Source organism: Melanerpes formicivorus, unplaced genomic scaffold, assembly GCF_026170545.1.
Source record: "Melanerpes formicivorus ecotype bairdi unplaced genomic scaffold, bMelFor1.0.p_v2 SCAF_25, whole genome shotgun sequence".
Lineage (NCBI taxonomy): Eukaryota > Metazoa > Chordata > Aves > Piciformes > Picidae > Melanerpes > Melanerpes formicivorus.
Genome location: NW_027142377.1, coordinates 6,566,021 through 6,809,813, shown reverse-complemented (window position 1 = coordinate 6,809,813; position 243,793 = coordinate 6,566,021). Strand labels below are relative to the sequence as shown.

The 243,793-nt window shown below is 41.0% G+C and overlaps 5 protein-coding genes across 12 annotated transcripts; 1 reads left to right on the top strand and 4 right to left on the bottom strand.

Moving 5' to 3' along the window:
* Nucleotides 1–9,772: 9,772 nt before the first annotated feature.
* On the bottom strand, nt 9,773–14,962 carry MKKS (MKKS centrosomal shuttling protein). Its single transcript, XM_068153166.1, has 4 exons — nt 13,954–14,962; nt 13,370–13,545; nt 12,569–12,679; nt 9,773–11,801 (listed from the first exon to the last, which is right to left on the bottom strand). Exons 1-4 carry the CDS (start codon nt 14,954–14,956, stop codon nt 11,361–11,363), a joined length of 1,731 nt encoding a protein of 576 aa, XP_068009267.1. The 5' UTR covers nt 14,957–14,962; the 3' UTR covers nt 9,773–11,360.
* A 216-nt stretch (nt 14,963–15,178) lies between these two features.
* LOC137448554 (uncharacterized) lies at nt 15,179–15,343 on the bottom strand. The gene has a single exon (XM_068153177.1). The coding sequence runs from the start codon at nt 15,341–15,343 to the stop codon at nt 15,179–15,181; it is 165 nt and encodes a 54-aa protein (XP_068009278.1).
* On the bottom strand, nt 15,282–18,436 carry LOC137448553 (uncharacterized). Of its 2 annotated transcripts, none has more exons than XM_068153175.1 (3): nt 18,349–18,436; nt 17,312–17,545; nt 15,282–15,371 (listed from the first exon to the last, which is right to left on the bottom strand). In XM_068153175.1, exon 2 carries the CDS (start codon nt 17,526–17,528, stop codon nt 17,337–17,339), a length of 192 nt encoding a protein of 63 aa, XP_068009276.1. In that variant the 5' UTR covers nt 17,529–17,545; nt 18,349–18,436; the 3' UTR covers nt 15,282–15,371; nt 17,312–17,336. The 2 variants fall into 2 exon arrangements, with proteins under 2 accessions (XP_068009276.1, XP_068009277.1); XM_068153176.1 differs by having other exon boundaries at nt 17,312–17,541.
* A 106-nt stretch (nt 18,437–18,542) lies between these two features.
* Nucleotides 18,543–101,624, top strand: SLX4IP (SLX4 interacting protein). 7 transcript variants are annotated; one of them, XM_068153170.1, is made up of 10 exons: nt 18,543–18,736; nt 19,951–20,054; nt 22,853–22,901; nt 55,969–56,058; nt 59,420–59,543; nt 75,811–75,888; nt 78,701–78,789; nt 94,267–94,424; nt 95,790–96,627; nt 97,029–101,624. In XM_068153170.1, the coding sequence occupies exons 3-9, from the start codon at nt 22,875–22,877 to the stop codon at nt 96,604–96,606; spliced, it is 1,383 nt and encodes a 460-aa protein (XP_068009271.1). In that variant the 5' UTR covers nt 18,543–18,736; nt 19,951–20,054; nt 22,853–22,874; the 3' UTR covers nt 96,607–96,627; nt 97,029–101,624. The 7 variants fall into 7 exon arrangements, with proteins under 7 accessions (XP_068009271.1, XP_068009270.1, XP_068009268.1 ...); XM_068153169.1 differs by adding an exon at nt 21,150–21,181 and having other exon boundaries at nt 18,544–18,736; nt 95,790–101,622; XM_068153167.1 differs by having other exon boundaries at nt 18,544–18,736; nt 95,790–97,664.
* A 2,221-nt stretch (nt 101,625–103,845) lies between these two features.
* On the bottom strand, nt 103,846–141,366 carry JAG1 (jagged canonical Notch ligand 1). Its single transcript, XM_068153165.1, has 26 exons — nt 140,521–141,366; nt 139,285–139,590; nt 128,200–128,251; nt 122,478–122,732; nt 121,440–121,500; nt 117,453–117,583; nt 117,032–117,151; nt 116,460–116,573; nt 115,811–115,924; nt 114,878–114,991; nt 114,430–114,476; nt 113,722–113,895; nt 113,081–113,231; nt 112,391–112,555; nt 111,749–111,862; nt 110,837–110,950; nt 110,613–110,726; nt 110,372–110,488; nt 109,850–109,877; nt 109,660–109,745; nt 108,745–108,858; nt 108,416–108,525; nt 108,097–108,333; nt 107,650–107,781; nt 107,036–107,186; nt 103,846–106,363 (listed from the first exon to the last, which is right to left on the bottom strand). Exons 1-26 carry the CDS (start codon nt 140,593–140,595, stop codon nt 105,906–105,908), a joined length of 3,654 nt encoding a protein of 1,217 aa, XP_068009266.1. The 5' UTR covers nt 140,596–141,366; the 3' UTR covers nt 103,846–105,905.
* Nucleotides 141,367–243,793: the final 102,427 nt, after the last annotated feature.

The following is a 243,793-nucleotide window of genomic DNA, read 5'->3' as shown; positions in this document are numbered from 1 at the left end:
GCACAAACCACATCCCTTGGTTTTTTGCTGCTGGAGATGACTCCTGCCAATCTCATGGAAATGAAAGTATTTCCCCACATGCTTTACCACCACCAAACTAAAGACAGACCAATAGGTGCACCTAGCAAATATATTAGAAAAGAAAATAATTGTATCAGAACAGTTTCAGGCTTGTACAAGGAAAGTGAGTTAAAAATTTTGTCTTAAAAATAGAAATCATGGGACAGAATCATGGTCAGATTGGGGGGGGGGGAGAGTTGTATGTTTGGTGGAAGTTGCTTTATATATTGCATTTAAAGAAGAAAAGTTGAATCCATTAGATAGTAATTTTAATATAAAACTCACTGTACAGACTGAAATAGTGCCTTGCACCCAAACCCAATACATTAGTTTGACCACATGAAAAAAACCCAAAGCATTCATACTCTACTCAGTCACTATGGAAAGAGCTATTTCTGTTCATCTTGGACACACTGGTAGAAAACTCAAACCAAACCAGATCGCTAGACTTTCTGCTTTCAAAACCACAAAAGAATAATGGTTTTGTAGACAGATCTCAGGAGAACAGTAGAATCTGGATATTGTTTTCACCCACTGAAAAGGAAAATCAAAACAAAACAAAACAAAAAAAGGCTAGACTTTTCATCAAATGCTTTTCAGCCATCAGGACTTGTTTGATACTAGGTTTGCTGGAACATATGGCAGAACAGTACCTCCTAAACAGTGGCATTTATTAAAATAGTGGCTATAAATATGGATCCAAATAAACACTTTCAATGTGAAAAACCCTTCTAGCTTCACTCCTTTGTTGAGCCAGGCTAGCTCTTCCTTAGAGCACAGTATACCACTCAGCTAGCTAATGGCTCAGTGCAAATCATTGCAGAGCACATTACTGTGACTTTACACTTTCCCCTATTGCTACCTGCTCTAGCTCCCTTTGCCAAGAACATAGATGTGTCCAGTTGCAAGGGAAATGTAAAAATGTGCATCTGCAACTCAACTTCATCACTATTCCAAATTTTACAAGCATTTTGTGCAAATTAAACCAGGTGCCTGCCTTACCACAGCAGCCTGACTACAGTCCCATGACAGTATTGTAGCAAGCCAGAGTAGTTGATGACTTTGTCTTATCATAGCAACCAAATTTGTTTATTTTGCTAAAATAAGATTGGGTTTGGAAGGATTGGACACCTGCCACTTTCTCTGTCCCTCACTTAGTACCCATCTGCAGCTGATAAAAGTGTTAAAGCATACAAATAGCAGAAGGAAGAAAAGCTGCAAAAGCAGAGCAACAGATCCTTGCTTTGCATAGTTATTCCAGACAAAAATTCAGCAAAAGGCACAGATTTCCTCTTTTATGGTTTCCCTAGCCTAGCAATTTCAAAATAATAATAATAAAAAAACAACCAAAACCCAAACAACAACAAAAAACACCCCAACCCCACCAAAAAGAAAAAAAAATCAACCACCCAGCACATTCTAGAAGAATGGAGCTTCTCATCCTTGATATCAAGGGCATCTCAACCTCTAATGCTATGTGAACTTCAGTATTAACTTCACAGACAGGTGTAGGACAACTGTGATATGGAGATGTAAAATCCCAAATGCCCAGATCACATGAACACTTCAATTCACAAAGACATGGATATAAAGAAGAAAATCCCAGGCCCTCTTTAGACAAGACATGAGTTTAGGACTCATGAGACAAAAGATCAAATACCACCTCATTTCACCAAATGTGTGACCTACAGCATCTTAAATGAGTCCACATCTCCCTGCATTTGCCCTGTTGTAAGGATTACCTAACAAAGTAAGCCTGATTCTGCCCTTTATTTTCCATTGAGACAGTTCCAACTGAATTTTTTTGTTTGCTTTTTAAAAGTAAAACCAGCAAATATACATAGATTATCTATTTTTTTTTTTCCTCTCAGAACACTCAACCTGGCAGTTAGGACACTACCATAGGCTGGAATGCTGCCACAGCAGAAGGATTTTAACTGAATTCTCAAGTGAATGCCCTGATCAGTAGAATAGCAACTGTACTCAAGTGGGGATCTCCTAACATTACCCTTGTTTAAAAAAAAAAGCAGATAGGGCTTATTTTACTGTATTTATTATCACAACAGGAAACAAGTCCACAGTGAAGTCCCCAGTGTGTGTTCAAAGATCTGTTCAATCCACTTTGTTGTCTCATACTACTAACACTTGCATTCTGAATAATCAAGGCTGCTGCTGCTGCAAAGGACAGTGCTCCATCATGAGTGGTTTGTCCAGCCTACACTGTGCATTGCAATTGTGGTTTTTATTCTGATTTGCACCCTTGTAACAACTTAGTTTACTCTGAGCAACACAACCATTTAGGCATTAGGAACCAAATAAATCTGTTTGGATTTTAAGCTCATACCTCCTCCTCCCCCCAGGGGATAAAAGTGAGTTCTATGACCTCATGAGTCTTATGACCAAAGCAGAGCCTTGAAAAACTCTCACTAAAGCATGACCAGGGGGCTTAGAAACAGTACAAACACTTTTGTATCTCACCCTGACATTTCAGTCATTTCACCATGGCTTTTAAGTACTGGCGTTACTCAGGACTAGCTTAAGCAAGGCTGAGACCAAGACATACACCTTTGGGGAGCTGAAATTTCAATTGAACTTGGTTGCTTTGACCCCTTGCTTTCTTTTGAGCCAGATTTTAAACTAATTGCTCGTTATGTGGACATACCTAAAGAAACAAAAACTGAGGCATAACTGAGAAATAGTCCTAACAGTGCCTGTTAAAACTGACAATCCAGATGTGGCCTGACCCAGAAGTCCTTAAATTGCCTATCACCAGAAACTAAAAGAGCAGTCCAGGAGAGTTCTTTCTGTTCTTCCCTCAGCACTTTAAGGCCACTGTAGGAAATAAAGATAACTGTATCTTGTCTGAGAGTGTGTGTACTTTGCCTCATCATCAGTCATATCCTTTGAGGTCAGGGACCATCTTTTTGTTCTATACTTTCTTTTGTGCCTCCTGTACTCAAACAGTATAAAGGAACAGACCAAATTCTCAACTTGGTGGTAGGGGAATGACATTTACACACTTCTAGGAAAAAGAGGAGACATCTGGCACAAATTCAGAATATTTCTCTTTTTAAGAAAGGGGGGAGGGGGAGGGAACAGAAATTCAGATTTTGTTTTTCTTACAAGTCATTGTAATCCATCCATTTTAAAAAGGGAAAGAAAAAGCTTAACACATCAGACAATCCATGTAATAATAAACACTCTTTTAACAGGCTAGAATTTCATTAACTCCAGCTATTGCAATCTAAGCTGAATGTCCTATGACAACATCCTCCTTGCACCTTGTTTAAAGCCAAAACAAACCAGTAAGTGTTGTGTAAAACCTGAGAACACAACAGTTCATGCACCTACCATCTGTCAGAAGCTGCTGCTCTCTTTGGAAGAGTCACTTTTCACACGGTCTCCAGGTTCTCCATCAGACCTATGACAGTCTTCAAATCCATCTCATGAAGAACCTTCTGTTGAGATAATTTCTTTCAATGCAATCTACTATAAACCTGTCCTGGAGGAGTCTGCCAGGATGAGGCAGAGGCACAGAGTCTCCACTTCTGGCTGTGTCCTTAGGAGGGACTTGCCCACCACAAAGACAAACATCACATTCAGCAGGACATGTTTTTTTTTATAAACCTAGCAGTTATGACCAGACTGTGAACACTGAAATGAACTGCTCAGTTTGCTGTAGTTTGCTTAAAATGTTAACTTCATGCTGAACTTAAGAACCATAATGTATCCTTAACACAATTGCTTAGAACAGTTCAGCCATGTAACTGTATATTTTTGTCAGTTATTTAATAAGCCCACAGTCTTAAATCTAAGCCATGCATGAGAGAAAGGCATTCATTGCCCACATCTCTTCATGAACTGGATCCACTCCATGTCAACACACAGAGACCCAAATGAAGGCAGTTCACAAAGAATGTTTTTCTAGTACATTACACAGCAATGCATAGCTACTCTCAGAAATTCTGTAGTGCCTTGTACCTATTCCTTAACATACACTATATTAAACATCAGCAATAATGTCACACAAGAGTTATTCTTGTACAGGAGCAAATTCTTCTCTGGCCCACACAGAGACTGGAGTGACACCTGCTGCTGCGCATGCAGTTTCAGGAAGAATGTTTTTCATTTAGAAGCCATTGTGAATAGACAGATGCAATGGACCTTCTGAACACCTAAACCCAACACACATACACTCACTCTCCTCAGAATACTATTCTGTTTTGTTATAAAGAAGTCCTTGAAAAGACTTTGCATACATAATGATATCAAGTGCATACACCTTCTCCTATTTGACCCAACGATATTTTAGTACTCAAAAGAAGATGTTGCACAGCAATTTTCATTATTAAGAACCTCAACACATTTCTCTGCAGCTTTCCCTTGAGGATGAATATTTTACTTGCAAAGGCCTGTACCAAACCAATAAAATATTATATTTTTTTTTTAAAGACTAGATTAATCAACATAGGGATCAATTGCTCCACTTTCTTAGCATTTTGTACTCAGTTCTTCTAATTACCAACATGTATAAACCAGGTAAGAAACAGCAGAGATATCGTCTTCTCTCTTAGCTACTGCCTGATTGATTAACACAGAGCACCTTTCGATTAGAAATGTTCCCAGCTGAGCAACACTAACACATTTGAGTGGCCAGACCAAACACCTCAGTATCTGTGTGTAAAATTGAAAAGGCATAATTTATGGACAAATTAAAGTTTAGGAACAAAACCATCATGACAGGACAGCTCAAGACCAGTGAAGGTATCTGGGCCAAACACAAAGCATGGAAATTGACGCAATGTTGATCAGAGAACTGCATACACTTCTGCAACACAGGGAGAGGTGGTTTCAGGAGACGTTTTCTAGGATCACAAGTTTAAATACCTCAAAAAGAATTTGGGTACAAATACTATTAATAAACAAATCTAATTTTCTTTTTCTCACCTCAGTTGGCTAACCCCAACAAAGCAGAAAGTCAGAAGGGCAAGGTTAAGGCATGTCAAACCAAGTGCAGGATGTGTGCTGCCTTTGATAGTCACAGGAAAAAAAAACAATTGCTTGCTTGATTGAAAATGAAAAATGGAAAGTGAAAAAAAAAGAAGAAAAAAAGAGAGGGAATAAAAAGGCTGGCATAGGCAGACAGCCACACCACACACTCCCCAACTTAGTAGGCACCACGCTGGTGTAAAGTAAATGTAGAAAAACTCACTTTTCAGTCAGCTGAGGGACTGCACCACTCAGGCAAGGACAGAAGGGCTGTGAGTCGATTCTCTCTCTGTATCATACGTGTGGCTGTGTCCTTAGATCATGTTTAAGGAAGCTTTTATAGGTGCTATTAGGTGGTCTTCCCCATCTGGACTCCTGCCAGGGTGTCCCACACAGCATGGCTCTTAGGCCATCGTCCTTCGCAAAGCTGCAGAGAAGCCGTCTCAGCCTTCCCAGAAAGTGTTCATTTCAGGAGGTTCCTCAGTCCTTAGGCACACCCTCAATCCCTCATTTCTCCACAAACACATCTCAGTGACCTGCCTCTTAGAGGAGCATGCCACCCCATCCCACCTGCCCTAGGTAACAGCCCTCAGCAACACCTAGAAAAAGGCGGGTGTTCCTTTTCCCTTACCTGTTTGTTGAGGCCGGCCATTTTGCTTGGTGGTTCTCCAGGAGCCCTTGTCCCTCCTCATTTTCCATCCCACAAGGAAAATCTTTTTCCCAGCACCTCTTCCAGGGTCAGGCACTACGAACACCTTTAGTAATCTTCCTTGACTCTTTTACCCCCTCCAAGTGACTTAAATATCTTTATATTCTTCAACATTGTTCTGCGTCCTCCAGCGACAATTCTGAGAGGCCTCCCAAAATGGCGCCCCGTGAGGTATAGACGAGGCGCCAGCAGGGGGCGCCGCAGCGGCTGTGGGGAGAGGCAGGTTCCAGCGGGGCACGGCCCAGCCTCTCCACCATGTTGCAGCACCTCTGCAAAAACACTGCAAAGTGCCACCCAGCACTCAGGAGTAAAGGGGGAAAAGGGAAAAAAACAGTGGAATGAAGTTTGTCTTGGTGCAGCAGAGAGTGAGAGCTAATGGGTAGGAAGCCAGCCATGGACAACCCACAGAGATTCACCTGCAAAAGTGCACCCATAATCCAATCAAAAGTACCAGAAACCCCAAGATAAACCATGACAGAACTTAGGGTCTGCTGGCATCTGCAAAAGGTGCAATAGCTCTATTTCTGCCTCTCACAGTCACAAAGTCTTTCAAGAACTGGAACTACCACAGTTCCTGCAATTCCCTGATAATCACTCAGCAGAAGATCCTGCATAGCCTCACACACAACTGATGACTCTGAGCAATCACCACAGACTAGGAAACTAATTTTTTTCCCCCAGACTCCCACTTTTTTGACAGCATACTCACCACGTATAGCAAATACCTGTAGAGTGCACTGTTTTGTGCACTCTGCACTGGGTTAGGAACTGGCTGGAGGGCTGAGCCCAGAGAGTGGTGGTGAATGGTGCCGCATCCAGCTGGCAGCCAGGCACCAGTGGTGTGCCCCAGGGATCGGTGCTGGGCCCTGTGCTCTTTAACATCTTTATTGATGATCTGGATGAGGGCATTGAGTCCATCATCAGTAAATTTGCTGACGACACCAAGCTGGGGGCAGGTATTGATCTGTTAGAGGGTAGGAGAGCTCTGCAGAGGGACCTTGACAGGCTGGACAGATGGGCAGAGTCCAAGGGCATGAGATTTAACACATCTACGTGCCGGGTTCTACACATTGGCCACAACAACCCCATGCAGTGCTACAGGCTGGGGTCAGACTGGCTGGAGAGCGGCCAGGCAGAAAGGGACCTGGGGGTACTGGTTGGCAGCCAGCTGAACAAGAGACAGCAGTGTGCCCAGGAAGCCAAGAAGGCCAATGGCATCCTGGCCTATATCAGGAATAGTGTGGCCAGCAGAAGCAGGGAAGTCATTCTGCCCCTGTACTCAGCACTGGTTAGACCACACCTTGAGTCCTGTGTCCAGTTCTGGGCCCCTCAGTCTGGGAAAGATGTTGAGTTGCTGGAAGATGTCCAGAGAATAGCAACAAAGCTGGTGAAGGGTTTGGAGCACAAGTCCTATGAGAAGAGGCTGAGGGAGCTGGGGTTGCTTAGCTTTTATTGGTGTCTGGACTAATGACATGGGGGGCTGTATCTAGATATGCTGTGACTGTATTCCTGCTTCCAGTACAAAGAATAAATCTGTATGTACTTTTGAGCTTATAATGTGACTAATTTACCAAGTGCAATGTAGACAGAAAGTAAAGGCATAAACCAGTGTTACTGGCCAAAAAGTTATTTCATAGTAGTGTGCAACTTATCTTTGCTTACAAGCAGGTGAACATAAATTGTATTTACATTGCTGGATAAAAGCTACTGGAAGTCTCAAAGGAAACATTTTAATGTGGCTAGTAATCAACTTCTCAAAAAGCCTGTCTGCAGAGGTTATGAGCATGCTGGAAGAAGTCTCTATACAATAAAACCAGATTGTTTCTGCATCTTCAGAACAGTAATAAATGCAAATCTAGTTAAAGTTCTTCCTATGACAGCAGCTGACTCATGGATATTGACTTTTCTAAGACTGAAAAGTGGAATACTTGCATGACTCAGTTCACCTGGCACTGATGAAAATGTGACAAATAGTACATTTTGCCACTGAGCACAACAAAATATGGGCACAAACAAAATTCACAAGTTCAGGTTTTGGGTAAGGTGACTTGCTCTGTATGTGCTCTCTTGGCATTCCAGGCTTGCAAGGTTTGACAACAGTAAATATCCTCTTCCCTTACTGGGGCAGATTGAACACAGTAACAGCTGATTAACCTAAAAATTCTCAAGCACATCTTAAAAAAAACCCAAAACCAACCAAACAAAAAACCCCAATCAATTTTACACTACCAATGAAATAAGGTTACATTTCTCAAACTCATATCTGTTTCTATCCTGTCTTCACATTTGGTCTGAAACACATGCAGAGCAAAGATTCTGAAGACATGCATGAACACAGTAAGGATTGCTGAAGTGTCTGACAATGCTCATTTTTAAGTTCAACCATTCCTGCACAGGGATTTGCAGTCACTTTTCCAGGTGTGTGTACTGAATATGCAAAGCACTAAATTAAGTTATTGTTAGCAACAGAAATATAAGGTTGCTGAAATGTCAGAGAAAAAGTATCTAAGTTCAACATAGAGGGAGTCACCATCTCTGGAGGCATTCAAGAGGGGATTTGATGTGGCACTTGGTGCCATGGTTTAGTCATGAGGTCTGTGGTTACAGGTTGGACTTGATGATCTTTGAGGTCTCTTCCAACCCTGGTGATTCTGTAATAGGTGTTAGCTAGCAAACTAGTTTGAGTCTTACATAAATCCCATTTTATAGGCAGGAAAGCAGAGACTTTGGATGTGGCTCAATCTGCACATGCACAAATGAGTAGCAGAATCAGTGAAAAGCAAGTAGTCTGCATTCTTTGCCAATGCCAAAATAGTAATATTTAATATTATGTTGACTTGAAACAGGAGACAATAATGGAAATAGTAAAGATCCCTAAATTAATTGGCACTTTCAGGTCTTCTTCACTTTGGGGATTTAAATACCAAATAGTAACAGAAATACTGAACTGAGGAGTAACTATATTAAACTAGCATCTTGCTTAAATATGCTGACCTGAGTGATTAAAATATCAGCACTTCTTTTTGTTCGTGCTAGGCCTGGAGCACTAATACAGCTGAGAAGGCTGAGATGAATGTTCTTACTCTTGTGCACTACCAGCAGAACTATTACAATTTAAATGAATAGCCTCTAAGCAATCTGTGGAAGCCAACAGACATAACTGGGGTCATGATCAGAAAATACTAGTCTCTTAACAACACTTGTGTAGTTCTAATTTGGAGACTTGATGGGGTGCTTGGTGCCATGGTTTAGCTGTTTAGGTGGGTTGGATTAGTCAATGGGTTGGACGTGATGATCTTGAAGGTCTCTTCCAACCTGGTCTGGTCTGGTCTGGTCTGGTCTGGTCTGGTCTGGTCTGGTCTATTCTATTCTATTCTATTCTATTCTATTCTATTCTATTCTATTCTATTCTATTCTATTCTAATTTTTCTCCTGCTGAATAAACTTTAAATTCCAGGAGGTGCAGGAGTAAAATCAGTGTCTTCTCAGAGGCTTTGCAGTTCAGGATTTATCATTTTGTCAGTTTCAGAACATAGAAGAAAGTCCATAATTTTTAGACTTAAAAATAACTTCCATGTTTCTTGATAAAAAATTATGTTGCTCTTGGATTGAGAGTCAAACTTCTACCTACTTGCATTTTAAACTGTATCCCCAGTTGTATTCCTCCTATGTTACACATTTGAGGTAGAGTAGCACTAACCACTACAGGTTCAGGAAGAGCCTATATGAACTGCCCATAGGCAGCAGTGCCAGCTGCTTATTTATATACTCTCCAGTCATATTGGGAGACAAAAATTCATTGCTATTAGAACTATCTATACATGAAACAATCTTTGGTTCAAGTACAAACACCTATTCACCAATTTTATTCTTTTTCCCCACAATTTTCTAATATGCAGTTCTTAGACCTGTGAGGGAGAGGGAGAAAGAACGCAATCAGAGCTAACAACAGTTTTACAGGAGCAGTGAACTGACTTTCAGATACCAATACAAATACAAAAGAAGACTAGCAACTTCTATTTAAATATTGTTTTAATTTTCACTTCACAGCTGTAGTCACTAAACATTTTTGCACTGCATAACAAGCTGCTATTATAGGAAGCAAAATACTCAAACTCAACACTGAATTAGAGACTCATGATTAGATGAAGTCTTACCAAGATCCTTCTGTGCCTTAAGATATACATTGTCATTTGGCTTCATTATTGCTGATGTTTTCATATGGTTCATTGTATATGAGGGGATCACAATATGAAAGCAGTCTTTTTAGTAGCCAACTTCGAACAGTCTTCCACAAATTCCCAAATGATGTTGTCTTACAGCAGTGAAGCAATCATTTGGGGTCATAAAAAAAGATAAAGAACTTCAAATAACTTCATTTTTCCCAGTGAGAAAATGATTCTTAAAATGAAAATGACTTTGTACAAAAGGGCTAAAAAGATCTGGTTTTAATTACATATTTCAAAACTGAGTTACACAAAACAATTTTACTGCTTATACTCAGTAAGTATATTAAAAACTTAAGAGACCAGGAAACAAATAAGCAGACTAGTCTATAACTAACTCTGATGTTTTCTTGTCATGAGCAATTTGTTCCTTGTGACTGAAAACAGAGGGGGAAAAAGGGCAAAGAAAGTAAGTTTAAGCAAGGAACTGTAACACCCTTTTTGATCTTGCATGCAAGCTGAGAATTGGAAAATGTTTCAATTATTTAGTCTACAACCCTATTTAAAGATCAAAACAAGCCTGAGCAGCTTAAAGCCTTACTTCATTAAAAGAAAAGAAGCTATGCACAGTTCCAAGAGTCAATTCAATGGTAAGTGGGACATATGTCCTTCCAGCTTTCCTTAAATGGTAGAAACATCATTGTTTAGAAACTGTCCCGTATTGCACAGAAGACAATCAAGGTCCACTTTACAAAGTTTTTGTTCCCCCAACAGAGTCTTGCATTTCTTTTCAATTCTTCTACTATCTACCAGCTTCTTAGGATCTTCAGATTGAGTTTTAATAACTTGCTAAATAAACTAAGGGTATGAATTAAAATCTTCCAAGCATTTACAAACAGGTAACAAAATCTGAGAGTTAGAGGCTCAAGATATTTGCTAAGAAAAGTCTTCTTTTTTATCTACAAAATTAACAATACCAGTGATCAAGTTCTGCTGCAAAACAAAGTTCTGTTTGAATGTGTAAAGTTTGTAATAAGACAACATAAATTCTAATCCATAACGTATGTTCTCAGTGAGTGAGTCAATTGTACCCGTTCCTTTGAACATGCCACAGAGCCAGCAAACATCCAAAACTTTCCTTAATGCAGAGGGGGTGTCAAAGTGTCAATCACTATTCTGAATACATTAATTTGGATGCTTGTAAGTCATATGTTACTTAGATTCATTGTAGTTTTGGCTAGTTATTTAACAATTCCTAATACAACATTAAACATCTGAAAATGCTTTAGGACACAGCAGATTTACAAGCAGAAGGCCGACTTTGCTTTAAAATTCCTACCTTGTGTCCACATTCTAACCATTTAAGGTAGCTTAACAATTAATTGTGCTTTCAATTAATTATCTTGCTGAGCAACACAATTCATGTAAGATCAGAGCTAATTTTGGTCTTCAATGATGTAGGAGAGATCCAAAATCAAATTGGCTGTCTCTACAGCTACTTGCAGGCCACTACACTTTGCAGAAAAACAGTCCAAAGTCAGAAAGTCAGCAACTTTTTCGAAGGGCTCTTTAGGACAATCCTGTATAACAGGAGAGCCAAACTGGCCTTGCAAAAGCCTCCATTTGAGATTTTCAGTCTTACCTTTAATCTTACAACCACATTCTGATACTAAATCTGACCAATCTGAGTTAGAAGGAAAACCTGGTGGTACAAACCAACAGTGTCCATAAACTGTATCGGTGAGAATTTCTCCGTCGTCGTGATTGAGAGAACAAGCTACAGACTCCAGGGAACGGCAAAACCCATCAGCAACCAAGTGGTATTGTGTCCATGAACAACCTACATCTTCCAAACTGCTGCCAGACAGGCTGTAACTCTAAAATAAACATAAACCAATCAACAACAACAAAAAACAAACAGGAAGTAAGAGAATTAATACTGTTTAAAAACCAACCAATAATGATTCATATGATTATGCCACAAAAGTCCTCTAAAAAGTCAAAGCTGAGTTCTAGAGTTCTACATAATTCTTTCAATAATAAAAATTCTACATTTTAATACTTAAAACCCATGCATTTACTGTAAGAGCTACTTAAGATTAATAACTACAGGTACAGTAATAACAAATCTGAAAGATGCAATTAGTAGAGTGCTTCAAAGAGAACCCCTTTATTTTATATTAGTAGTTAGAAAAAATGTAACATTAATCTAGAAAAGACAAGTGTTTTCACTCTAGCACTGATTCTACATAGTATCATAGTATCATAGTATCATTTAGGGTTGGAAGGGACCACAAGGATCATCTAGTTCCAACCCCCCTGCCATGGGCAGGGACACACCACACTAGATCAGGCTGGCCAGAGCCTCAGCCAGCCTGGGCTTAAACACCTCCAGGGACGGGGCCTCGACCACCTCCCTGGACAACCCATTCCAGGGTTTCACCACTCTCATGGTGAAGAACCTCCTCCTCACATCTAGCCTGAATCTCCCCACCTTCAGCTTCATTCCATTCCCCCTAGTCCTATCACTACCTGAGATCCTGAGAAGTCCTTCCCCAGCCTTCCTGTAGGCCCCCTTCAGATACTGGAAAAGTCTTACTTCCTAAACACATCAAGCAGCTGTAAAAAAACTTGTCTCAAATACCTTGTGTCTTATGTAGGAAGCCAGGTGAGTTTCTGTACAGCCACCTCCTAATAGTGCCAAAGGTTCTTTGATTGTTAACTGCAACACATGTTCTGCTGTTTCACAGGCACGCTGAAAGCCATATGGGTTTGTTGTTAGACACACCATGACTAACAAGATTTGCCCTCCCTGACAAAACTAGTAGAATAAAATTTTCAGTAGTTTCTGGTACAGAGTTCATAAACTTGAATTGTGTGTGGATACAAAGCTGCTGAGTGGTTTCCAAGTCCATGTTCACTTAATGAGACATTGCCTTTATTTGTCCACAAATAGTATGGAAAAGGAGAAATAAAAAGTGGGATGTTAGTCTTTCTCTTTGAAAAACAGGGTGATATATAAAAAGTCAGTATCAATGACATTTCTACAGCAACTATTCAATGCAAAACTATGTTTGAATACCATTGCAGGTATTGCTGCTGGCCTTTTGCTGGGTAATTTTTCCCTTTATGCTTTCATAGACCAAGTAATGAGAATGAAAATGTTTATTTTTACTGGCCTCTAGAGCAGGTGAAAAATGTTTCTGTCTCTAAGCAACTTCCCATATTAGAACAGAAGCATTAAATGAACACGAACACCTCACAGACTTTGACATTCTAGAAAGGGGGATGTTTCTGAATTGCTTTCTTGAAACTGTACACCCAGATTCTAACCCAGCTCCTTTCCTGTACTGAACAAAAATTGCTTTCCTAAACTCACCATATTCCTCCTGATTTTGCTATTTAAAACATGACTTTTCAAGAAAGATTAAGAAAATTTGCCTACCTTCAGCTCATCCCACGCCGTTTCATTTCTGTTGCAGAGGACCAAGCTGCAGACAGCTGTGTGGTCAGCAATGAGATGCAGGAAATGTTTTGAAGCCACGGTCCCAATGCGCACATCTTTCAAGGTGCCATAACTACTAGGAGACAACAAATGTAGGGACGCTATAGGCTTTGAACCTGTTAAGAAAAGCAGAGAACAGTGTTGCTGCTTTCAGAACAACTATCTCTTGCATTTCATGAAGCATGAACCTCTTAGCTTTCTTAACAGTACATATTCATCAACATGTAACATTTCAACCTACACAAGAAATGAAACCAAACGTTTCCCAAGTGCAAGACTTAGTGAGAGTTCAGAAAATAATCTACATTTGCAGGCAGTTAGTATAACTGGATATTCCTCATGCAGCACTGCATCATCAGAGCCTGCAAAAGACCTATCTCACCTTAACACAAGGTTCAGACTAGAAAAGAACAACTCTTACTCAGCTGTCAAACTAGGACAGGCAGAAACAAAAGAATTCTTACTCTGCAACACCAATCTACACAGATATGCTAAAGGTTCAGCACGGAAAACTTGCTTGTTACCTGTCACCTGACTTAAGGGTTCCATTGGAGATAGCCCAACTCTGTCCACAGCCACGACATGATTCTCTTTCAGATACTGTTTCAAAGATGGATGGATAACCTTCTGGCACACTACAAGGCCAACCTCATCATTAACCAGCTGCTTTCCTATGTTAAGCAACTGATTCAGCTCTGACATTTCCAGGGAAATTCCATGATGGACTGTTACAGTTCCTCCTTCAGAGTCAAAGCAGTCTCCAGACATAGACACACAGAAAAGTGCTACCTTGATCACATTTGAAGAAGTTCTTTTGACGGGAAGTTGTTTTGCCAATGGAATTTCTGGTGTTTCTATAAGTAGTCCAGGAAGAACTGTAGAATCTGCAACTCTTCTGCCTTTCACAGGTACTATTATACATTTTCCTAAAGCAGCATTAGTCTCAACATGGCATGGAATAGTAAACATAAAAGCCTTTAAAATCAGCATGGTGAGATGATCGACTTCTGTTTTATTAAGCATGCAGGCAGGTTTGCTTGTCAATACGCTACGTACCAAAGAAAGAAGGGTCTCAACACTGCTAAAATCCACAGACACTCGGCAACCACAGGCCTCAGATTTGAGGTAGTCCATGCACAAATTCAAAAGATGCTTGCTTATTTTAATGACAGTGCAAGCTCCCACGTTCAGGCTTTTAAAGTTTTCAATCAAACTACAGCAAAGAATGGCAGTAAATAAGCCACAGTCACTGAAGCGGGATAGATGGTTCTGCACAGAGGCTGTCAAAACCCTTAACACAGGATGACTGACAGGAAGACGACAGAGCATAGCTGAAGACTGTGAAGTTGTGCAAACATAGCCACCCACTGCATTGTGGAGCTGTTTGAGTCTACCAGCAGGACCATAGCAAGACTTTAATACTCCACTCAGCACAGACAGTGACTGACTAACTGTGTCTTTAGTTAAAGGCTCACTTGTGAATAAGGGAGGCTTTTTAGCTTCCAGCCGAGACATTTTCAAGGTCATGTTTTAATTCTGGCCAACAAAACAGATTTCACTTTTATTTGGATCTACAATTCATAGCATTTTAAATATTTAAATTAGCACATATTCATTCTTTGCATTTATTTTAATTGTGGAACAGTACATTTAGTGTATAACATTCCTGTGACTGATCACCATCTATCTCTTAAAACAAGGCTTAAATCCAGTTGTGCCATTAACACACAATGGCACCAGAAGCCTACTTCATTCATGGCGATCTTTTTTAGTTTCTGAATGGGACTGAGCAGACTTTTTTGCAACAAAGTTTACAAGCATGCTTCCAAGATGAACACCTATAAGTGACAGTCCTGCTACAAGCAGAAAGTTCTTTCTACTCCAGCTAGCTTTCCTCATCTCTTCTGATGACATTCACAGAGAAGCTTCAAAGCTATTACACCTGTAATAAAAACATAAAGGTATTAGGACAATCTTATTACACTGTTGCATAGCCTCAATGCTATTTTTCACCAAAAGAATGACTCAAGGACAAACAAAACACCAAACCAGACTGCTTCTCATTGGAAGAAGTCTGTTATTAGATATAGTGTCTTATTATATATAATATCTTTGTTAAGGTGTATTAATTCAATTCTGACAATTCATTCACACTGTCTTATCTTTAGGTCTGTCCTTGATGCTAAACTGAGCAAGTGTGGTCTGGACAATCAGGTAGTGAGGTGGATTGTGACTGGTGGAGTGGAGAAAGGCAGAGTTGTGGTCAATGGGACAGTCTTCTTGGAAGTTTGTAGCTAGTGGAAGTCCCTCAGGAGTCAGTACTGGGACCGGTATATTCATCACCGACCTGAATGAGGGCACAGAGTGTGCTGTCAGCAAGTTTGTGGATGACACAAAATGGGGAGGAGTAGCTGACACATCAAAAGGCTGTGCTGCCATTCAGGGAGACCTGGACAGGCTAGAGAATTGGGTGAATGAAATACAAGGGCAAGTGTAGAGTCTTGCATCTGGGAAAGAACAACCCCATGCACTAGTATAGACTGAGGGCTGATCTGTTGGAGAACAACTCTGGGGAAAAGGACCTGGGAGTCCTGGTGGACAACAGGATGACCATGAGCTAGCAATGTGCTCTTGTGGCCAAGAGGGGTAATGGCATCCTGGAGTGTATTAAAATGGGTGTGGATAGTAGGTCAAGGGAGGTTCTTTTCCCCCTCTGCTCTGCCCTGGTGAGGGTGCACCTGGAATACTATGTCCAGTTTTGGGCCCCTTAGTTCAAGAAGGAACTGAGGGAACTGACTGCAAGGGTCCAGTGCAGAGCCACAAAGATGATTATGGGAGTGGAACATCTCTGTTATGATGAAAGGCTAAGAGCTAGGTCTCTTTAGCTTGGAGGAGATTGAGCAGTGAGCTCAATTAATGTTTATAAGGATGTGAAGGGCAAGTGTGGTGAGAATGGAGCCAGCTTCTCAGTGATCTCCAATGATAGCACAAGGCACAATGGGCGCAAGCTGGAGCATAGGAAGTTCCGCCTAAACATAAAGAAAAACCTTTTCACTGTGAGTGTGATTGAGCACTGGAACAGGCTGCCCAGGGGGCTTATGGAGTCTACTTCTCTGAAGACATTCAAAACACACCTGGATGTGCTCCTGTGTGACCTGCTCTAAGTGGTCCTGCTCTAGCAGTGGGGTTGGATTACATGATCTTTCAAGGTCCCTTCCAACCCCTAACTATTCTGTGAAGTATCAGCCAACTATAAACTGCACCAAATTGTATGAAAGTGTCAAAACTGTAACCTGGTTTTACTTGAGGACAAAATGTCTGAATTATTCAGCACTGTTTCCCATGCAGTCACTTGAGAAACAAAGGCTTTTAAGCCTCAAACAACTTTAAGAACACTGCCTCTTAAAGATTTCTTACTTCAAGATGCCTTCAAAACTTAAAGGGATGATTTACTTTCCAGTGTAATGTTTAAAATAACTAGAGTTCTCACATACTTAATTTTGTTTCCTATTGCAATTGCCATCCCTACCAAGATCACAGAACTGTGTGAAGTCACATTTCTGGGCAGATTTGAACAGTGGCAGATCCAGTCACAAGAGTCTGACCACTGTCTTGAAGCTACTGGAGTTTTTATTGACCCAGATTTAAGACCTACAATACCAGCACTTAATTGATCCTACCACATGGGATTTAGCAGTAACTTTTGAGACACATGATGATGCATTTTTTTAGGCCCATACAGTTACCAGATTAACTCAGCCACAAACACAGAGTAAAACTCTGGAAGACTAAAGCCAGAGCAGCAAGTCTGAATATTAGAAAACTGTGATTTAATTGATTCATCTGCTGCCTCAAAGATACAGACACAATTAAGCAACTTACCCACAACACACAGGCAGGGCTGATGCTATTTTTCCTTGTGTTCCTGATCGCTTTGCATCACATATGACACAATCCCAGGTTCTGCAATAACATTTTCTGTCTTCAGTTGGAAAATAGGACTGGACTTGATGTACAACCACCCCCAGTGTACCAGCCCAAGGCCAGTTCCCATAACAATCAGAACTTTGTAGTCCTTCCAGATGGTTTTAAGACTCATTTCAAGCTGGCATCTACCTAAGTAAAGATAATTTATTTTAAGTATATTTTTCGTTTTGTACTCTTGTAAGAATAGCACAGAACAGATGAACCTGAATGCTAATATCTTTAATTACAGTGCAGCAGATGATTAAAACATGAAATGATACCAGAAATTGTTACTATGTTATTTCTTTTAAGCTATAATCTCAATTCAAGCATCTTGAAATGTTAATTGCTGCATTTGTTTCAAGCTTTGACATGCTAAAGCTTTGTTGCTTTGTTATGTTTACCTGATTACAAAAGCTGCTCCTTCAGATGATATCTGATCTGAACCAAAGCAGTTTCAAGATGCACCATGCTCCCCCCCCCCCCCCCCCCCCCCCCCCAGTTAATAAAAGGCAATGACTAACACAATATGGAACTTCGCATCTTCACACCACTTGTGTGCAAGCAAACAAGACTTGAAGGCCATATGCATGAGGCAGCCGCTCTTCAGCTGAAGACACTGAAACAAGCGACTGCGGCGCGGCCCGGCCCAAGCAGGGCGCAGAGACTTTGCCCGCGGTCATACTGCAACGGTACGACTACTACCAATAGTAGTACGCATATTTGGCCATGCACTACTGCCCTGAGTCCAGCGACCTTGCCGCGCGGACACCTTAAGAGAGCAGCGACACTCTTCAGGCCAGACAGCTGAGGAGGCCCGGATCAGCGGGAAGGACCGGAGCGAGAGGGAAAATGCCGCACCTGAGGCTTCTTTCCCATTTCCTCAGGCAGCAAAAGGCTGCGGAGTGAAAGAGACACTACACAGCCACTCTAGTCGCCCTCCCGGTGCTCACCTCAGCTCTCAGCCCCAAGAAGCGAGGCGGGACCGCACGCCCCCCGCCCCGTCCGCGTTCAACCTCCCCGCAGCAGGAAACAGCCCCGGGCAACCCGGAAGTACCTTAAGCGCCCAGCCTTCCGGCTCGCGCGAGGAGCGTTCGCCCTCTTGCCTGCCATTGGCTAAGTTCTGTGTCATGATGCCGCAACATGCCCACGCTTTCTCGCGGGGCTCAGCCTCGTGCGGCTGCTTCGACGGCCATTTTATGTTCGGGCAAAGTGGGGCGGGCAGTGGCTACTACTGGCAGCCATTTTGGATAGGGGAGAAGAAGCTCGTGTGTGGCAGCCATCTTACTTGGGGGCAGGAGCCGTTGGAAGCGTTAGAGGCAGGCGCGGCGCAGGGAGGAGGTACGGCGCGACTCCATCGGTAGCACTGCTGCCCGGCTGGGACGCTGAGCCCGGTCCTGGTTCTCGATCTCGTTTTCCTTCCTAGATAAATGTTTGAGGTGACGTCCTAGGGGAGCTGCCGCTGCTGCTGCGCGGCTGGTCGCAGCCGGCACCTCGCCGTGCCTCCCGCACTCCTTTGGCTGGTTCCTTTCTGTGCCGCCCCTTGCGTCAGATCCCCCAGCCGGGTTTAAAATTATGTGTGTCTCCGTGAGCTTCTGTCCTTGCTTAACTCCTCTTGCAGTCACATCTCATTCTTTCTGCTTTTGCCTGCTGAAGCCTAGTTGCAGGTAGACAATATTGCCGTGACTAAAACGAGAAAAAACTCTCGTTACCTGACTTCCCGCCCACCCCCATTTAGTTTCTCTATTCCACGCTTTTTCCGCATTTACCGCTCTCCTTTCATCCTATACTCTTGCCACTCGCTGTCAGGAATAGCTTGTGCTATGTTCCTGTATTACTTGGTGTGTTTTTGCGCAGCGCTCACAAATCTACCATGAGGTTTTTAATGCCCAATCTCCATACGAAAGGGAACGTCGGGGGTTTTGGGCTGTGTGAAAGGGCTGAATGCAGTGTTCATTGCACGTTTAATAAACTTGGCTGTTCTGCAAAACCTTTAAAAAGAGCTCATTCCGCCATGCAAAAAGGGTAGCCGTCATTCTGAGGTCACTCATATTTTCTCATTCCTCTGGTTCCGTCCAGTTTGTTCTTAAAATGCACTATTCTGCTTTAAGGTGAATTGGCAGCTCGTCAATGAAGGAGTGCAGATGATGAGCTAAACACATGCTAACCTGTTGGAAGGGTTGTTTCCAAAAGTTAAGTGGGGGAATTGACAACAGGGGGCCTAAAAATCCGTAAACTACAAAATGTAAAGATTCTGGTCTGTGGTGTTGGTGGCTTTTGTTGTTGTTGTATTTGTTTGTTTTTAATTAGAAATACTTCACTAAATATATGAGTTACTGAGTGTTTCATTCCTTGTCAGTTTTGGAGAGCTGCTCCCAAGCTTAGGGCAAGTGATGCTGGGTCCGGACTGGACAGCATTTGAGTACATAAAGACTTGAAAGATTAGAAAGACTCCGTTTTCTGTTGTAATAGTTAATTTTAAACTACAACAATAATTACCATATTCTAGGGAATCCCTCAGTTAGCACTTGTGATTTTGTTTCTCCCCTTTTCAGGTGCCTGCCTTTCCCCAAGTGGGCATGTGTGGTAGGAGTTTTCAGTTCCTCATTCCTGCTGAGTTCCAAATTCCCTCACCACAGGAAGCTACCTCTTTGCTAAGGTAAGATGCAATTCATCAGCTGGCAGAAAACACTTTAGCTTGCTCTCTAGGAGTCTGTGGTTCCTGGCTTCTTCTGAGTGTCCACCATTCCACTTAATGCCATGTTTAGGAAAGAAAAATATTCTGCTGCGCTATTTTTGAGGCATCTTGCTCTAAGTGCAGGGAACTAGTGTGTTTCATTCTAAATCCTGTCTTCTAGTGCAGACTGTCTTATCAAAAATTTGGGTGTTGAAATACTACAAATACCATATCAAGAATTCTTTAAAAAAATATGACATATATAGTTTCTGAGAGGAGTTTTTTTCCTCAAGTGCTTAACTTTGCATTTCCTCATTAACAATTTCCTTTAGAAGTTTACATTAGAATGATAGAATAGAATAATAAACCAGGTTGGAAGAGACCTTCAAGATCATTGTGTCCAACCCATCAACCAATCCAACCCACCTAAACAATTAACCCATGGCACCAAGCACCCCATCAAGTCTCCTCCTGAACACCTCCAGTGATGGTGACTCCACCACCTCCCCAGGCAGCCCATTCCAATGGGCAATCACTCTCTCTGTATAGAACTTCTTCCTAACACCCAACCTAAACCTCCCCTGGTGCAGCCTGAGACTGTGTCCTCTTGTTCTGGTGCTTGCTGCCTGGGAGAAGAGACCATCATCAGCCTGTCTACAACCACCCTTCAGGTAGTTGTAGAGAGCAATAAGGTCACCCCTGAGTCTCCTCCAGGCTAAGCAACCCCAGCTCCCTCAGCCTCAGCTTGTGTTCCAAACCCCTCACCAACTTCGTTGCCCTTCTCTGGACTCGTTCCAGCAAGTCAGCCTCCTTCCTAAACTGAGGGGCCCAGAACTGGACACAGTAGTTTGCAACAGGTACAGTATTCCATGAAACAGAGTCTTGCTGCCAGGTAATAGGTATTTTAAGAGAGCTATTTTTCTTGTGTTGTGTTTTTGCTTATGTTTTTCTTTTTTTTTCCCCAGAACACAAAAAGTATTCTAGAGCTTGTTGTCCTTTTTTTTTTTTCCCTCTTGTACCATTGTTTGGTGTTTTTTTAATTTTCTGATGCCTTAGGTATTTTTTCATCTGTGACAGCTGAGTGACTTTCCTGGTGGTTCACACATCAGGTACACTTGTTTTGATTTTCTGAGGATTTGCTTACACTTATTCTGTCTGCTGTATTTCCTTTGTCTTATCTGTATGGTCAATGCAAAGAATGGGACAGTTGGCAAGCTCCCAAAGTCAGCTTACTCCAGTGAAGAGCCAGTTGAACCAAAGTTGACTTCTCTTGCATTTCTATGTTGGCTTGTTCATTTTGTTTGGGTTGTTTGTTTTGTTTGGCTTCATTTTCTTCTATTGCTTTGTAAATTTAATGTAGGGAAGTTTTCTGCCTGCTGGTAGTTGTTCTGCCATCAGTAGTATCAGACTTGTTGCAGTGGTATGGCAAATTGTTAAAAAAAAAATAAATTGCTGGTGCTAGTGTAAATTCAGCTGATTCATCCATGTGCTTTGTTTGTTCCTAAGTAGGACACAAGCAGAGATGAGATGACGCTTTGGCACATTTTGTTGCAATCTTTCTTCATATTCTTTGCTACTGTAGCAGTTAATGCTAACACACACAACTCAAAAATAACATACACTCTAAATGAACTGTATTCTTGGAGCTATGAAGCAAAGTACTTTGCACTTGACCATATCCCAAGGTATAGGTAATTCTGTGTAAATTCGTCATTGGAACAGGTTGCCCAGGGAGGTGGTTGAGTCATCGCCCCTGGAGGCGTTCAAGAGGAGACTGGACGTGGCACTTGGTGCCATGGTCTAGTCATGGGGTCTGTGTTGATAGGTTGGACTTGATGATCCTCGAGGTCCTTTCCAACCTAAGTTATACTGTGATACTGTGAAATACTGGATTTGTTCAATACTGTCATTGCTGCTGTAGGAGCTCTTTGCTGATCACAGAATCACAGAATGTTAGGGGCTGGAAGGGACCTCGAGAGATCATCTAGTCCAACCCCTCTGTCAGAGTAGCATCACCAGGGTCTGTATGTGTAAGGGCCAGTGGTTGAGATAGCAATAAAGGAATATTCAGGAGACTCAGGGGTGACCTTATTGCTCTTTACAACTACCTTAAGGGAGGTTGTAGACAGGTGGAGGTTGGTCTCTTCTCCCAGGCAGCCAGCACCAGAACAAGAGGACACAGTCTCAGGCTGCGCCAAGGGAGGTTTAGGCCGGAGGTTAGGAAGAAGTTCTACACAGAGAGAGTGATTGCCCATTGGAATGGGCTGCCTGGGGAGGTGGTGGAGTCACCATCATTGGAGGTGTTCGGGAGGAGACTTGACAGGATGCTTGGTTGCATGGTTTAGTTCATTAGGTGGTGTTGGACGGTAGGTTGGATGTGATGATCTTGAAGGTCTCTTCCAACCTGATCTGGTCTGGTCTATTCTATTCTATTCTTGGTTTAGTTTGCTGCTCTCTGAAAGGTTTCTTGAGCATACATTAGGTAGGTTTGTCTCTATTGGCACTGTCTGAAAAACAGTCGGGATTTTGTATTTTGGGTTGGATCCGAAATGCCTGAAGAGTCAAAATGTTCACTGAGAGTAACCAACACAGATAATTAAGTAAATGTCCTTTAAATAAGAGTTTTCCTTGGTTTTATTAAAGCAGAACATAGCATTTGAAGGACAGGTGTGATGAAATAGTGCATTTTATTTATTTTTTTTTTTCAAATCCTTATTGGCTTAGAAATCTGAGGTGTTTTTTTTTCTAGTAGTGATCACTTTTAATTAATATTTCTATAGGACCTGCTTACACTGACTTATCATGGCATCCAACAAATTTGTCATTAAGGTAAGTACAATGTCATACCTTCCATTAAAAAAAATCCATAATCTGTAATACTGCTTGGAATGCAGGTATGTTAATTTAAAGGTTAATTATGAAGTTGTTTCAGGCTTCTATCATAGTATCAGTCAGGGTTGGAAGGGACCACAAGGATCATCTAGTTCCAACCCCCTGCCATGGGCAGGGACACCCCACACTAGATCAGGCTGGCCAGATCATCATCAGGCTTCTGATCATAGTAGCATATTTTTAAACCACCTTTTCTATCTGGAACTGAAGTTGTATCACTGATTTGTTATGGCAGAGGATGTCTGAAGTCAGATGAAGATTAAAGCTGTGTAAATAAAAGTGACTAGTCAGAACTAGATTCTGCATGAATTCTCACTAAACCAGAAATAAAAGTCAGGACTGATTCTTCTCTTACTGTAATCTTGCAGTATTATTTGTGTACTTCCCAGGTAATCTAAGAGTTCCTGGCTTAAGGTGTAGCAATGTTCTTAAACTGTTTATTCCATGTAACTCAGTATTTGCATCTTTGTGCCTCTTTTCCTACTCTCAGGGACTAGTTCTCTTATATACTGTAAAATACCATTGCTGTTTATGTTGCAAACAGTCTCCAGCCTTTGGGTATTTACCTGAAGAGTAAAACTTTTCCAAACATAGCACTTTTTCTTTTACCATAACCATATCATCTTATCAACAAGGAAAACTTCATTGTCCGTTAGAAGGTTGTGTGACCTTCTCTTTTGAAGCTTCTCTCTTACTTCTGTGTTCCTGTATGTCCTGGGTAGTTTAGGTAATGCATACACTTCTAAGTGATTAGTGCAATGTATTATTCTCTTTGAAGTGTGTTTGACAAGAATTCTCCCAACAGAAGAGACTGTGGATTAGCTTGGTATTTCTGGAGGGCAGCTACAAAAGCTTTCCTTGCGGATCAGGCTGTGGCAGCTGTTGAAGTTTGACTTTGTGGGTACCAACCTGTTCAGTGGGCTGACCCAATGCTGAATTTTTGTGTGCTGTGTGTTATTTTCCAAGGAAAGCTGCTGTCATTTAGTGGGATGTTTGCTTCAATTTTTTTTGCTGTTTAGCATGGTTATAAATCATAAATTGATGGTATTGCATTTATACTGTTAACTGCTTCTTAGTTGATGTAGGAGTTAGGAGAAGTATCCTTTGTTCTGAACACATTTTAGCAGGTATTCTGAGTCTGTATGCTGCTGCTGGGGGTAACAAGATGAGTTGATGCCTCCTCTCCATGCTGTGTTTTCTACATCATTTTAAAGTTTTCACATTTTGGAAGCATGTTTATGTTAATCTTTTTGGTAACAGAGCAAAAAGTCGAGCTTATCTGTCTTTCAAGTCTTAGCTGACTGCAGTGGAATTTAGAGGCAAACACCTATAATGTGTTTAACGGCTTTGCTTTTTACCAACACATATTTTATAGGAGAATCTTTGTACCGCCAGTGTAGTGGTCCGTTATTTTCAGTAGGGGGAGTAGTTGGCCTGTTTTTGGAAGGCTATCCCAAGACTGGTTTTATGGGCAATTAAGAGCGATTCAAATAACATAATTGATGCAGTAAAATAGTTTTAAACCTTAATACAAGAACTACACACTCTCCTAACACACACTCTTCACTTGACAAGTGGCTGAACATCTATAGCACATCACAACACCATGGTAATATTTTACACACATTAATTTGATCAGCAAGTTGCAACGTTAGGAAATACTGATACTGCATGAAGTGCTGCATGGCAAAATGTACCCAGATCTAGAAAGAAGGGCATGTGAATTTAATTAAGCTCTGTGTTGCTAAAGTATTTTACTGCTGTTCTGAGGCATAAATCTTAACTTTAAGTTACAGCAAAATCATGAACTTTGTATTTGAAAAGCAGTGTCACTAGGGCCTTGTTTAAAACTTTGGACACACTCAAAAGAATTGCTCATCTAGGAGTGTGTAAATTGGCTTTATTCATGGCAAACTGCAGGAGTAGATATACCCATTTTTATGGTTGTAATAGAAACTCTTTGTTTAATGTTTTCTGCAAGTTGTTTACTAAACACTGAAGGCTTGAAGTTGTTACTGCATTCCAATATCACAGCCTCAAAAGGAGCCTTTTATTTACTTTGTCATTTCCCACCTTGAAAAATAGAGCTCTGCTGTTTTGGATTTGTAGGCCTTTGGTAGTACATATCTTTGATTAAGCTGATTATAGTTTTAGTGTTCTCTCTGGTCATCCAGCATATTGCAGTCAATTTTTCAGCAGTGTTCCTTGTTAGCATTTGCACTTTTGCAGAGTGGAAGTGTATATGAAACTTTTTTGTCCTTTCTACTTCAGACTTTTTATTTACTTGATACCTTCCCCCACAGCAAACTCCTGGCCAAGCTGTCAGCCTGTGGCTTGGACAGCAGCACTCGGTGCTGGGTTAGGAACTGGCTGGAGGGCTGAGCCCAGAGAGTGGTGGTGTGTGATTCTATTGTCATCTTCAGTCTGGAATAAGAAAATGAGCAGTTGATTTTGAAAGGGCATTTTTTTCTTTTAGTATTTCCATGTGTGTTTAAGTATGCTAATAGATTTCTAAGGTTAAAGCATTCCCTTATCTCTGGCATTGCCAGTGCTTTCTCTTATTCTAGCAGATAGCTGAAATGAAACACAGCAATAGTACATTGACAAAGATTTCTGTACCAAATAGGCCTGTTGGGATAATTCTTAGGTAACATCTAAGTGGGCAAGACAGAATCAAGTTCCTATTTCTGTGAAGTGTGTCCATTGAATTACCTAATCAATATTTCTGCAGATATTTTGCTCTGTGTGAAAGTGATGTTTGCTGTTTCTTACAAGTTGTTTGGATGGGGAAAAAAAAAGCTAGGGAGATGTGTAGGTTTTCTTGTCTAATTAAGTTTTTCTCTGATTCCACATGAGTAATGGAGCATAGTAGATGCACTTCACTGCTGTGTGAGGTCCATAGATACATGAATGCAGCATTCTCAAGTGGAGAGTGAGAATAAAGAATAATTGTGTTTCATTTTTGTCTGTTGTAACTGCTTGGAGTTACTAGACTGACACTGCAGAAGCTTTTTCTACATACATAGTTTTTAACTCTTTCTCATACTTATTTCTAGTTTGAGAGCTAGGTTTTCTTAGAGTGCTTAGTTGAAGTAACTAGCAAATACAGTATGTTCTGATGCACATTTGCATGTGATGTTCCTGTAGTTGGGGGTACTTACAGATGTTTCAGTAGAAATACCCAAATATGGTTTTGACAATCAAATAATTTGGAGAAGCTCTCCAAACTGATCAAAACTTGTTCAATTTTGTCTATATGAGATGTTCCTGTTTCACTTTTGGGGTCTTTAGAGATTAAGATATAACTATATCAACCATTTGGTGATGATATTTTGAGGATAGTGTTCTCCTAAAGCAATGTTGCTCACAACAGTCATAAATAAGAGGTAGTTGGAATTGTTATTATCAAGCATTATCATCCACTTCACTTAGCTGTAATGCTCATTTTCATGCAAACAAAGTGGTACTTTTAGGAAAGGGCTTTAACATCTTAAGATAATAAGGGATCTGGGGGGAAAATATTATTTTAAAGAGGAAGTAGGAAGCAATAATGGAAGGAGGGACATCTATTTTGTTATCTTTCTTAATTTCCAATTTCATGGGACCAGATATGGAGTGGCTAAAGTGATGAGTAAATAAATTCCAGAAGAAATAAAAGAGGAAGCTTGGAGGGTGGGGAAGGGAGGGGGGAACATGGACACAGAGGGGAAGAAAAATGAATTTGTATGGTCTAATTCTAAACCTCCTGGAGTCGATGGAAGTTTCCTCACTGACCTCAGAGGATTCATTTTCCAGCCTAGGGAAATGATGAGTGGATGAAGAATTGAGAGATTAAAGAGTTAGCAGAAGGAGAAAGGAATGGGAAGCCAGAGGGGAAAAACATCAACAGTGGAAATATGGCTTACACAGGGATCACTTCAAATAAGGAATAAAAGAATGGTTCAAGTTGCATTACTTTTTTCTTTTTTAATTCAAATAAATGAATCTGATTAGTTTTAGAAGTTCCAGTTGTGGCAGAAAATGAAGTTTTTACTTACTGTAAGCAGCCTCCTGCTGTGACAGTGGTATGGGATTCTAACTATTCACCATACCAAGTGATATTAATTTGGTTTTTTCCCAGGTATAGTTAATTCAAAGGTGTAATCTCCATGCTAATTGCCATGGGCCATATTTCTGGCCAGCACTACCACATTTGATGCTTCCAATGTTCTGCCTGTTGGAGTGAAGGAGGAGGGGGTGGGAAACTTAGATTTAAATCTCCCAAGTCCAGCAAAACATGAGAGCTTAGCAAAGATGCTCTGTGGGGTCACTGAATGTCTTTAGGTCCTGGGAGAGGCTTCGGCTTGTGCTGTAGGTGAAATTCTTCAATTCTTTCCAGTGAGTTCAGATGGAGGTTAGTGGGCTGAGATGAAGGGATGCCTTCCTGTGGTACCTGGTATTGTTCTGTGCAAACAGTTTAATGAGGCAGTTTTGCTTTTGCTGTTAGCATCATGAAAATATATGAAATTTATTTTACTGTTTTGTGTGGCCTTTCCTTACTGTGGAGAATGTGGATTGATTCTGATTTGTAGAAGTTAGACCTGAGAATTTAAGTGTGTTCTGAAGGGAGGTTGTAGACAGGTGGATGTTGGTCTCTTCTCCCAGGCAGCCAGCACCAGAACAAGAGGACACAGTCTCAGGCTGTGCCAGGGGAGGTTTAGGTTGGATGTTAGGAAGAAGCTCTATACAGAGAGAGTGATTGCCCATTGGAATGGGCTGCCCAGGGAGGTGGTGGAGTCGCCATCATTGGAGGTGTTCAGGAGGAGACTTGATGGGGTGCTTGGTGCCATGGGTTAGTTGTTTAGGTGGGTTGGATTGGTTGATGGGTTGGACGCGATGATCTTGAAGGTCTCTTCCAGCCTGGTTTATTCTGTGTATTCTGACTGGTATATGGAGTAAAAGGGAAAAGAAGAGGTCTCTTCCAGCCTGTTTTATTCTATGTATTCTGACTGGTATATGGAGTAAAAGGGAAAAGAAGAGGTCTCTTCCAGCCTGGTTTATTCATGTATTCTGACTGGTATATGGAGTAAAAGGGAAAAGAAGACACATTTTTATTCTTTCCTTATGTTACATCAGTGTGGTTCACAACTTCCTTAAAAGGAGTCTGTTTTTAAAAGCAAAATAATTGCTTGGTTTCAATTCTCAAATAAAAGCTTAGCTTCTGGACATTTTGTGTTCCCTGCAGCACTTATTCAGCCATGACTTTGCAATACTTTCCTTGACATAGCACCCTATTTCAGTCTTCTGCTGCCGTCATTGCTAAGCATGGGCACTGATGATGTTCAGCTATTGTGAAAAACCTTTAAGCTGTGGATAAAATGATGATTCATGGTCACCTGATGAAAAAAGATTCATTACCATGACTCCAGAAACATTAGATCCCATGTAAGTGTTTCACTTCCCACACTAGTTCTTCTAAAAGAGATGACAATGCAGTTATTTTCTACCAGTTGACAGCTGCTCAATTAAGTTGTGACAATGTGGTTAGCAAAAACTATAAATTCCAGGCTTTTAAAATAGTAGTTTAAGGAACTAAAATTCTGTATGAGCTGTCACTGACATTTTTCAGTGTTACTTGGAATACTTTCTACTCAAATTATACATCTTAGATTTCAGTTACCACTGCTGAATTAAGTTCTTTTTATGGTGGATCTGGCCCAAACCTCACTGAAGTCAATCAGAGTCTGTAGGAGTATATTGGTGGGACTTTGTAGATCAACTAATTTCATATTCATTTCGTCCACAGCCTTCCTCAGCTCAGTTTATCTAGCTTTTTAAAATGTAATTTGTCTGTAATGTTAATGTCTAAAGAAGTTAGTTTGGAAATACAGGCTGGGCAGTGACTGGCTGGAAAGTAGCCCTGAGGAGAGAGACTTGGGGGTGCTGGTGGACAAAAAGCTCAACATGAGCTCTCAATGTGCACTTGCAGCCCACAAGGCCAATCAGATCCTGGGCTGCATCAGGAGAAGTGTGGCTAGCAGGTCGAGGGAGGTGATCCTCCCCCTCTACTCAGCCCTGGTGAGACCCCACCTGGAGTACTGTGTCCAGTTCTGGAGCCCCTATGACAAGAGGGATGTGGAGGTGCTGGAACGTGTCCAGAGAAGGGCCACAAGGATGATCAGAGGGCTGGAGCACCTCTCCTATGAGGACAGACTGAAGGAGTTGGGGCTGTTCAGTCTGCAGAAGAGAAGGCTCTGAGGTGACCTAATTGTGGCCTTCCAATATCTGAAGGGGGCCTACAGGAAGGCTGTGAAAGGACTTCTCAGGATCTCTGGTAGTGATAGGACTAGGGGGAATGCAATGAAGCTGGAGGTGGGGAGATTCAGGCTAGATGTGAGGAGGAGGTTCTTCACCGTGAGAGTGGTGAAACCCTGGAATGGGTTGTCCAGGGGGGTGGTTGAGGCCCCGTCCCTGGGGGTGTTTAAGAGCAGGCTGGATGAGGCTCTGTCCAGCCTGATCTAGTGTGGGGTGTCCCTGCCCATGGCAGGGGGGTTGGAACTAGATGATCCTTGTGGTCCCTTCCAACCCTGAATGAAACTATGAAACTATGAAAATCTACTCAAATGTGATACGGCCAAATAGTAAAATGTTTCTTACTCAGTTTTAATTTCAATATGAAAAGAAAAAAATGAAAACCTGCCTGTTGCCAACTTGTAATTGCATGGTGACTGTGAAGAGATGTTTAAGGTGCAAGTAGAATTAGGAAAGAAACCCCAAAACATTAAATTAGACTCTAGATATGTATGCTCTGAAGCAGAAAAAGGGTTCTCAACATGTAGGGTCAATAGCATCCTGGCCTGCATTAGGAATAGTGTGGCCAGCAGGAGCAGGGAGGTCATAGTGCCCCTGTACTCTGCATTGGTTAGGCAGCACCTTGAGTCCTGTGTCCAGTTCTGGGCCCCTCAGTTTAAGAAAGACATCGAAACACTTGAACGTGTCCAGAGAAGGGCAACAAGGCTGGGGAGAGGCCTTGAACACAAGCCCTGTGAGGAGAGGCTGAGGGAGCTGGGATTGTTTAGCCTGGAGAAGAGGAGGCTCAGGGGTGACTTCATTGCCCTCTACAACTACCTGAAAGGTGGTTGTGGCCAGGAAGGGGTTGGTCTCTTCTCCCAGGCACCCAGCACCAGAACAAGGGGACACAGTCTCAAGCTGCGCCAGGGGAGGTTTAGACTCGAGGTGAGGAGGAAGTTCTTCACCGAGCGAGTCATTCGTCATTGGAATGGGTTGCCCAGGGAGGTGGTTGAGTCATCGTCCCTGGAGGCGTTCAAGAGGGGATTGGACGTGGCACTTGGTGCCATGGTCTAGTCATGGGGTCTGTGTTGATAGGTTGGACTCGATGATCCTTGAGGTCCTTTCCAACCTAAGCGATACTGTGATACTGTGATGTGGGACAGTACACTCACTCTGAAACGATCAGGAGTTCCACTGGCAATTTTTGTATTCTGTTAGTTTCCCTCTTTTCCCTGGAAATAGTTCTCAACTTCAGATTCTGTGAAACACCATGTTTAAGAAAATCAAAATGTTAAAATAATTTCAAATGTACATGCCTGAAAGTTTTGCCAGAATGTATAACACTGAGGTATGTATGATACCAATACAAAAATATTCTTCTTTTCACTAGTTTTTTTAAAGCATGTTGGCCAAGATTCATGCCTTAAAATACAACACACAGGTTCCTGCACTTTTTAAAGTTGTATCTCTTTCTGCATTTTATTTCTTTGTTTACAGTTATTTTCCAGCTAGCTAATTTCAAACTTAGATGATGAACATTCTGTATTTAACTTGTGCTAAAACCCAGGGCTCAGTTTGAAAAAGAATGATGTGATCACCATTGGACATCAGCTTCTTATATTAAGAAAATAGGTAGCAATAAGGTAAGAATGAAAATCAGATTAGCTCTATAGGTTCATGTAGTCATAGTAGTATCATAGTATCAGTCAGGGTTGGAAGGGACCACAAGGATCATCTAGTTCCAACCCCCCTGCCATGGGCAGGGACACCTCACACTAGATCAGGCTGGCCAGAGCCTCATCCAGCCTGCTCTTAAACACCTCCAGGGACAGGGCCTCAACCACCTCCCTGGACAACCCATTCCAGGGCTTCACCACTCTCATGATGAAGAACTTCCCCCTCACCTCCAGCTTGAATCTCCCCACCTCCAGCTTCATTCCATTCCCCCTAGTCCTATCACTACCTGAGATCCTGAGAAGTCCCTCCCCAGCCTTCCTGTAGGCCCCCTTCAGATACTGGAAGGCCACAATTAGGTCACCTTGGAGCCTTCTCTTCTGCAGACTGAACAGCCCCAACTCCTTGTCTGTCCTCGTAGTGGAGGTGCTCCAGCCCTCTGATCATCCTCGTCATATGGAGATATGGTAAATGCTAGCTTTTGCCAAGCCATGGTGCCTGTACCTTTGCATATCAAGATAACCAATTTTCTTACTCCCCTGCTTCATAGAATGCAGTACTTTAGTGCAGCCTACACAGAAGATAGCTCTGCCTTCTCACTACAGTATTTGTAGCTGAGAGATTTTCACTTGGGAAAGTGGGGAAAGAATGGTTTGTGGTCTAGATCTTGTGTAGACAGTTTTGACCCAAAATCTTAAAGTGATTTGAGTGTGTCAAGATGATCTTTTCCAGTTGTCTGGGTGCACTTTACTAGGAAAGTATAGTCTGTTTATGATGCCTTAGGAGCAAGTGTCGTGTTTCTTGGTTTTGTACTTGTCTTTGTAGCTTCTTTGTGGCTTTTTTGCAGTTTGTGCTATCAGTACATTTTACAGATGGATTCTCTTGTGTGAAATCCTAAATCTACAAGCTTCAGCAAAACACAGGTTTTATCCCTTTTTTTATGTAACTTGCCATGTACTTGTGGAATAGCATTTAAGGGGCCAACTGCTGAAAAGATGTTGTTTCAAGTGCTTGTTAAAGATGAGTGAGTTAGTTTTTAGTCTTGAGGGAGAATGAGCAAAGAGCAAAGGTGAGGAAGAATGACAGAGTATCATTGGTTTCTGTGGAACAAAATGGGATATAGGCACAGAACATTTTCTCAGCATTTTCATATTTTGGATTACTCTGTCCTCCTTTGGCTCTAAAAAAACTACGCAATCATTAAACTAAGCTTTGCTCCATTTGCCAGGTTCACTTTGCACAGCCCCACTTAGTTTCCAGGAAGTAGTAAGGTACCTGGCATTTCTGACACCACTCAGCTGGTGAAGCAGTAGTTTATATAAGATACAGTTAAATACAGCCTTTCAAGTTCAAGCCAATATTCTCCTATTTAAAAGTCAGCGGGTTGTCTTTGTTCATTGAATATGCCAGTGATTTAATAGCACTCATAATTAACCAAATATACGTGGTTGTGGTTTATCCTGCTTTGTATCATACAGATAAAGGCTGATAGAAGAGGAACATACAGCTCTGAACATAAAATATTTGCTGAACTAAATTGTAGGGAGAGAGCTAAGTCTTGGGCCATTAGAGAGCATCTGTTCAATGCCAAGATCCTAGGGTTTGACAGTTGGTAGGGTCATGTAGTATATAACTTTCCCTTCTTTATTTTGACATTCCTGTACTACAAAAACAGGTAGGAGAGTAATTTAAGTAGCACTGCCATAGTGCATTGTTTTACCATAATCAGGTAGACTTCAGGACAAGAAAACTTGGAGAGTTATTCACTTTGTGGTATTTGCTGTAAGTCTCTGGTTCTTATTTTGCTGGGTGTTAAACCCCCATGTAGTCACAATCCATGTCTCAGTGAGTTTACAGACAATTTAGATGATAGCAGTAAGTCTAACACATCAAAAATTGAAACCAAAGCTCACAATTTAAAAAGCAATCAACCAGAGCATATTCTCTCCTCATCATGCGGGTGTTCCTGAAGTAACTTCAGCTTGAATCCTCTTGAGTATTTCTATTGTGAGCAAGAAGTGGTTCTATCCTTAGCACTGGACTGTATCTTCAGAGGCACTGGTGACTTTAATATGATGCAAATGGTAGTTTCAGAATAGTCAACATAACAATATGACAGTATGCTAGTTTACCATGAACATGTACTTTATAGGAATGCCCACATCAAAATCTTCCCTGCTGCTGCTGGTTGTCGTCATATTGGCACTTGATTTTGCAATACCACTTCTTTCTCTTTGGATTGCCACACAGATTTAGTGGCTAGATCTTGGTCAGTAAATGGCACCCTCATTTCTCTAATTTGGCCATCTGCAAATCAGTTCAGTAATCCTCAAGATGTTTGGATTACTTTCCTTGCCTTTTCAGAAGTAGTGTGAACCTCTTCAGAAAGTCAGTATGCTTGTCCTGGCTGAAGGCAGGACAGATCCTCTGTTGCCCTGAGAGGGACAAAAGAATGACACTCACACAAATGGATTGGGTAGTGATGGAAATTTTAAATGGAAATGCAATTAGTGTTTTACAGAAACTACAAAGCATAGTGGCAAAGATACCCTAAAGTATAGAGCATCCCTTACACCACACCCAAAGGCCCCCCAGCACTTCCCTTCTTCCCACCTGAGGGTATACACAAAACTCCCAGAGCTCTGTTCCCCACCCCCTGCTAAGCTAGTCTCAGGCTGGCTACATGTGAGACTGCCCCCGTCCCCCTCCTACCCTCCCCTTCTCCTGGCATTAGGCCTAGACAGGCCTAAGAGGCCTGAAATACTCCCCCACCGTTACCTGATACGGAGTATCTCCCACGAGAGTAGAGAGGGAAGAAAGAGGAAGAGAATGACTTTGAAGGCGAATTTATAGGGTGCAGGATTTATGGGTAGAAATAGGCTGTTTCCTGTGTCCACCTCCTGGGTGGACACTGGACGCAGGAGGTGTAACTTATGTGGCAGTCCAGGAAGCACCCAGCCTAAACTGCCACAATACTAGGTATTTAAATGTTAAAATGTTCAGACACTGGTCTGAATCTATTAAAATATAATGTAGTTTAAATGTTATGCTGTTACCTTACTAGTGTGGTGAAAACCAGCGTGGTGTTTTCCAAATGGTAGTTCTGTTGTGCGCTGTGTAATGGAGGTGCCTCTGTATTTAAGGTTAAGATTCCATACATTTCCACAAGATGAAAAGCCTTTTGTGTTCTGTGTGAGCATGTTCTCAGCAGCAAACATCTCCCTTGCCTTTAGTTTCATGCTTATACCAGCACCTTTTAGAGGTGCACAGATTGGACAGAACTAGGGAAAGGCAGAGCACAATGTCAAGTGACTGAGTTGTGGAACAGGCTGTGGAAGGTCAGCGTCCTCTCAGGGAAGCAACTTTGGGATAGGCTTTCACCTGTGTAACTGCTGTTGAATAGCAGGGGTGTATGTTTAACTTTTTAAATTGCAGGTAAAGTGTCGATTAAAAGGATGAAAATGCAATAATGTACCATTAATATGCTAAGGAACAGACTGCCCACGAGCAGGTAATGGGATTGGAATGATGTGGCTGCTACTTAAACAGAAAGAAAGTCTGCCATGGAATACTTCTATTCTGGACCTTCCCACTACAAATTCCACAGGAGACTTCTGCAGTCTGGAGTCACACAAAATAACTTCTCAGGCCTTTCTTTGTTGTTTGCAGCTTCCTTCAACCAATCCATGAAAGTTTTGGCGCTAGAGCAAAAGCTGTACACAAATAATTCTACACTGAAGAGACGTCCAACATAGTTTTATGTAGCCTAAAACCAATAATTGTTAGAAAGTCCAGTGGTGGTGGAGTACAGTTCTTACACTCCTCCTTTGATGCAAGATGACACTTGGTGTGATGAGGTTTACCTGGCTGGCCAGTGCTGTAAAGCAGCAGGCACTGAAGCGAAGGGGGTTACAAATGTCAGCTTTGGAGGAGCTGGCTGTGGGGCCGTGGGTGCGGTCGTAGTGACCTCGCCGGTGCGGGCCGGAATGGGTAGGCTTCAGCACCAGGCCCAGCTCGGACAGCGGCTCTGGCCGCCCCTGCCCGCGGCCCGTGTTAGGCCGGGCTGCTCAGTGCGCGAGCCCTGCGCGCTGAGCATCCTCTGCCCTTCATGGGGTGATTGAATGGCCTACATGGGAAAGAACCTTAGAGAGCTAGTTCCACCCCTCCCCACCTCCATGGGCAGGGACACCTTCCACTGCAGGCTGCTCAAAGCCCTGTCCTACTTGGCCTTGAATGGTTACATTCAGTCTGATTGATGGGTACAGGTGTGGAGGTGCAATGCAGCTTGGTTTGTTCTTCTCGGGTGTGGTTTAGTTAACTAGTCCTTCTCTTCAGAACAGAGAATTAGAAAGCAGTGTTAGTTCAGTTCAATTCTGCCTGGTTACAGAGTCATACAGCTTCCTTTGAGGAAACTCAGAAGAACCCCTTTCAAGGGTCATTTACTGTTTGTTTTCATAGTGAATTACCCATCATACATATTTCTTTTCTAGTGACTTGATAATTTCTCTAATTTGGGAAGTATACTTTAAGAAACATTAGGTAACATGTTTAGTTTTCTTAAATGCTTAAGAAACAGAACAACCTCATGAAGCATATGTCCCAAATGCAATTAGAATGGTCTCACTGTGTCCATTCATTACATCTTGGAATTTTTCTCTTGTAACTTTAATCCTGTAATTATCTAATTCGATAAGAAACTATTTTGAAGAACCTGAATTTCCATGCATACATTAAAAATATCACTAGGATATAAGCATATGGAGAACTTAATAGGCAGTTTCTCTTCACCTTCTCACATATGCAAATGAACATTAGGGTAGAAAACAAAACAAAAACCAACCAAAAACCACCAAAACCAACCAACCAAACAAAATGGGGACCAGAAATCTCTCTGATCCTTTTACACTTGCATTCCTGTTAACATCTTCCACTTTCAGTGTGTCTTTTCCAAGGAGATCTTGGGCATTGCAGCCGTAGATAGTGGAGTTCACATGTGGATGCTGGAATGGTGATAGCCTCTGCATTTTATTGCTGGCTGTGGGAAGAAATCTCAGTGTGAAAAATATTGAGAAGTCTTGTATTGAGTGAAGAAAATATTTTTTGTTTTATTTTTAAGTGTTTTATTACTAGACATTGAATGGGATGAAGAGACAGTTTGATATACATTAGCTATGGCAACTTCCAGATAGTAGTGCCTGAATGGTACAGCTATGACTTGACCTCTCAGATATCTTGCATGTTCTTTTCACAGTGCTCTCCATGGTAAACTAAAAGAGCAGTAGGGCTTCAGGTTTTATTAAATAACATTTAAAATATACCAGTAGTTGAAAAGCACTTTGCAGTGATTCAACAATTTCTAAGTAAGTTAGCAGGAGGAATTTACAGCAAACGTTTGCTCTAAATATTTTGCAGGAAAAAAAGGAATGTGCTACAAATCAGCAAGTTAGAGATTTAAGGCAGACATGTACAAGCACTGTGTTTAATAGCTACAGTTGTAACAAAAATGAGAATAATTCAGCACATTTTATGTGCTAAGAGAAAAATAGTGAAGTTACCATAGTCTCAGAATGTCTTGGTTTTTAATGGTGATGGTTGTTATTTTTAATGTCTTTTTATTTTTCCCCCAAATTCCTAGAGTTTCCAAACAATGTAAAGGGCAGATGAAATATTTCTTGTGAAATACAAGTCCTCTCTTTACTTCTACAAAAGCTTTGTTGCACTTTATTAATTACTTTTCTAAAAGGGAGTAAAGATGTAGGTATACGTATTCCATAATGCTCATTTAAGAAACTTAAATCTCAGCACTTCTACTATTGGCAGTCTGGCATTCATTGTAAGCATAATGGGTTATTTCATGCTGCTTCTCTTTATATTCTTGGTTACGATACTGAAATGTTAAGACCACACACAGACAATAAGGTCTCCAGCCACTTACGCATGTAAACAGTCTGGCTTTTTACAAAGTGGAAAAATATTTCTTGTGCAGTATTTTAACATGATCAGCATGTTAAGGCTCAATCTGCAACTGTGTCAACATTTCTTTGGCCGTAACCATTCATTCTGTATCCTCTTGGTAATACGTAAAATGTGAAACTGGTTTGTTTACTACTGGGATTTGTCAGCAATTGCTGTCTGCATTTAGCTCAGGACTTTCAAATAGATAATAGATCAAAGAATTGATTTGCATCATCACTCTGGTTTTAGTAAAGCTCAGGGTTGATACGTGGTTTTTTTTGTTGGTGTTTGTTGCGGGTGGGGTAATTTTTGTTGGTGTTTTTGTTTCTTTTAGCTGGCTTTGGGACTTTTAAAGGGACATTGGAGCAATAAATTTAATAACTTTTATTCTTATAGCTGTTTGGTGTTAGTATGGATGAGTTCAATACACTAAATAAAAATACGTGAGTGCTATTTGACGCAGATTTAGCTGCAGAGACAGGAATGTACAGCTCTTTCAGGCCTTGGCTATCATGAGACTTGGCATGGCTTCAACACAACTTAGGATCTTCTGTTTTGCTTGTTTCTTTTTTTGGTAATTAATGCATGCTTTCAGCATTCTTAATACCATTAGAAACTGCAAGTGTAGTGACTATATGCACGTTATCGAAGCATTATATCATCTTCATTCCAAAGAATTGTGAAGACTCCAAGTTCTGATATATTGTTCATCTCTTTACAGTATGGAGCTAATTAGAGTAAAAAATGGCATAGAAACATTTTTATGGATATCATATCTAATTAAATATTTGGTTTCATATAGTATCTTTTATATCTGTTCTCAGTCTTTATTAATATATTTATGAAGTTCATGTCAATGTGTCTTTTGAGGTTTTACTGGTTAAAAAGCCCTAGGTGAACAACAAACGACCCCAAAACCTTACTAGGTTTATCTGTGGAACTTTAGTAAGAATTTTTAGTTTACTTTGAATTAAGTTGCAGAATCCCTAACTAAAACTTGCCACCGCTCCTGAGGAGATTGCCATTAAATAATTCTGCCACCTCAGGGGCATTTTCTTAAAATAGTTCACCTGAACTTGTCTTAACAGTTTGTACAAATCTAAAGTATTTGTTTTCCTATGAGTATTTAAGAGATTAAAAATTACAACATAGCATAGATTGCACACCAATTGACTGCTGCTTTAAAAATCTCAAAATACAGAATTGCAGTATGGATAAATCTTTTTAGGGAGAAATATGGTTTTAGGAATAGTCAGCTATGGTATGAAACTCTTGAAAGACAAACCTGTTTTTGAAGTCACTGTAAGTATATAATAAGTGTGTCACTGTTACTATAGAAGGTTAGTAAACCTTTCAGTTGGTAGCTTTCTATCTTTTAATTTTTAAAACTTAAATGCTCTTTGATGCTTAAATTCTGCCACAGTTACTGAATACCACTCAGACTAGACGTGTTTTAAGTGCTAAAATTGGAAGGAATGTTTTGCCCAGTATAAAGCCAAATGTACAGCGTATGAACAAAGAGAATCAACGTCTTTCATCATTCCTGTTCAGCTGTCTGGCCCAGTTTCATTTCCTTTGATGGAAAAATGATAAATATAAATTACAAATTATACTCATCTGGGGAAAGTCAGTAGATTAAACTTTCAGTTAAGAAAACCCTCTACTGAGAGAGAATCTCCTGTGATCTTACTGGCTTCTGCTGCACTGGAGATCTGAAGATAGTCTGTCTAATTTGAAAGAGAAAAAGTGCGATGACTTACTTGAAACCCAAAAGCACTCGTCAGAAAAAGCAAACAAACCTAATAACTGCTAAAGATTTTTGTTACTTATGGGACAGAGACTGAGAGTGGCTGACACGAGAATGGGCGATATGGATTCAATAGTTTGGGTGACGGACAGAGCAAAGGAGCAGGAATGAAGAGGGAATTAATGATGGATGTCAACAGGTAGGTTGTGTAGGTAGTGTCAACCTGAAAGCAGAACAAAAAGGTAAAATGGAGAGCAAGTTTAGAAGCAGGGCAATAGTGTCCTGCTTGCTGTTTGTATTTCCAAAGTATGGAGCAGAGGGAGTATAACAGGAATTGACAATGGCTCCATAATGAGATGAGGATTAGGAGTAGTAAATGGTGGAACATTTTGAGCATCAAGATGCTTTGTTTGAAAGACTGTTTGGAATGGGGAAAGATTAGAAATAATCTAGATACTGGCAAGTGTCATTATTTGGAAGGCACAATTGTTTGCTTAATGTAGTCTGTGTTCTGCTTTGCACCCTGGAAGGGGGACCTAAGGTCCCTGAATTGAAACAAATTCATGAAATATTTTATCGTTATCCAGAACTAATCCAAAGAAAGGATGATGGTTTACTGCAGGTTAATTGTACTGGTTCAATTGGCAGACACTTCTGTGGTGCTTCCAATCCTGCCAATTTCCCTGTGGGAGTCAATGTGTCACTTTATGGTAGATTTTCTTTAATCAGTTTTCCACCTGCCCTGACCAAGGTCATATTCAGAAACTGTTTTAATAAATCTACCTGCAGTCATATTGGCCTTCTTTAGAGTAGTCTTTATGTGCTATGTTGTGATTGTGTTTTTTAGTGTATTGCTGCTTCACTGTGTGAGGTTTTTCTTACAAAGAGATAAGTGAAGAGTATCTGTGTAAGGCTGGGGATAAAAAAAATTCCCTTTAGTGTGGTAAAGGTGTGTTTAACTGCAGCATAGGCAAGCTATTCCAGGAGTCCATTTTTCAGGACCTCGTTAGAAAGGTCAGACCTGTTCTTGAACATTTTTTCTTGCTATTCCTACTGCTAATCAGTTAAGGGAGGAGAAATTAAATTTGCATACTCTCCACATAGTGGTGTAGAAAAGCACCACTCCTTTAAAAAGCAAATTAACCCCCTTTGAAAACAGGAAATCTGCATGAATGGTTTTCTCTCTTTTTTAATTTTGATTTTTATTACTTTTTTGTCATCTCCAGCTCTATAAAACACCTCACCTTTTATCCCAACAGTGTATCTTGCTCTTAATGGCTTGATAAAATTTGAATTTGACTTTTTCTTTTGAAGGTTATTTTTCTTTCTTTTTTTCTCTGAGGCATCAAATATATACTTTTGGTCTGTGAAAGGCTTTTCACTGAATACTATTCATGAATACCTTTTTTGTTAGTCAGTCAGCCGTTCACGACTTACTGTACAGTTTCAAGGAGGTGTAACTTTTATTAAGATCAGGATGACTTGGAAATATTTATGTTAAAAATCAATAATGTAATCTTTAGCCTAAGGAAGGAAGGTTGAAGGCCATATTAAAGCCAGCAAGATTTGGAGCATCTAGCACTTCTATCATGTGATAAACATTAATATTAATGAATTATTGTTTACACTCCCTGAACACTCTCTAGTGTTCTCTTTGATGTTAATTACTTTACAGTAGATCAGATAAATATATTCTTGGTGCCAGACAAGTAAGGAAGTATTTCCTCTTCATTTAACTGTGTCCCTTAGCAACATAGTAGGTCTTAGTAGTTGGTTAGTAACACGTATTTTTGCTGTGTTTGCCATATACAAATGCTTGTCTTTTTGTCTTCTGGTATGAGTGGCACTTTGTTACTAAATTTCTTCCAAAAATGATACCAAAATGTAAAGAGGTGGTTGTATGTGGTTACAATGCAGCCTTAGCAACATCCTCAGACATGTGAAAGCAAAGTTTGTTCTTTTTTGGTTTTGTGTGTGTTTGTTGTCTTCTTACTGATGGGAACCAATTAGAATGGGGAATGAGTTCACTGCATTCCTGACTTCAAGGAACTGTAGTCTGTCACGTGCTGTCATCTCTGTTGTTTCATTCTTCCTAACAAAGGCAGTTGCAAGGCCAGCGCACTATCAAACTTTTAATTAGAAAATGACCTGTTGCTTTCCAAAGGGTAATTCCCTCTCAATTTGTAATGTATGGCTGGGTTTTTTCTGTTCAAGTCCATGGAAAAAACCTAAAATTATTCTTTTTTACTTAATTTATGAAGTGTCTTCTTTCCTGTGGTGGCTCTTTAAAAAGATGCAGACTCACAGTAAGTGAAAACTCAGCTTTCCGAATATTGTCGAAGGGCCCTAATTGGCACAGTCGACAGTGTCTTGGGTAGGTGATTTTTGCAGCATGTGAGTATTCATCCTTTGTTTTTACTCCTGTAATTTTCACATAGTTTTGGGATTTGTTTGGGGGTTTTGTTGTTGTTTATGTTTTTTTTTATTTATTTGTTATACACTATATTAGCAGCATCTATCATAATGTATTTTAATGTAAAATTTCTGACTGCTGGGAAGCATTGCTTAAGTTCTGTCAGAAATCTTACTGCTGTATACAAAGAAGCTTTTCTGTCTTGTCTACCTGTCTTTTTGAACTTGGTGGGTTTCCAATAACATGAGTACAGGTGAATATTGTAACAGGAAGAAAAGAAAATTTCCAGCCTGTAACATGATCTGTCTATTGGAAGAATGCTTCATATGTTTATCTACTGCTCGCAGTAAAAAGCCTTTAGACAGGGTACTACTGTTGTACTGCTTTAGAACTGTGCTCCCTAAAAATGACCCTGGAATTCATGGCTGAATGTTTTGAGCAGGATACAAGTGGATTTATACTATTGAAACTAACTGTAAAGCCTTAAAATGATAGGCTTGCATGTTTTCTGGGATTATTATCATTTTATTCCACTGTTTTTAAAATCATCAGAACTTGAAACTTATACTAAATCATCTTGGTTTTATGTATCCAGCAAGTTATAAAGGTTGAGGGATACATTTTGTCCTCAAGTACAACAAATTGTCTTTAAGTGTGTGTTTGTGAACCTCTCCTGCATCTATGCAGATATGCTGTAATGCTGGGGCAGAAGTTGACCTTGTCTTTTCAAATCTGTTCTTTCCTGTTGCTGCTGCTTTTGTTGGAATGCTTTGTTTCTGAAGGTGAGAGAACATGACATTTTGAAGAAAATTGACTTTTTCTTAAGCAGTTTTCTTAACCAAAAATACATACAGGAATCTGTGTATGTTAAAAGGAGCTGTGAAATCCAAGTAATGATGCATAATTCAGCATTATAAAGACAGTAGCCTTAAAAAAAAACCCTGCTTTTGTGTTATACTACATTAATTCCTAGTTTCTGTACGAATAAAAGTGCTCTTGGCAGATATGGTTTGCATACATAGATTCACAAGGAACTTTCTTCTAAAACCTCCAATGCTTTCTGGTAATTCTAAACTGTAAGGACATTTAAAGCAGTTATTATTTATATTTAAAGCAATTATTATTTAATTTCCCATGCATATTGAGTGACAGTTCGTTTATAAATGGCTGGTGAGTAGAGCTAACTGCAAATGTGGTAACATTAAACTTCAATGGAGACGAATCTGGCAGGTTACATTTCTTTCATATTTTTGTGTTTCCTTTGAAAGAAAAACTTTCCCAGATGGTCATTGCAGAGGACTGAATGTGACCAGTAATTTTATGTAAGCATTTAAGTTCATAACCTCTGTCAGAATTCCTTATTTGGGTGTTAGATTCTTTGCAGAGTTTTTCATGTTTTACCATTATCTTTACCCTATTAAATGAAGGCAAGTTGAGGGTAAGACTATCTGTAAGGTCATAGTGAAACTTAAAGCATGATGGACAAAGTATACTTAGTGAGGTTGAAACCAGAAATAAACATACCAAGGAGAGAATATGGTCATGCTGATAGTTATAAATTAAGTGTCAAGTTTTCAAATCTGGGAAAGTATCATCAGAATTTATAAAGTTCTATTTAAATAGTCCATTCTCCTCACTCAGACATCTGTTACTGGTTATTGTTTGAGTGACCACCATGTACATTATACATAAAGGAATGTGTTTTTTGTAAGATCTCTGCTAATGTGGCAGATAAAATCCCAGTGTTTGATAGCAGTGCCAAAGGGCAAAGAGGTGCTGAACAATATTCCTCATCTTTACCATAACTTTCCTTCCTGGAAAAATAGGCTTTGACAGTGGGAAAATGAAGACCGAGATAAGGAGAGGTGGAAAGAGGCTTGGGAACTGAGAGTGATATAGACCAGAACTGTACTTCAGCAAGCAGGGAAAAAGTAATCTCTTATGCTGATGCATCAATAACTATTTTTCTGTTGATTACAAATTTGAGTTATATTTCCTTGCTATGCTAATGAATTATAAGGACTGGCAAGTTAAGAAACTGTTGTTTTTGTTGGCTGTAGTGGAAACTGGGCCTAGCTTTTACAGTTCTGCCAGCTGATTGTCTTCTTTAAAAGAAAAATGCACTATTATTATTAATGCTCAGAATTTCATTTTTCAGAGGGGGCAGAATCAGAACCGATGAAAGTTATTTACCCCTTGTGGGACATGAAGCAATTGACCGTGAGGATTCCCTCAACTTTATTGATGATGGCCATTAAATTGCAGTGCAGCACACAGGGATGTTTATTGCATGTGAACTGTTTGTTTCACTCTCACTGAGCTAAGCAGGGAAAATGCAGGTTATTTAAAAAAATCAGGTGTACTGTGGGCACTTGTAGTACTTTTTTGTTTTCCATTTTAACGTATTGCTGGATAGACATAGACATTGCGGCTAAGCTTTTCAGTCAGGTGACATCTTGGACACCTTTTATTAGATGATAAATCTTAACTTCACTGGGCTGCTTTTTTCTGTCAGTTTTACTCTAACACTCACCCATTTAGAAGATGCATTATGGAGGAATTGTGACCTTGGCAGACACAGAGGAAATCTTGAATAATGAACGTAAACTCATGAAAAACGTTGTGAAGCATTAGAAGACCTCTGGCAATTTTTTGACAGGCTTACCGGTAGAGTAAGGAGAAAAGGAATGTGATAAATGTTAAAATAGATGTATTTTTGGCAAGTAAATGATTAAAAAAAAACCCCACACAAACAAAACCCTGAACAGATTAAGGAACTGTTTTATACAAGATTAACATCTTACATACAGAAGGTGTTTTTTTGTTGTGGTGGTGGCGTGTTGGTGTTTTTTTTCCCCAGCAGTTCAGTCAGTATGTCTGAAACAAAATTGGTTTCCAGAGGCAGAAAGCACTAACTCGAGCACGGTTTTCTATTTGCACACATCAGGAGAGGATACTAACGTGCATCTGCTGAGTTTTGCTATCTACTAAGATATCATTAACGGCACATTTTTGAAACAGACACATTGGCAACTAATAATCCAGTTTCGTCATGTTCATAGCTGCCAGAGGAACAATAGGTTTTAATATAGTTGTCTATTTTAGTCAATTTGTCATCTGCACTGGAATAAGTACACAGAAAGACAGATTTTAGCATGTGTGTGAATAATAACCTTTGGCAAATGTGTTCTTTTTAAACTGCCCTTGTTCTCTGTATTTGAGACTTTGTATGATAGGACTAGAAAGGTGTCACATCAACGTCTAACATCTGTGGTAGGCAAATTAACTCAAACTCCATTAAAGCAGAATACAGGTTTGTGTAGCACGTTGGGAAAAAGTCAAAACACCCATTGTAAAGAGAATTCATGCATCACAGCCTCCTGGCTTCTTTACAGCAATTGGTGAGTGTAAGGAACAGGGAAATGTGGTTGGTATAACCTGTTCAGATTCTTCAAAAGTGATTGACATGGTGCTTCAGCAAAGTCTCTTTCAGTGAGCCGAAGAAGGCCCTTACATAGATTACCAAGTGAAGGGATAAAAGGGGGTGGAGACAGAACTGGAGCTGAAGAGGGGAACTTTGGGGCAGACACTTTGTGACTGTGAAGGGAGCTGAATAACAAAGACTTACAATGAAGTATTGTAAGAAGATCTTAGACCATTTACTAACTGTTCAGTAAAATGACAGATTGTTAGGTGAATGCAAAGTACATGGAGGTGAAGGAGAGCAGTTTCAAACTTATGGATACAGGTGATGATGGGACTTGAGCACAAGGCCTACCACGCAGGAATGACTTCTTAAAGTTTATAGTATTTTCTGAAAGCATCAGCTGAATTCACAGAAGCATTTTAAAGAGCAAAGTCAGTTTGGGGGATTAGTAGGAATAGAATGAAGAAAGCAGGAATAATACCATCACTGTGCCATGGTACTGGGGGTACATCTGCTTTTTAAACACTATGAGTACTTAGTTCTTCTAGAACTAGGGAGAGCTGTGGAACTTCAGTAGAGGGAACAATTTAACTTTCTTCAGCATGGAAAAGGTAAAGCTAGTAGTGGGTGGGGAGTGAAAGTGGTCTATTAAATCATGGATGGCAGGAAAAGATAAATAAGAAATGACTGTTTTAATTTAACAACCAAGGGCATGTAATTAAACCAACCTGATAATTTCAAATTAACTAGAAAATATGCTTCTTCATGCATGTGTGATCTGGTTTTGGGACTGCTTGCCACAGGACATTGCAGATGCCAAACTTCATGCAGTTTTATAAAGCAGTTTAACAAATTCTAGGTGAAAACCATCACTGATGTCTTCTAAATACAGATGCCAGCTATGGGATGGAATCCCTGAAATCTCACATTGCTGAGTGTCTAATACATCTACTGAGCAAAGCATCATTATTTGCATATCTGTTTAAAATTGTTCTTGTAGGCATCTAAAACTTACTGCTGTCAATGGCATACAGGTCATTGCAGACCTTTGGACTGACCCAATATAACTTCTTGTGTATTTAAAGTGTACATTTTGCCACATAAAATCAACACTGTTTACCATTTGAAGTGATTTTAATGTTTTCCACGTGTGTCACAATTCTTGCTGATTATCACTGGAACTTGACTTTTTGTAAACATCATTGGGAGAAATATTTTCCACCTATTCCTAATTAGTAATGTAATCCCCAGGAAATTTGATAAGAATGGCTTTGAAATGTAAAGCTTCAACTGTTTTTAAATGCATTCCCATATACCAGTTGAAATTCTAGGTACTGATAGTCCTTCTGAAAATTACCAAAATGGTGGGTTTGTGTTTTTTTTTCTTTGAGGCAGCAGCTTTTTTGATCTCAGTGAAATAGATAAATATTTTTGAGAATACTTCAGTCCTTCTTGCCATTTCCCCTCACTCCAGCTTTAAACCAGGATTTAGTTGAAATCTTGGCAGCATGTTATTTTTGTTATACTTAATAGCAGGTGAAAAGGAGCCATGTGCTAACCACACTGTCTGTACATTGTATTAAAAAAGTGCATTTCCCCTTGGATTTTCATTACTTGATTGACCACAGTGTGAATGTAACAGCTATCAATGCATGCAGTGTGAAAAAGCACTACAGAAAACGACAAAACCAGTTATAGATTAAGCTGTCTTTGTGTAAAGTATACACAGTTTGGGTGTTTTTTCTGTGTCCCTTCAATGTTCATTCTGGTATTAAAAACAGTCACACTTTGGGTCTTCATTTCCCCTAGTGGAAGAGATTTGACTAAACCGTTGTATTACAAGTCTTCAGAAGGAAAGTGGTAGGCACTTGATCTTCCAACCTGAGGAACTGGATGAGGAGGGAGGAGAGAATATTTACAGTAGGAGTTTTTTGTTTGTTTTTGTTAACAGTTTTTGCTGTGCCTGCTGCACATCTGCCTTCCTTAGCTGATGTGTTACTGGGTGCCTCTGGAAAACCTGGTGCTAGACCGCACAGGTGTAGTTTCACCTGCACCTAAGATGTAGTCATCCATCACCTGCTTTTCATTGCTCAGAGGTTTTGCTAGTCACTCCCTGTTTATTTCTACCAAACTGAGTAAGCTTTTCAATATGCATTTTAAAACAGATACTTCATCCAAACTAGTTTAGTAGAAGACAGTTGTACATGTTCAGTTCTGAAAGCAGTAATCTCTGGAAGAATTAAGATGGAAGCGAAATAGGCAAGGGCAGGCAAATGGGGAGATAGCTTCCTTAACTTGCCCTTGCGTGTCACTAACTCTTATGTGTTCAGCTATGTTAATATTTTACATATTCTTATAAATCAATTGTTGCTCCTATTCCTTCTGTATCTTCTTTTATTGTTTTTCTTTATGCACAAAATCTGCTTATGATGCCAGATGAAAATTTTTTTTCCCCCTTAGACACTTTCCAGCTGGTAATTCCTTGAGGTTTTTGCTGACCTGTTTCCAGTTTGAAATACAACGAATGCTCCATCCAATTGATTCTGACTTTTCAGCAGCAGGATTTAGAGCATCACTTGCTCACTTGAAAAGCTCATCTGTTTCCTCCCTTGTAACTTTGTAGATAAAGCACTGATTATTTTGCTGAGCTTTCCTCTGCTTTATGTTGACTAAATATGCTTCCACTTAATGGAAGGATTTTGTCCAGAGGGCATCACTTCTGTAATATGCTTTTTTTTTTCAGAAGTGTATCACTTTCTTTCATACATTGTTTCTGGAAAAGCTTTCATGCAGTCAAAACTTTCCTGGCTTAACTTTGTTTTAAAGACAAGTAAGTTTAAAAAAAACAACCCTTTTTTATGCACTTGGAAAATGTAACATTTCAACCACTTAAGCAAATTTAACAGTATTAAAAATTTTGGCATTCTAATACCTTTTTGAAAATAAAAAATGTTTGCTTTATGTATTTGTCTTAACTCTTAAGTATGTATAATCAATGTATCTTTAATTTGTTAAGCTGTTTTGGCATTAAGATTTAACATCTGCAAATATTTTATGTTGAAACATGGACTACAGATGTTTGGTTTGGTTTTCTGCTGCCTTCTGCTTCTGACTTCAGCAGCTGCATGCTGCAGTAGGTAATGTCTCAGTGTGAGGGAGAGAATTAAAATTTAGAGCAGGTGAGACCTTGTCTTATTGTATAAAAAGGAGTCAGAGACTTTGAAATAATTGCAAAGTTGGGGAATGTGGAACAATTTCTTGCATGGGACCTGCCCTTGCTTCCCTGTTCTGTTTTTGGGAGAGGGAAATCAGCCCATCCCTGCAGCTGTTGTACAATAAACTCAAGAAATATGTTACTGGATTCATCAGATGCTTGAGAATTGCTGCTCACTTCATCTTAGTAATGTACACATTACCTTCCCAAACAAACGTTGTGGTTTATCTCTTCTTCACATTACAAGAATTTTATAGATGTGTTTTCCGTGCTATCCACTAGTTGGATTTGTTGGGTTTTTTTTCTGACAGTTTACATCAAAAGATACTGAGGTTGGTGTCTCTTAAACTTCTTTTTTATTGCATTTAATTTTCTAGTCATGACTAGCATATGCAGAAACACATAAAAGCAGGTGGTATGTTACTAAGCTCCTTAGCTGTCCTGTGTGGTGGTTCTTTTCATGTGCTGAACGAATACATCAGTAGCTTGCAATACATACTTGGTGATCTTTTCTTTATATTTTAAAGTTGGCTCATTAATCTTCAAATAGAGCATGTATGTGAAAAGCTGTGAAAATTATTTAACCACAAGTCTGAAGAAGGCCCTCAAGCTTTTATTACTGGCTGTAATTTCTCCAGTAGATAATGTCATATTACTGTTTGCAATTTTAAGGTTTGTTCAAAGCTTAGTCCTGTGCTGTTTCTTAGCAGGACTTTAAGTAAGCCCTTCTATGTCTTATGAACCTCTACTCAGTTGTTCAGTTTAGTTATTCTGAGGAAGTGTTGACAAAACTGATAGGTACATGTCTGATCTACAGTGCAGAAATCAAAGGAAGTAATGATCATTGTTAGTGTTCTTAACATTTAATATGCCGATACCTATTGTTTTGGTGCATGATCGCTGCAAAGTGAATGATTCAGACACACAGGCTTTTGTACAGGGAGTATACTGCTTCCTTTGTCTGCCATCTGATTAAGAAACTAAATCCCAGCAGTGACTTTCTAGCTAGAGTCAAAAAGAATGTTTCAACTTCTAGTTTAGTACAGTAGTGACAAGGCTAGTCTTCCCATCATTAGTCACTTTCCTAATACCACAGGGATGCTGAGGGCACTGGAGCATCTCTTACAAGGAGAAGCTGAGAGACCTGGGGCTCTCCAGCCTGGGAAAGAGAAAACTGAGAGGGGATCTTATAAATGCATATAAATATCTAAAAGATGCAGGCCATGAGGATGGGGCTCAGCTCTTCTCACTAGTGGCCTGTGACAGGACAAGGGGCAACAGGTACAAACTAGCACACAGGGGGTTTCAATTGAACTTTACTTCAAGGCTGATGGAGCACTGCAGTTGGCTGCCCAGAGAGGTTGTGGAGTCTCCTCTGGAAATTTTCAAAACCCTCTCAGACACTTTACTGTGCAACCTTATCTAGGTGTACTTACACTAGCAAGGATTGGACTAGATGATCTCTTGAGGTTTATTCCAACTTCTGCCTCTACTAAACTTTTATAGTTTATAGTTACTAAGCTAGTAAGAGCTAGGTAAGGTAGCTCTAATCTTTATCTGTGCCCACTTATCAAATATCAGGTGATACACAATCTCATGTTATCCTGTGACACTCTGTTGGTGTGTCCAAGCCCTAGGAAATGTCCTTAAAATTTACAATTAGGACTTCATTGCATTTAGATTGTGACTATGTTCAGCTATCCAGTTGATATGGCTTCTCACTCTCTCCAACCCAAAGTGTCCTAAATTCCAATTGCCACAGAGATCAGTATTTCTTCATTGCTTGCTAGCTGTGATTTAAAAAATACCATGGGTTTGTAGTAGTATTTTACAGCAAAAGGGTGAAAGCACCTTGTTGGAATCTCATATTATCTTTTTATTATCTTGAACAAATACTGTACTGCTATTTCTGCTTTTCTGGATCAGCTCTGACACAGGCAGGGACATGGCAGATATCCTTTCAAAATAATGTTGAGAGCGCACTGTTGCTTGGAGACTTTGCCCGGAGGAAAAACTTGCTTTTTGCAATTGTTTGAGCTCTATGAAGCTCCTTTTTAATATGTAGGCTACAAAACCTCCTACAGAATTGGGATTGGACCAGCACAGATTGACAACCTAAATTAAGCTTAATTCTCTCATGCAATTTGGGGCTCTTTTTCAACATTGTACCTGATAGAGCAGTTCTCCGAGACCAGTTCAGATGTTTAGATTAAGTAATTACTGCTTAGCTTGACTGTGGGTGATGAGTTGAAGGGCTCTGTTTGCACTGAAGCATTCTTATGTTGCTAAAAACATGCAGATCTTTTACCTCAGCAGATAATTAAGGGGCTCTTGAAGGAGTTGCCTTGATTAATTTATTTTGATCTGTTAACTTGGGTGGATCTCTCACAATTATGTGCTCTAACAGCGCCATACTAGTCCTTAAGTTGAAAGTCTCCAGTATCATTCATATCTCCATCAGATCTGAAACTACTTAGACTTCTTTACATTTTCCTCAGGGTTGTATCATTCACAAGTATTTCTTGTTTTATTTTTTTACATCATTTCTTACCTTTGCTATATTGCCATCCAGCATCCTTTAAGAGTCTAAAATACTGCCTTGATGTTGCATTCTTTTTGTGTTCTCAGACCACATTTCTCAAAAGATTGTTCTAAAGGCTCATTCTCTGCTTGCCTCTCTTTGCTCTGAATGTGATCTTTAATGCTTCTATAGCTCATTGATTGCATTTTCAGATAACTACTACTTTTCTTCTGCTAAACCACTACAAAATTAAACACTCCTCCCTTGAGGAATTTCTCATACATAAACTATACTCCTAAACAAGCAAGCCAACCACAAAAGATTACTTATATTCAGGTTATATAGGGGGGAATTTTTCCCTGCTTCTGCAAGGTCTGAATGCATTAGGAATTTTATCCCTGCTTTTGGAAGGGCTGAATGCATTATAGGTTGTCCAGTTCCTGCTGAATATGGCTGTCTTTGAGGGTAGATCTTTAAGTTAGACCCTCCTATGCCATTGATTAGTCTTTATTTTACTGCTGCAGAGTGATCCCATAGCTTTCTGTCAGTAGGGGACTAAAAAGATCTAGGCACTGTCAGCTACTGGCTCTAGTCTTTCTTTAACGAGACCAGCTGTTTGTGGAAACATTTTTACAATTCTAGTAAATTAAATAGGGTCCCATTTGAGATTTCCAAAGCTTGCTTGTTTGTTGGATGCAAACTGCAACAGACAGTTTCTTAAACATAGCAGAGGTTGGTCTGTAGGTATGAATTTCTAGTTACTTTTCCAGTTAAGCACATCTTCCATCTTTCCCCCTTATGTCCTGCAAGCAGCTGTGGATTCCTCACCAATACCGAGTGACTCAGTGTTGAAGATGGATTTGGGTTGCAGCTTGTCTCCTCAGACCCATGCAGTATTTACAACAGGCCTCAAGATTTTCAAGTTTCCAGAACAAAGCAGTTCTTATCCAGAAAAAACAAAAAGTCAAAAGTGGAATTTTATTGTTTTCCCCTCTGACTTTAGCTTCTTCCTTCTTGGCCATTCTGAAGAATGGTCTTGGATTCTGAATTCCTTGAGTGTTCATGCTTGTGGCATCTTCCAGAGCCTTCTTTTACAATCACCAATTCCTCTTGTCAGATGACATGATTAATCTCATGGCAATAAAACCAATCACTGGTGACCTGTGTCCTAAACCACTCTCCTGAAATTCAGAGTTGAGTAACCATCTTGTTTGGAATGGTAGCTGAAGGGGTATTATTTTTGTGCAACTTGACTGTATGGTGAAAAAAAGATATTTATATTTTTTTTCCCTTTTTGCCTTTTTTTCCCTAGGATAAAAAACAAACCAAAATTAAACAAACAACAAAGCAAAATAAAACAAAACCCCAACAGCAGCAACAAAAAAACACCCCCAAACAAACAACCCAAAAAAATGAGCTCTGGAGATTCTGAAAATGTATATGGAAAAGCTATGCCTGTATCACACAGTAACTTTCTCTACTTAAAAGAATGAGAAATGCATGGTGTCAGATGTCAAACGTCCTTTGCTCCCATATAGGCATCACCAGTGGTAATAACAAACAGCTACCCTGAGCTGTAGCAGGTTGAGGTATTTGACTGCTTGAAAAGTATGTCCCACAGTTTGGGAAACCTTGTATCTCTTGAGTCATAGTGCTCCTAGACACATTGGTGAGTGAAGGGCCAACTAATTTTGTGTGATGAGAAATGTCTCTCCTGTGTTGTATACTCAAATGTTTTTTTGTCCATTGAGGAGTCAAAATACTGAAAATCATTTATGCTAATTTCTAAACAGAAGGATGACATACATTCAGTATCACAGTATCACCAAGGTTGGAAGAGACCTCAAAGATCATCAAGTCCAACCTGTCACCACAGACCTCATGACTAAACCATGGTACCAAGTGCCACGTCCAAACCTCTCCTAAACCCTTCCAGGGATGGTGACTCCACCATCTCCCCGGGTAGCACATTCCAATGGCGAACGACTCTCTCAGTGAAGAACTTTCTCCTCACCTCCAGCCTAAACTTCCCCTGGCCGAGCTTGAGACTGTGTCCTCATTTTCTGTGGGGTCAAAACAATAAAGGAGCAGGACAAATTTTTGCTTATAACTAAAAACCACAACTCAAGTGAAAAGGCAAAATCAGAAAGAAATAGTCCCTCTATGATTAGCCCGTGAAACTGAAATTCTCCAGTGTAGTGTATGCTTCTCTCCAGTGGAACTGCAAAACTGTTTCAAAATCATCTTTAAGCTGATGATAAGGTGAGGTATTGTCTTTCTGTAGATCATTTAAATATAATCAATTTTTTAAGGTTTTGGTGCTACAGAGACCATTCTGATCTGAAGCAGCGATGACAAACGTTAACTGTTTGTCTAAGCTAACTGTTGCTGTAGTGCTGATGGTGTCACTTATGCTTGTAGTTATCCCTCTGCCAAGCAAATGCATGTGTGATGTCTGCAGCTTGCCCCCTTTCTCCCTGCTCCCTGAAGTTATCTAACCTATCATATGTTTCCTTTTCAACTAAGCTTCAATTAATTCTGACCCTGCAAGTCTGCATCTGTAGAATAATCACAGAAATGGGAAATGCTAATATGTGCCTTGGGAGGCTGGCTCTCCAGTCCTGTCTGGCTTAATGATGCAGCACATTTGGATTGCTGTAACTGAATACAGGCTCACCCTGCTTAGCCCCAGTATTTTTGTTTATGATGATTGTTTTTACACTATTTGAAATTATGCAGTTTAAAGAAATGAGAGGACCCAGGTAGGAGCCCCCTGACTGTAAAGATGAGTGTAGCAACAAAAATAATTTTCTGGGTTTATCTGCTTATTGGGGATTGGAAATAATAATCCTCTATCTAATACGTGCTTATTCTGGCCCAAGGTTTTACCAGGTTATGAGTAGATGACTTTCCTTGACTGACTTAACCACTTCACATCGGTATTCATTGTTTATGTTACGTGTCTGGTTATCTTCTCCATTTGCAGAATCTATGAAGTATTTGACATGTTTGTGTAAACAGCTTGATTCCTGAAAATATGTTCTGAATTAGATGCACTTATTGTACAACAATGCACTAGCAACGTTTTGAGATCGCTCAAAGTGTTTCCCATCAGATCAGGCATTTAGGTTTCAGGTATGACAGTCACACCTCTAAAAACAATTCCAGTGCAAAATTTGAGATTGAGGTTGAAAACATAAAATTAGAAGTTTCTGTTCTGTTTGCCTTTCAGTTGCAGTACTTAGGGGTCACAAGTTGCTTCCTGCAGCTGCAAATGACTGCAAATGTCTCATTTCTTCTAAAATGAAAGATTCTCTTTGCATGGAATTGCATATCCTCAGAATAAAAAATATTTAGAAATCCTTAGAAGATCATCAAGTTGATTAATATAAACAGTATACATTTTTCTTCCACTTCCCTCAATTCCCCACAAGTGTTTGTCTGTACAGAGAACTTTGCCTTTGTTGCTGGAGTGGCCAAAGCTGTACTGAGCTGCTTAGCATGAATATACATACACCTGTACCATGTGAAGGCATATCAACTATAAACACAAGTGAAGGCTATACAATGTACTGTATAATTTGAGAGCATAGTATTTTATGTCCCTTTTGGCTTTTGGATGTTGAAATGAGTCCATATATGCTATATGTAAGAAGAGTGCTCCAGAACTCAGAGGGATAAAAATCTTCCATTGGGAAAGCTTGTCTATGAGACAGATTTATGCATTATTCATATGTACTTGCTTTTCTTTGATTTACTGCATATGCTTGGTCTCTTTAATATTTTGAAGATAATTTTGAACTGTTCCATTATGCAACTTCAAATGCAGTTCATTGTTTTCCTTTGCTCCAATTGTTTCAAGGTTGGCAAATGAAGCAAATATTGGTGTTCAAAGGAAAATAATTGCAAATATTATTTCTTCTTGGAATCTCTATCCATATATCTGTAAAGCTTCTGTAGTTAAGAGAAAATGACACAGGTTAGCATTTGGCATTTGATCATTTTGAATTTTCTTGTATCAATTACTTGTTTGTTGTTGTAAGTGCTAAATCTTGAATAATTTACTGGCTTTCTAATATGTACTGTCTGCAATCTTTGAAGTTCGGTAGTCAATTGAAAGGTTTGCTGGAGCTGACAATGATTCACCAGAGGAGAGGTTTGTTCTTGCAGCCATCTGGTAATTCTGGGTTCTCTAGAGGAAAGAGAAGCCTTTTGATAAAGTAGATCAAAGCATCCTGCTCTTTCAGTGACTGATACCTATAAGTAACTTAGAAGAATGGTTTCAAAAAGCCTGTCTCATTTGCCAAACTTTTCTGTTCTGGTTATGATACAATGTTGGTTGTGATTGATATTTTAATTATATTTAAATCTTTAATTACATACCTCTTTTATGGATCATTTACAGAACTAAGTGTTTTGTTAACCCAGAGATTTGTAATTTACTAAATATTCTGTCATGATTAATAACATCAATGCTAAACCGTGTTCTTTGTCATGCTAACTGTACAGGTATTGCAAAGGTAAGGGTGCTATCAAAGACTGTACATGTGCCATACCATAAGCCTAAGACATAGGTGTACCTCTTGGACTGTAGGTGATGCACAACTGTAATGTAAATATCTAGATATTTATCTCATAATATTTCCAGGATTAGTTCTGGTTGCAATTGGGATTCTGGTATGGGGTTTGCAGATATTTGTTAGTGAAGAGCAAATATGGGAATAGAGTTAGGACAGGAAATGTGTGTTGCAATGTTCACTTGAAATGAAATCACTCGTACTGGATTGTACATACATATTTGAGATTTGTCTGGAATCAGGATATTGTTTCTATCCCATCAGAAGTTCCAGATGTGTGATTGCCTTGATCTCACATGTCCAGTCTTCTCAAAGAGTGAGTTTATTGCATCACAATGGTGGCACAAGAAGCCAAAGAGTGTGATGAAATTGGCTTTTATCTTGCAAGTTATTAAGTGAAATGATGCCAGAGTGATATTTAGTACTGTTACAGTAGAAGGAAGGGAAGAGCCTTCACTTGTAACACACCATACCTCTGTTTATGGAAAGAGGCAGGATTTTCTTGCTAGGGTTGATTCAGTGCTCAGTGGGACCAAGGAGCTCTGTTTGTGCCATTCACCTTCTGTAGTGACTGATACACTGATGAAAGAAAGTAATTTGACTCTGTATGTCACACTGTCCTCAAAGGCTGTCCAGGATTTCAGAAATAGTTGATGTGCTTTGGGATGTAGCCTGTATCATCCTAACAGCTATATGTACTGTTTATTAATATGTTGACTTTATTATTATTTAACCACCCAAAGGATTGGCTGTATGTCAAACAGCAGTGAATATCAGGTAGTTTTTAAGAACTTTATACATTTAAAATACAAACTATATAACTAAGCTGGTACTAAATTCTCTGACAATGGAACAATGGGAGTTTGGTGAAGGAATAGCTGATTTTTCACATTAAAATTTGCTTGAACTCAGATATGAAAAGGGCATGTAGATAGCAGAAGAAAATTCCATGTACTTGAGCTTGCTGTTATTGTTCAAGCCTCTCAATGAGTGATTCAAGACGTATCTGGTGCTCACGTTTCTCATTAAGCCCACAATCAATAGCAAATCTGTAATTCCATACTGCATAGTCTTCCACAGTTTCATGTTCTGCCTGCTGTATCTCTGAATCAGATGCATATGTTTACCTGATTGTTTATGTCTTTGTCTGCTCAAGATGTGTAGCTCCTAGCAGCTACAGTTGAACTTTTCACTTTTTTTTTGCAGTGTGGGAACTTTGCTGTTTTGGTGGATGTTCGTATTTTGCCTCAAGGCTCGAGTAAAGACACCAGCTGGCTTTCAGATCATGAGAAAGAGGTACAACAAATATCATTTCTGTTTCAAAAGCATGTGGCTGCAGAGAAAAAACTTGGATTGACTTGAACTGTTTGGAATTTGTCAATGTTCTGAGAGTATTTTTAGTTATACCTAACTGTCAACGGTTTCTGCGGGACCCTTAAGTCAAACATATGTGCTTTTTTGGTCACTAATGACCACTTTTAATTTGCCTTTTCATTTTTATGCTCTGTGTGTGTGCATGCTTGCCTGTGTGCCTGCTGTTTTGATTCTCATGCCTCAATGTTTAATTTTAAAGACATGCATCTGATGAATATTTGTAAATTATCCTAAGTGATGTAAACCAAATAGCCATGGGTGTCGTGTTTGCAGATCTTGTTGGCGAAATATCTTTCCATTAATTGTTTTTCTGTGTTCCTAGAAGTGTGAATGATGTTGCATTTAGATAATGCAAGGAAGCATAATGAATGTTCATGATAAGCTCTAGTACCCATTGTATGTTATGAAATGAAACTCCCAGTCTTTAAGTGTATCATCTGTATATCCTGACAGTAAAGACATTTTGCAAAGCCAGTGACCAGCGAAATTATGAATGGAACTTTCATCAGGTTCAGTGTGACTTCTGTTACACTCTTGTGATGAGTTACTGGTGGGAGTTTTCCCCTGATTCAGTCTGTGTGGGAACCTGAGAAGTTCCCTATTGAAAATGAATGCAGGACATGTTTCAAATGCCTGTGGACTTTCCCGCAAGTCTCTGTTACGGTAATTTTCAGCAGATACCTTTCCTAATAGTGCTGTGATTAACTTGTCACTGCAGAGCATCCCACTATGTCTCAAAGTAATAATTTTAAAGAAAATTAAAAGAAACAGTAAATAAATATCCTGAGGGAGTGAAAGCAGACTATTTAACAGCTTATGGGTCATCTGATTTGTGGTTTAAGCAATGCAAGAAGGAAATAGGGGGAAATCTTCTAGACTTCTTTTTTTTTTTTCCTGAGCAAATGAACACTTAGTACCCCTTTCTATTTATAACCAGTTTTGCTACCCTGGTTATCTGTCTTTTAAGTGTTTTCAAAATGTATTTTGTAAGACTGCCAAAACAAAAGATACGAATTTCAGGAAATTAGATCATGATTGATTTAATAGAGAGGCATGACAGGGCAGCATTCATTACGTTTCTGTAACCACATTTTTTAAGTGAAGTACAAAGGCTGCATATTTTTGACAGCAGAGAAGTGTGATTCCAACAGCTTTACAATTCTCTTCCTGAAGGTCCTATGCAGAACCTTTGTTAAAGTGGGAAGAGAAAGGTCAGTGAGGTATTCTAGGCAAATGATGCCTGTAATTATATATAGTTAGGGGGGTTGAATGTTTTTTGGTTTGGTTTGTGGTTGGAGTTTTTTTGTTGTTTGCTTGTTTGTTTTTTCTTGTGATAGCTTTTGCAAATTCATTGCAAGCAGTTTTGTACACTTCCATTGTTAACAAATTCTGGAAAATACTGATGGTGGCACAGCCTTCTTTGCTTGTCTGTGGAAAAGCAGATGTGTCTTAGACCCCATGATTTCTGCTGATCCCCTACTTGCCCTGGATGAAAGTCAGTGGCTGCTGTTTGTAGTGATGGTGCTTGGGGATGCAGTCCCAGGCAGAGGGAGGGAGTATTGCTGGCCTGTCAGCTGCCAGCCCCTTCTTGGAGCATGGGTCACCTACAGTGATCTGGGAACAAAATGAGTGCACATAACCATGAGGCTGGTGTGAGAAAATGCAGTGCACCTTGTCTAGCTGGGCATTGTGAAGAGTACAGTTCACACACAGCTGTCACATGTTACACAGAATTACGTTGGGATTGCTGCAGCATGCAAATTGAGCCATTTGGGAGTTTTTTCTGTCTTGATGCCCTTCAACTTTCCCTGCCCTTTCTGTTCTATCACTTTTCCCCTGGAATAACAAAGGCAAATTTAAATCTTTGTGCTTTGAGAAGCATTTATTAAACTGAATGCTATTGTGTCATTGCTATGATTCTCTGTATGCAGATAGACCACCTCAGTTAGAAGTTCTTTTTAGTGTTGGAAAGTATGTAGAGGTGACTCTCTTGAAGCCCACTCTTCTTTATGCACCCTTAAAAATAGGTCTCTATATTTCTTTGTGGAGAACCATTTAAACAGTATTTCCATAAGCATAACAACTAAAATATTTTCCATGTAAATGAAGGAAGTGCATGCTAACTTTTATTGTTGCAGGAGGAACCAAATGCACATTGTTTCCGCTGCTTTCTAGATCTTTTCATTCTAAGCTGAATGCATAGTCCTGGAAAGGAATGTGTAATGAGATCACTTTAGTGAGCTAAACACAAGAATAAGTAAATGTAGTATTTATAGCTGTACTCTTCAAGCAGAAAGGAACATGCATTTCTTACTTTAAGAAGAAAATACTGTTTGTGGTTGATAATGTAGGTGTATTGCTTTTGTTTAGAGCAATATGTTAATAATTTGGTTCTTTTTACACTTTCCAGATTGACCAAAACTAAATTTCAAACCATGATGTTTTAGTTTAGATAGTGCTGGTGTAATTAAGTCTGTTGTCCAAACGTTGTGAAAAGGTAAAATGATATTTTTGTCTGTAACAGTTATGAGCACAGAGTATGAGCACATAGTTATGTTGTATGGAAACTGAGAATACTGAAGCAAAAGTCTCAAATACTTGTGTATGAAGTAATCTGAAAACTTATTCTGGTATTTCAGTGATTCATTTTTTGCCTTTACTCCAAGTATATTTTTCTGGATGAAGGATTTATTCTTCTTGAATGGTATGTGGATTTTACTGGGCTTTGTAGAAGAAAGTATGAAAGAGAAACAGTTATGTTTAGGAGCAGTCAAATCAAAATGAACAAGAGAAATTAGGTTGCTGTGGCCTAATTAACTTTGAGTCTGCCCCCACAATGAATTGAACCAAATTATCTGTCTATAAGTATGTTGACTTACAGGGCTTCTTGCAGAGAAGTGTGTTGACAATTCCTGGGAGGATTTTCACTAATATTTTGCTTAAACACTTAATTTCAGAATGCATTTTTTCACATCTTGCATACAAATGAAATACATTAGCTATTAAAAACAATTATTAACATTGTAACATAATGTATTTCCCATTGGCTGAGAAATTCATCATGTATTTTGTCTCTTGTTTTGTAGCAAAATTGATTTATTCTTCCCTTCCTTGTTTGCATTCATTTCCTAAATTATGTGCTTCTCACCTCTGTGCTACTTCAGTTCTTAGTTGTTCTCTCTGTTTCATGTGAAAGGGAGTGATTTTTGTATTGATTTCTGCTTTGTGTCTGTGGGCATGTATGTAAGTTTAGAACTAAATAGGCCAATGGTTACTCTTTCAGGAGCTCTGCATGCTGCTGGAGGAAGTTGTTGCTTCAAGGGTCAAACACTACTTGGAAACACCTAAACAGCGTGGTCAGTGGAAATCAATGGAACATGCATCATCTGGTCCTCTGTTTCTTACAGGTAAAACAAATTATTTAACTTACTGTGAAATAAAGTAAGATAAAGCATGGTGGAAACTGCTACTCTTTGTTTTGTTCCATGAGAAATTTGCCATTGGGAAAGTCAGTAAACCTGAAATAGCTGCTATTTCAATCTGAAATTACTTTATTAAAAAAATGAAGAAGGTTTTATTTAAAAATTAACATAGTGCTTGTACTATTAGTATAAAGTGTAGAGTCCTGCACCTGGGGAGGAATAACACCAGGCACCAGTATAGGTTTAGGCATCACCTGCTGGAGAGTAGCTCCACAGAGAAGCCCCTTGGAATCCTGGTTGACAGTAAGTCATCCATGGGGCAGCAATGTGCCCTGATGTCTAAGGAGGCCAATAGTATACTCAGGTGCATTAAGAGGAGTGTGTCCAGAAGATTGAGGGAGAGTCTCCCCCTGTACTCAGCCCTGGTTAGACCACATCTGGAATATTGTATGCACAAGGATGATTAAGGGACTAGAGTATCTCTCTTACAAGTAAAGACTGAGAGACATGGGGCTGTTTGGAGAAGAGAAGGCTAAGACCCCTTATCAGTGTCTACAAATATCTGAAGGATGGCTGTCAGGATGGAGCCAGTCTCTTTTCAGTGATACCCTGTGATAGGATGAGGGGGCAATGGACACAAACTCAGTCACAGGAAATTCCATCTCAGTGTGAGAGAAAACTATTGTGAGGGCGATGGAGCACTGGAACAGGCTGCCCAGGGAGGTTGTGGTCTCCTTCTCTAAAGATCTTCAAAACCCACCTGGACATGTTCCTGTGTAACCTGCTGTAAGTGGCCCTGCTTTGCAGGGGGGTTGGACTTAATGATCTCTCGAGGTGCCTTCCAACCCCTGGCATTCTATGATTAGCATTCAAAGGAAGAAATGCTATATTTCTGGGTCCTCCAAAATGGATGGAAAGCTTGCTGGTTTAAGTCCCCTTTTCCTTTAGAATTTTTTAACTTTAGACATGACACCTTTACTTCCTGCTCTTCTGACAACATGTTCAATCTTAAAAAGTTACATGATGGTGGGATAAATGATCTTTGCCACTGCACTGGTGTTACTGCAGCCTTGGTAGTGGTGTTGATGACTTTGGAGTAATTACCATGCAGAAGAAAACAGAACAAAGAACATTTACTCAGTTGGAATTTTTTGGGGGTTGTTTGTATGGTGAGGCTAGTAAGTGCAATTTCAGTACCTGCATGCTTTAAACTAGAGGTAATGATGACTGTAGGTTGTGCTTTAATGTGAGATCACCTTTAGGGCCAAATGGCTTGCCAGGTTTTGTTTATTATGATTTTGCTGGCCATTGTGGTCATCATGGTGGGTTTTAGAGTTGATAGGCTTATGTTATGTCACACAAGTGATTGTTCTTTAAATAGTTCTTAGAAATTAATGACACTTCTGTGCTTTTTACTGGTTTGGTTTGGTTTGGTTTTTAATGACCAGCCTGAAGCATATTATAAACTTGTCACAGTGAAGAGCTGCATTAGTAAAGCCCTTGTGTTGGCAATAGTTTCTCACAGTTCTTTAAATATATTGAAATTGATGTCTAATGAAATGCATCACAAAGACAATTCCATAATTTCAGCATAGAATAAATATGCTGATAAACCTTTTGAAATTCTGTATGCATTATATTAACAATTTTAATTCTGAACATATTCTTTGTTTTAAAAATAACGTTTTCGGTTCCTGAAAAGCTATATTCCTATAGAATTCTAGTTAATAGTTGCAGCTTTGAACGTTACTACCAATATTAATGAGTTTTTAGCACAGGTTCAAACAGTTCTTCGCACAGGTTAAATCCTGTGTGGTTGGCTGCTTATTGCTAAATGTTAGGTATACGTGGGAGCCAGATTATTATAGCCTGACAGGAGGGGTTTTTTTTCCACCCATAAGAACACAAAGCTGCATAAGCCAAAACTGCTTCAGGACACTAAAGGATTTTGAAACCCTTTTTTATCCTTGCAATTTATAACTATATTTTGCCCCTTTAAAATATTATCAACATATATAAACCACACAAAGCTTCAGGTCTCTGTAGATTTCTGGGTTTGAATGAAAAGCCAGAATTTTCTTACAGTGAGAGTACAAGGCCATTATTAGGGTGGGATCAGAATTTCTGAGATTTGTTGAGGTTTTGCTTTGTTTTCTTTTACTGGGTGGTGTTTTGTCTTGTTTGTTATTTAAAGTTTCTACCTCAGTAAAAAGTAGGGTTTAAAAACAATTGGGTTTGTAAGATAAAGCTGCCAGACAGAATAATTTATTTTTTTAATATATATGTAGGCAGATGCAACACTACTTTGAGGGTGCTCATGGGATTTTAGGGTCTTATATTTTCTTTTAGATCATTAACTTTTCAGTAACAATACTAGTATGTTGTTGCAGGGTTATGGATTGATCTTCTGCTTGACTCTTCCCTTATTTCCTGAAAATTAAAAACTTAAGGATATGAATTTGAAGAGGTCATCAGTAAGATCTATGACAGTTTTAGATTAAAGAGTATTTACTTTGGATAAAGCAAAATTATTGTTCTACCGGTTTTCTGCCGTTAATCTCACTGTCATTAATTAAAGAAATAAAGGAAGAAAACGGTCTGTGATAACAACATTCATGTTGATCTTCATTTCCAAATCCATCTCTCTCTTCTCTCAGCCTGCTTTGCTCAGGGCTGTAATTTGTAAGAAAGGAGTGCTTTGTTCAAGTCCAAGAATCAAGTTTATTCAAGTTACATTCAAGTCTATTCTTACCTGAGAAGGTGTTCACTGAAGCAACTTGGACCTACCTCTGAGGCACTGTCCCTTTTAGGTGAGCCACAAGTCTTTAACAGTTACCATCACTCAAATGTGGCTCCATAGCCTTTTGCCTTCCTCTGTGGGATCACAGGTTCTGTTTGTAGAGTGTAGTGAAGTTTGTGTTTTTTTTTCCCCACAAACAGATGAAGTTCAAGATAGCAGGCCAGTGTTTGGCTGCCAAATGTTTTGTAGTATACACAGAAATGCAGAAGCTTGGTATGTGGCTAGTGACATACGCATACTGTAGGTGCTCCTGGTGAAATAGTGAAGCTTACAGCTGTTGTTGCATTTTTTGAACTCTTCAAACTGAGTGTGGTTTCTTTTGCTCAGAGTTATGCAAGTATGTGTCTAGAGTTCCACAGCTGTAAAACTCCTGCTGTTGTAAGTAACAGAGTATGTATGGAAGGGACATTAAGATGCTGATTAGCTGGTTATTTACTACTTGAAGTATCCCAGGTCAGTATTCCACCCCTATTTAAACTCAGATGTTTTCAGGTCAGTTTTCATTAGCTTACTCTCCACATTGCAGGAGGTATCCAAAATTTATTAGAATCAGAATTATTAGACTAGTATTAGTAACATTTTAGACTACCCCTAACACCAAAGCATGTTGTATTAGGATTTTCTTCAGAAACAGATGCCAACGTACCTCCCTTTGACGAGCAGATCTCACCCTGTTGTCTAGATCTGTTATGCAAAGACTGTTGTTAAGCTGTCTTCTATAACTATTTTGAAGACAACATTTTCACCTATCACAATTGCTTTCTGGTGTTACTCTTACATTATACTTAATGTTATTTAATATCACCTTTCAGTTTGGTGGCATGAAGTGTAAATATCTGTGCCTGTTAGTTGTTAATTTCAATGTATTTTTCATTTAAGTTACACCCACACAGCAGTGTGTGGTGGGTCGCATACCATCTCATTAGGAAATCTGTGGGTGTTACACACAGGAGAAGAAAGAAAGAATGGAAAAATGAGAGAAAGTAGCCAAGACAAGCAAGTTCTTCCTATTCTTCCTTTTGTCTGAACAATTTCCCCACCCCTCCCAAATGGCCAGTGTGAACAATTTGCCAAAGTAAGCTTTAATTTAGTCTTTGGACATAGGCTTTGGTATAAACTCTTGGTTTCCTGTGTTTAATTAATGTCCAAATGGGCTTGATTTTTGGCTTATTTTTTTTTAAGAAAAAAATTTAAATTGGGTAGATTTTCAAAGATTTAATTTTGCCTGCATCCAATCTGCATGGACAAATGGTGCAGGAAGGGCATCTACCAGGTATGAATACCTTGCATTATTGGAAGTTGAGTAAACTCAAGCTCTCCAATAACAAACCCCATGCATTAGTCAATTCCTCTCATTAATGAATTTTCCAAATGTGTAATCTTTGAAGCTAGAACTTTGAAAATGTGTCTCATACATTTTTGCCTTGCACCACTTGCACTACTCCATAAGACATACTGCTTTTTAGTGAGGGTGTCATGCACATTAGTGTGTCATATTTCTCACCTACTGTGTTAAAAGCGGAGCCTGTTCGGTCATGCTCTGCAGAAGGTGGCTGGTTTTGATTAACAGCAATGAGAATGAAGTAGCAAGGGGCTATAAAGAGGACTGAGCTGAGATATTGAATACAGGAGAATGACAAAGGGAGGACTGTGGAAAATTAAAGAAGGCACAGTATACATTGGCAGAGAGGAAAGAAAAAGGAGGATGCAGAATGAAAGTATGGCTAGTAGAAATGTCTCTGTTAGAAGCGGAAGGAAGGAAGAGATATCTTGTAAACTGACCTTCTTCCACCTCTTGGGGAAGGAAAAAGTTAATGTTTATCTTACAAGCAATTTTCAGATCTTTTCTCATTCCATTCCCTAGCGTTCTTGGTGTTTTTCTTGGCTTGAATGCGGAACATTTTTGCTCTGATTTCAGATCTTTTTATTGTACAGTCTCATCTAGAGTGAAAATAATTAGAAAGCATGCTGTCACATGGCACAGTGAGCTCCCAGCTTGATTTTTATCTGCTTTCCTTGGGACTGTGTATATTTTAATATTTCTAACCTAATTTTCTAAGGAAATGGGGCATATTGTGATCATGTGATGATTTCATAAGAAAATACATTTCTGCTACTTATGAAGTGATTTGTTTGGCTCCTGAAAGCACACAGACACAAAATACAATAAATCATGATGGTAAATACTCCAAACTGCTTTGGCATTGCATTTTAATTTGAACATTATGAGGTTTTTAAGGAAAACACCCTTTTCAGACTGACCTAGTTTGCTTCAGGAGTGTTCACTATTACTGTAGAATTTGAATTGTGTAAGTCATTTGTAGAATATGTTCCATATTATAATCTTGCAGCAGCAAAACTGATTTTATTCCCACCCTCCCAGCTGTTAACTCTTACTCCTTTGCTGTGAGACAGAGTTTGGTTTTATCTTAACTAGAATAATTTCACCTATCTTGTTTAAAGAGCAAAAAAGTTCTGGGGGCAACTGGGGGGAAAATAAGCTATGACAGATAAGTTACCACAGGGGACTGAGGAGGACCGAAGCCCTTTCAATGAACTTTGATGTTTCCAGTTGCACATTGTAATTTCTGTCTCTCTAAATAATTACATTGTGGCTTCTTTACAATGGAATCATTTATGGTTAGTGGCCAAGTCCTGCAGATATTTGTGAACTTTAAACGTACATTCATCTGTCTGTGACAACGAGCCTCATAGCTCCCTGAAGTATACAGTAACTTATGCAACAGGTTATGAAAAATGTTTTGATTAGTGTCTTGTACTTAATATTTCCTGCGTTTGCTTTAGATTGCCCTTTCCCATGTTTTATAGCCAGCTAGTGGGGAGTAAAAGCATCCCTTTATCACCAAAATATTTCTGTTCTAGATGATCAGAGTTGTATATATGAGGTTTTTTATTATAATTGTTATTTCCTTAGGTAGAGGTTAGTTGACAATGCACAAACAGCCACTCTTAAACAGCTGTATAAGCTATAAAGGCCTTTCTATACCATCCAGGTGTTTTTGCATAGTAATTTTGCTGTTAGTGCTTCGGTTTATGCAGATGCATTTATACAAATTCCAAGTTTCTCGTTGGAATTTTCATTCTATAGTTAGGCAAAAAGTCAGTGTTCAGTAATTGTGTATTTGCAAAGTGGAATTATGTATCTTTCAATTTATCAAAGGTGGCTAGAAGTTAGAATAGAATTAACCAGGTTGGAAAAGACCTTCGAGATCGAGTCCAACCTATCACCCAACACTGAAGTCCCATGGCACCTAGAGCCTCCCTGATGTACAGGGCCACCCCTCCACCCCTTCTCCCTCTCCTGTCTCCATTTAAGGGCCTGTAGCCATCAATTACAGTGCTCCAGTCATGTGAGTCATCCCACCACATTTCTGTGATTGCAACTACAATATAACTTTCTTGCTGTAACAAGGCTTCCAGCTTCTCTTGTTTGTTACCCATGCTGCATGCATTAGTGTCCACGCACTTCAGCTAGGCTGCTGGTTTCACCCCTGACTCCAGCCTACCACCCTCAGACTCCTGTCTGGGGGGACTGGTTTCAGCCCCATCCCCTTTGAATGTAGTTTAAAGCCCTGTCAATGAGACCTGCCAACTCCCTTCCTAGAACCCTTTTCCCTCCTGGGGATAGGCCATTCTCACGTGCTAGGATCTTCCTCCACCTCTGGGATGGATGTACTCCGTCTATTGCTAGCGGACCTGGTGCCATAGAAAGTTCCCCAAGATTGAAAAACCCAAAATTCTGTTGGTAGCACCAGCCCCTGAGCCACTTGTTAATTACAGCTGCTTTCCTGTTCCTTTCAGTATTCCTTTGTGCAACTAAAGGTATTGATGGAAAAAATTACCTGTGGCCCTGACGGCTCAACCAGTTTTCCCAGAGCCTTGAAGTCCTTTTTGGTTGCCTTGGGACCTCTGGTTTCAACATCATCACTCCCTACCTGCATAACTACTAAAGGATAGTAATCAGAGGACTGTACCAGACTAGGCAGCCTTCTGGTAACATTCCTGACCCATAATTAATAGGCAATTAATCTCTATCAGTTAAAAACAAAGTTTAGGATGGTAGTTTGATGCAGGTGTTGACAGTTAGGCAAGACGAACCCTACCTTTAATTCTTCATTTGATAATCACTTTAGAATGTCAGAGTGACTTTCATTTAGGCCAGGGAAGGCAGAGCTACCTTGTGAAAGAGCATCTGTGTGCTCCAAGTGGGAATTCAGCTTTTTCGGAATACACAAGAAGTGATTTTGAAAGTCTGTCACTAGGCACTTACTATTTCTTACTTGACTGCCTGATTCTTCTCTGTAACATCTCTTCCTCTTGAAGATGCACTTCCTTGTGTGCTCTGAGTTTTTTAAGCTTCCATGATCACTGGGAAACAGAGGACAGAATGTTTGTGTGGAGCTTCTATAGACTTGTTTAAAGCACAAGGCACAGCTGGAAAAGGGAGCAGAGAGGTTTGGGAAGTTTTTGAGTGTTGACTTGAAATTTTCTGAAGAAAAGTTTGACTCTTACTTACCTTCTCCTGTCCTTTGGGAACAGGCAAACAGGATTTCTGCTAGAAGCGTTTTAGAAATTCTCAATCTTTATAAATGTTCAAATTCCTTCTCTTGGAATGACTAAAATACCAGGGAATAAATTAATTGATCAGCAGGACACACCTGTCTTTCCTTAGCTGTCTTCCTTGAAGACTGTGCTGTCTGCAATGTGCTACAGATCAACCTGAAGTGGCTGGATGTGCTCATAACTTTCAGGGTTGTGCAAATTTTTAACGTAGTATGGCTTAGGATTTAATTTTTTTCAACTTGGGTGTGTGTGATTGCATATGCTGCATGCTACTTGGGTTGCATTGTTTGGATGCATACCAGGTCTGCCTTTTGGTGTTAAAACCCCACAAGCACTGCATTCCTTGTGTGCTTGCTGTCTGTGTGCAGATCGTGCTCTGTCTGTGTGTAGGTGTGGTTGCTCTGTGCTACTAGGGACTTTGGAAAGTCCTCTGTGTTTAATAAGGCAGAGTTTTTATGATTTTAGACCTAAGTAGTCTTGTTGGGCAGCAATAGGAGCTGTGATACTGCTGGTGTGTTCTGGCAGGCACATCAGCATTTACATTAGGAACATTGTCAGCATCTTAGGTTTGAGGGGTTAGGAGAGGGGAAATAGCTTGATTTAGTGAAGAAGTCCAGAAAACCCAAATCAAAATCAACCTGCTATGAAAACACAGATAATGAAATACAAAGGGAAATACAAAAGGAAATACAATTTCTCATGGGAGAAGAAAGAGTGTATCTCTTTCAAAAATGAAATAGATGTGATAGATTCTTTTGCCCTTTTGCTTTTTTAACTAGCTCAACTTTATGTTAAATGAGATGGAAAAAATAAGGATTTGATTTTTATTTTGAGGTGAAAAGTAAGGTTCCTTTAAAAAAAAATTGCTCTTTATTAAATGTTCCTAAAGACAGCATTATCATTTTGGTTACCGTGTAAGCAATAAAGAATAGGGATTTGAAATAAAACCTAAAAGAAATATGATTTCCCTAGAAATGTTTAGAGGAATTGACTTAATTGCAACCAGAAGTCTGACCTGGAAGTGTAATGTTTTGACCTTTTAGCTGTCTGGTTTCCTAAATGTGTTGTTATGCTCTTTTTAAACTGTGAGAAAGTCTGTTTTACACATCCTTAACCCTTGCATTCCCTAGATGTCTCAATAGAAAAGCCCTCAAACTATCCCTGGCAGTTCAAGACAAACAAAAATTGTCATTGCATGTTCAGAAAGAAAAAATAATTCTTATAGGTATGTGTTGAGCACTGAAGTCTTTTCTGTTTTCATTATAACTGCAAGTAATTGTGTGTGTAATTTAATGGTTAAATATTAACTTCTTTTAAACTTCCCGCATTACCATATTACACAAGAACACTCCTTTGGTCTGAAGTGTCATTTGCATATGACAAAGGTAGAGAGAAGATACAGCTTTTTACATTGCAAACATTTTTGTGGCTTGGTTTATATTTGGAAAATTTTTATGAGGCTGTACAGGAATCTGTCCAGGTGGAGATGAAGGGCCAATTCCTGACAGAAGTTCTTCATACTTGCTTTGCATAAGTGAGAGCAGTTGCATGCATTTGAGTCACCACTGAAGGTACTATGTGTTTTGTATATTACTCACCGAGTCTTTTTATTGACTACAAAGACACAAGTGACAGACCACGAACAAAGCTTTGCAGGGCCCAGGCTTTAGTTTATTAAAAATGTATAGAAGTAAATCAAACTGTAGCATTGCAGCAAATAACAAAGGCTTCTTTTCCCCTCCTCTTTTGAAATAAAAAAAATTCAGTGAAATCTTGAATATGCATGGTGAGCATAGTAGCAGATCCTGATGTATTCCATCAGCTTCAAACAAATAAGAGATATTCCAATACAAAACACACTACTTTTATTCAGAGAAACATTCTACCTGTGAAATATTCACTATATAAATTAATGGAAAACAAAGTCTTTTGAATGATAAAACCTGCTTTAGAGAGTGTAGAAGGTGACATTCATGGCTTTGCTTATAGAATATATTTTTCATGTTCTTTCATCTTAATAGATATTGGGGGAGGTGGGGGTGTAGAATAGAGTAGAATAGAATAGAATAGAATAGACCAGATTGGAAGAGACCTTCAAGATCATAGGATATGGGCATTGCCCGTCTGTTCCTTGCTGTTGTCTTCCCGTGGCACAACACAGGCTCATAAGTTTTGATCTTTCATATAGAAAACCTTAAATTGGATATTTAATATTGAGGTTATTCTGTGTGCTTTTTTTTATTGCCCTTAACATTTTTTGCACTGATGCCTGAAACTGCAAGATAGTGAGCTGAGTAACTCTGGTGGGCCCATAACATCACGTTCTTGACTAAGATGAAATAGTGGTTTCTTACAAACCATTTTCCAGTCAGTCTCCAGCTTTGTCACCACAGGCAACATCTGCTTCGCTGCTAGAGCTGTGCGGCACTAATGAGACAATCACTGTCATGAGTAGTTCTTGGTGTTTTTGGTGATATTCTCTTTGCATCAGAGCTTGTGAGAGTAGAAAGAGATTGAGACCTGTTTGGAAATAGAGCCTTTCAGCAGCTGACTGAATTACGGTCTATTTAGTAACATTTATAAAAGGAAGATACAGAGAAGGCTCCATTGTGGTGACTTTTCACCTACTTGCTGTACTCCAGAATTTCCTTATATTCTCGAGTTATTTTAAACCTTTAAAGTGCCGCCTGTGTGAAAAGACAAAAACCCATGAACCTCTGGCACAGCTTACGTTGTTCACATAACAACATGAAGTGCTTGCAGGTTTAAGTCCACACATGTCTCTTAGAACTCACTTTCTTTTGAAGTGTCCTCTAGATGATAGGTTAGAAGAAAAGAGAAGACATGACCATCAACATCTACCTTTTAACTCCACTGAGCTATTCCAACAGAAGCCCTCAAAAACGAAAGGCAAGAGCATTCATTGCTAGCATATCTCAGGATCAGATTTGAAGAAGCTACCTTTTCAGGTTCATGCTATCCTTTTAAAGTTCTGCTGAAGATACTTGCTACTAGCTTTTCTTTTCCTCTCATTCTCTCCCATAATGTAGCTAGTGGCAGACTGTCAGGCTTTTGTCACCAAACCCATAGCCACGTGATGCAATATATTCCTGACATTTTTAGTGACTGTTGCATAGAGATCTTGTTACTGATAGAAGATTAAAGTCTTGTCAGCTGTGGGATCTATAGAATTAAAACTCTTTCATCTCAGGGAAAAAGTTTTGCAGAAATTATTTACTGTTGCTGGGGGGAAGAAGTAGAACCTGGAGACCCATGTAGGGTTTGATTGGCTTTGTTTGAAAAATCTGTCAACATCATAGTCCTGGCCCACACGATTATGTTGTTCCAGTGAACAATAGGGGAATCAGCCATGTCTGTTACATTCTGGAAGACTCATTCCCACATTTTGGTTGAGTTTTTTGTGCTAGAAGAGACCTTGCTTTGTAGAGGTTCCTGACACTTGCAATACCAAATCCTCCTTTCAATGTTTCATGGCATCAAAAAATTCCACAAAACATGTGAGCATCCTCAAGGAGAAAAAAAACAGAGACAGGCTGAAAGGACACAATTTTTTGATAGCTTATGCTTTGAAAGTAAGTATAGTGCCCTGGAAGTCAAACTTATCACCATCACAGTTTGTGTTTCATTTTAGCTAGAATATACCTTACTTGTATCAAGGAGTTCAGTGATGTGACATTGCTACTTTTGGATACATCTGTGTTTCGATAGTTTGGGGGAGATGCTGAGCTTGGTGTGCAACTGTGGCATCAGACAGTTTAGTTAAAAACTGCTCCTTCATGGTGATACAGCCACTTCAGATACTTTAGAGTTGTATGGTCATCAAGTCTGACATCACAAAAGGGTGAAATCAAATCTTGTCTCCTATCAGAAAGCAGTTGTCTGTGGTAATGGTACGCTGACCACCAGATACATTGCTCTGTGTTTATCTGGTTGAATGCATTAGCAGGTGGTGCTAGCTGTTCTTTCTTACCCATTATGAATGGGTATCTAGAGACTGCATCTTCAGAGCTGTTTTCTAGGGCTGGCTCAGCTTGCCTCTGCATCACAAGAGGAAGATGGTATTATTTTTTCCTTCAGAACTACTGTTTTCTCAGGACCTCCATGAGGTGCATTTCTCATCTTGTGGCCAGATGGTCTCATAGATGCTGTTCATCTCTGTCCTTTCTTCCAGAGTATTGCTGACCAGCAGGCTACAAAATGTCTTATCTGGGATCCAGATAAAATTGTGAAAGAGTAAGGTGGAAAGTATCAGTGACCTGTACTTGCTTTAAGCTGACTGTAAGACACTCTGGGAAAAGGCAGAGGCCAATTACAACACTGAATTTATTTGCAGGTGTAAGAGTTTGCAAAGCCAGACCTTGGAGCAATACTCAATACTGCAACCAACTTTTTTTGTTTTGTTATTGTGTGTTTGCTTGGTTGGATGGTTTTGCTTACTCCTTTTTTGGTTTTTTTTTGCTCATAGTCTTAAGTATGTAGCTTTACTAGCCTGTATGGTTGGTTTTTCAGATATTAAACATTGTTTTGGTAAGTTTCTGGGCTTTATGTTGATCAGATGTTCTCATTGTGTACTTGCTTGTGATTATCACTTGAAATAATGACAATTTGGGAGAGGAAGAAAACAAAAGGATGCCATCTCAAGCTCTAAGTTGTTCTGAAACCCACTGTTTGAAGTATAAAAATTTGCACTCTGAAGAGGTTTGTGGTTATTGACTCCGAAGATGATTTTTGTGAGTGTCAAATGCCACCACAATTCTGTACCATTCTGCACAACAGAAAAGGCTCAGGAAGTCTCAACAGCTTTTTTTCTGTTGTCTTGTGTCTGCTGTCTCTTTTCTGCCTGAGACTTGGACTTAAACTTACATACCAGCGTTTGGTTTTGAATCTCTTCTAAATGAGAGATGACAACCTACTCTAGATCACATGCTGTGTTTGTGAATGCTGCACAATTAACAGAAAGTTTACAGCAAGATACTTTGTGTTGTTTTGTTTACAAATGATCAGGAATTTGGATTTGATGGTGAATAATTTTAAGTGGAGAAATGTGACTGCTAAAAAGCAGTGTAATAACATGTAGAGCACTTTGAAGATGAAAAGCTCTCTATATTGTAAACATTATTACTTGTACACCTTAATATGTGTAGAATAATTAATCCAGCATAAGCAAAATGTGATTAAATTTTTTTTTTTATGTACAATATAGTATTTCAGAACATCTAATGCACCTACAGATTTACTTTCAGATTGTAAGATAAGAGATTCATCCCCTCATTTTTGTAATGTCTGTGTGTTGCAGTGATTTACTTGTTGTTTCTTTCCAAATGCAAAGGCAGTCCTAATTCAGAGCAACCTGTCAGAAATGTGAACTGTTCAGGCTAGGAGAAAAAACCGTGATGAGAAATAGGTGTCTGCAGTTATGGAAATGTTTGGGGGGCACTTGACCTCCTTAGGCTTGTGCTGTGGCTTTGGAGACTTGACCAAATTTAGCTACAGAGCCGTGCAGGTGCTGGATTGCACTGGGAAGTGAACACCTGCCAGGCTGCTCCAGATAACTCAGCAGCTCAGAGGCATTTTCCCAGGCTCCCAGATGAATGGTCCGTAAAAGCCGTGGGAGAGGGCTTCCCACTGCTCCATGCTGTACCACAGCCTCTTCTTGGCAGCCTTCTGGAAGTGCAAGGCAGCTTGGCTGTGACTCCTTTGGAAAACAAGTGTTGCTGGATAGTCTTGCAGTAAAGAGTCGGTGCCTGATACTTCCTCTCAGTGTCGTGGGACTATGAAATATAACAAGCAGGGCAAATTACTGTTCCCTTAAAAGGCAGCAGCTGAAACTGAACTGTGGCTTTTCTAGAACTGCTTTTATTCAGTCTCATTTTGGGTTTCAAGCTCTATTTACATGGTTTTGGTTTGGAGGTTTTGGGGGTTGAGTGTTTGGGGTCTCTTGGAATTTGTTAGGTCTTGTTTGTTTATTTGCTTGGTTTTGTTTGTACTCTGGATCTGATTATTCAGGTGCACAATTTTTAAGTAAGAAAAACTAACCTCCAGATCACTAAGAACGATTTTATTTCTGCCTCTGTGTTGGTAATTACAAATGCGATGTTGCATGATGAAGAGGAAATTGAAGATTGGGCCAAAGGGGTCTGCTGAGCTTAAGTTCTGTGAACTTACTCTACCTTACTGGCTGCAAAGCACCATATGTAGCTTGAGGTTAAAACTTACATGGTATGCTTAAAAGGAATTAGTGATGGATCATTTGGTTCATATCAGTTGGTCTCTCGCCTTTGAGATATCATGAACAGCAGCTTTTGGTTCTTGCTGAGTGTACACCAGCCGTCTTCCCTGGAGCATAATCCACAGTTTGCCCAAAGCCAACATGAGTATATAAACATTCTTGATGGGTGAACAAGTCTGGAAATGAGAACAGACTTAGAGTCATGCTGAGTAACTGTAGAAAGTTGCATGAAGTTGTCAGAGAAGGGCTTATTGTTTAGGTTTTTTATTTCATGAAGCAGAATGGTTAATGGAATAATATATTTCTCTTGAAGGAAGCAGAGAGAGGTTAACACAGATTTATAGTTCGGCAGTAACTGCCAACTTTAAAACTAGGAAAGTTTTGCAAACTCCAGCTGACAATGGATTAGATCAGATGTCACATACAAAAGGGTTTCAAAAGATTTGATGACTGTAGCTGTGCAAGACTTTCAAAATACAGGTATCTTCAGTGTCATGAGTCTTAAGTTTTTCTTACAGTTAGCGATAAGTAACAGCAAATACCTGTTCAGCCTATTTCAGCAAGACCAAGTAGTAAATAGTCAAGGAAACTAAAATTATTTTCTAGTGTTAGTCCCTCTGGGCTGAGCTTATTAGCTCAGGTGCAGTTCCCTGTGGAGGCTTTGTAAGACTCGCAGACCTGAGCTGACACTGCAAAAACAGCGTAGAGGTGTCTTGATTTCTTACATACTTATTTCAGTTAGGTTCTCTTCCAGCTGAATCAAGGGCCTCGAAGAGGAATCTGAAACTTTGTTCAGGTCATTAGTCCACCAAATGTGACTAAACACTTAACCTCTTGGAGAATACCAGGATATCAAGAAAAATAAACAGATATACATGTCACTGATTTGTAAAAGAAGGTTAGGAATGAAGTACTGTGCTTTTTCCCTTTTCACTCTTTCATTTTAAGTTCCTTTCAAGAAAAATACATTTGGATTATCCCAGGCAAATGGAGGTGAAAAGACTCTTTTGATATTTACTTTCTGTTTGCAAATATCTTTGTGATGTTTTGGGAATGTCGCTTTTTCAGTGTTACAGAGGCCACAGTGGAGGACGCTGTTATCACACTAGTAAATTATTTATATATACAGGGCAAATTCTTTGATTTAGCTAATCCTAATAACAACGCTGAGAAGTTGTGAATGCCAAACTGGAAGTAGCTAAAAGTAATTTTCTTTAATTGTGCTCGTAAATATGCAGTTAATAAAGCTGGTGGATTACATCCAAATTTTTCTCTAGCGCTCATCATTTTTAAGGGATTGTTCAACTTGTCACATCTTGACTTGATCTCTAAAGGGAAGTAACATTTTAGATGCCTTCCTGAGGGGAAAGAAAAAAAAGGTGGCTGATAAGTTTCAAAGGGATTGACTGTGATCAATAAGTATGGCTCTTAATACTGTTCAGCATCGCCTCTCATTAGATAGTGAGCTACAGGAGGTCTTGTACAAGTAAGGGATTTATAGACTTGCATTTTGCGGATTATACTTAGAAATAAGGCATGCCTTGGCACTTGTTCAATGGAGACTGAAACTGGAATAAACACACTTTCCTTTTTAAATGGTTGAATTAGAAGAACAGCAGGAGTGCTTAATTGTCTAACTTTTCTGTGCTAATTGCACCAAGGTTAGTTTACTGTCTTGGGAGCAGCAGTAATTTAAATCTTGCAAAACTCAGAGTTGGGGGAAAATCCCTCTTTTGCACATTCATTTTAGTGAGCTATGCAGAGAGACTGTGGAGGAGTCACAGATGCTAACTTCTTTCAATTTCATTGGGAGTTAGGTTGCTAAATACCTTGATGAATCAAGTCCTAACTGATTCATTCAGGGTCATTAGGGAATTTAAGTAGAAGAAAAGTAAAAGCTTATTTCCTTAGCCACAGTATAACAGGCTCTTTGCTGTAATACAACCCTTTCTGTTCTTTTCCTATGTTCCTTGTGCACAAAGACTTCTGTCATTCTCAGGAATACAAACAAGAAGCCTCTGTGTATGTTACAGGTATCTGCTGGGTCAGCCAAGCTACCTGTCTGCTTGTAGATATGGAGGAGTGCAAGTGTATGCATTTCTCACTTAAGTCAGTGGAACTGTAGATAATGAAGACATTTCATAGTCATTTGGGGTTTTTTTATAGCCAGCATTTTTTCTATCAGCTTTGCATACATCACCTTTATCTAGATGGCAGTTAAGTAAATGGTCATCTGTGTTGTTATTGTGTAATATGTGTGAACATATTGTAGCAAATAGGGCTCTAGTTTATTGGTCCAGCGACCATGACACTAGGCCATTAAACAAATGTCATCTCTGATAAATTAATTGATTTATATTTATTTCTGTGGTTGGATACCACCACTCTGGGGGCAGTCATTTCTTCAGGATTTTCCCATTTCAGATACTAATTTCTTGAGACTTAAGTCTGAGCAGTTTGTTTTAAAAATACCCCTTTACAGTTATGTTTTCTTTTGTGTTCTGCTATCACCACCGCTTTCTCCCTATCCTTTCTGTGCGGATGTGCAACGTTTTGAGACCAGACTGACCAAAGCACCCTTACACATACTATTATTATGCTTTTGTTTTGTGTTGCAGCCAACAGTTTTCACATTACTGCCTACTTTATGAAGAGATGGGTTAATCTCCGTTGTGCTCTAGGGAAACGTTATCGTGGTAAGAATCAGTTTCTTACAGTGTTACGTAGCCTTGCATTTATGGGGGGGGGGGGGGGGGAAGGAACATAAACAAATGCTTTGACATATTTTGGTCTACTTAATCACTATTTATTTTAGAGCCTGGTTTTGAGTTAGTTTGGGTTTATTTGTTTGGTTTTTTTCCCAAGAACATGTTTCCTGGGGGGAGGGGGAAGAAAAGAAAAAGCAAAGTGTATCTTACCATATGAAGGATTTCTTTTTTTAATGCTTCATTTTAAGTTTGTGTGTGCTTTCCCCCAGGGTAATCAGCTAAGGCAACCAAATTCTCTGAGTATGATGAGACTCAGTCTTTTACTAAGTCTCTGCGGGGTGAATCAACCAGTGGTTGAAGTATGAATCCCTTCATTATTGTTTGAGTGTCTTGTGACATCAACTTTACCGTACAAGTGTATGCAAGAAAAGTCTTTCATTCACCTCAGTGCTATAAAATCTTTACATAGATGATGTCATTGGAACAGATTTTGGGTGTTTTCCATGTTTTCTCGAGCCAAAATGTTCTGTAAGGAAGTGGTATCAATCCTGTCCCACCAACAGCAAGAAAAAGGAGCTATAGCAATCACTAACAGAACAATTAGATGTCCTTAAAAATGCTGTTATTTTTGTGGGAATACTGTTGTTTTTGTGGGAATTAAATGCTGAAATCTCTCTTCAAATGCCAACTGGTCCATATTGGTTGAAGAGACGGGCGTGTTGATTTTAAGTATTTCATGAAACTCTACCAGGCTTCTGGAAGAACAGTTAGAATTAGAATAGCAGAGTGTCTGCATTGGTGTCTCAAAAATGGTTTCTGTGTATTTGAACTTTTTTTTTAAATGAATGCTTCAAGGTACTTTGATTTTGTTGGCCAACAAGTGAGATTGTTACACAATGTAACAACTGGAATGAACCTGCCCTACTAGTGCTGCCAAGAAGAGAGGCTCTGATGCTTCCATCAAAACTTTGCTTCCACATGAAGTTCCTAACAAGAAAGGAACTTAATTTTGCTGGATTTGACTCCCTAAAAATAGCAGAATAAGCACATATCCCCCCCTGAAAAATTTGGCACCAATGTTTTCCGCCTGTAAGATACATCTAGCAATTCACAAACAAAAACCAGACATTGAGCCTAGTAGAACAGGTAACTTGCATACCTTAATTGGTCACACTCACTAACAATCTAAGGTAAACTTACCTAAGAGGGAATTACTGGAACCCCACATGACAAATTCAGTTCTTGCAACAGCTGTCCAGCTTTTCTTTTGTAAACTATTTGAAAGACATCTGTAGTTTGAAATCCATTGTACCAGACCTTTGCAGGTGGCTGAAAAGCCTTGAGGTCTTGAGGAACACATGCAGAGAAAGAACAGTCCACATGTAAGGCACACAGCATGAATGCTTCCTAAGACACAGTTTTGTTAACAATTGATGTTTCAAAACAGCTTGCAAAAGGCTCATATTCATTATCAAGTTACAGTAGCTTTACAAGCTATTGTGCCAATACAGATGCATTGGATGTCTCTGTGTATGCTTTTTCAACCAGTGTCAAATACAAGGTGACCTGTTTCTACATCCCCACCTTTCATTGTAATGGCTGTAGAAAAGTTGCTTCTGGGAAACACTCAGGGTTTCTCAGGTACTAATGGAGGGAGGCACTTGGTGAGGAAGCAGCACCTTTCAGAGAGGTGATCACTGAATGGATGACCTGACTGTCACTGGCAAATTGTGCACATTATACCTGTCCTCAATTTGTTGTGAGGTGATATTCTAGTAAAAAAATCTACGAGGTTAACCTCATATTTTCTATTTCTTGTCCCAGAAGAATGAGGTGGTGTGTCTTGGTTTTGAAATAAAACAAAGATTAGTAATGCTCTTCTTTTAAAACCAAAACAAAAACCATCAACAAAAGAATCTAAGAAGATACATGAAGATAGTCATCTGAAAATGATCTGATAGCCAGCTATGCCCTTTCCCTAGCATTATTAGGTACTCTAATAAAGCTTTGTCTGGTTTATTCTAACCTGACAACCCTTCAATTTGTAATCCTTTGTAAATGGAAACCTTGTTGTGTTCATAACAAACCATGTGATCTTGAGTAGAACATATAATTTGGTAGTAGTTAACCAATCTGTTTAGTGACTTCAAAAATCACTGCAGCTAGTGTTTGAAACAGTTCACCTTATATAGAGTTTTGATGTCAAGTCATTCAGTATCATTAAGGTTGGAAGAGACCTCAAAGACCATCGAGTCCAACATGTCACCACAGACCTCATGACTAGAATAGGGAGGACACTACTGCCCACTGCAGGCTTGAACTCACAACCTTCCCATTAAGGGTCTTATGCACTACCAACTGAGCCACATGCTGTCACTGAATGTGTTGTGCTGTGCAGCCAATGTAATTTATGGCTGTTGTGATGGAAAGATGCAGCACCGGGATAGCACAAAAGAAATAATCGAAGTGGATTATTGGTTCTGTCCAGGGGGTGCAGGTGAACAAATTTGCAGCCATGCCTATCCTCCTGGGAACTGAATTTACTCTGACTTACCGGTGTCTTGGAATGGTTTAAAAAGGCAAAACTAAAGGAGATGGGGGGGAAAAAAAGAGAGAGATGGGAATGTTGAAGAGAGCAAAGAAATTGGAGTATGTGAAGTGCACAAAGTGAGTTAGTGCACCATTTAAAAACTAAATAATTTGGTTACTAAGATACTGTGTATCTGTTGTATGTGGGTTTGAATATGGTTAGAATTTTTTTAATCTTCATAGCAATTCATTATATTTTTTTTTTTAATAGAGCTACGAGTGTTTCCAGACAGATTTCTAGTTTGTGTCAGTAAACTGGAATCGAGTCCAAGTGCCTGGACATGTGAAAATGGTGTATTGGTATGTACAAAACTGTTCTATACATTTTGAGTTTTATTTCATAGTGGGAAGATGAATGTTTGCATGTAGATGAATTTAGTCACATATTTGTGACTGTCGTCTTGGAACCAAACAGTTACAGTAGTTGGGCCAAAGTATTTAAAAGGATACCCTGAAGTGAGCCTGAAGCAGCCACAAATGGGAATTCTCTGAATTATATAAGGCTCAGGAAAAGACCATGTATTTAGAAAGCTTTAGAACCTTGATTAGGGATCTTTCTTCTCTTTTTATTTTGTTCTTGTAACATTTTCCTTTCCAAAATTATAATGGGGCCATTTTTATGGGTTTCTTGTGTGTTTTCTGATCACTTGTTCTCTAAAACAACTCAAATGGATCAGTGCTAGATCTGCTGGGGGAAAAAAATCCTAAAACATTTATGGAGAAAAAAGCACTGGTGTATAGTTAAATTCCATAAACAAGTCTACTTACATATTTCATCCTGAAGGCTTTATCCAGGGTCAAAGGCTTACGAATTTTATGCTGCAGTTAACTGCTGGTTGTCTCAGGAGTGCTCACTTTGACCCAGGTGGCCTGCTTTAGGGCTGGCAGTCTTTTCTGTGCTCACAGCAAGAGTCAGAATTACATGCTGAGGTCTATGTGTGTTGCAGTGATTTATCTTAGATGTATTAATGTATATTTGACCTTTGAAAACTAGAATTATTCGACTCATTCAACTAAGTATTTTTTTTAATATCAAGAAGAGTGTTTTTATTATGCTAAATGCAGCTTTTATCTTCATTCCTAGATTGGTAAATATCCCTAAACAGCAAAGGATCAAGCAAACATTTTCCTCTCATGCACAAAACCAATCTAATTGCTTTAGAAGCACTTTGCTGTTTTCAAAGTCACTACTTTTCCAGTGTTTTCTTGCAAATTACTTAGGTTCTTCAAGTAGAAAATCCTATCTCTGCATTTTATCAGAGAATTTTGGTGTTTTTTTCTTGCTTAAAGTATCTCTTAGGAGATACCCAATTTCCTCATTTGGTATTTTTGTTCTTTGCATGAAAGACAAGGCGTTTTCTTTAGTTTCTTTCATCTGATCCTTTCTAGTAAAGGAAACAAAAAATAAATTGTTATGGACTTACAGCAAATGGAAAGAAAATGCATTTGCACAATAATATATTCACAGTATAACTAAGGTTGGAAGAGACCTCGAGGATCATTGAGTCTAGCCTATCAACACAGGCCTCATGACTAGACCATAGCACCAAGTGCCACATCCAATCTCCTCTTGAACACCTCCAGGGACGGTGACTCCACCACCTCCCTGGGCAGCCCATTCCAATGACGAACAACTCACTCGGTGAAGAACTTTCTCCTCACCTCGAGTCTAAACCTCCCCTGGCGCAGCTTGAGACTGTGTCCCCTTGTTCTGGTGCTGGTTGCCTGGGAGAAGAGACCAACCCCTTCCTGGCTGCAACCACCTTTCAGGTAGTTGTAGAGGGCAATGAGGCCACCCCTGAGCCTCCTCTTCTCCAGGCTAAACAATCCCAGCTCACTCAGCCTCTCCTCATAGGGCTTGTGTTCAAGGCCTCTCCCCAGCCTTGTTGCCCTTCTCTGGACACGTTCAAGTGTTTCAATGTCCTTCAGCTTGACTGTTTTAAATTTGGCCTTAATCTATGATAACTTGTTTAAAAAGGGAGTTTAAACACTTGTGTTTGAAAAAGAAAAAAATTCATAGAGGGATCATAGCCTGACCAATAGTGAAGAGAGGAGTTTGCTGTACTTACAGATGCAATATGCATGCATAGAACTGGCTGGAATGGTCAGTTACCTGAAAGCTGATGTAAAGAACTAACAAGATGGAAGCAGAGCCTTTTGATATTTTAATTTTTAGAATACTTGCTTAAAGGGTTCACTCCATGCTGGTTTGTTGATCGAGAATTTCTACAGCATATCAGTAGTGAATTTGTCATGTAGTCCAGATTGATACTTTGCCAAATTGGAGGAGTGTTTGCCACTGAGAGGTAATTTCACGGTTTTGGTACTGCAGAAGTAAAGCCTAAGGATCTGCACTTCGTGTGTGTACTTTTCTCTGTGCAATTTAGCAGCGAGTACACTTGAACTCTAAACTAGACTTGAAGAGACCACCCAGAAGACCTTTCTGTTGATACACTCCAGTGTATTCTGTCATGGGCTAAATATGAGGCATATGTTTTGTTTTCCTCTGTATGTTGTTTGAGTTTGAATAATAATTGGATGCAAGTTCTTTTTAAATGTTTCATCAGCTCACACTCCTGGCTTTGAGGGACTGTCTGTACTTCATAAAAGTAGTCGACTATGCATTAAGGGAGATGTTGTCACTTTTCAGTGTTGCTGAGTACTGCTGCAATTGACTTAGTCAAGACTTAACAATTTTCGATTTTTTTTTAACAGTTTTTATAATGACTTATGGTTTTAGTCAAGCTTCCTGAGCTTTCCTGAGCTCTGTCTTGACAATTCAGGCTCAATGCCCTGCTTTCCCATTATTTGGAACCAGTTTTATGTCAGCCTAACACATATTATTTTTTCACTGACTGCAACTCTTTCTTTACCTAACTTCATGACTTTGTTCTTTGTCTTTTCACTGCCTTCCTATCTCTGAATTAGGCTGCACTTAAACTAACAGTTTCAAGGGATATAGCCCGATATGAAATGAAATTCTTACACCCTGCGTTGTAGGAAAGATCATAGTTAGATTGCTTTTGAGATATTCGCAGGCATAAATCTCAGCATCAGTTGCTGAGATAAGCAATTTGAAGCCTTCTGCAATGCATGTTGTAAGACCAAGGAGAAGCTGGATTAGGCAGTCTTTGACAAATTAGCTGTAAGGATAAACCAGTAAAAGATTTGAGAGTGCTTCTAAGAAATAGAGCTGAAATCTATTGGTATGTTAATTTCTGATTTCTAGGATCTATTTAGAAACTAGTCTTTCTGTGGCCATATCTAAAAATAAGGCTTCAGGCAGCAATAATAATTTTGGAAGAAGAGAAATCTCTGTTAAAGAAACAAGGCAAGTTATTGAAGAATAGCCTGAGTTTAAACATAAAGCCATTGTGTCCTGTTCTCTCAAACTATATTTGAAATCTTGAATAGTTTTTATCTTGCAAAAGAAGAAAGTTTTGGGAACTTGGCAAAAGTTGAAACCCAGGGAAATACATGAGAGCTTTGGAGAGATTAATCATCTTTGTCAATGATGACATTTTCTTGGTTATTATTATGTAGAGAGCTAAAATGGAAAATTGAATATGGGTTATCTGAAGAAACAGTGGAAATGGGTGGAAGGCTTATTGGAGCGTTGTGTACATTTTCAATGTGCTAACAATAGAGTATTCATTGATAACCACATTGGCTTTATACTAGAATCTATGAGAGGAAGCAGTTGTAGGGAAAGCATGGAGGTTAAGCTAATAATGATATTGAAGTGGAAATTTGAATTTACCATTCATGTGAAACCAGAAAAGTGTAAAGCAGGTGATCATATCTTGATTAAAAGGCTTTCAGCGTTTCCACGTAGCCTTGATATGTTACAGCAAGTATTATGCAAAAAGAATGATTCTTTTCTAATCAGAATATAACTCAAACCAACAAAACAAAATTCCACATGGGTACATGAAGGAGAAGAAAAATAGTGAAGATGCACTCAGTACTTCAAATCCTCAGCAGAAAAATAAAAGCAAACCCTTTCATTTTCCTCTCATGGGTCTGAATTTATAAACTGTGTCAACTCAGAAGTTGTAAAAACCAAATACATTACAAACTCATACCAGCATAAATGACATGATTTGCTTTGATACTGACTTTGCTGAGAAAAGGTTTCTGGTTTTTTTTCCACAGAAATGTGTACCTACCTGTAATAAACAGGAGATTTAACATGAGTGAGCCTTTTGAAAGGTAGAATGAAAACTTTTCAGATTAGCAGTAATTTGTAAAGATGAGTGGGAAACTTCATGGGGAATTCAGTTATCCTGGGTACTGTTTTGTTGTTAAGTGATAGATTGCGCGATGTGTGAAGATGGAATGTTTGAAGAAGGAAATACAGTTGCACATTTCACACTGTGTAAGTGCTAATCATGACATGGACCTCTGTGTCTGTATGTGTGTATATATATATATATATATATACACACATAAAAAATATATGTATCACAGTTGAACTGCTTTAGTGGTGGGCTACTTCTGAAAAGGTCACTCCACATGCCTAGTTCCAGCTACATATTTCTTTCCTTCCTGGTTATAATGGACCAAGTGATTCTTCAGTCAGGAATGAATTAGTTCATTGACTTGATCCAGCAGAAAACGATTTATTTGTGAAGTTTCTCTGTTTTTTATTGAAGGATTAGTTTTCCGTCATGTCGGTTCAGTGAACCAGCTCATCCTGTACCCACACAGCTGCCAATTGTGACACAAAAAATGCTGCAAAAGCTTTCTGCCAGGATTTGGATGAAGAGAACAAGACCATCCCTTTAGGTAGCAGTTGATAATTACCCCAGTTTGGAATTAACTTCCAAAATGCACATTAATCTTACAGCAGCACTCTGAGCTGGGGTAGGAACTGGCTGGAGGGCTGAGCCCAGAGAAAGGTGGTGAATGGTGCCACATCCAGCTGGCAGCCAGTCACTAGTGGTGTTCCCCAGGGACCAGTGCTGGGCCCAATCCTATTCAGTAACTTACTTGATGATCTGGATGAGGGGATTGAGTCTATCATCAGTAAATTTGCAGATGACACCAAGCTGGAAGCAGATGTTGATCTGTTAGAGGGTTGAAGGGCTCTGCAGAGGGACCTTGACAGGCTGGACAGATGGACAGAGTCCAAGGGCGGGAGATTTAACACATCTAAGTGCCAGGTTCAACACATTGGCCACAACAACCCCATGCAGTGCTACAGGCTGGGGACAGACTGGCTGGAGAGCAGCGAGGCAGAAAGGGACCTAGGGGTACTGGTTGGCAGCCAGCTGTACAAGAGCCAGCAGTGTGCCCAGGCAGCCAAGAGTGCCAATGGCATCCTGGCCTGCATCAGGAATAGTGTGGCCATCAGGAGCAGGGAAGTCATTCTGCCCCTGTACTCAGCACTGTTAGGCCACACCTTGAGTCCTGTGTCCAGTTCTGGACCCCTCAGTCTAGGAAAGATTTTGACTTGCTGGAGCATCTCCAGAGAAGGGCAACAAAGCTGGGGAGGGGTCTGGGGCACAAGCTGAGAGGCTGAGGAAGCTGGGGTTGCTTAGCCTGGAGGAGGCTCAGGGGAATCCTTATTGCTGTCTACAACTACCTGAAGGGAGGTTGTAGCCAGGTGGGGGCTGGTCTCTTCTCCCAGGCAACCAGCACCCAGAACAAGAGGACACAGTCTCAAGCTGCACCAGGGGAAGTTTAGGCTGGATGTTAGGAAGAAGTTCTTCACAGAAAGAGTGATTGGCCATTGGAGTGGGCTGCCCAGGGAGGAGTCAGCGTTCCTGGAGATGTTCAAAAAGGGATTGTATGTGGCACTTGAAGCCATAGTTTAGTTAGTCATAAGGTGTTGAGTGATAGGTTGGATTTGATGATCTCTCAGGTCTTTTCCAACCTTACTGATTCTGTGACTTGTTGCAATACTTGTCTTGCTGATGTGTTTTAAATGTGTTTGCATATAATATGCTTGATTCTTTTCAGTCATTTTAGGAAACATGGCTAGAGGAAAAGAACATTAAGCTGTGGTTTGGTAACTGTATGAATAGGGTTTACTAGTTTTTGCCAGAAAGATAGAGAGGGAGAAACTGCAGACTAATGTACCCTATCTAAATACCACATAGTGGAGTAGGTAAAGAATAGCTTTTCTCTTTGAGTTTTCACTTTTGACACTTCACGTTTCTATCACATTTCTTTACTCATTCTTCGTATTCTACTCAAGCTGATGCAAGCCTGACACTACTGAAACATGCAGTCCCTCCTGCCTTTTTCTCCTTTCTCTTAGCCATGATGTTTGTCCTCTGTGTCTGTCAGTACTGGCTGACACAGTGGGCAGCTGGGTTGATTCACTGATCCCTCTGAGAAGAAGGGTGTTTTGAGGGGGTTAAGGATTTTCAGTGTTTTCTTGGTTAGCTTTCAGCTGGATCACATCAGAGTCTCATGGCATGGCTGTATAAATGCTGGTGTTGATAAAGAGATTTGGCAAGACCATTTGCTGGGTAAGGGTGAGATTCCTCTCTCATTGTCAGGATGGCTTTAAATTAGCTTTAATCGTAAGTCTTCTTTCTCTGAGCGACTACATCAGAAAGTAATGAGACTAAGGTCTTCAGCTTGCTCGTAAAGAAGAAAGCGGTGGCAATTTTATAGTACTGCCTTTTATCCCAGCTGTCTGCCTCTGCTCCTTGGAGATTACCACTCCTAGAGTGGAGTTTGCCGAAAGGGCTGTGTGCCTGTGTCTCATCTTGCTGCATATCACAGTCATGTGGATTCATGCAAACCAAAATTCTCTGGTTTTTCAACTAGTGAATTGAACTGCAGGTGGAAGCAGCTGGGGCGTGTGTGTGCTCTTTTCTGCAGACACTGCAGTGAGGGTAGGAACCTCCTGCAGAAGGGGAGGGACGATACCTGAGAATGGTAACGCTGTGAATTGCTTCAGTGAGATCTGCCTGAACTTGTTGTAGTTTCTTCTTATAGCTTGCAAACTGACTGATTTATTTTCTGCATGACAAAAGTCTAATAGCAGTCTGCTGTTTGTTATATTAATGATCCAAAGAAGTGGACAAATGATGAAATTAAATCTGACACCATTATTTCAATTAGTCAGGACCGGAGAAGACTGTGGAGAATTTCAGAGCAACCTCACAGAGCTGGGTAGAAGGGTATTTGGTTTGTAAATGAAAATCATCTGTTGATAAATGCACTGTATTTTTACTGAAAAGAGCAATTACAGTGTTCATGTCTGCTGCTGCATGAACTAACTGTATGATCTCTGGAAACAGGCTAAGGTATCAATACAAGGAACTGATCTTTGTTCTTGAGCCTTATTATCTTTAAAGCAGACAGAATATTAGAGTACGTATGGAATGAAATAGAGAGTAGTATTTAAATTGGCTTAAACCCAATAGCTAAGCTGAATTAATCTTCAATAAAAGATTATGTACCTCTCATTGTGCAAAATCCAGATGAAGGATAGCAGAAATACAAAAGGTCCTGTAACTGCAGTATAAATGACTAAGCACACAAAATGAGTTCCATATGAAGCAATCTTCAAAAAGTAGGAACAAATTGAGTAATCTTTTACTGATTTTGTTAGTTGCTGCTTATATGAGTGCTCTAGTTGATTTAAATGTAACTACTTAGCAGTGTTCACAAGATCTCATTTGTCAAAGCCTTGTGGTTATTTAAGATATTATCATCTGTCATCATCCTTTCACCTCCCTCATTTTCTTCTCCCCTTTCACTCTTCTTCTGTCATAGCTTATGCTGTTGGTGAAGGTGGATTTGAGCTAAGATTCTGGACTTTGCACTGAAGTACAGATTTTTCCACTCTGCAGACTTTGAGAGGACAGGCACATCCAGCAAAGGTGCAGGGCTGGAAAGCTGTCAGTGATAATATTTAAAGGTACATTGAGGTAAAGGGTTTATTTAACTGATGTGCATCTGTGAGATTTTGATGACTCTAGGTTTAAATTATTTCAGTTTTTAAATAATAATTCTCTATAGTCCTGTTTGGCGAAGAATATTTGATGGATTTGGGGTTTTAATTCCTTCAAAGGGCACTCTGTTCCTCACCCTTCAACACAAACCTGTTGCAACTAATAGGAATTTCATAACTTGACTGAGCATTAAGCTAAAATATATGATGGTAAAGTTCACAGAAGGATGTTTTAATAATCTGCAATGATTTGAAAGTATTTAGAGGGAGCAATCTCCAGTGTGAGCTCAAAAATCTTGGGGGCTTCTGGGGTGGTAGTGTTTGTTTTGGAGACCAGGCTAAAGCATTGACTTAATTGTTGAACAGTAATTACCTCCTGGGCTGTGCAGTTTGGCCTGGTTTACATATTTTGCTGCTTTATAACTGGGAAGATCAAGAGTATTAGTTATTCTTTCCAAGATTGCCTACAGTTGTTAAACTCTCTTGTACAAAGAGAACAAGTTTTTCAAACTGAGGTATTCTTTTCCAGATATTTTTTTGTCCCTGCAAGAATTGAAATGCTAAGTGTATGAATCATGTTGTTGTATACATTATGTACTCAGGTAAGTCATATAATCCATGCTTATGTCTGGAAGGATACAAACAAAGTTTGTTTCAGGATTATTGATAGGTGTTTAGATATTTGTATTCTCATACCTGTTTAGATGTGGTAGGCAGATAGAGGATCCTCATGTCAGGCTGTGGAAAGCTGTAGTACAGAATTACAGGAGTGCCTTCCTTTTCTGATGCCTGTGTAACAACTGAGTGGTAGATTCTCTTCCCCTGTGGTTTGTAAGTTGGGGAAAGGGGTCAGACTCCACATAAAACTGCTAACTTGCTTTATAAAGAGGTCTTTAAAATATGAAACATGTCCTCTTTCATAACTACTGGAGGCAGGAGTCTTAAAATTGAAGGGAAAGGCTACCTAAAAGTGCAGGCTTTTAAGACACTGCTTTCTTAAAAATAGAAGAATTCAGCATTAATGTGTTCTGTTTTTCTTTGTAGTCCTTGGGAAGTTGGTTTGGTTGAAAAGCTGTTGCCTTTTCCTCTGTTTCTTATCAGTGGACCCTTTCTCTGAAGATAGAATCTGAGTCTTGTATCATCAGTATAAAATCAGAATGATTAATAGCTCAATTACTTAACATTAATTTTAACGCTTTTTGCCTTCAAGCAAAACCAGCACGTGTCACATGCTTCTCAGCAAGTAAATAAATCACTTGGTTTAGGAGCACCTTCTGTGGCTTTAGCAAGTGTTATGTATGTTCTTGCTCTCTCTGTTGCATGTATGTGTCATATCTTAAAAAGCCTCTCCCCCCAGCTTTAGGGTTTGGGGTTGTTTTTAATGCAATAGCACATTTTTGTTTGGCTTAGGGTATTTACAGCTTATTAGCATTTTTTCTGTTATCTAGCAAGTGTTCCAATGCAAATCTGTAGAAGTTACTTGCTACATTCAGAATATTCAGTGATTCCTGCTGTATGTAAAATCATTACAATCTGAAAAAAAGACTTCAAAAACAAGAGGGCATTTTCCTCATAGAAATCATACGCTTTAAGATAATTTGATGATACTTCAGGGACCTTTGGAGTTGCCATGGCTTATGTACTCAGTGAAGACCTGGGTTCACACCTTGTATTTTGAGAAAGTGGAATGTATATCATAGTATCATTAAGGATGGAAAAGGCCTTCAAGATCAAGGCCAAGTGTTAACCTAAACACTGCCAAGTCCACCACTAAAACATGCCCGTAAGCACCACATCTACGCATTTTTATTGAACAGGGTTTTGTAATTGACTCTTGGACTAAATAGTATGGACCACAGGGATTCTTCACAAGCAGAAATTTAATGGATAAGAACCGTGGTGTCAAATCAAAAGGAATTTTGGTAGTAGATAGTGAAGGCTGTACTGATCGAGGAGCTTGTTTTGCTTGTTTTGGTAGGCCATGGTTACAGAGTTCTGTTCCTCACCAGAGAGATGCACTTTTCTCTGGTTCTTTCTCTAATTTCAATCTTGAAAAGAACATCTTTTTTTAAAACCTTCAGGATTTCTTTAAAATACTTATTTCAAATAGAGTAGAATAGAATAGAACTAACCAGGTTGGAAGAGAGCTTTGAGATCATTGAGTCCAACCCATCACCCAACACTATCTAATGAACTAAACCATGGCACCAAGTGCCCCATCCAGACTCTTCTTAAACACCTCCGGTGATGGTGACTCCCACCTCCCTGGGCAGCCCACTCCAATGGCCACTCACTCTTTCTGTGAAGAACTTCTTCCTAACATCCAGCCTAAACCTCCCCTGGTGCAGCTTGAGACTGTGTCCTCTTGTTCTGGGTGCTGGTTGCCTGGGAGAAGAGACCTGGCTACAACCTCCCTTCAGGTAGTTGTAGAGAGCAATAAGGATTCCCCTGAGCCTCCTCCAGGCTAAGCAACCCCAGCTTCCTCAGCCTCTCAGCTTGTGCCCCAGACCCCTCCCCAGCTTTGTTGCCCTTCTCTGGACATGCTTCAGCAACTCAACATCTTTCCTAGACTGAGAGGCCCAGAACTGGACACAGGACTCAAGGTGTGGCCTAACCAGTGCTGAGTACAGGGGCAGAATGACTTCCCTGCTCCTGATGGCCACACTATTCCTGATGCAGGCCAGGATGCCATTGGCCTTCTTGGCTGCCTGGGCACACTGCTGGCTCATGTTTAGCCTACCATCAACCAGTACCCCCAGGTCCCTTTCTGCTTGGTTGCTCTCCAGCCAGTCTGACCCTAGCCTGTAGCACTGCATGGGGTTGTTGTGGCCAATGTGTAGAACCCGGCACTTAGATGTGTTAAATCTCATGCCCTTGGACTCTGCCCATCCATCCAGACTGCCAAGGTCCCTCTGCAGAGCCCTTCAACCCTCTAACAGATCAACACCTGCCCCCAGCTTGGTGTCATCTGCAAACTTACTGATCATGGACTCAATCCCCTTGTCCAGGTCATTGATAAAGATATTAAAGAGCATGGAGCCCAGCACTGATCCCTGGAGGACAGCACTAGTGCCTGGCTGCCAGCTGGATGTGGCACCATTCACCACACTTCTCTCTGTGCTCAGCCCTCCAGCCAGTTCCTGACCCAACGCAGAGTGCTGCTGTCCAAGCCATGAGCTGCCAGCTTGGCCAGGAGTTTGCTGTGGGGGATGGTGTCAAAGGCTTTGCTGAAGTCCAGGTAGACTACATCCACAGCTTTCCCCACATCCACCAGGCAATCACCTGATCATAGATGGAGGTCAGGTTGGTCAGGCAGGACCTGTCTTTCCTAAATCCATGCTGGCTGGCCTGATCCCTTGGCCATCTTGTAAGTGCTGTGTGATTGTACTCAGGATGACCTATTCCATAAAAATGGAATGAAAAATGGAACATCAGTACTCCCATGTGTCACATGGAGTGATCCTTAATAGTTTTTTACTGGAATTTACTGACATTTAGAACAGGACATTCCATTTTAAAATGTAGAGCAGTATTTTGCAATTCCAATCAAGGAACTGTATTTCAGTTTGAGAATATTATCCATTTCTGTGCTTGGAAGACTTCTATGGGTATTTTATGATGCAGTAGGAGTTCAAAAGTAGAATTACTAGGACAACTACATCACTGTGGTGGAAATACTGAAAAATTTGCACTATGGATTCATGGGAAGCTTTTCCTTCTTGTGAGGTGGGAGAGGACAGAAGACTTGACCTCAAGTCCTCTTTGTCATTTTTCTGTCATTTAGATGATAGTATCCAATTCACTCGTCACTGACAAGCCTTCTCACTTGTTTTATGAACTGTTTTATATTTACCAGTTCCAGAAAGACCTCTCTGGTCTGCAATCGTGTTTTAGAGCCATTCTGAGATGTAACAGTTTTTTAGATGGCTGAGCTCATGATACTGCCAGAGTGACATTAAGAGAGGTCATGCAATTGCAAGCTCACATTGAGCTCCCCTAAATAACTGTTTCTGTCTGATTCCTTTTGCTAATTCTGGTTTTATTCACTTGTGTGTGCTTGGGATAATACTTCATTTCATTGCTTACTCTACATTATTATATTCTGAGCCCCCCTCCATATGGGACTTTAATACTAAATGTGATTTATTGCACCCATTGATGTTTTCTATGAAGTTGGTTTTTTTGATGAGTAAGTTGAGGCATATTTATAAATCAACTGAGAAACAATGCGTGGGTTTTAGTGTGGTTGGTTTGTTTGTGATTTGTTTTTCTTTGTTAAACAGATACTGAAGTTAAATTTGTCCCTTAGAGTTAAGAGCAAGCGCATAAACACGTGCAACTGTTATCCTGAGCACAGGGAGAGACAGCTAGAAAGCATGAAACCAAAGGAGAGGCAGGAATGAGGGCAGTGTTCTTCTAGCCCAGCAACAAACAAACAAATCAGTATTTGTGTGTGTACTGTTATCAGGCTGAAAAGGCTGAACCTTCCCCTCTCCTTCAGGTTAAGGGCCTTCAAGGTTTCTTCACAAGTGCACATCCAGGAGTAATTCTTCTACAGGTATTTAGTGTTGTGTTGCTGAGCTTCGCCATCCTGGAGAAAGCTGCAGATGGCAGTCACCACTTTTGCATTTCTCAGGGTTTCTTTCTCATTTTGAGTGAGATAGTAAAGTAAGACGGTAGACAAAGGAATTTTCAATTTGATAAGACTTACAGCAGGTATGTTGTGTGCCTAGCAGTAATTTCTCTGTAGGTCTCACTCGAGTCTGTTTCCCAGATACCTCTTTGGATAAGTACTCTAAGGATCTTAAAATTAGGATTTGAGAAGCCAGTGTTATGAGCAGGTAGGGCAGTCAGGCTGTGTAAGCTTTATTTCTGCAGGCCCTTCCTTGCTGAGTCCTAGTGACAAAAAGGAGTGAGCTTACTCTAGGATTTTTAAGAGCACACATTTCTAATAGAACTTGGCAGTTCAAGGGCTAAAGAAGCATTTTAATCTTTTGTGCCCACCCAGTCTCTATACAAATGTAATATGTCTGTCTTCAACAATTTGCCAAGAAATGTGGTTTTAATTTGTTAGCAGCAATCCCACTCCCTGCAGCTCTTTTGGAGTCAAGTCACAAGTCTGGCGGTGCTTTGACGTTTTTCTCTGTCATGGTGTCATTGTTTATATGATGTCTGCTTCTGCTGTCCTCCTTTTTATGCCTGGAATATTTTTCTTTAATTATTTCACTGCCTAAAAGGAATCTGGGATTACTAGACAGGATGAGAGCAGATTAGCTTTTCTTTTACTTTCTTTAGCAAGTCCTGAAGTTCCCATAGGAAATAAATAGTATTCCCAAAACAGACAATGTTTTTTTATATCTATTTTTTTTTAATTAACTAAAATTATTAAGTCTAATAAAGAAAATAAAGGAAGTATCACCAATAATGTCTGAGTGTCTTAGTAGTATGTGGAGTGCCCATTGTTGTTATTTATGACTCTCTGCCTTCTATTGTGGACTTATTCCAGCCTTAGGGAGTTTACATCACTCCTAATAGCAAAAGGCTCTCTGGTTCCCACAGAGTCTTTCAAAGACTGACTCATATGCCTTATGTTAATTGTTCAGCTCTCAAAATACTGCACTTACAGGGTGTGGTTCCAAGGGGAAAATCTACTGTACTTAGAGGGCATGTTCAGAAGTGTTTCACATATAAATCATTTTGATTTTTAATTTTTTTAATGCCTTAACCCTTTTCTGTCACTGCTTTGCGATAAGCTATTTGAAAACAAAATAAAAGGCGGGCGGTGGTGCGGTGAGGGAATGTGTTAACCCTTCATCTCTAGGCCATTAATTCCAGTCTGACTCGACTCACAAGTGATGTGGCTCCATCGTCTGCTTCTCTCCAGGGTCTGCTCTTCACACCCTGGCATGAAGGTGCACTGCAGGCAGCAGTTCTGCGCTGTTCATCATCTTCAAGTTAGCACTGGGGTTTATCACTGATTTGTGGTAGTGAGTATGTGTGGACAGGAACTGTCCCCAATTCTACTCTGGATTCAGTACAAAGTGCTGCTTTCCACCCATTGCTTACCACATCTACAAGAATTGCCTTAGTGGATTGGTGACGCTGTCACAATCTGCTGTGCTGAGGACTGAAGAATGTTTACTAGAATTAGCCTTTCCAGTTACCATCAAGCAGGAATTCAAATACTTCTGCCTGTGCTTCTGTTCTCTGGCTAAGTAAGAGTGCTTTCCAGCTGCTTTGATGCAGGATCCTTCAGAGTTTTGTGAATGTTACTGGAAATCTGAATAGTTTCTACTTTATGGTTATGAGTCTGTGCCTTCTTTTAAAATTAGAAATGTTTTTGAGTATCTTGTGATATTCCCTGCTTTAATTGTTTACACAATATGAAAACATACTTAGACAAATGAAGGGAGTCCATGCCTCTGACAAGAACAGAAGCATCAATTAATCCCCTAGATTAAACTAGTTAGGCTTGATTTTGGAGGTTGAAATCTCAGTGCCGGTATGTCGCATGTGTTTTCTGCCTGCTGTAAACACACAAGTTGCACCATTAATGGACAGAACTTCATGCATCTGTCAATGCACACAAAGATGTTGCGTAATGTGCTTCTGAAAAGAAGGCCGAAAACAGCTGTTTAAACTGTTTTAAACTGTGGAAATGGCTTTATTTCTTTGCCTGACTGCTGTCTTTTTGCTTACAAAACAGGAAGTTGTTTTCACTGGTGTATTCTTCTGGATGGAGCAGTGAGGTTTACCCCCTCTCCTGTAAAATAGAAATAACAATAAAAATGGGCAAGCCTTAATGCCCTATAAGTGACAAATTCTTGAGGGATGTTCCAGGCAGTGGTCAGCACATGCTTTGGCCTTGTGCCTTCATAGCCCTCCTCTGCTTTCTTCAGTTCTTTCATAATGCCTGGCTCCAGTGTGCTGGCTTTGCAATGCAGAGCAAGGAACAGCATAAATAAGCACTCCCTACATTTGATGTGCCCCAAGCAGAAGCTGCATCAAGCAGGCTGATGAAGAATGCTGTTGAAGAGGAGAAGATGCGTGAAGCCTCTTCTCTTCTAGACTTTGCTGTGTTTTTCTTCTTCTATCCTTAGTTTCAGATATAATACTTTGTTTGAAGTACGTGGTAGTTAATAGTGAAGTCAGCAATGGCTCTTCCCTCATTGAGGCTGTTTCATTGTGAAAGGAAATGCTCACAGCTTGAAGAAAAAGAGCATTTTTCTTCCCTCCCTCTCACCCCAATCTCATATTATATAAACCCATGGTGCTGCTGTTATCTGAGACCAGAAAGAATTCCCCTGTTGTCCTATGGTGGCCAACCACTACAAGCTGCGAGCATTCGAGTGTTCTTATTAAAAGTTTTAACCCTTGCCTTCTTAAATGAGCAAATAAGAGTCTGTTTATTTTGTTGGAAGTATGGAAAATTATGGCAATTCTTCTGAGGATAAGCATATAGACCACTGCGCCAGTCAGTCTCTTCAGACAAAAAACCTGACAAACACGCTCCTGTCTGCAAGAGGGATTCCTGGCATTTGTCACAGTTTGAGCCACAAAGATGTCAAATATTTGCCAACAGTTTCCTCAGACGGTTTGGAAAACTACATCCTTTACATTACAGTCTTGTTTGTTTGTGGTATATTTTAGCATACGAAATATGTTCACTGGGAGTCTGAAAGAGGAGGGAGCTGACTAGACTCCCAAATATTAAAAGATTAAAAATAATTGTTTCTCTTAGACTGCTCAGATCAAAATAATAAAGACCATCTGTTAGTCTCAGTATTAGAAATGGAGGGTTTTGTTGAATAGTCGTAGCTTGGTGTGCTGTGTTTTTAAACCTGTATTTTCTTTTGGAGCAGAAGGATGAACTTGCCAGTGGGACGTCTGAATATTTTACTGAATCTGCTGAGAACAAGAAGCTTAAGATGTGTCTGAATGACCAAACAAAACAAGACATCTTGAAAGAAATGTATGTCACCATTCACGCCAAGGTGTTAAATTTACGATCTGGAAAAATGTGGGTAAACAGAGTCTGGCCTGTGTAACACCTTTACAAAATATTATTTCAAATTACTAAGAGCCTACTACTCCGGTGTAGATAAGCACATCAAATGCTGCTTGTTGTTTTGTACAGCATGACAAAAGCTATTACAGCCCACATGGATATCTCCCATAGTGCTAGGCAGAATCAAAACAGGCTGTTTTTTTCCTTGAATGAAGCTCTAAGCCAAAACAAATATGTGATGTTTCAGTCGGGTGAAAAACACTTTGCAAATGTATTATTTTTGTTCGTTTTGAGAGCTTGCAGTGTACCATGAGAAATGTTCTGGATCTTTGGTTGCAATTAAAATGTGTCCCAGGCATAGTGGATGGGAAGGGCTAGTTGGTCAGCTGATCCTGGGCTGTGTCAGGATACCATTACTTGTGTGAGCTGCCGGTATCCCCAGATCAACCATGTGAACCCTGGCAACTTTTCTAGTTACACGTTGTCTCACGTGCGTTGCCTTCAGAAATGAGGTGAGATTTGGAGGTGTGCCAGCTCTGCCTATTTTGGAAAAGCTGGACATGCTGCCCTGGGAACTGCTTGGCATCAGCAGAGCAGCAGAAATGGGTCACAGCATGGGTTGATCTGTAGTAATATATTTAGACTGAAGCTCTTACATAGGCAGCTTCAGTACTTGTGCATAGTGAAATCTGGATTTGCAGGTAACACACATCTGAGGAGTGTTTATGTGGTGACACTCCATCAGGTCCCATTTTCCTGTATAATTCCTTTTAGAATATCATCTGCTTGCATTACCTAAGTCCTTCCCAGATGAATGGGCTGGATCCTAGATGAGCAGTGGTTAACTTTAAAGTAATGCTTTGAAATGTCCTGGGAAAAATTCCAGAGGAACATTCTAAAACAGATTAGAAACTCTCTCACAGAGATGCACACACTCACTGGCTCTCCCTGCCTTCCCCCTTTTATTCTTTAAATATATATTATGCATGTGAATATATGGGAATGGTTTGAAATTATTTAGGCACTTATGAAATAGTATTTTATCTAGCCAGTTTGGGAAGGAATTCAATATACTGATGTGCTGACCTTTAACATCTGTAATGAATCCAGTTCTGAGTCTTGGAATAGAATGTGAACTCCTTCATGGCTTAGTCATTAATAAATAGAGTTCCCCTCGTGCAGTGGAAAAATCAGATGGATACCACTTGATACTGTCCACACTAGACAAACATGACTGCTTGTCAAGGTGATATAGAGGGGTTTTCCACATTCAGAAAGAGGCTTGTCCTAGTGGTGTTTTAGAATTTGTCAGAAGGGCAAATTGATGCAGTGAAAATTGTCTTTTAATTTAAAATCAAAATTCCTTTTTTATTGCAGTGTGAAAAGGACAAAACCAAGGAAAACTAGCACAAGCAAACCTCAAATCAGCAAGGACTACGAGAAAGTGTATCTTGGCTCAGTGGACTCCCAGCTGGGGAGCAGAAAGAACAACTGTCAGACTTCTCCCAGTCCTCCATCTGAAGTGAAATGTAGGACTACAGAACTGCTAAAGGACTGCATAAATACAGCTGAGAGCAACTCAGAGCTTCATGCTTTAGAGCTGGGAAATTATGTTAATCAGAGACAGCCAACTGATACTAGCAGCCAGCAAAAACATCACTCTGTGGAATGGTTGAGATCAAGTCTTCTAAGTGAGAACCCTCCTTGTAGCTCTGAGTCAGCCTCGTTAGATCCAAAACCAAGTCAAAAAGCAACCAAAACACAGGCTATAGAGAAGAGCTGTGGTGCAGAGGAAATTTTAGAGCATTTCCAAAAAGTATCTTCTGAAAGGACTCCTTTGATCCCTAGCAACATAGAAATAAGTAAAAGCAATGCTAATTGTTTAGACCCAGTCCTGGAGAAGACCTCCTCACTTAATTCCAGCTTGTTCTCTAAACAAGATGTGACGAAGACTGTATCTAATAAGGACCAATCAGCTTTGAGCAAAACCCTTTCCCAGCCTCTTTATGTGAGGAACAGTATAGTGCAGAGAAGCCAAAATGAGCCAGGCACAACAGCTGTGGAATTGCGTGTGATGCCATCATCTTGTTTAGAACTGCAGCCCGAGTCTTCAGAGAAGCTTGTCCAAGAAAGAAAAAAAGAAGCTGAAAATGGCCTTAGAAAGTTGAAACTGCGAAGGCTTAAGAAGTCATGAAGTTTGAATTAGGACCTTAGGGTAGGCAACCGAATTTGTGTATGGAAAGTAGGAAGCAGTTCAAAATAGTGAAAAAGAATAAAAATATCAAGTCAAAATTAGATACATTTTAAAGAAAATTAATTATCTTAGTCATTGGGAATTATAATGAAGATAATTCTATGAAGGCTTCAGGAATCAAGTGTTAATGTTGTACAAACCAGTGCAGTATTTATAGACAGAAAAATCTCTTATAAAATAGCATTTACTAACCAAAATTTCAGGTCTGTGTATGTTTTAGTGCTATTTAAAAGTCCTATCAGCTGTTGACAGCACAAGTTAAATCCACTTCAGTGATCAGTTAGCAGCTGCAGTTATTCAGTGTTTTGCTTGTTTCTGAACGCGTAGTTTATTTTAGTAAAACTTCATCCCTTCTCTCTTAGGAAGTTCATGGTTTATTCACATCATCTTTACAACAGTGAAGCAAATGGAGGTTATCTCAAATACCTTAACCCAGAATTTAATGGTGCTGATAACTTACGGCCTGCATTTCCAGTGGGGTTTCGAAATAAGTCTGGTTTGTGCTGATGAAGTTGAGAGATGAACGTTTATTTCTAATCCAAGTTGTGGATACAGGCAATCATGCAGTCAGGCTCTGGAAGAATGAAGAGCGAGCTTATATGTGCAGTTACCTGGGTGTGCGGACATGGCTGCTGGGAAAAGCCCACACGTGAGCGTGCATCCACGCCTGTGTGCGTTCACGTTTCAACATCAGGTCTGGCGTGTGTACGAGGACACGTGTCAGCGATACCCGCATGACACGTGTGTCATGTGTCAGTGAGATCCAAACGATTTGTTACTTTAAGATACAGGGAATTTTTAACTGCACAGCGCTTTTTTATGCTGCTTCTGTAATGTACTTGCTGATGAGCTCAGGAAGTGTAGCTTTTTATTTCATCTGTATATTTTTTAAAGGTTGAAAATAAAATTATAACCAGTGTTCTTTGTTGCCATTCTCCTAAAGTCACTGTGCCCACAGACATGCCCTGTGAAGTGACTTTGAAAAGTCTTAGGGCGTACTGATGACTGTGGACATCCTTGTTTAGGTTAAGCGCGGATGTTAAGGTTGGTGGTGAAATGCAGTCCTTAGGAGAGCAGCTCAGCAGTTGACAGCAAATCTTTCTGCTGTAAATAATTTCTGCTCTGTCTCTAAAGGAAAACAATTCTGCATGCCTGCTAGAAGACATTTTCTCTTTTTTCTTTCAGCCTGTTTGCATAATGTTTCTCACGGTGCTTTGTGAATGATTGTTAATGCTTTCCTATCTCCAGGCTGCAAAAAGGTCTTTCCTAGTATCAGCAAATGAACCCAGATTTGGAGGAGAAATAGCCTGAGGTACGGCTACTGTCTTTGGTAAGGACATGATAGTAGGCCAGGATGGAAGGAAAAAGCACCTTTTTTTGATGGACTTGAAAAAAAGATACAAGGATGTTTAGTTGAAAATTAAGAGTAATAATTTGATAGTTAATATTAAAGTCTTAGCTTAGATTTTCTAGGTGGCTTCTTGTATATTCTCAGAGTGAATAAGCTTTAAGACAAAAATGGAACAAGCATCTATTGTAGACTGTAGTTTTAAATTTCCATTATTTCTACTTTGCTTTTCCTTGGATCGTTGTGATGATGCTCTTGATTGTAAGAGAGTCCTACAAGAGACGTTTGCAGAGTGTGCAGTAACAGACACAAACTGAGTTTATAAAATCACTTCAGTTGCTGCTTTTAGTTTTGTCCTGGTTAGGACAAGGACCTTGCACATGCTTTTGCGAACTGGCAAACACACTGATCGTATCTGTGAAGACCGTGCATGGTCTTGAGCCAAGTGTGCCCCAGAGTGTTCCCACTAACAAGTTTGGATTCTGAAGCTTCCCTGCTTCTTGCCTCTCCCTTCTCCTAATGCATTTAACTCAAGAATTAGAAACCAGTGAGCAACCACAGAGTTTGTATCATCATAGTCTCTCACTATATATAGTTCAGCTTTGCAATGACAATTTAGTTCAGCGCTTAACTGAATAGCATACCTGTGTGCACCCTTACAAATGAATGTTGTATATTTATAGGGGAACATCCCCCTTTTAAAACAGCCATTGTAGCGATAGATTGATTAAAGGTCTGAGAGCCTAGAGAGTCAGAACAGATGCAAGTGAACTTCCTGCAAAGTGCACAGTAACATCAATACTGTAATTACTGACTTGTTAGGTTCTAAGGCTCATTGTAGCTTAGAGTTAAGTAACTTTAAAAAGTTGACTCCTGGATCCTCTCAGAAATGCAGTTATTCAGTGAATAATCTTTGAATTAATTTCTGCATTTTGGGTGGGTTTGCTGCTCGGAACTCTTCTTTCTGTTGTCTGTGCAGTAGGACTGTTACAAAAGTTTCCCTTTTGCGATGCTGTAACAGCCAGGCTGTGTTGTTACTGCTTATCTTTATCTCTGCACTTTAAGTCCAAGGTTGCCTTCTCAGTCTGTGTTTTTCTTCAGCAGGAATCTACCTGCACCCTGACAACTTGCAGAGGTGTGACCCAATACACTCTTGGACCACAAACCTGATTTTCTAAATCAGGTGTAGGAAAAAAACACCTCTGGAAACCGAGCTAGGACTAAATTAGCAGTTTGCAAGTCTTGGCTGTGGCATTCTGTTGAAATTTGCTTCCGAGCAGCATTAACATACATTTTGTTAATAGTAATAAATATTTGAGGCACTGTTCTGAAACTTCCAGAACAATTTCTTTGGTTCATTGTTTTTCTTTTGCATTTGTGTGTTATGTGGGCTTTTTGCATTTTCAGAGCTTCTCTGAACTCATCTGAAATTTGTGTAGATCTGAGACTGTAGCCTGCAATGCAGAGCTTGCATTGAAAAGTACATGTTTGTCTTACACAACTGTCGGCTCCAAATCAGCCAGCTTTGGAGGTTTTCTTAGTGAATTATCTGGTTAATTTGCTTTGTGCTGTTTGCTGATATTGGAACAGTTCTGTGCTAGCCAAACACTCTCTAACGTGTGCAGACTATCATTATTCTCTACATCAAAGTAGTTGAACATATTTGTTTAGTGAACTTTTACGTTTAAGCACACATCAAAAGCTAAACCTACTTTTTATTTTATGCATTTATTTATGCAGAGGAAGCAAGCTGATGTAAAAACTCCCTTGCCCAGTGCTGGTTGGTAGGAAGGCTTTAGCTATCAAGAGTTATTTTGAGTAATAAGCTTTATGCTAGTTGTGGCATTTTCTGTCGAGTTGTAGTTTTGCATACCAGGGTCGGCAGTGTGTGTTGGTGAATTACTGCAGTTGCAGAGCTTTGTTTCTGTGCTGTGCTTGACTTGAATCATTTCAGGAGCACCTGGTTCTGGAAAAAAAAAAGGAAAATTTTAAGGTTTTTCCTTGCTCCCACAGGTTTTGAACAAGTGAGGTGTTAAGTAGTCTTCTGAAGGCATTTATTTTGGCAGCATGAACTTCCTTCCCTCTCACTGCTCTGCATGTGGGTCACATGATCTGAGGTTTAATTGACACTTTTGTATCATCATCTCACAGACTTTTGACTGGATTCTTTTCAAGGAAAAAGGTGAATTCATTTTGCTTTTCTATTTGCAATTGGAATAAAAAAGCTGTAAACTGTAGTTAACTTATCCCAGGCTGTATGTTAGGGATAGTTATCTCCTTGCCCATATCACTATCTAATAAAAGGTTTCGTGCTGTAATAAAACGCTCAAATGCAGGCTTGAGCAGAGTTAATAGTATCAGGAGCCTTTTAGCCAGCAGTGGGAAGTGTGGGTTGGCCTCAGAAATTAGCTTTAATAAAAAGCACTCCTCACTTCACTACTTTCTGCTTTTTTCTTCTCTAATAAGCATTAACTAGTATCCAGAAACTATAGGAATGAGAAGCCGTGGGATGGGTGAAGAGCAGCCCATGCAGCCTTTCATCAAATGAATATCAAAGCCTTCTGCAGCTGAGCCTGGGAGGGATATGAATATGCTTATTTTGACAGTTGGGATAGCATTGAGGGTAAGCAATTTCTTCAAGGTAAAGCAAGCTGGGTAAGGAGTCAGACTGCAAATTCTTTCATCAGCTCGTTTAGGTAGTCCTGAACACAGTTCTTCCATCTTGTTCACTTTTTTCCCCAGATAATGAAAATAGAACCTGATAATGTGTGACCTCATCCTTTCCATACTGGCCATAAAGTGATATTTCTAGATGGGGTCTGTTGGATTGGTTGGTTCATGTCAGCTTATGCTGAGAAATTGTAAGAGTTGTGAAAATGATGTATTGTCGCAGGGCATTTCAGCTGTAACCTGGGAATTGTCCAGGGAATTGACCTCCAGCATCCTACCTCCTTTACTATCCATTTAAATTATTCCAGAGTTGGGAACTGGCTCCTGTGAGAGCTGACAGTGCACCTTCTTGGAATGAGCATTTCCCTGATTTGCTCCCATTCTGTCAGAGATAGATCCTTTAGCAGAGATGAGACGTAGCGCCTCTGTAGCATAATCTAGCTCCAGAGCTGCTTTATTTTCTTCTGTAATAATTATCTTTTTGATTTATGCCTCAGATCTTTCAGGAAGAGTGACTTAGGCTATAATTCTAGAGATGGGCATGCCCCTTTTTAATATTAATATGATCTCATAGTACTAGAATGAAAAGAATAGAGATTTATTTCTCCACCCTGTAGAGAAACTGGTTGGAACAATTTGCACATCACAGAGAAGGTGCTCACTGGAAGATCTGGGCTGGAACTCCAGTCTGACAGCCTGTCTGATACTACATCACTCTGTTGCAGCCTCAGTGCTAGGTAAGCTGTCCACTGAACCTCTATCTGCTGGCCTACAAACCATGCAGGACCCCCACTGCTTTCTTCTTTGCCCCCAGCAATGCGAATTAATGATTACACATCTATTTTACTGGTTTTCCCCTTTTGGGAACAGTAGCTAAGCTTTGAAAGCAAACTCTGTGTGTGCTGGTGAACAGTCATCATGATGGCCACTCCTGTCAATATTGAGAAAGAGGAAGTTGACAAATTCTTAAATATACTTACTCTTGCTCCATTTGAAAAGGGAGGGGGGAGCTTATGCAATCACTTCCATCTTCTGGGGAGGAAAAGGCTGAATTTGACACTTCCCTTGTCAGAACTTCTCATCTTTGCATACACTAGTGAAAACGTCGGGTCTCTGCCTTGAAACTTGTTACAGAGGGACTGTACAAGGGGTAAGGGTAGGGGTCTGGGTTGCTGACTTCAGCCTACTGGCTGAGACAGCTCGGGGGGGCTGGCAGGGAGGAAGCTGAATCATGCAGTCTTCAAGAAGCAATGAGAGTGTAACCTTGTACATCTTCTAGCTTGGCAGAGAAATGATTGGTAATGTTAACTCTTGGTGCACAGGTGTGCCAGCTGATGTAAGAACAAGTGTTGTTTCTGGGGAGAGGAACATAACTTCATCAGCAAAATTGCTTGAAGATGCTCATCTCATGTTTAGGCCCTAAACTGGTTTGTTTCTCCTGTGCTAAGCTTCAGGTGCAGCGGTGCTCACTGGCTGTCATTTCCCTCTATTAGCAATGCAGAAATAGCTGTTCCCAGGGCTGGCTTTGCCCCAGTACCATGAATAGATTGGCTTTAAGGCTGATGTAACATGCACGCTCAGCGCCTTTCACTAGGTACCTCTGCATGCGATGGGCCCTTCTCACACAGAGGTGCAGTGGCTTTGATGTGGCTATGTTCAGCTTGAGTTAACCCAATTGGCCAGGTTCAGTTAGAGCAAAGCTGGGGGTGGGAAGTGGAATAATATTATTTTACTTGTAAAGCTCCTGTCTTTCAGTGGCAGCTCGGGAAGCACACATTTCCCAGTTGTTGATTAAGGATCTATAAACAAGCCCACAAGCACTGGGAAACTTCTGACTTGAGTAGGATGTATCTTCCTAGATTGGTTGAGTGTGAACTAGCAAAGTGTAGTTTCCACAGAATTAAATGTCTTGGTATTCTAAGGGGAAAGCCTTAAACTTTGGGTGTCTATTTTCATGACAATGGAAAACAGTCCATATATGCACCACCCCCTCTCCCTGCCCAGTATGGTGGTGGCTCCAGGCTTTGGAAGACCAGTTGTGTGTTACATTCACCAGTGGCAGTTTACCCCTGAGATATAATTTATAAATATCATTTATATCTATAATTAAAAAAATATCATTATAGCAACTTCACAGAATTCTCTTCCACTGTGCAAATTCTGTGGCTCTAGTTTTATAACACTGAGGTGGTAATGAAACAAGTGATCTGGGAAAGTGTGTGGAGAAATGCTGCACAAAGAGTAATTAGAATTTGCTCCAGTAGGTTTTGAAGTTGCCTGTTAAATGTGTTCCCAGGCCTAACAATCCATGGATTTTTTTGTTTGTTAAATAGAAGGCAGACTCAGATTTATTCCTACAAAATTAAATGTCTGTTAGTTAGAAGTGGTAGTCGGTTTCTACATCACTGCATTTGAGACCTACATGAGCAGCAGAAGCCACAAAGATGGTTAATTACACATTAAAAGCATGGAAAAGCATTCAGTTAATAGCCTCACTCTGTACTTCTGATGCTGGTGGAAGATTCTATTATCTTTAAGTGGCTTTTTCAGGCATGATGTGTTTGCTTTATTACAGATTGTAGAAGTCAGGGAACAAAGGGAAATAAATACCCATGAGATTTGTTTGATGAGGAATTATTGAAGTGGGCAGATGAAGCTAATCTTGTAGGCTTCCCAACCAGCAAACTGCTGCTTCTCTGGTAGTGAAGTTGCACAGTACATGATTGTGGAAGGTAAGAATGCTCCCCCTTCCAGGGGAGTAGCAATGAGTTAGAAATTGTCTTTGCAAGTCAGTGTGAAATAAAAAGTAACCCTAAATAACTTTTTATCAGTTTCTTTTGGACAGAAGGTACAGAACAAAGTATGCCTTGCTCTAAGATTTTGTTCTAGTCATACCACAGCAAAATGAAGTATCTGTATTTACTACAAACAAATGGAAGGAAAGGCCTAACCTTGCAGCAGGTTGGGGGAAGCTGACACACAAGCAGCAACCTGACCCTCTTTTCTGTTATTTTTCCACCGAGTTTAGTATGCACTGTTAATTGTTCCTTCAGATCAGAAGACAGAGTAAGAGTAGAGTATCAGACTGCTAACCCATCCTTTCACACCCAGCCTCTCTGAGGAGGGAGGGGCTGCATAGTTAAGCATTAAAAGGCATTGCATTGAATATTTTAAAGAATTTATTTTATGCTTTACAAAGCAGTTTCTGCCCATTAGATCAGTATAATCTGTGGATGCTTTCCCACCCAGGTCAGCAGTTTGTATCTTGCCTAGCTACTTAGATTTGGTTACTATCTGGTGGTAGCTCGTTTGCCCACGCAAAGTAACTTGTTGCACAATTCCAGTCACATCACGCTCCTCTTAGAAGTACATCAGCCAGATGACACTGAGAACAAGGGACATGCTGCTTTCTAAGCCCTCTGGTCTGTTTCAGAGCCAGAGGGAATCGTGCAATCACGTAAGAAAACTGCCTCCGCCGCATCAGAGACAGGTCTTGGAAACATAAACCAGCACCTGCCGCCCTTTTCACACAGCTCACTGACTGCGAGTGGCTTCAAGCTCAATAATCTCCACGCTCTTTCATGTTTTCATACAAAAAAATTTAATAAATATTACTTTTCAAGATTTATTGCCAGGAACAACACATCAAAGATGTATTTTCATATAACACTAATATCACAATACAAGGTATCTTCATGATCTCAATGGTTAACCACTGAGATGACTATGTTTATAAGCCTTTTGATCTTAAATGTCGTAATAGCACTTTGATTTCCTCACTTGTTAAGGCGGGCAGTGTAATCTATGGCAAACCTACACAGTGATCTTACTGGACATTCTACTGTTCAAGTATTCAACAACTAGCTTATTAGAATACTCCCTAAATGCAGTAGATTACAAAACCAAAAAAAAAAGTCAAATCTACAAGTGGTTCAGTATTAACATGGTGAGAAAAAAAAAAACAACAACAAAAATTAGAATTTACAAAGTAAGATTGCTGTGTTTCCAACTTCACACGCTAATTGGATAGTTTAATTACATGCAACCACTCACATTTCATCTCAGTTTTGTTCCCTTAAACTGCTCGGTAGTGATCTGCCTGTCACTCGTGTGGCATTTTGTTTGGTGTTTTTTTTTTGTTGTTTTTCTTTAAAGCAGCAAAAACAAAAAAAAAAATTGTTCTAGTCTAATGATCTAAACTGCCTCAGTCAGTACTTACAAATAGTCTTAAAGTGGTGATGCTATAGAAGGTGTTGTTTCAAGCGTTTGACGTCGTACAAAAACCAGCCTCAAGGCATGAAAGCCCATCCTATTAAAAATAAACTATCTCAGAACACCTTAGTTTTGGCATATAGGCAACATGTAACATGGAAAAAAAAACAAAAACAAACCAAGAGATTCAAAATACAGAAGCCACAAGCTGAGAAGCTATCAAAAAAACAAACAACCTTCAACTCTAAACACATACATATAAATAAAAAGGAATGATATTTTAAGGCTCTTGATTAAGTTAATAAATCAAATATACACAGTGATTAATAAAAAAAAGAATTATTTACATTTCTATACAAACTTCTATTTTTGACACATTTTCCTCTTTAAATTCTTCATTTACCAGCAACTGCTGACAAGTTTCCCCACCCCTCCCTTGCCCCCCCCCAACAAAAATACAATAAAAAAATAAATAATAAACTTATTCTTGATAGTTGCTGTGGTTCCCAAGCTGCAAAGGCACTTTCAAATACAGAACTAGTTGTACGTCACCATAAAACCAATATACAAAAAACCTCAAATTCAATAAATATAAATAAAATGTATTCTTCTAGGAAAAAAAACAAAACACAACAAACCTGTAGAAATGGGGACATCTGGCAGAAATAAGAAAAAGGGGAGGGGGGAAAAAAAAGAAGGAGGAAAAGCAATAAGGCTAGGTCATACCTTATAAAGCGTTTCCATGGTGTGTCAGCTACAGCTGAATTTACGGGAGGGCACTTTTGACTAGTTTTGCATAGATGTGAAATGCAGCACTTGGTATTCCAGCCAACCACAGCAACTATCATTGCCAGTGTAAGCCAGCTTGTCAAAACTTAAATTAACACAGGGACTCTAAGTAAATAATAGCCTTAGACTCAAATATTACACAACGGTTGAAGAACTACAAGCTCTTGAGTGCCTTTGTAATGATACTTAAAGGCCCTGCATGGCAGCACCCCACTGTCTGCTATACAATGTACTCCATCCTATTCAGGCTTTGTGCACTTTCCAAGTCTCTGTTGTCCTGTTTATTTGTCCAGTTTGGGTGTTTTGTAGGTGTGCTGTTGGGGGGCTTTTCATCTCTGTCTACCAAAGTGTATGCTGGCTGCTTGGCAAATCGGGCCTTCTGCTGGTGTTTGTCCATGTCATCTTCTTCCACCTCTGAATTGTGTGTCCTTATTTTGGCAATTTTAGAGTTTTTGTTTTCATATTCTTTGATTGGGACAGTATTTCCCCCATGCTTCTCAATGGGGTTTTTAATCTGGTTCAGCTGCTCCCTTACATTGTTGGTAGTGTTGTCATCAGAGGCTGTGTGAGTGTGGCTGTTCTGCTTTCGGCGCCTTCGGATGCACCAATAGAAAACAGTTACGAGGCAACAGATCCAGGCTACTGTTAGGACTGAGCTCAGCAAGGGCACCAAGAAATCTGGAAGAGATAATAGACCAGTTAACCATGACATAAAGCAAGTAAACCCTTCCAGGCTATCTGCAACAAAACCAGATCTCAGTTCTCAAGCCTTATTTTTTTTCCACTGGGGTCAAGACAGTAACATAAGGGTAGTCTTGGCTCTTTTAGGATATAGGATGTGTAAAGAGTGTAGTACTTGAGAACAGTGACTTAGCAGCCCTTGTGAAAAATATCTTCCTCCAGGAGGAACATTTCCTGCCCTGAGGGCAACGAGATCCACACCCACCATGGACACTTCTCTTTCCACCAGTGACTGCCAGTAAGGTGCCAGTACATGCCTGATACTACAGGGAAAGCTCTGACAAATTCATCACATTTGGACAGTGGTGGCATCACCAAGGAAATATATGGCAGCTTTCAGAGGCACATCTACTTTCTGCTTCCTTATTTCTCCATGGAGAGTGCAGGAAAGTAGTAACCCTTTTAACACGTAAGGACACTGTTTTAAAGTGGCTTTGGAACTCTTGGTTCCAAAGTACTAAAGTCCTGGTGCAAAGCTGCCTTACTGTTCCCAGTTACCAGGACCAGGAGACAGATTCTCGTGCTTGCTACACAAGCAAAGAAAAATTCTCACCCATGCTGAAAGGCCTTGGCACATGTGTGAGTATTTGGAGACAAGGAGAAGCTCACCTGTTTTGTTTTTAACCGGCCGGCGCTGTACTCTAACTTCCGCCACTGCAGCAATTAGTGTGTTGTTACCATCCCGCTTACTGACAAGGTCAATGATCTTATCTGTGATGTCTTTGATTGGGTCTTCATCTTCTCTGATATCTTCTGCAGACTACAGAAGAAGTCACGGAATCAATGCCAGACAGCAGATCAGATGCTGGGGTAATCTGCTATTTATACACTTTTGCAGTCAATTAAGGCTGTCAGTGCTCTTAATACTTAGAAAGCAAAACAAACAAAATGCCCAGCTCTGGACAGAAACTAATACTGCAGACTTGTTGTCCCCATGCTTAAACAGACAACTGAAAATCTGCCAAAACCAGCACTCAGGAGTGCAACAGAGGAGTGCAAGAGAATGCTTTGCTACTTCCCAATTAGTTACCACCAGACAGTAGCTTTCAGGTACACACTTACAGCCAGGATTTCTTTCCTGTTCTTAAAGGGGATTGGATAGAAAGTAAACTACATAGAGTGCTAATAAAGCCAGGGATTACAGTTTTTATGAAAGCCAGATGTTGCATACATTCAAGCAATTAGCTCCTAAAAACATCTAAAAATATCCCAGGAATACTTACAATAGCAACATGTATTTCATTATTTGCCAAGTGCGAAGGCTCACAGGTAATGTAGATTGAATGTTCAACAGAAACATTCTTCAGAATATTCAGATTCCTCAGTTCACTGCAGATGTGCTCTGTGGTAAGGCCCTGGGAAATACAGAAAAGCTGTTGGTCTTTTCTAAATATATCTGTGTGCATGGGTGCAAGTGGTGCATATCTGTTTGGGGTTTTTCTGCCCTGAAGTAAGAGTTCTCAGTGAAAGTGGATATGGAATTCTGTCCAATCCAGCTTTTGCTCTTCTCTAGATACCAAAGCATTGAGGGTAGGGCTCTGCATTAATCCTTCTATATCTTCTATTTTTTTTTTAATAATAAGGGAGCATCAGCTTTTAGTGGACTCCCAGCAGTGAGAAAAGTTGCTTGGTGCTCCAGGTAGCACAGCAAGCCATGCTCTGCTACTTACCGGTGCCATCATTTCTTTATTAAAGGTAAAGGTGATGTTGGCACAGTTGTCCTGGTAGTAAGAATCAGAATTGCATTTGGTCTTCACAGGTTGTTGGTTGGAAGGCCAACATTCACCCACTGCAGCACAAGGGTGAGTGAAGCAGTGGTCATCTTTAACAGGCACACAAGCATGTCCAGCTGGGCATTCGTTATGACCTTTACTGTGTATGACACATGGCCGAGGCCCACACCAAACCTAGAAGAGAATACATACTGATAAGTAAACTGCTGCTAACAGGACAGAAGCCAGTATAACCCAACACACAGCATGGCTCTACCTTAGAACAGGTGACTTTTCCATTCAAGCACTGACAGGTGTTACAGTCATCATCCCACTTCGCCCCATCTGGCATTACTCGAACACTGGTAATGCAAGGCCTTCCTGTAACTGAGGAGAGTGAATACATTCAGTCAACTTCAAACAGGAAAAATGTGGGAGAAAAACCCCTTACCCAAGTTCACCTAAATTTAATAAGCTGATACTTGCTTTAAAACAACGAATGACACCCCCCCAAAAAACCCTTGCAGTCGCACCCCTGTTAAAATGCCATTACACAGGTCTGCTACTCGTACAGTGCTCAGCTGTGACGTCTGCAATACGCAATACCTTCTTGGCATCCTGCGCCGCTCCGCCCTGGGGGGCAAATGCAGCGGTACCCATTGATTTCATCTATGCATGTAGCTCCAAAGGCACAGGGTGAAGACTGGCATTCATTGATATCTGAGATGGGAAAGAGAAAGAATAAAAATGATTCCATAGTATCTCTTTTATTATGTGAGGGGGAAAAAAAACAACCAACCAACATACAAGAGACGTTATGGTCATTTTCTAGTGTCGACTTGGAGACAGATCTTACTGGCTGCATCAGTATAATTTCAGAGTGAGTTCTTTGAAGTTTCTGCTGTGTGGCACTAACAAAGATCAAAACCTGACCCCTATAGCTACTTAAGCTTTTCAAGGGTGAGGACATGTTCCATCTCACACAGGCATGCTTTTAACTTTTAACATACTCCATATTTTGTCCCCCTCCTAGGTTCTCCAGCTAACAGCAATGTTAAAGCCCTTTCCAGTTCTAATGCCACGATAAACTTTTTATTTCCATAGCTTTCAATAAAAATTAAGGGAAAAGTGTTATTGTCCTCCTACCTGTAATTATTATTAAATTACAGGGAAGTGCATACATCACCTCAGGGCTTGTAGGTGGATTATTAATTGACAAGGTTTTTGGCTGGCACACTTTCATCTCAAGCAGAAATCTATGCCACACAAACACATCCTAGCTGGGAAGAATATCCTGAAGGGCATTTTGCCCACTCAGCTGAGCCAAGAGGTTTCAGCTCCAGCTGAATGGACTTTAAAATTTTCTTTCATTTTCAGTGCAATTCCTGCCCTCCCTACATCTGCTTCAGATCTAGATACAGAGGCCACGTATCATTAATCTGATCTGCTACTTAAGATGATCATCTCACAACCAGATTCAAGGGAGACAAAAACAAAGGTGGATGTCATTGAGACACTTACTGATCCTGCAGTCAGGGCCTGCAAAGCCTGGAGCACATTCACAGCGGTACCAGTTGTCTCCATCTACACACGTGCCACTGTTGTAGCTATAAAAGGTCATTACATACATTAAAAACTGCTACAGATAAAGAGGCTCTAGAATTCTAAGACAATAAAAGTGAAGGATAAAAGATGAACATATAAAACTTACCAGGGATGAGGGCTGCAGTCATTTGTGTCTGCAAAGCAAAGAGACAACTTTAAATATGCAGACTTGGGCTTTGACTTCTGTCAGCCGAGAAGGATCAAGCTTCCCCTAATGGCCAAGCTGTTACACTTTAACAAAAATATGCTGAAATTCTCTACTAAATTGATTCCAGGCTTCTATCACAAAATTTGTTAACTACATTGTGGAACACATGTACACAGGAAGAGATCCTTGTAAAGAATCTAATGGGGGGGGGAGGAAGTGGAAGCAGACAGAGCTGCTTGTTGAAAAAGAATGCAGGAGAAAACAAGACAACATCTGTCTCCACTTAGCTCATTTGCAACTTTCTCATGCCCAGGTCAAGGCTCTATCACATAAAGTCATTAAAAACAAAGATTCAGGTGATGCTAAAGCCTACATCAAACAAGCTTCCCCTTCTGGTTTCAATCTTGACTCCAAGGGCGACAGGATGAGCTAATGTTCTCATCATGCAACACTCTAGAAGAGTTCAAGCAGTCAACTTACTCTGAGTACATGTGGGTCCTTCCCAGCCCTCCTTGCAGACACAAGTGAAAGAATCCCCACTGACTACACAGGTACCACCGTTGTGACAGGGGTTTGGCAGGCAGCTGCTGTTCCTTGCTGTAACAGAAACAAGATTTGCCGCTGAGTTGTTAGAAAGCTGACAAAACCGAGCCAAGAGGAAAAACAGAGGTCACAGATTCAGTGCTGCATCTGCTTCCTGGTGATTATGCAGGGTATTTACCTATATTACAAGTGGCTCCTTCCCATCCTGCAGGACATATGCACTTGAAAGTGTCCCCCTCATCATAACACGTCCCTCCATTGTTGCATGTTGCCTCATCGCACTGGCTGTCACCTGTGAAGAGCCCAAGCTATCCTTAATACCAGTGCTTTCTTAGTGCAATGCAACAAGTTCAAGCAGCCTAACTGAGAGTGCCTGTTATGTTTTGGAAACGCTGAACTTACGGGAGTGGCAAGTTTTTCCTTTCCACCCATTTTTGCATTCACAGAAGAAGTCATTGACCAAGTCTCGGCAAGTTCCTCCATTGTGGCAGGGGTTTTTACTGCAGTCATTGATATCTAGATATGTTAAGGAGAGAAAACAAGCTAAGTGTTTACAGAATTAACAAACACTGCTTGCAAAGTACATGTCCCATCCCTAATTTTGGCCTGTGTTTCAATCATGGATTAAGCACTTCAGACAGTATTTTTAAAGCTTCAAGTGCGGTCACAGGCACGAAGAGTGTTCCACCATGTTCCCCCAGCTTTTCATTTTGTCATCATCTCAGTACACAAGAGGTTAAAAGGCCTATTACATAAACCCTCCTATCGGTCAGGGGACAGGAGCCGAGGGCTCGCTCTGTTCCCGAGGCTGACAACAACCCAAGTGTGTTATGCAGATAGGCTGTTCCTACAATGGCCTGTACTCATGCTAAGGGTTTCTTATAGAAACTAATCCCAAGGGTAAGGCAGACAACTGAACAATAGAAAAGCCAGTTTCTACCCCAGTACAGCTGTGTAATTTGAGTTTAGCTCTGAATCAAACCCCTGGAACTCACAGTATCACAGTATAACTTAGGTTGGAAAGGACCTCGAGGATCATAGAGTCCAACCTATCAACACAGACCCCATGACTAGACCATGGCACCAAGTGCCACGTCCAATCTCCTCTTGAACACCTCCAGGGATGGTGACTCAACCACCTCCCTGGGCAAAACTCAGTACATGAAAAGAGGACACCTTGTCATCTGAGGCCTTTGGAGCACAGTTTATGTTAAAATAGCATTGATCACTATCCTCTTAAGGATAGTGGCAGTCATTCCTGTATGACAAATTTTCCAAGAGCTCTTTCTGCATGCTGAAGAACGATCAACTTACTTGTTTCACAATACGTTCCTTCCCATCCATCACTACAAATACATTTGTAGGTGTTGATGCCATCGATACAAGTGCCACCATTTTTACAGGGGTTGCTCTCACAGTCATTAATATCTGCAAAAGTTTGGAGGAGAGGGGAAGGGGAAAAAAGCAGAAGGGGGGAGGGGAAGAGCCAACCATCAAACCAGAAGTACAGCTACTAGTAATCATCTTATTACAGACATTTGGTGCTGCTTGCATTTCTAAGACCCTTTTGAGAGGGAGGGCTGTAAGCAAGATGAAAGATACCAGAAAAACAGTGCACAAAGCAACGAATCTATCATTCAACAGTTACTATTAAAAGCAAATGGGAAGAGGAGCCCTCAAGATCCATGCTAAACCCCATTACTAACTACCTCAAGACCTTGTATACCAAAGGTTTTTAAAAACATTCAAAGCCAAAAAGGTTTATTCCAGTGAACTTTCCCCAAGGCCTAGCAAATTCCTATCTGCCTCACCCAGGCGGGATATGAAAATATAGAGCAGTTCCAAGGTTCAGTGTGTTACAAAGAAGGAAACCTTAAAGTAGTCTGGGAGGAATGGATGGAATCTTTTTGCAAAGAGAGAAAAGGAGGGTTAAAGATACTCTCTTGTAGCTCTTACTCTCATGACAGTAGGTGCCAGTGAATCCTTTGTTGCATTCACAGGTGAATTTTCCACCCGCTTGGCTCTTGCATTTTCCGTGAGGACCACAGACATTTGAAGAAATATAGCGAACTCCTTCCGGTGTGCTGTTAGAAGCTACTGCCACTGTACAGCTGTCAATGACTGCAGAGAAAGCAGAGACCCTTGTAAGGATTGCCCATTCTATCTGACTTCTTCAGCTAAAAGCAGCAGTTTAATTTCCAGTGATGGATGTTTAGAAGACAAACAGATTATAGAGGTAGTTGTCTAGGTTGAAAAAAGACCTTCAGAAGCATCAGGTCCCACCGTAAACCCAGAACTGCCAAATACACTTGCTGCTTTAAAAGAGAAGGACTGTATGAACTGTTCATGCATAAAGTAATCACAGCATGTTGGAGCACGTATGTGGCCTGGAAAAAATTTAGCAAAGCAGGCCATTTGCTACATGTGTTTTCTGTCCATACTGTCGTAAGCCTGTCTTTCATATTACCAATATCTGCAAATGTTTTTCATCTTCCTGTACAGATAAGAGGCAATAAGGCACAGGGCAAAATTCTTGCTACAAGAGCTACTCTAATGACTACACTACTGGAGTTGCATTGCAGCTCCAGCCAGGGGAGGGCCAGAACATTGCAAATCATTCCCATTCACCTGCAAGAAGACACAAACCTTCACAAGGAGTTGTGCGGCAATGATCTTTCAGGTGGGAGCAGTTCTTCCCCTCATAATCTTCAGGGCAGTTACAGAAATAATCCATAGCAAGATTGAAGCATTGGGCACCATTCTGACATGGGTTTGGCTCACAATAGTCTATGTCCAGCTGTAAGCAGAGAAAGAGGAAAGGGAAATAAACAGAAATGAGGGAGGGAAGGCCAAGTGAAACAGCAGTTTTGTAGTGAGGGAAAGCCATTATGAGAGGCAGACATTTTGGAATCTGACCTTTTTAATCTGCTGCCTCAATGTATTGTTCAGAATGCACAGAGGCTGGTTAGCCTGCACTCATTTCAGCAGACAGCACTCCTGATATTAAACAGCCACTGGAAGTTGATAGTTAGTGTGCAACAAAACTGACAACAAAACAGCTTGCAGTCTGTTTAACAAAGAGAATCCTCAGTGGCCCACCAGGGATTTTGTTGCTTTCTTTTTTCCCCCAATATATACTAATCAAGAGCTTTCTTGGCAGACTGACAGCAATATCAAGTACAACTTTATACTATGGTTGACTGGCTGCAAGGCATTCAGTGTACAGATCCAGAGTGCTGGCAGGCACAGCACTGGCTGAGGGCCTGCCTTTCACCCATGCTTCTTACCTGACAGAGGTTTCCTGAGAAACCAGCAGGACACAGACATTGGAATCCATTGATTTCATCCTGGCAATGACCCCCATTCATGCAAGGGTTACTTGCACATTCATTGATGTCTTTCTCACAATGATCTCCTGCATAGCCAGGTGAACAGATACACCGATAACCATTAACCAAGTCCTGGGAAGGAACAAGAAAGTTTAGAGTTTAAGGTTTTTTTCCTCTCTCTTGATATAATCTTATTCAAGAAAACAAAACTGTTTAAAAAGAGAATGTAGGTGAAAACCAAAAATATCCTCTTACTATGTCCAAACAAGGCAAGCAGGATATTTAAGGTAGAAAAACTGAAACACCCCACTCCTCCCCCCACGCAACACTGGCCATCTTCTTAAATTTCCAAGCAGGGTACATCAATACATTAATCCATCTTTTGGTGTAACTATATTTACAGCAGGTAGCTGGCACAACCACCAGCCCATTCACTGGTGACACTGGCAGCAAAAATGAGTCATTTATTGCAGTTACACTTTTGTCCTTGCTGTTCTACAGACAGACCCCGACATGCTGCAACATGACAGAGGTCCTCCCCTCAGCTCCAAAAAAAAAATGGCTATTTGTAACAGCTAATTGCCCTTTTCCACACTGTTTGTGTTTTGACTCAAATGTTTTAGTTCTGTTGCAAGTCTGTGAGAATCAAAACAAAGAGTGGCTCACCCGACAGGATCCTCCGTTCTGACATTGTCCACGACAGTCGTTAATATCTGCAATAAAGTTTGCACGGTTAGGATGCAAAACTCTATTTACACTAGATACAGTTCAAGTCTCTCCAAAACTGCAGCTAGATAAACCTTTTGTCAAGTTTCCTGCATGCCTTTCTTGAGATAAGGTTACTATAATGGGTGGGAACCTTTTGTGATTCTTCTCCTAGAGGCAGCAAAACTTCACATCATTGTTTTAGTCCCTTTATCAGCATATAGCTCTGTTATGGACTAATGAGTTTGATAAAATTGTGTAATTCTATTCCACACCAACTGCTCCCTTTCTGAAAACATCAGCCAGTGGGACTCTGCCTGACACTGAAATCTGAGCTTAGAAGCCAGTGGCTTACAGACACATATGCACCCAAGTGACTTTGAATAAACCCCAGGATACAGACACTTACTTATATCACAGTTGTGGCCAGACCAGCCAGTAATGCAGTCACAATAGTAGCTGCCAATCAGGTTCCTGCAGGAGTTGGCATTGACACAGGGTTTGCCCTCACATTCATTCGCATCTGAAAAAACAGAGTGGCCAAATACAGAGCTTGTAGAGAGAGGGGGAGAGAAAAAACAGCCTGCAGCTGGTTTGCACAGCCATCAGCAGCAGCTCATTCAGATCTCAGAGAGACCTGTTACATACAGCATGGATTGGTGTGCCTACAGTGAACAAGAGTCACTCATACATCAGTCTGATGTCTCTTTCAGTTTCTCTGCAGTTGGAACACACAGGCTACACTAATTATTCAGTAATTACCCTGCCACTCATTATGAGCTAGTTACACCCCACTCCCCCCAGTACACAACTCAAGGGAGCATTTTTCAAGGAGTGCTGCAGCCTGGTTGGTGGGATTAGGGTGTTGTCTAAAGAGCATAGCTCACTCTTTGTGAGACCATCTACATTTTGGAACCCAGCTGTGAACTCCTTGGGCTGGAGGAGTTGACATGGCTGGGGAGATACAGCAACTTTCTCACAAGCTAAAATAAGAAATCCATGTGGGGGCAGGACTGTAAGGCACACACATGCACCCTCCCCACTTCAGTTCATTTATGGTTTAAAGTATGGCTCTGGCTTAGTTAACTATTTCCTTCAACTGCCAGCACACATCAGTGAACCAGCAGAAGGAAGCCGCTCTGTGCTTTGAAACTTAGACCCCGGTCCTGCAAACAGAATATTTTCAGTATGCCAGAATACATCCATAGGTTTCAGAACCTGAAACATATCTGTCTGATGCCAAGGGCACCATTTCCCCTGTCTGCTGAGCTGTGCTCCCTCTTGCATTTCCCTTTCCCCCCACCCTAAGCAACACTGGATGAAGAAAAAAAGCAGTTCTCACCTAGCTGGCATGTTTTGCCAGTCCACTGAGGTGGGCAAATACACTTAAATCCATCAACTAGATCTTGGCAAGTTCCTCCGTGGCCACAGGGATTTGGAGAACAATCATCAATATCTGCAATGTGGAGTAAAGAGAGGCTCAGCTCTGTGACCACAGAAGCAACGTCACCAACTGGCAACTTTGATAAAAGGTTGCTGCTGCCAGGATTTGCCCTGAAGAATGGAAAGACAATGGGACTTCTACTTACAATTTCTAGGTCTATTTAAATTTCACCAAAAGCCTCCTTTAAGAACAGTGTGAAAAGAATTTCAAGGGACAGGGGAAGAAGTTGACACCTGTGGCATTTTTGTAAATGGAAGTCAGATTTTGATTCAGCAAGTCTCTCTAAACAGCATTTTAAACAACTTGACTGAATGTTACCTCAAAAATGTAAATAAATGTATCAAGAAGCTATTGGCCAGCATTTCTCCTGGCATTTCACAAAAACCTTCTTAAAAGCCAAGGCCTCTGTGGTATAAATGGCTGCCAAGAACCAGTGCTGAAGCTGGGAAAGGTTAAGTAGGCTGCCCTGTAAGTTTATCAGGGATTAGAAAGACTGATCTAAAATGGCAAATTAGCACACGTTTAATACCATTTTAAAAGGACTTACTATCAGTGCAAGTTGGTCCAGCCCAGCCAGAGGCACACACACATTCAAAGCCTGTAGATGTCTCTAAGCAGCTTCCTCCGTTGTGACAAGGATCAGAGAGGCAGGCATGCTCCGCTGCACCGGGACAGAAGGACAGCGTAGTGGGGGTTACAGCAGTGTCACCAGCAGCCACCCCTGCTCCCTCCACATGCCTCTACTCTGGGCACACCATCATTATTCTTTATGTATTGAACTCCTGTGAGAGCTGCGAGCCAAACAGCTACCAGTCAGCAGGAAGTCATCTGCCCTGCTAAACTCATCCACACAGACTTGCACCTGTTTGAGCCACAGCCAGACAAGGCAACTCCTAGTTATCTCTCCCAGTGAGCAGGAGGCTGGTGTTCAGAGATGCCAACTATTCATGATGTAGCATGAACAAGCAAGTCTGGATCTTTGTAGCTTGCCCTGACATCATAATTAGTATTAGAGACTGACTTTCCCCCAACCTCATAAAATATATCCAAACCCAGCCGCTATAAACTGGTAAGAATTAACTGCCAAGTGGCAGCTCTGGAGCCACATCAAACACTTACCGATTTCACAGTTCTGTCCTGAGTAGCCCTCAGGGCAGGAACACTGGTACTTATCAGGGCCAGTGTTGCTGCAGGTACCACCATTCAAACAGGGTGGGTGGGTTCCACAGTAGTTCAGATCTGTAAGAGATAAGGACCATTAAAGCCATGACGATTCTGCTTTCAACCACCTGTGCATGCTTTGTTCTAATATTCTAGAGCCTTTACAAAATACATCCAAGTAGCACAGGACAGGGAAAAGTTAAGGGCATGCACTCACAACACCAAAACAACGGAGGTGACAACGCCAAGTAGCTGAAGGACAAAACAACCACCACCACGTTTCATAAGGCTCATTCACTCTCGTGTGCACTCTCTCCTTGCTACACCTACGCTGTTTCAATTCAAGTGTTACACTTGGCTATCCATAAGATTAGCATACCTTTGTCACAGAGCTGACCACCCCAGTTGGTTTCACAGAGGCATTGCCATGGTTCAATGCAAGTGCCATGGACACATCCTGGGTGTGGAATGCACTTATCACAATACTGGCCTTGCCATCCATACTGACACCTTCATTGAAAAAAAGAGAAGGGAAAAAAAGTGAAGGAAAATCAGAAGAGGAAAACAACCCCAAAGGCTGTTGCAATTGCATTATCTAGATATGTGTGTATGGAACTCCAGAACTTGGAGCAAAACTGAGGAGAAGGGCAGAATGAGGGGAGAAGCCATTCAAGGTTTGTTTGATGGTTTCTTGTAAACAAACATTTTAGTAGTTTTGCCAAGGTCTCCGCAGCCAGCCTCCCGACAAAAGAATAACTGTTCTGAGAACACCAGCATGAGGCCATTCAGCACAATAATACTCTTTTAAAGCCTCATACAAATGTGGCAGAGAGGGTGGGTGTGCACTACAAATCAATCTCTGGACTTTGACAGGGTGCTTTATAAATTTGGCAGGGTGGGAGGTGGGGAACAACAAGTCAGTGGGAACAGCGGTTATCCAGAGATCCTCATGAATACAAGGTTTCAGGCATTTCAGCCATGCTGGGTTTGCAGGAAGACAAACAAAACCAGAGACACCAATTCCAGCCCTTGGCAAGGCAGTAGCAAAGCATTAGGAGTTCTCTGCTCTAGGGGAAGTTAACCTCACTCTGAACTAGGAGACACACAGCAAGTACAGACTGGGCCACAGTAAGAGATGAAAGAAAACAGCACACATCAGGATTTTGCATGGGTTCAAAGAGCAGCAGTTGTCACTGTATTCCTGAGTTGGATTTATGCAAACCTCTTTTTAGGGAATAACTACAACATATCCAATTCTAAGAAACTTTTAACTTCTTGTCTGGAGAAAACTTTATTGTTATTGAAATTATTTATTACTGCTATTAATGAGCTACCTGAGCTCTGTACTTAAAAGGCAGTTGTTCTTTTAAAGTACAGCCCCCATAAGGGAAAGCTCATTTTTGGCTTTCATTTAGCTCCCACTAAATGCAAGGCAGACCAGGAATTCTTCAAATTAAAGTTGAGCTATAGATAGAAACAAGGAAAACAAGTTGAAAATGAAAAGCAAGGGTTTGTTGAAGTACTGTATATCATTAACCAGTCCTGAGAGTAATTGATCAGCAGCAATTATGCATCCAGTTGTCACTGAATTATGAAAACAAACCTCATCTGCACAGAAGTCAGCTAAGCTTTCTATTTGTAACCCCCCCACACCATTCTTCTGCTGGCTATTTCTTCTCATGGGAAAAAACTTGGAAGGATCTGTCCATTAGGGAGTCACACAGAGCTAGTGCGAAGTCTGACTTCTCTTCAAAAACTCTCAGGTGACAAACTGCACCCTAATTAATTTTACATTTAATGCCTACTTCAAGAGCAGCCTAAGCCAATGGGAAATTCTTATTAGGGTGTGCTTCTCAAAAACAAAGTTAGCCCAATTTCTGTGTCCTTGTGTGCCAAGAACATGAAAGAAAACCAGATCAGGCAAAAAGAACCTCTCAGGTAGCTTTTGGAAAATCCTGTAGGGGGAATATAAGAAGAATGCAAAATTTAGGAATATCTCCTTTTGATTTGTATTGCAATCAAAACAATTGGCCTGTGAGCTTGCACACAAGCCAGACTAAGTGACCTCATCTGCAGAAACAGGTATCCCAATTGAGTTATTTTTATTTTAACTCCTTTCTGCCAAATCAAAGGGGAGTTAAGCCTTGCTTTCTTTAAAGCAAATGTAAAGAGTTAAAAAACCAATTAAAAAATCCCCAAACACACAAAACCAAACAGAACACAGAGAAAAAGCCAGGAGTGTACAGCCAAAGATATGACTTCCTTCAAGCTTCAGCTTCAAAGCATAACAAACAAAACTGGAGAAGGCAACGAGCATTTAAAAGAAAGAAGTGAGGTATAAATTCCAGAAGAGACTCCTGGTACTAATTCTTGTTCAGCAATATCTACACAGCAGTTTCTCATGAGAAATTTGAAGTTAACTTTCCTTGTATAGCAATTCGTGAGTAAATATGGTTTGGCTGGCTGAGCTGTGTGAAAAAAAAGAGAGCAGCTCTCACCAGAAGGGGCAAGGATATTTTAAGAATGTTTGCAAGTTGCCTATTGTACCAGAACCCAAAGCAGTTTCTGCTGGGATGTTATTTTTAAACTCTGGTTTGTTTGTAACATACAGGCTATATGACTCATCAAAACTTAAAAGAAAATAAAATCTTGTTTCTGTGCTCTCTTTAAAGATATTGGTCTCACTTGGCAAGCAGAAGTTATCTGAAAGCACCAGAAGGACAGCATTGTTACAAGACTATGCAAATCAAGTGTGGGAAAGTTGCACCTTAAGTAAATAAGAGCACCAGTGCATGTCTGGGCAGTGAGTGGGAGGTAAGAGACTTAGAAAGAGAAAGGAAAGAAAAAAACATCTGGAAACAAAGCCTGTTGTTCTGAACTAGGAGACAGCAGCCCCTACAAGGCATGTTTATTCTGATGACAGAAGCACAAATCATGGGTAGCCTTGACTGATACGCTCTTCTCATCATTGACCACAGCTCCCCTCTCTGCCCCAGTACTTCCTACCACTTGGTAGGGTTTTCTCCTCTTTTTGTTTTCTTTAATTAAGAAAAGATTTGGGTTTGGTGTTCTGGGGCTAAGCAGCTTCTGTCGGTGCTGCTAAACATTAAAATGACTGAACAGCCTACAACCACCTATCCTGAGGTTTGACTTTCACTTTGCCACACCTCTTGTGGAGGATGCAAAGTTTCTTCCTACCTTAATGTTCCTTGATGATTTTTTGGGTTTGTTTTTGAAGCATAGATTACAAGGATAGAGAGATGGAATGAACCACTGTGACTATTTTGGCTGATTTCCTCTGTGTTTTAGTCTGTCAGACACCTCAGATTTCATTCCTGTTTGAACTACAGCTTATCCAGAAAGAAAAGCAGTCCACTTCATTCATCAGAGAATCTACTAAAATGGTTTTTAGGCAGACAAAAGCTTTCTGTTCCTTCAGACTGCTGAGCTTTATTTGGGAATACCCAAGCTTCACTTTTAACCCTTCATACACAGGATAAATATCAACCTTTTGTAACCTCAGAAGCCCTCAGTTCCCTATCACGTGTAAAGAGATATGATAAAGGGTTACATGAAGCAACTCATGACCAGTTTGTGGATAGAGAATGTCTACATTTAATAACCTTCTATTAGTAAGGGAGAAGACTTCCCTGTGCTGTAAATACACCCTGTTTATTTCCAGGTCTTCCCAATATTTATTTTTTTGGGTTATGGATAAACTCTGGTTTCCATTGTGGCTTTGCCAGGACGGAACAGACTTTAAAGCTTGGGAGCAAAATCCTGCATTCATCGGAGCCTACTAACAAGGCTTCATTCCAGCTATTAACCTCTCAGCACTTGGAGGGGGGCTCACAATGGTAAAGGAACCAAAAGATTTAACTAATCCCATTCTAAAGAATGCTTGACTTTTGCCTACTGATGGAAGAAACCAGGGGGTGGGAGGGAGGAAGGGGAAAAAAGAAGAGTGAAAGGGAGAAGGGAGAGAAAAGCCACACTGTATTTCAAGCTGGTAGTTGAAAAAGCCTATCGGGCTGTTGAAGAAAACCATACCCACAAAACATTTGCACTATTTATACAGGAGTAATTATTTAGTGCTCATTAGCCACCATTCACACGATGTATCCCATACCTCCCTCCCTTCTAGTACCATTGTTTCACAAACCAAAAGCTTCCTAAAATTATCAGTGCATTAAAAGCCTGCTTGCCCCTTATTCTGGGCAAGTCAGCATGAATAATGTGCCTTAGTTAAAAACAGAACTCCAAAGACACCCTTCCCCTCCCCAGTCCTATTGTGTTTAGCATTACTTGTTTAATTATTTGGGGGTTAGGGGGGAAAGAGAGACAAGGAGGGAGAAAGAGCATTTACCTGCACTCTCCTGGAATTGTGCATGAACCATGCTTGGGACTACATCCCTGACGACAAATAGCTGTTAAAACAACAACAAAAAAAAGAGTATCAACAGTCTGCCTGCTTCCTGCATCTTCAGTCTCAGGAATGTTTTAATCCCTGCTTTGTAACCCTACTGAATCCAAGGCTTTATCAAGTTTCTCCTATAAAGTCTTCCTGAAGGAAAACCAAGGCAGGTGGCACCTTGTGATAGGAAATCTATCAGCTAGCTCTGTAGAGGAATCACACCTGAGGCTGTTCAGAGTTATTTCTATGCAAGTGAAACTGTCTTGCCTCAGAGAGCTCAGGTCACTTGGAGCCTACAGGTTTCCTTTCTCTGTCTTTTGTGAGTGAACTGGCCCCCTCTCCCTGGCTTTACATCTACTCCAGAGTAACTTCTAACTCCTCTGGATTTACTTTTGAGCCATATCTCTGAGCAGACAGGATATTAAGAGGATTGTCAATTCAAATTGTAGGTAAACTCAAGTCAGGAAAACATGCTAATAGTCTGTTTCTACTTAAGAGTCCTGATTTCTCCTTATAAAATTCCCTAAGAAGTCGCCATTCCCTAATAAACATGTTAAGTATCATCTCAGGAGGAACAAACAGCCTGGGACTTTTCAAACGCCAAAGCTTTACACTTGCCAAGTCAGCTCTAAAGCAAGTCTTTCCTTCCTGCTTGTCTTGAAGTTCTGCACCAAAGGGGAAATTCTTTTTGAAGTCAGCAGCAGAACTCCCATTGAAGTCAATGGGCTGGGTTTTCTTCCCAAGGGCAAAGATGTGGATAATCAGAGAAAGAACACATCTGCTAAGTGCCCAGTATTTGTCAGACCTCCTCAAGACTTTAAAACAAGGCAGGAACTAGTCCTCTTTGGCCCTATTTCTCTGTGTAAAGACTTATTTGTTGTTCCATCAGTCCTTAGCCCTGTGGCCAGCACAAACTGACCACTGAACTGCACATGCACCAACCCTATCCAAGCCTGCTGATCACGTGGGAGCTGAGCACTTGGCACACACCTTTGTTGCATTCTGGTCCCATCCAGCCTTCCAAGCAGGTTTTGTTGCCGTTCTGGTCACAGGTATGGTGAGTGAAGAAGTCATCTCTCGGTCGACAAAACTTGTTGCAGCCAAAGCCATAGTAATGTTCTGCACAAGTCACACGGATTTGGTACTCAAAGTGAGCAACTCCTGAATTGTGTTTCAAAGTTTGCCACTGGCGGCTTGGATTGATCATGCCAGAGTGGGACGCCTTCTCGATAATGCGATCGGGATCTGGAAGTCAGAAGAGATGTCACAGTTAATACTTCATTTAGGTATCATCACCTCCCACATCACAGCTCTCCAACTTCACAGGCAAGACTCAGAGGCAGCCAGCTGATTTTATTAATTTTCTGGTTTAGAGCAAGATAAGGCTGCCCTGGAGCTACAAACCATTAACCGAAACACACACGCAGCATTATCAACCCGAACAAAGCCTGAAATCAGAAGGAACTGTTAGGTTCCTGCCAATCACTCATCTCTTCTGCGCTGTATGGGCATCCAATAAGAATCATACCATTTGTGATTAAAGAAACTTCAGCTGCTTTTACTTTCAGTGCCAATAAATTGGTACATAATGTGTGTTTTCCAGGCTTTGCCAGCAATGGTATAGTTCTGTTTTTAAACTGGAATACTTATGAAAATATCATACTACAACAAGCTAATAAAGCAATGGCTACAAACTGAACCTAAGCACCACAAAAGGTTTGCAGTCTTCTGGACTCTGGTGTAAACACTAGATTAAGAACTAGCAACTCTGGCATTCATACAACACCAGTGGTCTCACCAGGTTTTGACTAAGAAACACCATGGGTGTTCTCTCTTCAGATATTACTTGAGACTACAAACCCAAGATTACCACAGCTCAAAACACAGGACTTGAATTACTGCATACATGTACTATACATCCTCCTTATTTCTCTACATTTCAGAGTTTAGACTTTGTACTTGACATTTGGGTCCAGCAAAAGTCTTCTGGTTTTCAGAGCCCTACAACTGTCTAAGTTGTGGCTTGAAATAATAATATTTCCCATTAGCTCTGAACACTGTATACATCTGTGGTATTTCACTTTGTACTCCAGGTCTTGTGACTTCAATGATCTGACACTGCCTCACAACCTGCTGCTAGCAAGCACTTGACTGCTGACTGAAAGTACATCATAAAACTGCCAAAATATCCTTGCAGACATAGCACAAAACCAAGAATAAGTATCAGGCTACACTGTTCTGAATATGGAAGCATAATCCAGTGACAGGAGAATTTTAGGCAGAAGGGCAATTTGCCAACAAAGCATTAGAAAGGAGAAAAGCACCAGCACATTTGAGCATTCAGAATTAAACCATTGTGATGTTCAGCATGTTCTATCAACAGCCACAAAGAAAAGCTTGGGGATTTCACATAAAGGCAGAGCTGAAGACTTAATGAAGCTGCTACCTCAAGCATAAGATGACACATGGTCAGTTTTTGATTGAAAATACTTTTGAATTTATTGCTGAGGGCTTTGATTTGTAGCTTTCAAAAAGAACTTGCAAGCAGGTTTCCCAAGCCTCAGATACCCATTATCAATTCACCACTCAGTCCTGCCTGTCTGCAGCTCTGAATAACGTTAACTCAAAACACTTGCTGCACGACCACAGAAGAGTAATCCACAGACACTCTAAGCATGTACCCATTTGGGGGGACATTCCTGGCTTGAGACTACAACATTCATTAAATTAAGTGTTTACAATGTGAAATTAAGGGCAACAACTTCTTATTCACCTTCTGGTATTTCTGGTTCTGGAATATTTTCTATTCAAATCAGGTTTCATTATTCATTGGCACTAAGCCCCCAACCCCACATCTACGTGCAAGACTTTCACATGCACGCAGGCCTTTATTAATTGAAATGCCATTCACAAGCCATGTAGATGCGTAAGGGCTTTTCCATGCTGGTATATTCAGAGCAGTATCATGTCCTGTACTGTGCAGGTGTAAGGCTCTTAGATCTCATCAACAAGATTACTGACTAATTCCGAGAGGTACTTAGGTAGATGTGTATCTGTTCGCCTTGAATGGGGCTAGTCAAGTGATTCTGGTTCCACTCATGCATGCTGGAGATGGCTTTGCTGCACTTGCCAAGATTACAGCCCTGATCTGCAGCGCAGTCGGAAAACAAGCACGCTTCCCCAAACACCGAGTCCATGCCTGACGACATCCTCTTTCTTGCAAGGAAAACAACTCTATCCTTTTCTCTTGCAAGTGGCAGAAGAAAAGGGCAATGACACTCAACTGGGTTTTGCAAGAGACCCCCCTCCTCCATACACACTCACTCTTGCTTTTCCAGTCTTTTCCTGTTCGTAGTTGGGAACATACCACTGACAGCTATTTCAGTCCTTGGCACCAGAAAAACAGCTGCCTTGGAAGAGAGATCTTTCCTCTTGCCTCTGCTCTACCATTCTTCCCCTATCTGCCAGCTAATTTGGAAGCCTGTCCTTGCTGTACATCTATGACATCTCACTTCAGCCACTGGCTCTCTTTCGGCCCACAGGCTGAACTCAGGTGGATACATCCCTATTGGTCCACTGGACTAATGAAAAGCAGCTGCAATTTCTCTTTGGATCATGACTAAAATGCCCCTTCCCTGCTTTTTTTCCCTCCCCCCCACACTTTCTAAAGCTACCACCATACCTTTAAATTCAAGAAAGGCCTCTCACACTTAAGACACCTTCCCATTAGCCATCTCACACAGTTTTCACAATGAAGTATTTGCATGTTCCTTCTTGTACAAAAATTTCTCCACCCTTCCCTATTCTCACCTGTCAGTGTGCACTTACACAAGTGTGCTGACCCAGACTCCAGGGAAGGCATTGCAACAACCCTTCCATTCTTTGCTCACAACAGTCCCAAAGCAGTGGGCTGATTAAGTAAATAAAAAGAAGTAGTCAGGCTTGAGAGAAAGTAATCTTCCTAACACCCCTGACATCACCTGACTCAGAAGCTCACACTCTGATAGAAAGGTTAGAGGAAATACTAACTGACTGGAAATTGATGGAGAGGGGCTTGCTGTACACCTTTAGCTTCTGCACTTTGCTATCACACAGCTTCGTTTCACTCACTTCATGTGCCTACACCTCAAAGCTATTAATCTGTACTTTTGGTCAGTGGGCAACTCTATCAGAGGGTTTAGGCACAGTGAAAATTGCTGTTTTGACTGCCCAGCTTTGCCTTTCAGCGGTCCAGTTTCTGGAAATAACTACCTATCATCAGGAAGCAAACAGCAACAAAAAATACCCAGCTTCCTCCAGCAGTTTGGGTGGCCAAGGACACCACAGTTGTTTTTGAAAGGCTCTGCTTCAAACAACTTCCAGCTATGGCTTGGTTTACATTGTGCTGAAGTCTCTTATGCCCAACTGGAATCCATGTGCAACTGACACCAGTAGTTTACAATAGCTCTTAGACTTCATTTCAGATGCAGTGTCAACCCCATTAGTAGTGTGTTATGAAGCGACAGTAGCAAGATGGCATCTAGACAAGAATCGGAGTAAGAAAATCATTTAAGCTGAAATCTTGGCTCCAACAAAGCAAAATTCTCATTGACTTCAACAGGGCCAGAATCTAACTGCAAACCACTCTTGGAAGTGAGATGAGAGAGTGTGTGGTAAATGGAACGTAGGAGGAGTGGAATGTGGAGGGGGGAAGGAAGCATCCGCTCTATGATCTCCTAAGACTGAATTGATCAGAGGATGCTAGAGCTATTGCAAAGTTACACACAGCCTACTAATCACACTTCCCCTCCCACCCCCCTACCCCCCCACCTTTTTTTTTTTTTTGAGAGCTCTCAGAGTCCTTACAATTCAGTGGTAATTAGGGTAAAAGAAAATCCTGGTCATCAAAAAAAAATACTTAGCACTTTGTGATGAAAATGGTTTAGTTCTCATGATTTCCTTAACTAGCTTTTGAAGGCTTACTCTTCAGCTGTGGGAAAGCTGACTGTAAGCAAAGTAATGCAGTACAAAGGGAAAGCTTTGTGCAGTACAGTGACTGAAGTGACCTACAGATGGATATGTGACAGCAGAGCTAGAGTAGAAATGCAAATCAAGAACATATGCAAGAACATGTCTGCACTTGGTAAAATGCACAGCTGAGAAATGAAGCAATTTTGTCTGAAGACAATTGCACTTCCAGAGCATGAAAGCAAAGAAAGGGTTCATTGTGTGGCTTTGGAAATGCAGTTGTTTCATGAAAAAAAGATGAGCTCTAATAATAGTACAAGTGGCAGAGACCCAGTCTGAAAAAACTCTCAGATCCTACTGTAAACAAGACCTTCATTTTGAATATTCAAGTAGCCTCCATTTTTAATACAACCCTGTTGCTATGGCAATTTATTTTCTGCTCCTCCATAAAACACTCCATAGTCAAGAGCCAAGAAGCCTCTCAGCTACAGCTCCATGACTGTGCTTAGCCAGGGCCTGAAATCACAGGTACTGCAACAGTGCTGAAAGTGGCCAGATGTAAAGCAAGCCATGGCTATCACTGACAGGTCACATGAATCATTTATAATGGACAACTTTTCTGGAACTAGAAACTCCTAGCATGTCCCATGTATATTTAAGAATAAAAATGATGAAATTAAAGAGCAGATCTACACAGAAAGGTTCCCAGACTCAAAGGCCATTCCCAAGCAATGTCCTCTTCACCGACTAGAACAAAGCCACAGCACTGTGCACAGTTCTACAAGGCCTGCCTTTCATGTCATCTGAAGTCCATGTCATTACTCTGTGGCTCTCACCTGGCATTCCAAAGCAGACGACAGAAGCTATTGTAAGGTTTGTGTAAGATGGGCCACAGTGCTGCTGCTGCTTCCTTCTTGAAGGGAAAGGCTTGTTGTGTCAACAAAAGGTGTAGAAGTTCATATTCATGCCCTCTCCTGTGGCTTTTACCACACACTATTAAAGCCTTAGAGGTAATTTTGCCCACCTGTTTCAGCAACAGGAGGCAGCAAGAAGAACAACTCATATGCCAAGAGGCTCTACACAGCTTCCTCCAGGTGACAAGAAAAGCTTAGCAGAACGCTGCTGAAATCTACCAAAGACATTCCAGGCAAACAATTCACACCCTTGATTTCCAACCAGCTCTACCACATGGTGCCTGATAAATGTTTTTCAGCACCTGAGTATGAATCCCTAGATATCCAGCTCCCAAGGAAGAGCTGGTATTCACTCCTGTTTCTCATATGCAGCTGTTGGATAGATTCTATACCAAGTCTTAGCAAAACTGTATTTTTTTTACTTTGAAGTGGCATGTTCAGGTTTGAGAAGTACAGAGTTTACAGAGGGGTCTCCCAAGCCAACAAGGCTTAGGATACTGAGTATCACTCCTAATTAAAAGAATACAAACAAAACAACCCAAAACACACCACCAAACCTGAAGAAACCCTCTTGGCTGTTATTCTCACTAAGAAGAAAGAGGGAATTAACAGCATCTATTTTTAGGCATCAAACCATTAGTGTCTAGAGGTGAGTGTGCTACTCATCCCCTACAGCCAGTGAGAGGGAGACAGGCTGCTGCAGAGCCTGGAGCAGCTGCTACAAATTGTCTTGGGGAGAACTTCTCTCTCTTGCTCTACACCACAGTAAGCTGGTTAGACTACCAAAGGCCCTTCAGCAAACAGGAAATCAAGGTGTCCAAAGTAAGTGAAGCAGTGGAACAAATACTTACTAGTAGAGTTATCATTGTAATCCCATGCCTCAACAAGCAACGTGTAGGATCTCTGCAAAAGAGAAATCAGAGTTATTTTCACAGCCACAAATGACTAAGAACAAAACCACCAATCAAACAACAAGCATTTTAATAGAAAAGAAAAACTATGGTCTCTGCCTTAAAATGGAATACTTGAACACATAAAGAGGTAAAAGATTATACTTGATGCAAACCATGATCTTCTTGAAACACCATAAGCTACCTTATCCAGTCTGACTTATAAGACCTTTCACCTTGGATAGCTCATCTTTGTCATCATTAATGCATCTTATGTACTTAACGAGGAAGTACAGCCTTTGAGACCGTGTTGTAGCCAAAATAAAGCATGTGTGGAAGAATTTCACATGGAAGACAGAAAACGCCAGGCTAGCAGAGCAACATAAAAAAAACCAAACAAAAAGCCAACCAAATCAACCCCCTACCCCCAAAAATGGCTTCAAAGGAATTTTAGTTACAGAAAAGAAGTCTTGCAGTCCCTTCCCCCAACCATCCTGAAAGCAAGAAGTGTTGCTAAGATTACTGTGCTTTGCCTTGACAGCACAGTCTCTAGGGACTTTGCTTTTCAGCACCCCCTTTGAAAGCTTTGTCTGCATGAGGGCCATCGCGGCTCCCACAAGTATCAGGTAACTGAGGGGAGAAGGGATGGATATGGGAAGGGAGTGGGGTGAGAGAGAAGCACTGTAAAACAAAGGCTAGGATCAGACTGTTTGGAAGAGCAGGGAAAGAGAAGCTGAACTATCCACCCTGTGTCACATTTACAGACACACTCATCTGCCAATGAGCTCGCCAGCGCTCCAGCAATAATAATCATAAGCATAAACTAACTGAAGTGACTCCGTGGGTTGGAAGGATGCCAGCTATTACATCTAAGCCACCTTTATCTTCAATCCTAACTTGAGAACAAGAGCCATTAAAACAGCTTCTCCTCCCCCAGCTCAGCTCTGAGATATTATTATCCAGGCTGTATCTTTCAAAGTTGCCATTTAGCTAGCCTTATCCAAACTTCATGATTCAAAACCAAAACAGGACACCACTCTCCTCCAAAAAATGGATGAGGAAAATAAGACAAAACATGACTTGAAAAGTAAAAATATAATTATAAATACTTTTATTAGTCTATATTACTTCTGAAAGTACTCAAGTGTAATATCTTTCTGGTGAGCAGACCAATAATAGAATAAAACCTTTCCACAAAGCATTTTGATGCTTTGCCGTAGCAGCTGTGCCTTGTAAGGTTTATTTCTTCGTGAACTGTATCTACGCTCAGGTTGCAGCCTGCTCATTTGTGGTCTCCAGCACTTAACACCTCTTTTCTGTCGCAGAAACCAAAACAGGGTTCTGAGAATAAACAGCTACAAGGTGCAAGTGACCTCAAATTCCTTAAGAAGAGAGGAAGGAAAGCAGGAGGCGGGGGGGGGGAAGAAAGAGTTGAAGCAGCCTGCTTTCTCACGACTGGACACAGCATGCAGCCTCTGAATGAAAAACTAGGTTGTGACGGACACCGGCTTGCAATATAGCCTAAATATGTTCCATATTCAAAGCAGACCAGAATTCCATTTTGTTCACTGATAACTGTGGGAAAATGGTTCCAAAAGTAAGCACAAGCTGGGCAAGCCAGAACATGCACCCAAACTTCTATACAGAGGCTCCACCGGCCCAAACTATTTTTGGTTACTGTTTTGTCAATGTTGCATTTTATTTGTGACTATTCTGGAGCAAGCCTGTCAGCTTGAAGAAAACTCTGAAAATAAAACACAGCATGACCACTTAACATTGTCTAAAGCAGATTTAAGAAGTCCTTATGCAAATCAGAGGTGAGGCAAAATAAAAGGAAACAAAAATCAGACAACAAACCAAAACCAGAATTGAAGTCTGGAGCCATATTAGAGATATCGATTGCGCTATCTTGGGTGCTTCCTCGCTGGTTTAATTACCAACACTGAGAGGCACAACATGTTACTGCAAGCTTGAAAAAGTCTTATGATATAGAGATTGAATTATGGCAATTACCACTACTTCCAATAAAGCTGAGGATGTTTTCCTTTTGGCCTTACATAATTGTTTTGGAAGATATTTTGTCTAAACTCATAGCAACAGTTTCCAGTTGGTTCTCAGGACTGTTTACCAACACACCTAGCCCTTAAGGAAAGGAAAGGCTGAATCCTAGCTTTAAGTGCTACTGTTGCCAATACTTGTGTGACCACTTTCCAACACCACACAGGAGTTTGTTTAAAGAGAGGAGATGCTTCTGCTTAACTGGATGGGAACAAAATGCAGGGGGAACAGACCTACCCTAGCAACCCTTGTTTCCACGTGCCCCCTCTCACCTCATCTGAATATTTTAAATGAAGAATCCCTGTCCTGAAAAGGGATGATACAAAGAATGAGAGTTTAATCTCCTGGCTCTGTCCTTCTCAGCATGAGGCAAAGAAAGAGCAAGACTTTGTGTTCAAGATGGGACACTTCCAAACAAAAGGCACAGACACCCACAGCAGTAGCAAATTTCCCTTCAACAATCCAACTGTTTCATACCTCCAGCCAACACCCCCCACCCCCCCCCAAGCCAGTTCTGTGCAAAGACTGCACTGTTGAGTTTTTAGAAGCACATATCATCCCCACTCTATAGATCAACGATTCAGATAGCTCAGGAATGACTACTTACAGCGTGGAGGTTTAAGTTTTCCCATGCCCATAGATGACCTCTGCCCATCTTTGCATAAATATATATCCAGACAAGAGAATTCCACATCATGCACCTTATTCCATCAAAGCAACGTCCTAGGCAACAAGGCAGCAGTGACCTTTCCAGAGTCACACCCAATTAGCCACTGTAAACCTGAGCTTGACCACAAGGCAGGGATTCCAGCTCAAGAAAAAAGGCAGCTTGCAACGGACAGCAAGCTGGTACAGAACATCCACAGTCTGATCAGCTCGTAAGACTGAAAGGCAGCATGTCACATTAAAGCAAAACCACTCCAAGCTAAGCTCCCTCTGGAAAATGCCAAAGAAAGCACCAATGTGCAAGGGCTATTTTGCTCAATGAAGAGACACCACAATTTAGCCTTGATTATCCATTAATACTTCAACTCAGAGTGGAGAGCCTGAAATTCATCAGAGACTGAAAAGGGGCTGAAAAGGCAATGCAACCTCTTTTCTGATTATTTAACTGAAATACGACTAGCTCCAGGTAAAGAGAAGGTGTTTAAAGCTCTCTGGGATTATCTTCTTCCCTCCCTTCATCCATCTACCTAAAAAGGTGGTTTTGTACTTTGGCTTTTACAAGTATTCTGCAAGTGAGTGGAGCACAGGAAGATTAAAACATCAGGCTCATTAGTGAAAGGACTGCCTCCTTTTTAAAGAGGTTGCAACTAGTCCAACCTCTTTCCCTCCTTATCCTTGTGGTTAAACCATGCAAGAGCTTTGCTGAGCATGTGAAACCATGACTAGACAAATGCAGTGGGAAGTTTGCATTCCAAATGCTGCGCCTGCTCCTCTGCCAAACGAGGAGAGCAGGTTAAGCCCAGCAGTGTTCTCATGCTCTGCCAGCCATGCACAGCTGTGAAGACCAGTTTGAGAATGGTCCTTGCACCCTGCTTGCGTCCTAGGGAAGAAGGCTAGCAGATGGGCATGCTCCCTCAGTGGGCCATGGCAAACTGCCAAGAGTTCTGGCAATCCTTCCTCTCTTCAGCTGGAAGGTGGTGAGATAAGAAGGAAGCTGAGGCATACTTTAAGTGCCCAAGGGCCAGGGAAGAGGAGGGAATCTCTGAGCAGAGCTAGGACTATTCACAAAACCACTTCCTCTAACTGCCAGCAGGACTCTAACTTGGGTACCCTCTGTGGCCACATGACAAGCTTCAGTGATACTGATGACAATAATGCATGACAACATCATGTCATGGTCAGTCTGTCAATTCTGACAACAGAATATTGCTTCAAAGGCAATGGAGACAACTAGTTTCTCCTGAGTTAATAGGGATGTATTTCAGAAAAGGAGAACTTAACCTTCAACCCATTTGTCAAATGTAACATTGTTAGGAAGCTCTTCTGCGGACCAGCCTACATGAGGATAAGGCAATACCCTATAAAACTATTACTCTCTCTCAAAGCTGTGTAATAAAACAAAGCCTAAGCTGTAACCATCTCAGACCTTAGAGCCCACGGCCAGAAGCTAGGCTGAACTTCAAGCAGGTGGCCCCACCAAGAGCCTTATCAGAATATGTCCACCTGAAAACAGAGCACATTGTTCTTTAATAATCTTTTGAGTAGTTCCTTCATTGCTGCTAGTGCCAGTAAGCACTTCATTGCCACAGAAAGGTGAAAACATGAAAACAAATTTAACTATTACAGCTTCCAGGAGAGTTTCCCCCGCCCCCGTTCTGCCTTGGCACAAGCCAGCCCCATAACTGAAGTCAAGACCTTCTCAGTGAGACAGCTGCCACCCTCCTGCCAAAAGACGAAGGACACAAAAGTACCGCTATCCAAACTATGCATACGCTTAAGCATCCAGTAAACCAGGCTGATCTCTGATCTGGCAAGCCTGCTGGAATAATGAGTATCCTGTGAATACATAATGTGCTGAAGTTGCCATTGTGTGAAGTAAGTCCATGGTTTGTCTGGGAGCCGAGCAATGCTGAGTCTACTGCTGCTTCCTGTTGCTTGTCCTGTATTAGCATTATTTTTGGAGAGGCCCCATTATGTTCTGTAATCCTCACTGCAGTCAGTATGGCCACGCTATTGTGCTTGGTTAATATTAGCAGTCAATGCCTCTGTCTGGGTGGCCGGGCTACAATGTATTCCAATCATAAAACTAGCATGCATGAACCCAACAATGTACTGGGACAGAGAGGGGAAGACTTGGGGGTCCTCCCCTCCTTAAAAACAAAATAAAAAATAATAGCATCTCCCTCCTCTTTTTTCTTTCTTTTTAAGCTGATGATTTTAAGTGACCTCAGCTATGACTGTGCTTCATACAACAATAGTATTTTATTCAGCACCTTATCTCCTTGGAGTAATTTTCTCACAGAGCCCCACTTGTCAAATTCCAGCAGATAGGCCAAAATGTCAAGGGTTGCTTTCAATCTTCCTCAACAAGCAGATTACCTGCTCTTATCAGTCCCCCTACCGGTATAAAGCATCCTACTGATAATTAAATGCACCAGTTACAAAAAGGTGGCAAGGTTAATAGAGAGAATACCTAGTAGCCAGCCAAGCAAAACAGTCAGGTTCACATAGAACAAGCCTGAACAAGAAGCCTTTCTACTTATTTACCTAAGTGCATAAGAACTGGGTTGAGCTGGTAAAGGGACTATGGATGTCTGACTATTTACAAACCACCTTAACCACTTCTATCCACATTTTACAGTTTCTTCTGAATATTACAAGAATAACAAGTATAATTTATACTGCTTGGCAGTGACCACAGCCATGAGCCCCATAGATGAAGAAATGAATGCAACACTTTCTAGTTTTGAAATCTTTCCCCATGGTAAGGCATATAGGTTACCAGCTGAAATTATTAGAACTGTGTCACAGAATGGCTTAGGTTGGAAAAGACCTTGGAGATCATCTATTCCAACCTCCCTGCTATGGGCAGGGCTGCCTCTCAACCAGACTCAGTTGCTCAAGGCTTCATCCAACATGGCTTTGAACACCTCCAGGGAGGAGGCATCCACAGCCTCTCTGGGCAGCCTATTCCAGAGGCTCACCACACATACTGAAGTGCTTCCTCCTAAGATCCAGTCTAAACCTGCTCTCTCTCAGCTTGTATCATTCCCCTTTGTTCTATTGCTAGACACCCTTATGAAAAGTCCCTATCCATCAGCAGAAATGCAAAGTCATGTTTAGTTTCAATTTTCAAACCCAATCCTATCATTAGTATTAGCTACACAGAAATACTTTTAAGAACTATAGCTTAAGGTTTTTGCAGAGCATCAGACTTAAGAGCTGATGTTAGGATAAGTGCAGTCTATGAGAGCACAAGCCTCTTGTATGCACATCATCCCACTTAACTAGCTAGGAGCCAACTTCACTACCTTCAGAACCAGCTTACTTCTATTCCAGCCTTGAGTCTTCCATAGAGCTGAGTTAACTAGAATTTTAAGCATAAAGCATCAATTTTGTGCAATTCATTTTCAGACAAGCAGACCTCCAGCTGCATAAGCAAGCTGTTTGTGCTGGATGTATGCTGAGAAAGTTTAAGAATTAGCTTCAACTGAAATTAAACTGGAGCAGGCCTTTTCTTTTTAATTACAAGAACAAAAATTCTGGGAGCAGGCAGGATGAGGATTTATTTTCAGGCATATTATGGTAATAGTGTCAAATGGATTTACCAGGAGGATGAAGTTCTCAACTGACACATAAATAACTGTTAAGAACATGTAGGAAGTCCAAAAACTCTGAATGGATCCATTGCTTCTCTGAAGTCCTGGGAAAAAAACAGCCTTGTGCATGATAATTATGCTTCAGATGTCACTTTATATTCTCAGCTCTGTTTTGGATAGTAATCCTAGGCAAAACATTGCTGTTTTGAGTGCTGAAGATTTAGTCTTAAATTATAAGTCAACAATAAACGTCACAGTGTGGACTTGATTAAGATGCATTTTGTTAATATAAAGGTTTCTTCTGATTTGCCCATGCTCCAAGTGACTTAGCAGGTACTCTTTAAGAAAAGTTTGAACAAGGTCTAGCATTTTCTTCTACAAAGTTTTAAGAAGTTAACAGGAGGGAGGAGGGGGAAAAAGAAATCAAAATTCCAGCTGTAGTATTCTGACTGTGGCCTACTAGCTTGTTGGGGTTCTGTGTGGTGGTGTTATTTTGTTTGTTTGTTTTTCTAAGAAGCAGTTGAATGAAGTGCTATTTTTCTCTCTGATCCAAAAGGCTGTTACTTTACTATCAGCTGCAGATTAGTATTTTGGAAGCCTCTGGTGTCAAGGCAGGGGGGAAAAGGTCATAAAGCTTAAAAAACACTAAAGGCTCTTTCATTATCTCTTTCTAGCCAGAAAAAACAAGGCCTTCTCAGAAAACGTTGTAAGTCTTTGGGAACCAGTAGCAGTGAGATTTGTTATTAAAAAGGGGAAGCATTAACTATTTTAGAATAAGGTCAAAATAAGATATTTAAAACACCTTTTAATTGTATTAAGTGCCAAAGTCATTTAGATGCTGAAGAGATTTTTTTTTTCCACCTCAGTAGTTTCCTGCTGCGTTGGTGCAATTTGCCCCAATATTAAATAATTACAAGGATCATCATTTCAGAGCAAACAAGACATTTGAAACTGGAACTATGCATACCAAAAGGAATTGCCAAGTTTGACCACCTCCTTATTCAGCCTTGACAACCCCCTAAAAGATTTTTTCTCTACATAAAAGCAAAGCTTAGCATTAAGCCTTGCTTAGTTAATTTCTGCACAGCTCCCCTAAGGTATAGCACACATCACACTTGAGATTCTTTGAGAAAGGCAAGTGATTTATGTTAGAGAAGAGCATGTGTCCACTTTGACAAGTGGAACATGGAAATTCTTTAGTTCTTTCTTTGTTTTTCTATATGCTTTCATAAGCCAGGCTTGTCAAGAGTCACTGAAGTCTCTAAATGAATGCAAGAAGCAAGGCTGTGTGGGTTTTAAGTCATCATCACTATTGTTTCAGTCTACTGAAGATTGAAGTACTAGCTACTGCAGGGGCAGCTTTCTGATGCACTGGAGCTGCTTTATGCTGGTCTGCTGCCCTGTTTCCTAGCAACTCACTCAAACCTCCCATCTCTCTAATTTATGGTCTACCATCTCCACACCCATTACTCACAGGGGTACGTATCAAAACTGACAAGAGTAAATTGCATAAGTTATTTGTAAGACTTGGACACTTAAATCCACATTACAATTACAAGCCAAATTTAACAATACTTTTAAAGCACAAGATTTCTCTCTTCCTCTCCTACATGAGGAATAAAGGCCTCTAATGCAATTTAACTATTTTTCACAAATGGCCAAAGGGGGCAGCTTGACACGGGAAGGGATTTTGTTTTAATTATTTTACTTTAAGTATTCAAGGCAACAAGATTTCTGACTCAGGCTGGAGCATCCAAAAAAGCCTCCCTTAGAGAGTAGAACACAACAAACCACCCATATTCAGAGAGAGGCATGAATTTTCAGGATTCACATTTCAGTTTTGCTCCTGTTACCTTTACTGTGCTTTTCAGTTGGATATATTCAGAGACAATCCTCATAACAAGCCACCCTGGTAAATGCAGTGCTAGTCTCAAGCTTTTACTCATGTCAGCAACATTCACCCATCTAAAGAAACCTTAGTGAGTTCTAAAATCTCAGCATCAGAGTTGAGCTGAGTAATTAAGCTTACTACTTTATCTGTAGAGCTTCCAAGCCCCCTAAATTCGTGTACACCATTTTAGTACAGATAAGAGCTTTGCCACATTAGATATTCTTTTGTTCAAATGCCATTGGAAAGTTATAATGGCCAGCATAAAACATGTGTCCTGTGGAAGTTAAAGCTGGGAGGCAGGCTGGGTAATTGCAAACAGACTATCATCATGAGCTCAAAAAAAGTGTATTTCTTTATGGGAATATGCAAGAATTTATTGCAAAAGCTCAGGTCTTAGGAACCACAGTGTCTGAAGCTGTCAAGTTTTGCACACTTCAAAGGCTGCACTAGTTTTGCTGCTGCTGCTCGAGGATTCCAGCGCTCAATTAGATTCAATAGGACAATAGAAGCATTTCTTTTAGTAAGATGCAGACAAGCTTAAGAAACTTCTCCAGGGTCCCCACCCCCCAAATCCAGCCTCTATCCACAGATTTTACTTTCCAACCCTATGAAAACAAGGAGTTGTTAGAAGGACCATGATCAGTTTTGCCATCACTTTTATATACATGTCTTCAGCTTCAAGGCACTCAGATGACTGGAAGCAGGGTAGGGGGCCAGTTTGGGGGAAAAAAAAACAACTATCCTTGATGAAGCTGACTTTTTTGCAAAAATCTGTAAAACAAGCACTGCAGCCATTGGCAGAGTTACAAATACCTCAGATTTTTACAAAGCCTTTGTCCCTTTGATGGCATATTTGATAACAGTTTTATCTCATTTCACATTAGGGGAAAAAAAAAGAGAAAGAAATGAGAAAGGAAGAAAGGAAAGACTTGTACTTCCAACAGAGAAAACTTTTGTTAACTCTGCATTGTACTTTGTAATACTATCTCCTTAAAAACGCAGATTTGGTTTCACCCTTATGCCTCTCCAGCCCTCAGTACTCCAGAAATCACAACTGACAGAGGAAGCAGGTAGGAGGCAGCACAGGACGTTTCAAGAACACATGGCTGCCTGCAGCACTTGGCTGTAGCACTACAAAGTGAATATCTACATTACAACTACAACAGGACAAGGAATGCTTTTGGGGTGGGCTTTCTCCCCCTTAAAAGTCCAGGCCCTGCCAACAACCCATCCTTATCTACTAGGAAGGACCAAGCTTTGGAGAGAGTGGAAAGTGCATGCTTCTACCATTTCCACCTCGCCAGCAGTGGTAGCAACAGAGGATAGGAGACAAGCTTCACCCCTCCCCTGTGCATGCATAAGAGCCTTCCTCCCCTCACAAAAATGACCTTAGGCATCTAGGTTAGGATGACTGGATTTTCAAAACTGCTGAGCATCAACATGTCCCAAGGCAGTCAGTGGGAAACTGTCTGCTCAGCACCTCTGGAGAAGGCGGGGGGAATAGTTTTGTTTCCTAGGTGATCTCTAAATTTAAGTTTTAGGAGTTCTCATCTTTTATACCATAGCATCCCACAGAGCCACCTCGAGGATACAGACTGTTGTGCATGCATAAAGCCCCCTCCCCAGATCAAACACCCACAGTGTTCTGCTTGTCTGCACATGACACTGCTGGGCACAAACCAATGCACTTCTGCCACCCCAGGCCATGGGAAGTCTTGTATGTCCAGAAACCCTATGGCCCTTGAGCCTGCAACTACACCTGTCCTGGGTGACAGCCGTGGTGGACAGGCAGTCCTCAATCTCTGTGTAGTGAGCAGAGAATTCCTCTGCAGAGCTGCATATACCAAAACCTCTTGAGCACCCCTGAAGAAACAAGTAGCACTAAGATCTAAGCAAGTGTTCTTTACGGGAACAATAACAAAGCAGGTTTCAGCTAATGAAGGAGTCTCCTGTCCTCTATTTCACCACTCTACAAAGCCAAACAGTATTTACTAAAGTGGACAATGTTGGGAAAGCGCCTGGCAAAGAGCCTCACCTCCTCCAGCCATTGACTTTTGCACGCAACTAGAAGTCTATGGACCACAGAGGCAAGAAGCCAGGAAAAGGTGTGCTATGGGGAGAAGTAGGTAAGTAGGTGAAACAGACCAAAAGCTAAGACCAGGCATTTCTCAGTCTTGAGCTTCTGGAGTTCACGAGTACCTGAAAACACAGCAAGCTTCCTAGGGAAGTTGGCAACTAGTTCACCAAGGGCAGCTTCCACACCAACACCAAGCAGCGTAGCAAGATTTTCCCTTGGGAGAAGCAGGAGGACTTCCCAAACATGCTTCAGGGAAGAAGGCCAGCTATGACACAGACTTTTCACATGGGATCCCTCTGCAGCCCCTAACTCACTGCTCTTTTGGCTTAAGCCCAAGACTTCACTAGCTGGGGGCAGGAGGAGGGGGTGAAGGGAAAAAAAAAAAAAAAAGAGAAAAATATCAAAAACACACCACAAACTTCTGACCTTTTAAATCTCAAGAGACTTATTCACACTGTAAAGTGCAGAGATACTGGGTTTGCTTCCCTGACCCATTTAGATCCCCGTCACTACACATCTGACTTTCAAATTTAACAGGCTGTGCATTGTGAGCCCCAGGGAACAAAAACACAAATATGACCACATTTTACTCTTTTCTGTGCTGTGGATTCCTGATGCTCTTGCCAAGATGCCTGTACCCTCCCCAGCTCTGGTCCCTTTTCCCCCTGCACGAGAAGCTGGAGCTTGGCTTACTATGGCCATTTCAAATAGGACTTTCCAGCAGAAGCAGAGCCAGAGCAGGCCATGCAACTCACCGGCCAGGCAAAGCTGAAAGGAATAACAATCCGGTTCTTTTCATTATTCCGGTTGTACTTTAAATTGAAGGTATTTCCTCCGATGACAGGAGTGGATTTGGATCCAAAGCTGCAAGGACCACCAGCAGTGACCCGCGACTGATACTCCTTCAGGCAAACTTTAAAATAGGTATCACACTCGTCTCTGGTGCATTTTTTATCTCCTGGGTTTCGGGTGCCATCACAACAATTTCCATTTTGCAGTTCACCATTCACATTTTGCATGGATAAGATCTCCAACTCGAACTGTCCCGATGCTAGAGTCACCTGTTAATCCCAAAAGAGAACCGCAGGAGGGGAAAAAAAAAAATAAATACAAGAAAGACAGTTACCTCACTCTTTTTCCTCAGACACAACCTGTAACAACTCTGCAAACTGGAGAAAATCATTTAAGAGTGCTTAAAGAAACAGCACACCCATATGATTAAAAACAACCACTCCAAACTTTTCCCTATCAGGCATCCATAAGACTCTGTAAATCATCCCAACCAAATAATGTCATTAATACTAAAAAGCAACTTTAAGTGACAATTCCAAAAAAAACACTGCATGTGTGAGGAAGGCTTCTAACACAGCCAGATACAAAACTAAACCAAGCCGAGAGACATATGCAAGGGCAAACCTAACCGAACGATGCAGCTAAAGCACCCGAGAAACACAACCCCTCAGCCTTTTCCGAGATACAGCTGAGATGGGGAAAACAGCCTCCCGCTCAAGGCTGCCCAGCTGAGATTCAGACCTCGCTCATTAGTCACCCCAAGGGGACTGCAATTAACGCTGGTTTTTAAAAATAAAAGGAAAATGAAAAAAAAAAAGGGGGGGGGCAGAGAGAAATAAAAAAGTGATTTCGAAAAGCAGCAACTTGCAGTAAGTGCACTTTTTATTTTTAGGGAATTAAGCCTTGCTGTATGAACTGTCTCTGCCACCTCCGCAGGAAAGTTAAGCAGCCGTAACTTGTCCGTCGATGGAGGAGCTTTGCACAAGCGCCTTGTGCAGCGCTGCAGGTTTGGGTTTTTTTAAAAGCCACCTCCCGCAACCAGTGCGGGAGCAGCGTTTCGCAGAAAAGCGGCAAAATTCCTACCACCCGCTCAGCTCGGTGCGCCCTAGAACCCGGTTCAGGCTGGCTGAAGTTTCGCCTTCCCTCCCGCTCCCGAAGGGCTGCGTCTCGGGAGGACGCGCAGCGCCCAGGTTACGTACCTTTGCCCGCAGCCCCAGCAGAGCCAAGAGGACGAGGGTGCACGCCGCCGCGGCTGCCCGCCGGGGCGCACGCATGCCGCCGCCGCGCTGCCCGCCCGCCCGCCTGCAGGCCGCCGCCGCCGCTGCTTGCTCCGGGATGGGACGGGGAGGGCCAGGAGAGAAGGAAAAGGAGGAGGAGGAGGCGCCGCCGCCGCTGCTGGCAGCCGCCACCCCACTCTAATATACCGCGCCGGCCGCGGCGCGCACCCGCGCCGAACAACGCCGCTTTTCAAGCGCTTTCAATAGCGCCCCGGTCTTCAATGCAAAGCAGCCCAGCCTCCTTTTATTCTCCTTATTCTCTCGCCTCCCTCTTTTCTTTCCCTTTTCTTTTCGCTCGCTCGCTCTCTCTTTTTTTTTTTTTCTTTTCCTTTAATTATTGCGGTTATTATCCCAATCCTTTTATTTCTTTCAGGCCGCCGGCCACCGCTCAGCGGAGGCGCGGCGAGCCCCGAGCCCCCCGCCCCCCCGAGACACACACGCACGCACACACGCACATGCAGCGCACACACACCGCCCGGGAACCGGCCACCCGTCTGGGAGCCCCGCCGCCGCTCGGCTTCATCTAGCCCACGGCGGCAGGCGGGGAGGCCGCCCGCCCGCGCATGCGTCCATCCATATGCATGAGGGGGGAAAGGAGGCGGGAATGAGGAAGGGGAACGGCAACGGCAGGAGTAGGGGAAGGCAGGTACCGGCAGGAGAGAAGGAGGAGGTGGCGGCGGAGAGGAGGGCAAGCCGGCCGAGGGCGGTGGCTTTTCCTTTTGAGGGAGGTGGCAAGCCCTGGTGCCAGGCCACCCCGAGGGTCGCAGCCTGCTGCACTGCTCTGCCTCTCTCGGGTAAACTTCGCTCCGCAGGTGTCTCCCGACCTACTGGAGCAGCACAGCCTGATGCAGCCACAGTGATGCGGCCCAGGAAGGGTGGACGCTCCAGCAGGCGCGTCCCCTCGGCGGCGCCCGTGGCTGAGGCAGCGCCGTGCGGAGGAGTGGGCTTCTCCCGTCTGCAGTTTACTGATGGGACCTGCGGGTCCTCCCTGCCCGGAAACCGTAGCTTTTGCCTCTGCAGGGCTGGTTGAAGGGTAAAATGAAGCCTTCGAGTTCGTTTTGTTAATGAAAGCTTTCTCCGCCCTCGGCTGGCGGCAGCTGCCCACCTTCCCGCCCCGCGTTACCTGAGGCAGTGCAGCCCGTACCGGGGGGGTGGGGGTATTGAGGTGACGGCACTGCCCAGCGGCGGGTTTTTGCTTCCTGAGGGGAAAGGAGGAACGGATAGCCCAGGTTCTGGTAGTGGCTGCTACCCTGGCTAGCGACTCTCCTGAGGGAAGCAGAGGTGGAAGTCGGCCCTGTGGAATTCGTGCCTCCCCTTAACAAGAAGGCGCACCACCGTGAATCTCCTGTGGTTCGGGTGGGAAAGAAATGGAAGCAAGGTGCATCCCCCGGCCAAAGGCTGACTGCTCCGAGGCAGATGGCGCCGGCTGAGTGCAGATGTTCTCTCAGGCTCGCCTGCTCCCGGCGCTGGAGACTGTCGTTCCGGCTGCCCAGCTTCCAAGCGAGTGGCTGGGGTTTGTCAGCCGCATCCTTTCTGGAGCATGGTCTGGAGGCACAGAGCCAGGTGCATACCTGTGAAGCCCAGCAGTTTACACAGCAGCAAAAAGTGCAGACTACCTCCCAGAGTAAGAGCCACACGTTAAAGGACACTGAACAATAAAACCAAAGAAAACAATAAATTAAAATATCCTGTCCCTAGTTTGGGAAGTCCCAGAGCTGGGGATTTAGGAGTTGGGTGAGCATGCTGGGATTTGTCACTGCATCACTGTTCTTTTCTTCCTGAGGTGCTGGAGGCAGGAACCTGCCTTACATGACATTGTCTGACTCAGAACAGCTATTATTATGTCCCTATCTCAAATTCCACCCTGATATAACACAGTAAATGTGTGAATGTCTACTTTATACACCAGAATCAATGGTATAGAGGAAAACAAGATTTCTGACCTAATTTTATATCCTTTGTTTCAATTTCCTATGGCAAAAGCAAAGTGCATGCTTATTCTTGGATCTGGTTGAGGGCTATCTTGTTATGGAGTGCCTAAGGCTGTGAAACTGGCAGTAGTTGTACCCCTAACCCTGAAACCATACTCATATTTTCATCAGACTCCTGCAGATCACCTCCCATTTGTGAGTTCAAAACTTAGATTACACACCAGCAGTCTTGGCAAGCCTGTGAGGTGCACAGTTGCTGAGAACCCCTTCCAGCCCAGAAGTTCTAACAGTATCAGTTCCTTTCTTGGAGTCATTAACTTCAGCTGGTAAGCCTGCATTGTGTTTTACCCACAAAGTGGCAGCAGTTTGGTGATACAAGAACCAGTACCTCTATTTATTATGTTTTTTCAGTGGGTGATGGTTAGCTTCCACAGCTGGTTTAAATGTCATTCATTCACAAGTGCCACACATCTGCTCCTCTGGGCCTTTAAATAGCCTGCTGCTTGCTGGTATGCTCCCTACCTTTAGGGCAGGTCTGGATTTGGCCTTTCTGTGAAAGGTTACTCCACCTGTTTGACTCCAGTGCTTAGGAAATCCAGTGTTCTGGTTCCCACAGTGCTTGTGACTCAGCAGTGTAGCTGCCCTTAAACAGAATTACTTGTCCAACAACTTAAAATGCTTTGCAAGCACTAATGAATTAAGCCTTCCAATGTCTTGAGAGGTAAAGTATTACTGGTAGGTAAACCAAGTCATGTGCAGAAGCGCCTTGCAAACCCACTCCCTTGCAGCCCTGAAAGTAATTTTGACCTCATTGAAGTCAAGGGTAAAATCCCCTTAACTTGTTAAAGCCAGAATTTCACCCTTGAAGTCCTATCTCCTGCTTTTTTTTCACTGAGCTCTCAGGGCTACTGCACAGCAGCACTGAAAACCAATTGAGCATGGTGCATTACCCAGCCCGAGGATCATTTTAAGATGCCTGTTTGGCTAGATCTACAGTGATGTACATATTGCTGCATGTGCACATGGGGGCTGAATTGCAGCTGTTTCTCCTAGACTGGTGCATGTAATATTACTGCTGCAATGCTCTGCTTGCATATATATTCATGTCTCATGAGGTGTGGAGTCAAAGTGTCTTCCTTTGAGGCTGATGAAGAACTTTTTGATGTCTGGCACTCAGCTTTTTATATTGCGTAAAGTTATTTCCTGCTAATCTTCCTATTCTGACATAATTAGATTACAGACACATTAGAAGCCATTACACACATCTAGTGTGCCAAGGTCCAGTGTTACAGGCAGGGCTTCGTTTTGAGCCTGAGTCAGTTCCCTAATACAGAGTTAGATCCTGTTTCATTGAAGACACTGGGAGAATGCCCAGGTCTTTGGTGGGATGAGGATCGCAGCCTTTAGAGGGAGTGCCTGTCTTATGAGGGTCAGGTGTTGTGAAGTCAATTCTTTGTGGTAGGAAAGTTGTAATTTCCTTTTAAAACTCAGTGACTCATTGAATCATGGCTGTGAACAATCCCACAGGATTTCCTTAGATTTGTGATACCTGAAGGTAAACTTGGAATGGTGCCCCTGGAAAAATTCTTCGTTCAGGGACCGGCTCCATCTCATTTTCAAGTCGGTGACTAAACTTTTGTTTACTACAGTAATGCAGATCAGGGCAGTTGCATAATTGTGTGGGCATGATCCTGCATCGGGCCTCAATAAAGGAGTGGAAAGGGGTACCAGAGAAGTATCTGCTGAAATGTGGAATCTGCAGTCATAAAAAATCTGTAAAGCTTGACAACCTCATTTCACAGCAAACGAAGAGGTGCTCTTTGTGTCCCTAGCTTTTTATAAAAGCAGTTTTGCTGCTCAAAATTAGCCACCCTCTAAAATTCATTTGCTGGAGTTTTAGTTCTAATTCTGGACAAACTACAGGGAAGAGTGAAAATGTCCTCCACTTGGAGAATCCTTTATCTAGGAGCTAAGCTTCCCTCTTGCAAGGAGAAGAACATATCGCTACAGTCAATCACGGAGGAGTGAGCTTTTAGATAAGGCCTTTCCTGTAATACACCCATAACACTTGATTTTCCTCTCACTGTACTGGAACTGACCTCTGCACTTGGGCAAGTGTCGTGGAGGCAGAGATAGGGACCGTGCCGTGCTGCTTGGCTGACACACATTTCAGAGCAACACATTCCAGCAGATGAACCCATTTGCACAGCTGAGTGATCTAAACTTAGAAAGCTAATTTCTCTAATTACAAAGTGAGACTGAACTCCTGTAAAGCTTTTCATCACCTGAGTGAAATGGGAACTGCACTTCCATAATAATTTGATGTTTAGAAACTAATTAAGAAAGCATTTTGTGGGGAGGCCACACCCCATGTTAGAGTATTTCACAAATGGATCAGGAGAGAAGACTAGCTCTGATGAGAAAGTTGAGCAAGTGGCAGAGGTTAGGAGGAGTACACTTTTCCAAATGCTGAGCATTGCCTGCTCACTCGCATCAGAGCTTTAGTTCTTCAGAGCCAGGTACTGAATCCATAATATTGCTTTCTGTCACAGCTTACAATGGAGGCTGTACTCCATTCCACAGAGTAGTACTTTTTCTCCTTCCCTTTCCTTCATTTCTGTGCACATAAAACTTGTCTTCTGGTTCTTTCTCTGTTAACCCTTCAAGGACCAGATGCCTCCATGCTGACTTGTGTACCCAATTGCTTTGGCCTTCAGTTATCCTCTGCAGTAGTGGGATTCTTGTGCACCAATGATTTGATCTCTGTGCTTCCTATAAATCTGTGCTTTCTATAAATGAGGGAGAACTGAAACTACGGTTTCAGGTCTGAGTAGGGATACAGCTTATCAAACTAGACTATCTTCCAGTAGGTGCAAAGACTGTGACACTGAGCAGTGCTGGCACATCTGTCACAGACAAGATGACACTTTCATTTGATAAGCAGTAACCTCAGCTATTCTTGTCAGTTGTAGAAAAGGCTTCACTGAAACCTAGGCTGAGCCCTGTCTCCAATAAACTAGAGATGCCTTTAAGAGAGCTCCAAGTTTCTGGCAGGGTTTCCTCACAGCCATCTTAAAGTTTAGGGATGTGCTTAAGTAGCTTGCCGGAAGTAGCCTTTGAGTTAAGCCTCAGAGTTTGGTATATGAGAGTGACCCTGCGGATCTACAGAAAAATGCTTCTCCAGGGAGTTAGGGGTATACACAGTGTTTCTCTAGTCTGTTAGCTCTGTCTGCTCCCTGGCAGAAGGAACCTTTTTGTATCACCTAAATATTTTTAGATAAAGCACAGGCCCCAGAGGGTAGCTAGCATCCTTGGAGGTACAGATAAAAACAAGGTCATAGGAAAAGGGGCTGAAGATGGCTTAATCTGTGTCCATCTTTTATACAGGAATTAAAATAAACCCACCTTGACCATTCCACATTACACCAGTGCCACTGGCGTGCATGTTACCTCTGTGCACACTGAGGGCTTTTCTGTCACAGCAAGGGATGCCACAGAACTGTATGTTAGAGCCAGCAGCATTTGGAAGAGTTTAAGTCTGCTCTGATTTGTGAGTGTTGGGGCTGAAATAGTGGATTTTGAGCAAGGTATGTGTCAGCTTCAGCAGTTAATCACTTGAGCCTCTCCTAGCCCTGCTCTGGAGGTAGCTGTGATCAAAGTGCCTGTAACTACTAACAGGATAGTGGAAACAAGGGTGAATGAGAAGGAATGGAGTAAGAATAGGTAGGGAACATGAGGGAGAGATGGCAAATAAAAGGCCTTATTTTTGGGAGTATGAGCAAGATACAGTGGCTTGTCATTCTGCCACTCTCTGATTAAAGGCTTTTCTTTGCTCTTTCCACAGTACCTGGGAGGTACATTCCTGCCTCTCTGTCAGCTGTTCTGTCTCACAATGTTTTCAGACACATGGGAGATGGTTTTGCCTTCAGTTGCTCCTGATCTCCACCCTCAGTCATAGACTGCTCCAAGTGTGATGAAGGACATCCTTGATATGTGCCAGTGTGGCAGCAAGATATGCTTGGTGAAGACCCGAATGAATAAAAAAGCCTGGCTGTAGAACTGGACCCTTAAACCAAATTAATTTCTTTGAATTTAATGGCACTACCCACTGTGCATCCACTTTCCAGGGCCACAGACTCTCCCAGATCCACAATCTGCGTGCTGCCCTGAATTGTTGAGGGTTTTATATATATAATGGTGATTTTTATTTGCTGTGGCAGAGGGGAACGAATGAGGATCTGCCGCAACTTGAATAGAAGCAATTCCACACCTGTCCCTTTAAATATACATTTGTGGTTGGCTGCCTTTTATTGTCCTCCCTCCTCTGGGGCTGCAGGGGAGTGTGTGTGTGTATGTAAAGATTTCCCAGCCCAGAGTGTGACCCCTCGTCTTGCTGCTGAAGCAATGGCTTCCCTCCCCTCCTTTCTTGCTGATATTTATTGGAAGCACGTGCTAAGGAATCTGTGAGCCTGCAATGCTAATGAGTGCGTGACACAGAGCAGAGCGGGGCACCAGATGCAAAGGGACAGGCGCCTTTCCTAATGAGGGAGTCCCGAGACCCATCTGTTGAGTCTCGTGGGCCCTCAATGAAGTTAGCTGTACAAGGTTGCCAGAGGAGGGGTTTTTCTCTAATGCTTTTAGTTCTCAACAAGTGCAATCCTGTATAGAGCAGCATGTCATGGGGTTAGGCTTTGTTGTTACTAGCAGATAATGTGACTTTGAAAAGAATGCCCCCACCCCAGCTGAAAGGAGGATAACCCTCCTCTACCCCCTTTCCATCCTCCTTGCTCAGATCAATAACAGGTCCCTAGGCACAAAGCCTACATTCTTTTATTCTCAAATTAGAGCAGCTGCAGTAGCACCACCACAGCTCATTGGAAACCTATTAGCTTTTGAAAGACTTAATCCAGTTTGAAAATAACTAGTGTTTCTCAATCCTTCATGCACTCACTCCTGTAAGGGGCAATATTCTTAGGCTGTATTGAGAATGGACTGGGCTTATTATAATAACCTGCATTTTTCTCCGTGTCCCAAAGGGGCAACAAAGAAGGCAAAATGTCAGTTTCCCAGCTTCACACAGCCTAAGAACATGGGATTTACTCTGCCGTATCACACCCTATCACTGAGCTGTGCAGCCTATCATCCAGCCTTCAACAGTGGCTGATGTCTTGTGATTCACTCTCCAATCTCATAGTTTTTAAGGTCAGAAGGGACTACTATGATAATCTATTTGACCTCCTGCACAACAGACACTAGAATTTCATCCTCTGTGGGATGAAAACTGAGAGCAGTTGGATCTTTGATGCTGCTCTACTGGGCAACAGTATTGGGGGGGGGGGTGGTACTTTTTTCTAAGGGGAATTTGTTCTTTTTAAGCACATTCAACACAAAACTTAGTGAATGGGAGCCTTGTGCATTCTCAGCAAATGCCTTACTTTGGAGTTAGGATAGCTGATTTTAGGTAGACAGGTTTTGCTTGCCTGTCTTGGTTTCTGGTTTAGCACTTTTATCTAATCACCCCTTTATGGTGGATCTCCGTGCAGCTGCACGGTGAGCACGTCACTCCCATTTTAAAGGTTGGGATCTGAACTTCAGCAATTGCTATGCCCTTCAGAGACATCTAGGCCACAAATGTCTTGTGAAGGCTATATCCGTGAAGAATAAAAGTTTTCTTGATCAGAGTCCTTAATCTCCTGCTCCAAGTCACACTGGATATCTGTACATGATGAGGGAACTTGTTATCTCATTTTTCTTGAGTCTCAGCATACTGTGCTTACTGGGACATCTTTCTCTGCTCAGTCTTTTCCCATACTGTGCCAGTCCTGAATCTTTCCTCACAGTTCTGCCAACTGTTACTGGTTATGACAGTACAGATATTTTTCCAGTAGTAGCTGGGATAGGACCACCAACTGACTTCCTGAAGGCCATCAAGCAGCAATAGCTTTTGATTTCTACTGACCTGGACCAGATTCAGTGTGGTGACCTAGAGCTAAGGGGCTCAGTATCTCATTACTAATCCCTTGAGCTAGCCAATTCCTTCCACCAAGTCAATGTTTTCTAAAGTGTTAAAAGACTTTTCCTGCCTGCCTGCCCATTAAATCCTGCTCTTCTGTCCGTGTCCTTGGATCAGCCTAATCACTGAAGTGGATCAGTTTCAAGTCTTAATGATGCAAGCTGTGGTACTGACAATACAGAAGATGGCCGGCAGTGCATCTGAGGAACTGCATCACAGGCAGCTGGACAGACACTGCTCATGGGGTCTGCTTTGGGGTAACCCCAGTGTGCTGCTTTTGTAATGCATTGCCAGCTGCCATGTGGTCTTTCCTCCTTTTAGCTTATTCATCTGAGAGTTAGATGTTTGAACACAGAAATAAAGAAACCAGGTATTTCCCTGCATCATCCACTGGCATTACTATTTGGGTGCCTCAAGTACTGTTTGTGATACTTTAATCTCACTTTCAGAGATGGGGAAACTGGCATCACAGAATGGAGGACACAGGGCACCAGCACTATGTTGTACTTTATCCTTATTATTAAAGTCTTACATTTTAAAGGTACAGAGAAATGTGTTTCAAGGGTGTGCATACCAAACACGGCCACATTTTACTTTGGACTCTGCAACACACCCTGAGCAGGAAACTACTTCCATTTACTTAATTTTAGGTTGGATAGATAGGATAAAGCAGCTTACAGGACTGTATGTTCTATATAAGTGTCTCCCCTTCCAGCAAAACTTCTTCTTCATAATTTATAGAGCCTTACAACAAGGGTGGATCATTTACATTGCTCCATGCATTTAATTTTCTCTCCAACTTCATATATATCTGTATGAAAAAGAGGAGCTATTCTTAGACGTTTCAGTTACTTATCCTTGATAATGGTTTGCTGAGTATTTACTCTCATGAAGTGGTCATAGCTCTGTTTTTATGAGGAACATTTTTCTTCTTGCAGAGTAGGACCGCTGTTTCCCCCACCTCTTATGCTGCTCTGTATGTTGGTGTGCACACATGCTCTCAGATACAAAATTCCCCCATCAATTTTTATCCTTAAAGCAGAAGTTATTCACCGAGAGCATGCCTGCCTTTGACTGCATATAATACACCAGACTGCAGATGAGAAAAGCATGAATCTCCAAGCTTCTGCCCTTGCTGTTATAGAAGGAATTGCATATTTGCTGGGGGATACTAACCACATTTGCTCTTACTGTCCATCAGTGGATCAGGATACTCTAATTCTAGGCTGGCTTGTTAAGAATATTCTCACAATAGTAAATTGGTCTTAAGAATCACAGGGGTTGCTCTTTTCCAATATTGATGATGTCAGTCAGTGCTTTATTACCACTGAAATAAGTTCTTAATGTGGAGCTTGACATGAAGGCCAATGTCTAGGAAAGACACAGAAGCAAAATCTAACAGTGTCCTTCCTCTTGCTAGCACTTTGTTTATCTGAATTGTTTCCCAAGTTAACTCCTGTGGCCTAACCCCACAGAAGAGTTGATCTAATCTCTGATTGTCCTCTGGGACTATTTCTGCAAGGTCCTTGAAGAATATATCCTGTTTCCCAGTCAAAGAGTTATTCCAAGGATGTGTCCTGCCTTCTCTTCTCATTTGAAGATTGTTTACCTGTAATTTATGAACTGTGTTTTGTCTATGGACTATTCCTAGTGTTGTGGCATTGTGGAGAAGGAGGAAGGATTAAAATGGCTCAGACATTACATTCAGCATCACATATTGCATGCAGAACAATCTACAAATACACCAAAGCCCAACCAGCCCTTGAAGGCAGCAGAAATTCTGCCATCAGTGGAAGAATGATTGAGTCTCTAACAGAGAAATATCGAGAGAATTCATAGTTGCATGTTCTGATGTTGCATTAGAGCAGCATGGGGTATGTTGTTGAGTGTTAGATACAGGACAAAGTATTTACCATTTCAGGATGGTGCTAAAATAAAAGCAAGTCAAGGATCAAGTTATATATGAATCTAAGTATTCAAAGTCAGCAGCAGCAAACAGAATGCTCTCATTTATGCCAGCTAGGCTTATAGTTTGGCAATTTTATTAGAGTATGAATAGGTCACTTATTGTTTTAAAGAGGTTTTTCCTGAGAGGAAGGCAACCAGCAGTAAAAAGCTGAAAGCACTGAGCCATGCTCATTTGGTAAAAATAGGTATTTTGGGCCAGTGGAGCTTCAAAATAAGCAAATTCTCAAACCAAACAGTTTTCCCTCTGGTAGCCGAAAAGGAAACCACACATCCAGGAGGAATGTAGATCAAAGCAAACTCTGCAAATGATGCAGAAACACATAAAATAACAAACAAGGCTGGTGGGAAGAGGGGAGCTTTTGTAAGTAGATAGCTCTGTTCATATTACACTGAAACCAAATGCAAGATTGCTAAAGAAGATACTTGAGAGGAGTATATAAGGCTATAGAATTTTCTCCTCAGAGGAATGTTTCCAGCCTGTTTTTGCATGTCCATTGTATTTGCAAAGTAGCACATAAAGGACATACTCAGCAGCATATCTCACTAATACCACCTTTTACCTTTCACCACTCTTACTTTATCTCTTACTTGCTTCCTTCAGTAGCTTCCCTGAACCTCTGTCTGCTTAAATCTTTGGAAAAACATGCTTGTTTCACTGCTTGGCCATGATGCTGTTAAAGCACATCATCAGGTCATACTCCATAACTAAACTTTTAATATTTAGGTAGATTAGCTTTCAGAATGGAACAATTCTGCATGTGTTATGGTATTAAGCAGGTTAAATTGGAATGCATCTGTCTCAGAACGGATTTTCCTTGAAGATATACAGAGAAAGTTATTGCTAAATATATTGCTTAAGAATATATGATGCTGCAATAATCAATGCTTGTGAAAATGCAATTGATAGGGATTTTGCAACTGCTGCCATGAAGTCACTCTTTAGCTTAATGACTAGTTCAGTCCTTTCTTGAAGCTGTCTTCATGAAGTGATAGGCATATGATTCCTGAATGCCTCAGGGGGTTTATTCGCAGAATTTTCAATGCAAGAGGAAGGACCTTGCAGAAGGGAGAGGGGTCTTTGTCCAGCAGCCATGAAGAGACTGGGATAAGTGTGTTCCCTCCTGTGGGTCCTGCAGACCTCTCTTTATCTCATTTGTCCTGCTAGATCCTTCCAGGTGCCACTCCAGCTGAAGAAGCTGCATGTGTGACACCTACCTCACCTTTGGTAGGAAAGCAGCACTTGTCTCATGCAGAAGGTGATTTTATTTCTAGGCCAACAAATGAGAAGGCAACACTTGTATTTTTCTTTACATATAACTGAATGTATCTCTTACCTCTTACCCCCTATCTCTTACTTCTCCAGCCACACACCTTTTTAAAGTACCCCGGTCCATATAGTCTAAGGCTGGAACAGAGTGGGTTCCCTAGGGCTCTATAAATGTGAGGGCAGGACACAAGCTGGATTGACTTTGTCCTGCTAGTTGGAAAGATTCTATTTCATTCTTAAAATAAAACAGTATGGAGCACTGGTTAGGCCACACCTTGAGTCCTGTGCCCAGTTCTGGGCCCCTCAGTTTAGGAAAGATGTTGAATTGCTGGAATGTGTCCAGAGAAGGGCAACAAAGCTGGGGAGGGGTTTGGGGCCCAAACCCTGTGAGGAGAGGCTGAGAGAGCTGGGGTTGCTTAGCCTGGAGAAGAGGAGGCTCAGGGCAGACCTTATTGCTGTCTACAACTACCTGAAGGGAGGTTGTAGCCAGGTGGGGGCTGGTCTCTTCTCCCAGGCAACCAGCACCAGAACAAGAGGACTCAGTCTCAAGCTGCACCAGGGGAAGTTTAGGCTGGATGTTAGGAAGAAGTTCTTCACAGAAAGAGTGATTGGCCATTGTAGTGGGCTGCCCAGGGAGGTGGTAGAGTCAGCATCACTGAAGGTGTTTAAGAAGAGACTGGATGGGATGCTTGGTGCCGTGTTATATTTGATTAGATGGTGTTGGATGATAGGTTGGGCTCAATGATCTCAGAGGTCTTTTCCAACCTGGTTAATTCTATTCTATTCATTCTATTCTATTCTATTCTATTCTATTCTATTCTATTCTATTCTATTCTATTCTATTCTATTCTATTCTATTCTATTCTATTCTATTCTATTCTATTCTATTCTATTCTATATGATGAGCAGCCCCTTTTCTCTCTGTGTTCCAGCAGCCTGCCATCAGGAAGGGCAGGCCCCACTGCACCCATCCTGTGCAGGTCACAGGACACACGTCACACCTTCCCATCTTGCCCTTGGACGTGCACAAAGATGCCTGCTCATTGTGTGAAGGGCAGGTTGCTGGAGAAATGCTGCTCTTCTGAAGACTATCACTGAGGTAGCTATGGAGTAGGTGGAAAACAATGCTGTCCCACTGTACCAATAGAAGCTTTTTTGCACCAGATAAAGATTTTCTCCATCAATTTTTTTTCTGTCTCTAGGACTCTGGGATTGTTTTCCATTTCTTTGATCCTTGTTTTTGACATGGCTGCTTTTAACCTGAATGGAGACCAGTGAAAGTTTGAGCTCTGCATCCGGTGAAGCTCATCTCTGTGTGAGCAGTGGACCAGTCAATAGCCTCTGCATATCAGATTGTTAGACAAAGGGGCAGCCTGCTGCAAAGGGGATGTTTGTACTGTGGCCAGAGTAGGCTTCCTTAAAAATAATAGCCAAGAGTAAACACTATCAATTCACAAGTTAGATGCTTGTAAAAAAATTGTCAGCCCATTTACTATCCCATTAAGAAGGGAAATAAGACTTGACAGTTCTCTGTGCTGTGATTCTAAGCATGAGGTTTCCCTTAGAAAGAGTGCTTATGGTGCTCTGTAAGCAGGGTGAGTTCACTGCAGTCATTTATAGCAAGTGATTGGGAAGATTTGTTGCTGTACAGAAGTTTGTGCATGGCTTGGTTTTAAGTTGTTTCAACTTATCCACATCAAGGGGCAAAATACAAAGCTGTCAGACCTGAGCTGGCAAAATAAAGCTGGTGTTCTGGAAAGAATATGTCCACAAAGTGGCTTCTGGTTTTCTATTCAGATGTGGTCTTTACTTTTGTGACTTTAGGTTACAAAAAACATGAAGGGGTTTGTTGAAAGGGGATTATCTACAAGCCCAAGATGACTTTGCTAAGGGAAACTTGCTACTAAATGAGTTTTGAACAATTCCCAAGGTGATGCCTTCTAAGTACAGAAGAAATTTACATTGTTCTTGGTAGATATATGGCCAGCAGATCTGAAATTTGGTCAGCACTGCTTCCAGTGGCTAATGAGGTGATCCAGGTCATCAGAGAAGAAGATGCTGAACTTGTGGAGTTTGGAGAGGAAGCTTGTTGATGAGAGAAAGGTTGAAGAGAGCTTGTTGAAAGGTATGGAGTGAACCACCCCTAAAGTAGTCTGGATAATATCTGAGTAATTCTCCACAGAGTATTTCAAAGCTGCTAGAAGATCTCTCATTGAGACCAGGAGTTTTTATACTGTCCTACTGTGTTGAGCTGGCCTCAGATACACGGAAAGTCTTACTGGAATTTCCTTATAAGGACAACAAATCGCTTGGTGAATGCCTTTTACAGAGATGAAAAGTGAACAGCTGATACTTGTGAGACAGCTTCCAGCATGATTTTGATGGTTGTTCTTAGCACTGATAACTGGTGTCGGAGATCAATGATATTAATCAGGAGATGATCCATAGTACATAAAACTGAGAAAAACATGGCAGAAGGACATGAAGTGAATTAAAGTGCATAAGAAAGCCTGCTTAGGAATAACAGCCTAGCCCTTACACAAAACCAACCCAGACAGGAAATGAAACTGAAGACATCAATTGTCTGAAGTTCTTTTGCTGAAATACCTTGCTGTGTGCCCCATGGACTGACTGCAAGGCTAGTCTTTCATTCTGATGGTTCAACCAGTGTTGATAAACATAGCTTAAAAACTGATCTGAGAGGACCTGTGGAGTTTTTATTGCAGACATTTTTCATTACAACACAGCTTTCTAAAACGTGATAAAATATGTGATAACTTTGAGCACAATTAAAACAGATTAGTCTATAACCCAAGGTTTAAAAAGAAATAAATAAACAATTGGCCTCAAACTTTCCTAAGCTCAAAAGCCTGTAAAGAAGATGCTTAAACATTAGAAACAGCTGCTTTTACATAACCATCATTATAGCAATTGCTTTTATTTGAGTGTGGTTCCTCCAGTGTATCTGTTACACTTCTGTATGTTAGCACAAGAACTGTCTTCTTGCTCAAAACAGTCCTTGGCTTTTTGTCAACAAAAAGCTATAATCAGAATGATTTTCATATGAGTGGCACTTTCACAGTGGAAGTCCTGCATTCAAAAGGTTTCTAACAGCTCTGAGCTTGAGAGGGACTGTTTGTAAAGGATGGCAATGCTACTACTATCACTGTATTAGAGAGAAGTCGGTTACAAAAGAGGGAAAGCAACAGAGGAGCATGAACACTATCATACCAGATAAGATATGCAGTGCAATAACTTTTGTCAGTATTGGTAGTGCAAGGAGCAAAGAAACTAGAAAGCAATTAATTATCTGCCTAAAGAAAAAGAATATCCCAAACCTGTAGTTACTAGTTTGGATCAGAACCACCAGGCCTTATAGTGTTTTATTGCATCTTGTCATAAATCACACTAACTCATTTTCAAATGCAGAATTTTTTGTTTCCCACTTGTTCACCTGTCAGAGGGTTCCACAGATTAATTATTGTGGCCTTCCAGTATCTGAAGGGGGCCTACAGGAAGGCTGGGGAGGGACTTCTCACGATCTCAGGTAGTGATAGGACTAGGGGGAATGGAATGAAGCTGGAGGTGGGGAGATTCAGGCTGGATGTGAGGAGGAGGTTCTTCACCATGAGAGTGGTGAAGCCCTGGAATGGGTTGTCCAGGGAGGTGGTTGAGGCTCCGTCCCTGGAGGTGTTTAAGCCCAGGCTGGATGAGGCTCTGGGCAGCCTGATCTAGTGTGGGGTGTCCTTGCCCATGGCAGGGGGGTTGGAACTAGATGATCCTTGTGGTCCCTTCCAACCCTGACTGATGCTATGATACTATTCTTATTGAGACTTAAAAAATCACTTTAAAATATTCCCTTTCTGCTTCATTGGCAGAATATTTGTCTTCTGTTATGAGAGAAGCTGAAGAGGACACAGCTCAATTTCTGTATGTTTGATCTGTTATGGAACTCTCATCTCAGTTTCATTTAACAATGATAATCCTACTGTTTTTAGCCTATTTTTTCCAGATACTTCTTTCACCCCATTTTCCAGTTTTGGGACTCTTCTTACTTCTGATTGCTTCTCTCCTTTCTGTGGATTCAGCATTTCAGACAAGAAACTTATGTAGTAGTGACACTATTGTAATAGGAAAGTAATAAAATTTATGCTAAATGCCCATATATTATAAACAACTGTGTAGAGGAGATTTCACAGCACTTGTCTCATGCAAGGTTCTTAATTTTTAGGCTTTAAATTATCAAAGTGGAAGTATAATTAATTTTGTTGCTCGGAAAATGATGGCTTGGCTAAGCCAGGTAGGCATGGCTGTGCTGCTACTGCTTAATAATTACAGCTGAGTGAAAATAAAGATATTGATATTACAGAATAACTGCAGCACCAAGCATGACTTTTCAGCCTGGGCATGGTCTTTCACTTTGCTGCTGGAGGTAAATTGATAGTGACTCATAGCAAATCTGTTGGTTCAGGTCCTGTGGTCTTCTGCAGAATGATCACATTACAATTTCGAATGTTTCCTGCACATTTGGGCATCTTTAATTCTGGAGTACCTGTTTTAGGGAGGCTTGCACTCGCCTTGTTTCAGAGTGTCTTGCTGCTGACACTAAGCATCAGGCAGTGTGAATGGTTCATTTTAAGGGATCTTGGTCTGTGGTGAGAAGAACAGGAACAAGTCCAGTACACACAGAACAACTGGCATTTGTTTACTGTGTCAAAGCTGTAAAACCATAAAGGGAGCAAAAGTTGAAACAAGGGAAATAGAAATAATAGAGTAGGAAGGGAAAAGGAGAATCAACAGTAGAGGATTCTTCTGTATGAAATAGGGAACTGGGTTCCAGCAGTGGGGGAAAGGTATGAGTCATTCTTCTAAAACTTTGCTTGAAGCAAACCCCTTTTATTCAAGTTGGGATGTGAGGAGATTGTTTATTAGCAGGAATTCATCAACACCTTTCCTTCATCTCGACTTTTAGCCCGTTTCATCAAAGCCAGAAAAAAGTAGCTTCACATGATGATAAATGTTCTCTTTGCTGGATGAAGCGAGGATCCTCTCTTGTGAGATACAGGACAAGCTTTCTTCAATTTCTTTATTCTTAACAAAAATGTTTTCAGTGTTTCTGGTGGAAATCTGCTGCCTCCTTGAAAAAACTTTAGTCTTTTGGAGCATTTTATAACAGATACTGTTAAGAAATGCTATTGCTTTGAGGCATCTGGCTTGTAATCAGTCAGTCTTTTCCGAGCCTATGTCTTCTGTCGTGACACCGACCCAGAGCATGCCTGGTGTGGTCCTAGGAAGCCACGTGCCTTATATGTCCATTGCAACTTGCAGGAGGTCAAGCAGGGGAAAGCCAAAGGATTTGTGCAAATGGTGGAGCCAAGCAGAAGGTCAGGGATGGCATTTTGTGGCCATGGGAAAGAGACAGCTCTTTCTCCTGGGTCAGTGGCAAGTCTCAAAGGATCATGGAGCTTCCATGGCTGGCACCCAGTGTTCTTAATTTTGCGGTAAAAAAGAGCCCTGAAAGCACATAGTTTAATCCGCCTGAAGATAATTATTGAAATAACTCATGCTCTTGCTTAAAGAATAAATCTTCAGCAAGTTTCAAGGGAGCCTACAGCAGTCCTGAGTTTAATCATTACTCTGCATAGAGAAGTGTCTATCCTGTTTAGCATTTCCAAACCAGCAATGCTGCTATTAAAAGTCAGGCCTGAATTTAGAAGTTGTTACCACTCAAACAAAACCTTTGGGGACATTCCTGAATTCACATCTGAAAGAAGAGGCACCTGGTGAGCAGAGACCCCATGGTCCTCTCCAGATTTAACCAACCAGGAAGGCAGACTGCCATTCAGTGCCTCAGTTTCCACACATGAACACTGAGCTCTGCGGTCGGTGTTCTGTAGTGTGTTGCCTTTCTGGAGGTGAGAAAAGCTTCAGGAGAAATGGGGATTTTTGGGTTTGGATGTTGATGGGCTGTCGCTGGCATATGGGTTGTGTATGACAGGAAATGTGCTGTGGTGTGTCAGACTGTACCACAGAGAGCAGTTCCAGTCAGTGGTGGGTGATTTTTATCAAACTGCCCTGTGGTCATCCAGTGGGCTCCCCAGGGCTTGACTGGGGAGTTTCTTCTTCAATAGCAGGTCTTGCTTTGGTTGAATTTTTTCAGGGTTTGGCTGGTCCACAAGGGAATTTCCGGGGTGCAGCATTGGTTTGGGTGAGATGCATTCTAACACAGTCGAAATTACACTGGTCAGCTGAGGTCTGGAGAAGCATGCTTCTCTAAACCTCCCTGTCCTTAATTTGGCAGCTGCGTTGTGACAGGGATGGTTCACTACAGTGGCAGGATGTGGGCTGTAATGACTAGCTAAGGTGTTCAGTGACCTACCATGAGTGGGTAGTGTTTGAAGAGACTCTTTTGAGGCTTGGTTGTTCAGCTAATACTTGGCAATTCAGTTTCTCCTTCAACAGCAGTCTTGATGCCCTGACTCCTTAGGTAAAAGGTGTTGTTCTGCTAATTCCTGATTCTTCAGTTAATTAGCAGAAGTATTTGGCCCTTTGTACAAAAACTATGAATCCATGATGGACTGTAGGCAGATTCCTGCTACTTTAACCATTGTCTTCCTGGCCACTCCTTGAACACCAGTGAAAGTTTGTGATTGTGATATTCTCCCATGTTTGTTGTTCATTACTCCCTTTTCATGGAGAGCACTTGCTGATCTTCTGTCTGGAGCTTTCTGGGAGTAATGAACACTGCTCTAGTCTTTTCCACTGCAAACAATCCAATTTCTCCCCATCCTCCAGACTGGGAAGTCCTTACTGCTCTACTGAAGCTTACGGGAGTGTTAAGAGACAGCTTTTGGCACTGCACCATTTGATTAATTCTAAGTGGCTGGGAATTAATGCATTGTGCCATTTAAGCTACTTTGAAGAAGAGATCTAGCTGCACTTGATTTTGGCTGTATTTTGTATGAAACGTGGAATTATTTGAACCATATATATTAACTTTGTGCTAGGCTCATGGACACCAGTTTAAAATGTGTCCCCTGGCACATGGAATCAAAAGCTGATGGTTTTCTCAGACACAGATGCTACCCAACTCCCTCTATTCTATTTATCCCAGCCCTCTGACATGTATCTGTGTCTAATAGTTATAAAAACACTGGGTCCTAGTGACTATATCCATCAAGTCATCCACTTCAAAGGTCTTAGAACTTGCTTTTGTCTGAAGCAAAATATCTGTGACATGGAACTTTACTGTGGGGTAAATCAGGAGTAACTAGAAGGATTTAAAACATTGTTCAATATCATAGAATGATAGAATCACAGAACAGTTTGGATTGGAAGGGACCTTTAGAGGTCATCTAGTCCACCCCCTCCCCTGCAGTGATCAGGGACATCTTCAACTAGATCAGGTTGCTGAGAGCACCATTCAGCCTGACCTGGAATGTTTCCAGGGGTGGGTCATCTACCATCTCTCTGGGCAACCTGTGCCAGTGTTTCACCACCCTCATTGTAAAATGAGTCTAAATCTCCCCTCTGTTAGCTTCTATGCAAGTGTGAGATATATTTAGCTCCAGAAGTGATGTAGGTGTAAACAGTGTGTCAGGAACCAATTCTTATAGCGCCTGAATAATAATAATATACCTAAATCATGGAAGTATTATGTGTCAGAAGCAGAAGCTTTCGTAGGCAATCATTCTCACAAATCTTCATTTGCACAAAATCTTGGGAGCCATTGTCTTTGTTCAAAGCTAAAATAAAAGTAATCTGCTTACAGTGCTTGTAAATCAGCCTTGAAAGAATCAATTGTAAAAGCAAAATCACCAAAGCAGAAGCGTGGCATTTCCAGCTATCTTTAGAGGGAAGTCTGTTCTGCAGTACATTTCAGGTGACAAAACATAAATACGATGCACAGTGCCGAACGGAAAGAAAGAATAGACCCTCTGCTCCTGGGAATAAAAGAAGACTATAGTAATGTGATTATGGTAATGGTCAACAAGTCATAGTCTTGTGCTTTTGTTCACTGTAATTAACTTCTTGAAATGGCACAGTCGCTTTCTCTGTGCTCATCAGATGGCCCTGCTTTTGTGGCCACAGTCTGTTATTTCTCCTGCAGGAACTGCAAGCCTCCAAGTGCATTACTAAATGAATTCATTGCTGGAACAAAGATTCAGTAGTAGAATAGAGATTGATATCTTTTGTTGTCAGACATTCAATACCATATAGCAATCCAATTACTTAAGCTGTTTCTATCAGTCTTATTACTGCTCACTATTGAGGCATGCTTTAAAGCTGGATAATTCTGTCTTGCAAGAATGTAGTGGAACAGATTAGAGCTTTAATGAGAAGGCTTTCTGTGGGCTAGAGCACTTCCATTGTATGTGTTGGGATTGAGGAATCATACCTAGGCAAAAGCCCAGAGTCATTGTTGCGAAGGCTGATCAAAGAAAAGCCTGAAATCTGTACAATTGCTTGGAGAAACTTTATGGCTTATAAAAAATAAAACAAAAACTGCCTGTTATTGCCTATCCAATGAGAATCTGCAGTACATTGGGAGAAGGAAATGGCTTATTGGAATTCAGATTGTGGAATGGATATCTCATTTTTTGTTTGAACTTTTTTTTTCCCACTCTGCTATAGGTCAAATTCTGTGCTTAGCTGTAGCATTTTAAGAATGCTGGCAGCGTACGTTTGACACAAGACACTCTGCATACAACTACCCAGGGTAGATGTCTGGAGAGGAGGGTTTCTAGTGCACAAACACACACCAGGAAAAAAGCTTCAATAATTGCATGTGAAAGAGGAAAGATTAGACTAGCAAATTAGCCTTCCCAGGTTTTCATCCACACGCCTGTTCTCTGAAGCACAAAGCAGGTGTAGACTGAGTCCCAAGATGGCAGAAAGCAGGAATCCAGTAAGACCTCAAAGCTGAGGCTGAAATGTAGAAGTGGAAAATAATTACTTTTTCTGTGATGGAAAAAAAACCCAACAACCCAGCATTACAACTATAAACCAATCTACTTGTGAGTTTTTGGTAGGGCAGTGTGTACTTGTAAAACACAGCTAAGTTTACTGTGGCAAAGATACACAGCAGAAACTTGGGAGAGGCCAAACTATATTTTTACATCCAACAAGACAATTTGACTGCTTCTTGAATGTCTGACTTCTGATGGGCTTTTAAAACACATTAAGACTTTCCAGCTCTCTTCTAGGCCACAGCAGAAATAGCTGTGCTTTAAAGCAACACAGTGGGAGCAGAAGCACCTAGGAATTGCTAAGGTTGAAGCAAATTGGAAACACAGGTTAGAGTGCTTTTGTGTGGAATAATTGTGGCTTGCTGTCTTTCATGAAAATAAGAATAGCTAAACCTGTCTGAAATCTGCATTTTCCTGATCTTCCATTTCTTATGATTGTTTTACACTATTAACAGATAGATATTTCCTCATCAGGGATGAAGTTAATGAAGGATTAAAACGCACATATACTGTCTGACTGGAATATTTTCCAAGTATTTTTTAGAAGGGCAGCAATTATAGAGACATTTTCCAAAGGAAATGGTGTTAGATTTAGGACAAAGACATGGGGGTGTGAACTTAGGGCTATGGAACACCTGAACGTTGATCTATGCACGTAGATTTGTTTTAGAAGGTGCTTGCATACCTATGTAGAGACCACAAGCCTTTTCTTCAGCAATAAAGGTATGACCTTCTGGGAAGAAGCTAAACTTGATTTTGTAGCTTCTGTTGCCTGATGTGGATTGAAATTAATGATTCATGAGTCAATGGATTCATTCCAGGGACAGTTGCTGCTAAGCTATTTGTTTTGGGTAAGAGTTAAGGTGATTTTATGCTGAATTATCAGTTTCTTTCTCACTCAGGAGTGTTAGGGGCAGTTAAAGATTTAGAGTGGCCTGACCTTTATTCTGTTCATTGTTGACTTGTAACAAGTGATGTCTACAATGACTGCTTTCTTGTAATTTATTTACTCTATTTAGGAGTGATGTGTTTGGGCTTGAGATCTTCCAAAGGCAGCTTTTTATGTGCATTTTCTTTTATTTTGTTTAAATACACTGAACCCTCCAGACCAGCTACTCAGCTGGTGTAAGTCAGCTTAGTTCCATCGACGTCAGTGGAGCGGCGCCAGCGGCAAATCTGACCCACTTCTTTAATCTGATCACTTGTCCATCCCATTTATTGTGGATTACATCAGAGCCTTACCTCATTCACCATGAACTTGATATAGGTACAGCCTTGCAAGTTTTGGCAGAGGACTATTATCACTGAGAGACATGTAAAAAGCAAGTGCAGCATCTATCCCTCTGCTGTGCAGAAACTACTTGGAGCTAAGGTGCCCATGTCACAGACCCAGCTTTACTTAATGTGAAACTGTGTGACAGATGACATTCCAACTTACTCATAAATTATGTTGAGCATAGTTCCCCACAAAACATTAAGCTAATATAGCATTTTATGTTCTCCAAATGTCTATTTAGTGATTAGTAATGTTCATTCAGTGTCCAGGATGCTCTGTGCTACTACAGCAAGCTGTGTGTCTTCAGAAACCTCAGTATCACAGTTGTCACAGTGTTGGTATTTACCTTAGAAGCTCCTAAGGGAATTCAGATTTAACTTTGTTGTTGATTCTGTTTCCTGCCTCTCATACTGGTATTGGACGGTTAGACTGAACATTATCTTCATATCATACACTACTCTTCCAATGGATCTCTATGTCTGATCTCTTTGCTTGAGTGAGCACATTCGAAGATTGAGGTGTTTGGTTGGATGGTTGGTTGGTTGTTTTTTTGTTGAGGAACAATGGAGGTGCCAATACACAGCTGAAGAACTCAGTTTGTTCCCTTCATCTGAGCTGATGATTGCACTGGCTCTTGTCTCTTCTACTTATTCTCAAACAACAATCTTATTCATATAATTTAGTAACTTCCAGGGACACTTTCCTAAGAGTGTACAGAGTCATGTGTTTGGGGTCTGCAAGATTTGTGTACTCAGAGAAATTGCCCCTCAAAGTATAGATCAGTCTTCATTTGTTTCTGTCCTATAACCTTGCAGTGATTGTACACTCTTAAGAACACCCAGAAGCATGATTTTTACCACAGCAGATAGTTTCTCTTGTTACTACTACACAATATATTTCTCTAGCTTATCTACTTCAATGCTTAGTTTACATTTCCGTAGTAAAGAGAAGAGTTTTGCCTCTTTGTTGACTGTTTTCTATGGTTGTCTCTAATATTGACTAGGCAGCACAAATACTGCTTTTTCTGGGATCAGACTGCCTTATACATCTGTGTCCAACTTGAGTGAAACAAGCAATTTTCTCAGCAGTCAGCTGATCCTCTGCAGCATTATCTAATGTCCTACAACCTTTCCTGACCTAGTCATGCAACGACCATTGACTTTGTACTGGACTTTCTCCAGTACCTCCCTTCAAGAGTTTGCAAATGCCAAAATGATGTGAGCCATTGCAGTCCTAGTATCTTTTTCCAAATACCAGATGTTGTCTTGGCTTCTCTTATTCATAAGCTATGCCTTGTTTTTGTGGAGTCTGATGTTTTTGCCACAGGTCTCTTGTTCTGTATGTCATGTCTCAGATCTGTCAGAACTGTCTTCTTCCCCTACCCTTAAGGGTAAAGTGGCTTCTTTTTCTTGGCAAGTTCTAGTTGGGTTATTTCTAAATATTTTTACAGCATTTCTCTCTCTCTTTTTTCCCCCCTCTGCAGTATAATACCAACCTGACCCTCATAGCAGCTTGTATTTTCAGCTATCAATTAGTTACAGAATATTTCCTGATTTCTTTCTCTACTGTTTCAGCACAGCACTCCTGTACATTTTACAGTCTGCTTCCCCTGCCTCAGTTAGCTAAACTCTATAAATCACTTCTGGCTTCAGAATCAGCCATCATCTGAAAGACGACTGTTCCTGTTGGCTAGGAAGGAAACATACTGCTTAACTTTCCCTCATCTTAGCTCTTTCTGAAGGGCTCTGGTGGGATTTTTAAATTCTTCTTTCTTCCACACAGAATACTGGTTTTGTTTACTTTTTGCCTATTATTTTGCAGTTCTCAGAAAATGATCCACATAAAGTGAGAGAATGCTTTACCTATCTGAGAGCCTCCTTCACTCCTAATATCAGCATCACAATGCTGGAGCCTGATTTGCTAGAGATATGTCTGACTGACAGAACCTATTGAAAATTCAGGTTCCAAAAGTCTTAAATGTGCCCTTGAGGCACTTAAACTGGTGCACTCATGTTCCTTATGGTGTATGGCCACTGGGTTCCTTTTTACTTCTTTTCCTTAGAAACTAGAGGAGCTGACCCCTGCTTAAAATTGAGGAACCCAGACAAGTAGCTCAAATGTTTTCTTCTGCCCTTGTATAACATTACTCTTCATTGGAGAAGAAAGATAAAACCCCATTCATCTCCCTTACATCTCTCTCCAACAAGCTTTTCTCTTCCCTGCATTCATTTGTGCAGTTTCCACTATGTCCACAACAGCCAAGCTGGAAGGCAAGTTTGCTCATTAGAAGTGTAGAAGGGGAAATCCATTTTAACAAGAACCTCTACATGTACTGGTGAACTCCAGTGAGTGCACAGAAAGCAAGATGAAAAGTCACAGTTGTGAAGTCAGGTTGAAGGTGTTCTGTTCTCACAGAAAGTTGTACAGTTGCTTAGGAGCTTCACTGGTTGAGGGCCTTATTAAATTTGTATGAATAAAATAAACCAAGCAAGCACTTATTTTTTACCATGTACTTGAGAGCAAAGCAGGCAGGCAGCTTTTCTCTTACTTTTAAGAAAAACAATGAGGCAGAACAATGAGGCAAGTAACTCAGCTCCTTGGGAGCAAGTAGCAAAGCAGACACAAAATTCAGAAGATTTTTGTCCTGGGCTTTGTCTACTCCACTGACATTCTACTTTTTAAACCTTTTTTTGTATAGGATGTATTTTATTCATAAACATAAAGCAGCAAAATCACAGTGGAGTTAATCCAAGGTTGGGACAATACTGGGTTCAAGAGGCACAGCAGAAGTTTAGTGAAGATGCAAATATATCTGCGTCTCGTCAAAAGTTGCTCTTTCATTTACTAAGGAAATATAACTAAGTTAATGGATTTTAGATGAGGAGGAAGCTCAAGACTGTCTAATATGACCATATGTATTTTGCATGCCATAGAATTCCACTCAGTTATCTCTGCAGAAGCATTTCCTGTCAGATAGCGGGCTGCATTGCACCACTACTAACTTTAGCTACTTTGGTTTCAAAGCAATAGCACTCCCCAAAGATGTGGTCTGGCCTGGCTGTTGTAGGTTTACCTAATGATTCCGAAGTCCATGAAACCTTAAATGAGTGATATATGTAAGTACTCTTTTTGTAATCCCATAGTCTGAGAGATTGCTCAAGACAGTAATGAAAGGAGGCAAAGGAAAATCAATGTTTAACTTGGAAATATTTGTCAGTTAACAAGTCACAAGGAAGTGAGTACCTTTAACACTTAAGATAGTCAAACTAGGAATTTAATTTATACTGATGTTTTCACATCTTTTGGGGGTAGGGGATGTATTCAAAAAAACCAAGTGAGCCCACACAAAAGGTCCTCCTCAAAAGTCCTTTCTATTTCCTAAGTTCAGGAATGTTCTCTAAATGTATTTGAACACACTTATTTTCTAGAAAGCTATCAATCCAAACTCTGGTAACACTTAAACACACACCAAAATCTAACCTTCTTATGGATAGGATGCAGCTGTACATAAACACCTCCTCTGAATAGGGATGCTTTCTTACAGATATATATACTTTGTGTGCATCAGCTATTTTAAGGGAGTTCTATTTTCTAGCATCTTGCTGTTTTTCTTTTTCCCTTCAAAATCACACCTACTTTTACATCTACTTTTACTTCTGCTTTTGTTGATTAAAAAAAGTATATTCTTTTCCATTCTCACATGCTCTTCATTTTCAAGACGTGGAATTTCGTACACAAGGAAATCTGCTAGGAATCCCTGAGCAGTTTGTGTACAATACATAGGCTATCTATTTCACCTCCTAGTTCTGTATCCCAGGTCTTTGTCATACTAAAAACGTGTCAACATCTTAATCCCTCTGAGGGAGGAGTCTCAGGTATTTCCTTATTGATCAGTGCTGCGTAGTGCTGATTTCTGTCTTAAGAGGCTCATTAATCTGTCTTGTCTAGAGTGGCTGAAAGGACTTACGCATTGAATGTTCTCAGTAGTGCTCTGAAATAACACATCTTGGAGAGCAAAGCCAGCCTGTTAATGTATGGATTTTCTGCCTTCAGTGATTTTTCTAAAATCAATAACTCATTAAAAAGAAAAGGCCCAATTCTCACAATTCATATCCATTCAAATAGCAGACTGACTTCAGCAACAGTGCCCAACTGAGCTGCAACACTAGATTTGGAGGATGGTGTGGTGGTGGTGGTTCAGATTTCCTGATTGCGGTTTCATTGTAGCTCGGTCCTTCTTGAAAACAACTATTTTAACAGCATTATCCATTTGCTAATTCTTAAGAGTAACACTTTGTTGGCAGAACTGCTAAAGAGTTACTAAAATGTCTTATGGTGAATCTTTTAGAAATATGGCTATATCTCATTTTTCAGCAAAGAATGCAAGCACAAGCCTGTTTCAAAATCATGACCTCTTCAAAGGAAGAATCAGACAACTTAGAAAAAGAGGAAGCTTTCCATCCTAAGTGTGTAAAGCCTTGCAGTCTTTAATTTATTGACTGAATTGATCTGACTTTTAAAAGACTCCCCAGCTTGGCATGAGTGTTGTGCTTATCTTACATGCAATATCCTTTCTCCCTGGGTTTAATAGCTGTTACCTTAAGCAGAGAGGCCTTGCTGCATCCTTAAGTATTGTACTTCAAGGTTAATTTGGATTAAGACTTTCTTTTTCTTTTGCTCAGTTCTCAAGCTGCTGCACTACCTCCTCTATTTGACTTTCTTAGTGGCTTGGAAACCACATCAGATATTTTTCAGTGTTAGCTCTTTTTTCAGGGTGACTTTTCTCGCACCCAGACATATTAATTCTTTTTTTTTTTTTCTTCCAAGTGCAGCCACAGGATTTAGAATCCTCCTTGGGACGCTGGAGTCAGCCACTTTCATAAAATGTTTCCATATGATGCATGTCAGCAGCAAAACTTCAAGGAGTGTCTTCTCATTTTGCTTTCCACTTAGCATGAATTTAATAGGTATCTCAGAACACCTCTGAATATGGCAGTAGTAGCATATGTGATCTGAGGATAAAAAGAGAAGGCAGGAGTCGGGGGAAAGGAAGGTAACTGTGAAAGATGAAATAGTTTCAAAGGACACCCTAAAGCAAAGGGTGGCAAAAGAATAAAATGAGGTAGATTTAACTTTAGTGTGAGAAAGTATAAACCTTGCATGTCAGCAGGGACTTGCATGGTTTAATAAATTACTGGAAGGTTAGGAGACTGGGACATACCCTTTCTAGAAGAGTCTCTGAAAGGTCTGAGGGAATCCTGAGCCCAGTAATAAATTTCTTGATCTTAAATGGAAAATACAGCCAGTAGTATGACCAAGCATTCTTCAATGACTGCGTACTGGATTCCAGCCCTTTGAGGCCGATGGAAGAACTGATGGAGCAGAAATAGACCAGCCAAGGGATTAAAACCAGAAACTGCCCTGTTTGTTCTGTGAAAAAAATATAAGCGGCAGAAGTTCAGTTCCTTGTGGAACCATAGCCTCTGCACTCCCATGCATGTTCTAGGGACATTCATGAGATCAATAGATCCTTTCCAGAACCACTCACGACCAGGAGGGAAAAAGCAGCTTCTGCCACCCATGTACTGATTCAAAGGCTAGAAACAAGCTGATTTGTACTGATTGGACAAATAAGCATTGATCCCACACCTTCAAGGAGATTTTCCTCAGCTGGTGGCACTAATTCATGTCTCTTTTCGCTGTGCAATGACAAGACCTGCAGGATGTAATTATCTCCAAATCTTTTGCTTCTCCCTTGACAACTTGCATTGAAATATGCCAGCGAGTTTGAAAGTTACTAGGGGGAGACAAGAAGAGCCAGACAGCATGACAGCATAAGCCTCATTTCCTTAGGAAATCAAGTGGAAATGTTTGTATAGTTTACATACAACACAATATGGTTTGTGTCTCTCATACTACCTTGAAGGTTGTTGTTGTCATTGTATGTTCCATTGTTGTGCTTCATCTAATCTAGAGTTCCTCAAAATACTACTCTGGACCTTTGTGATTTGTTTTCCTGCATCTCATAGGAACCTAGGACTGGAAGGGGCGTCCTGGGTCAGTGTGTCCAGGCTCCTGCTGAGGTATATGAACTGTAAAAGTTGAAAGAGAAAAGTACTGTGTAATAAATTTCTCGTTGGTACAGTGGGAAAGTTAATGAGACAAATGAAACTTTCCATGTGGCCTTTACAAACCTGGAAGTCACAGCGTGGGGCAGTCCCCTTGCAAATCTTGGGTCATTAGCTTATCTTCTGCAGTAACGGCAAAGGGTGAATATCACATTTGCCCCTTTATGCAGATGACTAGAAAGCAGTCATCTTTTCATCAAAATATCCTGGGGAAAGGATTGACTGGGTTCTTTTCATGTGTACCCAGGATTTTCTCCACGTGTAAAGGGAGTTGTAAAATGTTAAACATATTTACATGGAAGGCATAATTTGATCCAGGGTGAGGAGTGACATCCCTTAGCTTCTAAAGGTCCTTGAATGACAGTAAGGCATGCTAAACATTCAACAGGGTTTTCCTAAACAAAAAAAAGAACCCAGAAATCCTTTCACAGGCATGTGGGCACAATAATATCAGGTTATTTATGCAGCTCTATTATAATGCTAGAAAGAGATGATGATGATGATGATATAAAATTAAAAAGCATAAATGCCTGTGTTTCAGAATGTGTGCTGTTTGCCTTAAGACTTTAGCTGTTCACTGGTTTTCAGGATTAAATGTACTTCTTTAATATATGTTGATACTTGCTGATTGTTCAGGATGCTTCGAGATTAGTTATATTCTGTAACACCTAGATTGTTTCAAATCTCAGTGATAAAATGCCCTCTGTATGGACTTATAAAAGATGCAGGTTTTTTAGGAGAAGGTGCAGCCTGTTAGAAGAAGGACAATAGTTTATTTGACAGAAAAGTTTCAGCTTTGCAGTGTTTAGACTGTTAAAAAAAATGGAAAGATCCCCCCCAATAATTTCTAGTTTTGAAAATAGAGTAAATAAAATAGAGTCAATTAAAGTATTAACATTTTAAGTGTTTTGTATGGAGTAGCTTTGGTGCAAACTGAGAAGACCACTGACTCAGTGCTGCCTTTGGCTTGCTTCTGCTGTGCTGTGACCTTACAGCCTTGCACTGACATCAGAGTTTGATCCAGCAAGATAGGGAGTGTGCTTCAGGCTCATCCAGCAAAATGCTTGAGATTGTGAGGAGTGTTAGGCATTTGAACAAACTTTTCGACTTTGGTTTTGCTGTCTGTATCTAGAATATGAAGTGTAGGCTTAAATACTTCTTCGGTTTGTCTTGTGCTCCAAATCTGAGCTCTGAGCATGGTCAGAACAGATGGTGATCAACTGAGCTCCATTAGCCTCGCACCCTGTTCACGTACACACGGAACTGAAGCATGCAGTGAGCTACCTTCTGTGGGTAGTCCATGAAATCGTAATGAGAAAAATGGAAGTTGCAGCTTTATTTCAGAAAAGCCCACTTGCTATAAAAGATTACATGCTTTAGTAGAATTAGGCAGTTTTAAAGAGTCATTCCAGGGTCTGAATCATTAAACTTTGGACCTTTTAACTGTTAAACTCCTGACTGAATGAAAACCTCTTTCTGGAATGTTGCAGTTACTTTTGTTTTAAGGTGTTCAGAATGAGCCTAGTCTTTTAAACACTATGTTAATGCTTTCACTATGTTAATTTTTAACAGAGGGTTTCTTCATGAAAAGGCCATTTTCTGCCCAATAGAATTTACTAGTGTTTTCCATTAAATCTTTGAAGACTGCCTTATTTGATGTTGCTACTAAGTTTTCTCAGTCAGGGTCAGCCTTTAGAAAAAAAGTCTTCTAACTCATGGTGGGGGGAAGGTTATTAAAAGTCTGTCACCCAGCAAGAGGATCCAGACTGCCTTCCATTACCACTGATCTACTGTATGCCTCCCCAGGACCCATTTCTAAGCTCACCTTATTCTTTGGTCATCTAATCTTAAATTGCAAATGCTAGACCATGGTTAGCATTCAGTGATTGATGATCCCAGCCTGTCACTTCTCCTCTCTCCAGCCACTTACAGCTAAATCCCTTTTCCCAGGTGCCTGTACAGTACCAGGGCTTTGTCCCTGTAACCAAGCAGGCTTGATGAGATTTTCTCTCCAATTTTGATTTAGGTAACTACATTATTTCCCATGCTTCTGCTGGATCAAGCTCAACATTGTCCTTGTATGAAATGTGGCCCAGTCCTACGTGCTTTGTTCACCTCACTTTTGAATTTAGTTTACTTAGGTGGAACTAGTAAAAAGGCTGAAGCTGGCTGGCCAAATTCTGTTTTCAGTTTGCTTTACAGAAGCTACACTAACTTTACTGAAATCAGTAAGGAAATCTTGTAAAGAATACATGCTATTTACCTTGTTTTTATTACTAGGTCTCACAATGTCCCAGAAGTATGCCCCTGGTCCCATAACATGTCAGAGCTACAAGTGAAAACTCTTGTTTGCCTACCAGGTGCCTTGACCCACGGGATTCTGTCGCTTTTTGAGGGAAATTCCTGCATGATGAAGGAAGATGCATAATGTCATCTGCATTTAAGGCACTTAAAAATGATTGGAAATTGCAAGAAGGCATAATCTTGAGTTTTATCCTTTTGTTATATAAGCACAATAATTGACAGTCCTATCCCCCAAATGGTGTTTAGTACAGGCAATACATTGAGGGGAAAAAGTATATCCACTTGAAGGTCATTACTGTATTTACAGTACTGCTTTCCCATGCTTATTTTAGGGTCATTTGGGAAAAAAGGCTTTAACTCCAAAAAAATGAATGCATTGCTATTCTGGGAGTTAGTTTGTCACTTAATAAATATATTTCTGATAATAAAAATTGGTGTAATTTTCCTTGCAGGGACTTGTTCAGGCAAAAGTTAATAAAAACTTCATGGAAAAACTAGCATCATAGCTGTTTTGTTTTGTTTTGTTTTGTTTGAAATTCCTACAGAAAAGGGCTGTATGCAAAAAGTATCGAGAAACAGACACATTCTGTGGGCATTAAAACCCAAAGGTAATGTTCTCTTAGGAAGGACACTATTAAGCAAGGTAGCTCTGATGAACCTTTTAAATATCTTTTAAGAACAAAGAGCTAACAGGCCCTGCTGATGGGAAAGTCATAATATGGCTTTTTTTTTGTCTGATTGCTTTCTATTCTTTGTGTGTGTGACAGATGTCAATGAAGTTGAAAAGTGTCCATTTCCCAGCAGGATGCTGGCTGTTCCCCAACACGCCTGGGGAGTTTATAGAGGCCCTAATATCTCCTGATCATGACTGAAGGATTTGTAGAGAAAGCATCCTGCAGGGTAGAGGCCTGCTGCCTTTGAATAGAGGGCAGCCAGCAGCTCTCCAGGCCTCAGCAAGAGATGCCACTGTACCATCAGGAAACTTTGATTTATTATCTGAGAAATTCACCATCCATCTGCATGAAGAGGTCACAGAAGCAACTCTCCTAATGTGAATCTGAGACCCCCATTATTTCCCACTTATTACTACAAGCATGAAAAATTGTTCCAACTGAGAAAGCTGGATGTTCAGGACTTGTTGCCATGGCTGAATTGGTAGGAATATTTAGGAGCAATGCTTCGTGGGTTTTTAGGAACCTATAAACTCCCACAATTTTCACGTTTTTTTGCTAATTAATGCCACCACTGTGTAAATGGAAGCAGTTTTGCAAACAAGCTGCGACAAATGGGATTTTTATTGCCAGAGGAAAAGCCTAGGGAATAATTAGCAGGTCCATAGAGATCTCTTGATTACAGACATCTGCATTGGTAACGTCCAGACGCAAAGATCAGGAGGGAAATGTTTAGGGATTTTCACCTGAGGGCACATTTATGTTGTCAGCTACACCCTTCAAATTGCAGTTGGACAAATGTGGGAAAATATTTTGTGAAATGTTAGACTAAGGAACCTGATGTTGCCTAAACTGGACTGAAGAAAGTGGCTTTGCTTTCCAAACTACTCTCCTGTCGCCGAGACGTGAAGATGTGATATTCTGATGTCTCATAAAGCTTGATTTCACAGAGATATTTCCCAGTGCTGCATTTGAGTTGCTATGTGTTGCCTAAGGTGCTTTTGCAGTTATCACTGCTTTGTTGAATAGGATGAAGAGGAAATAACAAGACTGATCATTAAAAACCACATGACTCCCTGAAAATGAAGCCCTGAAAAAAAGAATTCATGTCAACATAGGATTTATTAGTGCAGGTTGAGGAGGAACTTGATTTGGGATCTTCCTGCTCTTGCCAAAGTGATTCACAGTGTAAATCATGGATCTAGACTTACAGAAGCAGTTGAGGTTTTGTCTTTTTTTTTAAGAGCATGTTTTTAATCTGGCTAATAGAATATTTATTTCAGGCTTTTGAAGCAGCATTCTAAGCTAAGGAGTTTTGAAAAACCACCACTGTATTGATTTGTAGAGCATTGCAGGACAGTTGCCCCAGTCTTAAGTCTGGTTCCATATAAATCCCAAACAAAACTTATTCCTTTCCTGGAGAATTTACAATATAAATATTTGTTTGTTCTACCAATTGTCCAGATACAGAATTTAAATGAAATAAAATTGCTAATGTCTTTGATTTTAAAATATCTGTGACACCATATCGGCCTCTCTTGCTTAGAATCTCCTTGGGATGGGATCTTCACTCCCACAAGCCTTGCAGCAGAAAGTGCCCTTCAATTTGTATTCCTTCTCTAGGAAAACCATTAAGCACATGATTAATTTTAAGGTACATTTCAGTCCCAGTGGCATCATTTATCCTACTCACTGGTCAGGCAGTCACTTGCAACAAAGTTAAGTACTGGCCAGACCTAATTCTGAATCTAGGCTGCTCTTTGAGATGTCATGAGAAGCAAGACTAATTCTTGCGGCTTTTAAGCTGCTATGCACATGGTACATGTGCGAGCTGCACTCAGTAATGCCCCAGCTTGAGGGGCAGGGGCTAGTCATCAGCATCAGGCTGTTGGATCATAAAGTCCTCGATCAACAGGAGATGTCAAGTTCTGGCACTTTGAGAATGTGGATTTGAGTTTCCAGTTGTGCCCAGAAAAATACTTTCCCCATACCTTTCTTCAGAGTAGAAAATTAGGTCAGATATTTCCAAAATCTCTCTTCCCTTGTTATTTCTGGTCTGTGATGAGGGGTGGAGGTGGAAGGAATGAAGAGCTAGGAAGAAATAATAATTCTGAATTGCTGAGGATACTTTTGCTTTCAAATAACTGGAAGCACATCTATATTCATAGGCATTAAGTACTAGAACTACTGCTACTGTCTGACCCAGGATAGTTACAGAGATAGGAAGTAGCCTCAGAATGAGGTTTTTGCTAACTTTATTCTGACTCCTTATGAAATAATTTCTGAAGTCCTCAGAGATTTTATTGTCACTGCCTTGGACAGACAGGAAAGTCTGCAGAGAACTTGCTTCAGAGTGGTGTTTACTGGTCAGAATGTGGGCTGCAATAACCCTGGTTTTGTGGAACATGTGCTTTTTTTTGGGGGTGCAGGTGAAAGGACACTGTAGCTTCCAATGTCCTGCAGACATTTCTTACTGGGCAGTCTTTCAAATTAGAAGCTATTTACATGTATAATCCAGATGACTTTGAACTCAAGCTTGGTGCACTTTTCAGCTTTATTTAAGGAAATGGTTCACAGTGGTTAAAGATGTGAGTGTGTGGCAGGTACAGCTGCTGTTCAGAAATATGATATGAATTCCTGTAAAATAAGGTATTTAAATACAAATGTGTTTGACTGTTTTCTAATGAGCCTTGTTCACAGGCCCTGCAGGGTTAATTAGGTTCCTAGATCTTATCTTTATTCTATTACACAAAAGGCAAACCTGAAAACTCAACTCAGGAACTGAATCTACTCAGAAAGAGCAAATAAACTAGCTCTAAATGATCACAAACTGACCAAGCTTTTCTGCTTCAGCTCACTGAATGCCTTCAGGCAACGGGGATTTAAAGGCACTGAGATTGCAGGACCATAAAAATACACATTTACATTTACATGTGGTCACATGCAAAATTTAAGATTTAGAGAAAGCCACAAAGGGAATGTTTAACATAAGTAGCCGGGGCACAAGTTGAATTAATGACACAGCAGCCGCAGCAGAAACATAAGAAAAACATGTAAACCTTCATCTGTTATTAGTTGCTGTAGCCCACACTCCAGAGCACAAGGATGTATGGCTGTTACAGTCTATTCCGTCTTTTAGCTGCCCTATGAATGGGTTCTGGGCAAGTGCTGAGGTGCAGTGAATTCACACATGAGAGTCCTTGCTCTGAATTGTGTTTCTCTGTTGGATGATTCAACCAGAGCAGCCAGATCATTCTCCTGGCCACTGACCACATGAGATGTCTCTGCAGGAGGATTCTCCAACCTGTCTGTGTCTGACACCCTGGCCAGAAGGTTGCAGACAGTGCTTTCATGATATGCATCTCCTTTTAGCACTAACGTGAAGGGTTTGCCTTCCTGCAGCACCTGACAGGCATGCAGACCTTTTACACCAAGCCTTGCACATCTGCTACAGACAATCTCTTCCCTGAAAGGTGGAAGGACTTTGTAATGTGCTTCTGACTGAAAGGTTCAGGAGAAGAATCTGTCTTTTCGCATGAAAACATATTGGCTTTTAGGCCTGACATGTTAGCTTCTTGATACAAGTGCAGCACAAATAAATGCTCAATGTGAAAAGAAACAAATTTTCTCTTTTTCTCTTAATTTTTGTTGTTGTTTTCTTGCCTTGACTCTGTCGTTTTAGCAGGGAATTGATGGGTTTTTTTCATAGGAGTGTCCTGTCAGGGAATAAACACTCTGAAGGTTCATTTTAAGCAAATCTGAGTTCTGGTTGTGTAATTATGTGTGTGCTCACATGCACATGCACCAAGAGTGGAGGAATTCCCAGGGGAAAAGCAATGAAGTCTGTGTGTCTTGCAATAGCTCTGTCAGATTATAATCTTGCAAATGACAAAATCAGAATTTCTCATGCAGGACATTCTTCAGAAAATAAATTCAACTGACAGAAGAATTTCAGAAGTCAGTTATCCAGTTGCAATCCCCTCCCCCAAACATGTTTGTTTAGTTTCTTTGTGCGTTACAACTATGCACCACCTTAGGCAGGGGCTGATCCTCAGCTGGTCTAGCTCAGCACAGTAATGGAGATCAATAGTGGTGCCGCTTTGTGGCAGCCCTGTATTTAGAATGCTAATTGTTTAACCTCCTGAAGTGGAACACGTTGTGTTATTTGTATCATACTGACAGGGAGCTCAAACTATGGAGAGGGATCCTATCATGTTAGGCACTGCATAAGCAAAGGGAAAAAAGGACATTCTCTTATGTGTGCGCTTTTTGATACATTATTTGTGCATCTCATTAGACTATCTGAAACCTGTAGGACTTACTGGTGTGCTGCTGAAAGTTAAGCAGATGAGGAAATCTGTACAGAATGGGGGAATAAAGGCATGGATTGTAAGACTGAGAAAAGCACAAAAATCAGAAGGTCATGTTATTTTATCTCTCACTGCAGCTTTCTCCTAGGATTTGTTATGATTTATTGTCATTACATATTATGTAAACAGTCACTGTTTCCATGAAGTGGGAGGTCCTCCTAATCTCTGAGTAGTGATTCAGCATTGTTTGGGAGTTTAACTGGCAATGCACATCCTTACTGTAATGGAATCATCAAGAATCTGTATACCCTATAGCCTCGGGTTATGGCTCTGACCCTATTAAATGTGTAGGTGGGGTCTCCCTATTAAGTCAGTAAAGCCAGGGGAAATTTAAGATGATTTCCATGCTTCCTGCTGTTGTTTCCTCTGTAGTGGACGCTCCTGTCTCATCCAGATTAGCAACTGCCTGGCCCCAGGGCCCATGAAAATATTCTGGAAGGATATATTTCGTTGAGCTTTAGCAACTGACTGAATGGCAGATGTTTCAAAAATAGCGAATGGAGAGTGATGCCTCCTTTTTTAATGGGCATCCTTCTAGATCCTTTGTAAAACTATGTCTTGTCTTCATCTGCTTCCAGCAGAACCTTTGTTAAGTAGTAATGCAGGCTTGTCCACACTTTCTTCAACAGCAAAAGCAAGACAATTTTAGCACATGCATTGCATACAAGTAACTGCTAGCTTTTTCAGGGCTCTGTTTCTGCTTAAAAAGAAAACAAGTCTGTGTAACAATTCCTACATCCCCAAGCTGTTCTGCCAACATGTATGGTGCTGAACACTCTGGAGATGTTATTCTCTTTCCAGCTAAATGTAGATTTTCTGTAGTATTACCAAACCACTTTAGCATAACAGAGTCCTCTCCTCAAGTTACTGAGCTCTATGTGACTAGAAGTATCTGTTGTTTCAAGTATGGTCTGAAACCCCTGACAGTGATATCTTTTGGGGACATCACAAGTGTAGGAGAGTTTGTCAAATCAAAAGAAGTTGTGTGTTCAGTGGGAAGTTAAAAATAGCAAGTGCAGAATCCCTATCTGCTGCCTGAAAGTGACATTTGCAAGGACATATTTTATCCATAGTATAGTCTTTTTTTGGGGAGTCTTTGTTAGCTTGGAAAAGCTTAGCTGAAACCAAATGTTGTATTGTATATAAACTGGGTTAGGCACAGTGAGTATTCTATGTACTTCCCTCTTGTTGGAAAGCCCTGCCTTTTCATCTTTGTTCCTTCACCTGTGCCCAGAGTCTCACTCACACCCATTGGACACTTCTTCAGATGTCTGAGTAATTTATTAATCTTCTTTCACTCAGTGGAGTCTGCAGTAGAATCTCTTTCCATACAAGGTGTTTTACTGGAGCAGCTCCTCTGGCCCTGTTTCCTGTCATTAAGGAGCTGCCCCTTGCTAGATGTTTGCACAGAGGCACTAAGAAACACACAACAGGCCTCTGCTCACCACTTAGCTGCCCAACATGCACATTTCACTGGTTTCTTGAAAACACTTTCCTGTTGTGGAAATGTGATATGCCTGACTAGGTAGGCAAACACCTGTGTGATTGTCCATCCGCTCATCTACCAGATTATATATTAGCCCTAATGTCTTCTTTAAAGCAGTGAATTTTCTGCAAATAATGCTTCTCAAAAAAGAGCATTTCTTTCTTCTTTTCTTCTGCACCAGGTTTACTATCAGACAAGAGGTACAGGGGGGCAGGATGGGAATTTAAGCACACAACTCTCAAAAATAGGTCCTATTATTTGAGTTGATGTTTTAATGTAATTGCTCCTCACTGGAAAATGAAACAAAGTGCACAATTACAGAGAGACGACTACACAGTGTTGATGAGGGAATCCTGTGTACATCTGCAGGCTGAATGTGTCTTGGCTGTTGGCTGGTGAAATCTGCCCAGGACACAACTAATTTACACAGAGCATCATCCATGAGAAAATTTTCTGCTTGGTATGGCCTTTGATGCTGCTTCTGCTTTGCACTGACCGTAAACATTTCTTTATCGATGTTTCTAGAACTTTTATTCTCTATAGGTGGGTAAGTTTGTGATGGGGGTGTTTGGTTCTTTTCCAGCCGACATAGAGGGAAATAGTTGAAATAGATTTAAGAAGTAGGCAGAGTCATTCTGTATTTGTTTCATTTTCCTCATGCAAGTTATTCGTAACTCCCACTGAAGCAATAAATTCCTAGTCCTTCACGGCAGGAAAGGCACTGAAGTCAATGGGAATTATTTGTATCCTGCACTGGGGAATAAGCCTCCTGGGAAACTGTGCATCTCCCATTTGCCATAAGCGATCTGTTCCTGCACTGTCAGTAGTAAAGCATTCCAGGATTTGTAGGAATCCCTGTTTTTATTCAAGTATACCTATGCTTTCATTCTCACACCTTTCAAATATAAAAGTGACTGATGTGAGTTAGGAACTGATGTTAATACATAGGTTTCTGGTGATGCTCAGTTTACTGCCTGTCCTTCATTACCTGTATTTTAACACTTGTTGCCCTGAGATTTGGAGTTATGTCCAGGCCTGCTTCAGATCCCCTCTTCTCAGAATTTCACCCATTGCTCGTGAGAATTTCAACTTCTGGATAAATAAATATTTTGGGTCAGGTCTTAAAAACACTGAAGTCCTTATTTGCATGTTATTTTTGGAACGTGCCCATGTCTTAGTGAAACTCTCATACCACAATAGCTGAGGGAAGAAATAGAGAAATGTAACTTCATGTCTTGGCTTTGAAGGTCAGAAGGGAGGGAAGGAGATGGGAGAAGATGGGAGAAGGAGTAGACAGATCCAATGACTGGGTTTTCCCTGCAGAGGAATAGAAAGAGTTTTGTAGCAGTAGTAAGTAGAACAGCCACAGTGTCAAATGCATGTGTCTAACAGAGAGCTAGAAATCACATCAGGCTAAAGCAAACCTAAGTAGCAGTTCAGGGGGAGCTACAACAAGCTAAGCTCCCCTGTCCTGTCACACTTGGCCTTCTGTTCTGGGAAAAAATATCCCTTCTTCCCCAGCTGTCTTCTAGTTTCAGAATGAAGAAACTTTTAATTCATGATTGCTTCTCTCTAAGTTTCTCTGTAAGCTTCTCTATAAGCTTCTCTATTCCTGGACTGTGAAAGTAATTTCATTGTTTTTTTTAATTATGGGTCTTTTCCTGTAAAAATGGGGCTTTGCTGACTTGTTGGGCCTGTGTTGGACAATCCCCACTGCACAGATGTTTAACCCTTTCCAATTTCCAACAGCACACAAGCAAAAGAAGTTTTTAGAGTAGCATACTTCCTGTCTTCAAGCTAATAAATTATGTGGTGCTTTACACACAGGAACAGTTTGAAGCCTTCTTTAAATACTAGAATTGGAAATTGATCCAGAAAACAAGAATGAGAGCAGAGACAACCCTTGAGATAAAGTTCTTTCATGCCATCAAGACAAAGTTTTTTAAATATACTAATTTTAGCAGGTGGTTTTTACAGTGCCAAAGATCTTCCACACTCACGTTAGTGAGCTATAGCTCATGTTACAACACTCTTTGTTCTCTTCCAGACTTCTTATAATAAGAAAGAATAATTGAGCAGACACCCAAAATAGGCTTCTGGGATTTAGAAGAAATCAAGAATGGGAAAAATCACATGTGATTGGTGGGAAAGCAGAGTGCCTGTAGAACCGTGGTCATTGTGGGGTCAGGTTTGGGACTTTTGTCCCATGAATGGGTGTCTCATTAAAGACCCAGTGTGGAGAGAGCGACACAGATTTATAAGCACAGATGAGGCAGGCTGTTTGAGATGGAAGTCTTTCTGACTAATCATCAGAGAGTCACAGCTTTTGATGAAGGCAGGTAGAAAGATCTGAGTAAGTTGTATATGCAGACAATTAGGGAAGCATTAGCAGTTGATTTTCATGGCAACTGAATTAAAAAAGATTATAAAACATATCCAGGTTTAGGTAACACAGTTACCTTATGGTTTACAAGGAGAGCTTGCAGTTATAAAACACCCTGCAAGGTCTTTAATCATGTGATTTATGCACCATTAATCCTTTAAAAAATATAAAATGAGAGTCAGACCTATGATCAAGTCCTTACAAGATACAAACACCCATAAACTGATTAATTTCCTATTGAAGAGTATTCCTTGGAGTTCTTTGCCTCTCTTATCCTCCAAACAGAAAGAACCTATGTGATTAAATGCTATGTTTCATAGAACAGTGAGGTTATTTTGCATATCTTTTCTGTAATGACTCCTATTTTTGCTTCAGGCAGCCTTTCAGATACTTGGCAGCAGGGGACTGTAGCAGCATGAAACGTGGCAATGCCCTGGTGATTTGACACTTGTTGCTTCCACTGTGCTATCTCCTGTGAAGCACTAACTTGTTCATGAGCCGACTGTAGAATATTGATCAGAGCATAGAATCCTTAACACAAAGTAGTTTTCCACATCATGCTGCATAGCTGCTGATGCAGTTGATGTTCAACTCTGCTGGTGTAGCATTCAGGACACGGAAGTTTGTTTTAATCAAATACTACAAACCAAGGGCCAAATCCCCAGCTCCAGCAAATGCCCTGGCATTTGCTAATTTCCATCCAGCAGCATTGATTTTTCCCTCTCTGAAGAACCTTGTCACAGAAACTTATTAACTGAGATAAATACTATGTCTTACTACAGAGCTTTCTAAGTGATCATTTGTAAGCCTGAGGTCCCCTGGCTCCATCTGGGTAATAAACTGCAGATGCTGGATGCCTCTTCACCTGATGGCCTGTCAATGTGCTGGATAGATGAGCTGTCAGGAAACTAAAGAGGTTTCAGGTTGAAATGTTTCTTTGTTATTTAACTTCATTTAAAAAAAAAAAGAAAGAGAGAGAGAAGGAGAAATGATTCTGTGAAATGTCTTGATTTTACCAAATCAGTGGTGTTTTGTTTTTCCAAAGAGTATCCATTCTAAGAGAAGCTGAAGCTCCATAAGTTTAGCTGAATTTAGAACACTGCTACTGCACTGCTTTTGAGCAAGGAGACTTTTGGGGCTCAGTGGTGAGATGCTTGGTTGCATTGCACAGGCAACATGGTTCAGTGGTGAGTCACGAGGCAGCAAAGAAATAGGGGGAGAGTTCAGTTGGTAGGGTAAAGGCCACGAAGATGGAAAAGTTAGTTCTAGCAGGGACTTATTTCAGAATCCTTGAAACATTTGGCACCACAGGATTTTAAAGTATATGGTCATGAGGTGGGTGCCACATCAAAATCAACATATGAAGAGGTTGATTTAAGTACACAGTGCTAATCTAATCGACAGTGGATGTGTTTTTGGAGTCTCCATTAAGGGACTGATAGTGGGAAATGTGGCATAAATTACTCATTATGCTAGAGATAATAACTTCACTTTGCTCTGCTGTGATTTCTATCTGCTGCTGTCTTGATCACAGTGATGAAGCATTCCTGTGAAAAACCCTAAGCAGATGGAACTGGGTCCTGCCTCTCTAGAGTGCAATGGGGACTGTGCTGTTTATTTCATTAAGAGTTATAGTGGGCCTTTAGGAACAGAGAGTTTAATTACTAGTAAAATGGAGTGGATCCAGCCCACAGATTCTTTCCTCATCTTTGCAAATCTCTCCAGTAAAGGAAAAGATGATTTCTAAGCAGAACAAAGCATCCACAAAAAGCTTTGAAAGTTCCATCTCTAAATCTGTCCTTCAAGCACAAAGGTGGCCCTAGCAGATATGTTTACTAGCTAGCGGTCAGGATATGGTAAGTCTCACAGCCATGCTTTTGGTCCAGTTGACAGCAGAAGAGAGTTCCCGTGTGAATGCTGAGTGCTCCAGCTACTTCTGTCGAGCCAATCCATTTCTTCAAAGACTAGACAGTGCTGAACTTAGTAACATGAAAAATGTGACTTTTAAAAATTCTATTTTAAGTTCACAGCTGGATTTTCACTCAAATAGGCTGTTTCTTTTCTTGTGCTTTCTGGTTAAATTATTACCTTAAATCAACCAATTTATCTTTTAATACACTCTTAAAAATTAATTTTTATGAATTCCCAAGACCAAACTTTTCTTTCTGGTATTTTTTAAACTTTTTTAACACAAAATTTCTGCACATGAGTAGTGATCAGGATCTGAAGTTCCTCTTCTAAATATTTGCTGATTCCTGCTAGGTTGCAATACAGTTTTAATGTCAGTGAAATACTGCAAATTGCAGATCAGCTTGTACCTCCGTCTAAAAACGATCCTGACTTAGGTAGAAGTTATTAGCATTATGAGAGAGCTCAAAAAAGCTTTTGGGGTCAGAATTAGCTCCTAGGACTGTATTTTGGTTTTCTATTACAGGGCACATTGGTTTGGTCTGGTTTTCCCAGGGTTTCAGTGGAACTGTTTGCCAGCAGGCAATATGAGCTACACTGCTTTGCATATCAGTGCATTTCCTTATAAAGCACTGAGTACCATTTTGTGTCTTCTGCTGCAAACTAGTATGTCCTTACAGAACTGATTTTCTGACAATGTTTTCTTCTCCTCAGAGTGAAAATTAAGAGTGAAAAAAGAAAGATGCCTAAGTAACACTGGGTTTGCATCCTAGTGAGATTGACAAAGTTTCTTAGGTAGCCCTTGCTCCTAGCTCACCTCACCTCAACAGCTGTAGAACTGTACTTAAGAATCCACCACTTGGCACTTGTGAAGTAACCACCACTTACCACTCTGTCACTACCCTACTTCTTTATTGTTGGCTGGGAATTTTCTGTGCTACACCAATGGTGTCATCTCCAGGTCTAGGACCACTTGATTTAATAGACATCTATTTTTTTTCCCCCTTTCATTAATCAGAGATTGTTTTCTACACTGAGACTTTGATGCTAGAGATCATGGTATTTTGACAATTTGTTTACACATCCTGTCTGGGACAATTCTTTTACTGATAGCTGAATGGCAGATGGAAGAACAGCACACCCTTGGACTTGAACTGTTTGGGGTCTGGTCTGCAGAGATTTGACACACATTTTATTGCGGGGTTAAAGAAAGGGAACTATGTTCTGCAGCACTCTGAAATGATAGTTTGGGGTATTAAGACTGACATTTACTAGTTGTTTCATCTTTCTCTGTACATGTCTAGAAACCACACAGTACCATATTTACCAGAAGCACAAAGAGCTAACAGATACGTGTTTCTATATCCAGCTATTCCCACGTTAGTTTTCATGTACCACAGCTCTGCAACCAAGAAAGGATGATGGAAAGAAAGGAAAGGAAAAAAAAGAGAATGTGAGAAAGGGTTGGGAGGGAGAAGAGGGGAGACAGATAAACCAACGTGTATTGTGCTAATTTAGGTACCAGAATATTTGTTTTGTAGCAACATTCACTGTCCCAAACATATGCCCCATCTTTTGAAAGAGCAATGGCTTTGAAGATAAGTTCAGCTCAGAGGTTTGTGTGTGTATAACGGGAGCAATCTAAATGACCTTTAATGAAAGGTTAATAGCTGCCTATACTTTGTCATTTCCTCAGCTATGCAGTGGAGAGATTATAAAGCATGAAGAGATTATTATCCCAGATAATTGATGGAGGCAGAAGAGGTGAATGTGGATCTTAGGTTCTATAACATCACTGTAGACAGGGTAGGGCACAGCAGCAAGCAGCAAGAATAACTGTTTGCACAGCATTTCCTGCTGTTTTCCAGGGCAGTAATACTCTATTTTCTGCACTTTGAACCACTGAGATTTGCAACAAGGCTTAGCGGTTAGCACAAGTCCAGAAAAAAGAATGGTCTGCAGGGCCTGTTTTTCCTCAGGACTAGTCTGTATTGCCAGAGTTAGAGTCTCTTTCTGGCCACACTGTGACATAGCTGAGGCTTCATCTACCCAACCTGGCTGCAGACCCCTCTCAGTTCTTTCTGGGACAGAGCAGGGCTATGCCCAGCCCTTGCTTGAATGGAGAGGTTGAGGGAAACAGCTGTGTGCCTGCATGTTACCTGTGGTAAGAGGTAAGCATGCTATGTTATCTGGCATGAATGGCACAGGGGAGGTTGTCTCTAAACCTCTAAACCTCCTTCCAGCTGTAAATCAAAGCATGGTTGCCTGGGCCTTCATATTTTGGTGCAGAGTGGAGTAAAACAAAGTCCATGTTTTTTAAGCATAGCTATTGGAATAGCTTATAGCACAGGCCTTTCTACCATTCTTTCTCTAAGTTTTGGTTCTCTTTCTGTTTCTTTTTGATAAGAGAGATCACCAATGTGGAAAAATTAGTAGCTGTGCTCAAAGTGTCAACATATAGAACACAGTCAACTTCTAAAGGAAAAAAGATGGCATGAAGGGACCTTATTGGGCTTGACTGCCCCTCCTAGAGCTTCCACTCTCTTTTGCACATGGTTCAGGGCTCCAGGTCAGCCTAGCTGGGGCCTACTCACTGATTCAGTGAAGCCACAGGATGCCCCTCTACAGTTCTGTCACATTCAAGCCCTGCTTGGCCATGGGCCCCGCTGCACAAGGGCCAACCTGCAGCCTGATATTCTGGCCTGGCCTCAGCTCTCTATGAACTTGGCTGCTGATCTAGGCTCTGGGCTGCCACCCTTGGCTTGCTCTGCTCCCCTTGCTAGCCTGTCCCCTGGCTATGTCATCAGGTTCATCTTCTGGTCCCTTTGGGGACCAGAAGGGAACTTAGAGAACTGACCCCTACTGCACCCTGACATGGCACTTTCCTTCTCTTGTTCTCAGGGCTGGGCTGGATTGTTCAGTCTCAGTTTGCAGAGTGCCAGTTCAACATTCAAAAACATTCAAGCTGCTAGGTGCCTCCTTCCTGGGTTATAGGCATTGCTGCTTCTGCTGGAGATGGTGTGGTTCCTTCATAGTTTGTGCGTGCAGTTCATTACAGGAATCTAACCTCCTCCTCTGTGAGTCAACTTCCAGGAAAATAGTGCATCAGGAATCCAGGTGGCATGTGGATACAACTCAGGGGAAGGTGTAGTTGTTACCTCTCCAGTGCATTCACCAGAAAACTCTTCAGAAAATGGTTTTGCTGTTCCAGCTGTATTCATTTTGCCTGATTATTAAACCATCAGTGTTTGTAATACTGTGGGTTGCCAAACAGTGAACAAGGTTTTGGCGTGGTCTGGCATCATTTTTAGCTTTACACTGGCAAGTATTTAATTGTGTGGGAGTTAGTCCAATGCACACTGCCCTTCCCATTATTGCCTGCTGGAGCAGCCAACTTGTTTTGCAACTGCCTGTTTTAAAGCCCGACGACTGCATTTGAAGTGTATAGTCTGTATTTTGTCAGCTGCAGCAGGGAAACATCTTTGGAACTGGATCACATAATGCACAGACCTGATAGATGGACTCAATTAAATCAACAATAATATAGCAGTTGGCACACTCAGTGTAGCTACTCTGATCCCCCTCTAAAATTTTTCCAAATCCTTTTTATTCTCCAAGCCTCTGATCAAAACTTTAGGCCCTTTATAACCCTAATTCAAACATCACTTCAGAGGTTAACACATTTGAACTCCCAAAGCAATGCTTTTAACTTCTATCCTGTGGTCAATAAGAGGCTAACTCTATCTATAAACAGTGTCAGATGGTGTCTCACACATTGCACTTAAGAAACCTTACTCCTGATAGTTCCTTGACCTTGGTGGCCTTGAAGACTGGCCAGCTTAAATGACATTGAACAGGGTACCAATGGAGAGATCACACACTTGATACCATAAAGCTGACAGCAAACTGACAGAGCTCAGTGTGTGAGGAAGGTGGCAGGAGAGCATCTGAGGGAAGTGTGCAGTGAAGTCTATCCCAGACTAGCAGGTTAAGATAATTGTAGGATATTTTTATGGCCATATCCCTATAATTTTTTTTCTGTTGACTGTATATTAGCTACGTGCACATATTTTAGAGACTCAGAAAAGATTTGTTCCTGATGGTTACTCTTTCCTTTTGTGTCTGGTAGTAAATTACAGTAACGTTAGGAATTACTTGGACCGGAAACAATATTATTGTAGAGGAACGCCCTTATTGGCAAACAAAGACGAGATCTTCAGCTGGTATAAATACTGGATGATTTTGTGACATCTGTGGGTGTTAAGTTAGCATGCACTAGCTGATGATCTGGTTCAAAGATGTGCAAAGAGGAATTCAGCATTCAGTTCCTGTTGAAAATCTTCCACAAGCAAAGTGTCTAAAGGCTTTTGAAGACTGAAATGGTGAGGGAGCTGGGATTGTTTAGCCTGGAGAAGAGGAGGCTCAGGGGTGACCTCATTGCCCTCTACAACTACCTGAATGGTGGTTGTAGCCAGGAAAGGGTTGGCCTCTTCTCCCAGGCAACCAGCACCAGAACAAGGGGACACAGTCTCAAGCTGCGCCAGGGGAGGTTTAGACTCGAGGTGAGGAGGAAGTTCTTCACCAAGCGAGTCATTCCTCATTGGAACAGGTTGCCCAGGGAGGTGGTTGAGTCATCGACCCTGGAGGCGTTCAAGGGGAGATTGGACGTGGCACTTGGTGCCATGGTCTAGGCATGGGGTCTGTGTTGATAGGTTGGACTCGATGATCCTCGAGGTCCTTTCCAACCTAAGTGATACTGTGATACTGTGATACTGTGAGAGGATTCAGGGTTGTTATTTCAAGGCAGTTGGTTACTAAACAAAGCTGTTCACAAAGTAGTGCAAAATGTACAAGTATCTGAGATTGGAGAAAGGAGGTTTTCACCTTGGCTGCTTTCATGTGGATGACAGTACATGGGGCAAGGTAGAGTCAAGCCCTTCTCATTCTTTGGAAAGCACTGTCTTAGAAAGTGCTAGATGTAATCCCTCCATAGCTAACTTCTATCCCTGGATCTCCTGCCAGATTTGTGCTGAGTGACTTGTATCAGTTGCAAGTATCATATGTTCTACAGCTGATGTGCTCCTACTGTGGATGCAGCCCTACTAGCAAAGCTCTGTTATATACCCTTTTGTCAAGAGCTGAACTAGAATGTGAACAGTTCTGCTGCTATAAATAAGGCTGTGGAGGCAGCTTCTGAAACCCAGCTGTGTCCATCAAGATCATTTATCTTCGTGCACCTGATGGATCTAGTGATGTTGACACAAGTCTGTAATGCATATGCAGCCTACAATCTATTCCTAGGCTCTTGAGCACATGAAATATTTATTACACATGCCTCTGCTCTGCAATAGCATATATTTTCCTGTTATATGTTGTGGGAACAGTTTGAACATGCAGTACCTAAATGTTTTAATGTGCTGAGCTGGTTGGAAGGATGAAAGTAGCAGGGAGATACCTTTCTGCCATGGTCACATGTTTGAAAGACTCCCATTTCTTAGTGTTCACAGCTGCAAATTGTTTGATGGCTGAGTTGTGATAGTTCAAGTTTGCTGAGAATGATGCTGTGATAATGAGTGACTTTTTTTCTTGTCTTTTTTTTCCCTTGCTTGGACCATGTGAGGCCTGTAGTTTGTCAAATTTAGTTCATTGAAATCAATCAAAGTATCCAGGGGGACTACACGACCCCCTAGGATTGTTTAGGGCTTGATTTTGAGCTGCAAAATACTTTGAAATAGCATAGTGTCTGTCTGCTTGTGAGTGAAGGGAATGAATGTGGAAAATCAGACACTCAAGTTTCAGAAAAGGCTGGTTAGGACTCGTTAAATTGTGACCAGGAGGTTCTTCACCATGAGAGTGGTGAAACCCTGGAATGTGTTGTCCAGGGAGGTGGTCGAGGCCCCGTCCCTGGGGGTGTTTAAGAGCAGGCTGGATGAGGCTCTGTCCAGCCTGCTCTAGTGTGGGGTGTCCCTGCCCATGGCAGGGGGGTTGGAACTAGATGATCCTTGTGGTCCCTTCCAACCCTGAATGAAACTATGAAACTATGAAACTATATTGGCAGTTGTTGGAGAAGCTTAAAATGACAAGCAGAAGAGCATGGTGATTATCACATTTTTCAAGTACAAAAATTGAAGATTCTTAGTCAAGATGATGAAGCTTTTAAGTATTTCGGTCTTCTACTTCATATTTATTGAGTAAGATTAGGTACCATAACTTCTTTGAATCTAGTTGCCCAGCAATTCTCTCTCTCTAGTTGATGCTGTCAGAGGCAGGTAAACTGTTTGCACAGCTGATTCCTGTTTGGTGGCTATAATGTTACTGTTATTTATTTTGTAGAAAAACAGTGAAGTTTTTGTTTAATTCCCTGTTTATTTTCTTGGTGAGCAGCTGAAATGCTTAAATAATAAATAGTAAATCTCCAGTTTTGTGTGTCCCCCTCCCCCAGCTATTTTACCTTTGGAAAATCTCATTTCCTAATATCTTTAGAGAGGTTTCCTTTGGGGAAATTTTCAAAGATGCAACATCTGACTTTGATAATGCATGTGCCCCCACCCCAAAGTTTGGACAAAAGCTTTTTGAAACATCTTCCATTTATTGCCCAAATGGAGAAATGGCAATATTTCCATCACCTGATTAATTGTTTCCATGTTGCTCATGACCAAATGACAGGTTCATTGATCAATTCTTTTGTCTATAAACATAGTTTAAACATCACTTTTAAATGGAAAAGATAGACCAAACAATCTGATAAGGATTGCTGATTGTGTACACTCCTTGTCTCCTTGTAATTGCATAGCTCTGGACTCACTGCTTGCAGTACTTTTATTATTAATAACACAAATAGCCTCTCCATTCTCCATTCTGTGTTTCTGTAATTTCTCTCCTGGAATGAATTCAGCATGCAATTGTGTAGGCCTTTGGCTATAATCTGTACCTAGGTCATCTGTGTTTCTGCCTCCAAATTCACTCCTTTTTGCTGAAAGGATACATGGAGCACAGATGTGCATTGCGTTTCTTATCATCCGGGCGTGTTCTGTAGCGCAAATAAAAGGTGTATCACAACACAGGAATTCCTCAGAAGATGAGAGGGCTGTTATGCAAGCTACTTTCTGATCAAATAAAAACCATCTGCCTCTAAACACTGACAATCAAAACAAAGAATGGGAGAAAAGTGTTTTTATTTCTCATTTAAAGTGCAGTGAAGAGAGCCCATGGCTCCATCTGTGCATTGACACAAAGCAGTCTTATGTCCGTGTTTGAAATGAAACCCTGGCCAGGCTAATCATTTAATTGCAGGACCACCTTTTCCCTTTTGTGTATGTTTTGGTTTTGATTCTTCCATGTTGAACTGAAAACAGCATGGAAAGAACTAGAGAGATGCAGAATTTAGAGAAGGATTTTGGTCTTTTCCTAGTACTTTTCTTCAAGGTGGCCTTCTGAGTTTTGAGCTCATCTCTGAAGAACACTATGAGCTAACTAGAGATGAGCTCTATTTTACCTTACCCCTGTGGAGGTTAGAGCCTGACCTATGAGGACTGAATTCAGTGCCTCTCTGTGATGTGTGTTCAGTAGGGATGGGACAAGTCAAGTAACAGCAGCTGTATATGGATGGTGAAGACAGCCAGGCTTCCCCAGGAGAGGAGGGTGGTTTCAATCATACAGGATAAGTGTAAAATGTTTTTCTCACCAAAGAACTCAAAAAAACCACCATGACAGTCCTGGTCCCATGGTACTTGGCTGCTTGAGAAAAAGCAAAGTAAGTACCAGCTATAAGCTGGCCTGGAATTCCCCACTTGATGCTTCAAGCATTTCCTTGATGAGTGGAGGAAAGATTTGATTGTCTCTATCTTTGAAAGGTGATAGAAATACTCCAGAAAAGCATGTGCCAATAACATGCATTAATGTCTCCAGAGAAAACCAATTCTCAGCTGAGGATGTCGTGCAGACAACATCTCCCATCAAAGCAAAGAGCATAAAGCAGGATAGCGTGGTCTGGCATGAATGAGTGATAACTAAAGGGAGATAGACACCTCCAGAGTCTTGTGAGCTTCCTGGGGCCTGTCTCTGAGCAGAAAAGGCAGTGGATGGAGCTGGTGTCTCTGAATCCCTGACCTCAACAGATTTTGCCTTTGTTACATAAGAGTGAGAGTGCTACCACTAAAATAAGAAAGGGGAAGTTATTGGGATCACTTCTGACAGCTACATGCAGGAAGATTTGACCTCTACTTTTGAGCATTGGAGTCTCTGCTTTACACATTTGGCCTTTGGAGAGTATCCCAAATCTACATTTAGTTGTGAAAACTGGGGTTATGTACCTGTGAAAAGAGACAGAATAGAGAAATTATGTTCTCTATTGACATCTAAGGAGACTAGTGCTTGTTATCTGGCTTTTTATTCAATAATATGGTTGAGCACACATACATATGGAACGTGTTGGCTATCCTACCCCTTTTTCTCTAGAGAGTTGCAATGGAGATTAATTAACCAGGAGCATCTGGCCCTTTGCTGGCATGATTCAGTATAGGTATGAACGTACATCAGTACAACATCTCATTCCTTCTGCCAGAAGAAGGGGGTTATGACCACCAAGTTAGGGCAAGACAACTGTTGAAAACTGTGGAGTTCAGAAGCAGACACAGGTGTGAGCAGCTTTAGAGATAAAACCCTTTGTTTCATATAACATCTCTTGGTCAGTGCTGGAAGAAAGCAGCTCCTTCTGAAACACTTTGCTGTTGTCCTGTGTTATGTTCAAGAGTGATAGGTGTTTAGTCCAGGACAATGGCATGACTTCTTGACACAGGCTTGCTGTTTCTGGTATTTACCTCTGCTTTTCTCCACGGAGGGTTTCTGGAGAAAAGTGAGGGCTGTGAGAGGCAAACAGGCAGCCTGTTCTTCCTGTTATATCCCTGAATATATGTTCAGTTGTGGGCAGTGCTTCATTCTCCCTTTGAGATGAAGAAATTGGGTCAGTCCTAAGAGATTCAGTGGGCAGTGAAACACAAATACATCTGCCCTTGGCTTGCATGACCTGACAAAGCTGAACTGCCTTCAGTGAATCTGTGAGGGTTTAGAGCAGCTGAAGAACTGGCCTAATAGGACATGAAGAGCTTCCTACTGCAGATGAAGCAATTCACCACCCACTCCTATTATTAGCAGTTGAAGGCTTTTTGAATCAGGAAGAAGAGCAAAATTGACTTCCTTTTTGTTGGGCTCTGAAGTAAAAAATGGGCTGTTGTCCTGAGCAATGTTGAAAAATACCTGCTGATTTTCAGCAATTGTACAGCTGTTGACTTGTATTAGTTATTTACCAGCATATTAAGCAGCCATTCCTCATGGGAGTATGTGCAATGTTGGTGCATGTTAGCCTGAGAGATTCGTTTTGGGGAAAATTACAACATATTTCTGAAAATTATGTTAAAGCTGTGGAATGTCCTGCACTACAACATGACACAACCTGGAGCTGAGAGCCAGGGAATCTGAATTCAATTCAGGACTCTGTCACTGACACCCTGTGTGACCTCAGGGAACTTATATAATCTCTGTGGGCCTTGTTTGCCTTTTGTTAAAGGACAAGAAAAGAAAATCTTTTCTGTTTCTCATGTTTGCCTGCCTAGAGTCAGGGCCACTTGTTCTTTCTGTACTACACCAAAAAGAATGAGGCCCAAGTCTCCTTGTGAGGGGCCCAGGGCTTTACCATAGGAGTCAATTAAAAAAGAACAAATTCTGTCCTATCTGGAATGTTGAATCCCAAAGCAAAATTAGAACAAGGCATCTCTGGGCCTGTAAACACAATACTGGTTTTTTTAATTACTATTTCAATCATTCATTATTTTAAAAACTAAATACAATGATGTTTTCAAAATAAATAACTACATATTTTGTTGTCACCAACACAGTGCTAAAAGGAGAAGAAAGGAAATTATGTAGAGACCTTCTCCAGTGGGAGATCTCTTTGAGAGGGAGCTGCAGAATTGGGTCCAGCATTTACACAGCACAGCTCAGTTTAAAGGACAAACACTGGAAGTTCTCACAGTTGTAGTGATTGAGCATTGCCTTCCTTTGAAAGCTCGAGGATGCAGTTCTGTACTTCCACGAAGTGCTGGAAATTCCCTCTCATGATTTTCTTGTTCTGTGCCCAACAGGTCCAACCTGCCCTCCTGGGCTTAGGAGTCACAGGTCCATGCCACTTGAAACTGCATTGCCTATGATCCAGCAAATAGTGTGTGTTCCCTAGGAGTCTGGGTGTTTAAGAAACATCTCCCTTCAGAGATGCAAAACAGCTGAATACGGCGACCTAAGACAGTATATCATGAGATTCCCTTGGATTCACAATCAGCCGTCTGCCCTGGATACAGATGGCAAGGGATGAGAATAAATCCCTGAGGGTAAAGACCCATATGCCCGTGTGTGTTTGCCAGTCAGACAGAGGGTCACCCGCTGCAGCACCTCTTTAAAAACTTATCATTAAGCCTGTCTCCTTTGTGAACTTTCTCATTATCATTTCATTGTGCTGTGCAGTTCTGGCCTGGCGCAATGAATATTGACTTCATGCTTGCTTTTCTAATTGAATTACAGGGGAGCAGGCTGAGCCACTGAAGTTTCCTGCCTGCAGTCCTGCTTCCCTGGCAGCCAACTGAATAGAGGCTGAAAGAAAAGCTGTTTGCTTGGGCATTATGGATAACAGAGACCTGTCACAAAGCTGCTACAATGATTTATTAATAGACAGAAGAAAATGAGAGAGAAAGAGTCTTGCTCACTTTCAGCACCAGCTGCTTGCTTTGCTTGCCTTCTTTCCTTTCAATTTCTCTTTATTTTCTTTTCTTTTGTCTTTCTTTTTCTCTTTTGTCTTTCTCTTTTCTCTTGCTTTCTCATTTGTCCTCTCCTTTCTTCTTCTTCCTCCTCTTTTTTCTTTATCTCTTTCTCCTTTCCTCTTTCTGATTTTGCTTTGCCTTAATAAAAATAGAAAGAAAAAGTCAGAGAAAAGCACATAATTTGAGAAAATGCTTCAAGCAAAAGGCATGATTCCCCAATCCTTAAATAGCATTCCTTCCCTGAGACAGATGTGTTTATCATTATGGTCAGTTCATAACAAAGAATACAAGCATGTCACTGTAACCACTCCAGCAAACAACATCCCATAAATGTCCATACAATGTTAGCAAGTCTTATTTAGGAGAGCACGCTGGAAAAAGCAACCTGGACTCCACAGTTTACCTTGTCTTCCATTGAATCTCATTGTCAGACTCCCACTGATGTAAACATGAATGGAGTAAAGCCAGGTCTCAGTGGCTTTGCAAGCAGCACTTTATATTATGTAGTTAGCCAACAGTTCAGTTTGCAGGGCAGCACAGTGGGGAAGCTGAAAGGGTTGCTGAAGAGCTGCTTTTACCAAAAACGCCCAGAGCTCAGCTCGTGGTACTTGAGCAGCATGGGGATCATACTCCTCTACTGAGTCATTTTCCACTCTTTGTTTAGTTTACACTTGCTCTTTTTGCTTTTGTTTTGTGTGTGTGCGTGTGTTGGGTTTTTTGTTTTGCTTTGTTTGTGTATGTTTTTCTCTTGGTTTTGTTTGCTTGGCTGCCTGGTTGGTTTGGTTTATTTTGTTTGTTTATTTGTTGGTTTGTTTTTAACTTGAAAAGAAAAAGTTTGATTCTGGTGAAATAAGAAGATCAAAAAGCATAAATAGTATTATTTAAGTTAAATGTGTGCCTAGCTCCAGGCTTTTGGCCTAGGGCAACAGTTGTTTTTGTTCTTCCTTAAAATCTGTGCTTATTTATATTCCTTATGGTTTATTTCTGAAGTTGGAGTATGCACAGTAAAGAACTTCATACCCACCTGTTTAGGCTAGGCCATGTAAAAAATGTGCCCCCTAGGCTGCTGCCTAAGAGAAGCTGGGCTTTCCAGTAAAAAATTGGGAAGAAGGTCTTCTATCAACCTTCGCTTCCTTGGATACATTTTCCCTCCAACCTGAAAATTTTAGCCCATTGAAAGTCTGCCTTCCTGGTTCCATCTCTTGAGGCACAAGAAGGAGGATTTGATCTTCTACTGGTGGTGTTTTGTTTTGTTTTGTTTTTTTCCCTAACTTGCTTATTTATTACAGTGTAGATTGCAGATAGCTCCTTATATAGTGCTTGTCTTCAGTTTCTTCCAGGTATGCATCACAAGTACCTTCAGTGAAAGCAGTGTGCTGCACATCTAGGAGACTGTTGCCATCTCCATTCTGAGATTGTTTACAGGCAGAATTTACAGTAAGGCAATTGTTTATCTTACTGTATGGATTTTGAAGATTGTGAAGGATGTTTGGAGGAAACATAATTGGGTTGTTAAAGGTATTATCACTGAGAACAAATCTAAGGTCAGTGCATTCTACATTAAAACACCAGGATAGTTGTTATCTCTCTCCAAATTACTGATTCAGAAATTACTTTTCATAGAGCTGATTTTTATTCCTTTCTTCTCGTTACCTAACTGCATGCCATGCAGCTCATGCCATTATTGTTATTTTGCCTGATTCCCTATCTTGTTGTTTTATGTTATTTATTTTCTCCATTTTAATGACCTTTCACTTTAGGCTCCATGATTTTTTTAATTCTTTTGTCCAATTCTTGTTCATCTCAATGTGGAAGTTTGGAATAAATTGGTACAGGAAAATCTCACTTTTCAGTGATTGACGTTTTTGTTATGCTATTTTAACTCTTCTCAATGTTTAATCAGGAATTAATCTTTATTTAGAAGAAGTTTCTTGGTGATTCCTCTTTGGTAGCCACTAAGCTGTTTGCAAACAGAATGGAGGACTTTTTTGTGATCTCATTGAAGGCAGGGCAACAGGTGGATTGATTCTCAGGTTTACATGACTTCAAAAGGATAAACAAGAAGGCTTCAGCAAATGCTTTGCATTTTAAAGAACACTTCTGTAGGGCTTATATGTGTTTAATGGGTAGGTACACTCCAGGTTGAAATGGAATGGCTCTTGACTGGAGTTGAAGGGCCTTGCAACTTAATAAATATCTTTTTGGCATTTGGATGATAGTATTTGCTAGGAAATAGTAGATGGTTAAGTTAATTTTCTGATCTATCTTGTCCAGTTCCTGATTTTTGCAGCTCTCTGCTGTGTGGCCATTAGCAGATCAATTGCTCTTTCTCAGACTTCTATTGTTTGTTTCTCTGCCTTGTCTAGTTTGGTTTCAAGCCTTATGGAGTGCTGTCCATTAAGCATTTGTCAGTCAAATACTTGTATTTTGAGGTCTCAGTTTCAGTTGGTGGCACTAAAATATGAACAGTCAATGTCATTATAGTAGCAGTATGTTTTTTTTCAGGATATGACATATGTGTTTTATATCTTGTGTTATATTGTAACAAGTACAAATAGCAGCATGAGTAGAAGTGTTACTGGGAATAGGCACAGGCTCAAACACAGCAGTAACTAGGTCTTTGGGCTGTACTGAAATGAAGACTTCTGTAGCCTCCTCTACATGAAACTAGAGCATTTCAAAGATTGTCATGTACCAGAAAACTTCCTTATGCAAGTAAGATTCTCACACCTCAGCCAGTGCTGGAACTGGTATCTCAGTTTATACTGGAATGGGTACAGTTCTAACCTGGGCTTGACTGTCCGGCTGGTTGCAGACTCTGGCAAAACTCCTCTTAGCTTTACTGGAAACAGGATTCAAAATGTATTTATTAGCATGAAGGATTTAAAAATGAGAAGCACAAGCAATTAATGCACTGAAGAATGGTACTACAATTTCTCTCAGAAGAGAAAGAATTTGAATAAACAATAAATCTTTCCCCATGTTTATCTTAGCTATGTCAGAAATTGAAGAGCAGAATATAGTTTTTTTCATGGCTAACTTGTTGGCCTGGGTAACAATTGAGCCTTTGAAGAAACACAAATGACTGACCTTTTGCATAGACTTGGGGTCACTGTAGAAAGGAAGTTTTATAAGCCACCTACTCACTATTTCCGCCTGGAAATGGAGAGAGAATCTTACATTTCAAACCCATGAACCAGCTTAACTTCGCAATTCATTGCATGAAGTTCTAGACAGGAACTGCTTTGTGTGGCATTCTCAGATCGAGAGTGGTGCCCATAAATCAAGATCAATGTCTTTCTAAACAGCTTGCTACAGTTCAGCCACAAGATCTGGGCTTAAGGCAGTGACAACTAAGAGAAGTGCTTTGGCCCATGTTATTCAGAAGGTCAAGTCTGAAGATCATGATGCTTCCTTGAAATTCTGTGAGCCCTTACATAGTATATTATTCTGTGTAATCAAAGTGTGCAAGAAGAATTTTAATTGCTGTTGATGTATTTGCAGCTATGGAGATCACTGTGACATCATAAAATTTGGTATACTTTCTGATGGAACAAACATCCTTCAACTTTGAAAAGCACAATGCTTTGACCAGACTGCCTTTATGTTGGCATGGATCCCATGTGGTAGAATGAGTCCCCCAAATTGCCCACCACAGACAACTGTATTGCATAACATTCCCTGTCTTGGCAAAAAGCATTGTGTACAGCATCCCATACAACCCCAGCATTCTGCAGCACATGGTGCATTTGGGGTTTATTTGATTTTTACAAGCTATTATTGCCATTCAGCAAAATTAATCTTTGAGAGCAAGGGATACTCAGTCAAGTCAGGACTCCAGCTGCCTAAGCATGAGTCTGCTTTGCTCAATTTGGCAGCAATTGCGAGTAACACCTTTGGGTTAACCACTCCTGTGCACAGAACAGGGAACTGGGCTCTCAAGTGCTGGTCTGAGATCTGTTACTGACCTGCTGCCCAGGCAGCCAAGAGGGCCAATGGCATCCTGGCCTGCATTAAGAACAGTGTGGCCAGCAGGAGCAGGGAGGTCATTCTGCCCCTGTACACAGCACTGGTTAGGCCACACCTCGAGTACTGTGTCCAGTTCTGGGCCCCTCAGTTTAGGAAGGATGTTGACTTGCTGGAACGAGTCCAGAGAAGGGCAACGAAGTTAGTGAGGGGCTTGGAACACAAGCCCTATGAGGAGAGGCTGAGGGAGCTGGGGCTGCTTAGCCTGGAGAGGAGAAGACTCAGGGGTGACCTTATTGCTCTCTACAACTACCTGAAGGGGGGTTGTAAACAGGCAGAGGTTGGTCTCTTCTCCCAGGCAGCCAGCACCAGAACAAGAGGACACAGTCTCAGGCTGCGCCAGGGGAAGTTCAGGCTGGAGGTCAGGAGGAGGTTTTACACAGAGAGAGTGATTGCCCATTGGAATGGGCTGCCCGGGGAGGTGGTGGAGTCGCTGTCATTGAGGGTGTTCAGAAGGAGACTTGATGGGGTGCTTGGTGCCATGGGTTAGCTGTTTGGGTGGGTTGGATTGGTTGATGGGTTGGACACGATGATCTTGAAGGTCTCTTCCAACCTGGTTTGGTTTATTCTAATAAGTTTATTCTTAGACACGTAACCTTATTTATTAGTTTCTTCCTCTTCCTTTCTTCCTTTTGTCCTGTTAGCCTTCACCATCATGCCCCTGAAGCAGAGTTCTTTTCTGTAGGTTTGTATTGCACTTATGAGAAGAGTTCTCTGTATTGCAGGTTTAGAATAGCTCCAAAGACGATCGTCAAGATGTGCTGCCTAAACCAACAGCCTACAGAGCATACACAACCCTGCTGTGTACAGGTGCAGGCTGCATAGATTACCATGTGGCCCCACAGCTGGTGGGAGGAGGGAGAATGGAAGCACCTCCACATGTTGATGCACCACAGGGCTTTGTGCTACTGTGAAATGGGAAATAACTTTTGTGCGTTTCTTGGCTGTTATCTCTGTGGGCAGCCAAGCTAGTGCAGCACTTCCAAAGTTGTTTGCTGCCTATTCCTAAAATGCAGTAGCAGGTAAATGCTTGTGTTGTTTCCAGAGAATACAGGAGGCTCAAATTTGTCAGACCTTTGGCATACAGAATTCCCCAGAGTTTTATTAGTCTGACATCATCCTGTGGGAAACATCTTAAGAAGCTTTGAATCACCAGAGAAACCTCTTAGTTTTTAAAAATTCAAATTACATACAGTACCCTCTGAATAAAAGCATGTGAATGTTTATCAATCCATTTAATTAAATATGCCTTTCTTCATTTCACAAGCTTTACTCAGCAGGGTAGTGATGAATGCACCAAACTTCACACTCCCGACAGGCGTGCTTAAAAAGAAGAGAGGGAAGGGAAAGAAAAAATAAAAATCAGCAGAGCTCCCTAAATGGTAATTCAACTTAAGTTTTTTAACAAGACTGTTTTGGTTTCAGAGTGATTCCATGACCTACAGCAATGATCAAAGTGATGCTGTGGTGGTGAGTCTCACATAGCTGCAGTACTGGTGCGTGTGCTGTGGCAGGCTCTGCAATGAGTAAACAACCCTGCAGCCAGGTGCTTTGCATCCTGATAGATCTCTGCTTATGGACAGACTGGATGCTCAGGTCCTTTTGCACAGGATACCACAGCTTAATCAGGACCATGAGAGGTACAGAGAAGGGGTGACAGAGTAGAATGATAAGGTTTTCAGGTGTTTGGATGATTGCCTGGATTTACCTTTTGGGGCCATCAGTTAAATATGTGTCACTGTCCTGGGTGGTTCCAGATAGTTTAGATAGTTTTTGGTCTAATGGGGTTGGGCTAGTGCTCAATAGGAATGACATCTTATAGTCAGCAGAGCTCTTCCATTTCACACTCAAGGAAAGAGCTGGTTCTGCATGCTTTGTGACTGTTAGATTAAAGCAGAGAACTGGGGGACAGTCTGTGGCATCGCTATCCTGGTACATATTGTAAGGTGTCCCCACAGTGGTGCTTATGTAATATACTCCATAACCTATGCAATCATTTCTCAGGGGGGCATTTCAAGACACAAAGACTGGAGAATTTTAGAGAAGCTGGTGCATTTTTCAGTATACATGAAAACTAGTTTGATACTGGCATAGAATTGCTCTGTGCTTAGACCATTTATTAAAGTCTAGACGCAGCATAAAAGCATGTAAATTGGTTCCAGTTGTCTCTAGTAAAAACTTTGGCTTGAGCTGGGAATTGATTGGTGAATCTCTTAGCATAATTAAAATTGACTGTTAAAGTTTCTCCCACTTAATTGGTAACACTTTCTTTGGAAGTCAGTGAGTTAAGATTCTTGCTGGATTGTTAAAAGGAGTTCCTGTGTATATGATTAGAACTCAAATGTAGTTTTATGGAGAGGTTTACAGTTATGTTCCACCCTGGTGGTCTTTCATCCTGTATCTTTCCTATTTAAGATTTATGCTGTCATTCACCACAGCCTAATTGTGTTTTGATAAAAATGAAATGATTGCTGACGCATTTCAGGCTGAAAGCTGGTGATATTTTGAAGCATTCAGTAAGCTGATGTGAAATACTGTGCAGCTCAAAGCCTCTGTCTCCCTGCAAGTCTTCATTATTAGTTCCAGCATTTGTTAGTCAGTTTCAGATGGACTCTGCTAGGCATCTATAGCTGCTCTCAGAGTGCCCTGCCAGCAGTGTGTTATTCAGTGTGCCTAACAACTGTCCCATGTAGAATTTTCCGTGCTTTCTGTAGAAGGAGAAAAGTGTTCACTTCTGGCTTATATTCTTAAAAATCCTGTAGGCTTAAAATTACACAGGTTGCTACATTTTAGGGGAAAGACAGTTCAGAAAAACACATCTTATCCTTTGAGTAGCAGGCAGCTAGGTCTATAACGGCTCTTAGTTCTTCAAGGGTATTCTTCCACAGTCTTTGTACAGACCCACTTCTGCAGGTTGGTGTTATTCAGGATGATGCTACCGGACATACTTAGCTCCCTTTAAACATAAGCTGTCTTGTCCTGACTAGCCATGGACTTAATCACAGCATTAACTGCTCTCCTGAATTGGGCACTAGAGATACACTTAATTCTCTCCACAGTCACACTATTTTTAGTGCATCACAGCCAGTGCTTATCCTTAGTAAAATGTGAATGTGTCAGGGGATCGTACTGCATTCACTGGTATGTGCGCTACAGAAGTATTGTCACCAACTGGTCCTAAAATGTGGAGCTTCTGTAACAGTGATTAATGTCATACAGACAAGGCAGGTAGACACTCAGGTTATTTGGCCAGAGGGTGATGCACTTGTAGAGTTGGAAACCCTTTTGGAGGACCATGTTGGATGAGACCTTTAAAGATCATGTAGTCCAACCCATATACCCACATACACATTAAAAGACATGTTTGCCCATTTAGCTAGTTACAGCACTGAGCTGTTAAATTGTATTCAGAATGGAGAGTTATTTCAGCCTTGCAGAGGGAGGAACACAAAGGTTGTGTGACAATATATAGGCTGTGCTGTCCTTGACAATGCCTCCTTTTTGGCTTTGAAATCTATCCCTGGTGTAAAAAAAGATGGGTTCTTCGTGACTTGGCCATTTTCTCCGCTTTTGACGGAGGATCAGTCGGAGAAAGTGGTGATGAGCATGCCCAAAGAAATTGCTTTATGCATATTTTATTTTCTTTCCATATATGCAACACGATCCAATCCCTTTTAAGCAGCAGGGTCATTGAAGTGTGCCATGCCAGAGGTCTGCCATTTTCCACCCATTCAGTTTCTTAAATCTTATTGTCAGCCATGTTCCTTTTGACTACAGAGCAGCTACTTGGGGTCTGCTTGTGTGATTATAATCCCATTAAACCCCCCTCCATTATGTTGCTAATACATTTATAAAGAAGCTGGTCACCTGGAATTAATGGTTGATTCTTCTCCCTGGACGTACTGTACTGCCACAGAACTATTCCGATCCCCCGGTGTGTTAGATACAACAAGTTGCATTTGACATGATGCCAAATTGGCTGAAATAGATTAGTAATTAATGCAGAACATGTTTTCCTGTCTTTGTAAAATATTTGCAGTTATCACTGACAATCATATTCCCATCAGCTCTTTCCTGGTAGAGCTGAGGTGGCAGATTTGCTGGGGCTTTGTGAGCTAATGGTCTTTTCATGGGAGATGTGAAAGGTATTAAAAGGACATCCTGACAGAGCAGGTGAGGAATCAGATAAGAAAGAGCCCTTACAGCCATTTCAAAAGATGTTAGCCTGTAGGTTTTTCTCAGCCCTTGCCAAATATGCAAAGCCAAGGAAGACAAAGTAACTATTGCGAGGGAATTGCAGAATCACTGGATACATCTGTGCTGCAGCCGCAGGGACACTTTTGAGGTCATTTTAGACTGGTCAGGGTGGGATAGTGATCACAACAAAGCAGAGGGCCATGCACATTCAACCAGGGCTGCAAAAACCTACCTGGGATGCCTGAGTAAGTGTTCAGGCATTTGTCTTGTGGTGAGGTTTGTGCTGCTACTGCCTTTAACGGGCTACTCCCCAAAGAGTTGCAGCTACTCCTTTTTGAGTTTACAAGCAGGATCTTTTTAATTTTCAACATCACCTCAGGTCTCACCAGCAATCTGGCTCTCTGTGAGAGGAATCTCTGATTTGCTGCAAAGAATGTGGGTTTTGGGTTGGTTTTTGAGTTTTTTTTTTTTTTTGGACCTTAGTGAAGCCAAATTATCACTCCAAATCTTCTCTATCCAGTATGGCCAGCTTCAGAACAAGGCACTTCTACAGCTCCAGCTATCTGGAAAGCCTTTCCTTTATCTCTTCATGGGCTCTCCATCTCATTTGAAATCATATCCCTCTTTCCTTGCCTCTTTCAGAAGTCCATTCTGTTCCTGCTTTTGGCTGACCTTGGCTAAGTCTAGCCCACTGCTTTCTCTCTCCGTTCCTCTCTCTCTCTTGGGACGGGGGGATGGGGGGTGGGCAGTGGAATGGTGTTCTTGGTCTTTTGACCAAGGGGTTTTCATGTTGTTTGCTAATTGTAAATATCTGTATTATATTGTAAATACTGTATATTTTGTACATATTCATTGCATTCCACTGTAGAGTGTAGTTTTTGCTTGTAAATACAGCTCTATTTGCTTCTAACTGAGTTGGTCTGGCAAAAAGTTAATGCTGAGGGGAAACTTCAACCCACCATATAAACAAAAATAACTGTGCCTATTCAACGTGGGGCAATCGCTTGATTGATTAATTCCTGCTCAGGTTAAGGAAGCACAATGAAGCTGTTTTGGGTTTTGTGGCATTTGATATATTCTGCTCTGACAGTGATTTTGTACAGGTGTCACATTCAATCCCCTCTTGAACTCTTCCAGGGACGGTGACTCCACCACCTCCCTGGGCAGCACATTCCAATGACGAATGACTCGCTCGGTGAAGAACTTTCTCCTCACCTCGAGCCTAAACTTCCCCTGGTGCAGCTTGAGACTGTGTCCTCTTGTTCTGGTGCTGGTTGCTTGAGAGAAAAGACCAACTCCCTCCTGGCTACAACCACCCTTCAGGTAGCTGTAGACAGCAATGAGGTCTCCCCTGAGCCTCCTGTTCTCCATGCTAAACAATCCCAGCTCCCTCAGCCTCTCCTTGTAGGGCTTGTGCTCAAGGTCTCTCACCATCCTTGTTGCCCTTCTCTGGACACATTAAAGTGTCTTGATGTCCTTCTTAAACTGAGGGGCCCAGAACTGGACACAGGACTCCTCTCTATCTGAGCTATGTGGACCTCAATATAGGCCTGTAATATGGGAGTCCATCTCTTCTGAATCTCTGATTTTGATTTGTGCTTACCATGCTTTTCTCTATGCACATTCCTGTGTTCTTATGAGTGAGCTGTGTTCTTTTGAAATGTAGTGACTGAGACAGCTTGTCTGTGGGAGCAAAACATCACTTAAATACCTCTATTGCATTTTAAGCCCTATTGTAAGGTGGAAATTTGTGACAAAAAAGTACCATTTTGGATATCTAAACTAAAAGCAGTGCCTACAGATGGAGCAATGAACTTTGGGTGTATGATCCCTGTGGATTGAAGTGTTCTGTGAAGAGCAGTCACTCCAAAGTGCAGTCTAGCTGCTTTTAACCAAAATGCCTAATGTATGGTTTGCCTGTGCCTTCAGTCTCTCTTTTCATTTCCTCTTCGGGGAAACGGTTCCTTGGAACTGTTCTGATCTCCTTGCACTGCTATGTTGGCACAGAAACCTGCAGAGCCAGCTTCAGGAGACTCCTGCCAAAGGTGTTAGGAAAGAGCAATTCATGTCAGCAAGCTAGGGTAACTCCCAGGTCCCTGAGTACAGTGAAGCATATAGGGCTTCAGTTATCACGGGCTGTCATAAGGTCCTCAGTATATCCTGAGTCAAGAACAAAATTCTGAGTAGATTTAAGGTAGTTCTTAATTGTACTGGGTGGTCAAACCATTCTTGCTGGCCACCAGGACTTAGGGTCACAAAAAACTCTTTTACCCAAGCCAGACACTCTTCAGTCGTGGGCTGAGTGCAGCTTGGTGGAAGCAGGGGATCCAACCCAAAGGTCTGTTCAAATGTTTCCATTTCATGTGGCTTGGTATGGTAACATTCTCCTGTGGTTCTAACAAGTTGTGTAAAATTGTGAAGCCAAAGCAGCATTCTTCCTTTAAAGTTTCAAAATTAAGAAAAATAGTTATGGGGTTGGAAACTTGGGAGAGATGTGCTGTGGTTATCTGCTGGTCCAAGAATGAAATTCCTATGGCTTGGTACAAAAGCACAGAGTAGTTGTCTGTTAAAAAATAAAATTAAAAAATGAATTCAAGTCAGGTCACCATTTTAGTGGCAGCTGGACAGCCTTTAGAGGATTTGAGGGGCCACACATCTCCTTCTTGTATGCCTCTGTGATTCCAGCAAGTGCAAGAAGTGCAGGTCAGAATTTTTGCCTGGGAAACCGGACAGACAAGAGGCTCAGCACATGCATATATCTCACACAGCCTGCAGCTGGGCTTTGAAAGGAAATATACCTTTGACATGGGAATAGTTGGTATGCAGCTGTCCAGACTAGGACTTCAACCACACTGGGCTTTTTGGGCCAGGGTGAATAAGATAATTACCTTTGCAGCCAGAATATGTTGCAGCATCCTTAAAGACACCCTAACTACCTTCAAAGGCCCAGAGCTGGAGTAGATGTGACCTTAGTGGTGGGTCTGACAGGACGTATCCTAGAAGTAGCTATGTTTTGACCAGGAAAGATTCAGTGGCTTCTAGATGCTTTACCCAGAAGGAAGGGATCAGACTGTTGTCTTTGTGGGCTAAACAGGGTTGCACATTAACTACACATGAACAGGACCATCCATTTATACAGGGGAGATCCAGGCTCTCTAGGGGATTGATAAATGACTCTGAGAATGAGTAAAAATAGTTGGAAAAGCTTTTAAGTTTTGTTTAAATTTGACCATCAAAAGTCAAAACATTAGAGGGTGTTTAGAGAAGTGCCTGAAACTTGGAGACCCTGAGAAGAACCAGAAAGGGAATCAAAGAGCCTGGCAAAAAAAAAAAAAACAAAACTAAAAGAGAGCGAGAGAGATTAAGATTAAACAAACCTGTCTGAATAAGGCTAATCAGCTGAGATCCTGCTCTGCTGAGATCAACTGGATGAGTATTAGGGCCTCAAGATGTTACTGGGAGGAAGCCAGAAAAGAGAAAATCTGTATGGTTGGGGCTGGCTGGAGAAGCCTAAACCAGGCCACACTGGGTGATATCAGTGGAGCCTAAGGTATAGGAAGAGGGACAGTGGTGTTGCTGGGATCTTGTATGTACAGGAAAGGAGAAATTGTAAAGGTCCCAGCCAGCTTCTTATGGTAAAACTGAATAATGGAGTGGCCAGAGGGAAGGAGGCTCCTGGCCAAGTCTGGAGTATTTATGGGAATCCAAGGAGTTTGGAGTGTTAGTATTTATTGAAGTGCTGTCAGTTGTCAGTGCTATGAAATCTTCAGTTGTATTGTGACAACCTCTTTGTGTTCCAGTGGCCATAACTCAACCTGCTGGGTGGCTCCCCTGCCTCCCCTGTATGTCAAGTCACACATGGTGGGTGATTAACTTGTTCAGTACCAGCCACTCAGCTCCAGTCTTGCAGATCAATGGTGATTTGGGTGCAGAGCAGATTTTGGCTGCTAAAGAGCCTTGGGCTGATTTCTCTCACTAAGAGATTGCCAGTGATGTCAAAGAAAAGAATACTAATGGTAAGAAGCATTTGAACTGTTTGAGTGTTCTGATATTTACTGCACTATTTTTTTTAGCATTAAACAACAACAACAATACAAGTGAATTTGCTTTCTTCACTTTTTGTTACTGGTGTGAATACTTGTGTTACTGCTGCTAACATTGTTCACTGGAACCCTGGGTGGAGACTGTTTCTTGCATTTTGAGTCCTGAGCTAGATTTTCTTGACTCCAAGATCAAACCATCACGATGAGCACTAAGGAATTCCTGCAAAGATTTGTATTTGCTTCATTTTGCATGCTGGACCCAGCTGCTGAGCCTGGTGATGGCAAAGAGCCCTCTTTCTCCCCTGCATGGGACTTTCAGGCTGCCAGACCCTGCACAAGAGGAGAGCAGATGTGACTGGCCTGTTTCTCCTCTTCCCTTGTGTGGAGCAGGGAGTGACTGGTGCCACAGCTCCACCCTCCATAGCACGCCAGCACAGCCCTGCCAGAGAAAGGAGCAGGAAGTTGTCTACTAAGGAATCGGCATTAACCCAGTACACATCATCGCACAAAGGACTAGTCTCTTTCCACCTTTTTCTGCTTCCCTTCCTTGTGGCTTGGTGCAGCAGCTATGCAGTGTCCTATGGGTGTGCTTGATCACAGAGTGCCTCTGTTACCTGCTGCCTGTGGCCCTGTTGAGTCTGAAAGGGCAACTCACGGTGTGTATGCTAAAGCTGTGTGTCAGTCTTTACTGGGTCAGGAGATAGCTCTGTTCAGGCATGTTACACATTGTAGGACTCCATTGTATTATATTCTGCCAATATAATTTATCCTGGAGTACTGAAGAGTCAGTGGTGCCAAGAAAACCTCAGATAATCTGAAATGTATCTACCTTTATGAGAAGAGCATTGCAGAATGTGTAGAGGAAATAACGCCGAAAGTAATTCCTTATTTCTTGTCTGATGGCTTCAATTAACCTGAACAGTTATGCTCTTGAATTGTGCACACTTCAGGGACCAGCTCTGTGGCACTCTTCCTGCTTCTAGGAGAGCAGGAGCATGACAGTTCAGTTATTGCTGTGCATTGTTAATATGGTTGATCTTGGTCCTGCTCCAAAAGAACCACTAAGCAATCATGGAAAATGAAGGGTAACACATTTTTAGAAGGATTCTGGATAATTTTGGCTATAAAACAGGCTGCATAATCTTGGCAAAAAGCGGATGAATTCATTATCTGCAAATAGTGGAAAATATTATAAATGGCAGTAAATGAAATAAATGGGTGTTTCCACTGTAATATGCTATTCTCTGAGCCACCCAGAAAGAATACAGCTTGGTTTACTGGGTGGGTAGTCCTAGATGAAGTGAAAGATCATGTTCATATGCTCAAATAGTTGTTTGGGAGTAAGATATTTTATGCCTTTGTTGCAGAGGGAAATGCATAGATTTTTACATGTAAGAAGCTGTATTTTATGGTCACATATGGATGTTGGAGTGAAGCTAAATGCCTGTATGTGCCATATATCTGCTTGCATTCCTCAAGTATCCTCATTTTCATTTGCTCTACTACACCTTAAGGGTTTCGAGAGCTCAGTCTAATGGAAAGTGTCAGACCCTCCTTACTAGAACAAATTGATTTGTGTATTTGGAATCTGTTTGTGTGCCAGCAGTCTTGCTGTGAACACATGGAATTAAAGTCCTGGCAGTTTTTAATAGAAAAAAAAAACAAACAAGATTTGGCTGGATGCTCTTCATTCCCACTTCTTTGGCCTTGGGATATCCTCTTTTTCAAGATTCTCTTCATGACATAGTGCCTGAGCCCATGTGTATCTCTGAGCATGTGAACAGTCCCAGCAGCATTTGTAGGCTTAAGTTTACTCAGGTCTGAAAGTGTTTTGCTGGATAAGATGCTAGTTCTTGTCTCATTTAGGCAAAACAGACTCTGCCATTTGGAATCACTGGAGAGAGAAGGACTCTGGGGGAGGCTGCAGTCAGGCCAGTGAAAGCTCTGCAATATGTTCAGGGAAGACAATTGTAGGTCCTGCATTTTGTCACTCACTTCAGCAGGCTCAAGATTAAACTGCTCATATCAGAATACCCTGTGTAACTCCAATGGCTTTAGTGGGAGCCAGCACCAAGGTTGGACTGGGTGGTTGTGCCCTATTTGTGCTAATAACACCCAGAGCCTTTATCAAGCAGCCCTGTTGGTATTGTCCCTTTGCCTTGCAGTCAGGTACAAAGATCAGGTGGTGTTAATTGGAGGACATGTTTTTTATAGTGTTTGCAGGCTGTTGTTTTTACTTCTTGATCCATCAGATGGTTCCTCTTCTAGATGACACTTCTGCTGTAGTGCTTCCTTCTATATTGTTTAGCTAGAAGATACCTCCAAAGTGCCTGTATCGCATGCCTGGTAAGAAAGGCATTTCCTCCTGTGCTTTGATGAGATCATGGATATCACCATGCACCTTAGCTGCCACTTTTCCCAGTAGCAAAAAACTATTACAATTTACTGTTTTGCAAGGAAAAGAAAACACATAGAAACAAACAGCTGTCTACACTCACAGTCACATCTGGCTTTTTATATATGTCCATATACTTTTATACATGCCTGTGCATCCATATTTATCTATTTATATATATTACAAGATTGTGCACATGTACATTTGAGTACATATATCTAGTTGATTTTAATTAGGTAAACTTAAGAAGCTCTTAGCAGATTCAGAAATATTACTAACTCTACTGGTATTTTTACTTTGAGGGTACTTTAAATGTATGGTCACTGCTTGTATACATTCATGTACTGTGCTATGCATGGACAAATCTCTGTTCTCATGCCATGTCTGCTTTTGTAACCATGCTTCTGCATTTATAAACAGCTGCTCTCAAAAGCCTGTGAGTACAAATAATTGCAACTAAAGAGGTGAGCACTTATAGCTGGCCTTTTCAAAGGAGTCTAAGGGAGTTAAGTACCCAAATCACATTGAATTTGGTTACCTAATTTCTGTGGCTTCTTTGAAAATTCCAGCCTTAATTAACTTTTTTATCTTAATTATCTAATTCAATCAATTATCTGTGAAACAAGCAGTCTAACAGAGGCATAATGTGGTAGCCAAGTCACTTCTTGGTTGCACAGTAGCTGCCTGAAAATTTATCAGCTGAAACTTCAATGGCTTATTGTTGGCAACCTTTATGAAGTACTCACAGTAAATCAAACTGCAATGCACAACATAAACAGCAACATCCATCCTACTTTTTATTGTGGCTTACAGGGTCTTTGACTTGACATGGGTTTAGACTTGCTAGAAAGGATGGACAATAAACTTCACAAACTTCCTTTAAGCTTCATCTCCACCTTGACATGCTCTTGGGAATTCCCTATTGAGGCTACTAAAGACATAGCTCCTGTGGAGGTTCCCACACTGGACAAACATTGAGCCGTATCAGTGCCACTTTGCAGTATATTTTGCTGCCACCTTAACCTATGGAGAGACCTCTGTGTTTGAGGAGGCTGCTGTTCAGGTAGAAAACACAACAAAGAGGAAAAAAGTATGGAATGAAAAGGTTCTGAATCTTTTCATTAGCCTGCCCAATATTTATTTTTGTTCCATAATAGCTTTGCCAACTTGCATCTGATTTTTTTTTTTTTCAAATCTGTGTTTAAAAAAGCTTTGATTTTTTTCCCCCCTTCTTTGAAAGCCTATTCTACTAAACATGGCAAGCCATAGCTTTAACAGTTCCCCTGTTTGTTCAGAAATAGTATCATTCAAATTTGGCATCAGAAGGAAGACTGCACTGAAGTCCAAATTTACTCCTATTAAATTAAACCTAATTGAAAAAAGGCAAAGGCATTCATTAACCAGTTAAACAAATGGTATTAAATGTAATTTTTTATTTAAAAGAAGAAAGAAAACAGCTTTAACTAAAGAAACATAAATGGAAGAGTAGCTATTAAAACATGTGATGGAAGAAGTACACATTGTTGAAAACTTAAGAAGAAACCACAAATGTATAACAATAAAAGAAATGTACCTTCTTGGCTGTTTCTCTTCTCTGATATTGTGTCAGATGTTTCTGATTTGAATAAGAGCTTTCCTTCATGTCCCTGAGCTTCTCTTTCCATTCGAATTTACATTGAAGTCATAAACTTGTTGTCAAGGAAACAACTGTGACATCACAGATGTAGCATTAACTTCACCACAGGGCAAAATAAATGAATCTGATGGCCTGTGAGGAGAGAGAACCTTTGTTTGAACCAAAAGCCAAGCTTATCCGAATCTTGGCCTAGATCCCAGTACCCCCAGAGCCTTTAGTGGGATGTCAGCCCTGTGTTTTAGGCACAGAACAAACACCGCCTTGTAGCAGAGACCCTCTCCTGAAGCTGATGGTCTCTCTAGACAGGACATGACACAGAAGAATGGAAGTATTATCAGTTGTGTTTTTAAACTGGAAAACTGAGGAAGAGAGACTAAGCAACTATACCCCAGGTCACAGAGTGTATTTGAGGCAGAGCCCAGAACTGTTCCCAGATAACTCAGCAGGAATTGCTGGAGATGCTGAACTGTGGGAGTCAGAGCCTGTTTTTACATATCAGTTCCTGGAAGTCTTTCCCAAGCTCTGTTCAAGACTGAGAAAATATGTAAAATGCAGCAGAGCTTGGGACAAGTTGAAACAATGCTGCAAACCATTTAACAAAAGTTGAGAATAGCTTCGCCCTCTAGGAAAGTTTGTTTTAGGAAGCCATGTATCTCCAGAACCGCATGTGGGATGAAGACTTTCATGGCAATATTCCCATATCCTTCCATGGTCCCAGCATTCCATCTGTGGCTTTTAAAGAGCAACAGCCAACACCTTGAGTTACACTCAAAGGCAAAGAAAGAGCAGATCTTTTTATAGAGCATAAACATAATAGGGGAATTGGCCAACCTAACAAACTACGTGATCTCAGTAATTAATTGATTTTGCTTGCTTTGTGTTAACGACCTTAGAGTCAAGAGGATCATCTGAATCCTTGACTGTTGCAGCCATCAACGGTGGCATTGACTGCTGGGCTTACAGTCCATGGCTTTGTGACCAGCAGATTGATTACAGCAGTAAGCCCAACATAAGACTGCTTTGAGATCACCCACAAGTTATAGCTGGTACAGTATGTCACAGGCTTTTGAGAATAGCTACAAGAAGATGATTACTCTGAAGTAACATAAACTCCATTTGCTCCCTACTTTCAGGGGGACATCACCATTTGAATATTGGCCCATCAACTTGTCTACCTGAAACTAAAAACTTGTCTACATGAAACCAAAAAAATTGAGCAGAAATCCAGTGAATATGGCCATCTGCTTTTAACATTCCACATTCAGGGTTTTCAGCTTAAATGCAGGCTGCTTGTTCATATGGGGGGAAAAAGCATCTCTAGGACTAGAATTGGTCATGACAACATTAAGGGGAATACTGAGCTTCCAGGCTAAAGGCAATACCTGACTGTAAAAACAAGGATGAGCGCTCTGCAGGAATTAAATTACTGCATGTTGCACCAACAGAGTCCTTATCAATTCGTCAGGAAGATCTGGTGCTGACCACTCTAAGTGATGGCATTTGATGCCAAATAGATTGAGGCAAATCCTATGGGGCTACTGAACTGTTCATAAATTATGTGGTCTGGGAAAAAACAAACAAACTCTCCCAGGTAATTTGGGTTGTTACCAGCTGGTGAATGTTCAAGGTGAAGTGCTGGAAAAGAAGGGTTTGTCAGAGAAACTTAGAAATGTCAAAAACCTAATGAGAAAGATGGATTAAAATTTTGAAGCAAGTATAGTGTAGAAGTTTAAATGGAGACATAATACTATGAATTTATTTGCCCACCTATGATGAAGGCTTGTTTTTTTCCTATAGCAATGATTCTTTAACGTGCATAACCATTGTACTGTGTAATGTTTGTATTGGGTTTTGTGATATTCCTTGTCAACTAGAAGAGCAGTGCCAGCATGAGCAGCCACCTAACAATGTTGGAACTAGAAAAAGCTGCATTTCCACCAATTCCTTGTATGACCTGCAAAACTGTGTGAAAGATCAGTATAGAGAAGTACTGAACCAGTTCAAAATGAGAATCTATTCTGATTGTGTTGGCTTTGGGGAAATGCAGCTTTTCTCTGGAAAGCCAGCTCTGTAACCAACCCTTCAGATCAAACATTGTCTCCATGTGCCTGTTTTTGAGGATCCCCAAACTATGCTAATTTTATTACTGAAGTTAAATAGATGTATCTTAATTTAAGTGACTTTATGATGAGTTCTTCTGCATGGATTGGACATAGATGAAAATGTTGGCAGTTGAACAGGGGAAAAGAGTGTGAACATATTCCTATTTGGTTAAGAGCAGTTCTTCCCTGCTTGCTTTCCTTTCCTAGTCTTTACATAGGAACTAGAGGAGACTCTGTATTTCATCATTATTGTGTACTGGGGAAAAGGATTCTCTGGAAACTGCACATTTTGCTTAAGCAGCTTTTATGACTGAGAGCATCTAATGGCAATATTCCTGAGAGCCCAATCACAAGGGTGAACTACAAAGCACAGACCTGTCACAAGCTGGAAATTTACTTCTCGTATGCTAGTGGCTGTGCCAGTATGGATGATGTGCATGAAATCCCCTCCCACCTCCCATTTGTAATTTTCATAGGAAAACCAATATGTTTATTGTATATCCATCACTGTGCTAAGTACCTTAACCTGTAGGGCTATGGCAGTTACAGCAACAAGTACTAGGTAGTTATTAGCCAGGTATAGCTGCAGATCTTAGATTTGTGTATAGTTCTGAAATAAAAGCAAATATTGCATTCTCACCTTGTCCTTACTAATGCTACGGATTTATCTTAGTTCATCCCGGGGTTATAAGGCCCCACCTAGAAGTCTGGCATGTAGCCAGCACTAGAGGAGAGCTTTGGAGCAAACCTCAGGAGTTCTCAGGAGGTGCTTATTTTCCTTTACAGGCAGACAGTCAAAGGAAAAAAAATACATGGGAACCCAAAAGAACATACTGAAGGCTGGTTTGGAGCACCAAAACTTACTTGATGGCTCAAAGGCACCCATATTCACAATAAAGGTCCTAGGAGGGAATTATGGGGTTAAAGAAAGGGCTCTCTAAACCATGCAGAAATATATGTTGGTAGAAGACTCTTGCAGGAAACAGAGAGAAGACTTAGAAGACTATTTAAAAAGGCTATCTTGTTTTTCAGAATCAAGTCTTGGATTTCAGGAAGAAACTTCAGGTTCTCTGAATAAGCTTAGCTAACTTCAGCTGTTTTGCTAAAGAATTAAACTGAACAGAGGGACTGAAATGCTTCCCCAAGTGTAAGGAATGACATATCATTTTAAAGAGTATTTTGACCTTGCCTTGTTTTATGAGCACACTGAAGGGCCATTTCTAAGAAACATGGGATAACTCAGTTTCTCCCCTCTTCATTTTCTTTTAGAGCAAAACAAGTTTCCTATAGCTTCTGTAATGAATGAGCTAGAGTGAATCAGTTAAGGTGACTGTGTTTTGCCTGCTACAAAATCTGTATTAACACACTGCACTGTGGAGAGCTTGGTCATTTTTGGTTTGAAGACCTGAAAGTTTTCAAGATAGGAAAAGTTGCAAGTTGGAAGTAGAATGACTACTTCTGCCTGACAATGTTTGGACATTCTCAATACAAATCCAAGGCATCTACATAGGATTTTCTTCCCTAATATGGCTATTCTAGTTTAAATTCACTTTCTTTTCTCTGAAGTAGCTCTCTAAAAGGGTATGAGTCAAAACAAAAACAAACAACCAACCCATGCCACATATTTGTTTTCCAGTTTGATACTGTACAGAAGAAAGAAATTGGCTGAGTACATAATGAAGAGCCCACAGCACTCAAGCTTTATCCCTCAAACAGCATCATTAACAATGAAGTCTGCATAAGGACCGATCAGTTATCTGTTTTTATTCTTTTGAGTAATGCACAGTTCCATGCTGGGTAGTGTCAGTTGCTACTGAAAGAGTTATCTATGCTGTCAGTGGGAAATCTTTTTTTCTTAGAAGTCAGAGTATAATTTTGGTATTCCCACGAAGAGGAAGGCTTTTCAGAGCTGAAATGGATAGGATCAGGTGATGGTTCAGTCTGGTGACACAGATTCTTGAGCACTAACTTAAGGGTTCTCTGTAACCCAATTTACATGAATGTAAATGAGGAATTACCTTAAATGAAGCACAGAAAGTGAGTACTCCTTTCCTCCTACATCAATTTTCTATCTGTAAAGGGGGGGCTATTCACAATTGTTTTCTGCAGGGGTTTCTTGATTGCTTGTGCAGAAGAGAAATGCTATGGTGATAATCTTCAAAACAGAGCCTACAGTCATTTCCACTTCTTTTTTTTGGTTATCATGCTAATACACTAATTTCATTCATTTATGTAATGAGAAGTTCCCCTGGTTGTTTTATCCATAATTAATCACAGTGTTTCTGGCTTAAAAAGCACTTCCTTTATATGTTTAGCTGTTCGTTATTGCCCTTTAGTTAGTTCCATGCAATGTTTTAAATTCTGGGTAAGTCAATGATTTTTTGTTTAGCCAAAGGTATGCTTAGGCCAACGCCCTGAACTCCACAGAGACACCATCTCAAATTAATTCTCCAGGTTGCAGCTGCATGATCTTGCTAAAGAAGTGAGTAATATTTTGACATTTAATATTAAATGAGTTATCTTTGAAAAATGCTTCCCTGCCCCTGGTGTACCTCAGGCAAATAGAAACATGCTTGACGTGCATAATGTAATCCTGGTAATGGAAAAAATGGGGAACTGAGGCAACCTATCAGCATCTAGAATCTGCAGGACATAAAAACTGATGGTAAAAATGATGGTGGGGTTAAGGTAGAAATTAATCAAATTGATTGCATTTAATTTGAGACCTTTTAACAATGCAGCTGTGGTTATTCTTAATCCTCTGCAAGTCTATAAAACAGAGTTTTGGCAAGTGTTTGATTTTTCAGTGTTGAGAATGAGTCTGTAAGATTTTTCAGTAGCACTGAGCACACTGGCTTTTCCAGCAGCTGACTTGAGGGACAGTTCTGTGCTCTTCAATTTCTTTTCATGGAATCCCCTCTTCTTATTTTGGCCACACAACTGTAGGAGGATTTAAAACATTTTCTAAAACTTAAGGAACAAGCAATATGCTGATGTCACTAGAGGAGTTTTCAGGGCTTGTAATTGCTCAGGAACAAGCCCTGAGATTATGGTAGGCAGAGACTGAACTCCATTACTTATCTGTCAAGTATGTGCTCAGCTTCAAAGGCAGAGGTTAAGAAAAAAGTAGAGGTCTGAAGTAAGTGTATAACAAGTTTTCTGAAATATACAGCATCATCACTCCATGAGGACATTTTGCATAATTCATGAATTGTGAGCACTTCAGCTTTCTCAGGCCTTTGTCAGTGAAGCCTTTCTACCATCACATGCCGTCATTTTTCTGCAGCTACATCCAGTTTTATCTGTGTGCATCAATACTATGTTTCCAGTAAAGCACATTGTTGCATATGCATATGAATGACTCAGAAACCTGTGATCTTTGTTTTATTATCAACTCTCTCAACAGAAGGACTGATTCATCTTGCACAAAAATGGGTGATTTTAAAGATGTTAAAGGCCCAGTTGGGTCTCTTGCAGCAAGGTTGGTGTTGATCTCTTCTTCCTAGTAACAAGTGATGAGACAGGGTAAATGGCCTCAAATTGTGCCAGGAGAGGTTATTAGAAGAAAATTCTTCACTGAGAGGGTTATAAAACACTGAAATAGACTCCCCAGGGACGTGGTTAAATCACTGTCCCTGGAGGTGTTTAAAAGACACATGGATGGGGTGGACATAGTTTAGCACCAGCCTTGTTACAGTTAGATATTGGTTGGATGATCTTAAAGGTATTTTCCAACCAAAATGATTCCATGATTCTGTGATTTTATAAGGGTTGAGTTCTGAACAGGCTTCAACAGACTTAGTGGGTCCAATTTCCATTTTCTTCTTGAGTGGTGGTGATTGTTGACTGCTATACTACTTTGGGCCATTAAGCAGTTCAGCTTTTTCTATTTGGCTACTTTATGATACTATTTTTTTCCCTCAACTTAGTTGATTGCAAATCAATTTGAGGTAATTTAGACAGCTGTAATGACTGCTCCCAAGATGCTTGTTCAAAGCTGTAAATATTTATTGTTTACCCTAACTGCCTATAGGACAAGCAGCTAGCTTAAGACAAAAAACAGACAAATCTTACACTTCTGGCCTGCAGATGCACAGTCATCCAAGCAAACGGTGTTTTCAGCAGGCAGGAAGAATAGATGGTGTGAAAAAGAGAATTGCGTGGTATAAGGAGTAACTGCTTAGCTTTTAGTCCTGGAACTGTTAATTTTATTAACAATAAAAACAAACAAACAAACAAACAAACCACACACAAAACCCCCAAATCAAAATCACCAAAAAAACCCCCAAACCCAACCAAAAATCAGAAATGTGCTGGGGGAAGCAGACCTTTGATCCTCATGGAGATGAACCTAGGGCTTCTTCACTACCCCCATTCTGGCCCACTGGCATACATGTAACAGTGTCTGGGAGACCTGGTGTCTCTTGGTGATAACGGGAGGGAGAAAATACTGCATAGGGGAAAGGGCTTGCACTGCTACTGTCTGCCCTGTTGCTCATGGCAGACAGAGATTGAGTGCCTCAATACTTTGAGAGCCATTTGAGAATTTAAAATGAATGTGGAAGAGTAAAATATTCTGACAGACTACTTGAGGACACTGAAGCAAACTGAGTCACCCAGGGTCTTAATTTAAGATGTAATTGGCAATGATTATGAATATGTGCCCAAGCTTAGAGTCCATGGCTACTCAATCTTGCTCAAGTACCACTTCTTTGGCCATCCCTGTGAGACATGAATGAGCTAGCAGAAACAAAGTGGACGCTAGATACGACTATCAATGGGGTATATATATTCGTATGTTACACAGAGCCCAACTGCAATAGAACTAGCATGTCTCAATGCTAGTAGAGGACATTATTTTCCTTAAGTTCTGGTCAGTATGAAAATACTTCCATTTTCTTTTCTGACCATATTTCTGTGGTCAAGGATTAAGAAGAATTTAAGGATTTAATTTTATCATAACTAGAGTTTGTCTCGGGACAAGTTTCATACTGAATCTTTTCTTGCTTCTTTTGGTGGGAGACGGAGTTAGTAGGACAGAAATAGCATGCAGAAGAAGATGTGTGTGTTCACGTACAGAACATAGAGCCTAAAGAGAAAGGAGCTCTGAGTAGACCGATGGATAGGATAGTGAATTGTTTGGAAAAAAAGAGGACATTGGACTCCCTGAATTACACACCTGTGAAGCAAGGCAGCACCACTGAGAAACATCTTGAAACAAAAATCCAGATTGATTCAGTAGGTGAAACTGAAAGATTCCATCAGTCCTGAACGGAAAGATTCAGTATATAGCTGTGCAACTGATTTCTTTCAGCCAGGTCTTCATTTTGGTTTGGTTTGAAAACTTGTAGAAATGCAAGGGACTCCCACAGGAAGAAGCAAATAGATTTGGCCTGCAGGTTCCAGTTTAATAATAAATTTAATAGTAGTAATCTGATAATCCTTTTTTTTTTTTTTGGTGAAACTAGCCTAACTGACCCCTGGGCCTGCTTTGTAATGAGCACAACCAATTAAAGTTTTGCATTACATTAACTCCACCCTGCTGCAGCGGTACAGACCAGCGGTCACTTTCAAGAAGGCCCAGTGTTTCCATAGTTGAAACTCAGTTGTATTAGAGACAATGTGCTTCCTTCCCTTCCCAAATGGAAAATCCTGTCTCTTCATCCCAACAGTATTTTGAATGCTGGCTTTTTAATGGCTTCCCTTCCATATTGCATTTTGCATCAACAGGGTCTCTGGGCACTCTCATGACTGAAATCTCAATCCCTTATTCATATGAGTAATCTGCATTCATACAATAGTCACATTGACGTAAGTCACAGAATCTGGTGACGCCGATTAGATATTTGTGTTACAGTGAAAGTTGTCTGTGGCATGGTTGAGACATGTTATGGTATGTGTATCATTAAGTCAAGAAAATTTTGTGAGGACTGGCAGTGTTTCACTCACCTTTTCAATGATAAATTCCTTCCTCTTGTCTTCACTAAGCCTCTGATGCAATGTTATTATTGGGTGACTGAGTAATAGCAGCACTTGATTAAAAATAATGCCAAATCAGAAGTACAAGGGTTTCATTCACCAGTTGCTTTGTGTATTACCAGGACAGCTAAGCACAGTCATTCAGTGTTTTTTACCCAGCAGAGCATGACATGTATCTGGAAGAAGAAGGACTCAAATGTTCTATAAAAGCTTGTGTAAGAACTTCTATGTTATGATAAATTCCACTTATATTGCTACAGAGAATTCTGAAATTGCAAGCACAAGTGGTTAGTAAGAAATATCTATTGGACATTTTAGTTTTCATTTCCTAACGAAAACACTCATGGATTTTGCACCCCTGAAGGTTCATGAAGAAAACTTTGAAATATATCAGTGAAGCTCTTTGCATTCTGAGGGCAATTCCCCCCCCCTGAATTTTAGCACATTGTTTAGAGAATTGTGAAGGGTTTTGTTAGGTATTTTGATAGTGAGTGGATTGGGGGCTTCCTCTTGTTGTGTTTTTCTGATTAAAAAACAAAACAACAAAGCCATCAGTGTATCTTCATTTAACAAACGGGCACATGGTCAGTGATTTAAATGACATTGGAGGTATAAACCAAACATTGGCTGTTAATGATACAAACAGCTAGCAATTTACTTTTACCACCTCCACATGAGAAAGACTATCCTTTAAGTGTGTGCTGTCAGAACATGTGTGTTTTGTGCAATTCTCTCAGTGCACCCACAGCTATCAGTAAACTGTGCTCCTGAAGTGGCTGAGAAGACCAAGTCATGGGTGACTTGGTGCATGATACTTCTGTGATTTGACATCCTTTCTGAGATTTCCATAAAAAAGCTCCATGCATATGTCAGTCATGCTGTCTTGCAAAGGAAAGATGTTAGAGATTATGCTAAGAGGTAGGGTCCTGTCAAAGTTCTCCTTAACTACCTACCCTATTTCTGTAAAATCAGGGTGGATTTGCTTTCCTTTGCTACTCAGGGTGCAACTAAGCTCCCTCTTCAGCTCTTGGAACCATAAGGTTGCCACTTTCGTATCATCACTTCCTGGGGATATGACAACTTGTGGTCATGACATGTCACAAGAATTTTTTTTGTAGAGGTGCAAGAATTGATGCTTTTCTTCTTTGTATTTTGCTAACTGAACTAAACTTAGGGAATCATTTGATTGAGCAGGAACTGAACACTTTCTGTGTCTTTTAAGAACATGTGAACCTCCCAGATTACAGTATCACAGTGTCACAGTATAACTAAGGTTGGAAGAGACCTCGAGGATCACTGAGTCCAACTTATCAACACAGACCCCATGACTAGACCATGGCACCAAGTGCCACATTCAATCTCCTCTTGAACACCTCCGGGGACGGTGACTCCACCACCTCCCTGGGCAGCCCATTTCAATGATGAACGACTCGCTTGGTGAAGAACTTCCTCCTCACCTCGAGTCTAAACCTCCCCTGGCGCAGCTTGAGACTGTGTCCTCTTGTTCTGGTGCTGGTTGCCTGGGAGAAGAGGCCAACCACCTCCTGGCTACAACCACCTTTCAGGTAGTTGTAGAGGGCAATGAGGTCACCCCTGAGCCTCCTCTTCTCCAGGCTAAACAATTCCAGCTCCCTCAGCCTCTCCTCATAGGGCTTGTGTTCAAGGCCTCTCCCCAGCCTTGTTGCCCTTCTCTGGACACGCTCAAGTGTTTTGATGTCCTTCCTAAACTGAGGGGCCCAGAACTGGACACAGGACTCAAGATGTGGCCTAACCAATGCAGAGTACAGGGGCACAATGACTTCCCTGCTCTACATCCATAACATGGCATGAAATGGAATATACATTTTGGATTATGGTATGACTTTACCCTGCACTTTCTTTTTCACTTTAAGGATATTTTGAAACAAGAGGTGGTGTTTTGAAATGGAAATACACTGGAATTCCATTACTTCATTTTTTTTAGTTTGTATGGCTAAATGAAATATTTTAATAGTTCTGGACTGGATCTTGTAATTTTCCTCTTGTGAGTCTGATAAATGTTTGGGGGGGGGGGGTGGGTGGGAGTGGAGTAGGAAGTGACTACTTATTCCTTCTATTCATCTCTATACAAAATCATACAGTTCAAATTGTAAACATTTGCAAGTTCTTGCGAGTCACTGAGATATGGTAACTGAGTAGTAGATTAATGTTCATAATCTTTTGAAAGAAAAATAATGTGGCTGTTGGCATATAATTTTTTAGTGCAGGACCTAAGATCATTAAAAAAAGTTTTAGAAGAAAAAAAAAAAGAATTAATTGGAAAAAGAGGAGATTCTCAGTGAAAATATATATATATATATATATTAGCAAATGTAGTCATTTGAGCTAGCTTTCATTTCAGAAATGAAGAGCAATAAGGGACAGAGGCCCAAGCTGGACTTTTTGCTTGCCTACTGTTCTAGGTTACATTATTCCAACTATTACTTAGAGCTGCTTGTGCTGCTGACTAGCTGTTATTAGCTTATGAAATGTCCAGGCAAAGTATGTCTCTTAATGTTGCCTGTCACCTTCTTGTGCAAAAGTCAAAGGAAAATTTGTTGTCTGGCTACTGCTGAACAAAAATCAGAGACAAGAAGCAAGCCGTGTGTTACAATGGATGTAGCACTGGAATAGGTGAGACTTTGTGTTTATTTGAACTTTCTCATTCTCCTCTGTTGTATAAATTTCAGCCCACTTGTGTTTCCAAGTTTGATCAGGAACTACTTGCACCTACCTACTCTGGGGATGCTTCCTCTTTTGAACCATGACAACTGTTGGAGTTTCCAGAAGCTACTGTTATTTCAATACTTTTTTTCCCTTTTTTTTTGAGGGGGCCATGTTTCAGCCCTTCATAGTTCAGAAGCCCTTCGCAGGTTTCTCATGGTAACTTAGGGCCCTGACCCATTGCCAAAAGGGAGGAGTCAAATCAACATCACTGAAACTTCAGGGTCCATTCCGAAGATGGTTGGATAATAACAGTAGTATTTTGTGGTTTAAAAGCTCTCAGTATATCCTGTTTGAAATCTGTATTTTCCCCTTGGCCACCACATTTATATTGACATAGATGATAAAAACTTGGCCTATCTCCTTTTGAAAGATTTGGTTCTAAGTCCTGGTCAAGGACTGGCATAATTTCAGAAAGTTAGGTATGCTTTTCACTTGTTCAGGTGCTTGTGCAGACCTGAGAACTGGTCACTGCCACATCTTTGATGCATTTGCTCTTGTAATTCTTCTGTGGAATAGATCTTTGTTATTCATTTCCATTCTGAAAAAAAAGCTGAGGCACAAAGAGGTGGCAGGAGATTGTGTAGGAGCTGGATTTTGCACCTAATCTCTGACAGCTCTGTAATTCCCAGCCCTTTATGACTGTTGGTCCAGTCGTCCTTCCTTGGACAAAAGACTCATTTTTGTTATTAAGTGTTGAGGCAACTTGGGCTGAGATGGGACTCGAGGAACTGGCATAATAACACTTAATCCTGTCTGAGCAAACTAAGAATGTCATTGTGGGAAAAATATTATGAAAGCAATTACTGTACCTGCTCATTAAGTGTGTGTGTTTGTGTGTGTGTAGGAAGCTGGGGCAGGCAGTAGGGCTGGGTGTGACGGGAGGCTGCCAGAAGAGACATGCATGGCCAATGGCAGAGAAGGGAAAAGCAGGTGCAGCCCTAAAGGCTGAGAGATGTGGCTCTGGTACACCTGAAGAGGCAGGCAAAAGGGGTGAGAGAAAAGAATTAAGATCAAGCAACACCTGCAGGCAACACAACCTGAAGGCCAAGCAGGCAGCAAAGGAGATGGAGGTGACACAGGCAAGTTTTCATCTCTTATCTCTCTGTCCCCCACCTTCTACTGCCACCCCATATACTCAGTGCAGGGTACAAGGTGTAAACAAATATTGTATTTTTATGGTTTCATGATGAAATTTAGCTAGGTTTTGCCTCTTTTTCTGGTTGTTTTTTAATGCTAACAAAGAAGAAAAAGTCATGCTCAGCAATCTTTGGCACGTCTCAAGTTTGGTGGTTGGTGGTTTTTTTTCTTTCTTTCTTTTTTTTTTCCCCTTCTTTTTAAAGCTATTTTTATTTGTGGAAAGCTCCTCCAAACTAATAAAAGCCATGACCTACTCAAGAGACTCTCATTAACACCCTTTTACCTTTACTGTGCCACTTTATAATATCCTCTCCTCAGAATTCTCAGAATAATTTAGGGCCCAGAGCCAGTGGGAAGAACCATATCAGCTCCAGTGAATGAGGTCCTTAGAGTCCTTTGCAGAGCTGCCAACTCACTAAAAAGGGTGTAATATGCAGGCTAATAAGCTACTTAAAAAACATAATGCAAGCATAATTCTCCACTTTATTATGTTGGGTTTGTATGACACTGAAGTCCACAGAGTTGCACTGGTGGAAAAAGAGGGGCACACAATGGAGGCTCACCCCCCATACTAGCCTTTTAAAACTGGTTTTGAAGATCAGTCTGTATCATATACTAATGTTGGGCCTGATCCAAAGCTCAATGTACTCAACTGGAGTTATTCCATTAGGCCCTAGGGACATATATGTCTATGTGTGCAGATGTGTATATGTCTCTGTGTCAATTTATCTGTGTAATTTATCTATTTTTACCATGCTCATCACTGGAGTGACTAAGAGCCTGGGTGACTGAGGTTAAGCAATATGTAAAGTCCCCAAAGCCTTCATCTAATATATACCTGCTGATCCTGTAATATAAAAATAAGTGTAGGTTAGTGTATGATCTGTGGGACATACAATCAAGTGTGCAGAACTCACAGAAAGAGTAGGGCTGTTTCCTATCCAGTTGGACAGGTTATGCTATTGGCAGGACATAGCAAAGTGTTGCCAAAAAGGCATCACCCCTTTTTGAATTCTCAGAGTCTGGTTTTATATGCTGCCGATGGATACTGGATGAATTGCTCATTGTAAATCAATAATGCTTCATCTTCAGATTAATGAGGACCTAAAACTGTTTCTAATAAATATTTAAATGCTTAGCATTTTTCAGAAACCCAGCCTTTTATGAGGAATCTTTTTTGTTCTTTATTTTTCTTCCCCCTGTTAAGCAGGAATGGTGTAAAAGCATTTGGCATAACCTTGTGAGCTGATGAAAAGTAAAAGAGTAAATGGACAGGCATGTATCGTGGCTCTTTGCTTTATAATTTCAGTTGCTTGGAACCATGTCTTACAGGCAACAGAAGCATTACAGTCAGTACACAAGATACAGTATCCATTTAGAAGAGCTATCTTACAGTTAAGTAATAGTGCTGTACCATAGCTGTGGTATTATTACTCAGCTTCAGACTTAGGGTTCTTTTCCATGCTTTTGTATTTAAGAATTCTTTCTTTGAAGTGATGAAAGATGAGGGGGAGGGACTGGCTTAAAGTGAATGGGGCAGAAACAATTCATTTTTATAAAGAAGAAGTGTTTTATCCTCTGGAGGATCTATGTGAAGGGGAATTGTTTGTCAAAAAGCAGCAAAGCAATACAGTGGTTAGTAAACTGTAAACCTTTACTGTTTGTCAAAGAAAAGCAATGAAATGTTCTTAGAATTTCCTCTTTAGTGTGTGAGGAATGAAAATAGCCCAAAATAATGCGGTGGGTGAACTGTATACACCAGGCAATAAACTAAACTTCCTGTCTCTAACAAAAGGCTTCTCTTCATAAAGTGCCAGCACTTTTAACTGCAAAACACTGGTATCCAATTCTCCTTTAGCTCTTTAAGAATGTCTTCTGAGAAGTTTGTAGTTCAGCATTTAAATTTTTGGATATTTTTTTAGAAACATAAGCTGCTGATGGATGAAGAGCATAAGCTGTACTGTAGGGAGCCCTGGATTCCAAATGTTTAGGAGAGCAAACCACTGTCAACCTTTGATCCATCTTGCAGAGCCCCTCTACAACTGCACAGAAATGAATGTATAGATTTTATTCTTTTGTTGAGTTTTGTAGGCTGATTAGGGACCTACTCAAGCACTAGAATTCTATGGTTCAAGCTGATGGTTGTTTTCCTAGTTCCTAATCACACAAATACTTAATATCTTTCTGTCAGTCGTGCAGACAAAGACATTTAGTTACTGGTGGATTCTAGTGTCTCCTACTGGAAGTAATTATCAGTTGCTTATCACCTGACATGGCTACATCCTTTACTTTACTTTACCATTTACTTTAATGGTAGGTTGACCTTTTTCCTGAAGAAGATTAGGATTTATTCTTACTTGGGCTTATAGATTTATATACTTGTGGTTGCACATTAGATTCCACCTCTGCATGAATCATAGAATCAACAGGGTTGGAAGAGACCTCAAGGATCACCAAGTCCAACCTGGCACCCAAAACCTCATGACTACTAAACCATGGCTAATTTCCCCTCAGATGGTGATTTGGTTTTCCTGGAATAGTATGGGAGACAGATACATACTGCTGAAGGCTTAATCTGTGTGTTTGAGTAATGATCAAAATGTTGAGTCTATCATCTCACAGTGATGGAACTGAAGGTGCTGACACCTGTTTCCTTTGGGCAGTGCAAAAACTGACAAGTTTTTGTCACTGCAGTAGCAGAGGTGACAAGGACTGCTAGATGTGGAGAATCCTACCCAGAAATTGTGTTCTCCTGAGAATGTGATCTTGTGAGCATCATGAGCTTACCTGCAAAGACTCTACATACAGACTGGTGACGTCAAAGTATTGCTACTTTGTTGTGCTATTGCAATGTACAGGCTGACTCCAGGTAACTAGCCTTGCTTAAATGTTAGCAGGTTTTGTGCACTTTAAAGGACATACTAGGATCTTGTTGCAAATGAATGCAGCAGGTGCCTAATTGGTGCTTAATTTGCAATATATTACCTTCACCAGAGTCAATCATTTCTGCAGAGTTTGAACCTGGTGGGAAGGGGAAGCTTTGTCTGAATAATTCCCCTCTGATGCCTTTGGGTCTGCTGTGCAAAATAGTGATGCCTTGGGCTTGGGCCTTTTGTCACAAGCTGCTGATCCTGCCCTAAGGGGTGCAGAGCTTCATGTGTCTCACAGGCTTGTCTCTGTGAACTCACTATCTGTGGTACCTCTAATTCTTCCTCAGCATTGCAAGGACCTAAATGAGGAGGCTGCAGGCTTTTCACTGGCTTGTAAATTGGGGTGTTTGGTTTGTCCATTGTGTCCATCCCCTGAGTAAAGTACTGAATACTGAGTTTCTGGGTGTACTTGCAGAGGGGAAAACGCATGTTACTTGGGGTACTGGGGAGACAGCATCTGCTACCCTTTGCTTTGCTGGGAGCGGAGCAGTCGTTTGTTTTCTTGTATCTGTGAAGCCTAGCACTTTGAAATTGCACAGCCAAACATGCCCTGCACTTTCCTAGGCAACTGTGTTTCTTTGGACACTATTTAAGGGATGCAATTTTAACCTCCCTTACGCCCATGTTAGTTGTCACTGGTGAGAGTTACTCTTTGTTTGCACATAGGAGACCAGGGTTAGTTGCAATCTCTTGGTTTCACAGCAAAAAAACCCTACCAGCAGCATTCCTGACTGACTGAAATCTTCAGAGATTCGTGTGTCTGGTTTAGCCTACATTGACATTAATCTGCTGTTGGAATATCTATAAGAAAGAACAGCCAAGTGATTGAAGAACATAAGAAATCTGAGTTTGTCTGGCACAGACTAGCTTGCCACCATGAAAGATGAAAACATGAGAGGAGGTAGGAGGAGTCCACTCAGCTGTTTCAATTGCCAACAGGCAGTCTGGGCCGGCTTGCTTTTGATTATCAGGGAAAGCTAAGAAAAGTAAAACAGTGTTGCCACTCTATGAAACATAGCCTGCAAAATGAGCTTAGTCAACCAACCAGCCCATGGGTCTGCAGTGAAGGGAGTAATGTGTGTGTGAACGATCAAGAGATAGCATTAATACACTTTCAAAGTGCTTTATATTTAAATGTGGCTCTGAGTTTGTTGTGCATAAGAGGACAAATATAACTAAGGTGGAGCTGAGCACAAGAGCTGAAGTCCAGCCTGCTTTAGGAAGCCAAAATAAATGCTTAAGCAAATACAGCTTACAGGGACTTTTGTACTAATTATGTACAGTTTCTGATGCTGGCTTTTAAAAAGGGTGGGGGGGTGACAGTGCAATATCCAGAAAGGATATTGATGGGAGTACTGTGGGCTTTATCCTGATCTTGCTGTGTAAATCATGTTCATGTCTGACTTCCTCAGTTCACAATGAGAGTTGCCTGGCCTTCCTCACTGGACTATGCTAGGGTAGTCTTGAATTTTCAGAAAATGAAACACCAGAAGTAATTTGGCAGATGCTGCAGTGCAAACCTGGTTGTCAGGCTTGGCTTTGTGATTTGCACTACTGTGTGATTTAGAGAAAGTCTCTGTGCATCTCTGTTTCCCACTTGTCTTTGTCTTGAGACTGCCCCCTCTGTACTATTTATTTGCCTTGTGGTACTGTGGGCATAGTGTCTTCAAATTCCCCCACATCTGTTTTATCCTTCCCTCTCTGATACTTAGCTTATCTTTTTCCAGCTCTACATGTTCCACTCTTGTGTAGTGAGCTCTGTTTGACATACATGTTTTCTTGTACTGTAAACTCCTTGGAGCAGATTGGCTTGCCCACTGCCATTGTTTTATCTCTTTTAATAAACATTGCTACTAATAGTAAAAGATGATTGTTACCTCAAATAACCTTTTTTTTTAAAGGAAAAAAACCCCAAACCCATAGTGTAATCCCATATTTTACTATGGTTGATAACAGCACTTAAAGATTTAGGATTTGCTCTTTGAAGCCTGAGGCAGCAGGATTCTGGTCTTTGGAGTCTGGAGGTGCTACTGTTATACTACTAATAGAGTGCTTATAAACCAAAAAAGTTTAAAGCTGCTTTCTGTTCATTGGATGTTGTCTCCTAAAAAAACCTCCCCTCTCTGTTTTTGCTTGGGGTGTTTTTGTGGCAGTAAAAACTCACTGATGTGTGTTAAGCTCTGCAGAGACACTTTAATTGCTGTACATCTGAATCACTGTCACATTAGGAGTTAAAGATCTCTATTTCAAGGAAAGAAACATTTTTATGTTTCTAATATAAATGAGTATGCTTCAGCCTTTTTACAAAATTCAAACTGCATGGAGGGATATTTTATAATAGACTAAGAAGGCAATATAAAATTAAGTAAAGCTGGGTCTGGTGCCTAAAAATATTTGGCATAATTCCCTGGAAAGCCACATTTGAACGTTTTTAATATATATGACAAGGCAGACAAGAATAGTTATCTTCTCTTGAAGTTCCCCAAGTGAGAGAAGTGTATTGTAATGCCCTTTGAAAGAAAATAATTGCAGTTGCCAAACGATTATGTTGTGGAATTCTTCCCCACCCCCTGTCTCTTTCACCCATCTGATTGCATGTGAGAGGGGAGGAATATGGTACAAACGGAGCTGCTGTTCTTGCATTCCTTTTTAAAAGGCAAAACTTAACACTCTTGAGTTTGTCTACCTGTCAGTGTACAGAATAGTCCTTGCAAAAAAAAGAAGTATTTCTGTATGACCGAAGCGTAGCACCATCACGGATGAGGCAACTCTTTCGTACGGTTTTATATTGTAAAGCCTTTCTGATTTGCCTCTTTAGCTTCTGTTAAAATACTCAACAAAGTCTTAGCAGTGGGAGATGAAATGAAACAAGATTAAGTGAACCTGTCCCCATGAAAATCCCTATAGAGATAAAAGGGAGGAGATATCTTCATATGAGAGAGAGAATTTTCTTAAAATGTGGAGATCCTTTTGGAGTCAGTAGAAAGGCTCTTTTAGTGCCAGGTATCATGGCTTTTATTTTTGTTTCAGTCTCATTGTGCCTGTTAATAGACAGTTATGCAAACTTCACAGCTAATCTCAGTGTGTGCAGGGTCAAATTTAGGGTGAATGAGGAAAAACCTGAGTCCTGATACTGAATTCCTAGAGGGAATGAGGCTTAGGCTTGTGGGTTGAACATGGGGATAGATGAGCAGAGGGAGAGGCCAAATTCTCTGCTGTTGTAGACTGGAATGGCTGTTGCTTGGATAAGAAAAGTGAATTCTCATTTACACCAGCCAAGAAAGGTCCTGCAGGGTCTTGAGAGAACTGCAGATATGTGATCCTGCAAGTGAAGAAAGAAAACTAGGAATATAGAGGGACAGTGAGAAAGATTTTGGCAGCAGGATTTAAAGCCAGAAACTAGGTGGGAGGCAAAGCTGTGATGGGAGTGCTGAGGCTGAGCAATCCTACCATGGGAAATCTGCCTGTCTGAAGGGCTGCAAGCTGCTTTCTTAATTATTTATTGTTTCAGACCAGAGGATGTGAAGTTAGATTCTCTTATTCAAGGGAGAGGTGGGAAAGCTGAAGAGTAGTGTTTATCTGTTTTAATGGAGTCTTTCATATGCAATATATGTACATGTGGTTTGTGTACATCCTTTTCAGTGGAGACCATTCAATTAATCAGGTGTTCAGGGGAGACTGCTTAGATCCCTCAGGAAACATTGGTATACTCTCTTCCAAACGAGTGTCTTCATGCCTGTCCTGTTGCACAGAGATAGTGTACTTTGGAAACATCTGCAAATTTAGAGTTTAGAATTGTTCTAATTTAATCTAGATGGGACCAGTAAAACTGTGGTTTCATTTTATGGGCAACAAATTGATCCTTGGAATACTTCTCTGCTAGAGTCAAACATGGTGCTGTGAGTGTATAACTCTTCTCCCTCTGGCACTGCTGATAATGCTCCTGAAGCAGCATGATGTTCAGCACAGCCCTGTCACCACATATTTCTTAATCTTGAGAAAGTTTTGCAGTTGACATCAAGCTCTGTTCTGCAGTTGTAGTTCAGCATGTGCCACAGTTGTGTTCTGAGCATATACAGCCATAATATCTCATAATGTTTTGTCTGGGAAGTTGGTTAAGGTTTGTTACTGTTGGTTATATGAGAGGACTAACTGTCCTTATACAAATTATTGTGATTTATGTTGTACATGGCATTAGAGGTACAGTAATTGTATCATGCTAATTGATACTAGGGACTCATCTCTAAAAGCTTCTAGTGGATTGATTCCTGTAGGCTACTGGTACTAGGGAAGGTAAGGGATGATGCACTGTGATTATGAGGGAAGGCTTGGTGTTGATGACAACTTCATTCTTCTCTCCTTCTTTCCAATCCTGTTCCATTAGAAGAGCACAGTGCATTAAAATAGGACTAAAGACACTTTGCAGTTTGTAAATGTTAGGCATACCTCATGGAGACCAAAAATGCAGAGTCCAGTCCTTCAGCCAATTGAGTCTTGCAGTGAATCAGAGAAGGTGGTGCTTTCACCCTCTTTCTGGAAGGTAAAGCAATTGGGTGCTTTCCACATGCTGAGTCTACCACGTGTAACTTGTGTACCTCTCTCTGCTCCCAACTCTTATTGGCTGAAGGAGGAGAGATTCTGTGGCCAGCTGAGAGCACAGGAGCTTGGCTGCCTTAGTGGTGCCACTGTGTCGCCTGTTGTACATTTTTCAAGTCCACTTTCTCATGTGATGGATCAGAGCTTGAAAAACAGGACGTCTTGGAACATAAACTAGATGAAAACAAGCTACAATGAAAGCAAAAAAAAAAAAAAGATATCATTTTACTGGTGATTGAAAATTAGGACCAGATGAAACCTCTGAAGCCCTGGGCATTTAATTTACTGGAGTCGGTCACTCCTCTGTGAAACCAGCATCGGTCTGGGTGCTCTGCATAGAAGTGATATCTTTGTTTGTTTGTATTTGACATAATTGGTTGAAGAAAATAATGAGCTAGATTGTTTTGGTTTTCTTGTTTGCATAAACTTTACATACAAGTGATTTACTTTGCAAGCCACTGTGATAGGGTGCCCGTAGTTTACATAGCCAGGAAATTCTGTAGAACAAAGTTGTCTAATGAAGTGTTCCTCTGAATCTGGAGACGAGCTTTGTAAATAAACAGGTTAATGCGGCTCAGCAAAGAGGAGTCATTTGGTTTTGTTGTTTCTGCCCTCCATTAGCATGCATATGAGTTTTATCAATCATAGCCAGAAAGAAAAATTATTTTGCAACATAGCCTACCTGTTCTGTTTCTGTGAAGCAAACACACCTTTTGCTAGGGACTCCTTGCCCAAGACTTTCATTGTATGGTAGTCACTGGATCTGCAGATTTTGAGTTTGTGGTCTTGTATGTATCTCTCAGTTCATCTATCACACAGTATCACTTAGGTTGGAAAGGACCTCGAGGATCATCGAGTCCAACCTATCAACACAGACCCCATGACTAGACCATGGCACCAAGTGCCACGTCCAATCTCCCCTTGAACGCCTCCAGGGTCGATGACTCAACCACCTCCCTGGGCAACCCGTTCCAATGCCGAATGACTCGCTCGGTGAAGAACTTCCTCCTCACCTCGAGTCTAGACCTCCCCTGGCGCAGCTTGAGACTGTGTCCCCTTGTTCTGGTGCTGGTTGCCTGGGAGAAGAGACCAACCCCTTCCTGGCTACAACCACCCTTCAGGTAGCTGTAGAGGGCAATGAGGTCACCCCTGAGCCTCCTCTTCTCCAGGCTAAACAATCCCAGCTCCCTCAGCCTCTCCTCATAGGGCTTGTGCTCAAGGCCTCTCCCCAGCCTTGTTGCCCTTCTCTGGACACGTTCAAGTGTTTCGATGTCTTTCTTAAACTGAGGGGCCCAGAACTGGACACAGTACTCAAGGTGCGGCCTAACCAAAGCAGAGTACAGGGGCACTATGACCTCCCTGCTCCTGCTGGCCACACTATTCCTAATGCAGGCCAGGATGCCATTGGCCCTCTTGGCCACCTGGGCACACTGCTGGCTCATATTCAGGTGGCTGTCGATCAGCACACCCAGGTCCCTCTCTGCCTGGGAGCTCTCCAGCCACTCCAACCCCAGCCTATAGCTCTGCATAGGATTGCCATAGCCAAAGTGCAGCACTCGGCACTTGGACTTGGACTAGTTGTCAGTGTACAAGGTGGCAGGGTTACAATGGACTTCACACAGCTAAATGTCATTGTGCTTTGGAAAATAATTCTTATTTTTCAGGCTGGTAAATTAGTTGTCTGGCTATCACACTGAACTACCTTTTTTGTGCTGTTTGTTTTCAGATAAGCTCCTCTCTGGGGATCGGAATACTTGTGACTTCAGAGAATTAATCATGGTCACAAATAAAGTAATGAGAAATAGCACTTCTTTGTGTGGTTTTTTTTGTATGGATGTGTGCTGGGGCAAGTTTTTGGTGGTTGTCTTTTAGAGGTCTCAATCCATTTTGAAAACATACCTACAGCAGCTTTCATGAGCATCTTGTGCACCTAAAGATAGACAACCCCCAACTTCCTCACATGTGTAACTAGTAATAAGAAATGGGATTTTGATACCATGCTTACCATGGACTCTTCAAAGAAAAAGAACAAATCTTCCAAGTCAATACTCTATTTAACTCTTGCCAAGCATGTTTCATTAAAAATACCAATTCAGAAGTGCTGAAACTTCTTATCTGGATGAAGTAATTTTGCTTTGTCTGATACAAGTAAAAGGCAAAGACAGAGTTTGCTTTGAGTTATGGTAAAAATACCTTGAAATAAGTTAGGAGGATGCTACTGAAATAAGACACTTGGACATTTTGGTGCTAGCTATCTGAACTTTATGGTATTGAACACTGTCAAAACAGATACCTCCCATGCTGAAGGAGTAAAGCTTTTTTTCTTGAGAGCAATTTCTTGCTGAGATACTTGATGAGCATGAATAGCAAATGTTCCATCCTAGCCTGGTATATTTTCAGGTTCTTGCCAACTTGGTTATAATGCTGGTTGTAATGGTGAACCATGGTGGTGTTTGCCAGCCTTGGGAACTGAGTGCTACCCAGGCTTTTATGGCTGAGGAGCTCATGTGTGTTGGGAAGAGGTAGTGATGGAAAGCACACAGTGTGTCAATTGGTGACCTCTTCCTTCCCTCTAGTCCAAACAGTGTGCAGTATTGCCATTAGGGCCTGAAATAAGCCACCTCTATCGGAGGAGGGGCAGATACCTCAAACAAACAAAAATCCCCAAAACCCAATGAAACAAAGTCAAAGGAGAAGAATAAATTCTATTTAGGCAGGAGCATGAGAGAGCTGTCTCCTACCCCTGAAGAAGCACAAAATGCATTCTGTCTCAGTGCAGTCAGTGATACATGTGGGTTTTAGCAGTCTAGTACGCAGTGTGTGTACAAGATACATGTTACCATACTTCTACACAGTATGTTATCTGCACTGGGCTAAATTGGTATCTGACTAGCAGTATGTGTATATGCAACAAACCAGGTACATGGTCATGGAGTCTGTGGAGCTCTCTAAATGTGTGGGCACATAGATGTTTGTGCACTGAGAGTTTGGATACGTGGAAAAGCCATAGCTGTCCTTTGGAGCAATTGGAGAAGGAAGAGGGTGATGCACACCTGACTGAAAAGGTACACTGAGAGCTCTCCAGCCTTCCTGCTGAGATTTTATTCCCAACTGTTCCTGCCGATACAGAGTGTGAGCAAATTGCCCTCACAGGAGAAAATTAAGCCCACTCGGAGTGCTTGTGTGTGCATAACACTTTTAAAAGGAAAAGCTTGAGAACTGTTTTCTTTTGACTTTGTTCTGGGTAAGTTTAATGTGGTCCTCTGTAAAGAAAACAACAGTCTGGAAACCCAAATCTCCAGGAGACTCAGCTCTATTAGATAATTTGAAAATCTTTAATGATCACACACATAGATCTGAGAGAGCTTAGGCACACAGCTGTAGTTTCACAGCACTGGCTGCATTTGCCATCTGTCTTTAAGCAAGCATTTTTTGGCTGTGTGTTCTGCTTCATATAGCTGCGTGTTACTCATTTTGCTCCTTGTCACCTCTAGACTGGGCTTTCCAAGAAGATTAATAGACCCTGAGAGAAATAACTCTTTTCCCTTCCTGAGAAAGGAGTATAATATCACAGCAGTTATGTTAACTCATATCAAATTGGTAATGTTCTAATGTTTGCTGTTTCTGGTCTGAAACTCCCAGTCAGCCTAAAAATGCAGAGGTATTTTTCTGTTCAGTAGTGTTCAAATTGCTTCTGTTGTCTGCTTTAACCCCAAATCTATGCAAGCTTCTCAGTGATGAAAAGGCAGAAAGGAAAGCTGTGTTGGTATTCTGCTGGCTAATGTGGCACTTCTAGAATCGCATTAAACTGTCACAAGAAAGATAACTGATCACTCTGAATCTCTCCTCAGCCTACTATTTGCCAGTAGGTTAAAGGAATGCATATTGATTTGGGTAATGGAAGAAACTTCTGGGTTTTATTATAGCCTGCAAACATCTTGGACTGAAAGCCTTAGTGCTGTGCTGTCCTACTGTGTAGATGTCATTTTGATATTTATTTGTTTTTCCCTGATGGTTGTGTTTACAGTAATCAATGAAATCAGGGATGACTGGGCAACTGGATGCTAAACTCTCCCTTCTCTTGGAGACTCTAGAGAGTCTCCTTCTGTGGAGACTTTCAAAACCTGCCTGCGTGTGTTCCTGTGTGGCCTGCCCTAGGTGATCCTTTGTCTGGGGGCTGGACTAGATGGTCCCTGGAAGTTCCTTGCAACTCCTGATGTTCTTGGGTTCTGTGGTTCTGTGATACTTCTGTGCTAAAGTGTGTGGATGAAGTTTGATGCTGAACTTGTTCAATTGTACTTACATTCTTCATTACTATAACATCGTGGAGGAGATAAATTTCTCAGAATCTTGCTTTTTGTGAGGCTATTAATAAGGGACCGATATTGACATACTGCTGTCAGGGAAAATGCTGAGGCCATTAGTAAGGTGTACATTCAATTTATTTTCTTTTCAGCTTTGGGGTCAGCCCTATAGGGGAAAGGTATGTGTGTGGGGATCTTGAGCTTATCACAAGGTTTTTAACCTTGACAGTTGACACCTCTATGAGGTAGTAATCCTTAATCTCTGTTTCTCCTTTAAGAGCAGAGGTGATAATCACCTCTTCTGTAGAGGGTTCATTATTTCAAAGGCTAACTTGCCTGTAAGTCAGAACAAAACCTTGAAATCTTAATGAAGCAAAAAATTCGAGCAGTCTGACATTTGATCTAGATAGAGCAAAAGTTTAATTTAATTGTTGAACACCTGTCTTGACACTTTTTTTTTTTAGTGATTCTTCTACTTTGGAGGAAATAAGTAAAAAAAAAAAAAAATATATATATATATATTTTCAGAGGGAGAACATTTCTGTGAGTAGCACTCTGCTGCTCTCAAAAGACCACCTTCTTGGTAGAAAATAATTTCCATAGTAGTACAGCCAAGACTTTGTGTGCTGTAACTTGGTTCCTGCTTTTTCAGTTTACACGTGCTGCCATCCTGCTTTTACCACAGGAATTTTTCTATACTTTGCTTTTCACTTTTATCTTTTTGCTCATGGTGATGATTTCTTATTAAAATGCTCACATAAATGGAGCAATTAATTCTTGGTAATTTACAACTCCCTTTGGCTTTGTTAGTGAGTAAGCTGGTTCTGTAGGTATGTATCAGTGTATTAAAGCAGTCAGCACTGAGCCCTTTGAGTTTCTGCTGTGTGTGCATCAATGCTGGGTGGGTGCCTGTACTTTGGCCCATTATGCCCATGCCTCTGGCCCAAAACACTTCAGAGAAGGTGCCTAGTGTGTGTGCCACACTAAACTACACTAAAGCAAGCCTGGATGTGATCAGTGACCATAAATGCTGAAATGGATGCAATATTTGGTTCTCACAAATTGAGTCTGTAGTGTATAGACCAAAGCTTAGTGGTGGATATGTCCTGTGCTTTCTGGAAAACAGACTATAGCTAGCTAATAATATTCTTGGTTTCACTGATTTCTGTGTATCAAATACTTTCTGTAAGAATCTAAAAGGAAATCCACTCTTGCTTGTCAGAGGTGGGGAACTGTCAGTGAGCTAGACTATTGATGGCACTATACATGTTACTTAAAGCGTGGTAGCATATCTTCAGTTTAGCACACTGAGCTGTTTCCTGTTCGCTGGTAGACAGTCAAGTCAGGATTTCTCCTTGTGGATTTAAAACCCTGTAACAGTAATTCCTAAAAAGCACAACTGCTGGGACTTCATTATTTAGACCCTCAAGGGATGTCTTCTGTGTACAGGGAACATACCCAGGTCTGTTTGTGCCAGTTCTACAGCAGAGCCCTGCCTGGGTGGCTACTTTATCTGCCTGCCTGTGTACGGCTGGGGACAATCTGTGCTCGGGTTTGTTTTCTGTCAGCTGAGGGAGAACTCCTTTCTCATCTGAAAGGTTTTGAGGAAAGGAGGTTGACAAGTATTTCACTGACTCTTCTCCTTCCCATCCTGCCTGTTCTTAGGGCTGATTTTTATTTCATATATTTTTTAATCTATTTAAAAGCAGTGCTTAATCAATAAACTGAATGCGTGGCTTAAAAAGCTTTCAGAATTGCTTTTTAAACTTTCTTAGAAGTAAGAGGGTTCAAATTCAATTGTGGTGACTGCCCCCAGGTCAGTGTGAAACACAGATGTGATCGTAGTCCTTGCCTCAAGGCATTTATAGCTTGAAACTAGCCTTTGAGAAGGGTTAATGTGACTTGCATAAAAGTAACACAGTGAATCAACAGCCCAGTTAGATTTGGATCCTGCAGTTTCTGGCTCTTTGTTTCACTGCCTTCATATTAGCCTATGTGGTTCTTCTTTCTCTAAAGTCAGCAGAATTGGATGTTTAAGTGATTATTTAGGCTACCTTCTTTTATTCCAATTCTTTAGTAGGCAACATGAATCAGGTAGTGCTTATCTACCATGCTGCTTTGTCATTTTTCACTGTGTTCCTGACTGAGGATTCAGTTACCAGCTCTGCCTCCACCCTTGAACCTTGGAAGCAGAATGTGAGTTCTCACCCATGTACTGTTCCTTTCTCTGCTGCACTGATTCAAGATTTCTGCTCTTCTGCACCTGTGAAGACGTGGGCTCCTCTTGCTAACCACCACACATAATAGCATTGACTCATGTAAACTCTCACACAGCTCTGAGTGGAGACCTTGTATGTGAGAGGAGGGGAAAGGGGGTGGAGTGAGAAATGTGGATTAATTTTCTCACTCTGCAACAGTCTTGCTGGGTGGCCTTAAACATATCATGTCCATCTTATTTTTTTTTTCCTGCCTCTTCCTTCCTTCCTTTTGCTTTAGTCACCCACCTGTGAAATGATGATAAAATAAAGTATCCTCTTGTCCTTCCTGTCTTAACCATTCAGGTGGTCTGCTCTCCACAGCTGATGCTCTCTGTACAATGCTGCAGCACTGAAATCAGTGAAGTTGACCTTGGTCATGAGTTTAGTTTACATGTTTTACTTTAACCTTTAAATGTTCAAAGACAGGATTTAATGTAGGTTTCTAGCATGGGATTTTCAAAGTTTTTGAAGAACATATTGGGGAGACACCGTGAAATTCAAATTGAAATCCATTTTAAGGTCTGTGAATTGGTATCTTGACTTCAGAAGTGCACAACACCCATCATTATACTGTGAATATGGTAGAAGTCAATTTAGGGTGCTCAATATTTTCACAGTGGTCACAGATTTAGAGTTGAACTTAGGAGTCTTGCTATGGATGCATGAGGCTGCAGAGTGGTGGTGGCTCTGTCTGTGTTTTCTTTTCCTCTTAAACCACTGCTTCAGTTAAAAATATAACTTGTTCATGGGGACAAAGTACATGTGCTTAGTGACTTGGTTCATCAGTAGATTCCAGACTGCCAGATGCATTTGGTGGTCTTGGTTATTGTCCAACAGAAAAAGTCACAGAGACCTGACAGTGTGTGAATATGTTTTCACACACAGATATTTTGGCATTTTAGCTAGCTGCCTGTGTTCACTCAGTAGAAATGTGGACCAAGTTGTTGCAGGAGCGAGGGGGTGGTCCCAGCAGGTCAGAGTTCAGGTTAGTGGTAGGGCAGGGTGGGGAAGCTTGGATTGCAGCTGCCTACACAAAATTTGACCTCAGATTAACCAGACATCTTCAGTTTCCCCTGCTGCTGTCCCATGAGCAAAAATAACCAAAGTACAAAAAAAGAAAATAGATTTTTGGAATTTGTACAAAATGGGGAGGAGGGGAAAAAAACCTCAAAGTAAAAAATTATCTCTTTCTTTGACTAGTGCCTGCTGACAGCTGAAAGCAAACGATAGATATTCTGAGGCTAGTACCACGAGACTGCATGCAGGCATCAGTGCTAAACAGGTTAGACAAGATCACGCACTAATGATAATCAACAGGTCTCTGTTGAAGCTCTGCCAGTTTATACCAGTTAAGGATATAATCCCTGAACGCAATAATTTACTGTGTTATTCCCTTTAAAGTCTAAACTCCTTTATATTCTTAAAGGCAGAACTATTTTTGAACTAGGTGAGCCCATAGGAGTGGAGCATTTTTAGTAAATATTAAGAATTCAGCATTTGCCTTAACTGAAAGTCTTGACTTCCTTTAGTCCTGCCTGAAACTGGCAGTGAAGGGTACAGGCATTCTTGCCAAAGTCTGATACAGCAGAGCAACAAAGTATTTTGCGAGTGGTGATGAGTCTCCCTTCTCAAAATTGATCTTACTGAGTTTCTGTAATCAAGGACAGACTTTCAGAAAGGCTCAGATATGGCTCATTTTCCAGAAACTGCTGAGTGCTAATCTTCCTTTGAAAAAATTGCGTTCAGTTTTATGCCAGAAGCTTCTGGCTGTTAGGCACTCTCAAAAGCCAGCCTTTGAGTGTCATTTGAAATATGTTTCCACATCAGCAAGTTCTATACATTTGTAGACTGGTTGGTTTGTTTGTTTTTGTTTTTTTTCCTAACAGTATCAAGTAGAGGATGGCAATGGTGCCATTAGCCTTAAAGAAAAGGGGATTATACTAAAACCTCACTCACTTCTTGTAATGAATTTAGCTGAACTATGACTAATTTGAAGATCTGTGAAGAAGGCAGCTCTGTTTCATGCTTTCTGCACCTGTGTTCTCTCTATTTTATTAAATATGGTACAAAAGAATAAAACTAAATTCTTCAGCAAACCTTTTTTTAACTTTATGGCCTTATCGGAAGGAAGATGTACCATGCAATCCAAATGCCATTAGATTTAAGCCCAGCAGACAAGGCCAATAGTATAGCTAATTGTGTCCTTCCAGTATCTGAAGGGGGCCTACAGGAAGGCTGGGGAGAGACTTCTCAGGATCTCAGGTAGTGATAGGACTAGGGGGAATGGAATGAAGCTGGAGGTGGGGAGATTCAGGCTGGGTGTGAGGGGGAAGCTCTTCATCATGAGAATGATGAAGCCCTGGAATGGGTTGTCCAGGGAGGTGGTTGAGGCCCCATCCCTGGAGGTGTTTAAGACCAGGCTGGATGAGGCTCTGGCCAGCCTGATCTAGTGTGGGGTGTCCCTGCCCATGGCAGGGGGGTTGGAACTAGATGATCCTTGTGGTCCCTTCCAATCCTGACTGATACTACGAGCAGACTTGACCCCTACTCTTAGCCTTGCTCTAAGACTACTTCAGGTGTTGTTCAGACTTCTGCACCTTCCAACAAATATTATGCTAAATCAAATTTGCTTTTTTTGTGTGTATGTGCATAAGGATTGTTATTTGAATAAAACTGTATTAAAGCAAATAATTCCCTAGGGTGTCATAAATAACTGTCACTCAAGTGGTGCTGTGGACAGAAACATCTTCGGCTTTATGTAAACAGGTTTATTCATTGCAAAAGATGTCTACAGAATGTAAAGAAGGACAAGAAATGTCTGCTATAGGTTGTCAGTAGTCTGGATATGAAGTATCATTGAATTCTGAGCTTAATATATCTAAGATACAACATGATCATGAAGTTCTGCTTTCTCTGAACTCAGAAGTGAAACTTCTATTGACTTCAGGATACAGACTTATTGACCACAAAATGTTCTCTCCATTCAAATCAGTTTTCTCCTTAGTTAATAGTCTGTATTTAGAGTGCAGAGACAGAAATGCTCAATTAGTAAAGCTGAAAGGTAAAAATCTGAATTTGGGTGCTAGAAACAGCTTTTGCATTTGGCTGCAGGATTCTCCAAGGGTTTGAAGTTATGTCCAGTAGCTATCAAGTAGACCAAGAGTGGAATAAGTTTACTGATGGACGATATCTGAGGTGGGTTTCCTATCCCCACAATGGAAGGATTAAGTTAGCATAGTATCATTCAGGGTTGGAAGGGACCACAAGGATCATCTAGTTTCAACCCCCCTGCCATGGGCAGGGACACCCCACACTAGATCAGGCTGGCCAGAGCCTCGTCCAGCCTGGTCTTAAACACCTCCAGGGACGGGGCCTTGACCACCTCCCTGGACAACCCATTCCAGGCTCCAAGTTGACTTGGAGTTGCCAACTTCCTCTTCCTGGGTAGGTCTGGATAAGATTTCGGTGATCAGCCTGTTACTAAAGGGATAGACTATGGCTGCATCCTTTGCTCTTTTCTTTCCACAGTGCCAGGAATGGTCAATCTAGGAGTATATTACCAAAGCACAGAGCTGTACCTCTTCTGGTGCTCAGTCCCACAGTCATCTAAAAGAGGATGAGTCACCAGTGCTGGATTGTCAGGGAGATGGATTTTGGGGCAGGTTTTGAATGGATGTCCCTGACTGTTACTAAATACAGGCTGAAATACAGGTCTAGAAACAAGTTTTCAAAACCAGTTCGCATGCAGTTGTGACTCGCCTGAAGCCCATACTAAATCTCCCTCCTACTTGTTTCATCCAATGCTGAATACTTTCAGCTATTCAGTCTTTTCTATTTCTGCTAAAATCTTTATCATTTCATCACTTATGCTTCCATTGAATGGTACAACTACAGGCTTGGGTCAATCATGTAATTAGAAACAAAGTCAGCCTCTTTTCCTATGTCTTAATTATTTCTAAGTAAAAGAACTGATTCCTGCTCCCCCTCCTACTCCTTCACCTTCTTAATCTGTTTCCCTCTGTGATTATGTGGAACCATCATTTTAGGGGATGGAAGGGCAAAGGTGATGCCAATTTACAGATCCACAGATGTCAGGTAATTCATAAGAGTTATATTGCTCAGTTGTAGACCCACTTTCTAGAAAGATATTTCTGTGTGCAAAGATAGCTTTCAGGCCTCAGGTGTTGAACAATGTAAGGAAATAAACAGTTTGTGTTTTGGTTGACATGTAGAAATGTACAGAATTTTAAGCAGTTTTTAACTATAGCAAGTCACTGTATTTTTGAGAAGTGATGTTCCACTGTTATGTTTATATCAACTGAGGCAAATCTAGAGAAATCCTCCATGGAAAATCCATAATATAAATAAATTACTCATCCCTGTGTCTCTATGTGATGCTATAACCGTACAGAGTATCTTAAAGCAGAGCAAGTAACTTTGCTACTTTCTCCCTTGATGCACTCTAACTCAAGTGACTTTTTCCTTCCGGTGACTTGTTCCTTTGTCTTCAGTGTGGCAAGTTTAGCTCCAATCTACCCCCTTAAACATGAGCAAAATGATTAAATCTGCTCCAATAAATTGTTTCTGCATGTTAGAAGAAAGATCTTCTCTTTCTGTCTTGTTCCCCATCACTCCTGCTCCTCACACACGTTTTTGGTGCGGTTGCTGTAATGACCTAGGCTCTGCAAAGCATCCTAAAACACACCTGGTCAAAGTAAAATGTGTAGTCATGGCATTTTGGGACATGATTTTTTTTACCATGGTGATATAGGGTTAGCAGTTAATTTGATCTTGAAGGTCCTTTTCAGCCAAAATGAATCTGTGATTCTATGACTTACCTTGGATGTGCATTTCATATCTCAACATTTTCCTACATACCTCCTTCTAAGTGTGCATGGAGACTTCTTGCTGCATGTAGTTTTGACACTCTTTTATTCTTCCCTTCATGGAATAAAAATGAAAGCTGAATATGCAACTTTATGGGCAAAGGCCCAGGGCCACAAACCATCCAACTTACTTCAGAAACATAGTGTTGTGGAAGTTACCATATGTAAAATATCCACTGGGTAAGGCACTGGTTGTCTGTGTAGAATTGTGCCTGACCCTTTCATTTGGAAAGTGCTTTGCAACACAAGGTAAGTATCTGTCAGGATATATTGAGATTTAAATTACTTTTAAAATCTGAATAACTGCCTATATACAGAAAGTGAGGACTTTGAGACAGTTGTGTTGCAGACTGCGCAGTTTCTTCTAGCAACCTGATCTACTGTGAGGTGTCCCTGCCCATGGCAGGGGGGTTGGAACTAGATGATCCTTGAGGTCCCTTCCAGCCCTAACAATTCTATGATTGTGTGTTGTCATTCTGGCTTCAGATAAAGTGATCAATGTTTTTTGCTTCCAACACAAAGTACATCTAAAATCTTGAAGTGGAGGTTTTTAGTAGGATTGCTGTTTCAGACAGACGCTACTCCACTGTAAAGGCAGAATTATAGAGTTTCACTATTGTTTTTCTAACTTTGTTTAATGTGTTTGGATGTTGAATCATGTTACATTATGTACAACTTCAGTGATAAATTATGTAATGCTCCAATGTGGTGGGAATTAATAGTGGAACTGCCTTAATTTGCTCTTTTGGTTTTTTGAGTTTTGTTTTGGAGTTTTGTTTTTGCCATAAACCTCATTAAATCTCTCTGCTATGTAGATGGCTGTGTCAAATAGTGTTCATAAGAATGGAGAATGGGAGGAAAAAAAAAAACCCAAGCCCCAAACCAAACAGAACCTTTGCTGTCTTTGGACAGATGGTGAGGGCTGAACCTTCATGAATTTGTTATTGACCAAATTGAAATCACATTTGTGTATTGTTCTCCATCTATGCTTCTAGGCTGGCAGGGGAGAAGAGGGGCACCACAAAAAATGCAGGGCTGTGAAAATCCTCCAGAAGGTTAAGAGGGATTCCAGCACCTCCTGGGCTATTGCTGCTGCCTGCACAGCCCACTGCGGGCCCAAGATCAGACATGGGCAGACACCTCGCAGCTGCATCCTTTTGCCTCACTTTTCTCTGTGGAAGTTACTCCAGGGACTGAGTTGCCTCCAGTAGTGTAGCTGGAGCCTGGGAAAACACATGCTGCTTCTGAGCAGCTAGCTTACAGTATGGTAAATTAGAGGCAGGTCTTGTACACACAATGCCCACTAAATTAAATCAGGCCTAACTTTGTGCAGTATGAAGGCTTTGTTTTTACACTAGTTGTTGAATTATGAAGAGATGTTAGTGGTGGGTGGGATAAAGAACAGCTTTGATTCCTAGGGCAGACTGTGGAAGTGATGCTCTAGAATGGTCTCAATTACACATCTGGGTATGATATGGAACTGTGGTTTAATCCTATGTGCTGGCAACATTCCCAATAGCATAAAAGGAGCAAGTGCATGCATCTATACTTATTGTTTGGATCTTGAAGGAGCAGTTTTACAGACAAAATGGAGGATTTATCCTTTTCTTCCTCTTAGTTAATGCTGTTTACCTAATACCTGTAAATTTTTGCCTTGGTCTGAAGAGTGCCATTTCAGAGACACCACTGTTAAATGTGTTATTTCATCATAGTTCTGGTGTACTATTGAAGCCAGAAATGAGATTCAGGTCATCATTGCAGGCCTTTGCCATCCAGGGAGTTCAGTGGTTCAGGTTTACTTCCTTTCTTCTCCAGAATGCCAGAAGTTATTCTGTAAGCCCATGAAGCTTAGACTTTGCACTCACAACATTCTTTTTCTAGCTGTCTCTTTTGTACATTAATCATCAGGAATGGGGTTATCTTACATTCCTGCCAAAAAAAGTCAGCTTAGGTTTCAAAAATGTTAGAGATACTGGTGTCTAATTTCAGAATTCATTGCATTGTTCAATCCTCTGGAGTGCAAATAGTATGTACCAGCAAAGATCAGAGGAAGTAAATTGCCCTTTTATCCTGGGGATGAGGAATGTTGTGGCTGATTCTCTTATTTTTCATACAAAGCTGATGTGTTTTATGTAGAGTGTTCCTGCTGTCATCCATTCTCAACATCAGTAAATGACAAGAACACACATTAGTTAGATAAATGATATAATGCTATGAGATCATGTGGGTTTTTTATACTAATAAGATGCTGTCACTTCAGTATGTGTGTGGATGGCTGTCACTTCAGTATGTGTGTGGATGGGTGTATATTGTGCATCCAGTTGTGGAGTCCTGGGTGATGATGGGCAGTGCTGTTGTAAGAAGCATGGCAATAGTGGTAATGCAGATTCAAACATAGAAAAGGTATTTCAAAATGAAGAGAAATGAAAGTATTTTTCCTTCTTAGAGAAGTGTAGATCAGGAATCCTTACAGCTGGAAAAAAATGTTTCTTGATTTTAAAAAACAAAAACAAGCCCTCTTTTTTTTTTTTCCTTTTTAAATAATGTTTTATTCCACTTTTATTTCTGTTACTCTCTATCCTTTTCTACTTATTCACAGACAGAAAGAATAAACCCAAGAGGATCCTGCAAATATTGAAAGTTCACATGTTCACTTTTCTGAAAAACAAAGCAAACCCCAAACCCAAACAAATTCTTCATATTAGATGTAAAGGTTTTCTATGCTCTCACTGGCTGCATGAACAGCTGTATGTATGCATATACAGCTACGATAGCAAAGTGGAAATTCTCCCCACATTAGAACAATAGAGTTGCTGCAGCTTGCTTTCACTTAGAATAGAATAGAATAAACCAGGTTGGAAGAGACCTTCAAGATCATCGCGTCCAACCTTTCACCCAACACCACCTAATCAACTAACCCATGTAACCAAGCACCCTGTCAAGTCTCCTCCTGAACACCTCCAGTGATGGCAATTCCACCACCTCCCCGGGCAGCCCATTCCAATGGGCAATCACTCTCTCTGTGTAAAACTTCCTCCTGACCTCCAGCCTGAACCTCCCCTGGTGCCGCCTGAGACTGTGTCCTCTTGTTCTGGTGCTGGCTGCCTGGGAGAAGAGACCAATCTCTGCCTGTCTACAACAGGCAGAGAACAATAAGGTCACCCCTGAGTCTCCTCCTCTCCAGGCTAAGCAGCCCCAGCTCACTTAAACCAAAACAAACAAAAAACCAACCAACCACCCACCCCCCCCCCCCCCAAAAAAAAAAAAAAACAAAACAACAAACCCACAACCCACAAAAGGTGCAGGAATATCAAAGAGGAAATGGGAATCTAACTTTCAAATTTAATGAAAAGATAATTCTGGGGACAAAATTCTTCTCCGTTGTCTTCTGTGCAGGTTGGGGATAAAACAATGTCGTTTTGGCATAGAAACCCATTCAATATACAGATGAAATCTATAGACTAGAGGTGGAGAACAAGGCAAGTGTGTCTTTCGGGAGTGTTTTCAACACCAGATCACTTGCTGAATAGCATACATATATTAACTTCCCCCTCTCTGTCCCTTGCAGGACAGTCCTTTTGATGGCTTTTTGAGAATCTTTTACTGCAGATTTCATATACATAAATAAAATCTTTAGAGACCACCTGTAATGAGATGCCATGTTACTGTTGAGGTAGAACTCAGGCTGCGCCAGGGGAGGTTTAGGCTGGACGTTAGGAAGAAGTTCTAAACAGAGAGAGTGATTGCCCATTGGAATGGGCTGCCTGGGGAGGTGGTGGAGTCACCATCATTGGAGGTGTTCAGGAGGAGACTTGATGGGCTGCTTGGTGCCATGAGTTAGTTGTTTAGGTGGGTTGGATTGGTTGATGGGTTGGACACGATGATCTTGAAGGTCTCTTCCAACCTGGTTGTTTATTTATTATTATTATATAATTATTACTACTATGCCTATTTCTCACATGTGCCAGATGCTGAAGAGTTAAGTTCCTTATGCTGTTCTTTTCTTGCCGTTTTTTAAACAAAACACCTTCTGGTGCATAGCCCTGTAGTGTGGAAAGCTCACAGCTTCTGAGCAAGACCACTTAAATTCCCTTATTCACTGACTGCATTCTTGCAATGTGCTTTCTATCTTTGTATCTAAAAGTTACTGGTGACTGTTGAGGCTGCAGCTAATTCCGTGCAGGGACTATTGACCCTTTGAATATTCTGCATATTTCCATAACTTTTGAAAGTTTTTCCTTTTTAAGGTCTTTGCTATGGGCAAAGTAGTCTGCCAGCTTCCCTTTGTGCTCTTTGCTTGCTGTCTAGCAATGTGATTTGGGCTCTCTAGAAACGTCAAGTTTATTTTATTCAACTCTTTTCAGGAGACAGACAAGATTTCCTTTTTTCCCACAGCCCATGGGGAGCAAGATGTAAGCATTGCTTGACTTCCCAGTTTCTCTTTTAACAGGACATGCTATGCTGCATACTTTGAAAACC

What these genes read in the sequence shown, in the direction of transcription:
- MKKS (XM_068153166.1), bottom strand. Translation starts at nt 14,956, where the DNA reads ATGACCTTGAAAATGTCTCGGCTGGAAGCTAAAAAGCCTCCCTTATTC. An exon ending in ACCCTTAAGTCAGGTGACAG is followed by an intron (nt 13,546 to 13,953) that starts GTAACAAGCAAG and finishes TTTTCTTAACAG; the next exon opens with GTTCAAAGCCTATAGCGTCC. An exon ending in CTTCCTACATAAGACACAAG is followed by an intron (nt 11,802 to 12,568) that starts GTATTTGAGACA and finishes TGTTTATTTTAG; the next exon opens with AGTTACAGCCTGTCTGGCAG.
- LOC137448554 (XM_068153177.1), bottom strand. Translation starts at nt 15,343, where the DNA reads ATGTCATCAGAAGAGATGAGGAAAGCTAGCTGGAGTAGAAAGAACTTT.
- LOC137448553 (XM_068153175.1), bottom strand. Translation starts at nt 17,528, where the DNA reads ATGAGTCTTAAAACCATCTGGAAGGACTACAAAGTTCTGATTGTTATG.
- SLX4IP (XM_068153170.1), top strand. Translation starts at nt 22,875, where the DNA reads ATGGCATCCAACAAATTTGTCATTAAG. An exon ending in CATGTGAAAATGGTGTATTG is followed by an intron (nt 78,790 to 94,266) that starts GTATGTACAAAA and finishes CTTTTGGAGCAG; the next exon opens with AAGGATGAACTTGCCAGTGG. An exon ending in AATTTACGATCTGGAAAAAT is followed by an intron (nt 94,425 to 95,789) that starts GTGGGTAAACAG and finishes TTTTTATTGCAG; the next exon opens with TGTGAAAAGGACAAAACCAA.
- JAG1 (XM_068153165.1), bottom strand. Translation starts at nt 140,595, where the DNA reads ATGCGTGCGCCCCGGCGGGCAGCCGCGGCGGCGTGCACCCTCGTCCTC. An exon ending in AGGAACGTATTGTGAAACAA is followed by an intron (nt 110,951 to 111,748) that starts GTAAGTTGATCG and finishes TAACATATCTAG; the next exon opens with ATATCAATGACTGCAGTAAA. An exon ending in CGGCGCAGGATGCCAAGAAG is followed by an intron (nt 108,526 to 108,744) that starts GTATTGCGTATT and finishes CACTCTCCTCAG; the next exon opens with TTACAGGAAGGCCTTGCATT.